This window comes from Schistocerca cancellata, chromosome 3, assembly GCF_023864275.1.
Source record: "Schistocerca cancellata isolate TAMUIC-IGC-003103 chromosome 3, iqSchCanc2.1, whole genome shotgun sequence".
NCBI classification, from domain to species: Eukaryota; Metazoa; Arthropoda; class Insecta; order Orthoptera; family Acrididae; genus Schistocerca; species Schistocerca cancellata.
Window position 1 is genome coordinate 442,327,507 of NC_064628.1, and position 288,358 is coordinate 442,615,864.

Consider the following 288,358-nt stretch of genomic DNA (forward strand, 5'->3'; position numbering starts at 1 on the left):
AGTTACATTTTTCTTTTTATTTCAAAAAACATGACTAATTTTGGCCCTCTAGGCCGTTATCCAGCGATATAATAAAGGCATGGTAAAACACGGAAACATCGGATAGTGGCCTTAGGGGCTGAAACTGGTGATATTTAAAACAAAAATAGAAATGCAACGTGTGCTGGCATTTACTAAAATCTGAACATAAGACAAATTATGCAGTTAGAAAAGCAGAATGAGACATACAGGAGGGGGAGGGTGTCAGAAGCAGTCTTAAAAGCTTGTAAGGTGCAGGGTAGGTTGCGCTAAGAAACAACTGTTAAGAAAATCTTCTATAGATTGCGCCGATTATGAGTTAATTAACAATGAAGTTAGCCAGTCAGGCTGCTGCACACGCTAATTCAGGCGGCCTGCCAGAGACGATGTCGCAAAACGTGTTCTTCGTTTGGATTCCTATAACCGAACAAGAAAGCGAGAAAAAATTGAACGTGGAACGATGATAAGATTCGAACCCGAGCCAAAGGCTGAGCAGTCTCGTATGCTATAGTCTATGAGAACAATTGATATCGAGGCAGTTTCATGCATGTATTAAGCACTGAGTGGAACACGTTTTTAATGGCTGTCCCGTAGTTTCGTCATGTTGGTGTAAATACATAGTTCTAATTAACAGCTAGCTCTATCTCGTTATAGCCCTGCACTCGATTGATGCTCGAATGGTGTAAACAAACGCCGTCGTTTGATGAATGGCGTCGTTCCACGAAGCCCAAAACAAACATCACAGTAACTCCCAGGATTCCCGAGCAGACAGCTACATAAAAGTGCCTAGATTACAATGCTCTTGGATGGCTTCAAATCGGCTACCTGCATCTTCCACGAGAGGGCACCGCAATATCGGATCGCCACATCAGTGCTCTAGGGCAGGAGGTGTGCTTGCTGGGCAACACTCTCTGGTCGTATCCGAAGCTCAGGCAAAATATGGAAGTAGAACAATGACACAGAATACGACAGTACATAACACTCAATTGAGAGGACCCTTGACCGATGTACTTAAGATTAAAAGGCAGGACGAATTCCTGATTGTGCTTCTACTCACCAATTAAGAAAGCGTGCGTTTTCAACTCCATAGACCGTGAATACCTCACAATCTATCTGTTGCCCACATAGCGATTACCTCCAGGGAAAAAGACTTGGCGATTTCTCGTAATTGTGCAGAATCTGTCTGAGTAATCGCAAATGTATTTCGACATCTTTCCTCGATAGGAACCTGAGCCAACGCCAGGACTGTTTGACTAGCTATCACAGTGGCTGTCAAATCACATTCGTTGTTCATTTAAAAATTCCTGTGTTGTTATGAAATTCGTATCTTAAACAAAAATGCATCACCTGATTTGACATAGCTGTTGAAAATGTGCGAGAAGTTCGATGCTGGTTGCAAATAAATTAGCCGGCCGGAGTGGCCGAGCGGTTCTAGGTGCTACAGTCTGGAACCACGCGACCGTTACGATAGCAGGTTCGAATCCTGCCTCTGGCATGGGTGTGTGTGATGTCCTTAGGTTAGTTAGGCTTAAATAGTTCTAAGTTCTAGGGGACTGATCAGCTCAGAAGTTAAGTCCCATAGATCTCAGAGTCATTTGAACCATTTTGTAAATAAAATAACGGTGAAGGAGAAAATCATGACCATTGTGGTGACTAATCAAACACTCCCTGCAGATCAAAACGCTTGCGGCACAGCTGCAGTACATGAATAACTTATAGCCTGAGTTTCGTATATGGCCAAATTTATGAAATGATGTAATTTAGGTTCTAGGCGCTTCAGTCCGGAACCGCGCTGCCACTAATGTCGCAGGTTCGAATCCTGCCTCGGGCATTAATGTGTGTGATGTCCTTAAGTTAGTTAGGTTTAAGTAGTTCGAAGCCTAGGGGACTTATGACTTCAAATGTTAAGTTCCATAGTATTCAGAGCGATTTGAACCATTTTTTGATGTAATTTATCTCTTGAACCTTGACCTTAATGACGTGGTAATTTATTGAAATAGGACGAAAATTACAAAATCTCACGTGGACCTCAAGACAGAGCGAAGTTCATCTTTAAGTCCATGTGTTGGAATAAACGATCCCTGCTATTTCATGATAGTAAAAATTTAAAAGGTAAGTTAACAAGCGTCATCTTAATTATACGTTTCCAGATATACAACACGTCATCACGGAAATCTGTTGCTGGATACCGTACGTTTTGAACAAAATGTGTTGATGTTGTTTATCTTGTTTTAAATTATGAGTATACAAGAAGAGATTTTCAAGTTTATTTTTTATTGTATAAATTTATATGCTTGTTTATGTATGCAGCTTGATTCTGATGTTTCTGACTGACAAAAAAGGGGTAGTCAATCTCTCCAGCAGCACAAACGACTCGGCAGTTCAAAAGTCTCGGCCAGACGAAACAGACAGATATAAAACTTAATATCACTCCTTCAGCACAGTTAACAGCATAGCAGTATAACAGTTGCCGAAAACTGTTTGAGCTGATTAAGCTTTATGGAAAGAAAAAACAGCCATGGGGAATAATTGGACGACTGGCGTTCCCCGCGGCTCCGCTTCGGGACCCACAGTCGTAAACGGAACATCCCTCCCCGCTAACCCTGCCCTGAGCAACCTGGCGGGGCTGCTGCACCTCGCGTTTACGTCCACCCGGCGCCCTCTTTTCTTCTTCTCCCTCCCGGAAGCACTGCTGCAACATTTTAATCAAGGTGTATGCTAATGCGCTACATTAACAGTCTCTAAACAAAGGCTCGAGATAGTCCCCCGGTGAGGCTCTCTCGCTATAAACGATAGCAGCAACAAGAAAGAGATTTCGCCCCCTACCCCTTCGCTGGGGTTTTTATCTGGCGACGCCTTCCTCGGAGTGCATCCCCTCTCCGGATCCCGCTGCTGCGATTCTTCCCGGATTAGCAGTCTACGAGGATCCGCCCCCTACCACCTTGGCAATTTGCATGCCTCCCCCTTAAGGGCCACGAAACGCCCTGCCTTGCTGTGCTGGGCGTACCTAAGTAACTTGCCAAGGCGCTTCGCAGTTCACTCAAACTCTTTCGCTCCTCAGATATCAGTTCAATTTTGGCAATACCTAGTTTTATTTGACAATACCTAGCTTATTCATGATTGTAATCTGGTATGTTTTCATATCTGTTCGTTCTCCACAAATGTCAGCCAGTAATAATGTTCATTAAGTGAGTCCTCAGATAGTAGCTGTTATTCATAAAGTATGCTAGTACATTTACTAATTTTCTGTGTGCCGTTAGTACACCTCTTGTACCCAGTACAAGGTAATATTACTGTTAACATTCGTCTTCTATTCGGGTCTATATTACGCAGAATGGTTAGAAATTTCGTTTGTCGTTTTTAAATACCGAGATAAATTTATGATATTTGATCACTTTGTTTCATAATCTATGTGCAATACGTGCATAAAAATGTTTAGTTCTTATACTATGAAACGCGTGCTGGCGCTGGGATTATCTTCATTTTGCTGTAACAAATCTTCTTCATAATTGAACAGTTCGCACTCTGCAAGGTAGCGCATACGCAGAGGGAGGCCAATGGAGGCAATTGCCTCTAGTGAGGATATGGAAAAGGTCCCATAACCACAAGGTCCGGATTTGTATGACCTAAAATACTGAAGAATTCGATAAAATGTCGAAAAATTAATACAAAATGTATAAAAATTGAGTTATAAAATAAACTGAAGTAATGAAAAACTTGACAGGAGACTGAAACTGAAATTACAAAAAGGATCATTAACTTAAAATCGCTGACTTTTTCTTTAAGAACTCTACTTTTTTGAAGATATACGAACATTTTATAACCATCATACAGCAACTGCAGTGTATAGCAGTCAGCATGAAGAGATACTTGAAAGTGAAGGACCATCCTGTTTTGGGCGACACCTACTTATAGTTAGAAAATCTTTCAACTTTTCTGAAAGAAGTGCAGCGGGCTTTTTGATATTTTGCTTTAGTTTCGAAAATAAATCTAGCAAATCGACATATGAGTATCGGCACTTCACAAATGCACATCGAGACAAAATACCGATCTGCGTTTCAGTACCCATACCTGGTAGGAAACGGTAGTGACAGGAATCCTGCTGGAACAAGTCCCTCTCATTTATTCCCCTCCACACCTATTACCGTAATGTCGTTAACGTTTGGTACACCGCGTACGAGCTAACGACAGCAGGTGACGCGAGAATGTTAAAAAGTTTACCCGCCCGGTTAGCCGCGCGGTCTAACGCCCTGCTTCCCGAATGAGAAGGCGTGCCGGTCCCCGGCACGAATCCGCCCGACGGATTAGCGTCGAGGTTCGGTGTACCGGCCAGCTTGTGGATGGTTTTTAAGGCGGTTTCCAGCTGTCTCGGCGAATGCGGGCTTGTTAACCTTATTCCGCCTCAGTTACACTATGTTGGTCATTTCTGCGCAAACACTGTCTCCATGTACGTATACACCATAATTACTCTACCATGCAAACATTTGGGGTTACACTCGCCTGGTGTGAGACGTTCCCTTGGGGCCCACTGGGGACCGAACCGCACAATAACCCTGGGTTCGGTGTGGGGCGGCAGTGGGGTGAGTGAACTGCTGTGGCCTTTTGTGGGGTTATGAACCACTGATGGCTACGGTGGGACGAAGCCTCTCCGTCGTTTCTAGGTCAGTGGTTTAATACACATAAAACACACAAAACCATCAGTTTCTTTTCATCATATACAAATAAATTCTTGTGGAACAGTGTTGTTCGTTCTTGCCAACAGTAAAAGAATGAATTACTATGCCACAAATGGACGCTAAAGAAATACATGTACAGAAATGAAGTAGAATTTTATAACTGATATCATCTTCGAAAAATTAAAATTACATTTCTTTGGCGGGAGGATTCGGTATTTTAGTACTTGTGAACAATATGTAGATCGTAAGGAATAGAACTTATATACAACCTGACAGTCCAAAAAGCTTTGAAACGGGGATCATAAAAATGAGAGAAAAGTTAATATGACTGTTTTATGCTTCAGATGTTCTACGTAATATTCCCCAGCTTGAGTACACACACAGAACCTGCATACAGCCATTTGAAATTGTTAGGAAAGTCCTTCTTTAAGCTGCCGTTAAACTTGCATGTCACAGTCGCACCTTTTAGGTCTTCACGAATCATCAGAGACTCTTTCTGCACTATCGTTTCTGGCAGATTCATACTGCTAAGACGAAGTCTCGTCTGACAATTTTTTCCAGTACACTTGATTTGGAGATGTTCAGGTTGTTGCTTCATTGCGATTTGTGGCCATGACAAAGTTGACACACTGCAGCTGCACGTTCACAACCTGACACTGCCTACTCACACCTGACTGATCGAATATATATTCCGTGTTGGCAGTTGTTAGTTCAGGCTGCCACAGTAGTTATTACACCGACGTCGCTTATACTCCAGAGTTAAATTTATTTATTTATTCTGTAAATTGGCTTTTGGGACGTGTGCAGGAATGCATCTCAACAATGGGAAGATGATACGATTGTGTGTTTCGACAACTCAGAGTAGTCATTAAGATCGTTATATATGCTTAGACTTGTCTTATAGTGCCATTTAGGCGATTTTAGTTTCGGTTAAGACGGTATGAAGATAAGGACAACACAACATCCAGTCTCCGAGCGGAGAAAATCTCCAACCCGGCCGGGAATTGAGCCCGCGTCTATCAGTCTGCAATCTGCCGTGCTGACCCTGCAGCGACCGAGGCAGACCTTCGGGATTTTTGGGCGGACGTTTATACAGGGAGATTCACCTGCCCCCTGCAGACGTGTTTCATGAACCCCACAACGCCTTCGAGATTTTCATATACTCTCGTTCGTATGTACAAACTACACTCCTGGAAATGGAAAAAAGAACACATTGACACCGGTGTGTCAGACCCACCATACTTGCTCCGGACACTGCGAGAGGGCTGTACAAGCAATGATCACACGCACGGCACAGCGGACACACCAGGAACCGCGGTGTTGGCCGTCGAATGGCGCTAGCTGCGCAGCATTTGTGCACCGCCGCCGTCAGTGTCAGCCAGTTTGCCGTGGCATACGGAGCTCCATCACAGTCTTTAATACTGGTAGCATGCCGCGACAGCGTGGACGTGAACCGTATGTGCAGTTGACGGACTTTGAGCGAGGGCGTATAGTGGGCAGGCGGGAGGCCGGGTGGACGTACCGCCGAATTGCTCAACACGTGGGGCGTGAGGTCTCCACAGTACATCGATGTTGTCGCCAGTGGTCGGCGGAAGGTGCACGTGCCCGTCGACCTGGGACCGGACCGCAGCGACGCACGGATGCACGCCAAGACCGTAGGATCCTACGCAGTGCCGTAGGGGACCGCACCGCCACTTCCCAGCAAATTAGGGACACTGTTGCTCCTGGGGTATCGGCGAGGACCATTCGCAACCGTCTCCATGAAGCTGGGCTACGGTCCCGCACACCGTTAGGCCGTCTTCCGCTCACGCCCCAACATCGTGCAGCCCGCCTCCAGTGGTGTCGCGACAGGCGTGAATGGAGGAACGAATGGAGACGTGTCGTCTTCAGCGATGAGAGTCGCTTCTGCCTTGGTGCCAATGATGGTCGTATGCGTGTTTGGCGCCGTGCAGGTGAGCGCCACAATCAGGACTGCATACGACCGAGGCACACAGGGCCAACACCCGGCATCATGGTGTGGGGAGCGATCTCCTACACTGGCCGTACACCACTGGTGATCGTCGAGGGGACACTGAATAGTGCACGGTACATCCAAACCGTCATCGAACCCATCGTTCTACCATTCCTAGACCGGCAAGGGAACTTGCTGTTCCAACAGGACAATGCACGTCCGCATGTATCCCGTGCCACCCAACGTGCTCTAGAAGGTGTAAGTCAACTACCCTGGCCAGCAAGATCTCCGGATCTGTCCCCCATTGAGCATGTTTGGGACTGGATGAAGCGTCGTCTCACGCGGTCTGCACGTCCAGCACGAACGCTGGTCCAACTGAGGCGCCAGGTGGAAATGGCATGGCAAGCCGTTCCACAGGACTACATCCAGCATCTCTACGATCGTCTCCATGGGAGAATAGCAGCCTGCATTGCTGCGAAAGGTGGATATACACTGTACTAGTGCCGACATTGTGCATGCTCTGTTGCCTGTGTCTATGTGCCTGTGGTTCTGTCAGTGTGATCATGTGATGTATCTGACCCCAGGAATGTGTCAATAAAGTTTCCCCTTCCTGGGACAATGAATTCACGGTGTTCTTATTTCAATTTCCAGGAGTGTATTAGTGCTACAGAAAAAATGATCATGACCTTTTTGTAGGATATTTAATGTAGTTAAATCTAGTACAGGGATACAATTTCGGTAGAGGCTGTAGCTTTGCAATTATTCAAAAGAACCTCTTAAAAGTGGCATACATATGAGTTTTTCTTGAATAACTCCAAAGCCATGGTCTCGTGGGTAAACGTATCGCAGAACAAATTTTAACCCATTAAATTTCTTACAAAAATATCCTGTTACTTTTTTTGTGCATGACATAGTTTGCGCGTATAGCGATCAAGAGAGTATGAAAATCTCGCAACGTGTGTTTTGAAAGCGTTGCGCACTGTTTAAGACCCATAGGTAGGGGCAGATGAATCCCCCTATATAGGGTGCTGTGATTCTATCATTGGATCGTGGAGTATCTCTTTTAAACAAGCAGGTGTCAAGTGACGAAGGTACCTCCTTACAGCTCCTTGTATTTTCTGATGCTTAGATAGTCTGGAAGGGTGAGCGTCGCAAAAGACGCTAACCTTCGTACTGTATTCTTCCTCACTGATTTGTGGACTTGAGCACTGCAGAACATGTCTGCTTGCCTTTAGCTAAGCTTACTATTTATTTATTTATTTACACGTCAAGTTCCATAGGACGAAATTGAGGAGCAGATCTCCAAGTTCAAGGAACCTGTCAGTACATGAAATTACAACACGAAAGTAATAAAAGATAAAAATAAAATGGTTATGAACCCGAAAAAAGTCAAGCCATAACTTTAAGTAAACGCATCAACAATACAACAAGAATCAGCTTAATTTTTCAAGGAACTCCTCGACAGAATAGGTGTGAGCCACGACGAAACCCTTCAGTTTCGATTTTAATGCCCGTGAATTGCTGCTAAGATTTCTGAATTCTTGTGCCAGCTTATCGAAAATGGATGCAGCAGTATACTGCACGCCTTTCTGCACGAGAGTTAAGAAGTCCGATCCAAATGCAGGTTTGATTTCTGCCGAGTATTAACTGAGTGAAAGCTGCTTATTCTTGTGAGTATGCTAATATTGTTAATAAGAAATGACAGTAAGGAATATATATATGTTGAGATGCCAATGTCAAAATATCCAGACTAGTGAACACAGGTCGACAAGAGGTTCGTGAACTTACACTACTTATTGCCCGAACCGCCCGTTTATGAACCAAAAATATCCTTTTAGAACGGAAACAGTTACCCCAAAATATAATACCATATGACATAAGCAAATGAAAATAAGCAAAGTAGACCAATTTTCGTGTCGAACGATCACTCGCTTCAGATAGCGTTATAATAGTAAAAATGGCAGCATTAAGTATTTTGACAAGATCCTGAACGTAGACTTTCCACGACAGTCTACTATCTATCTGAGCACCTAGAGATTTGAACTGTTCAGTTTCACTAATCAAACGCCCATTCTGTGAAATTAAAACGTAAGGTTTTGTTGAATTGTGTGTTACAAATTGTAAAAACTGAGTCTTATTTTTCCGTTATTATAGGTTATCTGTCTTGAGCTGACTGCTATGTAATTAAAAGGAATTACATCAGACGCGTTTCGCTTTTATTTACAAAGCGTCTCCTGTATTATTCTGTAAATTGGATACATACGTTTGTACGTTTATGTTTTGATTCTTTTAGATTAAAAACAGCGTTTTCGTTATGAAGTTGGTCTGTAAGCTACTTACGGTGTATTTTTATACAGTCTGCACCTTCCCCTCTTGCTGGCAGTGGTTGATGTCGACAGACTTCATTTCACATCTGCAGTTTTTGGCATTTTGCGCTATTTCCTGCGCTGCACTATTTATAATTGATATTCTTAACTGTTTTTCACTCATCACTGCTACAGTGTTTATGTCTATTTATTTGTTTTCGTTAACGCTGTGAGTGTTGCCAACATATGAAACGATTTTGTGTGTGTGTGTGTGTGTGTGTGTGAGAGAGAGAGAGAGAGAGTTCGTGAAATTGTCTTGTATGTAGGTAGAGACGCGAGAGGGGTGGTGATTTTTTTTCTCTCCAAGGAGGGGGGGGGGGGAGGAACGACAGGGATATCGTGGGCAGTGATTATGGGGCAGATCTGGGAGGAAATATTAGTGGTGAATGGAGCCTGTGGCTATATTTGTACATTTAATATTATATTAAGTGGTTAATCAGTTTCAAAAGTGTGTGGTTTGCGAAGTTGATCTGATTATTTATGAGTTTTTTCTATTCTGTTATGGTTTTTTGGATGTGGTAGTTTCCTTGTTAGGTGAGGAGGTGTTTTTTGCTGTTGTTTATCATTATGATTTCCATGTTTGTGTCCCTGGTTGGAATTTTATGTTCGTGCTGGTGTAAGATTTCTGCAAAACTTTAATGATTTGTCCTATACTTCCACGCTCTTACATGTTCTTTGTATCTGGTGTCAGATGTCCTCCTGGATTGACCTATGTACCTTCCATCACATTTATTGCGTTTCAGTTGAAAAAATTCCTGATTTCTGATACAGATCAGTTTTTCCTATTGTTTTTGGGAAATATTTCTAAATTGAGTTGTTGGTTTGGTGTGCTATTTTTATGCCTTGTGTTTTGAAAATATTGGATATTCTGTGTGTATATTTGTGGTTGTATGTCGTCGTGTACCATCTTTTACTTCCTGTGTCTTTCACACTGTGTTGTTTCTATTCTTGTATTCTGTGTATTTGTCTGTGTGTGATTTTGTCCTTGTGCTCGTGGCAGTTGGAGTTTTGTTCTTTTCTTTTTCTTGTTTTGCTTGTTCAGCATTGTTACTAGGTTCTCTTTGTATCCATTGTTTGTGGCTATTTGTATTATAGTATTGAGTTCTTCTTTGTAACTGTCTGTTTCTAATGGTACTGTGTTTAGTCTGTTGAGCATGTATGTAATTGCTGCCTGGTTTTGAGAATGGGGTGTTGTGATGTCTCATGTACAATTGTGTCTGTTTTTGTCGGTTTTCGGTATATGGCAAATGTGTTTTGTTCTTTCTCTATTGTAAAATGTATCTTATCATGAACAAAATTTATATCTGTGTGTAACTGATCAATTTTATAGTTTGTTTCATCCATCAGGCACAAGATATCATCCATATATCTAATCCAGTATAGGGTGTTGTACCTGTTTGGCACTATTTTGTTAAATATAATCTGTTCTACATGGTTCATAAATATGTTTGCTATAGTTCGAGACACTGGAGGTCCCATGATAATCTTTCACTTTGTAAATAGAATTCATTATTGAACTGAAAATAATTCTGTTCTGTTATTATATCTAGAAGCCTGACTGTTTCTTTATGGTATTCATGTGGAAGATTTTGTTCTATAATGTTTTTTGATTCAGTGATTGGTGTATTGAAATACATATTCTCTACATCAAATGCCAGGAGGGTGGTTTTGTCTGGAACTTGCATGTCTTTTATGTTCGTATGTTCGTAAACTGCACTATTTGAAACCGTGCCAGTGTTGCACACACCATCCTTTACTGCCAAGCTAGTGTCATCAGCAAACAGAAATACTTTCGAGTTAACCGTAATACTGGAGGGCATATCATTTATATCAATAAGGAACAGGAGTGGCACCAAGACTGATCTCTGGGGCAGCTCCCATTTGACCGTACCTCACTCAGACCCCACTTCACAGCCATTCTCAACACTGCGAATAATGTCCTTCTGTTGTCTGTTGCTAAAGTAAGAGGTGAACCAATTGTGAGCTACTGCCGGTATTCCCTAATGGTCCAACTTCTGGAGCCATTTTTTTTATCAACACAATCAATCACCTTAATTAAATCAAATAATATGCCTAGCTTTCGAAACCTTTTGTTTAACCCATCCATTACCTCACAGAGAATAGAGAATATTGCATTTTCAGATGTTCAGCGACTTCTAAAGCCGAACTGTACAATAAAATGATCAATTATCCTTACATACACAGCCTTTTCAAAAACTTGAATTGCATTTATAGGAAGATGATTTTCTGTGGTAACGAAATAAGAACTTAACTACTATTTAAAAAGAAGCGGAATAAATTCATAAGCGTGAAAAAGCACATTCCTGTAGAAAATAATTCCTCAAATGCACTGGTCTCATACCAACGAAAAGAGAAATAAGCAATCAAAGTAATCCATATAATGGACCTGCCGGCACACGATTTGTTCAGTATTTATGATACGGGTTATAATTCTGTTCAGTGTCGAGACAACTGGCATACCAAACATTCTACTGATGGTAAACTATACGTCTATAAAGCGGTATTTACAAAACTTCCAAAATATTATTTAGAGCCACAAACAACGACTCATAAAATAAATTAGAATTAGATAACCCAGTCCAGTCATTATTGTGTATGTCCCGTGTTGACAATGTAAATAGCTTTCAACTCTAATATAACTTGCTTGTAAGCCAACAATAATACTGACATGAACGTGTATCCAAAGCATTACGATTCTGGTTAGTTGACACAAATTAGACACTATCAAACAGACTACCTGACGGTGTCAGTGCTATTTACTAAGGTTTTTATGCGAGATGGTATCTGATTTTGGGGCATGCATGATGATGGTATGCTTGACATTTACTGTAGACCTACTTCCTAACTTCCATTACGGTCGTAATCTCATTTGTCATGACGGTGTTGTCTGTTAGTAGTTCACTAAGTTTAATTCAATTGCGGTGTTTTATAGTAATAGACTGTACTGGATCATAAATGGTAATTCAGAATTCTTGTTCAAAAAATAAAATTTGCTGCGAGATGGTGAATGCAATAAGATGCTCAAAAGTAACCGAACGAACCGCACTGCATTCCACTTGATTTCCATCCTGCCTACAAACACAATATTCTTACAAGTCATTTAACATCTTTTTGGTACAATCGTCTGACTATGCAAAACGTTTATGACAGTAGACCACTAGGGAACACTACTCTGTATAACCATCAGTTGACAAGCAAATTAATACCACAATACCGCAATATCAGAAAACAAGTATTTAGAAACATTTGCAAACCCAAATTTCTGCAATGAAAAAATTCCAATTCGTTTGCGACCCGTGGACTCAAATCCAGTAACTACTGTCACTGTTAACCAATCAAGGAAACATAAAATATAGTTTCGTTCACAAATAACAAAGTGTGCATCTGTTTAAACTCGAGCAGACACGGTGTAAAGTTATTTGCTGCATGGGAATTCGAACCGAGAACCTAATCGGATTGTTAACTAATCATAATCAAATGTTAGTACTCGATTGTTGTCACCAGTAGCAAGATGACTGAAACTGAAATGACAACAGAACAAAGCTTTTCTTTACCGGGATTCTGATCACGAACAGAGGTTAAATATTACATCATTTCAGCAGTGGCCGGATGTGCACATTTCTGAACTAGAAATGACGTGACGCAAAGTTCTGTGCTGACGGAGACGGACCACGCACATATCGTTGTTCTCGACTGCGTACAAAGAGGCGTTAACCACCGAATTATTTTCCACCAGTATCTAGGATTGGTATGTTTGAATCTGAAGTAATGTGATAAAAAATTCCGTGTCTAACTGGAAGTCCAAACCAGCATCTGCCATTACTGTTGACAATATAAGGAAAAATCATAATTACTTTTCACCTGTTGTATGGTACACACATACTATAGCGTGATATGATGCAAATGTTTGTGTTGGACAAGGATTCGGACACAGGCACACTGCCCCCCTTTCATGCAGACGCACGGAGTTCGGAGTCTCGGGAAAGCAACGAAATGATGGAATCATATCTGAGTTCCATTCTCTCCAGCGTCAGTCTTTTCGACATCCAAAACTGAGAGCCCTATGATATTACATGACGACTGGTTGGTTAAAAACATTTCTAGTGTGAGAAAGCTTACTGGTGAAAGAATTTCTACACTAACTGAAAGAAATCGCAGCACCAAAAAACAGTTACTGTAGGGTAATGAAATTTCAGAAATACATCTGTCAAGTTAACGCATTTGAATGATTAGCACTGCAATACGAGGTGCATTCAAGTTCTAAGGCCTCCGATTTTTTTTCTAATTAACTACTCACCCGAAATCGATGAAACTGGCGTTACTTCACGACGTAATCGCCCTGCAGACGTACACATTTTCCACAACGCTGACGCCATGATTCCATGGCAGCGGCGAAGGCTTCTTTAGGAGTCTGTTTTGACCACTGGAAAATCGCTGAGGTAATAGCAGCACGGCTGGTGAATGTGTGGCCACGGAGAGTGTCTTTCATTGTTGGAAAAAACCAAAAGGCACTAGGAGCCAGGTCAGGTGAGTAGGGAGCATGAGGAATCACTTCAAAGTTGTTATCACGAAGAAACTGTTGCGTAACGTTAGCTCGATGTGCGGGTGCGTTGTCTTGGTGAAACAGCACGCGCGCAGCCCATCCCGGACGTTTCTGTTGCAGTGCAGGAAGGAATTTGTTCTTCAAAACATTTTCGTAGGATGCACCTGTTACCGTAGTGCCCTTTGGAACGCAACGGGTAAGGATTACGCCCTCTCTGTCCCAGAACACGGACACCATCATTTTTTCAGCACTGGCGGTTACCCGAAATTTTTATGGTGGCGGTGAATCTGTGTGCTTCCATTGTGCTGACTGGCGCTTTGTTTCTGGATTGAAAAATGGCATCCACGTCTCATCCATTGTCACAACCGACGAAAAGAAAGTCCCATTCACACTGTCGTTGCGCGTCAACATTGCTTGGCAACATGCCACACGGGCAGCCATGTGGTCGTCCGTCAGCATTTGTGGCACCCACCTGGATGACACTTTTCGCATTTTCAGGTCGTCATGCAGAATTGTGTGCACAGAACCCACAGAAATGCCAACTCTGGAGGTGATCTGTTCAACAGTCTTTCGGCGATCTCCCAAAAGAATTCTCTCCACTTTCTCGATCATGTCGTCAGACCGGCTTGTGCGAGCCTGAGGTTGTTTCGGTTTGTTGTCACACGATGTTCTGCCTTCATTAAACTGTCGCAACCACGAACTCACTTTCGACACATCCATAACTCCATCACCACATGTCTCCTTCAACTGTCGATGAATTTCAATTGGTTTCACACCATGCAAATTCAGAAAACGAATGATTGCACGCTGTTCAAGTAAGGAAAACGTCGCCATTTTAAGTATTTAAAATAGTTCTCATTCTCGCCGCTGGCGGTAAAATTCCATCTGCCGTACAGTGCTGCCATCTCTGGGACGCATTGACAATGAACGCGGCCTCATTTTAAAACAATGCGCATGTTTCTATGTCTTTCCAGTCCGGAGAAAAAAAATCGGAGGCCTTAGAACTTGAATGCACCTCGTATCACACCTTAATGTAAGCCTGATATCAGCCACAGCAAAAGTGAGATGCTGGTACATTAATAGCCGTTGTGAATATTGAATGCAGGTATGCAAACACTCCTGCATTCTGTTTTACAAGAGCCGGATACCAGTTAGTGGGATGTAGTTCCTAGCCTGTCGCAGTTGTTTGGTCAATACAGGGACGGCTAATGCTGGTTGTGAAAGACGTTGGAGCTGTCGTCCAGTGATGTCTCATATGCACTCGACTGGAGACAGATCTGGTGATCGAGCATGCGAAGGCGACATGTCGACACTCTGTGGAGCATACTCGGTTACAACAGTGGTATGTGCGCTAGCGTTATCCTGTTGGAAAGCACACCCTGGGATTCTATTCATGAATGGCGGCAAAAAAGATCTAATCACCAGACTGACGTACAAGTTTTCAGCCAAAGTGCGTGAGATAACCATGAAAGTTCTACTGCTTCCATACGATATCTCACCCCAGACCGTCACTTTAGGTCTAGGTCCAATATGTCTAGCACGCAGACAGTATGGATGCAAGCCCTCATCTGGCCTCCTCCTAACCTACAAATGGCCATCACTGGCACCGGGGCAGAACCATCAGCCATCAGAGAACACATCAGACCTCCACTCTGCCTTCCAGTGAGATCTCCCTTGACGTCATCAAAGTCGCTAATGGCGGGGGTTTGGGCTCAATAGAATGCACACTACAAGGCGAGAGGCTCGGAGGTATTCTTGAAGCACCTGTGTAATAATAGTTCTCTGTGTCACTGTGGAAACTACCGCTGCTCAAATTGCTGCTGCGGATGGAGTGGGATGCGCCGGAACCATATACCGAACACGATGATCTTCCCTCTCGGTACTGTCACAAGGTCGCCCTGAGCCCGGTATTCTTGCGACCGTACTTTTCGTTACCAATGCCACCTGAAATCATGAACAGTGGCTTCATTACTGTAAAGTCTTTCAGCAATATACCAGAAGGAATCTGGCTTCTCATAACTCTATTATACCACCTCGTTAAAGGTCAGTGAGGTTTGATAATTGCGTCTTTGTCACCTTAAAGGCGTTCTTGACTAACATCAACTCACCACGTCCAGTCTCAAGGGTAACTAACGCTCAAGATCGTTACAGCCGTGTGTTTAAACCAAACGCTATTCTCATCGTCGTAATAATTGCGCTACTAGTGCCCCCCCCCCACCCCCACCCCCTTATGCGACAAGCACGACATTTGAATAGACATCATCTTTCAGATGTAGGGACACGCCTACCAACTTTAATTAATGTCGTACAACGCCGTCTTGATGCTCAGAATTTTTATTTCCGTCAGTGTATTTGCCATGACTCCCGCTTCTCTCAGGGCCATACCTATATCAACTCTACTACATCATGTTTTATGTGGATTTAGAATCACTGTGTAACCTATATTTTTCAGTTGGTGTTACAAGAGGTGAAGACGCTTTATTCATTCCTGGTGAAAACGGTTCCCTGAACCGTAAACCGAACACAGATCTTATGAATACTAAGATAAAATCATTCCTACAGACCACCAAAATCTACCAGTGGGCGTTCCCTATTTCGTTGCAACATAGCGTGTGCAACACACGGTGAGAATTCCGACTCCTTGGAAGGGGTTTATAGCTGTTGATATCCTTGTTCCACTGCATCGCCATTTCCCAACTGCATCCACTATCCAATGTCTATTGTCGACTTGATTTTGTAATCTCTGAAACAATGTCATCTAATTTTCATGGGTACCCGTGGTCTATTGATAGCGTCTTTGGTCCTGAGTTCGAACCCCGCCATTTCCTAAATTTTGAATAAAAATCGTCAGTAATTCGGGCCGAAAACTTCCGGCGTAAAAAACCACCCTTATTCAGTAGAAGGTCTTGTCAAAGAGGGTGGAGGAGAGAACAGAGATTCAGGGCACTCTGTTACTCTTGGGTGGGAAACTGCCCGTAAAAGGATAAAGAATCAGAATGATCAACGGCCTGAGGATGCAGAAAACAAAGGAGACCACTGCATTGAAAACACATGACGTGTAAGCTGTCCACAAACATGTGGCCTGTAACTGAAAAATAATGTAGTCTGTACTCCCAAAAGATTCAAATAGTCCGCCATTCGGTTCTCCCGTAGGGGACTGCCCAAAGAAGAGGTGTAAAAAAGATTGAATAACCAACGAAAGGATAACGTTCTGCGAGTAGAGACGTCGAATTTCAAAGGTCTGAACATATAGGGAAGATAGAAAATTTCAAAAGCGAAATGCCAAGGCTTAATAACGAAACCGGGAGAGTCAATGAAATAAAATGGGAAGACGACCAGGATTACTAGTCACACGTATATAGGGTAATATCAACAGCAGCATAAAATTATATAACTGGGGTAGGATTCGTTTTGAATAGGAAGGTAGCACATAGAGTGAGTTACGGTGAACAGTTTAAGGGCAGGATTGCGCTCATCAGAATCGACGGAAAACCAACACAGACAACAATTTTTCATGTATAGATGCCGATGTCGCATGCCGAAGATGAAAAAAATGCAGAAAGTAGATGCGGATATTTAACGTGTAATTCAGTATATAGAGTGACATGAAAATCAAATAGTCATGGGGTATTGGACTACCGTTACGGGGAGGAGTAGAAGAAAGAGTTACTTGAGACTATGGGCTTCGTAGCAGCAATGAGAGACGAGAAATGAACTGAGTCTAGCAATACATTTCACCTATGAACAGCAAGTATCCTATTCAACAATCACAAGAGAAAGATGTATGTCTGGAAAAGGCTGGGAGACAAGGGATGATAGGTTACTTTAGGGTCAGGCAGAGGCTTTGAAATTAGATGTTGAATTCTAAAACACATCCAGAAGCAGATATAGACTCAGATCACAAATTAGTAATGACGAAAAGTTACATGAAGTTTAAGGGACTAGTGAAGAAGGATCTACATCTACATCTATATTTATACTCCGCAAGCCACCCAACGGTGTGTGGCGGAGGGCACTTTACGTGCCACTGTCATTACCTCCCTTTCCTGTTCCAGACGCGTATGGTTCGCGGGAAGAACGACTGTCTGAAAGCCTCCGTGCGCGCTCTAATCTCTCTAATTTTACATTCGTGATCTCCTCGGGAGGTATAAGTAGGGGGAAGCAATATATTCGATACCTCATCCAGAAACGCACCCTCTCGAAACCTGGCGAGCAAGCTACACCGCGATGCAGAGCGCCTCTCTTGCAGAGTCTGCCACTTGAGTTTGTTAAACATCTCCGTAACGCTATCACGGTTACCAAATAACCCTGTGACGAAACGCGCCGCTCTTCTTTGGATCTTCTCTATCTCCTCCGTCAACCCGATCTGGTACGGATCCCACACTGATGAACAATACTCAAGTATAGGTCGGACGAGTGTTTTGTAAGCCACCTCCTTTTTTGACGACGGACTACATTTTCTAAGGACTCTCCCAATGAATCTCAACCTGGTACCCGCCTTACCAACAATTAATTTTATATGATCATTCCACTTCAAATCGTTCCGCGCGCATACTCCCAGATATTTTACAGAAGTAACTGCTACCAGTGTTTGTTCCGCTATCATATAATCATACAATAAAGGATCCTTCTTTCTATGTATTCGCAATACATTACATTTGTCTATGTTAAGGGTCAGTTGCCGTTCCCTGCACCAAGTGCCTATCCGCTGCAGATCTTCCTGCATTTCGCTACAATTTTCTAATGCTGCAACTTCTCAGTATACTACAGCATCATCCGCGAAAAGCCGCATGGAACTTCCGACACTATCTACTAGGTCATTTATATATATTGTGAAAAGCAATGGTCCCATAACACTCCCCTGTGGAACGCCAGAGGTTACTTTAACGTCTGTAGACGTCTCTCCATTGATAACAACATGCTGTGTTCTGTTTGCTAAAAACTCTTCAATCCAGCCACACAGCTGGTCTGATATTCCGTAGGCTCTTACTTTGTTTATCAGGCGACAGTGCGGAGCTGTATCGAACGCCTTCCGGAAGTCAAGAAAAATAGCATCTACCTGGGAGCCTGTATCTAATATTTTCTGGGTCTCATGAACAAATAAAGCGAGTTGGGTCTCACACGATCGCTGTTTCCAGAATCCATGTTGATTCCTACATAGTAGATTCTGAGTTTCTTCACTCCTGAAGGACCATCAGTAAAGTTCCTTTCCATCGAAAATACGCTCCAACTTGGATTTTCGAAATATTTACCGCCTAACAAGCATATTTCTAAAGCCGTGGAATCGAGAAAACATTCTGCCCAGAATCAGTGGACAAAGTTCAAAACCATCGTACAATATGCATTAGATGTGTATGTGCCAAGCAACATCGTAAGAGATGGAAAAGAGCCACTGTGGTACAACAACCGAGTTAGAAAACTGCTACGGAAGCAAAGGGAACTTCACAGCAAACATAAACATAGCCAAAGCCTTGCAGACAAACAAAAATTACACGAAGTGAAATGTAGTGTGAGGAGGGCTATGCGAGAGGCGTTCAGTGAATTCGAAAGTAAATTTCTATGTACGGACTTGGCAGAGAATCCTAAGAAATTTTGGTCTTATGTCAAAGCGGTAAGTGGATCAAAACAAAATGTCCAGAAACTCTGTGACCAAAATGGTACTGAAACAGAGGATGACAGACTAAAGGCCGAAATACTAAATGTCTTTTTCCAAAGCTGTTTCACAGAGGAAGACTGCACTGTAGTTCCTTCTCTGATGAGAACATGGTAGATATCGAAATAGATGACAGAGGGATAGAAAAACAATTAAAATCGTTCATAAGAGGAAAGGCCGCTGGACCTGATGGGATACCAGTTCGATTTTACACAGAGTAATCGAAGGAACTTGCCCCCCTTCTTGCAGTCGTGTACCGTAGATCTCTAGAAGGGCGTAGCGTTCCAAAATATTGGAAAATGGCACAGGTCATCCCCGTTTTCAAGAAGGTACATCAAACAGATGTGCGGAACTATAGACCTGTATCTCTAACGTCGATCAGTTGTGGAATTTTGGAACACCATTATGTTCGAGTATAATGACTTTTCCGGAGACCAGATACCTACTCTCTAGGAATCAGCATGAGTTTCGAAAAAGACGGTCATGTGAAACCCAGCTCGCTCTATTCGTCCACGAGACTCAGACGGCCATAGACACGGGTTCCCAGGTAGATGCCGTGTTTCTTGACTTCTGCAAGGCATTTGATACAGTCCCCCACAGTCGTTTAATGAACAAAGTAAGAGCATATGGACTATCAGACCAATTGTGTCATTGGATTGAAGAGTTTCTAGATAACAGAACGCAGCATGTCATTCTCAATGGAGAGAAGTCTTCCGCAGTAAGAGTGATTTCAGGCGTGCCGCAGGGGAGTGTCGTAGGACCGTTGCTATTCACTATATGTATAAATGACCTTGTGGATAACATCGGAAGTTCACTGAGGCTTTTTGAGGTTGATGCTGTAGTATATCGAGATGTTGTAACAATCGAAAATTGTACTGAAATGCAGAAGGATCTGCAACGAATTGACGCATGGTGCAGGGAATGGCAATTGAATCTCAAAGTAGACAAGTGTAAAGTGCTACGAATACATAGAAATAAAGATGCTTTATCATTTAGCTACAATACAGCAGGTCAGCAGCTGGAAGCAGTTAATTCCATAAATTATCTGGGAGTAGTCATTAGGAGTGATTTAAAATGGAATGACCATATAAACGTAGATGCCAGACTGAGATTCATTGGAAGAATCCTAAGGAAATGCAATCCGAAAACAAAGGAAGTAGGTTACAGTACACTTGTTCGCCCACTGCTTGAAAACTGCTCACCGGTGTGTGATCCGTACCAGATAGGGTTGATAGAAGAGATAGAGAAGATCCAACGGAGAGCAGCGCGCTTCGTTACATGATCGTTTAGTAATCGTGTAACCGTTACGGCGATGATAGATAAACTCCAGTGGAAGAATCTGCAAGAGAGACGCTCAGTAGCTCGGTATGGGCTTTTATGTGCGGCTGATCCCGGCGGAGGTTCGAGTCCTCCCTCGGGCACGGGTTTGTGTGTTTGTCCTTAGGATAATTTAGGTTAAGTAATGTGTAAGCTTAGGAACTAATGACCTTAGCAGTTAAGTCCCATAAGATTTCACACACATATATTTGATATGGGCTTTTGTTGAAGTTTCGAGAACATACCTTCACCGAGGAGTCAAGCAGTATATTGCTCCCTCTTACGTATATCTCGCGAAGAGACCATGAGGATAAAATCAGAGAGATTAGAGCCCACACAGAGGCATACCGACAATCTTTCTTTCCACAAGCAATACGAGACTGGAATAGAAGGGAATACCGATAGAGGTACTCAAAGTACCCACCGCCACACACCGTCAGGTGACTTGTGCAGTATGGATGTAGATGTAGATATAGAACTGGTTCCCTGAGGCTATAGATAATAGATATGATGAACAGCTCAGTAGGCGGTTGAGTTGAAGAAGAATGGATCTCTCTCTCTCTCTTAAAAAATTAAATTAAAAAAACAAAGAAAGGCAGTAACAACGTTTGCATGGAAAAACTGGTAAAAGTAGAGAACTGGGAAGAAACCATGGACCATGGGTAACAGAAGCAATACTTCAATTGATCGACGAAAGAAAAAATGGTTCAAATGGCTCTGAGCACTATGGGACTTAACATCTGAGGTCATCAGTCCCCTACAACTTAGAACTACTTAAACCTAACTAACCTAAGGACATCACACACATTCCAGCCCGAGGCAGGATTCGAACCTGCGACCGTAGCAGTCGCGCGGAACGAAAGAAGGAAGTGCAAAAATGTTAAAGGAAGTACAGGAATACAGAAATACAAATCACATAGGAAGTGGAGGGAAGTCAACGCGAAATGGCAGCACTAAAAATGTGAAGAAACTGGATTAAGAAAGATTGTTTGAAGGGATGATTCGGCATATAGGAAATTCAAAACAACCTTCGGTGAAATTAAAACCAAGATCGGTCACGTTAATAGTGCAATGGAAATTTCACTATTAAACGCAGATGAGAGAGCGGATAGGTGGGATGGGTCCTGTGAGATTGACGACTCTTCTTATGATGCTATAGAAAATGAAACAGGAGTCGATAGGGAAGTGAGAGGGTATCCAGTACTAGAATCAGAATTTAAAAATCGTTGGAAAACTCTGGATAAAATGAGGCATTAGGTATAGATAACATTCCATTGGCATTTCTAAAATCACTGAGGGAAGTGGCAACGAAACGGCTATTCACGTTGGTGCGTAAAATGTATGACACTTGCTGCCTACCATTAGACTTTCGGAAAAACATCGAGGATGTACTATATGACGATCAGTTTGGCTTTAGGAAGGGTAAAGGCACCAGAGAGGCAGTTCTGACGTTGTGACTGATAAGCAAGCCTGAAGAAAAATCGAACACGTTCATAAGATTTATCGACCTGAAAAACGCGATCGGCAAGTTAAATAATGCAAAATGTCCGAAATTCTGTGAAAAATAGGGATAATCTATAGGGAATGTCGGGTAACATACAGTATCTACAAGAACGAAGAAAGAACTACTAGAATGGAAAACCAAGAACGAAGTGCTCCAATTAATATGGGTGTATGACAGGGAAGTAGTTTCTCGCCCATACTATTCAGTCTGTCCACCGAAAAAGTAATGAATGGAAATAAAACGAAGTTTCACGAGTGGAAATAAAATTCAAGGTGAAAGGATATCAATGAGAAGATTCCCCAATGACATTGCTGTCTCCAGTGAAAGTGAAGATGAACTACAGGATCTGTTTAATGAAGTGAACAGTCTAATGAGTACAGAATATCAGTTGATAGTAAATCGAATAAAGACGAGAGTAACGAGAAGTAGCTGAGAACAGCGAGAAACTTAACATAAGATTTGGTAATCATGAAGTCAAGGAATTCTGCTGCCTAGTTAGCAAACTAACCCGTGACAGACGGAGCAAGTAGGAGATATAAAGCAGACTAACATTGGTAGAAAGGGCATTCCTGACCAAGAGAAGTCTACTATTGTGAAACATTGGCCTTAATTTGAGGAAGAAATTCCTAAGTATGTACATTGGAGCACAGCAATGTATGGTAATGAAAATGGACTGTGGGAAAACCGGAACAGAAGAAAAAATCACCTCGTAAAGACGTTTCCTCTTGCCATATAGGATTTTTTGACATAAAATATCGTAATTCATTAAGACAAAGGGCATGATCAAGAACGTCTGTATGGTTACCACTATAGTCCACGTCAGTGAACCCGATAGTTGCAAAATGTGGAGACTCCAAACATTTGAGCTTCAAGCGAAATTTTCATTTTATGAGCAAGGTATAAGCTGCCGTAATTCAAATCAGCTCTCCAGAAATTAATCACTGTTGTCTTTAGTTACCAGCATCTGAGAGAGTTTTCGGTACGGAAAAAAGTCAAGAAGAGAACATCACAAGTGTAGTGCTGGTCTGTGGCTCAGCAGCTTGATGAGGGTCTCATACATCGCCGCACCTTCTCTCCTGATCTTGTGCTGTAAAAATTATCTTTCTTCACTCCTGAAGGACCATCAGTAAAGTTCCTTTTCATCGAAAATACGCTCTAACTTGGATTTTCGAAATATTTACCGACTAACAAGCATATTTCTAAAGCCGTGGAATCGAGAAAACATTGTTTTCTAAACCATGAGAGATAATGTTGTTGATATATTTATTTCTTGTGTTTTCCTGTTATACTCAATAAACCAACCCGGAACGTTATAAAAAATATGCACAATTCAGACAGAAATACGAATAAATTACGACTTACAGTGATGATTTTGCGACGAAAGTCTCGATTAATAAAACAAAAGGAATCTGTAATACAAACTACTCTAAAAGTTTACTCATTAGTGAGGCATTACGCACTTTTGATCTTTATATCATCTGTGTATATGTGAAGCGCTGTGTCATACCTAAGGTGCCTGTCAGGCTATTACCAAGAAAGTACGTAAATGTGGCAGTGAGAGTAAATCCAAACAGAAATGCAACTTAGAAATTATTCAACAGCACACATAAAAGGATCAAATAGTGAATTCGCAGAAAACTATCATTTATGTTGGCAGAAGCGAAACAATGTAAATTTCTACAAGTGCATAGTATAGCAATTTCCTTAAGTTCTTACCTTTAAATCGAGGGGTACTAAACTGAGATTACGAGAAGGCTTAACAACGACAATTTAAGATGTCATTACTGATTTTCGATCTGGAAGCTTGTTGATCGGTAAGAGAGGAGGTAAAAGCTGATAACGTATCTAGGCTTCCACTGAGATTGGAACTGAGAGCTATTAAATCCTCCGCTTCAGAACTCGGCCACCCTACCACATACAACATGTGACCAAAGACATTCGGACAGCACTGTGTAACGCGGAATTGACGACGAGATGTCACGACAGGCGGAGCTGGCAGTATAAAAAGAGGTGGAGAGTACTGTGTTGTCAGCAGTGCGGCAACAACAGCAGAATGGAACAGTCAGGCGTTCTCATTGTCTCAGAACATGAGCTTACTGGATGTCACCTGAATAACAAATGTATTAGAGATATTAGAAACCTATAAAAAAGCCCAGGTTTACTTTTAGTTGTGTGATTATGAAGAGGAAATAGGAAGTAACAACCACAGTTAAACCAAAACCAGGCAGACCTAATGTACTGACGGACATTGCCGTCGAGTATTTCGGAGAGAGGCTGTAAAAAGTCGCATGAAATCAGTGTAAGGAATCACTCGTGAGTTCAAAAGTGATACCAGCAGTCCAACTAGCACAATTAATGTCTTTCTGGAGTTGAAAAGAATATGGTACAATGGTCGACCAGCTACTCATAAGCCACACATTTCTGTAGTCATTCATAAGTGATGTTTCAGGTGGTGTAATGAGCGAAGCCGCTGGACAGTGGATGACTCCAAACAAGTGATTTGGAGTGATTAATCACGCTGTACCCTGTGGCAGCCCAGTGGAAGTGTTTGGATTTGGCGAATGCCTGAATCAAGTTACCTGCTATCACGTGTAGTACCAACACGGCAGTCTGAGGGATATAGTTTTTATGGTATGAGGGTGTTTATTGTTTTAGTGTGTGGTTCCCTTATTGTGCTTATAAAAATGGTGAATGTGAAAGGATGCGAACACATTTTACAGAACGTGTATTGCGTGTGGAACAGGAGTAGTACGGAGATGATGATTATTATTCGTATCAGCATGGTAATGCACCCTGCCATACAGCGGCATTTGTGACGCAGTGGTCTGTGGACACTATTACTCCTGAAATGGACTGACGTGAACGTAGTCTCGACCTGAACACAATGTGAAACCCTTGGTATGAGTCAGAATGTCAGCTTGACTCCAGACCTCAGCGTCCAACATCACCAGCTTCCCTGGTTTCGACTGTTGGAGAATGGGCTGCCATTTCCCCTGAAAGTGGCCCCGCAGCGTTCAAGCCGTCGTGAAGTTGGAAGGTGGACGCACGCTATGTCAATGTCCACTTATAAGAGTTCAGATACTTTGGATCAGATAGCTGCATCACTGAGCAGAACACCTCATTGCCATAGAGATTCATAAGACAATTTACTTCGTAAAATACGAGATTGTTCGCAGATTCTACGTAGAACGAACTTTGTGGTTGAAAATTATGCAACAGTCCCTGGAAACAAAAGAAAACACTTGCAAAATGTTAGTCAAACTTCCAAGAAAAATAACTTGAATTGACTATACTCAAATAGGAAGGCGAATACCATGAGACAAAAACAACTGCCTAGTTTAACAAAGTCAACTGCACTCCTATCATCCGTAAGCAAACTTCAAAACGACGGACTAGTAGCCATATTAAAGCGCCCCTTGAAAGCCAACAGTCCTATTACTTCTCTGTCAGTACTGTTATTCAAAAGGGCATTAGGTAAATTCAAATCTTCTTTCAGATCATTTTTAATTTTGTGGTGTCATTTCATCACAATATAACATATTATAATTATTATCAAGCGTCACGTAACCGTAAGGTGAACAGCATCGTACGTGTAAAATCTTGGTTTGACAGAAGAAAAAGCGTGAAGGCTCAGGTTAAATAAGTTACTTTTTCCCGATAAATGGGGCGTAGTCAGTGTGATACAAGCTCCAAAAACGTAAGTGCCTGAGTCAAGGAGAAAGTCACAGAACCGTATTCTCACTGCACAGTCAAGATAAAGTGATTAAAAGAATGATCCAAAAATGAATACAATATCCAATGATTAGAAACAAAACTGTAAGACCGGAAATGTATCGGTTTCAGGGAAAAAAAGTCTGCTGAATTAGAATCCAACGAACACGAATATAACCAACTTTTTTAGTACAAAGTCAACAGCAGAAATTTTTTTAGTCTTTTAGATTGCTTATGGCAAAGTAAGGCGGGAGAATCCAATTGAAAAGTGAGAGAAAACAGCTTCATGGCGCCCTCCATCGGTAATGCTGGAATTCAATGTGGTGTTGGCCCACGCTTAGCCTTGATGACAGCAGGCATACGTCCAATCACGTGCTGGAAGGTTCCTTGGGGGATGGCTGTCCGTTCTTCACGGAGTGTTGCATTGAGGATAGGTATCGATGTCGGTCGGTGAGGCCTGGCACGAAGTCGACTTTCCAAAATAATCATAAGACTCTGGGTTTGTTTATAATGCATCAGATCAGATCATAATACTCTGGTAAATGTGTTACCAGATACAGTACTGAGAGGCACTGGGTCAGGACACCGCTCTGTCGGTCGTTGTCGGGCTCCTTGACCTTGGAACGGCTACAGATTGTCCGAGCAGCTGCTGAGATGGCCGTATGAGGCTGAGTGCATACCGTACCAGTGCTCCCAACAAAGAAAAATCCCAGGCAGTACTAGGAACCGAATCCGTGTCTTCCGCATATATAAGGTAAGTCTTTCCGCTCCCGGGATTGGAATGACTCCTTACCCTCTCCCTTAAAACCCAAATCCTTTCGTCTTTCCCTCTCCTTCCCTCTTTCCTGAGGAGGCAACCGTTGGTTGCGAAAGCTAGAATTTTGTGTGTATGTTTGTGTTTGTTTGTGTGTCTATCGACCTGCCAGCGCTTTTGTTCGGTAAGTCTCATCATCTTTCTTTTTAGATATATTTTTCCCACGTGGAATGTTTCCCTCCTCCCTATATATAGGGTGAGTCACCTAACATTACCGCTGGATATATTTCGTAAACCACATCAAATACTGACGAATCGATTCCACAGACCGAACGTGAGGAGAGGGGCTAGTGTAATTGGTTAATACAAACCATAAAAAAATACACGGAAGTATGTTTTTTAACACAAACCTACGTTTTTTTAAATGGAACCCCGTTAGTTTTGTTAGCACATCTGAACATATAAACAAATACGTAATCAGTGCCGTTTGTTGCATTGTAAAATGTTAATTACATCCGGAGATATTGTAACCTAAAGTTGACGCTTGAGTACCACTCCTCCGCTGTTCGATCGTGTGTATCGGAGGGCACCGAATTACGTAGGGATCCAAAGGGAACGATGATGGACCTTAGGTACAGAAGAGATTGGAACAGCACATTACGTCCACATGCTAACACCTTTTTATTTTTATTTTTCACTGACGCACATGTACATTACCATGAGGGGTGAGGTACACGTACACACGTGGTTTCCGTTTTCAATTACGGAATGGAATAGAGTGTGTCCCGACATGTCAGGCCAATAGATCTTCAATGTGGTGGCCATCATTTGCTGCACACAATTGCAATCTCTGGCGTAATGAATGTCGTACACGCCGCAGTACATCTGGTGTAATGTCGCCGCAGGCTGCCACAATACGTTGTTTCATATCCTCTGGGGTTGTAGGCACATCACGGTACACATTCTCCTTTAACGTACCCCACCGAAAGAAGTCCAGAGGTGTAAGATCAGGAGAACGGGCTGGCCAATTTATGTGTCCTCCCCGTCCTATGAAACGCCCGTCGAACATCCTGTCAAGGGTCAGCCTAGTGTTAATTGCGGAATGTGCAGGTGCACCATCATGCTGATACCAATTACGTCGACGCGTTTCCAGTGGGACATTTTCGAGCGACGTTGGCAGATCATTCTGTAGAAACGCGATGTATGTTGCAGCTGTTTGGGCCTCTGCAATGAAGTGAGGACCAATGAGGTGGTCGCCAATGATTCCGCACCACACATTTACAGTCCACGGTCGCTGCCGCTCTACCTGTCTGAGCCAGCGAGGATTGTCCACGGACCAGTAATGCATGTTCCGTAGATTCACTGCCCCGTGGTTTGTGAAACCCGCTTCATCGGTAAACAGGTAGAACTGCAACGCATTCTCTGTAAATGCCCATTGACAGAATTTCACTCGATGATTAAAGTCATCGCCATGTAATTTCTGATGTAGCGACACATGAAACGGGTGAAAGCGGTGACGATGCAGTATGCGCATGACACTACTTTGACTCAGTCCACCTGCTCTCGCAACTGAACGTCGGAGGTTTCAAGCGTCAACTTTAGAACTTTAGGTTACAATATCTCCGGATGTAATTAACATTTTACAATGCAACAAACGGCACTGATTACGTATTTGTTTATATGTTCAGATGTGCTAACAAAACTAACGTGGTTCCACTTAAAAAACGTAGGTTTGTGTTAAAAAACATACTTCCGTGCATTTTTGTATGGTTTGTATTGAACAATTACACTAGCCCCTCTCCTCACGTTCGGTGTGTGGAATCCGTTCGTCAGTATTTGATGTGGTTTACGAAATATATCCAGCGGTAACGTTACACACACACACACACACACACACACACATATATATATATATATATATATATATATATATATATATATATATATATATGTGTGTGTGTGTGTGTGTGTGTGTACAGTTATTTTGTAATCATCCTGTGTTCAGAAATTTTAGTGAATTGTAACACGATTTGCTATCGTGGTGCAGTGATCGCTCGTTTTTCGCAAGCTCGAAGTTGATTACGGGGACAGGGAATACTTACTCAAACTGGTGCACCATTTACTGATTCTTCTCGACCTCTCCTGCACTTTAGACAATTCATCGCTTCACTGGAAGATGCATTAGGGAACCTGTAAATTATAGGTTTACTAGAACTGTGGCGACGGTACTCTAGAGAGCACCACACCACAAACGATAGGCAGCGCTCGAAACACTAGTAGCGCGGCAGCTATAGGGATCTGCTGTACGAACTGTACCGAGGTCCGCCGGGAGCCGCATCTGCCAAAGTATGGGCATCTTGTTTGTAGACAGCGATTGGTCAAAGCCTCGTTAAATACCGGAGCAATGAGCCCCGGCGGTCATTTCTCTTCAGTGCGCCGAGTCGTGTACTGTCCCCAGTTACCGCCGAATCTACAAGCTGTAGTGTTCGTCCGTCGTCTCTTACGTGTTAGACTTATGCTCCGCAGACATCGTACGCCATCTCTGGACTCTACAAATGCATCACTTAGAGGCATAGTGGCAGGACTTCAAACATCTACTTGTGCTGGACATTTCACAAGAAGAAGCCTAATTGAAGCTGAGTATTTCTTCATATTTAATAAATATCATTTTATTACTGATTGTTGCGATTCTTTCTGATTGAAGAGAACCTACGCCTTCCTCCTGTATTCCCAACAAGATCTTCGATTCATCTTATGTTTACTGAAACCTCATGTATTTTTTTATTGTTCATCTGAGCAATTTGAAGCCAATACAGAACATAACCATAGTATTACAGCTTGTTATTTCTGCTGTCCCTACTATGATTTAATTACTATACATAAAATTACACACACATTATCTGTGACGCTGTCCTGTCGTCACCTGTTGCCAGAATGCCATTCTGTTTCTTCAGAGATTGATGGTTCAAATGGCTCTGAGCAGTATGGGACTTAACATCTATGGTCATCAGTCCCCTAGAACTTAGAACTACTTAAACCTAACTAACCTAAGGACATCACACAACACCCCAGAGATTAATCAGTATGTGACTGGCGAAACAGTTTAACCATACACAAGTCCCCACGTCACTCGTAGTAAATACCCCACTCTCTGCAAGTATGATGTTCAGATACAGAAAGGTAGTTTTGTATGCTATATCCGGAATGCAGATTGTGGGAGACTTTGTAGAGCGTATATTCATATAACAACCAGACATTCTGTGTAGCACATCGTAGTGATGCCTTCACACTTTTTCCGTAGTAGATATGTATTTTGTCTTTGGATTACGATGTGATTCAGTTGTTTCAATGAGGTACTCCAGGCTTGGTAATTACAGTCAACTTGTAAATTTTAGGTTTACTGAAACCACATTGCGCATCATTTGCCTGTAAGCTGAACATATTCACAAAACTCAATTTTTGTGGGATTTTGTCAGTGATTGTCTACTATTTGATGTTCAGTAACGAAAGTTATGCATATCCATTTTCCCGAGCACAGATCTATTTGTATTACTGTGTCAAATTCCTTGACTTACTTGTAGTTAGACAGCGTTCAAAAATTAAGTTTCGGGTCACAAACAGTCGTGTAACACAGTATAGCTTTATAGATTAGGACTATGTCAATTACGCATGGTAGATCGGTTTCTCAACAAAGTACACATCTGTTACACAGTCTCTTTCCGTATCTTTCCCCAGCGAAGGCCTCTACACCATCTCTGATAGTCTGCTCATGACAGGACCTAAAACCCTAATACATGGCATAGGCTTCGATAGTGAGAATGGTTCTGGGTATGAGGCTCATTATTCTGTAATCTTTAGGAGCGATTGTATAAACGTTACATATTGGAAATCAGTCTTGCTCTTAGGTCATACTATGAACCCAGTTCGTGAAATGACTGTTATATGTCACTGAAACTGGATAAACTGAACAAGGTTCAGTATAGATCTAAATTAGCGTAATACACGCTTGGCAACATCTCTAAATCACTATCGACACAATTACGGTGCTCGACAACCAAACACCATTCCACCACTCTGATTCTTCGTTAATGTTACCCCTTGTGAAATGGAGCCTTTTGTTTATATATGGCTTTTACCTTGTTACTCTTCCATTTTACTCTTCTCTGATAACCGTTTGGACAGTTGATTCCTTCATTTACTTACCACTTGGATTTAAACTTTAGGTGCACCTACTGGAAGGCTACAGACATCATTAATCACCTTTTTCTTTCATTTGGGTTCCTTGGCTGCCCTTTTCGATGGACTGTTTCTATGTGACTCCAGTTCTCCAATTGTCTTACAACATTCCAAGCATTCTTTTGGATATATTCAGAAAATTAGCAATATTTCTGCGATTGTTACCCTTTAGGTCCGAAAGATGGTATGTTGTCGCTGTTCGAACGTCTTGTTAATGGCCTTGCATCTCATTGTCACCTTATTCAAATGTTCAAATGTGTTTGAAATCTTATGGGACTTAACTGCTAAGGTCATCAGTCCCTAAGTTTACACACTACTTAACCCAAATTATCCTAAGGACAAACACACACACCCATGCCCAAGGGAGGAATCGAACCTCCGCCGGGACCAGCCGCACAGTCCATGACTGCAGCGCCTAAGACCGCGCGGCTAATCCCGTGCGGCTCACCTTATTGACCATGCAGAAAAGCAGAACAATAACAAGTGAGCAGACAGGGAGAAAAGTCTGTGTTATGTTACAGACAATGTGTATTATTACGTAAGAACACAAGACATTCTCTTATGTGAGGTGATATTAAAGACTGATTCCTGTATGACCCTTCCAAATTAATTAATTTTAAAAGATATCTATCAAAATAATGCAGTGATTCAGCCAAGCTTCCTTGTTTAACAGTTACATATGTGCATACGTATACATCTGATACATACACTCCTGGAAATTGAAATAAGAACACCGTGAATTCATTGTCCCAGGAAGGGGAAACTTTATTGACACATTCCTGGGGTCAGATACATCACATGATCACACTGACAGAACCACAGGCACAAAGACACAGGCAACAGAGCATGCACAATGTCGGCACTAGTACAGTGTATATCCACTTTTCGCAGCAATGCAGGCTGCTATTCTCCCATGGAGACGATCGTAGAGATGCTGGATGTAGACCTGTGGAACGGCTTGCCATGCCATTTCCACCTGGCGCCTCAGTTGGACCAGCGTTCGTGCTGGACGTGCAGACCGCGTGAGACGACGCTTCATCCAGTCCCAAACATGCTCAATGGGGGACAGATCCGGAGATCTTGCTGGCCAGGGTAGTTGACTTACACCTTCTAGAGCACGTTGGGTGGCACGGGATACATGCGGACGTGCATTGTCCTGTTGGAACAGCAAGTTCGCTTGCCGGTCTAGGAATGGTAGAACGATGGGTTCGATGACGGTTTGGATGTACCGTGCACTATTCAGTGTCCCCTCGACGATCACCAGTGGTGTACGGCCAGTGTAGGAGATCGCTCCCCACACCATGATGCCGGGTGTTGGCCCTGTGTGCCTCGGTCGTATGCAGTCCTGATTGTGGCACTCACCTGCACGGCGCCAAACACGCATACGACCATCATTGGCACCAAGGCAGAAGCGACTCTCATCGCTGAAGACGACACGTCTCCATTCGTCCCTCCATTCACGCCTGTCGCGACACCACTGGAGGCGGGCTGCACGATGTTGGGGCGTGAGCGGAAGACGGCCTAACGGTGTGCAGGACCGTAGCCCAGCTTCATGGAGACGGTTGCGAATGGTCCTCGCCGATACCCCAGGAGCAACAGTGTCCCTAATTTGCTGGGAAGTGGCGGTGCGGTCCCCTACGGCACTGAGTAGGATCCTACGGTCTTGGCGTGAATCCGTGCGTCGCTGCGGTCCGATCCCAGGTCGACGGGCACGTGCACCTTCCGCCGACCACTGGCGACAACATCGATGTACTGTGGAGACCTCACACCCCACGTGTTGAGCAATTCGGCGGTACGTCCACCCGGCCTCCCGCATGCCCACTATACGCCCTCGCTCAAAGTCCGTCAACTGCACATACGGTTCACGTCCACGCTGTCGCGGCATGCTACCAGTGTTAAAGACTGCGATGGAGCTCCGTATGCCACGGAAAACTGGCTGACACTGACGGCGGCGGTGCACAAATGCTGCGCACCTAGCGCCATTCGACGGCCAACACCGCGGTTCCTGGTGTGTCCGCTGTGCCGTGCGTGTGATCATTGCTTGTACAGCCCTCTCGCAGTGTCCGGGGCAAGTATGGTGGGTCTGACACACCGGTGTCAATGTGTTCTTTTTTCCATTTCCAGGACTGTAATTACTCAACTGACACTGAAAAATATTGGAAACAGTGTATGAACGGATACCCATTACAGCCTCTTTTATATAGGCCCAAAACAAAACCCTTTTTTTGTATAGCTCCTACAGTGGAAATTAATGACTGAAGTTAATTGTAACAGTTACCGTTCAAACTAGCGGTTATGTGCCACAGGAGATACTGTCGTGTACTAATGACGCTCCATATCACTACTCAAGGCGCTAGGACCAGATGAAGATAACGAATGTTAGTCTGGAAACTTATTTTCCTCGGAATCTCCATAAACAGCTACATGTGTCTTGAAGCAATACACAGAAGCAGGACTCGTTTGAAAGGACGACGAGGTGCCATTCTAATGTACGCTGTTGTCATTGGACACACCACTTCAGGCGAGGCATTCCGCTGCCGCAACTATAGCCGCCGTGCTGAAAATCCAAGGCGTTACTGAAGTCGTCCAATAGTCCAAGCGACGGAACTCTTAAACAGGCTTTGACCGATCTCTTTTATTACACCCTTCCTGTCTTCATATTTTAAAACCTTCTTAAGAGGATTTATGATAATACTATAGTATTAGTACTTTCTTCCCTATAATCGTGTTATACAGGAGAGGTAGTTCTCGTAACAAGCTACTGATCAAAGCTGGTCTACCTCCACAAAGAAAGGACACGATCAGTGGCGCGTCGCTTCAAAATTACCACTGTAGGCATACCAGACACAAAGGGTGAGAGGAAATGTGGCGCACACACTACTACTCGAGTTGCGAAAATGCCAATCACAAAGTTACTGTAATCGGAGTTCAGTAGATGTTTCCCCTCTCTATTTCAGTCGTAATACGATCATCTCACAGAAAATCGACATTCTAACGAGACTTTTGCCTTAGAATCCCGCTATGTAATTTTCCGATTCATACAGAATGCGGAGGGCGTTATTTGCAAGTACTTGCTGTAGGTCAGGTCAAATGCTACTCATTTGCATATCTATCGTCAACACACTTCATCTCATTTTGATATTTTTTGCTTTCTGTGTTTATGGTGGCAATTTTGGTAACCAGCAGTCTATAAAGTAAAGTACGTTTGCACTAGGCACTGCATTTCCATAGTTTGACAGACTGCTTACAGTCACACAGTGAGCTGATGATTTTAGGAAGGAAGAAGGAGGCTATGTTGGGTTTCAGAGCACCAGGTGGTCCGCGGTGGCGCTCCCTTCGCAAGACAGGAGCACACACGCACGCGCCAGCCGTCCACGTTAAGGGCGCCGTAGCCGAAGGGTTCCTGGGGGTCCGGCAGGCCGGCGCTGCTGATCTGGCTGCGGGGGTGGCGTTGGCGGCGGGGGCGGCAATCAAAGTGGCCGCGATGCGTCTCCCGGGCTTCGTTAGGAGGCGGGTCCGCCCGCCTCAAACAGTAATGGCTTATTGCGGCTCGTAATCGGACCCCGGGGGATAATCACGGGTCGTTCTCAGGCCGTGCTGCCGCTGCCGACGCCTCCTTGGCTGGCCACAGCGACTCGCTGCCCCCGCCTCCGCCTCCTCCACCCCCGCCGGCTGTACGCCAGCTCCTTCCTCCCGCGGACTGAACGTCGCAGGCCCGGCGGGCTCGTGTGGAGATACCGCGGCCGGCATTAGCATGCTAATCGCCGGGCCCTCCTCGGTAAGCACCGCAGCGATGCGGCGGGTTGGTGGCGGCAATCAAAGACGACACGACACGGTCGGGGGAGGGAGGGGGAGGGAGAGGGGAGGGCCTCCGACGAGGGCATTGGGAGGGGAGTGTCTCGTTCTAAGGAAGCAGCACTGCTACCTCCGCTGAGATGTCTTCAGTGTTAGGTAGCTGCGGTAAGCTACATTGTTGAAATGGTTTAATGGCACTTGCACTTGTCAGTTTTTTCCATTATTTTTTGTATCAGTGCACACTTATGGTGTGTATTTAAATATACGCAGGTGGAACGAATTTTATTGATCAATTAGCAATCGATAAATTTCTTGAAAAGATACTTTATTATCGTCTAAGTCCGGAATTCTGCAATTGTACAACGAATAAAAAAGTGACAGCTCCAAAGGTATAACATGGATAGGATTCTGGCCGTTAAATTATATAGCGCAAGAGGAATCGTACCAAGATAAGGCTTTGGTTGCAAGACTGCAAAGGCAGGCGTGACGTAATGTTGTGTGGCGCAGTATGCAACTCTTGTTATTGTCAGAACGGCTGCTGTGTTGTGGTTGGATACGAAAGGCAGTATTTTAGCTGCTGTATAAAAGTAATCAGCCGGTACACTATGTGCACACCGGATGAAAGATGTGTAGGCAAACATGGTAATAATTGGTGGTAGCGTTCATGTTTTTATAAAGAAATGTTTTATTTATGATGTAGGATGATGGCAGCATACGATTAACGTAACGCTTGTAGCTTAATGTGTAACAATGCGTTGACATACTCTACCTCTGTTACGTCTTGCAGTAATAGTGCTGCTAACAATGATTTTGAGATTTCGTTAACTTTGCAGGACGCTTTCGTGAAGAATGTGCAGTGACATACTTTTTTGTCGGTGAAATTCGCCAGAGTGAAATACGCCAAAATTTCGGTCAGGTACGTCCATGAATCAAAATTATGTAATTAAATAAAAATCGTAGTTCGTTTCAGTGCTAGCTATTCCCAGAACCTTAGATTTTTGCGATTTCATCTTTCCTTAGCCTTACATTACATTACATTCGTAGGCGATACGTACGATGTGGAGGGGCATGGGGTCAGCACAGGACTCGCCGGCCACCGTCTGCGGGACATGGCAGCCGTTGCTTGTCTCTCAGCTATCTCCTCAGCTGTTATTGCGAGGCTGAGTGCACCCCGCTCCAGTCCTCACACCAATTAAAAATCCCTGGCAGTTGGAGGGAGGAAAGTGGAAGGATGGAGGATGGTGTGCGGTAAATACATAGCTATTGAGGTCGATCCTATACAATTAACCTTTAGTCTAGGAAACAAATATTGCACATAAGTAAATAAATTATACATTACTGTTCCATTGCGCTACTGGCAAAAAGTCACGGAAAACAGAAACAGCCTCCCTATACCTCGTAGTAATCGTACGTAGCGATCTTAAATATATTGGCAACATTAAATTAACTGTAGGAAAAGCGTATGCCAGTATAGCTCATTGGAAGAATATCAAGGAAATGTATCCTATCCTAGAGTATTTCTTATCAGTCTGGGACAATTACCAGGTTGCATTAGTAGAAGAGACAGAAAAGATCTAAAGAAGAGCATAACGGGATTGAGTAGCAAGTGCTAGAACATTATGGAGGTCCTTGAAAAACCTACGGATGATACTGTAAGAGAGGCAAGGAAGTTTGCTGGCGAAGTTCTGAAATCGTATGTTCGGAGAGGAGTCGTGGAAGACACTAATTCCTCTTCCATACCTCTTTGCTAAGTGATCACTGCGAGAACGTCAGTCATGTTAGAGCTGATTGGAGGCTGATCGACAACTGATCTTACCACGCACCGTTTGGGACTGGAACTGGAACTGGAAAGGGGCAAACAGTAGTAGAAGTACAGGCCCTCCGCCAAAGATCGTAAGAAGACGCGCAGAGAGTATCGGTAGAGTAAATGTAACGTCCGTCATTAGGGTCATTCGGGACTGAGGAAAAGTTTATTTAGGGAAACAATAAATAAAGAAACCGGACGTGTTTTTGGAGACATTATCCAGGCGTTTGCCTTGAGCGATTTAGGGAAATCTCCGGAGTATTAAATAAAGACCGTCAGAATACAAGTTCAGTGTGTTATCTTGTTCTGTCCGTAACATAAGTTAGACATAAACTATCTATGTCTTATACCGCCAGTTGCTGCCATTGCTGTATTTTGTATGGGTTCTGATTGGCGTTAAATTTCTTTGGAAGGAGTAGATTTATTGCTTTCATACTACACCAGACGACATGAAAAACTTCTTCCAAACAGTAACACTAGAAACTGGCTGCTAGCTAGAAACCCATAATGTGTACGTAATACAAGGACAGGCAAAAAACAAATTTCTCGTGCAAGAAGTATCCGGGATGTAAAAGGTAACTGTTAACACGTACCATAGCGGTACAGGGGAAGCTGAAACTAACAACAGGATTCAGTGACTTGCGGTCTGTCAACAGGGAAAACAGCTTCAAATTGCACTACAACAGGTGCGTTAACTATAGAGCACGCGCCCCCCGCGACAGTATCCTTTAGCTTTGTTTCGACACCGGCTTAGTTGGCTATTTCCTTACCTTCTTCCGTGAGTAATGAAGGAAATAAGGCTTTTGTAAACGTTGTGGAGAACTAATTACGTTTATATTTTTTCTAAACTTGACCATCACAAGCATTGTAGTTTCTCTGTAACACGGCCAGACAAACAAACTAATTTAATTGTTAATTTTATACTGTTAACATTCATAATATTTTGAGGCTCAGCTTACACAAACGCCAATTTAATATTTTGTAAGAGCAATTATAAGGCTTCATAATAGTCAAGGACGATCTTAGCCAAAATCTCGCACTGCGGACTGTAGTTTAGGTGGCTTCTGTAAGCCAGTATGATGCTGTTTTCCACCTTGATAGACCACAAGTATCTTGCATCAGTTTCTTCATCTCGACTTCTCCCACACCACTGTCTCCTACGCCAGTTATCGTTTACATCTTATTTAATGTGCTTGCTTCAAACAGGGATAACATTCCGTGATCTCCCCCACCTCGCCGGGGTCCTGCGGCCAATATCCTCAGCATCTGAAGGAACTGAAGTCTCCTGGAGCGGTGGGGGGGGGGGGCTTCATCCTCTCTGTTCCGTCTGTCACGGTAGCATTACATATTACATACTTTAGTGTAATGCAAAAACGCGTCCGCATCAAACGGATCCTACATGATTCAGTAGAACATTCTCGTCCCAGAAAAGGTTGCTATTTGATTTTATCGTTAAATTCTAACCTGAAATGTATCAACCTTAGTATAATTTTACCAAATTTTGCGTTGCGTCACAGAGAACTTTGCCGCCCGCACGGTCTGTAGTACGGTATATACAGCACTTACGTTTCAAATGGCTCTGAGCACTATCGGCCATAACTTCGGAGGTCATCAATCTCCTAAAACTTAGAACTACTTAAACATAACTAACCTAAGGACTTCGCACACATCCATGCCCGAGACAGGATTCGAACCTGTGACCTTAGCGGTCGCGCGGTTCCAGGCTGAAGCGCCTAGAACCACTCGGCCACAGCGGGCGGTATACAACACTTAATCTAACAAGTTTATTAAAACAGTATTTACCAATATTTTGCCGGCCGGGGTGGCCGAGTGGTTCGGGGCACTACAGTCTGTAACCGCTCGACTGCTACGGAGGCAGGTTCGAATCCTGCCTCGGGCATGGCTGTGTGTGACGTCCTTAGGTTAGTTAGGTTTAAGTAGTTCTAACATCTAGGGGACTGATGACCTCAGAAGTTAAGTCCCATAGTGCTCAGAGCGATTTGAACCATTTTTGAACAATATTTTGGTTGTTACCACATAGGAAGTGTTTTATTTGTTACATTGACGTTGCGCAGATTTGGCGAGCACTGACACGCATTCTTAGAGACACGAGTTTATCTCATCACCAGGTACAGTACCTAGGTGGTCGACGACCGTCCACTGCAGCAAGAAACCGCACCTATTCCACATCTCCTGGGGCCATTATGAACTTGTAATAAAAGTAGTGAATTAATATTTGATGGAATGTATGTCGTTTGAAAAACTGATTTCTTCAGTCTCTTCTTGACCACTCTACAATTAAGTTCATTTTTGCAGAATGAGCTAAGAATTTTTTAAGTTGTCTACCATTCTATATCGTTGTTGAAAATAAAACCAGCGAAACTGATTATGAAAATTAACTAATAATCGTCTTGTGGTATAGGCCAGGGGTCTCCAAACTACGGCCCGCGGGCCGAAACCGGCCCGCGAGAGCCGGCAAACCGGTCCGCGTTAGCTGGCCGGACATCCTCCGTATTCGGCCCGCCAAATATTTGAAGTGGAACCTCTACTGCGAAAAATTGAGTTTCGAGGCCTATCGCGACCAATACACCGCGACATTGGCTCTGCTACTCGCTACAAGACTGCATAACTAAACTTATTGTTGCGCCGCTTGAAATAACAATGCGTTGACATACTCTACCTCTGTTACGTCTTGCAGTAATAGTGTTGCTAACAATGATTTTGAGATTTCGTTTAATTTGCAGGACGCTTTCGTGAAGAATGTGCAGTGACTTACTTTTTTGTCGGTGAAATTCGCCGGAGTAAAATACGCCCGAAATTTCGGTCAGGTACGTCCATGAATCAAAATTATGTAATTAAATAAAAATCGTAGTTCGTTTCAGTGCTAGCTATTCCCAGAACCTTAGATTTTTGCGATTTCATCTTTAGTTCAGCCTTACATTATGGTGATCGTGGAGTGCTAGGGTGCTTTAATCACACTAGGTAGATCTTGGCCCTTACGACTTCGTGGAGGAGTCAATGTGGCCCGCGGACTGAAAAGTTTGGCGACCCCTGGTATAGACCAAAGATCGCGGCGCTCTACCAAAGTCGGCAACGCACATCAACACCACAGACCTTAGCGATATGTCTCTGCATCGGCGATGACGAACGAGAGAGGCTGAAGGAGACGAGCTCTCTATTTCTCTCAGCACAGCAGCGCCCTCTCACATAAGTCAAATAAGAGCTGAGCATGGAAGCAGTCTTCACACTGCCCTAGTTCGTGACTTCAGCTGAAGCAGTCAACGTAATCGAGTAAGGCTAAAGTGTTATTCAAATCTCAGATGGAAAAATACTTTTGTAAAAGTTAACCCTTGTACTTCAAGACAGGAGTTTGTTAATTATTGCCTCGAATGGCTCGTTAATAGAAACACTCCTGCGGCAAAGGTTTCTGTTAAGTTAAGTCAATGTTTTTATTCATTTGTGTAATAAAGTAAGCTAATGTTTCGTATATCGTAGTTCCAACGAGCCACCTCGCACAGCAATCACAGAATCTACTGTTATGGCCAGAAGATTGTACTTCCGGAGGAGGACGAGAACGAGGAGATTAGTGTTTAACTTTCCGTTGACATAGAGATCATGAATGACGAAGCATAGCCTCTGATTATGGAAGGATGGGGAAGGAAATCGGCCGTATCCTTTTAATCCTGGAGTGGGTGCGTGGGGTACCCCTGTCACACAGCGGTTTTACATTGTGATTATTTTCGTTATGTTTAAAGTTGCAGCGTTCCCACGCACAGTACCTTTCAAATGGGAGCATTGTTGAAGAGCCGTTTACAGCTAACGTCAGTTGGAGAGCTAAACAGAGAGCAGCAAGACGTTGAAATGAGTTGGGGTAGAACTGTCCACCATGCACCTATCTAAGTAACAAGTTCTTAAGGTAAGAGTTTTCTTTTTTTAACATTTTTCATACTAAATTCGTTGTAAGTACAATATTTAAAATTTCTATTAATCTGAATAAAATAAGCATGTTAACTAAAGTGATTACTTATGCAGTCTTCAACATACACTATAATTTACAGAGATTGATACTCATAAATATGTTATTAGAGTGGTGTCAGATCCGAAGAAAAGAAGAGTGGATATGTCTTCCAACCTTGAAGTGTGGAGGAAGTGGCTCGAAGAAGATGCAGTGAGTCATGAAAATGACATATTTGATTTTGAAGAATCTGATTCAAATGAAGATGATCAACTAATGGAAAGCAATCATGATACTGAAACTGAACAATCTGCAGATGAATACGATAGTAAGAATGGCGAGTCTAGTACCTCCTATTATCTTGCGAAGGACAGTAAAACTAAATGGTCTAAGGCTTTTCCTAAAAGAAACGTGAGAGCTAGGTTAGAGAATATAACAACTCATCTCTTAAGATGTAGGAATGAGATTAGTGGAACCTGTCAGCGGGACTCACCGTAACATTACTGATGACAACTGGGTCAGCAGTATGCCATTGGCTAAGAAGCTGCTAGAAGGCGAGGGGCTGACATACATTGGAATGCTCCGCAAAAACAAGAAAGAAATTCCCAAGGGCCGGCCGCGGTGGTCTAGCGGTTCTGGCGCTGCAGTCCGGAACCACGGGACTGCTACGGTCGCAGGTTCGAATCCTGCCTCGGGCATGGGTGTGTGTAATGTCCTTAGGTTAGTTAGCTTTAAGTAGTTCTAAGTTCTAGGGGACTTATGACCTAAGATGTTGAGTCCCGTAGTGCTCAGAGCCATTTGAGCCAAATTCCCAAGGAGTTTTTACCTAATAAGTAAAAACCTCAAAATTCTTCTTTGTTTGGCTTCCAAAAGAATTGTACGCTAGTTTCATATTGTCCTAAAGTTAATCAAGAATTGTACGCTAGTTTCATATTGCCCTAAAGTTAATCAAGCTGTACTCTTGATTTCTACATTACATCATGATGATACCATTGATACAGATACAGGAGATTTACTGAAACCAGAAATAGTAACTTTTTACTATATGACAAAGATTGGAGTTGATTTACTTGATCAACTAATTAAAAAAAAGATGTGTCGCGAAACACTCGTAGGTGGCTTATGGTTGTTCTCTATAAGTTACTTAATGTTTCTGCCAACCATATACCGAGCAAATTCTAGAACCCCTAAATCACTGAAAAGAACGGAGTTTCTGCAAAGGTTGGCCTAGAAAATGATGAAACCCCAAACTCAGTACAGATCTGCTGTCCCAAATTCCAATTGAATTATGGAGGTGTGCACATGTTCTACTGGGCATAAATTCAACAGTTACAATGCAAGACCATCTCAGAGTAGGTTCAAAAGGACGTTGCTACATGTGTGGAATGCAGAAAGGCAAGTCAACTAGAAAATGGTATCATAAATGTAAAAGGTGGATTCGTTTGCCTCATTTGCATACCGTATGCTTTAACTGTCTCTGAAATAAATTATTGAAATATTTCTTTGGAAATTTTTGTTTTATTTCCATCCCTATACATATACAGACATAGAAAAAGCAACTAAAGAACATCTGATAATCATTTCAATGAGTAATTAAGAAACACAAATGGGGGACAGGAGTCCCCCACGCGCCTAGCCCCGTACCTATATAGCACGCGTCTACTGCAGGGTTAAAGGATCCATCCCGACATTTGCCTGAAGCGATTTCGAGAAATCATGAAAAACCTAAATCAGGGTGGCCAGACCCGAGTTAGAACCGTAGTCATGCCGAATGAGAGTTCAGTGTGATAACCATTGCGCCTCCTCGCCCGGTGATTGTAGTTTTATCCGGCCGTAACACGTCTAATGAGCATATATATTTTATATCTACGAAGAAGTTTATTTTAGTTCGCCTTTCGCGGAATATTGGTTGAGAGGTGGCTAACCTGCACAGCTAGCCATATTTCACTCTCGAGTGAAGATATGACAAACAGCGAGTGGCAGTTGCACATAGAGTAGTAACGTCGTATAGCAGTGTTTGCAGAGAACAACCATCTTTGCTTGCACTTCCTTTATTGTCATTCTATAGCTGGAGGTGTAAAAGATGGAGACTAAGCCGCTCGGGGTAGACGATGACTTCACTACTTACAAGGGAAACTCCTCATCGCACCACCCTGAGGCTTAGTGGTAAAATAGCCCAGAGGAAAGTCCGTCAAGAACTGAACACAGATCAAGCAAGAAAACAGGGGAAGTTTTACTGAACTGAAAGAAGCAAATTGGAAACAGTGTACAGTTGAAGCTCTAGATGTGTAGTATTGAACTAATTATAAGAATCAGTGGGTCGTGGTTGTGTGGTCACGGTTCTGGACTACAAAATGTGCGACAGTGTTCAAATCTCCTTCACGCCCCATTTGTTCCCATAGAATTGTGACTTTTCGTCCGGTCATTGACGTGTCTGTTCTCCTTTTGTAATATTGCCAGTTGTCATACTATACATTGGTTATGGAACATAAGGCATGTGGTAAGAATATATTACCGTCGCAAGCAATGTGATGAATAGTGAGAGCAGGCGAGATGGCACTTAGACCTGTCTAGAAATGAAAACAACAAATAAACAGGTGTGAACTGTATTACAACGAAGGAATTCAGGAATTAAAACTTCCAAAACGGAAAGCGAGAATCATAATGTGTGATCCGTGTGTAGAAGAAAAAATAGGGGGGGAGGGGGAAGAGAGACATGAGGGAGTTTTGAACACGGATCTCCCTCGTTGCAGTCCAAGACAGAAGACAGTGACCCCTTAACCACGACGCCGTGGGTATTGCAATTCGCTCGATGTTGCCCATATTGACCTTGGACCGTTCACTATTTCGATTTTGTTTCTTTTGTCACAGTTCAGTACACCTTCTTTTTTCTTTTCATGCCTGATGTGTGTTCAGTTTTTGACAGGCTATCTACTGGGCCATCTTACCGATAAATCTGACGGGGGTGCCATGGAGAGTTTCCATTGTTAGCACTGTACCCTGAAGAGGGATCTACTCCTGCAATCAGACCAGTCAGGCCCGACAGTAGACGCATAACTACGCTCGACGTTTACTATACAAGGCGGCCGTCTCTCATAGTCAACTGTAAACATTAAAATAAATTTTTTTTTTAATTTTTAAAAGTGCATGTGGTCAGAAGAATATCTCTGATGTAACAATACTTAAGCGAAAAGTGTTCACAAAAGAATATTTTGGTGTCTCAGTGATCAGAAAGATATTTCAGCTAAGTGTTAATGGGCAGTACACAGCCCGATTACATGGAAAATAATCCTAAGATATGCAAACATTCGAAATTATTAATTTAAAGTGTAACTGGTGGCGTAGAAACTTACGATTCGCCGATGTTAATACCGGCTTAAACAGTGTCGTTGGTTGTCAGGGCGGCAGAGAACATCAGTAACTTAATTTTATAGCAATTTATGATAGTGATTTTAAAAAAATCCTTTTTTAGCTTATTCTTCCTCAAAGGAGGTGAACATGCTGATATTCACGACATTAAAGATGTGGAGTCAAACTGTGTCAAGGATCAGACGACATATATAATTTTGTTAATACTCCTTAGTTTCGTTGACTTTGATTTTGGCTCTTAGTATTTTATGTTTCATGTTTTTACAATTTTGATTTTTTTACGTTATATACCAACATTTGTGGCTCATCTTTGACTCCATAAGGCTCCTGTAGAAGCTCCTATTTCGGGTAGGATAATTCTTGCTGGTGTTTTATTGAAGCTGGGGGTTATGGTATTTTCCGTGCAATTACGAGTACTTATTTGGCTTGAAGTTTAATTAGTTTTGGTTATCTTTTGGGATGTCTGATTGTGTTGTTATTAGATTCGTTTGTTTTTGTCAGGCTAATTTTTCTTTTGCTCATACAAGTATGGTTATTGGTGGTTTAATGACAATAAATTGATGAGGGTGTATGAGTGCTGTGTGGGTTCACTTTCTTTAATGGATGGTCACACTTTATGTTCTTCCGGTTTATTTCTTTCATCAAATATTATCAATGAACATTTAGGTAAAGGAAATTTATTAATTAACAAGGGTATAATTAATTTCATACCTAAAATGGCTTTTTGGTAACTTTTTAAAGATTTTCAAATATGGCTGCTCCTCCTTATTTAAATTTATTAGGTAAATTAAAGTTATTAAACAGGGTTATGTCTTGAGCTTCTTCTCGATTTTTAATATATTTTTTCTTTTTCTAGAGCTGTTTATAGTTTATATACATATTCTTATTCTCAGCATGGTTCTTATTATTCTGTTGTTTATTCTTGTTCTCTTGGTTATTTTCGTGAGCATCATCTTTTACGTTTACACTGATTGCCTTTAAAGGTTCTTTGTTCAAAGGGTGAATATTTCTTTATTTAAATTTGCGTATATATTTTAGCTTAAAAATATTGTTTTGTGGGGTCAGCGATATCGATTTTTTTCAGCTTAGGCTATGTATTTCTTTTCTATTTCTTTACTTAGTTCTTTTTTCTTTATTTTTGTCTACAGCTATAATTATTATTTCGGGTAGATATTATTTTATTATTGACAATAGATTTTTTGTTAAATGAGAACTTTCTAATTTAAATGTTTCTATTGTTGTGATAACTTCAATTTTAGACTACGTATCTCTTATTTTTATGTCTTTTGTAGCGTTTCACATTCACTGTGGACTTGGTCACCCCATAAACTAATCGATTAACTCATTTCGAGTTTCAGCTAGTTCATACTTGACACACAGTGGTTTATTATGGTCATTGTAATGAGGGCCGGTGCTTAGAATACTCTAATAAGAAAATAGCTCATCCAAAACACCTCTCATTAAATCATTTGCCGTAGAACTGACCTGTGTTATTTAGTCATGCATTTATTCCTACACTGATGCAATTGTAGTGTTCTGTTTCTCTTCGTTTTTCTCAACTAAGAAGCGTGTTCTCAAACATTTCCTTTCCTCCTAACATCTGTTCATATGTTTAGTATACACTTCACTCAGTTGTCCTGCCTATCTTGTAGCCTCTCAAGATGGTTCTCAAGACATTTTTAAATTAGAATTCTGGATTTTTTCTAATACTGAATGAACTCATCGTGTCCACCAATGCCTAGTTTCTCAGTTATTCTTCGATGGAAATCATTTCAGAATTTGTGTTTTGATCCTCTTATTCCATTGTAACTAGATGGCTTAAAATTTTAATAATCATTTCCTGCTTTTAAGTGTTACTTTTCTTCTTTTCTTCAGTTTTGCATTTATAACCAATCAATCTGTCCTTATAGCTTTTGTGTATTTTGCTCTGAGATATTTTATCAATTTTCACAGTTCCTGATCAGTAAAATACTTCTTCGTTAAGAACTGCGTTTTAAAAGTAGGCATTTTTTCCGTTATAGACCGTGTTCTGAAATAATAAACTGTACAGCTATACTGTTTATTAACAATGAAAGTTGTGGAAAACTGATTTAAGAACGGAAGACTGTTATTCATTAACAATTACTTTCTGTTCCGTGATAAATATATGTGTGCTGTTATGTGGCACTCTTTCATTATATAATCTTCATTTATCTGTCTCTTAAGATGCTAGTATTCGAAAATATCGTGGAAGCGACATTGCTGATACTTTAGACGACACTTGTGTCACAAAGCTGCATTACCCGAGGCAGAAAATTTCGGAACTGTGCTACTCAATACGACTGGGACCTTTCCCCTCCGAGCAATGTCAAACTGGTGCAGTGTACCGGCAAATTGTCGTCTCCGGAGGACGCAGAGTTCTTCCAGGGCTACGAAAAAAAATTTCAGAAAACAAAAAGTGAAATATTTGACCGTCCCCCACACTGTCATCGCGCTGCCTCCACGGCGCCGTGTACACGGGATTAACTGACGGCCGTGCGTTGTTTTTCCGGCCATTTCGCCCCCGGTTGGAGGCGGCAGACGGCAGGTCGGCGACACCGAAGCTTCTCCCCGAGGAGCGGCACTGCCGTCGCGTCAATTAAAATTCCGACCGCGTCCCGTCCGAACGCCATTCTTGGGAAATGAATTACAAAAAAAGCGGCTGGGCGTTTTTTCCGCGTGGTGGGAGCCCGGAATTGAAAACTCTGATTATGTAAGCCGAGCTGCGTGCAGCCCTGCCTCTGGAGGACGCACCGTCCCTCCTGCCCTCTCCCCACCCACACACACATGCAGTCACGTCCACGCACCCATGCGAGCACCTCCGGTCGTCTCTGGCGTCCCCACACATGACGCAAGGCGATGACTTGGCGGACTCCGAAGTTGGCGGTGAGCCTCGTTTCTGGATCACTCGTACCGTGCGCGCATACTTATCGAATGTGTATCAAATCGTTCACAGCTCTATTATGTTGAGAAACTGTGAATGATGCCCGCAAACCTCTGCCACCTTCCATATTCGTTAAATATTGTCTGACACAAAATGCAACGTCTTTAGAATTTCAACCATAACTGAAGACATTTGAATCAAAATGATACTGACTAATACTCTTTTTCTATTCTCCATTTGAAAAGGTTACGATTGAGACGATACCTAACGCTTTCTGCCGAGTAGTTGCTCTTCTGAACAGCTGTCCATACAATAAACCATTAGTGATTTTGCCTAATATATCTCGTACCTATTGTATCTGTGCTATGCAGGGCTCTATTTAAAAAGAATAGCACGATGTAGTCATAGCATCGAGCCACACTCGACTGCTTTCATGCCTCCGCATCCTCCCCCCCCCCCCCCCCCAATCCCCCAGCCACGCTGTCTCGCAGCAAATACGAGGGTTGAGTGAAAAGTAATGCCTCCACCTACGTTAATTGGGTTTGGCTGGGAATATTTTAATAAATCAAACGCAGAAACAATCCTTAGACTGTGATCTTTAATTACCAATATTCACTTTTCCATTTAAAAACCTGCCAAGTGGGTACATTTGTGCCAGCGATGATCAAGTTTTCTGAAGCCGTCACGGAAGAAGTCGACGTTCTGTTTCGGCAACCACAGTCTCACAGGTCTCTCAATGTCTTCATCAGAAGCCTAATGATATCCCCGCAGATCGTCTTTCATTATCGGGAACAGATGGAAGTCAGACGGTGCTAAATGTAGACTGTATGGAGGATGCCGTATGGTGGTGAGGTCCGTCCCTGAAGTTCTGCTGTGGTGGTACGTGAAGTGTGTGGTTTGGAATTGTCACGCTGCAGGAAAACATTTCCCTTTTCCTTTCGGACCATTTTTAGCCGTCGTTTCACAGTTCACAGCTTTGTGATGTAACTCTCTGAATTTATTGTTGTTCCACGATCAAGGAAAGCAACATGGATAACACCATCTGCGTCCCAGAACACTGTGGCCGTGATTTTTCTAGCTGAGGGCTGCGTCTTGAATTTCTTTTTATGGGGCGGGTCTTTGCGTCGATATTCCATAGACCGACGTTTCATCTCCGGTTCGTAATGATGTGTTAAAAAGGCGTCACCTTCGTTCTGGTAATGCGAGAGGAGTTCCTCGCAAATATCAAGTCTGTGCGCTTTCGTTTCAGGAGTCAGCAGTCGCATAGTGCTCAGAGCCAGGAGTCAGCATCCGGGATTCCCATCGTGCACAGATCTCCCGATAGCCAAGCAAAGCAAGTATGTGACCCACATGTTCTTGTGAAATGCAGATTATGCTTTCAGTTTCTCTCTGAGTGATACAACGATCGTTCTGAATCAATCTGTCAATATTTTGCTTGTGAAACTCGGTGGTTGCTGTCACAGGCCGTTCAACTCTTTGTCACGCAGGTCAGATGTTCTGGCCTCAACATATTTAAACTTACTCGCCCAACGACGCACAGTACACACATCAACACAATCACCATAAACTGCTTTCATTCCCTGATGAGTCTCCTTTGGAGTGACACCTTCTGCTGTCAGGAAGTCAATGACTGCACGTTGTTTAAATCGCATTGAACGACCGTCTGCGCAGGGTTCCATACTTTACACTGTAACAACACAACCGTTCAACTTCCCACCAACTGGAGCTGTAGAGAAGAGGAGGCTACGGAACAAGCCAGTACCTGCCGCATACCAATGTTGCCAACTGTTCAAGAGTTACGAAGGTAGAGGCATTACTTTTCAGTCAACCCTCGTAATAATCTTTAGCTGTGATTCTTCAGTTAAATACTCTATAACTGGCTAACGTCTGTAATTGATGTGGACGATAGACAATTATACTGAACAACGTTTGCTCAAGAAAGGAAATCTCAAATAAACGAGAAGTGATCCTATTTATATTCAGTTAAAATACGTACAGAAAATACCTTATTGAATATAGTAGAGTTACGATGAGAGCGTTACGAGAATGGTAGCAAAATCCCCAGCCTAAACAGTCATCAAAGATACGTGAAAACTAAGTCCATTTCGCAATCACAGTACACGAAATATTCAACAGCTAAAATTAGTTCAGAGTTTAACATGATGATTCACAAATTAACACACGTGATGCCAATAACCGTAACTTATACTCTTCCCATCTTCAGTTCTGTAAATCAAGCGGCAAAAGTTAGGGATCTGCACAGGAGCATATTCAAAACTTTCAAAATATATAGTCCCTTGAGAAATTAAAGTATTGTAGCGGCCGTCCGCCGCCCAGAATCAAGTCACCTGCAAGACTGAATCACGCACATTACCATAGGCAGCTTTGCTTTCGTCTAGCAGTCGATATTAGTGTCCAGAATCACTTCCTAGAGCTCTCCACTCGAGAAACACCCACTCTCCACTTGACTCCTGTAGTGTTCCACTACTGTCTCCTTTTCATTGGCTGAAGACCATTCCCATGAAAAATACATCATATTACGTGTTGCAGACATGATTTGTCTCATCCTGATAACTTTCACACACTAAATAGTTAAATAAAATAAATGTTACAAACATTCTGTCACACTTAGACCATGCACAATGAATATAAATTAAGGTCTATTCATTAATAAATAAATCAGCAGTCTTGCGCAAGTGCGCTCACGATCAATGACAACAGACTGTCGTAAAATATTTTTTAAACAATTATTTATGTGTTCTTGACAGAAGCGTCTTTTCGTTTGCTTTCCAGTTGTGTCGGAAGCGCTGTCGAGCTGGGCTAGCACTTGGATGCCGAGCGCTGTTGGCAAACGAAGTGAATGTTTGAGTGCGTTCAGTTTTTGCTCAGCTGTTTGAAAAGAAAATAATGTAAGAGGTTTATCAACACAGTAGTTAATTAATTTTTCTAAGGGGACGTTTCATATGTCGACCCTTAGCCGAGGATACCTCACTGAAATCTTCTGATTTTTTCTTGTAGTTTGTGTAATTAGTGTAGATTTTGTTTATTGCTAGCGCGTAATTGTAGAGAGAATCTCCTTTGTAGTTGCAGCCTTTCATTGTTGTACAGTAAAACAGTTGTGGCATGCATGTAGATTTGCACTAAGTATTTCGAAGCTACGCTTGCAATTAACTAGATATTATTTTCAGTGCTATGTTAATGTGTTCCCCTATTTTTGCTCTTCAAATTGTGTTTTTCTGTGTTGTCGTGTGAAATATTGTGACAATAATGGCGTGTGAAAAACGTAATACTAGGTTCTAAAGTAAACTGAGAAATGACAGTGAAGACGAAAGCAGTGTGTTAGCGCCACCATGTAATGAATTAACTAATATTCAAAGTAGTAATTTGGTAACTGTGCATAGGGAAATGGAGCGGGCGTCAAATAATGGTGTAGACAGTGAAACAGGTCGTAAACAGGGAAGCATTATCGATCGATCGGTCGGCAACAGCTCGCCTCAGGAATTGGGAATGACAGAACACAATATTGCAAATACTGTAGACTCAGGTTTTGGGTTCTCACCGTTTTCTCAAATGAGTCAAGACACATTTTCTGCTTGTCAAAATGTGAATGTTGCTGGTGCAAATGCATTGCCGAAAAGCGTAGAGGAACAGATTCCAGATACTAATGCATTGTTATTACAATTAATGCAACAAATGGGACAAAATCTTCAAAAGTTAGACACAATGGAACAAAATCAGAGACAAACACAGCAAAAGCTTCAGAAGTTAGACACAATGGAACAACACCAGAGACAAACGCAGCAACAGTTAGACACAATGGAACAACACCAGAGGCAAACACAGCAACAGTTAGACAAAATGGAACAAAAGCTTCAAAAGTTAGACTCAGTGGAACATACGCTTGAACAAACACGTGAAGATTTAACTAATGAGTTACATAACATCGAATCGAAATGTCAAAAAGTTTGTAATGACGTAAAAACACAAATTTGTGAGCATTTTCAACCTATTTTTTCGCGGCATGAATATGCATTACAGAATCACGAAGCAGCCATAACAGAACTCCACACTACTGTTCATGAAATTATGAGACCTTGCAAGCTAAAATTGACTCAGTTGCATCTACCGATTTGGTTACGCAACTTTCAAAAACTCAAGAAAACTTAAAGGACACAGTAGATACTCTGAAAATTGGTTCAGAAAGACACATGGAGGAAATTAGTTCATCAGAGAAAGTAGTTGAACTTTCGGATCAGCTAAATAATTTATCTACGAAGGTAGATGATAATCTGAATGACACAAAACCAGTAGTCTTTAATGACACAGAAGAGTGCGAACAAATTAGGAAATTCAAACAAAATCAGAATCAAATTAATACGCAACACCAAAGAAAAATCCGGGAAGTACAAGATCAGCTGACACAGGTAATACTAAAATTACGTATTTCAGAGGACATTCGCGCTCCAATACGGGAAGAGGGACATAGAAATACGGAACAGCCACAAAATAATAACACAGGGCATTTCGGAAGTTATGAAAGAAATTCGCAATGTGCACCGAATTTTGAGACGGAACCGCCGACACGACGTAACAATGACCGACATGCGACTTGCCGACATGATGATTTTGACTATAAGCTGTTCATTACTAAACGTAAATTCAAAACGTTTAAGAATTCTGCCAACGACATTCATCCACAAGCGTGGCTCCATCAATTCTTTCATTGTTTTCCTCCCAACTGGTCATTAGAACACCTATTAGAATTTATATGTGGCTACTTGGAGAATGAACCAGCTCTAAGAATGCGATCGGTCATTCACGATTGTCACAGTGAAGGAGAATTTTATCATGCCTTCCTCTCAGCATATTGGTCTCAAGCTACACAAGACCGAGTAAAACATGGCATCATAATATGAAACGTTTCGAACAATATGAATTTTCCAGTCTTATGAAATATTTTGAAGACATGTTGCATAAGAATCAGTATCTTTCAAACCCATACAGCCCCTCAGAACTCATCTGCATTTGCTTAATCAAACTGCCTGAATATTTACGACATATTATTTTAGCAGGACGTTGCAAAGACGACATTGAAGCTTTTCAGGGACTGTTACAAGAACTGGAAATTGACACTGACAATCGCGGAACGCGAAAACAGGAGTACAACAATTACAGGTCACATCTGTCACAATTCCGCGATGACAGAAATAATAAATGGACACGACAAGGCTATTCTTACAATGTAAATCGTGACCAAAACAGACACCACCCGTATGACAACCGTTGGCAGAGTAGTAATAATTACAGGGAAAGATCACCTCTCCGCGGTAATGACTATCACAGAGACAATCAGAGCAACAGACAATATGGGAACCAAAATAATTATTATGAAGGGAGACAGAATAACTTTAGACGCAACGGTCCAGCGCGCAGTTATGACTCAGGGAGAAATTCTCCACCACGTGACCGACAAGAAAGAAACTATGGAATCTACCGACATGAGGACAGACGATATGATCGTAACGACAAACCTGAACTGCATCAGAACTGGCAGGATTTAAACAGAGCTGGGCGCTTTCGACAACGTGAATTTGAAGAAGCTAGGTCTCCTAATACCAATAACGACGCGCGCCAACAAAGGAACAGACAATGACTCGCACCGCAGTCTGCCGCGTGCGCCGGCTGGCTCAGAGAAAAATTACATAGATGCTAACCGTGAGAAAAATTCCTGTATTCTTTACCAGCGTATACCACATGATAATTGCATTAAAGTTGAAACTTTGCATATTAGGAAGAGCAAAGGGCTACGCCACATTTCACATGTAAAACCATTTACTGAAAGATAATCTGCTTTTTAACTTTGTCTTTCCCATAAAACGTTTCACATCACATTGCTAGTATGCTTTGTCAGACTTAGAATCTGTTAACATGCAACAATATTGGAAGTTAAATATCAAATCAAGAACCAAGAGAACTTACTTAAACAGAAATTACGAATGCATTGTTATTGCGAACAGACGACACAGTGTTATTGTGTGTGTACATTCTTGCTTGTTAGTTGCACGATTACGTAACGACTATAAGGCTCGCATACTTAGAACATTTACCAGTACTGCTAATGAGATTTTAATGCAACATTTTGGTCTGCTTGAAAATACATTCTGAATTAAAGTACTTTCTGAGAGATACCAGATGACACAGTGGTTAGTTTATGTGACAGCTACAAGATTATATCACGATGTTACTAATGAGTGACAATTTACAATGTTGCTTTTGCGGTGTATCTGTTTTATATCTGCACAGTTTTTCTGAATTCTTCTGGAAAGCAAAACATGTTTCAGTAGTAACTTTTGTGGTATAGCTACAAGGAGACAGCCTTTTCCGTAGGACAACAATACGTTACAGCACAGTACTTTCTTTATCACGGCAATAAGCGTAATAACTAAGATATCTATACCCAAAGCATTTCACTTTTGTTTATCATGAAGTAAGTACATTGACTTCTGCAGAACTTACCTTTCGGAGGACGATAACTACGACACTTCCACATAGATTATCTTACAACAAGACGCACAGTTTAGCGCTACAGTACACATATTTGAGTGATTAATTTTGTACTTAAAACATTTATTTTTAAAGATTTTTGAATTACAAAGAAAGTTTTCCGTGATACATTTCATTCCATTGCTGTAATCTGTAGCACCTGAGGGTATAATTACATTAATCCTCAGGGGGGTACACGCCTACTTTGTGTACCATGTGTTTGGCAAGCACAAGGAGCCCTAGCTAAAATGGTATTTGCTTATACAACATTACACATCAGTACCATATTTCTCTAACACATAATTACATAGCTATCTGATCATTTAACTGAGAGAGACAAACTTTTTATTACGTCAGTGACACATGTTTACGCAATTACAGAGTTGGATTACTTCACACTTACGAAGTTGTATTTCGTCTGTACTGTGTGAACTGTTCATATTTTTTCGGACCCATTGTGATACTATGAGAGCTTTGAATGATGTATTCGGTATGAGATCATGATTTTTAAAGTACGTTTGAGGTAGATGACACTACTGAAATGAGCAGAGAATCTTCTTTAGGTTTTGAAATTATTGCAGGAAGCTACGACGTTTTTGACATTTGACTGAGGTGTTATGATGTTATTATTACGACGACGATGTGTATTATGCTGTTGAGGAATGTTTATTATGATATGAATTTATTATGATGAATTGTTGAAGAAGTGTTGATGAATATGTATATGTGTAATAAGGTAAGGAATAAGGAGTAGTGGTTAGGGACTCTGATTTGTGGAAAAGGATGTTGGAAACCAAGAATCGTACTTTAAGAGTTATTAAATGTATGTAAATGCGTGAATGTATCACAATGCCGACAAAAATTTTTTGGACACTGTTATATCAATAGCATTTGGTTTCTACAGATTTGTAACGCCAATTCTTGACCTGTGAAATATTTTTATATGAGACTGTCACTGTCGCGGAAACTGCTGTCGTAAATATTTCCGTAAGAAAGTTAAGTGACCACCTGCACGTAATGCGTCATGGGCACCCAGCTGTGCGACAGACGCCCAGAAAAAAAGCCTTTCAGAGGCACAGGTAGAAAAAAAAAAGGGAGGCCATTATCCTCGTTTTTGACATACCTTTGTAGAAAGCACCGCAAATACGACACGCTTACATCTGCACACCTGATTATGACAAGCGTCTTTCTCTAGAATTGAGGGAATTTTCACTGTGTTATGAAATGCCATATGGCTAATGAATGATGTTTCAGGCCGTCCTTTGTACATATTTGCTCATTTTCTTTAATATCTAGTTCCTAGCTGCACTGCAGTATTGGTTAAAATAAAATTTAATATATGTACTAATATAGTTATTTTATGCCTACAGATCCAGTCAATAAGAAATTTATGATCTACTTCCAAGAAAACGAGGGCACATAAATAGACATTTCCCTTCACAGGAATTGCATAAATAATTTCTTTACGATTTGGTAACTTATCTGCTAGCGTAAGTTCTCGTGATGCATCACTCTAGTGTTAAGATGTGACATAGGTATTAAACATGGCCATTTTTACTGTAATATTTTTTCTGCTTGAGCTTTGTCATGTGGTGTTTGCCAGGCATAATGTTACTGAATTTGACTTTACATTACTTTGCTAAGCCAGTTTACTACTGATTATTTCTCTTGTTTGTTGCTCATTGCCTTATATTAGTTGTAATATTGTTGCTTACTTTGCCAATTTGAATTTTTTTTTGTCATTGATGTTTGCGTTAATTGTTTTGTGCTGCTGCATTGCCTCATCCCTTAGTTTAGCATCTGAGCTCAGTAGATTTAAGTTGGCTTAAGAGGGGTAGACTATAAGAGAATGACTTGCGATGAATTGGGAGAAATGCATTGAGAAGTTATACAAAAAAAGTACAGAAAGCAGGTATAGGTAGGATTTTCTTGGAAATAAATGATGAGGTAACTTTTGTGTAATAGAATAGGTACGAAAGATGTAATAAATCAAGAAATAAAACAGATGCAGATATGTAGCTTCCAGAGATGGTAGCTACAATGTAATGCTATTATCTGAGATATCACACGCTGAAATTGTATGATGCGTTTAAAAGTTCAGAGGTTCATTGTAAAAGTGTTTATTCGCTGTAAATATCACCCTACGTAGTTTTAAAGATATGGAAATACTGTTGTGTTACTGGATGCTTCTCGTTTTTATGACATCACAAATGTATTCAGATCTGTATTAATATTTGATGTGAGATATTGTCGTGTATCTCAGAGAGCTGCGACTTAGCTATCTTTCAGATTGTCTGACATTCCGCCATTTTTGGAGTGATGTCTCCTGCACAAAGGCCGTGAGAACAACAGCCGTCCAAATTTCCAGATTTGGGATTTACCACATTTCTGGCCACGAACTCCTTGTTTCTGTGCCTGGACTCACCTGGGGCGTCCGTGTGACGTCCGCGTTCGGCCGACTAGCACCCAGCCCAGCCCAGCAAGCAAATGCAAATTACTGTATACCATTTTTAGGTGGCCGACTAGCGCGCATACATACGAGTAACGTTAAACGATGCAGATGAAATATGGGAGACCAGGGCAAGTGATCGAGGGGAGTAAGATTACCTGTTAGTCTAAAAATTAGTACGTTCAGGATAGCATTCACCTCGACATAGTACAAACACAAAGCGGAAAACACTCAGATGTCAGACAGATGGCGTTGATAATTTCGAAAATTTGTTTTTGTTGTGTTTGAACACGCCGCAGAATAACGTAACTGATATGTAACGTTCATCTGCTGAGTAGTTTCCTTTATACAGCCTTTTAAAATAGTTGTGTTGTGAGTGTTTCATTTGAAAGGACATATAGTGCCGTCATAAAGTTATTTGTCTTGGGTAGTTTATAGCCAATAGAAACGGCTCCTAACTTTGTTAATGTTAATGAGGAGGCCGCTCCTTAATTTTCATCACTTACACTTCCATGAAAATAATTTTGTGATCGATGTTTCAGCGAATAGAGACGTAGGGGTCGGGCGTCGGACGTCGGGCGTAGCACGATGATGCACTAAGACCTCGCACAATGAAACCGATGCCACCGATTCAGTATCTTAAGATAACAGTCATGTACATTCCTTGCCTTGTTGAAGACCTTCAACATGACCTCTTGCGGAACAACTGGAAAGATATTTGCTAATTCTTTACAATACACCGCTGTTTGTGAAAACTACTCCTCCAAGAAGTAGATGTGTGATTACAATGACATTTAAAGCGCAGATTCGTGACATGACAATACACAAACGATTGGAATTACAAAACTGTACATTCACTACAACTGTAATAATTCAGTACGGTGTGAACCCACAGAGTGTTGCAATTACAGCCCCTAGACGTCGTGGCGTGGTGTCAAAGAGGGTCCTGATAAGCTGCTGGGGAAGACATTGCCACACGATTTGTGGGTGAGTCCGCAAAGGATTATCAGTGGTTGCGGGAGGTCCAGTACGACCGATCAAATCGCAGACATGTCTGATGGGTGACATGTCAGACAAATATGCAGGCTAGGGACAGAGAGGTACCCTTCGTTCTTCAAAGAAGGCTTGCACATTCCTCGCCACATGCGGCTTGGGATTTTCCAGTTGAAATACCTCATGTGAAGCTGCCTCCAGAGGGGACATTCCCTTGGGTTCTAAAAAATCCCTGATGCACCGGTCGTTGCTTACATTGTCCTCAAAAAGTAGAACGCGAATCTCATAATGGCAGTGGCGCTAGACATTTGATCGCTATGCCACACAACAATGTAGTCTCCACAACTGCGTTCACCAAGGCGGTATCTAAAACACACAGGGTTTACATTATAGGACAAATTGAAACGGGAATCGACCGGAAACACTGGACTTTGCCATTCAGCACGCCCTTGACGCTGTTCGCATGACCACTGCAGTCTGAGGCGTTGGTGAATTCTGTTCAGTGGTAGTCGATACAGTGCCATACGTGCCACCAGTACAGCCCTCAGCAGATGGTGCCGAACCGTCGAGGGAGACATTTTCACACCCTTTGCAGCCCTCGAGCGTCACGCCAACACTGTGGACAAAACGGTTCTGTGGGTCACGGCTATTCGGACCAGATGGCGCTCATCCTATACAGAGGCTACCATATCTTCTCGACTACCCCCATCGTCGCTGTATGCGATTCTCTTCTATCCACTGGTTCCAACACACATCACTGTCGTAGCAGCGTGCCCTGTACGAGCCGTAGTGCCACGGTACGAGAAACTCGTGTTCCTGATACCAGTCCATTTGCCCTGTTCGAGCTATCTGATCTGCCGATATTGCGTTCCTTGACATCAGTGAGACATACAGGCACCTGCTTGCCCCTTTCCTTTTAATTCAGCGCCTCTTCAGGTACTGAGCGTGGCGTGCACGCCATCGCTCTGCAGTCTTGATTACATATAATGGTCTAACTGTTCTACACATCATCTGACTGGAGTTCTTCAGACTTTCCTCCCGGGTGTTGCAATTTCACAAACAGTAGTGTAGATGACCAAACAGACAATGTGTATGTCCCAGTAATTATTCGCGTCTTATTTCCGTTAAGTCTATTCCAAAAATCAAACATTTTTATCATAGCCGACTGGGGTTAATTGACGAATTCGTCATCTATTGGCCACCGTTTATTTCAGAGTAGATACTATCGGTATTGCAGTTCATAAGTTCAAAGAATGTGAGATCAAACTTATGATCCCTTGTATTTAATATCATTTTTCTTCGGCGAAAACTACACATCGTGTTCTTCTTATGGACCACGCTGAAACTGGTAAGGTTGTAAGTAGGCTGTTTAGATTTTTATATGGGTAATGCCACGTAGCGCTCTATATGAAAATCACTGGCTGTGCTGTGTGCAGTATGTGGCTAGTTTGCATTGTTGTCTGCCATTGTTGTCATGAACTGCTACAGCTGGATGTGAACAGCGCGTAGCGTTGGGCAGTTGGAGGTGAGCCGCCAGCAGTGGTGGACGTGGGGAGAGAGATGGCGGAGTTTTGATAATCTGTAAGACTGAATGTCAATTATGAATATTAAGGTAAATACAGTGTTTGTTCTCTATTAATATCTTTCATTTGCTAACTATCCCTATCAGTAGTTAGTGCCTTCTGTAGTTTGAATCTTTTATTTAGCTGGCAGTAGTGGCGCTCGCTGTTTTGCAGTAGCTTGAGTAGCGAAGATTTTTGTGAGGTAAGTGATTTGTAAAAGGTATAGGTTAAAGTTAGTCAGGGCCATTGTTTTGTAGGGGTTATTGAAAGTCAGATTGCGTTGCGCTAAATAATATTGTGTGTCAGGTTAAGCACAGGCTTGTATAATTGTTCTAAGTGGACATTTCATATGTAAAATTATTCTAAGGGGACGTTTCATATGTCGACCCTTAGCCTAGGATACCTCACTGGAATCTTCTGATTTTTTCTTGTAGTTTGTGTAATTAGTGTAGATTTTGTTTATTGCTAACGCATAATTGTAGAGAGAATCTCCTTTGTAGTTGCAGCCTTTCATTGTTGTACAGTAAAACAGTTGTGGCATGCATGTAGATTTGCACCAAGTATTTCGCAGCTGCAATTAACTAGATATTATTTTCAGTACTATGTTAATGGGTTCTCTTATTTTTGCTCTTCAAATTGTGTTTTCGTGTGTTATCGTGTGAAATATTGTCTCAATAATGGCGTGTGAAAAACGTAACACTCGGCTCCAAAGTAAACTAAGAAACGACAGTGAAGACGAAAGCAATGTGTTAGCGCCACTGTGTAATGAGTTAACTAATGTTCAAAGTAGTAATTTGGTAACTGTGCATAGGGAAATGGAGCGGGCGTCAAACAATGGCGTAGACAGTCAAACAGGTAGTGAACAGGGAAGCATTATCGATCGATCGGTCGGCAACAGCTCGCCTCAGGAATCCGAAATGATAAGACACAATTTTGCAAATACTGTAGATTCAGGTTTTGGGTCCTCACCTTTTTCTCAAATGAGTCAAGACACATTTTCTGCTTGTCAAAATGTGAATGTTGCCGGTCAAAATGCACTGCTAAAACGCATAGAGAAACAGATTCCAGACACTAATACATTATTATTGCAATTAATGCAACAAATGGAACAAAATCAGAGACAGATGGGACAAAATCTTCAAAAGTTAGACACAATGGAACAAAATCTTAAAAAATTAGACACAGTGGAACAAAATCTTCAAAAGTTAGACACAATGGAACAAAATCTTAAAAAATTAGACACAGTGGAACAAAATCTTCAAAAGTTAGACACAATGGAACAACACCAGAGACAAACACAGCAAAAGTTAGACACAATGGAACAAAATCTTCGGAAGTTAGACACCACACTTGAACAAACACGTGAAGATTTAACTACTGAATTACATAACATTGAATCGAAATGTCAAAAAGTCTGTAATGACGTAAAAACACAAATTTGTGAGCATTTTCAGCCTATTTTTTCGCGGCATGAAAATGCATTACAGAATCACGAAGCAGCCATAAAAGAGCTGCAAAACATTGTTCATGAAAATCATGAGACCTTGTGGGCTAAAATTGACTCAGTTGCATCTACCGATTCGGTTACGCAACTGGCAAAAACTCAGGACAACTTAAAGAACACAGTAGATTCGATTGCAACACAAATGGACACTCTGAAACTTGGTTCAGAAAAACACACTGAGGAAATGTGTTCACTATCGGAGAAAGTAGCTGAACTTTCGGATCAGGTCACTAACTTATCTACAAAGGTAGATGATGATCTGAATGACACAAGACCCGTAGCCTTCACGGACACAGAAGAGTATGAACAAATAAGAAAATTCAAACAAAATCAGAATCAAATTAATACGCAATACAAAAGAGAAATGCGGGAAGTACAAGATCAGCTGACACAGGTAATACAAGAATTACGTATTTCAGAGGACACTCGCGCCCCAATAAGGGAAGAGGGACATATAAATACGGAAAAGCCACAAAATAATAACACAGAGCATTTCGGTAATTATGAAAGGAACTGGCAAGGTGCACCGAATTTTGAGATGGAACCGCCGACACGACGTAACAATGACCAATATGCTACTCGCCGACACGATGATTTTGATTATAAGCTGTTCATTACTACACGTAAATTCAAAACATTTAAGAATTCTGGCAATGACATTCATCCACAAGCATGGCTCCATCAATTCTCTCATTGTTTTCCTCCCAACTGGTCATTGGAGCACAGATTAGAATTTATGTGTGGCTACTTGGAGAATGAACCAGCTGTAAGAATGCGATCGGTCATTCACGATTGCCACAGTGAAGGAGAATTTTACCATGCCTTCCTCTCAGCATATTGGTCTCAAGCCACACAAGACCGCGTAAAACATAGCATCATGATGATGAAACACTTTGAACAATCTGAATTTTCCAGTCTTGTCAAATATTTTGAAGACATGTTGCACAAGAATCAATACCTGTCAAACCCATACAGCCCCTCAGAACTCATCCGCATTTGCTTAATCAAACTGCCTGAACATTTGAGACATATTATTTTGGCAGGACGTTGCAAAGACGACATTGAAGCTTTTCAGGGACTGTTACAAGAACTGGAAATTGACACAGACAGTCGCGGGATGCGAAAACAGGAAAACAATCATTACAGGTCACATCCGTCACAATTCCGTGACGACAGAAACAATAAATGGCCACGACAAACCTATTCTTACAACGTAAATCGTGACCAAAACAGACACCACCCATATGATAACCACTGGCAGAGTAATAGTTACAGGGAAAGATCACCTTTCCGCGGTAATGACTATCACAGAGACAATCAGAGAAACAGACAATATGGGAACCAATATAACTATTATCAAGGGAGACAGAATAACTTTAGACGCAACGGTCCAGCGCGCAGTTACGACTCAGGCAGAAATTCTCCACCACGTGACAGACAAGAAAGAAACTATGTAAACTACCGACAAAACGACAGACGTGAATTTCATCAGAACTGGAGGGTTTCTAACAGAGCTGGGCCCTCTGGGCAAGGCGAATTTGTGGAAGTTAGGCCTCCTAATCCCAGTAACGGCGCGCGCCAACAAAGAAACAGACAATGACTTGCACCGCAGGCTGCCGCGTGCGCCGGCTGGCTCCGAGAAAAATAACATTGACGCTAACCTTGAGCAAAATTCCCGTATTCTGTGCGGACGAATACCACATGATAATTGCGTTGAAGTTGAAACTCTGCGTACTAGGAAGAGTAAAGGTTTACACCACATTTCTCATGTAAAACCATTTATTGACAGATAATCTGTTTTTAACTTAGTCTTTGCAATTTTCACTTCACGCTACTTGTACAATTTGTCACACTGAGAAACTGTTAACATGCAACTATGTTTTAAAGCTAACTAACCATCCAGTCAAGAACCAAGAGAACTTATTTAAACAGAAATTACGAATGCATTGTTATTGCGAACAGACGACACAGTGTTATTGTGTGTGTACATTCTTGCTTGTTAGTTGCATGATTACGTAACGACTTAGTTTATGTGACAGCTACACGATTATATCACGACGTTACTAATGAGTGACAATTTACAATGTTGCTTTTGCGGTGTATCTGTTTTATATCTGCACAGTTTTTTTCTGAATTCTTCTATAAAGTGAGACATGTTTTAGTGGTGACTTTTGTGCTATTGCTACAAGGAGACAGCCTTTTCCGTAGGACAACAATACGTTACAGCACAGTACTTTCCTCATCACGGCAATAAGCGTAATAACTAAGAAATCTATACGCAAAGCATTTCACTTTTGTGTATCATGAGGTAAGTACATTGACTTCTGCAGAACTTAGCTTTCGGAGGACAATAACTACGACACTTCCCAGAGATTATCTTACAGCAAGACGCATATTTAGCGCTACAGGACACGTATTTGAGTGATTAATTTTGTACTTAAAACATTTATTTTTAAAGAGTTTTGAATTACAAAGAAAGTTTTTCGTGATACATTTCATTCCATTGCTGTAATCTGTAACACCTGAGGGTATAATTACAATAAACCTCAGGGGGGTACACGCCTACTTTGTGTACCATGTGTTTGGCAAGCACAAGGAGCCCTAGCTAATATGGTATTTGCTTATACAATCTAACACATCGGTACCATATTTCTCTAACACATAAATTACACAGCTATCTGATCATTTAACAGAGAAACAAACATCCTTTTACTACGTCAGTGACACATGTTTACGCAATTACAGAGTTGGATTACTTCACACTTAAGAAATTGTACTTTGTCTGTACTTTGTGAACTGTTCATATTTTTTTGGTACCATTGTGATACTATGAGAGCTTTGAATGATGTATTTGGTATGAGATCATGATTTTTAAAGTACGTTTGAGGTAGATGACACTACTGAAATGAGCATAGAATTTTCTTTAGGTTTTGAAATCATTGGAGGAAGCTACGACGTTTTTGACATTTGACTGAGGTGTTATGGTGTTATTTTTACGACGACGATGTGTATTATGCTGTTGAGGTATGTTTATGTCAATAAAATTCTTGACCTGTGAAATGTTTTTATATGAGACTGTCACTGTAGCGGAAACTACTGTCGTAAATATTTCCGTAAGAAAGTTAAGTGACCACCTGCACATAATGTGACGTGGGCACCCAGGTGTGTCAAACACCTGGAGAATAAGCCATTAGGATGTGCCTTTCATCGCTAATGCGACACGCTCGCTACTTGAAAACATATGATTTTTGTAATGTGTTGTGGGCACACAGCTGTGTCAAACACCTGGAGAATAAGCCATTAGGATGTGCCTTTCATCGCTAATGCGACACCCTCGTTACTTAAAAACATATGATTACTCGCACTTTGTGCTAATTATTGAAATGCTTATGAATTGATGGGAAATATTCGTACATCTGCTCACCTGATTATGACAAGTGTCTTTCTACGAGAGTTGAGAGCCATTAACTTATGAAACGAAATGCCACATGACTATTGAATGATATTTTTATGCTTTGGTTTGCGTAATTGCTTATTTCATTTGATATCTGGTTTCCAGCTGTGTTGCAGCATTGCTTTTATAAAATGAAATGCATTTGCTAATGTGAACTCTTTCTGTCAACAGATCTATTAAATAATTATTTTATGATCCACATTCTTTAAAAAAGGAGCACTTGGAAAGGAAAGAACAATAAGAAGGAACTAATAACAGTAACACATAATTTTCTTTTCAAGTACATGGTAATATTTTTTTTACAATAAGTTGTTATGGTGCACCACTTTAATTATATAGACATTAAGATGTGAATATGCTTTTCCCTTGTCTGCATTGTTGTTTTTACTGTAATATTTTTTCTGCTTGAGCTATGTCATGTTTAGGTATAAGTTGCTGCTGTTTGCCAGGCATAGTGTTACTGAATTTGACTTTGTGTTACTCTTCTAAGCTAGTTTTTCTTGTTTCCTGCATTGCCTTATATTAGTTGTAATATTGCACTTGCTTTGCTAATTTATGCTGCTTGCTTTGTCATTTCTATTTTTTGTCATTGATGTTTGTGTTAATTATTTTTTTTTTGCTGCATTGCCTCGTCCCTTGGTATATATATCTGAGCTCAGTAGATTTAAGTTAGCTTAAGAGGGGGTAGACTATATAAGAAACTGACTATGGAGAATAGGTAAAGAATGCATTGCGAAGAAAGATTTGGGCCCCAATGAGTATTGTACAATCAGAAATAATTATTTTGAAAGAAATATGAATAGAATACAGGAACGAGGTATAGGTAGGATTTTCTTGTAAATAAATAATGGGGTAAGCAATATGTGAACATATAAATACAGAAAGCATGCTTAGATAGGATTTTTTTTGGTGGAAGCAAAGGTTGAAATAAGACGAACGATCTATGGAATGAAGGGAGATCTCCAAGCAAAATACAGTAGTAAAACAAACCCTGTCCTTTCCTCTTTGCTGTTTTTTCCCAATATGTAATTGTGTGTTGTCCTTTCCTTTTGGTGTTATCCCACTATGCGTTTGGGTACCCGTGTGTATTTGTGTTTTTCCTGTCTTTATGTGTTTAGCTGATGAGAGCTATGTTGTAGAATTTTTCTAATACTCTGTTATTTTCTTTGTAAAGATGCTTAGACTTTATTTATTCTGCTTTGTTTTAATGCTCATGTGTGAAGTTGACGTTTCAAAAGTTATTCTGATCTTTTATGTATGTACTCATGTCATCATTCCTGTAACACTGATGTATATGTTTATTTCTATTCTTTTGTAAAGCCCCTATTACTACAAATATTATCTGTATTGTTATGTTTTTAATGATGTATTTTGTATCTTTGTAATTGTATTCTTATGTTATATAATTGTAATTGACACCAGTTCATCATATTATTAACTTGTAAGCATTCATTTCACTGCACACATTCTGTTGGTCATACTATATGTGAGAAGTTGGGACTGTTAGTGTTTGCACGTGTGTTACTAATTCAGCAAGGGACTGGATAACAGCATTGCTGGTTCTAAGGACAATTCCAAAAACTTTGTGAGTGCACAAGTGGTGGTTATGGACTTGCTCTATTATCCGCAAGACTCTTCAATGGTGATTGTGCACCTGCACAGTCGCAACAGATGGCTGCTGGCCATCTCTACAAGGACTACAGTGGGTCTGCACCTCTGGTGGCCCACCAATACCACAATCTCTACCAGGACTACAGTGGGTCTACTCTGTGATGACCTACATACCAATATTCTTCGAAACGTCGACTGACTCTGCTGTGGGTTTGCTCTGTTGTGGACCATTACCTGTCAGCATGTCAAGAGTCAGCACTGTCTTACCGTTGGAAGGACAATACTACTTCTTCAAGACTGCATGGAAATCCACTACTTCCGTGTGCATTGTATTTTACTGCTCAGACTTTGAGCAAACAAACTGCAGGTTTACTCTTATGATGAATGATCAGGACTGTCTTTATTGACTGTGAAAAAAATTTTAGCTGTTGACCAACATTGTATCAATAAGTGTGTGCATTTGATATCTTTGTTATTGTAATTATGAAAAATTTTATCAAATCTTTATTGGCCACTGCCCAAAAATATTTTGTAAAATTTTTTGTGGGGAGCATGGGGGCTATGTAAGTAGGCTGTTTAGATTTTTATATGGGTAATGCCACGTAGCGCTCTATATGAAAATCACTGGCTGTGCTGTGTGCAGTATGTGGCTAGTTTGCATTGTTGTCTGCCATTGTTGTCATGAACTGCTACAGCTGGATGTGAACAGCGCGTAGCGTTGGGCAGTTGGAGGTGAGCCGCCAGCAGTGGTGGACGTGGGGAGAGAGATGGCGGAGTTTTGATAATCTGTAAGACTGAATGTCAATTATGAATATTAAGGTAAATACAGTGTTTGTTCTCTATTAATATCTTTCATTTGCTAACTATCCCTATCAGTAGTTAGTGCCTTCTGTAGTTTGAATCTTTTATTTAGCTGGCAGTAGTGGCGCTCGCTGTTTTGCAGTAGCTTGAGTAGCGAAGATTTTTGTGAGGTAAGTGATTTGTAAAAGGTATAGGTTAAAGTTAGTCAGGGCCATTGTTTTGTAGGGGTTATTGAAAGTCAGATTGCGTTGCGCTAAATAATATTGTGTGTCAGGTTAAGCACAGGCTTGTATAATTGTTCTAAGTGGACATTTCATATGTAAAATTATTCTAAGGGGATGGATACTCTGAAAATCACATTCAAGTGCCTGGCGGACGGTTCATCGAACCACTTTCACAATTCTCTATTATTTCAAACTCGTATAGCACGCGGAAAGAATGAACACTTATATCTTTCCGTACGAGCTCTTATTTCCATTATTTTATCGTCGTAATCGTTCCTCCCTACGTAGGTCGGTGTCAACAAAATATTTTCGCATTCGGAGGAGAAAGTTGGTGTTTGGACTTTAGTGAGAAGATTCCGTTGCAACGAAAAACGCCTTTCTTTTAATGATTTCCAGCCCAAATCCTGTATCATTTCTGTGACATTCTCTCCCATGTTTCGTGATAATACAAAACGTGCTGCCTTTCTTTGAACTTTTTCGATGTACTCCGTCAGTCCTATCTGATAAGGATCCCACACCGCGCAGCAGTATTCTAAAAGAGGACGGACAAGCATAGTGTAGGCAGTCTCCTTAGTAGGTGTATTACATTTTCTAAGTGTCCTGCCAATAAAACGCAGTCTTCGGTTGGCCTACCCCACAACATTTTCTATGTGTTCCCTCCAATTCAAGTTGTTCGTAACTGTAATACCTAGGTATTTAGTTGAATTTACGGCCTTTAGATTAGACTGATTTATCGTCTAACGGAAGTTTAATGAGTTTATTTTCACACTCATGTGGATGACCTCACACTTCTCGTTATTTAGGGTCAACTGCCACTTTTCGCACCATACAGATATCTTTTCTAAATCGTTTTGCAGTTTGTTGTGATCTTCTGATAACTTTATTAGTCGATAAACAACGGCGTCATCTGCAAACAACTGAAGATGGCTGCTCAGATTGTCTCCTAAATCGCGTTATATAGATAAGGAAAAGCAAAGGCCCTATAACACTACCTTGGGGAACGTCAGAAGTCTCTTCTGTTTTACTCGATGACTTTCCGTCAATTGCTACGAACTGTGACCTCTCTGACACGAAATCACAAATCCAGTCACATAACTGAGACGATATTCCATAAGCACGCAATTTCACTACGACCCGCTTGTGTGGTACAGTGTCAAAAGCCTTCCGGAAATTCAGAAATACGGAATCGATCTGAAATCCCGTGTCAATAGCACTCAACACTTCATGTGAATAAAGAGTTAGTTGTGTTTCCCAGGAACAATGTTTTCTAAACCCATGTTGACTGTGTGTCAATAGACCGTTTTCTTCGAGGTAGTTCATAATGTTCGTCGAACACAATATATGTTCAAAAATCCTGCTGCATATCGACATCAACGATATGGGCCTGTAATTTAGTGGATTACTCCTACAAACTTTCTTGAACGTTTCAGATGCTACACACCGAATGAGAATGACGATAGCTCAAATTTTGAACAACAGCAATTTTTATCTGATTTCTGTTGACGAAACACCAGATGATCGGATAGAACTTTTCAAGTGATACACAGGGAATAAGGACGGCTCAAATTTTGAAAAACAGTAATTTGTCTCTTATATTTCTTGATGAAAAACATTGCTCAGCAGTATATATGTTTTCAACACAACAATCCTTTCATTAAATAGTATACAATATACAATAAGATACACGCAGCAATGTTTAATTAATTAATATACTGTCTTATGCTTTACAAGCACTGTCATCTTGTCCCGTGGTCTAAGCCATCTTGGTCTAGTACTCGGGAAAGATGACACTTTTGCATTTGGTTTTGAGACATAAAATACACTCCAACATGAAATGAAAAAAAAAAAAAAAAACGGAAAAGACACACACACCACGAAGACATTATCCGAATGGGATGGAAATCGGTAGATGTGATTTAAATGTACAGTGTGTCCCACTCAAACCTCCCTGATTTCAAGGACCCAGGAGAGAAATTATATTCCCGCGTCAGAAGTGCCAAGTATCGTCGCCAAAGTGCAGCATGGTCGCATGAAGTGAAAATGGCGACTCCACAGCAGCGTGCGCAAGCATTCGTGTGATTTGCAGAAACAAAATCGCCGATTACAGTGCAAAGAAATTATCGTCGTATGTATGAATGTGATCCATCTGATGTGAAAACAATTAAGGAATGGTACAGGAAGTTTCTGGCAACAGGAAGTGTTCTGAAACATTCTGACGGTGCACGTTACAGAGTTTCAGCAGAGACAGTGGAGGAAATCAGACAAGCGTTTCTCAGAAGCCCACGTAAGTCAATTCGTAAACATGTAGGCAACTTGATGTACCTCGATCAACATTGCATCCTGTAGTTCACCAGCGTCTTCGTATGTGTGCTTACAAAGTGCAAATGCTGCAACATCTGATGCCGAACGACAAACCACGCTGACAACAATTTGCTGCAGATATGCTGCAGCGTATTGATATGGATGCCAGCTTCCTAGAAAGATGTTTATTCTCAGATGAGGCAACCTTTCATCTATCAGGACGGACTAATAGGCATAATGTTCGGATTTGGGGTGCGCAAAATTCGCCCATTGTCATGAACTTGGCACAAATTTGAATACAGACTCGATATTCGTCGTGCTACAAATGGTTCACATGAAGAGGTGTACTGATGATAAATAAATTCTTTGAGACGCTCTGCAATGTGGTGCATTTTTTCACTATCGTATCTGCCGGCCGGAGTGGCCGTGCGGTTCTGGGCGCTACAGTCTGGAGCCAAGCGACCGCTACGGTCGCAGGTTCGAATCCTGCCTCGGGCGTGGATGTGTGTGATGCCCTTAGGTTAGTGAGGTTTAATTAGTTCTAAGTTCTAGGCGACTGATGACCTCAGAAGTTAAGTCGCATAGTGCTCAGAGCCAGCCACTCACTATCGTATCTACTGTGGTTTTCTTCCTGGGTCTTTGATATCACGGAGTTATGTTTGGGACACCCTGTACAGACAGACAGATGATTAAAATGTCAGAAAAATTGGATGATTTATTCAAAAAAGGTCTTAGCAAACTGAGCAGGTGAATGACGCTTTGGTTGACCTCTGAGCCTTGTATGAGCAGGTTGGCGTTGATTGACAGAGTTGCCGGATGTCCTACTGATGGACATCAAATTCTGTCCAAATGGTGGGTTAGACCGTCAAAATCCCGACGTGTCTGGATGGCCCTGCCAGTAATGCTCCAAACAAAACGGGACGTAGAATATCGTTGAGGTACAAGTGTGATGTAAAATGCCGTAGATGATAACCAAAGGGGTTCTGATATGAAAAGAAATGGCACCACAGACCATCACTCATGGTTGTCCGACCGTGCGCTGAGCGACAGACAGGTTGGTATCCCACCGTTGTCCTAGCGGCACTGGTTACCGAAATATGGCTCATCACTGAAGACTATTTTACTGAAGTCAATTAGATTCCAAGCTGAACACATGTCTGGAAACACCCCATACAGTAGTGCGACACAAACCTCACTGTCGCTCGCCACGCCATATACTTCGACAACGATGGCTCTGGGGTGCCATTCCTTTTCATAGCAGGATCCCTTTGGTTGTCATTCGCGGTACCCCTACAGCACAGCAGTACGTAGACGATATTCTACGTCCCGTTCTATTTCCCTTCACAGGAAGCCGTTTTTGGGTTACATTTCAACAAGATAAAGGCCTCTCGCGCACGACGACAGTTTCTACTGCTTGTCTTCGTGCTTGCCAAATCCTCTTTTGGCCAGCAAGGTCGGCGGATCTCTCCCCAATTGAGAACGGTTGAAGCATTATGGCGGGCACCTGCGATCAACTCGTGATTTCGACAATCTAATGCGTCATTTGGAGAAAATGGCACGTTATCCCTCAGTAGGACACACAAGAACCCTATCAATCGATGCCAAGCCGAATAACTGCTTGCATTATAGCCAGAGGTGGACCAACACATTATTGACTTGTTGAGTTTGTGAAGATCTTCTGTCTTGAGTAAACAACGTAATTTTCATGAAATTCTAATCTTTTTCTCTGTACATGTACATCACATCTACCGATTTCCCGTCTCATTTGAATGATTCCTTCGTGGTGCGTCGTTGTGAATTGTTTTGTTTGGGATTGTAATTATGATTATATAGAAATAGGTTTTATACAACAAGGTACAGTATAATATCAGATCATTTTACTTTTAATTTGTGAAAAGAAACTGTCTCCAAAAGTTAATTTATATAAAAAATAATATCTAACATCAGCAGCTGCCACCGCCTCCCCCATTACCGACGGAATTATGTGAAATACATATAGATTAACGGCTGTGATTCAAATTCAGTAAACGCCACGAACTGACAAGTTGCGATGTAAATATCAATTGCAGTGTAACTGTATCAAATGTTATAGTGTTTTGCAGATAAGCACGAAATATGTTCACATTACGAACGACGATGGTACGGATATAAGCGCCAAACAACACGCTTACATAAATATAAGAATCTTTGGAAATATTGTTAATAATATGGTGGGCAGTGATTTAGTGCATATATGATACTACTTTGTACTGCAAGAGGCACAACAAATATTTTGTTGTCCGTACCTTCGTGATTATTAACGCAGAGTCACTGTCAAATTAATATGCTCTGTAAGTCATATGCCCCTACAAAAGGAAATACTTTCAAAGTCCCCATCACTTAACATGACGTTTAGATATTACTTTAGTATTCTGTAAATATAGACGTTTTCCAAAATACGAGTGATTAATTACTAATAAATGACAACATCGTAGATGCAATAAACCAAACCACTCAACAGTTTCTGATTATTAAATTATTGCAAGCTGCAGTTTATGGCAGAGTCAGTAGTTGTCTATTTTGTTACGCAGAAACTGTGTTTTAGATACAAATGTAGTAACGTATCCTCCAAAGAGTATCTTAGACTGCTTGGAGACACAGACCGAGAAACTAGCATGCACTGCCACAGAATGATAATACTGCTGGTGCCCTCCAGAGGACCATTTTAGGCGCTGGTCTGAGAGACTTGAACCAAGGTGTATTGTGGCACAGCATGATTGATACTTAGATAACGTGTAAAAATTTAAATTTGTGAGAAGGAGGATATGAAGTAGCCAGTGGGATGCACGGACAGACCACGGAATATAGTACAGTGTGCTAACGGTGACATAATAGGGGTGGGGGGAGGAGGGAGGGGAGGGAGAGTAGGCACTTCGCTATATGAGAAACAGTTGGCTACTGCGCCTGAAACAGGGTGCTTCGACATCTGCTCTAGTTTGACACTTCATGATGCCCAACCAATGACAGCGAGGGAGACATTGAAATTATATTCTGGTTATTTTCCTGCAGATGGCGCACCCAGTTCCTTAATTTTTAGTTAATTTCAAGTGGCACAGTCAGCTGATATTACCTTTAGTTATTAAATATAATAAACAAATTTGGAAGAAGTTCTTCCAAATTTCGCCGCTAACTACGTATAAGAGTCGATAACTACACTACTGGCCATTGAATTTGCTACACCAAGAAGAAATGCAGATGATAAACGGGTATTAATTGGGCAAATATATTGTACTAGAACTGACATGTGATTACATTTTCACGCAATTTGGGTGCATAGGTCCTGAGAAATCAGTACCCAGAACAACCACCCCTGGCCGTAATAACGGCCTTGATACGCCTGGCAAGCTCACACAGAGCTTGGATGACGTTTACAGGTACAGCTGTCCATGCAGCTTCAACACGATACCACAGTTCATCAAGAGCAGTGACTGGCGTATTGTGACGAGCCAGTTGCATGGCAACCACTGACCAGACGTTTTCAATTGGTGAGAGATATGGAGAATGTGCTGGCCAGGACAGCAGTCGAACATTTTCTGTATCCAGAAAGGCCCGTACAGAACCTGCAACATGCGGTCGTGCATTATCCTGCTAAAATGTAGGTTTTCGCAGGGATCGAATGAAGGGTAGAGCCATGGGGCGTAACACATCTGAAATGTAACGTCCACTGTTCAATGTGCCGTCAATGCGAACAAGAGGTGACCGAGACGTTTAACCAATGGCACCCCATAGCATCACGCCGGGTGATACGCCAGTATGGCGATGACGAATAAACGCTTCCAATGTGCGTTCACCGCGATGTCGCCAAACAGGGATGCGACCATCATGATGCTGTAAACAGAACCTGGATTCATCCGAAAAAATGACGTTTTGGCATTCGTGTTCCCAGGTTCGTCGTTGAGTACACCATTGCAGGCTCTCCTGTCTGTGATGCAGCGTCAAGGGTAGCCGCAGCCATGGTCTCCGAGCTGATAGTCAATGCTGCTGCAAACGTCGTCGAACTGTTCGTGCAGATGGTTGTTGTCTTGCAAATGTCCCATCTGTTGACTCAGGGATCGAGACGTGGCTGCACGATCCGTTACAGCCATGCAGATAAGATGCCTTTCATCTCGACTGCTAGTGATACGAGGCCGTTGGGATCCAGCACGGCGTTCCGTATTATCCCGCTGAACCCACCGATTCCATATTCTGCTAACAGTCATTGGATCTCGACCAACGCGAGCAGCAATGTCGCGATACGATAAACCACAATCCCGATAGGCTACAATACGACCTTTAACAAAGTCGGAAACGTGATGGTACGCATTTATCCTCCTTACACGAGGCATCACAACAACGTTTCACCAGGCAACTCCGGTCAACTGCTGTTTGTGTGTGAGAAATCGGTTGGAAACTTTCCTCATGTCAGCATGTTGTGGGTGCCGCCACAGGCGCCAACCTTGTGTGAATGTCCTGAAAAGCTAATCATTTGCATATCACAGCATATTCGTCCTGTCGGTTAAATTTCGCGTCTGCAGCACGTCATTTTCGTGGTGTAGCAATTTTAATGGCCAGTAGTGTACTTATCAGTTCCAAATTATAAATTAGATGTCTTGTAGATAACGTGAATGTTAGTGAGTGCAAGTAGATGTGCTCTAGTGCGAAGAGTGCTTGAATCTATGCGTGCATGTGTATAGTGACACAAGGGGCCTTCAGCCGGTATCACCGGGCACGTTAAGGGGAAGAGTACCTTCGCCTTTTATTACTGATGGGAGGTGTGACATATCTGTGATTCGGACTGACTGATTTACTGGCATCCTTCTTTGGTCCTTTGTAGTTACTTTACAATACACACCTCTCTTGGATCAACCTGTCTGCTGTTGGCAGGAGTGACAGGTAAATACTTCGAACCACTATTCTGGCTGTCTCAAAGTTCCACACTTTTGCTAAACTGTTTTAATGACTGTTTTAATTGCTCACGCATAATTTTTTGACTACTGAGTATAAGCTTGTTAATTTTGTTCCTGTGTGGGTGGACGGCGATTTGAATCCCTTTCCGCCGTATGAGTTCAAATTTTCCATCGTTAACCTAAATCGCGTAGGACAAATGACGGACGGTTTCTCTGGAAATGAAAAGGTCCATTTGCTGCCTCATTTTTCCCGATCGAAACATATGCTATTTCTCTGACGAGTTCACTGTCGACGGAATTTTAAACACATATGTTTCTTTTTTAAGTTTATTCAGAGTGTTTCTTATTTCACTCACAAAATTGTATTTTTTATTGTTTGACATTTTTCAGTACTTGACAGTAAAACCTGTAGTGAAAATCAGTACTCGAACGCACGTCCTTCCTATTACAACACAGGTAGCTCTCATTCCTACGTAATGCGGTAATGCCACTGGTTGTCATAACAGGATGCCTTTAGTACTGGGTTTCTTTTTCTAATATTTGATGAAAAAGAGCAGCCGCTGAAAAATTATGAAGATTTGTAGAAACGTAGTATATTTGTCATACAAGATGTCTGTATTTTAATCAAGTTGCCCAGCTGAAAAGCGGCAAGCCATTTGGCTCGTCTCTTTTCATTCCTATGTGATAGGTAATGCAACGGCATGCGAGTTTACACAGGGTCCGATATAATGCGTCTTTTGATGTGGATTAATTCGATTATAGGTATCCTGTGGTGCCTGTAGGCTGAGGATGACACGGCGGTCGGTAAGTACCGTTGGGCCCCTTCGGACGGAGGTTTCAGAGATGACTGGTCCAATTGCTTTTCTGGTAGATCTTCAGCATTGGGATGCACTAAAGATACGAGACAGGAGAGTCGCAAGAGTGGCACACCGAAACCGGCCCTCTGCAGGTCGAGTGACCACGTGCTTAATGGAAGTCCTAGTCAGGGGACTGACAGATTGAAGGCAATTCTGTGTTGTCTTAGGAAAAGTCACCTCGAGTCCTACTGTCTCCCACATTATTGTGCAGTTTATTGCGCGTGGCCACTTCGAAAATCCAAGCTGAAAGCATTCATTCCGGACAATGAAAATCCGTCTAGCAGGAGATGGGTGCCCAGTCCATTCTCAGAAAATTCCTTTCACCTAAAAATACGTCACCCAGCTGACCAAAAGACAGGACAGAACAACCCTGACATGTTACATGTTCAATAGATATCGTAGAGTTGAGGGAAAGCATCGAGCACAGAGTTTTAGTTTTTAACACGTCCTGTGTTGTGAAGCTAGCTGCTGCTTGAGAAGGCACCAATTGCTGAAACTGGTGTGAAGTCAGGAGGACACCTAGTTATGAGCAGTTTTTGCAGAATTGGAAATGAAATCGAGACAACTGGCTCCTAACTTCAAGCTTCTTCTGGTGGGGGATTTTGTTACAAGAAAAGAAAATGCCATTGGTGAACTGGTATAACTTTCAGATGATTGGCTGCTGAGATTCTTGGTGGGAATAAGTGAGCAGTCAGTTGTAGACTAGAAACTGAGGCCTTCGCCTCTGAACTTGGTGCTGAATGCTTTGGTACTGTAACGCCCCAGGATAGTATCTCAAGTGGACAACACTAAAACCCATCCGAGTTCTACCTAGGTAGCTCCCGCAAGTGATAATACCTTAGTCAATGACCAATAGACTGCCAGATAGAGTAAAATGCTGAGAAAGTTGCAGCAGACACGCAAGCATAATGAAATCATGGAAGACGCGAGATAACGTCATACTAGTGAGAAAACAGAATGTCGTAAGAAGGCCTATGTACAACACGACAATAACTACTGAGGCGCTGAACCAGCACCAAAGAGCCCCAGAAAGTTGAAGTAGCGAAAGACTGAAGTCACTAGGAAAGCTGATAGAGAGGAAATACACACGATGGCATTGCCATCTCTCCACGTCTGAACACACGGGAAGGCCCAGCATAAACACCCAGCGCTTCATAACGAATATCTGATTGTTGAGTGATAATTGTCGACTGCCCAGTGCCTAGTCACACCCTTTGTTTCAGTTGCTGCTATCCAGTGAGAGGCTGTGGAGGCCGACCCTCGGCACACCTATCTGTCTCAGGTCGTCTGCGGATCCGCGAGTCTTGCTGAAAGGACGCTGCTGCTGCCAGCTGCACTGCCAACTTCCGAAGCAATGCTGATGGGGCGCGGAGGCCACCATCACCCCTGTAGACCTGCTGGACGATTCACCTGCGTGACGTGAATGCTTTCTGTCATCTGCCTTCAAAAGGGAGGGCCACTGCTAATGCTCATCCCATTCCGGCGCCGACACTGATAGTGCCAGCTCCTGTCTCATAAACGGGGGCTGAGAGCCGATTCCTGTGAGTCAGCGAGTACTTCAGCTGAACCTGGGTATGTGACTCCTGAGTGCGAATCTTCAATGTGGACGAGAGCACTACGGAGATCGATAGATGGAGTTGGAGGCGACCAGCGCCCACGGCTCGATGATCGCTCTGTGACGTAACCGCTAACACCTGACGCTTCGCTGCGCTAACGGAATTGCAAGTCGAGCGCTTGCCAGCCTTCCTCTGTTGATGAAGCCTCTGCTATGCCGAGTCCACTGTGGCGCCGCACTTTGGAAGACAAACCTGTATTACTGCCTGATAAATGTGTTGTTGTCAATGATGTTTCCTTTGCGCCCTTGGGCGTAGCTAGGTCCTCAGCACTGCTTTCCATCCGGCTCTCTCCTGACAACTGTAGAAGTCTGGAACTAGACTCTTGTACCTGGTGTCTTATACCTGCCAGTGGTAGAAACGTCTACATCCTGTGCCACACGCACACAATTCTATGACAATATCAGCTGACTGTCTATACAACCCATATGTGAAGACAACAACTACGAGAAGAAATTTGTAGCTGCATTTTCGTATGATCATGTTGACTGACTGTCTATACAACCCAAATGTGAAGACAACAGGTACGAGAGTAAGTTCGCAACTGCACTTTCGTATGGCCATGCTGAGTCGTAGGGACCGTAATAATACGCCTTTACAGTACGTAGCGTCGTTTGTTAGAAAGCAGGAATCTGCAAACTTGTCTCAGTTCCTTGGAAACACTGGAGAAGTTTACTTGCAGCTATTGAGGTGTCCGTACAGCATTTTATTTGGGCATGACTTGCTATGTGTTCAAACCGTGTCAGCCAATTGTAGTAGGTGTAGAAGGATTGGTCACGAAGCACCCCAGTGCACAAAATCACGCAGGGCTACGATGTGGCCTGAAGATTAAGTGTAGTTTAATTCCTTCTTTTTTTGCCTATTGTGTGTACAGTTTCCATCTTTTCTGGTATAACTGCAGACGGTGCTTACACAAATGCCAGACACGCCAGCAGGGACCTTGAATGAAACTGTGGAAGCTTTGAAGGGTCACATGGCTGCACTGCTACAAATCACGATGTAACAGGGCAAGACAATGAAGCATGGCGTGAGAGAATAGCTTAATGGGAAGCCGTTGGTGGCAAGAGCTCCTTGATTCAGGAGAGAATAACACCGTGTTTTACGTACTCACCCATTCCATGAATCCCGCAGCAGCAAACCTCATAGTGCCATTTTCGGGATAAGCAAACTAAGATGTATCTGTTTTTATCTTTTTTATTAGTGATGTAAAGGCTGCTGCCAACTTGGGAAAACGATTGGAAGAAATATCCTCGAATGCGCCTATATTAAATTTAGTTGGTGGCGCTAATTCTAATTTATGTACCACCAGACTCCAGCATGTTCATAACATTTGATTAACTGGCTAATGGTCTCATACAGTGCTAATGGAAGTAGAAAAGCGTGAGATTCCTGAGGGAGAAACTCAATACATTATTGCAAACGCACTGCGAATGAGTGGACACCTTCTCTGTTAGGATTGGGAAACCGAAATCTCAAAGGTCTAACCTAACGCTGAATGCGGAGGTCAATAGAGTGATTCTGTACGAGGCAGAGGGTAGGACTCTGGATATGTTTCGAAGAGGTATTTCTGCCGATATGTCAGAATGGATCAGAATGGAGAACCCAGATGACTTGTCTGCTGCCATTAGGATTGCTATACAGTTGGAGGAGATCAAAGTTCCTACAGGAAGACAGAGTGATCGCGGTGGTTTTTCATCTGAAGTGAAGTACTTTAAGCGCGTGCACACGGGCCATATCAGGAACAAATGTTGTCTGCCTGAATGTTATGAAAGTGGGGGGGGGGGGGGGGGGGGAGGGGCTCGTAAAGCACAAAGCACGCGATTATTGAAAGGAAGTATGGCACAAGAAAGGTCCTAATAATCGATCGTTAAACGGGAGCAGGGGTACCTCATCCATCGAACATCATTCCCAGTAAAACACGAGACAGCAGAAACGTTTTCACTTGCTAGGTAAAGTAAATGGCAGGGAACATAAGTTTCTGGTGGACACAGGGGCTCGCATGTCAGTAGTTAGTATGGATATTTTGGGCAGAAAGAGACTGCTGTCGCCACGGTATAGGATTCACGGAGTAGGTGACAATGGCATTAAGTCTTTGGGACCAACGCTGTTCAGTTTTAACGTAAGAATTGGGTGTTTTCGAGAGCATGTAGAAGTATTGCCGTGTTTTGGTGTGTTGTGCGATCCTGAGACTCAACTTTCTTGTTAAACATCACCCAAAAACTGACCCTTCGAAGCGTACGGTTTAACTTGGTTGGACATTGTTTTCGCTAGGGGCAACAGGTACAAGTGTTGCATTGTCACAAGATTCGCTACCCAGTAAACTGTTACCTCGGGCTCTAAAGATCAGTTCACGTGATGCGATACCATGAGATGCAGCGAAGTTTATCTGGATGAGCATAGATATGGACCTACCTGAAGATTTACTATATGGTTCAAATGGCTCTGAGCACTATGGGACTCATCTTCTAAGGTCATCAGTCCCTTAGAACTTAGAACTACTTAAACCTAACTAACCTAAGGACATCAGACACATCCATGCCCGAGGCAGGATTCGAACCGGCGACCATAGCGGTCACGCGGTTCCAGACTGTAGCGCCTAGAACCGCTCGAGATTTATTATATGTTGTGAAGCCATTGAAAACTAACGAAGAACTGGATAAGTCACAGCGTTTTGTAAGCTGAAGTATAATACACGTCAGTGAACTGGATGGAGAGTTTATGGTTCCAGTCAGTCTTGATAATTTTGGGAGAAATGAAGTAAATCTACGTATACTAATTGCTAGTTTGGATATTTTGGAGGAAAATGCCATGGATATGTCAAGTCAGGAGCTCAGCCGTTAGTCAACCATCAATGCCTCTGCATTACGTGAGAAAGTGAAACAATTACAGGCACATGATAGAAACTCAATGCAAGTTTTAAAACTGCAGTTCATAGAGCGGTTTAATCTTCGCGGTACATTACCAGCAACGCAACTCAAGCAACACAGATAACCAGCAGGAAGTAATGTTCCTGTGTACAAAACCCCATATCGTCTTCCAAAAGTGTATGCAATCGATAATGGAAGAGATCATCGACCAGCAGCTTGGAAATGGTATTACTGAGTATAGTGATAGTCCCTGAGGAGCACACGTAATTGTGGTCTTGAAGAGGTCACCAGATGGCACCAGAGTGTAAAGATTTTGTTTTCACTACCGATATCTCAATGCACGAACGCTCACTGACTCATATCAGATAACAAACATAACAGAGACTCACAACAGTTTGGGTAAAAGTAACTCTTTCCTTACAATGTATTTAAAGAGCGAGTAGCATGCTCTGCAAGTTTGGCCAGAAGATCGACCAAAGACAGTTTTTTCCGTTCCAGGAGAGTCATTTCCAATAACGCCGAACGCCGTTCTAGCACCCACCTCCTTTTAGAAATTGTCGGATGGTGTACTTAGGGGATCTATTTGGATGACATAACAGAGTTATCAAAGGACATGGAAGAGCATGTACGATGGAGGAGGAGGTAGTCGAAAGACTGAGAACAGCAAATCTAATACTAAGCATCGATAAATGGTATTCAGCAGCAGAGAAGTTGTGAGAACAGATTCACACTTGGTCTCAACACTTCAAAATTTTTTCGACACCGAAGGCAGTTAAAGAGTTGCAGAGTTCCATCGGTTTCAGTAATTATTATCGTCGATTCATAAGTCTTCGTTGAAATTTTCAGACCTTTGAACCGTTTGTTACGAAAACGTGCAATATTTGAGTGGTCTGCTTGATGTGTCTAACATTCGATACTTTAAAACGAGCACTCACGTCCGGCTTGGTTTCAGTGCTCCTCAATTTTGAGAAAGAATTGATTCTGCTTATGATGATGGGGTGTCCCAGGGTAGAATATATATGGTAAAGAGCATAATGTAGTATACTCATCCCGACAGTTGAACAAAGCAGAGCAAAATTATTCCACAACTGAGAAGGAGATGTTAGCAGTAATCTATAATATTACAAACCTCTGTCGTTATTATTATGGTCCAACCATATGTTGATAGGCCTTTTTGGGCAAAGAGAAACTGTTAGACAAATTGCCAAAAAATTTTGGTAGAGGACTAGAAATCGAAATGTCGAGCAATACGTCATGAACTGAGTACCTTCTGCACAATAAGCTGATCTTAACCACCGACCGATTCTATTACAATGTATATGGGAATCGTGTAAAATGTTTGAAAAGCTTGGAACGGACATTTTAGGTCCATTTAATAAGACACCAACAAGACATAAATACAAATAGATTATTATTGACCCTTTCTCTTGTTGTTTGATAATGGTTGCTATTCCTGACTAAAAATAGAGTACAATTGCTCAAGCATTAGTAAGTAATTGGTTGCTCACGTTTGGCATCCTGGACATGTTAATTACAGAACAGGATACCAGTTTCATGACCAATCTTATGAAGCAGCTGTGTCGATTGTTCCAAATTCACAAGCTAAAAACAAGCCCCTTACATCCATAAACCTATGGGAGAATAGAGAGAATTCATTGCATAGTTTCGAATATGTTGAACTATTATACCTTTGAAGTACAGGGTTATCACAAATGATTGAAGCGATTTCGCAGCTCCTCAATGACTTTATTATTTGAGATATTTTCACAATGCTTTGCACACACATACAAAAACTCAAAAAGTTTTTTTAGGCATTCACAAATTTTCGATATGTGCCCGTTTAGTGATTCGGCACACATCAAGCCGATAATCAAGTTCCTCCCACACTCGGCGCAGCATGTCCCCATCAATGAGTTCTAAAGCATCGTTGATGCGAGCTCGCAGTTCTGGCACGTTTCTTGGTAGAGGAGGTTTAAACACTGAATCTTTCACATAACCCCACAGAAAGAAATCGCATGGGGTTAAGTCGGGAGAGCGTGGAGGCCATGACATGAATTGCTGATCATGATCTCCTGTTTAAGACATACCGAACATCATGATGGAAGTGCGGTGGAGCACCATCCTGTTGGAAGAAGAAGCCGGCGCTGTCGGTCTCCAGTTGTGGCATGAGCCAATTTTCCAGCATGTCCAGATACACGTGTCCTGTAATGTTTTTTTCGCAGAAGAAAAAGGGGCCGTAAACTTTAAACCGTGAGATTGCACAAAACACGTTAACTTTTGGTGAATTGCGAATTTGCTGCACGAATGCGTGAGGATTCTCTACCGCCCAGATTCGCACATTGTGTCTGTTCACTTCACCATTAAGAAAAAATGTTGCTTCATCACTGAAAACAAGTTTCGCGCTGAACGCATCCTCTTCCATGAGCTGTTGCAACCGCGCCGAAAATTCAAAGCGTTTGACTTTGTCATCGGGTGTCAGGGCTTGTAGCAATTGTAAACGGTAAGGCTTCTGCTTTAGCCTTTTCCGTAAGATTTTCCAAACCGTCGGCTGTGGTATGTTTAGCTCCCTGCTTGCTTTATTCATCGACTTCCGCGGGCTACGCGTGAAACTTACCCGCACGCGTTCAACCGTTTCTTCACTCACTGCAGGCCGACCCGTTGAATTTCCCTTACAGAGGCATTTAGAAGCTTTAAACTGCGCATACCATCGCCGAATGGAGTTAGCAGTTGGTGGATCTTTGTTGAACTTCGTCCTGAAGTGTCGTTGCACTGTTATGACTGCTTGAAAAAACACGACATACGCTTTCTCGGCTCCTGTCGCCATTTTGTCTCACTGCGCTCTCGAGCGCTCTGACGGCAGAAATCTGAAGTGCGGCTTCAGCCGAACAAAACTTTATGAGTTTTTCTACGTATCTGTAGTGTGTTGTGACCATATGTCAATGAATGGAGCTACAGTGAATTTATGAAATCGCTTCAATCATTTGTAATAGCCCTGTAATCATAAGAAGTGTGGTCTATATTTATATTTTGTAACCACTACGTACAGTTGACAGCAAAAAAAGTGGGTCACTGCCGAATACAACCACATAACGTAGCTGTGTTGCAGGTCCTCTAAACACCAAAACCCCGTGGGGTACAGTCGTTTGACTACACACAATGGGTACCGCAAGAGACTACTAAGAGACCAAAGGTCTTTATGGCAGTCAGTCTAAGCGTCAACTAATATCGTCATACAAAACATATTAGAAAACACGTTCTTAGCGATGAGACACCCCATAACACTCATAAACTAACCTTAATTACAACAAGTGATGTTCCAAAAGTACTGAGAAAACGGATTATTTTACATATACCGTACAGTAACTCTTAGTCAAAATTAAATACTTGAGACAATATAAGGAGTTACAAAGCTGTACAGCAATTGGGAAAAAGTTTTTCGCTCTCTAAAAGGTTTTCCATCCACGTGCTGAAGGTCGCTCAATGGCGAGTGGCTCTGGATACTGGATATTGGACGAAACAGTAGAAAAACGCGATTAACGGCGACAAGCACTCTAAGAAAATCTCAACATTAACAGCGAATCACCAGTAATATCATTGTTCTCGTAACACATCAACAGCTACGTGTACACAAATTTGAACTTTAAATGACATGACCAACGTTGTCGTTCAGGACCTGGAATCAAACCCAGCACCTATAGTCATTGCTAACTAAGCTAAGCTTTGTTTGTGCCTTATTGAGACTGGATCACTAGGCATAAAGAGACGTGAAGTATAGACGTTTGCAGCAATATCAGTTATCAATTCAGATCCTGAAAATAAATGACGAAAATGTTTGTACTGAACTGGGAATTCTGTCATAACAGTTAGCGTCCTGGGAACTACCCCCAACGACGTTAAATATGGTGTCATTCACAATGAACAAGGTATGCTCATGTTTAAAATTGAAATGCCATCACATAAAGCTTGTGACAGGGATGCGAACCCAGCACCTAATTGGATAGTTAACAAAGTACAGTCATGCTCAAAAGTATCCGAACGATCTGGATTGCATTTCGCCTGATTCCCATACAACCCACAAAACGCAGCTGTCTAGCAGGTCCTCTAATCGCTCCTTGATACAGTCGTTTGACTATTGAAAAAGGTTCCAACAAGTCACCACTGGAAAACACTGCTCTGTATCGCAATAACTCAGGATGTAAAGTAATACCACGATACTAAAAATATCAGAGAACACCTCATCACAGATAAGACAGTCCTTAAGGCTTGTAAGCTCGCATTTATTGCAATAAATGACATACCTGAAATGTTAGCACTCTCATTATTACGTCAGATAGGTAATGCACGTAGTAAGTTCGTCGTATTCATGATTTCCTCTTCAAAGTAACATACCATACATGTTATTTAACACAAAATGTCATTAAAAATTTACGTTATTCACGAGCAGCTAGTTGAGAATATGTATGAACTTCAAATGACACGACAAACCGAAGCCGGCCGATGTGGCTGTGCGGTTAAAGGCGCTTCAGTCTGGAACCGCGTGACCGCTCCGGTCGCAGGTTCGAATCCTGCCTCGGGCATGGATGTGTGTGATGTCCTTAGGTTAGTTAGGTTTAATTAGTTCTAAGTTCTAGGCGACTGATGATCTCAGAAGTTAAGTCGCATAGTGCTCAGAGCCATTCACCACGACGAACCGACTCGTTCTGCATATGGATTCAAACCCAGGTCATGCAGGCTAGGCCGCGGTGGCCGTGCAGTTCTAGGCACTTCAGTCCGGAACCGCGTGACTGCTACGGTCGAATCCTGCCTCGGGCATGGATGTGTGTGATGTCCTTAGGTTAGTTAGGTTTAAGTAGTTCTAGGTTCTAGGGGACTGATGACCTCAGATATTGAGTCCCATAGTGCTCAGAGCCATTTGAACCAATCATGCAGGCAAAGATTTTGTGGCTGAAGGAAATTAACAGTCATTCCTGACTAGGCATAAAGAGAGTGATATACCTCATTTTTGGTCAGTATCAGTTAGCAAATATCAACTTTAAATTACATAACGTAACATTTTTAAGGGACGCGAATTCCTACCCAGCATCTATTGTCCCTGTTAACGAACTACGAGAGGTGTTGAATATTGCTACTTCACAAGTAACTTACATGAAATGCAGTGAGGTAAAGCTTTGTGTTGGACAGGGATTCGAACCCAGAACCTAATCGGATTGTTATCGAAGTACAAACAACTTTGACATATCGGATTTTCTCGGCAGTAGCTAGATGTATTAAATGAAATGACGAGATGAAACATTAATTTTTCCTTCCCAGGACTCCAACCCGGCACGTATCGCTGTTATATTCTACAGAAAAGGAACGTCAACTATGGGTTTGTTACACCAACAGCGACATGTGAGCATGTTTGAACTAGAAATAGTATGACGAAGTTTTCAGTGCTGACTGAGAATCGAACCCCAAACACATCGTTGTTGACTACATACAAAGAGACGACACTTACCGAATTTTTCTCCACCAGCAGCTCGGAATAACATCCTTGAACTTACAGTGATCTCGAAAATAGTTCTGTGTCTCACTGGGAATCAAAAACGTCAGATATCGTTAGTGTTGACAACGAATGAAAATGCATTAAAAATAAAAATTGTTATCCACCAGCAGATAGGTGTTCTCATGCTAGAGCTTGGTAACAAATAGTGAAAAGTTTAGTGCTGGGCCAGGATTCCAACCCATTCATGCGCAATATGTGGAGATGTTGAGGAATCTGCAGTTTTGAACAAACAACAAGTTGTAGTCGAGCTGTATTGTCACGAAGGGATCAATTTCCGCGTTAAGGGCGGTCTGAGTTGCATTCCCAGTTCAGAAACAATTTTATCGACATACAGTAGCTCAAATAAAAGACGGAATAAGTGTCCTGTGACCATACACGGGGTTTGCTTCGTCACTAGAAATAAATAACTAGTATACGAAAGGTTACTGGTGATAGAGTTTCTACATGTCGCCACTCCTTACTTTATTGTGGTTCCACCTAACGTCTACTTTGTAGAGAAGGAATATCATGTTTAATGTGATTTTCAGACCACAATGCCATTATACCTTCTTTACTTGGCGTAGCCAGAAGAGAATAGAATCTGCCTCACCCTATCAAAAAACATCGGCAGAAGCTAGAATCGAACCGAGTCCAACATCATATGAAACTATCATCAGTCCTACAGACCACCAAACCCTCTTCTCTACAACTTATTTCTCTATCATAACACCGCTGCGGCACACAAGATGAGAATTCTGACACACAGGCTCCCTGTAGTGGTTTGCAGGATGTTCAGTACATTCATTTACTTGGTTGACCAAATCGCCATGAACTAGCTGCCTTGGCTACCCAGTGCATACATTCGACTCTATTTTGTAATCACCGAAATAAAATAACGTAACTGCCACCTACACAGAACTGCCGGCAGTGTAGGATGCAGAAATTTAAATAGGAAGTGTTCCTTTCCATTTAAGCTACTCTGTTGCGCTATCTGTTGAAACCATCATGCAGTGCAAAATAAATGCTGTAACTGTCTGTCTCTCAGAAGTCTATGTCCTGTCATATGCATTATCTCACAGCACTGTGGAATGCTGAAGTTCTGGAGGTGCTGTTGTTCACTCTCAGAGGGGCTGCAGCTCCGTCACAGCTAGTAGCGTGACGGTAAGCGTCTCGCACTGTTGATAAGGCGTCGCGTGTTCTATTACATTCGCTACTACATTTCTTTTTTTTCAAATGCAATTCTGATGTCTGCTGAAGTTGACAATTTAATGGAACTTTGAACATAATTCTCTTCACTTCTCAACCCAAAATAGTCACATGTAGAAAAAGGCTAACTTCCGCGTCATTTTGTTCTTTTCAGGTTTAATAGATGGCCAGGCAGCAGATGCGCTCGGTGCTTTTATATTATGTATGGGGAGAGCGCATCGTGCCAAAATAGACAGAAAAGTATTTTCTAAATTAGCTGTCACCTGGTAGTAGCGTTTTATTCTTCTTCAAACCTTGTTTGACAGCTTTAACTCAGAACAAGTTTTCTACATGCATGTAATCAATAAACTCCATGTGCATTGTCAGACTGTTATAGATAACATCAGAGAATTCGCATATATCGTCGATGATCAATTTCTCTCCCATGTTTAGTATTGTTTTAACAACACTAAAAGAAACCTTACGAAAACTGTGCACTGTATTGTAAGAAATGAAATAAAACTACCCATGATTACCTTACGACCAAAGTAAGTCTGTGTTAACAAAACTGAGTATCTGTACACAAGCGTGCCTCTATCTGCGCGAATTAGTAAAATACTACTCACTTAGATTTCGATTGGGTCTGTGTTTAAATGGTATGCTATGTCATACTCAACAGGTATGCGAACGTGACATTTCATAAATAAAGTTACGTATTCCTAGAAACCCAAAATTTGCTTGTCAGCAGCGGAAAGAGGCGTTACCTGTTGTGCAGCATTGTAAGTTTTTCACCATTGTACTATGAGCTGAAAGTATTTTCTTACGATTTGCTTATCGATGTTTGATCTGACTGCTTGCAGCTATTACACAGAAAGAATGAAAACGTTACACCCAGCAGGGCTCGAACCGCGAACCATAACAGTCGCGTTTCCACATTTCAGCACAACAATACGGAGCTAGCGGATAGATATGGTCTGCGCCTTCCTCTTACGAGGCCAATAGGGGCTAGAACTCGTAACCCGCTACTTACAGGACGAGATTAGTTGCGATTGCCACGTTCAATGACTTTCCTGGGTTGAAAACCGTATATTTACAATCTTCTGTTACACCTCATGCGATAACAACTCAGGTTATTCAATGGAAATGACACGAGAAACCAAGTGAACTTTGAGGCTTAATTCCGTGCACACCAGGAGGTAACTCGTGGATCACAGAGTTGCCAAACATACCTTGCGTTGTTGCCAAATCTCAGTTACATTACCAGCAGAAAGAAGACGAACCGATGTGATCCTACAGCGGGCTGGGAACTGACCATAGCTGGCGCCTCAAAGACGCGGTTGCTACGGCCTGGAATACGTAATGCGTGTGATTCGCATTTCTATAACTAGGCTTAGGGACTGGAGCTTAGTTACTAATAATACTCAGAACTGACTGCTACTAAGCATCATAAATCAGTAACTCTCATAGTAGTTTTTATATATATTTCGTAACTGTACTCAAAACTAAGAAACTCATTCACGGACGTTTTCGTGCCTCGCCGATAGTAGAGCACAACAAACAAATAAAAATAAAAAGAGAATGTGTGTGTGTGTGTGTGTGTGTGTGTGAGAGAGAGAGAGAGAGAGAGAGAGAGAGAGAGAGAGAGAGAGAGGGTAAAAAATTGTTGTAAAGAAATTGAATACTGGTTGTTGTTGTTGTTGTGGTCTTCAGTCCTGAGACTAGTTTGATGCAGCTCTCCATGCTATTCTATCCTGTGCAAGCTTCTTCATCTCCCAGTACCTACTGCAACCTACATCCTTCTGAATCTGCTTAGTGTATTCATCTCTTGGTCTCCCCCTACGATTTTTACCCTCCACGCTGCCCTCCAATACTAAATTGGTGATCCCTTGATGCCTCAGAACATGTCCTACCAACCGATCCCTTCTTCTGGTCAAGTTGTGCCACAAACTTCTCTTCTCCCCAATCCTATTCAATACTTCCTCATTAGTTATGTGATCTACCCATCTAATCTTCAGCATTCTTCTGTAGCACCACATTTGAAAAGCTTCTATTCTCTTCTTGTCCAAACTATTTACCGTCCATGTTTCACTTCCATACATGGCTACACTCCATACAAATACTTTCAGAAATGACTTCCTGACACTTAAATCTATACTCGATGTTAACAAATTTCTCTTCTTCAGAAACGATTTCCTTGCCATTGCCAGTCTACATTTTATATCCTCTCTACTTCGACCATCATCAGTTATTTTGCTCCCCAAATAGCAAAACTCCTTTACTACTGTAAGTGTTTCATTTCCTAATCTAATACCCTCAACATCACCCGACTTAATTCGACTACATTCCATTATCCCCGTTTTGCTTTTGTTGATGTTCATCTTATATACTCCCTTCAAGACACCATCCATTCCGTTCAACTGCTCTTCCAAGTCCTTTGCTGTCTCTGACAGAATTACAATATCATCGGCGAACCTCAAAGTTTTTATTTCTTCTCCATAGATTTTAATACCTACTCCAAATTTTTCTTTTGTTTCCTTTACTGCTTGCTCAATATACAGATTGAATAACATCGGGGATAGGCTACAACCCTGTCTCACTCCCTTCCCAACCACTGCTTCCTTTTCATGCCCCTCGACTCTTATAACTGCCATCTGGTTTCTGTACAAATTGTAAATAGCCTTTCGCTCCCTGTATTTTACCCCTGCCACCTTTAGGATTTGAAAGAGAGTATTCCAGTCAACATTGTCAAAAGCTTTCTCTAAGTCTACAAATGCTAGAAACGTAGGTTTGCCTTTCCTTAATCTTTCTTCTAAGATAAGTCGTAAGGTCAGTATTGCCTCACGTGGTCCAGTATTTCTACGGAATCCAAACTGATCTTCCCCGAGGTCGGCTTCTACTAATTTTTCCATTCGTCTGCAAAGAATTCGTGTCAGTACTTTCCAGCTGTGGCTTATTAAACTGATTGTTCGGTAATTTTCACATCTGTCAACACCTGCTTTCTTTGGGATTGGAATTATTATATTCTTCTTGAAGTCTGAGGGTATTTCGCCTGTTTCATACATCTTGCTCACCAGATGGTAGAGTTTTGTCAGGACTGGCTCTCCCAAGGCCGTCAGTAGTTCCAATGGAATGTTGTCTACTCCGGGGGCCTTGTTTCGACTCAGGTCTTGCAGTGCTCTGTCAAACTCTTCACGCAGTATCGTATCTCCCATTTCATCTTCATCTACATCCTCTTCCATTTCCATAATATTGTCCTCAAGTGCATCGCCCTTGTATAGACCCTGTATATACTCCTTCCACCTTTCTGCTTTCCCTTCTTTGCTTAGAACTGGGTTTCCATCTGAGCTCTTGATGTTCATACAAGTGGTTCTCTTATCTCCAAATGTCTCTTTAATTTTCCTGTAGGCGGTATCTATCTTACCCCTAGTGAGATAAGCCTCTACATCCTTACATTTGTCCTCTAGCCATCCCTGCTTAGCCATTTTTCACTTCCTGTCGATCTCATTTTTGAGACGTTTGTATTCCTTTTTGCCTGCTTCATTTACTGCATTTTTATATTTTATCCTTTCATCAATTAAATGCAATATTTCTTCTGTTACCCAAGGATTTCTACTAGCCCTCGTCTTTTTACCTACTTGATCCTCTGCTGCCTTCACTACTTCATCCCTCAAAGCTACCCATTCTTCTTCTACTGTATTTCTTTCCCCCATTCCTGTCAATTGTTCCCTTATGCTCTCCCTGAAACTCTGTACAACCTCTGGTTCTTTCAGTTTATCCAGGTCCCATCTCCTTAAATTCCCACCTTTTTGCAGTTTCTTCAGTTTTAATCTACAGGTCATAACCAATAGATTGTGGTCAGAGTCCATATCTGCCCCTGGAAATGTCTTACAATTTAAAACCTGGTTCCTAAATCTCTGTCTTACCATTATATAATCTATCTGATACCTTTTAGTATCTCCAGGGTTCTTCCATGTATACAACCTTCTATCATGATTCTTAAACCAAGTGTTAGCTATGATTAAGTTGTGCTCTGTGCAAAATTCTACCAGGCGGCTTCCTCTTTCATTTCTTAGCCCCAATCCATATTCACCTACTACGTTTCCTTCTCTCCCTTTTCCTACACTCGAATTCCAGTCACCTATGACTATTAAATTTTCGTCTCCCTTCACTATCTGAATAATTTCTTTTATTTCATCATACATTTCTTCAATTTCTTCGTCATCTGCAGAGCTAGTTGGCATATAAACTTGTACTACTATAGTACGTGTGGGCTTCGTATCTATCTTGGCCACAATAATGCGTTCACTATGCTGTTTGTAGTAGCTTACCCGCATTCCTATTTTCCTATTCATTATTAAACCTACTCCTGCATTACCCCTATTTGACTTTGTATTTATAACCCTGTATTCGCCTGACCAAAAGTCTTGTTCCTCCTGCCACCGAACTTCACTAATTCCCACTATATCTATCTTTAACCTATCCATTTCCCTTTTTAAATTCTCTAACCTACCTGCCCGATTAAGGGATCTGACATTCCACGCTCCGATCCGTAGAACGCCAGTTTTCTTACTCCTGATAACGACATCCTCTTGAGTAGTCCCCGCCCGGAGATCCGAATGGGGGACTATTTTACCTCCGGAATATTTTACCCAAGAGGACGCCATCATCATTTAATCATACAGTAAAGCTGCATGCCCTCGGGAAAAATTACGGCCGTAGTTTCCCCTTGCTTTCAGCCGTTCGCAGTACCAGCACAGCAAGGCCGTTTTGGTTATTGTTACAAGGCCAGATCAGTCAATCATCCAGACTGTTGCCCTTGCAACTACTGAAAAGGCTGCTGAATACTGGTATGTAAAGAAATCATTCATTAAAGTGACTCGTTCCACATCATTACGAAATGTCGTATTCATGATTTATCGAACAAGTATTAATCTAATCTAATCTAATCATATCATATTGCTGACTATCCATGAAGAGCCATGAAGTACAGAAATTTTCGCATATACCAGTAACCAAATCTAAACCTGAAAATAAAAGACGACAGTTTTTGTAATAAACCGGGACTCCTATCTAGTCCCTTTCATCCCTGTTAACTAACCATGAAAGATGTCTGATATACCTCAATTCAGAAGTAACGAAGTGTGTATGAATTTAAAGATGAAGCGCATGATGTGAAGTTCTGCGAAGGAGATACGAACCCAAGACGTAATCGGATTGTTAACTAATTAAAATCAAATGTTACGTATCGGTTTTTGTTGCCAGCTGATAGGTGTTTAATCTAAAATAAGGACACAAACTTTTGTGCCTGAGCGACAATCGAACCACACTCCTATCGTTCTTCTTTATTGTCCACGAATATTGCTTAAGTATCAATAGCTTACTCACCAACAGTAAGATGTGTGCGTGTTTGTCCAGAAATTGTTGGCAACATGAACAGACATTAAAAATGTACGTTAATTTCCACTAGCAGGCCGGTGTGCACATGATAGAGCTTGAAATAAAATTATGAATATTTTTGTACTGGATCAGGATTCGGACCCACATATTTACCTTTGGAGGAGACCTAGAGAAGTCTTGGGAATAGGAATGAAATGATTGAACTATACTGTTCCGAGAGATTCAGATCCTCGAAAGAGGAGATACGAATTCGAATCACAGACCAGCACCAAATTTTTCAACGTCTCTAGTTCCATCAAGTACAAGTAAAATAAGAGCCCTGTTCCTTTAGACAGCTATCAGTTCATCAAATAAAATAAAATTTTCTAATGTAAGTAAGTTTACTGGTGACAGTATTTCTGTTTACCCTGACCACCACTTATGTCATTTTCCAACGTAAACCGGCTCTGCCCAGTTTGGAATGAAGGAACGTGATGTTTAATGCGGATTCTCGATTATAACAGCTTTCTCTTGAGGTTACCAAAGGTAAAGTAAATCTGTTTGTGCCTCTTAAAAGTAAATGCCTGAGCCCACGCATTGCACTTGTGATAGTTCGTTCCACTAGACCATTGTGGACACATTTCCCAGCCCCAGGAGTGTGCTGTAATGGATGATGTGCTTAGCTTACTAAACTAGTCACGGTGGAAGAAAACGCGAGTCTATTAAATGGTTAAGTAGAAGCAAGCTTCTAGCGCGGAGATTATGCTATTCTCACGTCAGCAGGATGTAAAGACTCTTCTAGGCATCATTGCCTCGATGTGAAGCCATTTTGAAATTTTAACTAATTAGAGGAATTTCTTAGTCCGAGAATATCTACTATGAAGTGTGAAGTTACCGGATAATTCAGTTATTACCATCAATATTACTATCATTTTCTTCATACCGGTGCTGGAACACATGTGCTTAAAGATCATTTAAGGCCTTTTGGTCATTATAGAAGAAGCTCCCTGTCTACGGAATCCTTTTCATGTTAATATCAAACATCAGCAATTACTCGTAGATCACATTAAAACTAAAGTAATTGATGAAGACGTTACTTGATAACGAAAACTCGCTGCCTTTCGTCATTTACTTGCGCCTAGAAATGGCTGTCGAATACTGCCAAACGAAAAGGCCAAGGGATCTTACAGCCTTCCAATATACGTCGCTGTCGGTTCTTCCATATGATTTGGTCGACGTGACCTGTTTCAAGTTGTGTATGACACAGAATGTTTTAGAAAATCAATAGTTTTCCTTTGCAAAAAAACAGAAAGATTTTCATTCTAAGCTATCCAAGTCAAAAATTTTCGCAATATTAGTTCAAATGCAATATTCGCTTCCATAATGTAAGGAAAGTATTTCACAGTTGCAAAACCCGCATCCGACTCACTGTCCTTACAATTAGTCGCTGGCCATAAATTCTAGCTCAGAGTGACGCCAGTTTAAGTAACCTAATGTAGCGAAGACTGTTTGCCAGTGCTCTTTCTCACCGGAAAATATGCAATTCACTCATTGGGCTCCATAAGTACACTGTGACAGTAATTTCTGTGTGTATGCAATGCATACGGATTGTAGAATTTAGTGGTGCTCTCTCTTCCACTTCTGTGTACAATATGCCTGACCTAAACGGGCCCTTTCTCATTACAGGCCCTGTGCGGTGCAACATAATGTTGACAACAGTAATGTGCTTATACCGACAACCTCATTGTTCGTTTTACCCGATTTTGTAATCATTTAAGTAAAACAACATGACCTTCGAGTGGGAGACATTTCGTCCCCCTTTTCCTTCTGTGAAATTTGTCAGTACGCTTTTTGCCTTCAAACCAGCGAAATGCAGCAGAGTACGGCTGGTAAACTATTTACAAACCACGATTTAGTGCCGTTAACACGATTTCTTTAAACATTGGCGTAGTTGAAGGAATTTAGTTTCTTCTTAAATCGTCTTATGCAGCAACGTTCACAGATATCTCAAATAGGAAAAGCTCTTTATTCAGGTACGAAGGTTGTAAAACGAACTTCCCACAGTTTGTGTCAGGTTGATACCTCTATTGGCCTTTCTGCGTATTTCAAGATATACTTTTATACACTTGGTACGCTTCCAAATTGATATCTGTTAGAGCTGTATTTAGTAACATGAATGAGATATGTTTTCCGTGCAATATATCGGACAACACGTCAGTGCAGCGAGATTTCGTTAATGTGTTGCGCATGGTGCAAGAAATATTTGTGTTTTGCTTGCTTCTGTGATAGGTTTCACCCCACTGAATGCGAGCAAGCTCACGAATAGACTGTCAGTAGCTGGAATTACGCAATGACAAACTTAAAAGTTGTATTTTTGCGTTATGTATCCCGATGAAAATAACTGTAAACAGGTTATATCCCTACTTGCTAATTATCGCGCTTCTCGATGCTTTCCTCAAAAAATTAAAATAAAAATAAAAAGAGAGAGAGAGACAAAGAGAGAAAACAGAAATGTATTTCAAACATCAGCTCAGTGACGCCATGCTCGTCTCGTGAAGTAAATCAAGGATAGTTGATAGGTAATATCTCGTTGTACTAGCGATATGTAAGGCTGCGGGGTTCTTTGTTTTCTCTCTGCAAACAACTAGAACAGAATTCAGTAACAAAGTGGTAGGAACACCTACTCAGTGCGCCAATTAAACACTCAGCCATTCTTAGTTATTTTGTTAATCGTCTGTAATGCAGTAAACATCCTTGATTATTGATTTGTAATTACTAATTTTGTGTTAAAAAGCAAGTATGGTATGTCACTTTGAAGAGGAAATCACGAATACGACGAACTTACTACGTGCATTACCTATCTGACGTAATAATGAGAGTGCTAACATTTCAGATATGTCATTTATTGCAATAAATGTGAGCTTATAAGCCTTAAGGACAGTCTTATCTGTGATGAGGTGTTCCCCGATATTTGTAGTATCGTGGTACTACTTTACATCTTGAGTTAGTGCAGTGTTTTCTAGTGGTGATTTGTTGGAACCATTTTCAATAGTCAAACGACGGTACCAAGGGGCGATTAGAGGACCAGCTGGACAGCTGCGTTATGTAGGGCGCGTGGGAATCAGATGAAATGCAATCCAGTTCGTTCGGATACTTTTGAGCACGACTGTACATAAAGTCAGAAGTTAAATATCAAATGTTTTCACCAACATCGAAATGCTGGAAACTTAATTGACGATAGAATTGTTTTTGCCTGACTGGGATTCGAACACAGCATCTAGCACCGTCGTTTTCTAGCCAGGAACAGACGATAAATAGCTATTGTTGGTTCACCAGTAGCGAGATGGGCGCATGTTTAGCTAGACATCGGGCAACGAAAAGTTCTGTGCTGAATGGAATTCAAACCCCGCACACGTGGTCATGAAGAAACTTCAACTATCAAATTCTTTTCCAATAATAGCTACGAATGGCATGTTTGTAGAATGAGATTTTCACTCTGCAGCGGAGTGTGCGCTGATATGAAACTTCCTGGCAGATTAAAGCTGTGTGCCCGACCGAGACTCGAAATCGGGACCTTTGCCTTTCGCGGGCAAGTGCTCTACCATCTGAGCTACGGAAGCACGATTCACACCCGATACCCACAGCTTTACTTCTGCCAGTATCTCGTCTCCTACCTTCCAAACTTTACAGAAGCTCTCCTGCGAACCTTGCAGAACTAGCACTCCTGAAAGAAAGGATATAGCGGAGACATGGCTTAGCCACAGCCTGGGGGATGTTTCCAGAATGCGATTTTCACTCTGCAGCGGAGTGTGCGCTGATATGAAACTTCCTGGCAGATTAAAACTGTGTGCCCGACCGAGACTCGAACTCGGGACCTTTGCCTTTCTCGGGCAAGTGCTCTACCATCTGAGCTACCGAAGCACGATTCACGCCCGGTACTCACAGCTTTACTTCTGCCAGTATCTCGTCTCCTACCTTCCAAACTTTACAGAAGCTCTCCTGCGAACCTTGCAGAACTAGCACTCCTGAAAGAAAGGATATAGTGGAGACATGGCTTAGCCACAGCCTGGTCGATGTTTCCAGACTGAGATTTTCACTCTGCAGCCGAGTGTGCGCTGATATGAAACTTCCTGGCAGATGGTAGAGCAGTTGCCCGCGAAAGGCAAAGGTCCCGAGTTCGAGTCTCGGTCGGGCACACTGTTTTAATCTGCCAGGGAGTTTCATATCAGCGCACACTCCGCTGCAGAGTGAAAATCGCATTCTGGAAACATCCACCAGGCTGTGGCTAAGCCATGTCTCCGGTATATGTTTCAGGGGTGCTAGTTCTGCAAGGTTCGCAGGAGAGCTTCTGTAAAGTTTCGAAGGTAGGAGACGAGATACTGGCAGAAGTAAAGCTGTGAGTACCGGGCGTGAGTCGTGCTTCGGTAGCTCAGATGGACAGTTCGCCGGCGGACGGCGTGGAGGTAGGACGTAGTGTGGTGTGCGCTGCGCCGTCTGTGCTTCCGCGTGGTAAGTCTTGCGCTTGCTGCGGCTTAAAACTCAGTTTATAGAACACTTCGAGAAGTAATGAGTAGAATGCAGTGATGACTCAACCAAGTCGAAAAGATACGTTGAAACTTACCTTTGATCCTCGATATGCCAGACCCAAGTCGTTTGAAGTAGAAAATTGGTTAGAAGAAGATGTGGAGCTTTCCTTTAATGATGTAATTGGGATCCACCTGTCGACTGTAGCTTGTGTAGTGTTTGTTAAAATGCGTAGTTCCGAGTTGTGCGAGAAAATAGTTGAGTCTTCCGGAGGTGTCATGAAATTTAAGCACTCAGATGGAAACGTTGGTGAAGTCACCGTCGCACATGCTGGTTTTGGTATTCGCACAATTCGAATCTTCGAGTTTCCTTTTGAGATTACAACAGACCAAATTAATGCTGTAATTTCACCCTTCGGGAAAGTGCACAGCAACTTTGCTGAGAAATGGTCAAGCGCGCATAAATTCCCAGTACTAAATGGCGTACGGCAGCTTCGAGTAGAGTTACAAAAGCACATCCCGGCGTACATCAATGTCTGCGGATATAGAGGGATTGTAATTTATGACGACCAACCGCGAACCTGTGCCGCCTGTAACAAGCCTGGGCACGTTCGCGCAGAATGTATACAGCGGCGCGCTGCACAGCTGCCGGCCGGCGAGGCCGCCAGGCCACCGGCGATGACAACACTGCCGGGAACTTACGCCGCCGTGGCACGCGAACGGCCGACTGCTTCCTCAGCCCCTGAATCGTGTGCAAATACAAATTCTCCAGACACTGAAATTCCGATGGACGTCAGTGCTGTCATAGCTGACGACGTACAAGAGTCCCGCCAATCTACGGAAACGGTTGAAGTTCTACCGAAACAGGCACCTGCAACTGTAAAGGCAGCAGATACGCCGGAAGCTGAAGACCGACACACCTTGCAGGAAAGCGACACTAACTTGGATACTGAAAAAAGTCCGTCGAGAGGCAATTCTCCAAAGAAAAATAAGAAACGCCGGCTGTCGCGCAAAGGTGCGAGGAGACAGCTCCCACACTCCGACAAAAAGCGAAGGAAATAGGTAGTACCTTAAGCCAACAGATCTATAGCAACACGAAAGCGACACCAGTTTCTGAGGAGCGTTCCTCTTCTGCGCTGGAAAAACGAGACGTCCAAGGAAAGCCAACAAAGAAAGCATCCAACCACCCCCAAGAAACGAGTCACTCTCATGAAGCTTCACTCGTCCCACCGACGACGACAACCTCAACCAGCTGGGCAGACGAAAGCGACCATAACAGTGCCGACGAAGAAATGACAGAAGTCTCAGAAACTAATACAGACTGTAAGCTAACCCCACAGGTGGCTGATTTCTTCAACGAAGACGTCTCCGCGAACGAACATTCTAAAGAACAAGGACACACCACTGAAACATTTGCTACCTGTGGATATTATTAAAATGCGTTTTAAAGCTGACGCTTGCGAGACAAAACAGAAGAATGTTTTTTTTAAGTTAGATTAAGTAGAACGAAGAATGTCTGACATACAAGCATACAAAATCGCGACAGTAAACCTTAATAAGATTCATAGTTCCTTTAAACTACAGAACTTAAAAGATTTTATATATGCTTCTGACAGTGACATTATACTTTTACAAGAGATTACAGATATTGAGCTTGGTAACGTACCTGGCTTCAACGCCATTACAAACCCAGGGCATGGAGCGGAAATGGGCACGGCTCTGCTCACAAAGGAGGGCATAGTAGTCCAAGATGTAGTAAAACTACCAAACAGTAAAGGCACAGCGGCCACAATAAACAAAATACGACTCATTAACATGTATGCCCCTTCAGGATCCAGTAACAGGCACCGCAGAACGGAGTTCTTTAAAGAAGAAATTGTCCCACTATTTGGAACTCGATATGAACACCTTATCCTGGGAGGAGATTTTAACTGTGTTTTGCATGCCAAAGATCAAACTCCCAATTTCAACAAGTGTACTGAACTGGAACGTATAGTTAATGACTTAAGACTAATAGACTCATGGGAACATATGCACGGTGCAGCCCCTGGCTTCACCCACGCCACAAGTCACTCGGCGAGCCGTCTCGACAGGATATATGTACCGCACAATTTGAAACATCTCATTTTGCAGCCCGAAGTATGGCCTACCGTTTTTTCAGATCATGCTGCATACATACGCACAATCAATCTGATAAAACAAGGGACCCTCCGAGGTAAAGGCACATGGAAGCTCAATGTGTCACGTCTGGAAGACCATGCTTGTCAGGAGGCATTTTACAAGGTATGGAGAGGGTGTGGAAGCAAATTTAGCTCGTACAACCCTGGCACTGACTGGTGGCTGAAACATGTCAAACCTAAAGTACGGAGGTTTTTCATAAACTACTCCAAAGACAAAAACTTTTGGTACAAATCAACTATAGAATTTTACTTCCAGTGTCTAAGGGATTTGTACAAGTCCGATGCAATAGTTGTGGACAACTACGAAAGAATTAACAAAATTAAAGCAAAAATTTTAGCACTACAGCGTAAACAACTGGAAGGCTACCAAATAAGGTCGCGTGCCCAGAACATAGCCCAGCACGAGGTCACTTCCATTTATCATGTCATTCGTGAAAGCAAAAGGGCGTCTCGCAAGATATTATCTGAAAGAGATTAAAGAGGCAATCGTACAGCATTTTGAATCCTTAATGTCTAGTCAACCGGTTGACGAACAGCTTCAAGATGAGTTAATGATCAATCTCCAGGGCAAAGTATGCCACGCGGAAGCACAAACTCTCATCTCGGAAGTGACTGAAGAAGACGTCGAAGAAGCTATATATGGAAGTACGAAAAATAAGGCTCCAGGGGCAGATGGAATTCCGGCAGAATTTTATCGCAGATTCAGTGGCCTCGTAAAAGGCAAGTTTACTCTCAACTGCAACGAACTGCCAAACCCTGAAAATGACATCCCGAAAGAATTTCGTGAGGGACTCATAGTGTTAGTGCCAAAAACTACCAATACGAAATCTGTAAGCGCTCTGAGGCCAATTACGCTTTTAAACAGCGATTACAAAATCTTTGGCCGCATCCTCGCTCGCAGGCTGAAAACCACAATGATCAGCGTCACTGGCCCTTATCAAACAAGTGTGGGCAAAAACATAAGAATTCTCCAGACCCTCTGTGATTACAGGGACCTAATATCAACGGCCGACGTCTGCAAAATAAAATGTGCACTCATCTCACTCGACTTTCACAAAGCCTTCGACAGAGTTAATCACAGTTTTCTCCTTCGCACCATGGGCGCAATGGGCCTCCCACCTCGATTCATTGCGGTAGTAAGAAATACATTAACAAACAACTCAGCCAGATATGTCATCAATGGACACATTAGCCGCCCGATTCACGTCACCAGCTCCATTAGGCAAGGGTGTCCAATGTCAATGGCACTCTTCGCCATCGCCATCGAGCCCCTGCTTGCCTCCCTTATGAAACATCTACAAGGACTACAAATACATGGAGAAAAGATCGTGTGCAAGGCATACGCTGATGATGTTGGCTTCCTAGTCGTGAATGGCGCTGAAGTACAGAGCGCACTACGAATAGTAACAAAATATGAACAGGCATCTGGTGGAAAACTTAATAGAACAAAGTCGGGGATTTTCAACATCGGCCGTGGAATTGGGACGCAAACGCAGGATCTGTTACGCGAGCTTGTAACCATGAAATGTCTCGGCATAGATTTTAAAAGAAATATTAAGCACACTATTGCTGCTAATTATCGAAAATTACTTAACAGCATACGCGCCTCTGTACAAGCACATAGTATTAGGAAACTCGATGAACTTCAAAAAGTAACAGCGGCAAATGTATACATCACATCCAAAGTTAATTATGTAGCTCAAGTTCTGCCACCACCTGAGACTTTGTTGAAAAGCATCGCATCTGCACTAGGACACTTTGTGAGCCGCGGACGTATTTTCAAAGTCAAATATGACACTCTGATGCTCCCTACGAAATGTGGTGGGTTAAATCTTGCCGATGTCAGCAAAAAAGCCCAAGCCTTATACCTTGCTACCACATACAAACAATGGAAAGAGCCAAGTGGTACCCTTGCTGCACATTTGTTAAACGAAATAGCTCCTGCTGACGTCAGTGCACCTATAAATGTCCAACACATACCCAACGGACTATATCACTTGAAATACGTTTTCGTAGAATACAGCTACATACAGTCAAGGATTCCTGAGAAAGACATCATGAAAGTAAAAGAACTTTATATTAACTTGATGAAAGACAAACCCAGAAACGACGTAGAACAAAAGTATCCTTGTTATAACTGGGAAACAATATGGGAAAATATTCACTGCCGGAACCTGCCAACGTATGTCAAATCGACCTGGTACTTTGCTGTAAACAGAAAAATTACGACGAACTCTAAACTTCACTCTATTCGATTGGCCGAGTCACCGCTGTGTACATTATGTAAAATACCAGATACCGAAGAGCATAGATTGCTGAGTGACAGGGTAAAAGAAATATGGCTCTACATAAGACAAAAGATAGCGAGCGTCAGCAGAACTACGCCCAATGCCGTTACGACTGATGAATTTTTAAACCCTGACGGTATACCTTACCCTAAAACAAAACGAAATGCAATTAACTGGTTGAAAGGCCAAACGATGCATTACGTCCTAACAAAAGAATGAAGCTATAGGGAGGACTTCTGGGTGTACCTTACAACTGAGCACCACAAGTTGATGTGTACTAAAAAATACAAAGAAAATTACGCAAATTTTTTAACTAAAACAATCCTGTAACCAATAGAAATGCGTAATTTACGTTACACATCCAAGCATTTCGTATATTAGACGAATGATTTTTGGTTAAAGTTTGTACTTCACGTAGCAGGAGGAGGATTTCCAACAGAAAGTAATCAGGGAAGATCATCAGTGTAGACCAGTTAAGCCTATGTGTATCTATTACTTTGTTTTCGGGGAAGTACACTGATGAAACTGGTATGCACCCTTTATTTAGTTTCTTTCTTTCCTTTTCTTTTCACAAGAAGAAACATTTATGTTAATTAAGTGTAAAATCAAGCAGAAGAAGCCTATTTTACTTCATTACCTTCTGAAAAAGGAAATTTTACTTATCAGCAATAATGAGTTTGCTTCTTTCCGTTTTTCCACGCACGGAGAACGAAATTTACAGATGCGGTTACATTTCCATAACAATTATGTGACTGCCTTCTCAATGGAATTTACATTTATTTTTATTCAAGCCATGTTGCAAACAAAGGCAACAGAAGGGGCATACTTCGTTCGTCGTTCAGAAGAAGCGCGTTTCCACATTATCAAGTTACATTCATTCTTAAAGGCGGAGAAGCCGGGCCGAGAAGGTACCATTTGGCGTGCGTAAAGGACGGGTTGAAGGGGGAGGAAGGAGACCCGAAAGAAAAAAAAATGGATGGTAGAGCACTTGCCCGCGATAGGCAAAGGTCCCGAGTTCGAGTCTCGGTCGGGCACACAGTTTTAATCTGCCAGGAAGTTTCATATCAGCGCACACTCCGCTGCAGAGTGAAAATCTCATTCTGGAAACATCCCCCAGGCTGTGGCTAAGCCATGTCTCCGCTATAGTTCTGCAAGGTTCGCAGGAGAGCTTCTGTAAAGTTTGGAAGGTAGGAGACGAGATACTGGCAGAAGTAAAGCTGTGAGTAGCGGGCGTGAGTCGTGCTTCGGTAGCTCAGATGGTAGAGCACTTGCCCGCGAAAGGCAAAGGTCCCGACTTCGAGTATCGGGCGGGCACACAGTTTTAATCTGCCAGGAAGTTTCGGCATGTTAGTACTTTCAATGATGTGATGGAAAATACTCTGCTGGCTAGAAGTTGAATCCACAACATGTCGTCGTTGGTGATCACAACGAACACAACGTCAAACCCAAATCCGTTTTCACCAGTAGGATGGAGAGGAGTGATTGAACTTGAAAAGATGTGAGGAAACGTTTGATCTTGTAATGTTGTGATAAAAAGCTCATCATGTGGCTGTGAGTTGAAACGAACACTTTACAGCTGACAACGCACGAAGAGACGTTGAAAATGCAACTATTTTTCACCAGTAGTTCGGTGTGCGCATGCTAGGGCTTGAAACGAAATAATGAATATTTTCTGCTGATCAGGATTCGAAACCAGATAGGTGCGTTTCGAGAACGCCTAGAAGAGTTTGCAATCTTCGGGAACACAGTGAAATCGAATTCTAATCCCAGTCCAGCACCACAGTTTTCAAGGTCTCAGTTTCAAATAAAGTAAGAGCCTTGTGAACTTACATGGCCATTGGTTCATTAAATGAAATCCGTTTTCCAGTTTACGACGGCTTGCTGGTGACAGAGTCTCTGCCTTACGGGGTTTCTCCATCTGTCACAGCTCAAACGAATGCCCAGTCGGCAGCGAAGGGATGTTACCTTCACTGCGGATATTGAACTACGTAGCTTACTGGCGTTCTGCACTTGGCGTTACTAGGGGTGAAGGAGAGCTACTTGTGTGTGTCAAAAATCTACGCCTGACGTGAGACGTGAACCTACACGTTTTACACATCAATACAAGATTAATCCACCAGACCACAGAACCCCCTGCCAAGCACATAATTATGAACTGCAGAGTTTTCATTTAGATGTAGATGCAGATGTCAAGGGACGCGTAACAGGAAGGAGGGCGGGATCTGGGAATAGATAGAAGTGCAGAAGTGCAAAATATAAGCGTGAAATGGTTGCAGAGTATTGCTTACTTAGATGTGTGCCACAGTTCGTTTTGTCTTAGGACCGAGAGATAAGGAAGGACTGTTCTCAGAACGAAGAGTAGGTTATAGGGAAGGGGAGATCAAAGAATACGGTTTCATAGATGATGAGAGGAATGATAGAGAATAAAGACAGCAGCAATTAAAAGAGAAAATGTAGCGTCATTGGAAACCTCTAGATTTGTTAACAAAGTTTTGGGGGAGTGTAACAGAAGGGCACTTGCGGCGATAGTGTCAGAGAGAGTGTGAGAGAGAATAGAAGAGATATTAACAACGAGTAATCATAAATGTTCAAATGTGTGTGAAATCTTATGGGACTTAACTGCTAAGGTCATCAGTCCCTAATCTTACACACTACTTAACCTAAATTATCCTAAGGACAAACATACACACCCATGCTCGAGGGAGGTCTCGAACCTCCGCCGGGACCAGCCTCACACTCCATGACTGCAGCGCCCAAGACCGCTCGGCTAATCCCGCGCGGCGAGTAAACATAATATGAAATCGTTGGCGTATTGTGTGGAGGACGGAGGGTGTATTCATCGATGGAGGGGAAGAGAGAGACGTATTTGAAATAACAAAAACTACTGTGACAGAGTCCATCTACGCTGATTAGTTTGTAAGTATGTAGACAGGGTATAAATGAAATCAAAATAGAATACTTAACAAACTGTGTATTCAAAAGAAACCCACTTGAATTAAAAGGACAACTCAAAGGAAAACTAACCGATATTGTATCTTTTCTGTTGCCACGCGATCTTCCACTAGCTCCCAATGAGGAAAAATGACGAAAAAGAAGACATAATAAAGCATTTTAAGAACTCTAATATTTTATCCAGATCCTTCATTACTTTGTACTTCTATCACGCGTCTTGGCATAGAATGTATAAGCCGTCGGACGTAACAACCTGAAGAAGCAACTTCCTCCCAGGCTTCCAGGACGCAGCCCCAAAGAGCGTCCGCAGAAGTTGGTTGGTTTCGTGGCCAGTTCCCTGTTAATGTTCTGGCGACCTCAGCCCACATGTTTTCCATGGAGTTCATATCAGCTGCCCGTGGCGGCCAGTCCATGACGTTGACGCCAATCGTGGAGAGCCGCTGCTGCACAAATGCATACTTGTGAATGGGAGAATGGTCCTCTTCCAATGTGACGTCCCCTTCTGCGTACAGCATTCGCACTGACGGAAGCATCACAATTTCCAATATGTGGGCGTACTGCGCGCTGTCTAGAGTTCCTTCTATCCTGTGAAGAATTCACGCCCCTCTCGCAGCATTCCTACCCGAGCAGTTAACAGATAGCCGGCCACTTCTTCTCGTCGTGGTTAAATATTCGCGTCGATGGCGAGTCCCTTGCGGCCTGTAAACGCTTCGTGGACCGTCGTTATTGGTGGAAAACACCTTCTCATCAGCGAAAATGACGTTTTCCCACAACGCCCTCAGATGGAGCTCCGCAAATGCTAGCCGGTATAAAACGTTGTCTTCCCTGAGCTCTTGTTTCACGGCGGATCGTCGTGCATGCAGTCCAGCGTCCCTCAGCCTTCGGGGAATCGTGTCACTGGAGCCGGAGAAGTTGGTCTCCCGCCGCAACTGCTTCGCGTTCAGAAAGGGATTTTCTCTTCTCCTAGACACTAGGTCCCTGTCTTCCTGCTGTGAGATCACTCTCTTCCTGCCTGAGCCAGGAGCCCTGTTGGTGGTGCCTCTTTCAAGGCAGATCCTCCACCATCTCGTTGCAGTGGTATGTGGTACGCCATACCGTCTGCCAGCTTCTCTGATGGAACATCCTGCTTCCTCAATGAGAGCGACGACTCTACCTCGGCCGGCCGGAGTGGCCGAGCGGTTCCAGGCGCTTCAGTCTGGAACCGCGCGACCGCTACGGTCGCAGGTTCGAATCCTGCCTCGGGCATGGATGTGTGTGATGTCCTTAGGTTAGTTAGGTGTAAGTAGTTCTAAGTTCTAGGGGATTGATGACCTCGGATGTTAAGTCCCATAGTGCTCAGAGCCATTTGAACCATTTTTGACTCTACCTCGAATAGACCTCTCCCAGTGAGCAATTACGACGGACAGCCTGATGTGTATTTCTGCTTGCCGATCTTATACCGATTCCAGGAGAGGAGGTAAACATATTTACGTCAAACGGAGCGGCAGAGGCAGAGGCATGCGGCGCAGTCGTGCTGGCTCGTCCCGGGCTATTGGCCCACCAACGCCACCGCCAGCTCGCTCACTTGCGTCTCGCCTCGGCCAGCCTGGCTGGCCCGTAGCTCGCGAGCAGCGGCTAGTACAGACCCGGGCCGCATGGCCACGATCACCCCTTGAAGGATCAAAAGTTACACTTAACTTACCCAAGTCTGTAGTACAAACTAACGCAACTACAGCTATTATGCTATAACATGTGCAGGCACACCTACAGTTGACAATTTATTCAAATATTTGACGAACAGTATTTACAAAAATACATTCATTTTAAACATAGCTACCACAAAATATTTGACCTAGCTAGCAATAGCATGACGCAGGAAACTATACTTTCTTGTAAGCGCTGTGCATTAGATGTAGCCTTAAGAAAACCTGTATTTTACCACGACAACTAAGCGGAATGTAAAAGTAAACAGGTTTGGCGGCAGCTTCTCCAACTAATAGTATATACTTAGTATATAATACACGTTTTGTGCACTTATAACATGTACTCAGTGTCTCTGAAACAATACGTGCTGCACGACGGAAATTACTTTCTGCTGAGGCACTTTATTTACTTCTCAATGATACACGACTACTAGAGAACATTGCTCTTTACAGTAGTCAATCCACTTGTAAATTAACATCATGATATCGCAGATATTAGGCAACACGTTACTAGGGATGAGTAAGGCCTTAAGGTTTGCAACTAAACATGCTACTCCTAGCTACTACTGAATATGCAGTTGATTATTAACGTGTCTTCACAACCATGTGTGCGGCGTTCGACTCTCAGTCAGCAAAGACGTTTTCGTCACCTTGTTTCTAGTTAAACATGAGCACATCTCGCTGATGGTGGACCAACATTGGACATTTCTCGTCTGTTCCTGGTTAGACAACGACGGCGGTAGGCGCCGGGTTCAAATCCGGGTCAGGCAATACAACTTCATTTGTCATTTAAGGTTCCAACCCCACTACTGGTGACAAACTGTGATATCTACATTCTGATTTTACGTACTTATTCAACACTCCGATTAGGTGCTGGGTTCGCATCGTTGTCCCTAGCATTATATGATGGCATTTCAATTTTAAACATGTGCATCCTTTATTCCTTGACAATGCAACACTATACAACGTCTTTCGAGGTTAATTACCAAGAAGGTAATTGTCATGTTAGGGTTCCTGCTTTCGTACAAACATTATCGTCATTCAAGTTCAAGTTGAGAATTGATAACTGATACTGGTGCAAATGTCAATATTTGACGTCTCTTTCTGCCTAGTGATCTAGTCTCGATAAGGCACAAAGCTTTGTTTGGTTAACAATGGCTTTACGTTCTGGGTTTGCATCCGGATCCAGAACGAAGACGTTGGTCATTTCATTTAAAGTACAACTTCGTGTACAAGTAACTGTTGATGAGTAATGTGAACAATGTTATTACTTATGATTCGCTGTTAATGTTGGGATTTCCGTAGAGTGGTTGCCGCCGTTAATCACGTTTTCTTTTAACTGCTTAGTATTACATAAAGTTGATGCGAAACCACTCCCCGTGGAACGTTGAACGACGTTCAGCATGTGTTGGGTAAACCTTTTAGACAGCAAAGAACTTGTTTACAATTGCCATACAACTTTATAAATCCATATACTGTCTCAAATATTTAATTGTGCCTAAGGATTACTGAACGATTTATGTGACAAAACTAGTTGTCCCATAACATTTGAAATGTCACTTATTGTAATTAAGTTTAGTTTACAAACGTTAAGGACTGTCTGGTCTCATCTGTCCTATCGTGGTGTTACTTTACATCTGGACGGACTGTCATAAAGACTGGTGTTCTCTAGTAGTCTCTAGTGGTACCCATTGTGTATCTTACAACGACTGTACTGTGGAGGGTTGCGACTATGTGCAACACAGATGTGCTGTGTTGGTTGCATACATTCAGGTGCAGCCTACACGTTGGAATTCAGGGGTGACCATCTTTTTTTGCTGTCGAGTGTACAATTTTGAAGTCAATACGGCTACCTTTTTCTTTGCCATACTAGGTAATACACGCATCAAAAAAAGTTTTGCATAACCATGGTTCCGAGAGTTCCGGAAGCTTATTTCCACCTTTTTTATTACTCATGAAAACAACACATTACATGTTGTACCACCATACAGCGAGACCTTCAGAAGTGGTAGTCTAGATTGCTGTACACATCAATACCTCTAATACCCAGTAGCACGTCCTCTTGCGTTGATGCATGCCTGTATTCGTTGTGGCATATTATCCAAAACTTCATCAAGGCAATGTTGCTCCAGATTGTCCCACTCCTCCCATTCAGCGTATTTCCCTCAGAGTGGTTGGTTGGTCACGTCGTCCATCAACAGCTCTTTTCAATCTATTCCAGGCATGTTCGATAGGGTTCATGTCTGGAGAACATGCTGGCCACTCTAGTCGAGCGATGTCGTTATCCTGAAGGAAGTCATTCACAAGATGTGCACTATGGGGGCCCGAATTGTCGTCCATGAAGACGAATGCCTGGTCACTATGCTGCCGATATGATTGCACTATCGGTCGGAGGATGGCATTCACGTATCGTACAGCTGTTACGGTGCATTCCATGACTACCAGCGACGTACGTCGGCCCCACATAACGCCACCCCAAAACAGCAAGTAACCTCCACATTGTTGCACTCGCTGGACAGTGTGTCTAAGGCCTTCAGCCTGACCGGATTGCCTCCAAACACGTCTCTGACGATTGTCTGTTTGAAAGAATATGCAACACTCATCCGTGAAGAGAACGTAATGCCAATCCTGAACAGTCAATTCGGCATGTTGTTGGGTTCATCTGTACAGCGCTGCATGGAGTCGTGGTTGCAAAGATGGACCTCACCATGGACGTCGGGAGTGAAGTTGCGCATCATGTAACCTATTGCGCACAATTTGAGTCGTAACATGACGTCTTGTGGCTGCACGAAAAGCATTATTCAACATGGTGGCGTTGCTGTCAGTGTTCCTCCGAGCCATAATCCGTAGGTAGCCGGCATCCAATGCAGTAGTAGCCCTTGGGTAGCCTGAGCGAGGCATGTCATCGACAATTCCTGTCTCTCTGCATCTCCTCCATGTCCGAACAACATCGCCTGGGCTCACTCCGAGAGGCCTGGACAGTTCCCTTGTTGAGAGCCCTTCCTGGCACAAAATAACAACACAGGCGCAATCAAATCGCGGTATTGACCGTTTAGGCATTGTTGAACTACAGACAACACCAGCCGTGTACCTCCTTCCTGGTGAAATGACTGGAACTGATCGGCTGTCGGACCCCCTCCGTCTAATAGGCGCTGCTCATGCATGGTCGTTTACATCTTTGGGCAGGTTTAGTGACATCTCTGAACAGTCAAAGGGACTGTGTCTGTGATACAATATCCACAGCCAACGTCTATATTCAGGAGTTTTGGGAACCAGGGTGAGGCCAAACTTTTTTTGATGTGTGTATATTTGAGGAAAACGCCTTCAGCTTTCGACGTCATAAGCCGAAAGTTGAATCCGACGTCAAATCAATAAAAAAGTTTGATAAGAAATTACGAGACATTTGGCAACATGTAAAACGCGTAAATTCGAAAAACTTAGAGTGGCAAGAGCAGACAGGGCCACACATATGGAAGTTATTGCAAATACAGGGTTGACCAATGGGTATTCTTAATAAATCGATAGGCACAAAAGGGCAAAACAAAGGTTCCTGAATTGATGCCACGGACCATACCAAGTAGTGGAAATGATGACGCCTATGAGTGTTAAAATACAGTTGCTAACGAAGACTTCTGTCACTCAAGTGGGGCGTATTGAGGCCTTTAAGGGAGCTGTCGGTACTTTACCGCAAACAATAGCAGCATTTGCAGTACAGAATGCGACGCCTCATGAAAGAGAGATGAAATAGATGACAGGTGACAAGAGCACGTCTAAAATGCCTCTCGCCCTTAGACCACATCGATAGATAAGCTTTGAGATTTTTGTTTGCCAAAATTACACTGCGTTTGTATATGTATTGATTTTTAGAATGTCATCGAGTTTTATTTTGTTCTGTTCATAGTACGTTTTAATGTGTTTGTTGGGTTTCCATCATCGAGGGAGACATTTTAAGGAAAGGGGAAATGGGTACCGACAGACACCAAAGATGTCTTAATGATTTGAGAGCAAAGAGATGTTATGCTCTTATGTCGTGGGGAGACCTGCAGAGATGCCAGAGGGAAAGTGGTACAGTCTGCCCAGGTATGATGAGTGCCCAGGTATGATGATACAGACTGGTGTACAGGCATGCGAGGTTCAGTTATTCCTGGGAAAAGCTGAAACAAGGGTATATCGAAGAAGGTGTTAATGCTGTATCCACATTTCCAGAGAATAGGGGTCAGCTGCTTCTACTAGGTTTTTTCACCAGAAGATATCATGATAAACAGCTATGCACATGGTAAACCAACACGTATGAACAGGGCAGAATTATGAGATAATGCAATAACAATAAGCAGTACGTCGTGTGATTTAGCAGGTGCAACATTTCGTGTAACAACTAAAATCACCGATACAACCACATTTCAGTGGGAACAACCTATGTTGTGCCGGCCCGAGAGGCTGCTACAGGTGTTACCTACCCAAAACTTAACCTTCCTAATAAATACCCTGCATCCAGACATTCTATGCTCACTAGCAATGTAAAAATGGAGATAACAGCTGAAAAAATGTTCCGGCACATTCAGGAATACTGCTATACACAACGTCATAGTATCACAACTAGAAGCGAGACGTGTACGAGCACATTGTGGTGCTGATTGTGATTTGTGTAATCTGCTTCTTTGTTAAACGGAAGTCGTGCACCGCTCAGATTAACCTGTGCAGATTAACCCGGAAGTCAGTCGTAGTAAGGGAAGTACGTGTACACCAACAGATGAACCTAACAGTAAATCAATAATTGTGTTAGTGTGTAAGAAACGACTTCTGCAAAGACCTAAGTTATCGATCGATTCGATGTACCAACCACTAAAGATAATTTAAATTAGCAGCATAGTAATGGAAAAATAACTGAAAGTGTTGCATGTGTAACTACCGATTCCAAGTATGTAGTATGAGACTATTAAAGGTACTCCAAAATGAAAAATTGAAGACAAATTTTCTGAAGGAAGAGGGAGACGTTGCATCCTAGAACAGTATCCCAGGAGAACACTAAAAATTTCTCTAAGTTCTACCTTGGCAGCTCCAGTAAGCCGAAACATCTATATCAATGACCAGCACACTGGCAGCTAGGGGAAAGCGCTGAGTGAGTTGCAGCAGACAAGGAAGGTATTTCAGCACGGGAGGAAGACTGAACGCCCAGTTTGAAATCGAAGACTAATGACATCATGAAAGCGGAGGGATACCATCATTCAAGAGACAAAGCGGAGTGTGGTAAGGAGACCTAGGTACAACACAACAATAATTATTCAGGTGCTGAACCAGCAGAAAAGAACCTCTTAACGGTGAAGTTGCGAAAGACTCAAGTCACTAGGAAAGCTGACAGAGAGGGAAAACACATGATGTCATCGCCATCCTCACTGCCTCTGAGCACATGAGAAGCCCCAACATAAATAGCCCATGGTTCTTAACAATATCTGATTTCTAAATGCTGATTATCGACAATAAGTATGTGGTCCCAGCCCTTCTGTCAGTTTCAACCATTCCTTGAGAGGGGAAGCTATTGAGGTAAACCCTCAGCATGCCTAGCTGTCTTTGATCATCTACACAGCCTTGAGTCCAGCTGGAAGGATGCTGCTGCTGCTGCCAGCTGCACCATCAACTCCTGGTGCAATGCTGATGGGGTGCAGAGGCCGCCACCACTCGGCAGGCCTACTAGAGGCTTCACCTGCATGTCATGGACGCTGCCCAGCATCCGGCTCTGCTCATGCTGTTTCTCAGGCCGACACCAACGTCGCCAGCTCTTGCCTCCTAAACTGGAGTTGAGAGCCAAGCCCTGCTAGTCAGCGAGTACTTCCGGTGGATCTCAGGTCATGACTCTTGAGTGCAAATCTTCGACGTCAATGAGAGCACTTTGGAGATCAATACGTAGAGTAGGAGTCCACTGGTCGACTCTTTTCCTGTTACGTAAGCACTGCAAGCAATTCTTTGCTGCGCTGACGGAACTACTAGTCGAGTGCATGCCAGCATTCCTGTATTGACAAGGAAACTCCTTTAGCGACCCAGCTGTTGCATGGTGCTCTGGAAAACAAACCTGTATTACCGTCTAATAAACGTGTTATTTCAATGACGTTTTCTTGGCACTTTCGAGCGTAGGTAGGTCCTCACCACCACATCATGTCCAGCTCTCTGCTGACAGCTACAGGAGCCTAGTGCCGAATTCCAGTAGTACTCGGCAGGCTTCACGTTCAAGTGGAACAGCAGACTCCATTAGCAGAATGGGTTCCAATGTTCGATTCCTTGCCAGAATCGTTCTACTGATGTACTTGATGCCAGCCAGATATGCTCATATTCCATCGACGATAATGGTGAGTGGTGAGCATAAACTGCAGCTTCCGCATGTTAGGGCCATTGCAAGCTATAAATTGCGAATGGTGTTCTTATTCACTTTCCCATATTCGTCAGCATATTCTGAACTGCATGGGATTCTTGGTTTCTTCAATCAGACAAACAGACACCGTAATTGATGTGTTGGCAGGTCATGTTAAATTTCGTAAAACCATGTATATGATCTTGAGCTAATTTTGGCCCCCATCACGTAACATTGACAACCAATAGTTCACTTATCTAATTCTCATCGTTGATATTCTATGTCTGTAGTTTTCATGATTTCATGACTTATTAGATACTTGATCATTCGCTACCTTTTTGTAATAAACTAAAAAGGTCAATCATGTCTTTGTTTCGATTAGATAGTCTCTCCCTTGTCAAATTTTATACAGATTTCATATGAACAAAAGCCTATCTTAAGATACACTAGGGCCGCTAACTTTCATAGCATTAATCGTTATGTTGCGTACATTTAGCCCAGCATTGGGTCTTAAGCACATGTCCGCATCACGATTAGTTTTGATATAGTTAACTTCACTCATACGCAGGTGGTGTATCGTAAAGTTTGTTCTTAAGAGATTTACTCTGAATCTTCCCATTGCAAGTGTTTGGTCTATGGCTTTGCTACGTCTTCCCTGCACCCTTGTTTAGAATTATTCTCTCTCAATAAAGATATGGGATGGAAAGAGATCCAAAACATTCTACTCTGAGGTTCAGTGAAAATGTTAGTATCGAAATCTGCCCAAAATTTAATTTAATTTCTATCTCAACGGTCTGATTTTGCCAAATGTAAGATTTTGAGAGCAAAATTCTTTGATAGGAAACGGTAGATCTGTAGATGACAATTAAATGTTTTTGTAATGAAAAATCATTCTTGCACTATCTCAGTTATTTATCCTGTAAAGGCTTTGATAAGTACGTTCTTTGTTGAACTGCAGTGAATGTAGGGCAGACCAAACGGAAAAGTGTTCTACAGCGTAAACTCAAGTTACTATTTAAAACCATAGGAATTTATGACGACAACTGGATGAGCAAGGAGATTTGAATGAAAGAAGCCTACCATGCTTATTTAGAGCTAGGAAAAGAAATCTTTTGGCACAGATATGGAATAAGTACGATAGCTATCATTAATTCCATAGCCTCAGAAGTTTTCCAGAGTCAAGACGACACTAGGTCATAAATCATAACGTTTCTTTTCAGATTGATTCGTGAACACAAACAACACTATTCACTATTGCGTCGATTACCATCGTTAGTTCGTCAAAATAAAACTATCACTTGATACTAAGGTAATGTCACCTATATATGTGTGCTTGAAACAACGACCAGGTAGGTAGGTAAATGCTGTAAGCAATAGCTGATGTGGAGAAAAATGGTACACATTTAAGATACATTTGGAATACATGTCCACCCAGCGATATTTCTCTGTTGTGATAATGGAGGCATAGGGTCAGCGAGATCAGATGCAGTATACTTCTTCTGCACGAATGACCTCAAAAATTAGCGTCATAAGCATGGGCTGAAAATTTCTCCGATTAAGGGGGCACCTATGAAGCGTCAATTGTCGTCGCTCTAGACAAAACGTCTGAGCTGAGGAGCGAATTCGATGTTCAAAGAAAGAAGGGTCATTTTTTAAAGTAGAAATAAAGTAAAGTGTTCCAGTTTATCTAATGACTTCGCAATGACACAAGAATATTTTTTTAAAGTAATGTTGCTAATACATTTCACAGTTCTAATCTTGTGAAATTACAGATTTTCCACCTATCTGAATCTCAACGTCTTGTTTCGCTTTATCTTCCATCAACAATAAAATTTGTGTGATGCTGTGCTGAAAGCTTAATTGTTAATATATTTCCAGAAATCTGCCCTGAGAAGACACATTTGTCATAAGTCCAGCAAACTGTTTTGTAAAATTCCCTCTAACTGTGCAAGAAGAGGATGAATAAGATTGACAAACTGGATGCGATGTTAAGTCCGTAAACTGATCGCTTATAACAAAATTTTCGGTTATGTTCCGCGCTGTAACAACCTTAATATACAAGAAAATTCTCTTTGTAGCACTGTGAAAACAAAGGGAGGAAGTCAGTGACGTTTCCCCTTGCAGACACGACAGGCACGCCAGAAATAATGAACGCTTAAGTTGATTTCCAGAGCTATGTTACTCGAAACCACGTTACAGAAGTGCGCCGAACTCGAGGTAACATTGTTTCTCGCTTCGCATTTCGTAAGCGACACAGATGTAATGTATGTCATTCAACATCGGCCAAATACGTATTTTAGACACAACTGTTTAAACAGTTCCTGGAAACTCTTGGGCGTTTCTGTCAATTTCATTATAGTTACACAGAGTAGATATTCCACAAAGGAGTCTGTCAACTCATGACACGATCTAATTCATATTAACATATTTCAGTTTGAAAGTCACTTATCGCAAAAAGTAATTTTCTGTGAAATAATAATTTAAAGAGCAAATTAATGTCGAGTTGGCACTACGGAAACCGTTATTAACTTGTGCTGCTTTGAAGGATAAGACGGTATTTATTTCAGGGAACTCAGAAGTCCATGACGTTAGCACGGTATATTTCTTTTCTTTTTTTTATGCAGAGACTTATCTGACTTGCCAGTCCAAGTATATCTCAGTTTTTGTGCTCTTATTTTTCTTTAACTTCTTTTCATTTCCCTGCCTATTATACTGAGTCAACTCTTCACTGAGACACAAGCATATGCTTACAATCTCTATATTTGTGTTAGTTATACCTTCAGTCCTTACGTAATTTTTTCTGCATTCATTGTATATATTTTCTCAAACGAAGCTTCAACTGACGTTCAGTGCACGACATCTGAATATAGATAACGATTTATAGTTTTGCGATATAGTTTCCTTCTTCTGATTACGTATACTTTGCTATGTTAACATTCTCAGGCCCGCTGATAAAGTAAGGAAAGAAAAATGTTTTCATAATTTATTTTATTGTTCTTACACGTAGTAAAATTCTGAATTACATTGTTTTCATTTTTATTTTTTTATACTTTATGTAATATTTAAGTACACATAAATGTATTAGGTGTCTTAACCAGTAAAAAATATTATAACACATATTAAGATTTTTTGTTCATAGAATTTAAAAAGCAGTACAGACAGATGTTTATTACACTCTTCGCACACAGTCCAGCTGTCTTCACAGCGACATTTAGAGACATTCTTTGCCTCTAAAAATTGGAGAAAGTGATCAACCTCGTCATATCGACTTAGGAGTCAGGTCGGGAATGACATTTCTTGTCTTGGGTGTATTATAATCACATCCAAGACTGCTATAACTTTCACGTTCATCCAGAGAGATTTCACTTGAGAGCCTTGAGGAGCTTCTCATAAGAGAAGACTTTATCAGCTCATTAGCCAAAGTCAGCCTAAATTCTATTCGGGACAATCTGTTACATTTTGTACTCATTTCTTTGTACAATATCTTTTATACATAATCCAATGATAAACAACAGTTAAATCAATAAAATGTTTAAAAAATACAACTAGCCTGTTCATCGTTGATAACTGAAAATTGTTGATGTTATAATTATCTGTTCTCTGACAGTAAAGTTACTTATAGCCAAAGCAATTAATACACTCCTGGAAATGGAAAAAAGAACACATTGACACCGGTGTGTCAGACCCACCATACTTCCTCCGGACACTGCGAGAGGGCTGTACAAGCAATGATCACACGCACGGCACAGCGGACACACCAGGAACCGCGGTGTTGGCCGTCGAATGGCGCTAGCTGCGCAGCATTTGTGCACCGCCGCCGTCAGTGTCAGCCAGTTTGCCGTGGCATACGGAGCTCCATCGCAGTCTTTAACACTGGTAGCATGCCGCGACAGCGTGGACGTGAACCGTATGTGCAGTTGACGGACTTTGAGCGAGGGCGTATAGTGGGCATGCGGGAGGCCGGGTGGACGTACCGCCGAATTGCTCAACACGTGGGGCGTGAGGTCTCCACAGTACATCGATGTTGTCGCCAGTGGTCGGCGGAAGGTGCACGTGTCCGTCGCCCTGGGACCGGACCGCAGCGACGCACGGATGCACGCCAAGACCGTAGGATCCTACGCAGTGCCGTAGGGGACCGCACCGCCACTTCCCAGCAAATTAGGGACACTGTTGCTCCTGGGGTATCGGCGAGGACCATTCGCAACCGTCTCCATGAAGCTGGGCTACGGTCCCGCACACGGTTAGGCCGTCTTCCGCTCACGCCCCAACATCGTGCAGCCCGCCTCCAGTGGTGTCGCGACAGGCGTGAATGGAGGGACGAATGGAGACGTGTCGTCTTCAGCGATGAGAGTCGCTTCTGCCTTGGTGCCAACGATGGTCGTATGCGTGTTGGGCGCCGTGCAGGTGAGCGCCACAATCAGGACTGCATACGACCGAGGCACACAGGGCCAACACCCGGCATCATGGTGTGGGGAGCGATCTCCTACACTGGCCGTACACCACTGGTGATCGTCGAGGGGACACTGATAGTGCACGGTACATCCAAACCGTCATCGAACCCATCGTTCTACCATTCCTAGACCGGCAAGGGAACTTGCTGTTCCAACAGGACAATGCACGTCCGCATGTATCCCGTGCCACCCAACGTATCTAGAAGATGTAAGTCAACTACCCTGGCCAGCAAGATATCCGGATCTGTCCCCCATTGAGCATGTTTGGGACTGGATGAAGCGTTGTCTCACGCGGTCTGCACGTCCAGCACGAACGCTGGTCCAACTGAGGCGCCAGGTGGAAATGGCATGGCAAGCCGTTCCACAGGACTACATCCAGCATCTCTACGATCGTCTCCATGGGAGAATAGCAGCCTGCATTGCTGCGAAAGGTGGATATACACTGTACTAGTGCCGACATTGTGCATGCTCTGTTGCCTGTGTCTATGTGCCTGTGGTTCTGTCAGTGTGATCATGTGATGTATCTGACCCCAGGAATGTGTCAATAAAGTTTCCCCTTCCTGGGACAATGAATTCACGGTGTTCTTATTTCAATTTCCAGGAGTGTAGTTGTGAGGTTTCCCTCACAAAAGACAAAAAATCTGCTGTTAAGCTGTGTGGGAAATACAGAAAAATGTTCCAAGAGGTAATCTGAGGTATAGTTATGTGTTGTCACATACGTCTCAACATAAGAAATAATTCTAGTAAAAACATGTCAATCAAATATATGACTGTTTTCACTTATTAAAAGCAACAAGTATGTAAATCTAAGGGACATAGTAACATATTAATTCTAAAAGCCTTCAGAGCTCACGTTGCGGGTAGCTACTCTCTTGAGTCCAATCTTCAAAATATCATAAGTGTCACTGAAAACGGAGTATGGTAAGGTCAAGTAGCACAAAAAAAGCAACCTACGCAGCCCTTGAATTCGTAAAACTCAACACACACTTACTCATAGCCACGGTCTGAAGAGGCTAGAATAATATGAGTGCACCATTTTTGTCGATTCATATCTTTCAAACATTTTATTTGTCTAAATTCATAGTCTCCCTCTGTCTTGCACGAACTCTTACTTTCAGTGTTTAGTCATGGGTTCGTTTAATCAATGCAAGAATGTAGAACATATAGCCAAGAAACAAAAGAACCAAACAGACGCACCTCGAAGGAATTATCTGAATGGGACGGAAATCGGTAGGTGTGATGTTCATGTACAAAGAAACGAATAAATACAGTGTTTGAAAAACTGGACGTTTAAATCAAGGGAACGAGAATCAGAAATAGATAAGTCAAAAACGCATATTTCCACCTTTGGCCCTTAAGCAAGCAGTAGTTCTGCTTGACGTTAATGGACAGAGTTCTTGGATATCCTCCAGAGGAGTGTAGTGCCAGTCTCTGATCAACTGGTGCGTTAGACCGTCTAACCTGGAGGACCCTGGCTGTAATGCACCAAACGTTCTCAACTGGGAAGCGATCTGGCTAACTTGGTGGTCACGGTAGAGTTTGACGAGCATGATGACAAGTGGTAGAAACTCTCGTCGTGTATTGGCGGACATTATCTTGCTGAAAAGTAAGCCTAGGATGACTTGCTATGCAGGGTAACTACACGGAGCGTCGAATATCGTCGACGTGCCACTGTGCCGTAGGCGTGAAGCGAATGACAACCAGATGAGTCCTGCTACGGAAAGAAGTGGCACCCCAGACCATCACTCCTGGTTGTCGGACTGCGGACTGTGTAGTGGACGATTTTCACGTTAGTATCCGAACGCTGCATGGGGCGTCTATAGACGCAGTTCGCTGGTCAAAAAATGGCTCGAAGCACTATGGGACTTAACATCTGAGGTCATCAGTCCCACAGACTAAGAACTACTTAAACCTAACTAACCTAGGGACATCACATACGTTCATGCCCGAGACAGTATTTGAACCTACGACCGTAGCAGCCGCATGGTTCCGGACTGAAGCGCCTAGAACCTCTCGACCACAGTGGTAGGCTTTGCTGGTCATCGGGGCTCACTTCCAAGGAGGACAGCTAGGGAGTACCAATGTAGCTGTCGTCCACCATCCGGCTCCACAGCTAGGACTTATCGTTTGGGGTGCCATTTCATTTCGTACCAGGACGTCTTTGGTTGACATTCACTATACTCTTACAGCACAGAGGTACGTCGACGATATGCTACGCCCCGTTTTGACGCCCTGGGATTATATTTCAGCAAAATAATGTCTGCCCGCTCACGGCGATAGTTTCTACAGCTTGTCTTCGCGTTTGGCACACCCTACGTTGGCTTGCAAGGTTGCCGGATGTCCTTAAAATTGACAATGTTTGGACTGTTATGGGTAGTGTGTATTTTGACGATCTAGCGCACCAGTCAGACAGAATTCGGCTCGATATGCTCAAGGGGACATCCAACAACTCTATTAATCAATGCCAAGGTGAATAACTGCCTGCATAAGGGCCAGAGGTGGACCAAGGCATTATTGACATGTTCATTTTGTGAAACCATTTCTCTCGAATATCTCATCCAATTTTTCTGGAATTGTAATCATTTTTTTTTCTGTATAAGGACATCACATCTACCGATTTCCATCTCATTCGAATAATTCCATTCGAGTTGCGTCGTATTTTTTGTCTTACAGTCTGTTTAACAAACTGTGGTGAGTAACAGTACATGAAAGGCATTGAGCTCCGCAGAGTAGCTTCCTCGAAAATTTCAGGGAGCCCACGTTCCAAAATATGTTAGTTCGTTCAACATAAGAGTCACGTAATGACCACGGTGGAAAAGTCGCGAAATAAAAGTTTAGGCAGTTGAGTGTCAACAATCCTTTTTCCTGCGATCCTCCTAAGAGTAAAATGGGGAAAGGGTAAAAGGAATCAGTAAAACGTGCCATTCCGTTACAAATTGTTTATACTTTACTTGTGTGTTAAAATCCTGGCTGGTGAAGCCAAGTATATCGTGTGAGTTTTACTTGATATGGCACGGAAGACCGGTATAAGGTGATGTTACTTTATTAAACTGTTCATTAATTTTTAAAAATTAATTTCGGGGGGATTTATTTTCCTATATCATATTTCTAGTTCTTCATCAGTTAATAAAAGTATGACACGGTATCGATGTATCAGAGAAATAGTCGCCTTACAGCAAGTACCCTCTGCTCCCTCAATAAACTGGGTTCCGTTATTTAAGTACTACGAGTGCAGATGCCGATAGTTAAGGTGGTTTGCTACCTCTATGCAACCTCGTGAAACAGTTTCTGATACATCATATCCTTAGTGCCAAATTTCAGTCCATACCAGGACCCTCATTTGCAGATTTTAGGAAACCTTGCCAACATAGTATGGGGGATAACAACTGAGAAGGAACACAGTCTCTGGTGTTGGTGTTAGATACTGACTAATTAACTGAGTATGTATAACTTACAGCTCCACGATGGTGACATTAATCTTGTGTATTAGAATAGTTTCAGAATATTTTGGAAGATCTTATGCCGTACTCTTACGTATTAGTAAGAATACGAGCATTATCTAGCATCAGACCGACAAAGGTCGTACCAGAAAATTAACTCACATATCACTGAATCCAAATTTATGTACACCCATATAACTCGAAAGACAATATTACGTAGTGGAAAACGTGTTCCGTATGCAACGACTATAATTCGCGGAGCGTGTACAAACGTACTGCAAGGTATTATCACTATCTCTCTAAGACTGTGCATTGACAGAGTTACTTTTGAGTTTTGAGAACCGTAAGAAATCAGTGACTGATTTGATTCCGCGAAACTGAGTAAAGTATAAAAAAATATGATCGTTCTTGGTGACATCGAATCAACTGAACATTTTGTCAGTTCTGTTTCTTTGGCAGAGCAAAAGTAGTGGATCTCAGATCCAGTTCTAGCCATGGCACACTGAAGTGCAAAAGAAATTGATATAGACATGCGTATTCAAATACAGAGATATGTAAACAGGCAGAAAACGGCGTTGCGGTCGGCAATGCCTATATAAGACATCAAGTATCTGGCGCAGTTTTTAGTTCGGTTACTGCTGCTACAGTGGCAGATTGTCAAGGTTTAAGTAAGTTTGAACGTGGTGTTATAGTCGGCTCACGAGCGACAGGACACAGCACCTCCGAGGTAGCGCTGAAGTGGGGATTTTCCGGTACGAACATTTCACGAGTGTACCATAAATGTCATGAATCCGGTAAAACATCAAATCACCGACATCGCTGGGGCCGGAAGAAGATCCTGCAAGAGAGGGACCAACGATAACTGAAGAAGACCGTTCAACGTGATGAAGTACAACCCTTCCGCAAATTGTTGCAGATTTCAATGCTGAGCCATCAAAAAATGTCAGCATTCGAACCATTCAACGAAACATCATCGACATGGGCTCTCGAAGCTGAAGGCCCACTCGTGTACTGTTGATGACTGCACGACACAAAGCCTCACGCCTCGTCTGGGCCCGTGAACACCGACATAGGGCTGTTGATGACTGGAAACATGTTGCCTGGTCGGACGAGTCTCGTTTCAAATTGTATCCAGCGGGTAGACATGTACGGATATGGAGACAACCTTATAAATCAATGGACCCGGCATGTCAGCAGGGGACTGTTTGTTCTGTAATGGTGTGGGGCGTATGCAGTTGAAGTGATATGGGACCTCTGATACGTCTACATACGACTCTGATGGGTGAAACGTAAGCAGCCTGTCTGATCATCTACATTCATTCATGTCCAGTGTGCATTCCGACGGACTTGGACAATTCCAGCAGGGCATTGGGACCCCCCACACGTCCAGAATTGCTACAGAGTGGCTCCAGGAACACTGTTTTGGGTTTAAACATTTCCGCTGGTCACCAAACTCCCAAGACATGAACATTATTGAGCATATCTGGGTTGCCTTGCAACGTGCTGTTCAGAACAGATCCGTACCCTCTCGTATTCTTACGGATTTACGGACAGCCCTGCAGAATTCATGGTGTCAGTTCCCTCCATCACTACTTCAGGTGTTAGTCGAGTCCATGCCACGTCGTTTTGCGGCACTTCTGCGTGCTCGCGGAGGCCCTACACGATATCAGGCAGGTGCACCCATTTCTGTGGCTCCTCAGTGTAGAATGTAGTGATCAACATCGTTGGTAACAAGGTGCCCCAAGATTATCGTTAACTCAGGTCCCTGGAGTAACTGAAGTGTTGATATTAAGGTAATGAATTCCATCCGGACACAGACAGTCTGGGCTTGCCGCCATCAATTTAGACAAATGCCGGAATGTTTCCTTTGAGAATACCATGGTAGATATCACATCTTCCCGCGTTTAAACCGAGCTTGTGTCCAGTCTTTAATCCCCTAGTCGCCGACGGCACGTTACACTATAGATTCCTAGCTTTCATTCATCTTGGGTGCCTATTGTGTAACTGGCTCCCTACAGTTAAAAGCTTACTTTTAAATTGTTCTGATTACCTCCAAATTTCTGTAAACGAAAGCATATTTATTAGGAGTAATGCTTTGAGTAATGTAAGTAACTAATTACATATAAGACATTAAGGACGTATGATGTTCTCGCTCAAGAAAAACTATATATTATCACTAGAACCGCTGATATTTGGACAATCTAGAACCGTGGCTGAATTGCTAATGACCCGCGTATCTTTCCGTTTTATCATCCTGTGTCAGTGGAGTACTGTTATTACTAGTGAATGTCTTCCTTGAAGTTCTGGAAATGTTATTGTGAAATCAACAAAAATAGAGTAGCTTTTCTCAAGGTATCATTTATTATTTTAAAAAACTTATGCACATTTCTTGGGTGCCTTTCTTGGCTACCATCACATAATGAGCACAAGTAATAGTCTTTTGATGTACGTTTGTCTCAGACAGTTCTGTTCCACGTATGATACTTCACAATCGATTAGTTTCCTCACAGTTACACTTTACAAGGCAACGTGTTTGCTTTCCTTGTCTCTCATCGGGTGTGACGAGGGTCTTCCTGGTTGCTATGTATTTCACAACAAGCTCCTCTCACAGCTGCAGTGTGAAGTGTCTGCGTTTCAACTTTTTCTCGTTAAGAGAATTGCACAATACGCAGGCATTTATCCCTGCCAAACCTAGGAAGTTGTAAAATGTGTGAACAGACCACCGCCTCGGTAGCACTTTGACATGGTATTTGCGAGACTTTTGGTCGACCACGTTCACATCATCCTTAGAGCCGTTATAAAATGTAACTGCTTTTTCAAACCATCTTCAATTTTAACTTAAGGATGTGTAGTTCTGAAAATCAGGACATTCTTGTTGCTCTTTCCCTGGAAAACTGTCAGTGAAGTATCATTACCCTTCAATAATAATGTGCTGTATAACACTTCTCTTGCCTTCTTGATTCATGCTACAATTTCCCTGCGAGATCGATTTATGGTTCCCACTATACTTGTAGGATTTGCTTTCATGGTTGCAGAGAGAGTGAAGGAAGTGAAAAAATTGTCACAAGTGAAATTTCTGCCTTTACTGAGGTAAGGTTGCATTTAATTTTTTCACAACAAAATCGCCAAGATGCTCATCACTCGGCCTAGTGTCACCTTTCCTAGATTAGCGAAAGCATTCACAATATATTTGGTGTCTTTATCTACTGCCATCAAATACTTTTGTCCGTATTTGTCCAACTTTGAGTTCACAAACAGAATTAATCTGCGACGGCACTTTGAAGGAAAAAGCTGTTCCTCGATTGCCATATATGGAACCGGCATGTAGCTACATTGAGAATCCTCAATCAACTCATACCGGATTTCTGATACCAAAGCAAACTTGTCTCTTTTCAGTCGTTTTGACCTAGTGAATGTAATGTCAAATCTGAGATAAGGCATTATCTCTCTGAATCTGTCACGAGCCATTGTTGATTTCAAAAAACTGTTTCCACACTTCATTGACCGTAGTGTGTCTAGTTCTAAGCTCGTCGCCCCTATGGCACCACGGACGTACAATAAAGCTACAAAATATTACAGTTCTTCAGCGTTTATAGACCAATTATCCGAACCCAATATCCGACGTACATCGGCCTCAGTGCATTTTACAATGTGTTTCAAAATTTGGTCCGTTATCGTAAGATGCCAAGCACTGTAGCAGGTCTCAATCACATTTCGTTTTGCACACGGAGGTGGTCCTGCATAGACCTTGTGAAAACATTCTCCTATCCATATCTGACAGCTGAAGATTCACCTAAAACTCCCACTTTCTAGGTCATTCCATCCTGTGCTATAATGTCTCTACCTGAAGGAAACTGTGATATTTCACACCTTGGGTCATTTCCTTGTCCAATACGCCCTCGGCCGCGAATTGACCATCCGTTTTAGCAGCTGTTCATGTAATAGAAGTAATTAGTATAACAGCACGTATTGGTGTTCAATATATTGTGGAATATTAGAACAAAAAACACCTCTTGATCAGTGTAATGTACGACTTGTAAAAACTCAGGAAAGCAACAACGTATAAACATAAGGGTTGAAATTGAAATCTCTGTCTATGCATCATGTACATGAACAATATTTATTATTAAATAAACACATAAACGTGCTTACCTTCCTCATCAGTATTCATTAGAACATCCTGGGAAGTAACGCAATCTTCTGATGAAAAATCTGGAACTGCAGATGGTGGTAATTCTTCCTTAGATGAAGACTCCAGATTCTCGCCTCAGCTTCATGAGCCAAAATCTCATTTAGGGTATTTATAATGTCAACTCATGTTCGTAGACGTTTATTCATAATAAATTTGTATGTTGAAAGCACTATTGACACAGTTAGAATGCGCTACTAAATTCGTATTTCATGAAAAAAAGCACTGGCTGCGCAATACTTGCATACACGGTCAAACATTTTTCATCCGGCTCTCCCTCTCTTCTCGTGCTGGAAAACAGCAACATCATCAGGCAGTGAGATAAAAGGCATTGTTTATCAGACGCAATCTAACAATAAACATCAAGCTACACGAAAAATGCGATTGATAAAGAGGCTGCAGCAGAGGGGTCAAAACTGACATGTCCGTGGTTCTAGGTGAATCTTCATATTTCTCTTTAAAGGTCCCTGTGAAATGCAAAAATCAAGTATAATCGTTCTATTATCGTATTTCATAAAAAGTCACAGACATTCAGCTCTCTAGGCAGTAATGCAAAAGAGTGACAAACGAAAGAGTTAAGAAGTGGGTCAAGAGTGACCCAGCCGCAGTTCTAGTGTTAACATCAAACGGGATTAGATTAGATTAGATTAATACTAGTTCCACGGATCATGAATAGGATTTTTCGTAATGATGTGGAACGAGTCAAATTTTCCAATACATGACACAATTAAGTTAATTTAACAACATAATTAAGTTAATATAACAACTTTTTAATTTTTTGTTGTTTTTTAACTTTTTTAAATTTTTTTAATAATTTGTTGTTTTTTTCTTTTTTCTTATTTTATATCCAAAAATTCCTCTATGGAGTAGAAAGAGTCGTCATTCAGAAATTCTTTTAATTTCTTCTTAAATACTTGTTTGTTATCTGTCAGACTTTTGATACTATTTGGTAAGTGACCAAAGACTTTAGTGGCAGTATAATTCACCCCTTCCGGTCCCAAATTTAGATTTAATGTTGAATAGTGAAGATCATCCTTTCTCCTAGTATTGTAGTCATGCACACTGCTATTACTTTTGAATTGGGTTTGGTTGTTAATAACAAATTTCATAAGGGAGTATATATACTGAGAAGCTACTGTGAATATCCCTAGATCCTTAAATAAATGTCTGCAGGATGATCTTGGGTGGATTCCAGCTATTATTCTGATTACACGCTTTTGTGCAATAAATACTTTATTCCTCAGTGATGAATTACCACAAAATATGATGCCATATGCAAGCAATGAGTGAAAATAAGGGTAGTAAGCTAATTTACTAAGATGTTTATCACCAAAATTTGCAATGACCCTTATTGCATTACTAGCTGAACTCAAACGTTTCAGCAGATCATCAATGTGTTTCTTCCAATTTAATCTCTCTTCAATGGACACACCTAAAAATTTTGAATATTCTACCTTAGCTATATGCTTCTCATTAAGGTCTATACTTATTAATGGCGTCATACCATTTACTGTACGGAAGTGTATGTACTGTGTCTTATCAAAATTCAGTGAGAGTCTGTTTACAAGGAATCACTTAGTAATTTTCTGAAAGACATTATTGACAATTTCATCAGTTAATTCTTATTGTCAGGTGTGATTACTATACTTGTATCATCAGCAAAGAGAACTAACTTTGCCTCTTCATGAATATAAAATGGCAAGTCATTAATATATATTAAGAACAACAAAGGACCCAAGTCCGACCCTTGTGGAACCCCATTCTTGATAGTTCCCCAGTTTGAGGAATGTGCTGATCTTTGCATATACTGAGATAGAGATACTTTGGCACCAGGTTCACTCCCCCCCAACCTCACGCCCGCCGCCATCCGCCTGCCAACCAACCCAACAAAAATAACAGTTTAAGTGAGAAAATCAGTGTTAACTATTTTGAAAGAAATTTTTATGAATGAAACGAGTAAAAAGCATTTTTATAAGTAATGCAGTTCCAATGAGTGTTAATGAAGTGGTACAAACAACCAAAGTTATTCTTACTCACAAGTGGCTTCAAATTGTAGCTTAAAATCTCTTCCTTCTAAATTTTTCTGATGCAAGTTTTGAAACTGCATCACCATGTTCGACACCTATAACTACATAAATGCCAGATAGTCGTGCTTGACTCACAGTTGAACTCAGGTAATTCTTAATTAGTTTGACTTTTTGAAAACTCCTTTCACATTGCGCTACAAAATGCACAAAGTTAAGAAAAATATTTTTGTCTGGGGTTTCCGAAGATATTTGCAATTTAGTATTTACATTGTGTAGCTGAAGTCAGCCAGAATATACTCTACACGTCTTTGAAGTGACGCCCAGCGTCGATGGAAAACGTCGCTTTGCTTCCTGTTAAAAATAATGATTTTTAAAGTGCAATTATACGTGGCTATTCCACAGAGCGGTCCGATATTAGTCTTGTGCGATATACATTTTAACGATGTATATTAACAGTGAATGACGAGTGCTTCGGGACCGGCAGCACCTCCCTGATCTGTACTGACTTCTACCGCCATGCAGAAGCGCGCTGCTCATTCGCTACTGGAGTACAGATTATACTTCGTGTTTTACGGTTCCTCTTAATCCATATCGGTAAAACAAATATCGCACCAGACTAATGTGGTAGCTCTCTGTCAAATGGGCACGTAAAATTCTGATTTAAAAACGGTTATGTTTGAAACTATAAACGAACTGACGCATTCCGTCTACGCTCGGCGTCGAGCAGAATTTGATTCGGCTGACGCCATCTACATGTGACGAAATACCAGAGAATATGGGCTTGACGACCCATAGGAGAGACACCTGGAAAAATTTTCATTCATATCATTGTCATTGTCTCAAGTACTGTGTCAGAATACACGCCATTTTAAGCAGTGAAATAGCTCTACCGGGTGTGGCTGCTAAATAACGGGACTAATGCTGTAAAAAATTTTATTTCTAAAACATACGTATTTAGATATTGTCATCCTCAATCCATCCCCCTTTTCTATCTCTACAACGCCCCATGCGAAGTTTCCATTGATGGAAACACTGCTGGAAGACTTCCTCCGTGAGCTCCCTGATGACGAGTGCCTCTGTCTCTTCCACTGCTTCAACATAGGGAAGTAAATCTCGCTCCTTTTGATTCAGTTTTGACTTTGGAGAAAAGACAAGTCACTCGCTACTAGGTCATGCGCATAAGGTCGCTGGTCGAACAACGGGATGCTGTACTTCGCTATGACACCTATGACTCGGGGACGGAAGACAGTTTCTTCATAAATGCCTTGGCCTATTTCCTCCTCCGTTTTGTTCGACAAAGCTAGTGTTACATTTATAGGGACCGTGGTGTCGACGAGACAATAGCTCGGATGTGCCTAATACATTCATGTAAGTAAATTCATGTAGTCGTTAGATACATCTTTTCTACTGCACGGCGTGTCGGCTAGTAACCAACGCTCTTTATTGCCTTAAGCCGTGACTGTTGGCGTAATTCATTCTCAGTTTCGTCGATATTACAGTTCCAGAATGTTCTGAGATGCTGCAACTGTTAATTTATTTGACAACCCTTTTTTGTATTGCCCATTTTGATTTCCTCCAGTCAGTCGCTGGAATTTTTTTTACGGAATACTGTGTTCAGAGAGACACCGACGCTTTCAGAGACCGAGTTATTTTTTCACTGTTTGTCTATTTTGAATATATCCGTAGGAACTTCAGAAAGTAAGGTACAAATGTACTCTCACGCTAATACCAGTTCTGTTTCGGTATGGATATAAGGTCCATCACAGTGTGCGAATGAAATGGCGCGACAACAGCATACGTACATCAAAGTTAAGCACGAGTGTCAGCACTGTTCTTGTGGACAAAACATCTCAACTGGACACATATTCACCGTCTAACTCTGGCAGTTTATGGACCTAATGCAATGTCGCATCCAGCCGCAATGAAACGGTGCTCACAATATGACCCAGGCTGCACAGTTGCGGGAGGTGCTGATGCGCTATACAGTCCAGATCCTGCACCATGCGAGTTCCATCTTCCCGGAAAGCTGAAAGGACATCTGAAGGTAGAGAGATTTTCCACCGGTGCTGACGTTCACACAGTCGTTCTCGAATGGCTCCACGTCCATGGAGAGAATTTCTATCGTCGAGGGATTGGTAGAACGTCCCGACCGTGGTTTACAGAGATTTGGTGGCTGTGTCGAATAATATTGTCACGTATATTGTCACTTTGAATTTTAGTGCAGCATTCAGTACAGGTTACTTTAACCTTCCATGTAAATGGGTGACTTACTCCTCGTAGCTTCCTCGGACATACTAAATTTTGTTTCTAAAGGGCTCATCCCAAGTCACAAGAGTCTAGCTTCTACACGAATGAAGATAGAAGCTTGCTGGGGATTTTAATTTACGCATACGACTAAAAGTTCTTGTTTTCTAAAGTACCCTCCACCTTTACAAGGATACATCCTCTACATTCATGATAACAGAAAACAGTGATAATCTTTAGAAATAGATTTTGGATAAGATATTCATTTACATTTCACAGGAGTTCCATGAGTCTTAAACGAGTGCACGATAAACTTGCAGACTATAACCGCACTACCCGATATTTTGCGGGTATGTCACTGCAGTCACCGCTGCTGATATGTGCCGTAGCACTTTGCCCAACTTTTACGGAAGAAGATAAGGATACACGGAATCCTTTGCACATCCTTATTTAAAAAGTCACATATCGCGAGATCCGACGACGTCCAAGGCCTATGGCCCAGTACGAGATCCATACTCATCTTACGGCCAACTGCAGTCGATTCTTCGTTAAGATACAGGGGCTGAACAATAATATGTAAACATCATGAGAAATTCATGCTTGAACATAAATGCAAATGCTAGAAAAGCATGGAGTTTGCGCCGTTGTGTTTGACTAGGAACAACATCTGACAAATGTCCTTATTACTTTTCAGCTGTGGTCAGAATAGTGTTCTGTGTAGTTGTGAGTACATTGTGTCGAAGTTAGGTCAGTTCGAACGTGGGAATATCGATGATGCTCGTGTGGTGGGTAGTTCCGTAAGCATCGTAGCCGAAATGTTTGCTTATACGGCTATAGGGAAAGCCGGGCGAAAGTGTGTGTTGAGTGATCGTGACAGACTGTCACTGAAGAGGATTGTAACAGAAAATAAGAGGACAACAGCCTCAAAATTCATTGCGGAAATTAATCTTCCATCAACACTGCCAATACCAAAATAACACGAAGGGAGCTCCAGCTGCTGGGAATTGTAGGGCGAGCTAGAATACGAAACCACTCGTCAGTGATGCAGGAAAACGTGGTACCGAAGTCATAAAATCTGGACTATGGAGCAATGGAAGAATGACATTTGGTCGAGTGTATCTTGTTTTACACAGCTTCCTTCTTCTGGCAAAGTTTACGTCCCAAGAGTTAAATATGGCGAGGGTTCGATGATGATTTGGGCAACCAAATAGCGGTATTCCATGGTCGCCATGGGTACACTGCAAGGTCGCATTACTGCTAAGGGTTATGTGACAATGAACACATCCATACCATGGTATAAAGTTTGTTCCTCGGTGGTGATGCTGTGTTCCCAGACGACATTGCTCCTGTTTACATAGCTCACACCGTCCATGACTGGTTTTTTGAGCACGAGGACTAATTGTAGCATCGCTCCTTGCCACCACAGGCACCAGATCACCAGGTCTGAATACCATTGACGTTTTGTGATCTATTTTGGAGAGAATGGTGTGGCATCGGTACCCACCTCCATTATCCTTACTTGGACTTGCCAGTATCGTGCAGGAGGCATGGTATAAGACTCACTTGAAAGCCATTCAGGATTGGTATTTATCCATTACGAGAAGACTGGAAGCCGTTTTGAATGCGAACGGTTTTCCTACAGCATATTAGACATGGTAGTGTCTTATGTTTCTGGTGTTTCCATATTTTGCTCCACCCCCCTGTATCTCCGTGCTAAAAATACTCTTCCTCGCAGGTGCTGATATTGTGATGCTTCGTCCTGTGGAAAATGAAATTTTGAGCGTGTTGTCACTATTGTGGAAAAAGCCATAAAAGCAGTGAGCCAGTAAGCGAGACAGTAGCACCAGGGAGATCGCTGCTGACAACCACATGAACTTACAACATAAAATTCGGACCAACGTAAACATTTAATTCTGCTGCTTATACTAAGATTCACCCCAAGTTTTTCTTCATTCACTTGGAAGACGTAATGTTGTGGAATATGATAAATCGTTTTGAAACACAGTCTATATGGGTTATTAATAGATGTTCATTCATTGGGCAGCATCGTCTTTGAAACAGTTTTCATTAGCGGGAACATAAGGTGAAATAGAAATAACATACTGAGTCCAATTTTGATACTATTAATTTTTCCCAGTGAGTATCTGCATAGCGTATGACTTGAGGTTTACCTACAGACAAATTGCTCTTTCGATAAAAGAAGCTTGCACGGTGTGTCAAGTATCTAAGCGTCTCTTCGCCCTTTGGCAGGGCTCCACGATTTAAGGAGACTCTCGGCCGAAACATGTTGCTCGCTAACTTTGCTCATTATTTTAATCGATATTATTTCGTCTACAAAGTTAATCCCCTCGGTGGGCTCTTTACCGAAAATTAAGCCGTAATCGGGCCGGAATGAAGTCCAAATTGCACAATAGCGGGCGGGAGATCAAAGGGTCCGTGACCTCATTACGTGGGATGGGGGAGGACGAGGCGGCTGTTTGCGCTCCCACTCGGAGAAAAACCGCCCCCAGGCCGCCCCCGTCCGCCCCCGACGCGCCTCGAGTGCCAATTATCGGGCCACCCTCTGCCGCCGCCCCCGCGCGCTATGAAATAAATCACTGGGGAAGCCAGCAGCACCCTGGCAATGGAGCGGCTTCTTTAAGTGCTGCCAGACACCTGCCCGTATCGGTACCGACGTCTTAGTGGCTGACAGTCGCCCGGCTACTAGCTATATTGTACGAACACCACTGTTGTTGTGTCCTCACTTTTATCCCCCCCCCCCTAAGAGTTCTACGTCCCCCTCCAGCAAAACAATAGATCTGAATCCGAAAGTGCAGTGCACGCGGAGAGTTGGGGGATGAAGTTATCATTGATTATTGCAGTTTGAGTGACTAGTCCACAATATAAAATACACGACACACCTAAGCTGCTCAGAAAAATGGTACAGTTAATATATTTAGATGATACTCCAAAGTGGTTTGAAAGCTACTTGGAAAACAGACAGCAACCTTTTGTTTGTGGGAATGAAAACTCAAGTTGTCCTGGTATCACGTTTTCTCAGAAAGTCCCACAAGGTCCAGATTCAGGCCCACTATTGATACCCTTGCATGTAAATAACATCTCGTCCGCTCTGCCCTACTGCAAATATCATTCCTGCCTGGACGATCTCCAGTTTTATCCAAGCGCCTGCCTGAAGACAAAAACACTGCAATCGTCCATACGCATGGCGATATCTCTTCAGTGGTAAGATGGGCGCAAAAATTGTGACTTAAGTGAAATGTTGTCCATCGGAAATTAACAAGTTCTGATTTTCGCGAAAAACTGCAACCTTGTCGACGATATTCCAATAATTTAAGAAATAGTTGTGAAGAATTTGGCCGTAACTTTTGATCAGCATCTCAGCTGGGCGGAAAACACTGTCGTCACATACAGCAAGGATTTCGCTTGCCTCTGTGCCCTTAAAAAGTTTTGGAACATATTTTGCCATAGGACGTGAAATGTAAACGTATGTTGTCACACGTTTCAGCGGACCGATGTAGTCTGACACGGCACGCGTACTGACAACAGAGTTAGGACTAACCGTAAATACTTGCGTGCGTTACGTCCATAACGTCTATCTCTCTGACCATGTCTGTGCTTCATACACGTAGTTACGTTCGTTGCGGCCAGACAAGTTACCTGACTAACGTTCGCTGTGTTTACTTCTTTGATTCCGCAGGACACGTGCACACTTGTATGTTGCATCAGACATTAAATACCTGTCGTCTCATTATAATCAAGGGCTTAATTGTCCAGTGCGACAGCAGGGCCTGTCCATAAAACAGGAACATTGGTAAACTCATCTGTTGCTGCCGTCTGCCACTGGAACAATTTACCCTGTACTCTGTGGCGAACAGTTAACTGCCCTGTTCTTCTTAAGAGGAAGCTGAATTACTTCTATCTGCCGTTCTAATTACGTTTCCCAAAACACTAACGTCTATGCCCAGTTTTCCTTCTGTAAGACAGTTAAGCAAATGCTCCCACCTTCTTACATTTACAGTAGTTGCTCTTTTAATTTCTCATTTTCGTCACTTTCTTTGAAAGACGCCTTCACTTTTTATGTTTCTGAAGTGGGTCGACCTTTCACTCTACAACAGGGATTTTTCGTAGCAACGAGCTCCATATTATAGTGAATGACATCGTCTGTTTCCACCAGTGTACCAAGTCATCTGAAGTTCAGTAAACATTAAGTGAAATTTTAGACCTAGTTTCTATCATAAAGAAAAAGGCACAACGGAAATCTAACCGTGTAAGATTAGTTTAGAAGGACATCCGCAACTGAGCGTCATAGTAGAGCCAGATAGTTAATGGCTTCAGTTGTAAATAGTTTTATCGGTTGAAAATCACGACCGGTTTAGGGTAGCTGTAGTAAGCCCATCTTCAGGTGTACAATATTGAAACTTCTTAGGCAATGCGCCACTAGATGGCTGTACTTGCCCTTTTAGTGTGACGGTCGCTGTAGTCTAGACGGCTTAAGGGTGACAGTTCGTAGCACTGTTGTCAGCTTTCAACTGCGAGGCGCTAACGGCTACAGGCTAACAGTAGCCGCCTATAGAGCTGTGACAACAACGAGACGTTGCCACAGAAACCTTCACAAAATCAAGATACGTTATTGCTTGAGGCAGTCCCGCGAAGTTGACATGTCCAGTCCACTGCGGGTGTCACGGATAAACTTACGCCGACTCAACTGTAGTTTTTCATTTCGTATCTGACTTCTCGTGCAGCTGTCACCCGCCTGCAGCCTAGTGTTTAGTGTGCGGCGACCACGCACCTGACGGTGTAAGTTAACCTCTTGTTGTTCGGTGTCGTTCTCTTAGTATTTCTCGCCCTTTTTTTCTTCCTTTGACAGCTAATTTTTCTTAGGTTATTTTGTGTCTATCTCACGCGACACCCGTCCTTTCATTCTGAGTAACCCAACCATATAAACTACATATGCCTAGCTGGACGTTAAATCCTCAGTACTATTATAACAAACAAGTGTTAAGTCTTATACAATCTCTTATTATAGCTTTAAATGCCAACATTTTAAGTTAGGCTTTACCGTGACTGTTATCGACATTGAATGAAACAATGTGTTTGCTGTTACCAGTCATGATTTATTTACATCCACCACGCGTTTCGAAGACTTAAACCTCAATCATCAGGTGGATTTACGTGTGTTAGTATGCATATGCGCGTGTTTTACGATTTTGGGGTAACTTGTGCCACTGTGTTCAGTGGTCATAAGTCCCTTTCACTGTCATAACACATCACCTGTAACCTGTTTTCCAGATACCATCTTTGTTTACAGAATATGACAGTTTACCTGTGATGCGTTACGACAGTGAAAAAGGAACCTGTAACCACTGGAGACAGTGCCACAAGTCACCCCAAAATCGTAAAACAACACACACACGTGTGTTACAGTTTAGAACACGGCTGTCTTTCTGCAACCGTGTATAAGTTACAATGAAGAAATAACACAGCCAACCGGTAGCAAATAATTGTTTAATACAAATACCTAGGTTTGGACACCTGTAAGGATGTCTTCATCAGAATGAGAATTTTAAAAGCCCTATAAAACAGTACACAGAAAATTAAGTTCGACAGAAACATTAGCAAGATGAAAAATGTCATAAAATAGAACGAATACTTACGTAAAGTTACACCGCGAGAAGGTAGTAGTCAAAGTTTAGAGCAGACATTCTCAAGTGAAAAATGAAAAATTAAAAACGTACCTGCCTTTGGTACGCACACCTTGCAAGGAACAACAACAGCTTCAGCGGCCCATTGGGTTACTTAGCTGCCACGAAAACAAGACACAAGGTGCGCCACATGTCGATCGCGGAGAGTTACTTATGCCCGTTTGAGACACTATAACAGACGTTATCGAATTAAATAAGAGTTAATTATAATAAAAAATTCAGAGGATGAGAGCTTATTCATGGACCTACGTTCCGTCTACGCAACTAAATGAAAGGCATTTTATTTATTGCAATATGCGTTTCGCTTCTTTTATTTGTGAAGCGAAAACGTGTTGGCAATGAGCATACTGCCTTTCATTTAGTTGCACTGACAGAACATACCTCCATGAATTTTGAAGCGTAAGAGCTTAATGTATTTTTAAAGATACAAACTAGTCAAGCAAATGAAGTACAGCTATGAATCATCTATTAGGCTTTACTGAAATGCCCATGACCTAACGTAGAGATTATTGTACAGTATCTACACAAACACAGTACAATCAAAATAACCTGCATGAAGGATTCTTCAGTAGCACACATCTAATAAGAGATGTGAAGAAAAAGATGTTTCGTAACTAGAGGTAGGAAAACAGAATAAAAAACAAAGCGATCAAACTCCGCAAGTAGTGGAGCCATTGAAAAAACTTTTGTTACGTAATTGTAGCTATTCGTTGAGGATGAGACCATTGTTATTAGAAATATACTTGAAAATCTCCTGCTTTTCGAGCATGTCGAGCCTCTTATTTTCTTTTTCCAACGTAAAATAGAAATTTCTTCAACTCTTTTCGGTTTGTGATCGGAAGTTAACAGATGATCAACAAAAGTGAAAAATGTACATTACGGCCTCTTTTCCCCAATAAACATTTCTTATACCTGACATTCAAAGATCTTACAGGTTGTTCTACGTAATAAACAGGACAGGTGTCACAAGTAATTTTTTAGACTGCCGAGCTGTGTTTAGTAGCAAATGAGGACTTGAGACTGTGAATGGGATGTTTTTGGAAGCTATTATTAGTAGAAAAGGCAGCTTTCCAACAACATTTATAACTAGGAGACTACGAATTATGTAAGAGATAGGGCGTAAAATGGAATCGAAGCAACTTTTTTATATTCGTTACTGTCAAAAACAACACTGATGCCTATAATGCGTTTAAAATAAGTTGCGACTTTTGACAGTTCAATACGGAGCGAGTGGAGGCAAGCGTAGTTGCCAACATGAACTGGCGCTTCAGCAGGTGGTCACGGCATAATGCCAGACCTCCTAGGCGCGAAACCTGTCAGGCTCGCTTGTCTGCGTGAACAGAAATCCGCCCAAACCGATCGATCTGCAATCTTTCTCAAACGATTTTAAAGACACTATTAGGTAAAAACTCTAGTTCTCGCACATCTTACAGTTTAATTCGTCAGTTTCATGATGAACCGGGTGTCATTTCATTAATGGTCTTTGTTATTGTGATATTGCGACAGTAGGTAAACTACTGAAAGAAATTCTTAGTTTCCAGTTGTAATATTAGTAATTTCCGCCTTACAAACATTAATATACGCTCAATAGTAAACGCCTGATGGCCTAAAGTTATCGAACAATTGTAAAGTAAAAGAAATGAACCATCACATAGCAGCGACAGAATCTATTATTCTTTATCCTTGCCGTACCTGCGCGGTGTCTGTAAATCTCTATGTACATGTATCGATTAATGGTATAAAAAAGAATTCTGTTGTTTCAAGACAAATGAGGCTTTTGGCGCCTCACCTTTTACTGTTTGTATTCTATGAAAGGCGGACGCGGACTTGCTGCGTTCCGCAACTGTATTTAATATTTTATGTGAAAATATTGAGTGAATATGCTAAATGTTATTTTTTTTTTCAATCAGAAAATCTTAAAAGAAGATTATACTGCAATCTCTGATGAGGTCAAGGGAGTTAAAACCGCAGTAGACACGATCGAGAATGTTGTTGATGATCTTTCCAAACAGATTAAGACTCTTAATGTAGAGGATCAAATAAAGAATACTGTTAAGGCACATGCTGAAGCATTGTCCGACCACTACCAAGAGTGGATTAAAAACAAAGACGGATTCATAGAAAACAAGGTCAAGAACGAACTCGGGGAACTGTCGAAAACGTGACCTTTGAAATATTGGCAGCCCCTGGAAAAACAGGAGACACGGTGATGTCAGAATTAGGCCAGATAAGACGAACTTTAGCTAAAGATTTACCTGAATGGCGTCAACAGATAGTTGATGACGTTCGTACATTAAAATGTCAAGCTGAAAATTCCCCACCTCCCGTGTCAGGAGAGTGGAATAATTCACCACGATGTAATGAACAACAGCAGGTACATTACCGTTCACCATTTGATAACGCTCAAACTCATAGTTCTATAGAAGCACAATTTAACCAGAGTACCAGCCCACCCACTTTTGTCAGTTCGATGCAGGAGGAAAGCGTGATCAAACATCGTGTTTTTCCGACCTTTCACCCACAGAAAAGAGAAATTCATCCTATAGTGTTTCTCCGAAATTTTTCAGGAATTTTCCCGAATAGCTGGAGTGACCGCCAGCGAATCAGTTCGTTAGTGGATTTATCGTAGGCGATGCTGCCTTATGGGGAACCGAAATGGTCGCCTCTTGTAAAAGTTACAAAGAGTTTGAACAGATGTTTTTAGCTAAATTCTGGAGTTCTGGTATGCAGCAGCGCCTGAGAAAAGAGGTTTACAACGCCGAAGTGTTTAACAGTAATCGCGGTAGTTTGAGAAGATATTTTGAAAAGTATTTAGCGAAAATCAAGTCTGGGATTCGCCGATCACCGCCAAAGACGTTATTATGATTCTAAAAACTAAGCTGCCGATTGCGATCAGAGAAAAGTTAGTAAACGTGTCTGAGGACGATACGGACACTTTCCTATCTGTGTTAGACTCGTTAGATCTGATTTACGAGGACGATAGAGTTGATGTTGGCAACGCCCACTTCAGTGCAGGCAGCCAGCACAATACAGAATACGCAGGCAACAATGGTGGCCGAGCAAAAGCGCGTCACAGCGACGGCCAGTACCAACCCCACAACGGTTTCAAAAATAAACACACTACGTACTCCAACAGTAAATACAAAAATAAGTACAATGACGGCCAGAAATACAATCCAATATATAATTCGTCACCACCTCAGTACGGAAATGCACTTTATAATACACAGCCCCAGCAATATGGAAACACGCAACCGATCAACGGTAATTATCAAAACGATCAGTCTTACGATTCAAATCGTCAGTGGAAAGGGAATAAATGGCATAATCAAGGTGGAGACCAACGTACACCTTTCAGTAAAGGTTACAATCTACACAAGCCACAGCAAAATACCTTTCAGCCACAAAATATACACTTCACGCAACAAGCGAACGGACCTTCGGGAAGTCTGAAGCCTAAACGCCCGCATAATACGCAAATTTATTATGCGCAAGCGAATACGCCAGGACAACAAGATCCATTTCCAACCGAGTTCGTACCACAAAACCAACACCAGTTCCAGACGGAAGAAACTTTAAGAAATACACTCCTGGAAATTGAAATAAGAACACCGTGAATTCATTGTCCCAGGAAGGGGAAACTTTATTGACACATTCCTGGGGTCAGATACATCACATGATCACACTGACAGAACCACAGGCACATAGACACAGGCAACAGAGCATGCACAATGTCGGCACTAGTAAAGTGTATATCCACCTTTCGCAGCAATGCAGGCTGCTATTCTCCCATGGAGACGATCGTAGAGATGCTGGATGTAGTCCTGTGGAACGGCTTGCCATGCCATTTCCACCTGGCGCCTCAGTTGGACCAGCGTTCGTGCTGGACGTGCAGACCGCGTGAGACGACGCTTCATCCAGTCCCAAACATGCTCAATGGGGGACAGATCCGGAGATCTTGCTGGCCAGGGTAGTTGACTTACACCTTCTAGAGCACGTTGGGTGGCACGGGATACATGCGGACGTGCATTGTCCTGTTGGAACAGCAAGTTCCCTTGCCGGTCTAGGAATGGTAGAACGATGGGTTCGATGACGGTTTGGATGTACCGTGCACTATTCAGTGTCCCCTCGACGATCACCAGTGGTGTACGGCCAGTGTAGGAGATCGCTCCCCACACCATGATGCCGGGTGTTGGCCCTGTGTGCCTCGGTCGTATGCAGTCCTGATTGTGGCGCTCACCTGCACGGCGCCAAACACGCATACGACCATCATTGGCACCAAGGCAGAAGCGACTCTCATCGCTGAAGACGACAAGTCTCCATTCGTCCCTCCATTCACGCCTGTCGCGACACCACTGGAGGCGGGCTGCACGATGTTGGGGCGTGAGCGGAAGACGGCCTAACGGTGTGCGGGACCGTAGCCCAGCTTCATGGAGACGGTTGCGAATGGTCCTCGCCGATACCCCAGGAGCAACAGTGTCCCTAATTTGCTGGGAAGTGGCGGTGCGGTCCCCTACGGCACTGCGTAGGATCCTACGGTCTTGGCGTGCATCCGTGCGTCGCTGCGGTCCGGTCCCAGGTCGACGGGCACGTGCACCTTCCGCCGACCACTGGCGACAACATCGATGTACTGTGGAGACCTCACGCCCCACGTGTTGAGCAATTCGGCGGTACGTCCACCCGGCCTCCCGCATGCCCACTATACGCCCTCGCTCAAAGTCCGTCAACTGCACATACGGTTCACGTCCACGCTGTCGCGGCATGCTACCAGTGTTAAAGACTGCGATGGAGCTCCGTATGCGACGGCAAACTGGCTGACACTGACGGCGTCGGTGCACAAATGCTGCGCAGCTAGCGCCATTCGACGGCCAACACCGCGGTTCCTGGTGTGTCCGCTGTGCCGTGCGTGTGATCATTGCTTGTACAGCCCTCTCGCAGTGTCCGGAGCAAGTATGGTGGGTCTGACACCGGTGTCAATGTGTTCTTTTTTCCATTTCCAGGAGTGTATAAATCAGCATGAAAGTAAGCGTCAAGCGGAAAATTAAAAGCAGCACCTTTGAGCCTCCTAGAGGATGCTGCAGGTTTGAATGGGGGCACCCTGTCCCTTAGTCCACACGAAATTAAAGCAATTAGGTATGACAAAGAGACAAACTTACGGTCCAACCCCTCGTCCAAGTCGTGGGAGATGGGCAACGGCACAAAGTAGGGGACTGCCTATAGGGGTGATGTACAGCGGGGACTTCGTGTGCCCCAGGACCGCTACGGTAGCTGAGAAGGCTCTATGGGAACCCTGAAACGTGACGGCTAACGGGGCTCTGGTGAAGCTGCGATAGGCCTAGCAAGCCAGTAGTGGATAAATCAACTGCTTTTAAAAAGGGAACATGCCTCGGATCACGGAACGGATTTAAAGGAAACCGACCAAGCAATGGAAAAGGATTACGAGATGGTTTACGACTGGGCACCTTAAACGTAAGGACTCTAACTGGGAAGTTAGAAGAAATTGTAGAAATGACGGAAAGGAGGAAATTGGACATCTTGGGACTTGCTGAGACTAGGTGGAGAGGAGTTGGTGAAAAACCACTAAGTAAAGGATGTAAACTGTACTGGATAGGGAATGAGAGGGGAAGAAATGGAGTGGCAATAGTGGTCAGAGAGGGTCTGCAGGAGGAGGTGGAAGGTATCAATGATCGAATGATAAAAGCCAGAGTACGAGTGAAAGGAAAAAGCATTGAAATCATCCAAGCATATGCCCCACAGGTGGGGTGTACAAAAAAGGAGAAGGAGGAATTAGAAGATGACATGCAAAAGCAGCTAAATGGAGGTAATCAGATTATAATAGGGGACCTCAATGCACATGCTGGCACAGACAGGAAAGGATTCGAGGAGGTAATGGGACCAGAGGGCTGGGGGAACCGAAATAGAGAAGGAAAATTGTTGCTGGAATTCTGCAAGAGGAATGGGCTGACGATCGCTAATTCCTGGTACAAGAAGAGAAGTAGTCACAAAATAACTTGGTACAGTGGGGACTGGTCCCAAACTTCAGTAGTAGACTATGTACTAGTGGATAGGCAGATGATGAGCAGCCTCACAGATGTTAAGGTCGTTCCATCTGAGGCCTTAGACAGTGACCATCGGCTGTTGGTAGCCACCCTGAGAGAGAAAAAAGATAGGAGGGCAACAGATATACAGGAGAAAAGGTTGAAGACATGGATGCTGAAAGAGGATGAACGGAGGACCCAGTACCAGACACTGATCAGGAAGAAGCTGCCAAAGGAAGATCAGAGAACAGTGGAAGAAGAATGGGGAGATTTTAAGAGGGCCCTAGTTGAGGCAGCTGAGATTGTGTGCGAAAGAACTAGCACAAAGAGGAGAAGTAAGGAAACCCCATGGTGGAACAACATATGTAAAGAGGCAGTACTTCGAAAGAACAAAGCCTTCAGAGAATGGTTCCAGACCCGAACAGAGGAAGCTAGGGTAAAATATAAGGAAAGCAAGAAAGCGGCACAGACCATAGTAAGGGCGGAGAAGAAGAAGTGGATGGAAAAATGGACAAGAATGTTAGAAGAGGACAGTGAAGGGAACAAAAAAGTACTTTACACCATGGTAAGAAATAAGAGGAAGGACAGAAGCGAGTGCCTGAGGATCATGGATAATAATGGAAGAGTTGTGGAGGAAATTCATGAGCTCAAAAAGATTTGGAAGGAGTACTTTGAAGATCTGTTGAATTCCGCCAAGCGGGTAACTAACAGCGATGGAGAGCCTAAGGCAGCAGACGATGATAATAGTGGGGAAATTGATGATCTAACTTGGAATGAAGTGGAAGAAGCCATAAAGAGGATGAAAGGGGGCAAGGCACCAGGTTGGGACGAAGTAACAGTGGATATGATACGAGCAGCAGGAGAAGTAGGAACCCAGTGGCTATACAGAGTGCTGAGGGTGGTGTGGAAGGAGAACAGAATTCCTAAGGATTGGAAGAAAGGAATTATATAGTCCCGATCTTCAAGAAAGGGGATAAAAGGAGATGTGAGAACTACAGAGGAATCACCCTGCTATGCCACTGTGGAAAAATCTATGAAAAGATCCTGGAGAAGAGAATAAGAAGCAGTATTGAAAGTAGACTGCAAGAGGAGCAGTATGGTTTCAGACCGGGAAGATCAACAACGGACCTCATATTTGCGGTAAGGCAACTGCAGGAAAGGCACTATGAGTAGGGGAAGGACTTAATCATGGCCTTTTTAGATATTGAGAAGGCGTATGTCAGTATCTGTAGGGTCAAGCTCTGGGATGTGCTGAACGCAAAAGGGATAGATGAAGAGATAACACGAAAAGTCAGAAAAATGTATGAGGGAAGTGAGAGTTGTGTGAAAGTGGGGAGGGAATGTACTGCATGGTTCAAGCTGGAAAATGGGCTGCGACAGGGAAGTGCACTTTCGCCTTTATTGTTTATAATTGTTATGGATGAAATCCTACAGCAAGTGTCAGATGCAATTGGAGATCATAAAATGAAAGCAGTGCTTTTTGCCGATGACCTGATGTTATGGGGAAATTGCGAGAAGGAGGTGCAAGAGCAGTTAGATGCATGGGAGGCAACGGCAGCACAATATGGAATGCATTTCTCTGCAAAGAAAAGTGAAATAATTGTCACAACAAGGAAGACGAATAGGCCAAATGTGGATATAACTTGTGGAGGGGAAAAACTACAAGTGGTAGAGAACTTCAAGTACCTGGGAAGCGTGATTGAAAGTAAGGGGGGAAACGCAATGGAAATAAATGAAAGGTGCAGAAAAGCAGGGCAGTTCTACAAATGCATTAGGGGGCTTATTTGGAGCAAGGAGGTGCCACAGAAATCCAAGGGAATTATATACCGAACCTACTTTGTCCCCATATTGGCATACGGAAGTGAGACATGGGTAATGCACAAAAGCGACAAAAGTAGAATACAGGCTAGCGAAATGAAGTTCCAGAGGAGCAGGTTGGGTGTAACAAGACGAGACAGATTGCGAAATGTGTATGTGAGGGAAAGACTAAAGGAGGAACCAGTACAGGACAGGATAGAAAAATCAAGACTGCAGTGGTATGGACACATGAAGAGAATGGATGAGGGAAGAATTCCAAAGAGGATGTTTGATCTGCAACTGGAGGGGAAGAGGCCCAGAGGAAGACCAAGAGATAGATGGGTGAAGGGAGTGAAGGAATGTGTGACGAGAAGAGGAGAGAACTGGACGAAGGTGGAAGAGGGGGAATGGTGGAAAGACAGAACACGATGGAGAGGCTTGTGTTCCCGACAGACCCAGCCAGTGGCTGGAAACTGTCCAAGATGATGAAAGAGACAAACTTACGGGATGATCTAGTAGCAGACACTGAGACGAAAGACAATGATGACGTATGGGACGAACAAGTTCAAGCTTCCATAAGAGTATCAATTGCCAACATACCAGTAACAGCCATTGTAGATACAGGAGCTAATATAAATGTCTTATCTTTATGTTTATTTAAGCAAATATCCTCTGTATACAAAGTTTTATCACTTCCAATTCAAGGTTGCACCGTATTGGGAGCAATTGGTCCACTAACACAACGTGTAAATCTTCAGACTCAGCTTCAAATCCAGATAGAGTCTATTTCAGTAACGTGCATTTTTCTTATTGTTAAAAACCTTTCAGTGCCATGTATCCTGAGTATGGAATTCTTGAGGCAGACGAAAGCTAAAATTGACATCGAGTGTGGAATCTGTACTCTAGTAGCGAGCCAGCAATAAGTAACTGTAAATTTGCAAAGACGTAAGGTGAAGACAAACTTTGGGGTGCTTCAAATAGCAGTACGGCCATGGACTAAAAGACAACAGTACAGTCAGACAGAAGACGTGACAGATCCTGAAAGTGTTAATGACGATGAGTATAAAGACGTAATTCCCCGTCAGAATGAATTATACGGTAAAGCTAATGAGTCCACTGAATTATCCAAACAACAGAAGGATGAGCTTTACAATTTGTTAACAGATTACGTGAAGTATTTGCTAAGAAAGGCTTTGAATATCAAATGGATGTCCTGCCCCATCCAACCTACTGTAGAACAAGCTATTCCATTCCATATGCGAGACGCGAAGCTGTCAAGTGCGAGATCGGGAAAATGTTACGCTGGAATGTGATAGAAGTATCTCATTCACCTTATTCGAGTCCTTTATTGTCTGCACTAAAATCAGATGGTAGCGTAAGGCTAGTCTTAGATGCAAGATTATCTCACATCTTTGACAACGTATGCTAACCTCCGAAAAAAGGCATTTGATAAGAAGGTAAACAGAGTTATAGATTTCAAAGAAGGAGAAAAGGTATTAGTCAGGACTCACTTTCAAAAATCCCTGTTGTTAAAGAAGAATCGTAAGTGCCAACACATTTATGAAGGTCCCTTTGTGATAATGAGGAAACCACACATTGGTAGCTATTTGTTATCTGACCCTGGCACGAATAAAATCAAAGGATTGTTCCACCATCATTATTTAAGAAAATTTTATAACGCCAGGAATCAAGTTAATTTAAGCTGTAAGAAAATTCTAAGGTATTGGAGATCAGGATTAACAAATGAGTAACATGAACTGAACTGAACTGACTACGGACATTAACCGGTGCTAAAAGGTAACCCTATGTATTAAAACAACGCGTCTGGAAAATAAAATACAGAATAAGTTGTAGACAAGTATTTACATGAATAATCTTTATGTAAACAGGAGGACATGTCCTAGAGGCGATTTTCAATTTTAGTTATAAGTTAGTATGTAAGAAAAATGATGTACTCTAGAGGTATTAATTAGCCCCGAGGTACTAAAATGAGGAAAGAGGAAGGAGCGAATAATGCACTTCTCTAGCTAAATAGTAATATGAAAATGATGATTATATGTGCTTAGTATTAGTAAGTGAAATTTAATCGAGGACAAATTAATGACCTGTTTTAAAAGGAAACACTTAAACGTCCAGACAAAAGAGGAAAGTTGTGTGAAAAGATTCTATTCCATGAGGTTATTCCCTATTTTCAAATGTGACGTAAATAAGGCACCACCAGTTAGCTCAAAACAGTCGGTAGATTTAACTTGTAGCTTCCAGCACAGTGCTGTGCCAGCGATGAAATAACATCTCTTTGAAGTAAACAGATACCTAGGATTAAGCATGGACAGATTGATAACGCAGTGCAATTGTTCCAAAAAGGCCTGACGTTAACCTTAAGTAAAAGCGTGATGGAATAAAAAGGAAGTTTATTATATAACGCAAAGTAAGATGAGTCCAGACTATAAACAAGCTGAGTAAAAGAACATATGAGTAACATGGTTTATTATGCCAACTTCACAGTACTATTGAGCATTAGCGATACTGCAAATTCACAAGCTAGCAGCAAATAGAATAAGAATCTCGCCCAAGCTTCACAGGTCGCGACAGCAGCAAACAACAACACTCTAGTGAGAGACTTATATATAAAAATTATAATTAATACCCAAATGCGTAATGCATAAACTTGACTTGGTCTAAGAAATGAGCAAAGAGTAGTAAGCAAGCTGCAGCAAGATACATATTAGATATACATGCTTGAAGTGATAGATTTTATTTTAAGTGCGCACTGCAATATTTATTGTTTTCTCTGTGATTATGTGATTATTGAATCCCATTCCTAAGTGCAAATCCTTTAAGATCCTTGATCCTATCCATTCCTCAGGATCAACTTGTAAAGATGCACGTTTGCTTAGGAAGTGAGGCACTACATATAAAAATGAGTAGGTTTGCGACGCGCAAATTGATTTTGTAATGCGTAATGTACATCAAATTTTCGACCTGGTTGAGGAGTAATTTAAATTCTGGCGACGATCTGCGAGTAGGCCCGCTTTGCCCACTTTTCTTTCTCGACTGTTTGTATTTCTACACGAAATCCCGAGGCGGAATTGCTATTTTCAAATCTGTCCTCGAACTGTATTTCTGTCCTGTATTTCTACACGAAATCCCGAGGCGGAATTGCTATTTTCAAATCTGTCCTCGAACTTTCTTTAAAGACAAGCACATACGAGAAAAACTTTGACATAAATGAAGCTCCCCTCACAAGTCACTAAATAAGATGAGCACTAAAAAAAATGTATTGGGCCTACAAAATGAATAAGCAAGCGTGATAAAGATTACTATGAATGAAATTAATTTGTAGAGGAGATTGGAATGAATTTGGTCAAAGAAAAAGCACTTATAATAGCTTACCTGTGACCGTAGGCATAAATAAAAAAAAAGACTAATTAAGAAACAATTGTTCTGATTCAAAGTGGTCAATTAGATTATTTCTCGATTTAAATGAACTCTTGTAAATATTAGTATGTAAATCAACTTGTAAACACCGTGTGATGTTATGAAGCGAGAATTTCTTTTAATACACTGTTCACGCAGACGCTCACCACAGTGCAAGTGAAGTTTTAAAGTTCGACGATTTTCAGTGTCAGTATTCTACTGCACCATATGTGTGAAAAATTCATTGATGTGTGCAGTGTGTAATAATCAGTGTCATTCCACACATGCAGTTGCAGCGGTAGCTACCACTTACCTGTGAAGCCGTAATTGGACAGGGGACAGGAAGTGATGTGAGGCAGTTTCGGTGGCAGAAGCTCCCTCCAGCAATCTAAAAAGCACAAAGCCACGATCCGCCGAACAAAAGCGACGCACGGCACCTCAAGTGCGAAATCAACGCTCTGCAAGAAGGCTCCGGTCACGTGCGCGCGTACAGACTGAATTTCAAGATTTCTCGCAACAGTGGAGGCGGACAGCCACCACGTGACGAAATAATGTAAACGTTCAACCGCCAACACAGTTGCTGTGCGCTACATTCTGTAGCAAAAACATTCACACCCAGTACTGAAAACATTTTTGTATGTATCATAAACCTTCCGAGAGACTCTAAGATAGAGAAGTTAGCGTAATTATTATAATGACTGATTGTACACAGAGACAAGTCACAAGGTCACCTCTGAACACTGTTGAAATGTGAACTTTAACGAGAGGTCACGATACGAATGAAAAATAAGCACACGAAAATACGTCAAAGGATCCCATCCTCCCATATCCCATCCCACATGTATATAAAATTAGTTTTGTAAGCTATTCTAATATAAGATATTTTATCTGTTTCATATGTGAAATAATTCGGAGAGCCACACTCGAGCCCTGAAAGTGAAAGATATGGACTTCCTTGTCGAAGCCATCACCAGTGGCCGCTCTACAATCCAAGTCTATCATAAATAGTATATGTGCGACGAAAATATATGTATAATTAAGTGCGACAACGGACAAGGCAATCAATCGACAAGACGATGACCATATAATGAATACAGTCAAAACAGAAATTTGTGTACCAGTTGTGATACTCAAATTACTTTTGCAACGATGAAAAATGAAGTGTAACTCTATTTCCTTATAAACTTTGTAAATATGTGTGCTTATAGCCTTAATTTTAAGAATCATCAAGAAAGACTGTATCCATGCAAACACTGATACAAAAACTGAACAAATTCACAATGATCCACCGTCAGTAATTGCAAATTGAAACGTTAATTCTTTTATTATGGAATGAATGTTAAAAGAAACTTTTAATAACCTGTATGTTACACCCGAAAATTACAAATATTCCAAATGGGCATGAGAATGAAAGTAATACCTTCGGTATTCCTTCCCTCCTCATGGGAGGCAGTGTAATATTAGTAATTTTCGCCTCACAAACATTAATATACGCTCAATAGTAAACGCTTGATGGCCTGAAGTTATCGAACAATTGTAAAGTAAAAGAAATGAACCATCACATAGCAGCGACAGAATCTATTATTCTTTATCTTTGCCGTTCTTGCGCGGTGCCTGTAAATCTCTATGTACATGTATCGATTAATCGTATAAAAAAGAATTCTGTTATTTCAAGACAAATGAGGCTTTTGGCGCCTCACATTTTACTGTTTGTATTCTATGAAAGGCGGACGCGGACTTCCTGCGTTCCGCAACTGTATTTTATATTTTATGTGAAAATATTGAGTGAATATGCTAAATGTTATTTTTTTTTCAATCAGAAAACAGGTAGTTTCTTGTAACTGATTACGAACAGACAGCATCAAGAGGACATTTTAACTGTAATGTATAAAGTATTTAACCACAATGGTCATCTATTGTGATTTAATATGAAAAGGTACGTAGCATTAAAAAAAAGTGTGCTTATTTTAGTAAATTAACCTTGATGATTCCATCTCCTTATTTACCTGAATGATAATTATTTTGTGTTACTTCATCACCAGAAATTACGATCATGCTGATGGGCCGAACGCAGCATAAGGCAGAAGGAACATTATCGTTTTCCTATTACTTCTGAACCAACTTTTTTGTGTAGTGTTGCATTTCTTTTAAAGTCTATAAATCTTCTGGTCCCTTAGTGTTGATCCGGATATGACTACATCGCGACTATAAAAATGCACAGAAATGATAATGTTTCTTCCGAACGATCTCAAATATATATATCAATATGCTGCTCTTATTCAGGTATTTAATGTTCAACGTATGTTATTATAATAGTGTAATCAATCCCTGATTCTGTTGCCAAGTGGCCCACCAAAATATTCACTTTTTCGACATTAAAAAAAATAACAATTCTTTTTCTTTTCGTCCCCCAAGAGCAACGCTACACAGTGATGAATAGGTATCGCTATGAATTTGTGTTTGGTGCGTGATAGGCTACATGTTGCTGCGTATTAAATGTAGATGACATATCGAATTATTATTTAAACTTGTAAAGATATCACCGCCTGTTTCCAATTTCGAGAAACTTTAACGTATGTAAAGCGCTCCGTGACGAACTTGTGCGTCAGTGAAAAACCTAGAACAAAATATTCATAAATTCCTCGCATCTCGTAAATGGTTTGAGATATCCAAATAAGATACTGACTAACGATAGCGCGCAAAGACGAGAGTGTTTTGCCATACGATTAATATGCGAAACTTCCATATCTACCGCGATATTCGATGACAGATTTTTTCAATGAAATAATGTAATTATTGAGAGCCATTGATAGCTGGTGAAACGGGAACTGCTGTGGGTTTTTTGACAGTATAAGTGAAGAAGTTACGAGTTTACTTTTATCTAAGGACGGACTGTCTCATAAACTGTTGACGTGACTAAAACTCGGCTGTTAGTTCCATAATACACTATTTCAGGATTCTGTTGCAATTTCAACTGCATTAGAATGTTAGTGAAATGAATATTTCTTAAGTCTGCTGTGTTTTAACAAAAGAAACAGATTTTAACATGACACCAAGAGAAGTTACATATTGGTCAAAACTCGTCACAGTTCTTCATGAATCAATGTCTCCTCAACTGCCCTCTTGGTATGGCTGACAAATCAAGACCAATCCTGTCGTGCAACATTTCCAGTGGCTTCTTTCATCAGCATTTCAACCTCACTGAGAATAAACTTCTCGTTTTTTGCCACGTTATTTTTCACATAGGCCCATAGACTCTGTAGGATTTAATTGAGCATGATATGGAGGAAGCCAAAATACTAACACGAAAAACTGGTAGAAGCCGACCTCGGGGAAGATCAGTTTCGATTCCATAGAAATGTTGGAACACGTGAGGCAATACTGACCCTACGACTTATCTTAGAAAATAGATTAAGGAAAGGCAAACCTACACTTCTAGTATTTGTAGACTTAGAGAAAGCTTTTGGCAATGTTGACTGGAATACTCTCTTTCAAATTCTGAAGGTGGCAGGGGTAAAATACAGGGAGCGAACGGCTATTTACAATTTGTACAGAAGCCAGAAGGCAGTTATAAGACTCGAGGGGCATGAAAGGGAAGCAGTGGTTGGGAAGGGAGTGAGACAGGGTTGTAGCCTATCCCCGACGTTATTCAATCTGTGTATTGAGCAAGCAGTAAAGGAAACAAAAGGAAAATTAGGAGTAGGAATTAAAATCCATGGAGAAGAAATAAAAACTTTGAGGTTCGCCGATGACATTATAATACTGTCAGAGACAACAAAGGACCTGAAAGACCAGCTGAACGGAATCGATAGTGTCCTGAAAGGAGGCTATAAGATGAACATCAACAAAAGAAAAACGAGGATAATAGAATGTAGACTAATTAAATCTGGTGATGCTGCGGGAATTAGATTAGGAAATGAGACGCTTAAAGTAGTAAATGAGTTTTGCTGTTTCGGGAGCAAAGTAACTGATGATGGTAGAGGTAAAGAGGATATAAAATGTAGTCTGGCAATGGGAAGGAAAGCGTTTCTGAGCAAGATAAATTTGTTAACATCCAGTATAGATTTAATTGTCAGGAAGTCGTTTCAAAAAAGTATTTGTATGGATTGTAGTCATGCATGGAAGTGAAACGTGGACGATAAATAGTTTAGACAAGAAGAGAATAGAAGCTTTCGAAATGTGGTGCTACAGAAGAATGCTGCAGATTAGATGGGTAGATCAGATAACTAATGAGGGGGTATTGAATAGAATTGGAGAGAAGAGAAATTTGTGGCAAAACTTGACTAGAAGAAGGGATCGGTTGCTAGGGCAAATTCTGAGGCAACAAGGGATCACCAATTTGGTATTGGAGGGCAGCGTGGAAGGTAAAAGTCGTAGAGGGAGACCAAGAGATGAATACACTAAACAGATTCAAAAGGATGTAGGTTGCAGTAGGTACTGGGAGATGAAGAATCTTACACAGGATAAAATAGCATGAGAGCTGCATCAAACCAGTCTCTGCACTGAAAACCACAACAACAACATGGAGGAAGCCTGATTAAACTATTCCCTTTACCGTTAGCCAGTTCGTCGACCCGGTAACGTTATGTTTTCGCTTGTACAGCACTACAAGTTCGATTACATTCGACTTGTACATGCTAGGTCCACCTTTGTCTCGTGGAACATTTATTTGTACCCGTAAAATATCCGCTTTCCTTCACAGCATTGTTGGAGCCTTATGCATCACAACAGAATGGTAATCCATTTTGTTCATTACTATTGTAGGACTCTGAGAAATGTTTTGCAGCAGAAAGTTATCTTTGCAGACCATGAACGTGTTCTCGGACGACACTTTTATTGAAAATTTAGTATTCAGATGTACTGCACTATTGTTATTACTGCAACACCAAGACAAAACGCTTCTTCACAATACTTGATGGCCACAGAACATTTCAACGCCAGAAAATACGACGTTACAGCAAGATCTGACGAACGTTGATGCATTTAATGCGTGCCGCTTATTCATGGTGTAGCAACAGGGGCTCGTTACCAGCCGATCCGGCAGCGGCGTGGTAGGGAAAGCCGGCTCGCCTTCGGTGTTACCTGGGAAACGGCGTCACGTCCCTCTCCGGGCAGTCAAACGTCAAAAGTGGCAATAAATTTTAAACGCAATATAAAGTAGTCACTTTAGCGTCAGTTTTAGCTTTGAAAATGTTTTCAACTAACGAGGGATCATAACCATTATTAACTGCAATAGTTCAGTGCATCCTCATCCCCATTAAAAAGCATTTTTACATTCATCCATTCATCGTGCCGTTTCTGTACTGATAAGCTTCATGATGGGATGAATTTAATCTTATTCTTAATCTTAAGTTCCATGTTGGTGTTGTTGAGGTCTCCAGTCCAGAGACTGGTTTGATGCAGCTCTCCATGCTTTTCTGCACTGTGCAAGCTTCTTCATCTCCAAGTAACTACTGCAGCCTACATCCTTCTAAATCTGCTTAGCATATTCAACTCTTGGTCTCCCTCCACTATTTTTATCCTCCGCCCTGCCCTCCCATACTAAATTGGTGATCCCTTGATGCCTCAGAATATGTCCTACCAACCGATCTCTTCTTCTACTCAAGTTGTACCAAAAATTCCTCTTCTCCCCAATTCTGTTCAGTACCTCCTCAGTGATCTACCCATCTAATCTTCACCATTCTTCTGTAGCACCACAATTCGAAAGTTCCTATTCTCTTTTTGTCTAAACTATTTATCGTCCATGTTTCACATCGATACAAATACTTTAGAAAAGACTTCCTAACACTTGAATCTATACTCGATGTTAACAAATTTCTCTTTCTCAGAAACGCTTTTCTTGCCGTTGCCAGTCTACATTTTATATCCTATCTACTTCGTCTATCATCAGCTATTTTTCTCCCCAATTAGCAAAACTCATCTTCTACTTTAAGTGTCTCATTTCCGATTCTAATATCCACAGCATCACCCGATTTAATTCGACTGCATTCCATTATCCTCGTTTTCCTTTTGTTGATGTTCATCTTACATCCTTCTTCCAAAACACTGTCCATTCCGTTCAACCGCTCTTCCAGGTCCTTTTCTGTCTCAGACAATTACAATGTCTTCGGCAAAACTCAAAGTTCTTGTCTCTTCACCATGGATTTTAATTGCTACTCCAAATTTTTCTTCTGTTTCCTTTACTGCCTGCTCAGTATATAGATTGAGTAACATCCGATATAGGCTACAACCCTGTTTCACTCCCTTCCCAATCACTGCTTTCCTTTCATGCCCCTCGACTCTTATAGCTGCCATCTGGTTTCTGTACAAATTGTAAATAGCCTTTCGCTCCCTTTATTTGACCCCTACCACCTTCAGAATTTGAAAGATAGTATTCCAGTGAACATTGCCAAAGGCTTTCTCTGAGTCTACAAATGCTAGAAACGTAGATTTGCATTTCCTTTACCTATCTTCCAAGATAGGTCGTAGTGTCAGTATTGCCTCACGCTTTCCAACGTTTCTACGGAATCCGAACCGATCTTCCCCAACACCGGCTTCTACCAGTTTTTCCATTCGTCTGTAAAGAATTCGTGTTAGTACTAAGCCGATAGTTCGGTACTTTCCACACCTGTATACATCTTCTTTCTTTGGGATTGGAATAATTATATTCTTTTTGAACTCTGAGGGTATTTCGCCTGTCTCATACATCTTGCTCACCAGATGGTAGAGTTCGGTCAGAGCTAGCTCTCCCAAGCTATCGATAGTTCTAATGGAAAGTTGTTTACTCACGGGGCCTTGTTTCGACTTACATCTTTCCGTGCTCTGTCTAATTCATCACACAGTATCATATCTCCCATTTCATCTTCACTTACGTCCTCTTTCAGTTCAATAATGCTGCCTTCAAGTACCTCGACCTTGTATAGAACCTCTATATACTCCTTCCATCTTTCTGCTTTCCCTTCTTTGCTTAGAAGTGGCTTTCCATCTGAGCTATTGATACTCATACCATTGGTTCTCCTTTCTCGAAAGATCTCTTTAATTTTCCTGTAGGCAGTATCTATCTTACCCCTAGTGATATATGCATCTACATCCTTACATATGTCCTCTAGCCATCCTTGCTTAGCCATTTTGCACTTCCTGTTGATTTCATTTTTGAAACGTTTGTATTCCTTTTAGTCTGCTTCATTTACTGCGTTTTTATATTTTTTCCTTCCATCAATTAAATTCAGTATCTCTTCTCTTACCCATTCATTTCTACTAGCCCTCGTCTTTTTATCTACTTGATCCTCTGCTGCCTTCACTATTTTGTCTCTCAGAGCTACCCGTTCTTCTTCTACTGTACCTCTTGTAAGTAGGCTGTTTAGGTTTTTATGTTGGTAACGCCACGTAACGCTCTGTATGAAAATCACTGGCTGTGCTGTGTGCAGTCTGTGGCTGGTTGGCATTGTTGGAATATTCGCTATTGTAGTGTTGGGCAGTTGGATGTGAACACCGCGTAGCGTTGCGCAGTTGAAGGTGAGCCGCCAGCAGTTGTGGATGTGGGATAGAGATGGCAGAATTTTGAGAGCGGACGACCTGGACGTGTGTCCATCAGAAAGCGTAAATTTTTTATGATGACTTTTAAATATTATTAAGGTAAATAAATTTTTTGTTCTCTATCAAAATCTTTCATTTGCTAACTATGCCTATCAGTAGTTAAAACCTTCAGTTGTTAGAATCCTATATTTAGCTGGCAGTATTGGTGGTCACTGTATTGCAGTAGTTCGAGTAACGAAGATGTTTGTGAGGTAAGCGATTCGTGAAAGGTATAGGTAATTGTTAGTCATGGCCATTCTTTTGTAGGATTTATTGAAAGTCAGACTGCGTTGCGCTAAAAATATTGTGTGTCAGTTTAGTGTTGATCAGAATAAGCAAAGAGAGAAATTTCTGAGTACGTTCAGTTCTGTTCGGCTGTTAGAAAATCAAATAACGTAAGAGGTTTATCAGCACAGTAATTCATTAATTTTTCTAAGGGGATGTTTCACTCTTTTCCTGTTCTTGTCGATTGTTCCCCAATGCTCTCTCTGAAACTCTCTATAGCCTCTGGTTCTTTCAGTTTATCTAGATCCCATCTCCTTAAATTCTCACCTTTTTGCAGTTTCTTTAGTTTTAGTCTACCGTTCACAACCAATAAATTGTTGTCAGACTCTACATCTACCCTTTGAAATGTCTTACAACTTGAAACCTGGTTCCTAAATCTCTGTCTTACCAATATATAATCTATCTGAAACCTTCCAGTGTCTCCAGGCCTCTTCCACGTATACAACCAGCTTTTATGAAACGAAGTTTTAGCTATGATTAAATTATGGTTTGTGCAAAATTCTACCAGGTGGCTTCCTCTTTCATTCATTACCCCCATTCCATATTCACCTAATAAGTTTCCTTCTCTTCCTTTTCCTACTATCGAGTTCCAGTCCCCTATGACTATCAAATTTTCGTCTCCCTTCACTATCTGAATAATTTCTTTTATCTCATCATACATTGCTTCAACCTCTTCGTCATCTGCGGAGCTAGTTGGCATATAAACATGTACTACTGTAGTAGATGTGTGCTTCGTGTCTGTATTTGGCTACAATAATACGTTCAGTATGCTGTTCGTAGAAGCTGACCCGTGCTCCTATTTTTATTCATTATTAAACATACTCCTGAATTACCCCTATTTAATTTAGTATTTATAACCCTGTATTCACCTGAACAGACGTCTTGTTCCTCCTGCCACCGAACTTCACAAATTCCCAATATATCTAACTTTAACCTATCCATTTTCCTTTTCAAATTTTCTAACGTACCTGCCCGATTAAGGGATCTGACATTCCACGCTCCGATCCGTAGAACGCCAGTTTTGTTTCTCCTGATAACCACGTCCACCTGAGTAGTCCCCGCCCTGAGATCTGATTGAGGGACTATTTTACCTCCGAAATTTTTTATCCAAGTGGACACCTTCATTATTTAACCATACAGTAAAGCTGCATGCCCTTGGGAAAAGTTACAGCTGTAGTTTCCCCTTGCTTTCAGCCGTTCGCAGTACGAGCACAGCAAGGCCGTTTTTGTTAATGTTACAATACCAGATTAGTAAATCATCCAGACTGTTGCCCCTGTAACTACTGAATACGCTGCTGCCCCTCTTCAGGAACCACACGTTTCTCTGCCCTTTCAACAGATACCCCTCCGTTATGATTGCACCTACGGCAAGACTATTTGTATAACTGAGGCTCACAAGTCTCCGCACCATCGTTCTTGGGGGGCTCAATTTACATGTAAGGCACAAACCCTTAATTCAAAAATAGCATCCCCCCAACCTCATAAGACATATAATTTTTACGTTTTTTCCATGAAATCAGGACGTTGGTCTTATAACTCACTTTTTATTTCAGAGAAATAGAAAAACGTAATGCAGTAAGAGGTTAACACGGAACATATAAAAACATGGTTTCTTACAAGCAAACTATATTAAAGTTAAGATAATTATTTTTCATAAAGGGCTAGATTGCCAGGAGACAAAGATTCGAACTTGCAGGGAAGTCGAAAGCAAAGTTCACCATTTTCCAGCAATGATCAAATCATCAAAGCCCTCTTGTGACTCGCAGCGAAAAGACTCACGAAACTTTTGCACACAAAACATGAAGTGAATTGAGGCCAATTAATCCTTTGAGCCCAACAACATAGAAAAATTAATTCCCAAATCTTACATGACCTCTGTCATCATAGTAAGCAACGAATGCAACAAGAAATCGACTAAAAGCAAACAAACAGTTGTGTTAAGTAGGTGGTTTCACTTTGTAATATAGTGTCAAAGCTTCTCACAAAATTAACCTTTATTAATATAGCAAGCAACTAGTACAAGAAGAAATTGGCGTAAAGAAAACACTCAATAGTTTTAAGGTGGTTTCACTTTGGAAGCACTGGGACACACAGTTGTCAACCACCGACCATTTCATGAGATATATTTGAAAGCAATTTCGCGTTTACCCTAGACAAAATGTCACATCTCTAAATCTCCATCAACTCATAATGCCTAAAACAAGTTGTAGTGCTAAATGACAAACAAAAATAGACCTAAAATTTATATCAAAACTACGTACTACCCAATTGCTTTCATTTCGAAACCACTCATAAAAGCAGTAGCACAAGCTCAAATTTATGTTAGAATACCTTTAGACATACTTTACTTATTTCCACTATCAATGATCTCTTCCACGCCGACTATTTCTGCCAACGCTTAGAAACTGCTACAATGCACTACATTCGTAGAAGTACCTCAGTGTACCACTACATGTCTATGCCTTGCAGTATTATCGGTGGTTACATGCAAAAGGCAGAAGCCGCTTTTACTCATAGAATTGAAGAACAAGTTCAGCTCCATTTGAATCTAAGTAAAACGGAAGCGGAAATATCTCTCGTGAGAATTTCACATTGCTCCTGACGATGGTAGGTAATAGTTGTAGGGATTACCAACTCAGAACTGAACTAGCTCCCATCCAAAACCGCCGATGAGGCGCGCACAGAAGCAGCACGTCATGCTCATGCAACAGCGACTTCCCACTGCGACTCGCGTCGTCTGCATCCCTGTAACTTTCGTCTAAAATCCCAACTGCCTGCCTCCACATACAGACAGCGGAAAAATTTTCTGGAGGCGCACCGTCCAACCACTAATATGAGTTTGCCGGTAATAGCAGGCGTATCCTTCCGTCAGAAGACAGCAGAGACAATGCCTGATTCTTTCGACTCAAAATTTTCCACTCGGTTTAGTGTCTAAAATTCGAAAGGGAGCGGCCTTGTCGAGCTGTCTGGGAGAGCGGATCGCCGGAGGCTCCTGTACGAAAACAGGCGCGGGTAACACTCCCACGCCTGCCAAACTGGTGACTCGAGCCAGTTTTGAAATTTCACTTGCCGTTCCCAGATTTCTTCTGCAATGTTTAACCAGAATTTTCACCTGAATTCGCCCAGTCACATACGTTTGTAATCAAACCACACTCATTCATTCCAGCTATCATCCATCTTTAGTAAAGGTGGTTACAGGTACACAGAGCGCTGAATATTAAATGTAGTGAAGATGAGAATAAGGCACACTCGTTTTCGAGTGTGATATTCCTCCCTAGCAAGCAAAATATGAGGAAACTCATTTTAATGGTAGCTTTTAATTATTTATTGGGTTTTGGTTTTTGAAAATATTGTTTAATTTTATATATTATTCTGGCTTTGGACAACTGAATCTTCAATTAAATCAAGAAAAATAACGTACTTGAAAAATCATGTAAAAATATTTTTAAATAATGAAATTGGAGTTTAATTACCACCACTATGGTATATATTTTTTTAGCTAGGCTCCTCTACCGGAAATGTCTGTTGGCGAATATAATTTTGCGACGTGATTTGCGCCTAAAAGCTATCGGACTTCGTTTTATGAAAATTGAAACGTTAGATGTAGGTTCTACACTGAAAGCAAACCAGACATATTGCACTGATTGGTGCCGTTACTACGAGATCATTCACTAATAGACATCCCCACACGAAGTAAGCCATATTTAACTATCATATTCATGAAAAAATCTGAGGAAAAAGATATTATTAGTCGTAATAACAAACACAATGAAATTAAATATTTATTATGCAATATGAGCACAAATAAGAAAATCTCTACATAACATTGAGCAAGTAATAACTTTTGTGACAAAGAGAACAAAAAGGTTGCGAGTCCTTCTTCGTTTGAAATTACATAGATAATACAATTACAGAGATATTAATTTCATTGTAATCGCAGTGTCTATTAAGTAGCGATAAAATCGTCTCAGCGCTACTGCGCGAAAACACACAGTTACGAAATCCGCTAACACTTGGTGAACATTACCCGGCCCCAAAATTTTTAAAAGTTTGCCAAGTCCTTGCGAAAAGTTTAAAAAATTTACATCGATTCATTAAGTTTTAGTCTTTAGATTGTCTTTTTTTCATCATTTTATTCGTTTGAGCTGTAGCTTGTTTTTGCCTTGCCAGGAATGTAATCTGCCTTCCCATTCGGGTGCGACCTTGTCGGAACCTGGCGAAACGATAGGAAAGGCATAGGCATCCAGTTCCCTTTTTCGCATGCTATCTTTTCTCAGTACACATTTACAAAATCAGATCATTTAGTACGATTAATCAGGATGAACAAATTGCATCGTTAGAAAAAAAAAAACAGTCAAATAGGAAATTATCACTTTTGGCAGTTATTTCTCCTCGTGATTTTAGTCTGTGTTTTGAAGTGTTCATATTAAACACTTCGGAATCATCGTATGGGTTTTGTTACAGAAATATGTGTGGTTTTTTGAAACAGTTTACAACAATCACTCAACTGAACATTATTCATTCTTGCTTGACGGTTGTAAAGGCGACGCATTGCCGGGGAAGTCAGTCGTGCTGCAGCATTCGTCATTGCTGTGGTGTAGAGCGGTCACGGTGGCGTGCTCGCGATGTTGACAAATCTGCATACGTGTGAGCCACGACTATATGCGATGGAGCAAGAAGACTGCTGAATTATGGACCGGTTGTGCCCGACGGGATACAGTCAGCTCAGGATACAGGGATTACATGAAACATTTGTAGATTATGGCCAGTAAGATAATTTTTAATACACATTCCCTAAAAAGAATTTTCTTTAGAAGGTAGTTGTAATCACTTGCCACACTAATTTACAACAGTTTGTTCGGTAATAGCTGTGAGTTACATAGTACATATGTATGCATTGTGATACAAAAGGTCTAATGTACGGTTTTGGTTCATGCCCTTTATTGTCAGTTGCCATCAACACCGTTAGTGCACAAACACTTTCATGTTAGTTTCGGTTTCAGCACATTCATTAGTGTCCTCAAGATACCGTACATTACACATGTTTGCGAAGTGTTTATCGATGTTTTTGTTTCTTAAGCGGTTAGCATGGCGTCGGCGTGTAATAAGTCACACTTGACGTCACATTCATAAAGTTCCAGCGCCACAGTCAGTTCCACAGTTTATGCGCGATACACACTATCTGAGTTCCATGCAACAACACTTCACTGTATTCCACTTCAGCGAATCATCACATCACTTCAAGGCTGTCATCTGGGTGAGTACAGAATTTACGTTCACTTGCCTCTAAGAGTGCCATGTATTCCACATTAGTGCAAAGTGTTTGTATTTATTTCACCAGGAAAATTGTATAACCATGCGAATAACTTCTCTTGATAACACATATTTCTCTTTGCTCTTGTGTGAAGAGCCCTCCCGTGAAATGCAAATTTGCGTGCACTACTTCACCACTGATAGTTCTGTTTGCCATTGACAACTTATGACAGCCTCTATCGGTACGTGTCATGTTAGTCACAAATGTGCTCAAAGAAAAATTCCGCAGCTTATGTACTCTGTTGTAGGCACTAACTGCATCATTTACATAGTGTTTATGTTCTATACCTTTCGAACTTTTTTCTCTTGCAATTCTTCGCGAAATTAATTTCGTTGTGTGGCTGTTTGCGGTAGTGAAGCCTAGATTTACAGTGTTTTTTAAGTATGTAATGCGACTTTAGTCATTACTATTGGAGCTAAGGACGTCACTGACTGTTTTTACCTCACATAAACTGATTTGTATCTTTGAAATTAGTTGCGACAACTAGCGCAAAATACGAATCTGCTTATTCCACAATGTTGCCATTTCATTTCTATCGAACTAAAATCTCAATAGTTTTATCACTTCACTTTAATAACACGACCCACAGTAGCTTGCTGTTTATGTTTGCAAACTACATGCTAGGCATAAACAGAAAATTATTTTATACTACAAATCATTGCATTTGTACAAAACTTAAAATCTGCTGATAGAAAAACTTTATCATCTGTATGGCTTCTGCCTTACTTTCTTTACTTAGAACTGCATAGCGTAAGAAAAAGAATAATTGCATCCTTGAAAATGTTACTAAGATTACATCAAAATAACTTTCTTGTTTCTTTTTTCTTCCTAATATTAATGAAATGACTTTACTTAAAAGATTATTCCTGAACTACTACTACTAATGTGAAGGTTTGTTGTACAGCAAAGGGTTCACTTATTTACTTATGCACATGAAGAAAATAAATTTGTCTTAAAACTACTATATAAATGTGAAATGTCTTACATACTAACATATTTACAAATTATCATAATATTTACATAGGTCCATCCAATCTAGGAAATGTTCACTCAGTAAAATGTTTCTTTATGTCTTGTTGTAACATGCGACGGATTTTATTCTATACAGCTCCTCTGTTGGCTCGCGGGACAAAACAGGTGGAGTGGCAAAACGTTTCGTGAAACTTTAATTGCATTTTATCCACATATCCTTTAATTATACCGAGCTTTTCATTCAAAACAGGTATGTATTTGTTTAAAACGTCAATCAGTTCGTTTTGTTGTACAGCGTTAAAATAAACTGATTTACTTTGTATTTCTTGTCTGCAAGACTGAACATCAAATTGCTGTTGACTGGGCTGTGTTTGACCTGGCAACATAGGAAATTGATTGTCATATAAAATTACCTCTGGTTTTGTGTATTTGATTGGGACTCCTTGACATAACTACTGTGAACCGCCTGCTTTTAATGAATGGTAGGGCTACCTCTTCCCACTCAATTTTATTACACATTTGCCACATGAAAGGTGAATTAATGCCACTCTTTCTTGTAAGGAATCTACTCCCCATATGCAGCTCACTGATAAACCTTCACAAACCAGGAACGTGTACTCCATAGCTCCATTATCTGACTCAACTAATACATGGCTCTGCATACGTACTCCCTTTGACTTATTTCCAAACGCACCAATGATTCTACAGTTGTGTACTGGCAGCGTATGTGTTGTCTGAAGTTCACAAATCTTATTATAGAATTCTAAAGCCATACAATTTGTTGCCGCGCTCGAGTCAACAGTAACTGTGGTTGGTATTCCACCTAATATTGCGTGAAATGAAGCTTGGATTGTTTCCTTTTTTGTTAATTTACACAAATGGCTTTCTTCGCAAAGTTCATCACTCAGATTCTTGCCATGATTATACCTTATTAAATACGCGCTCTCGCGACATTTGCCCCTGTTTCTTTCGCGACCGCCATATGAGGGCTGCATGAGGTCGCATAAAGTTTAACACCTCAGAAGTGCTGGGCGTAGTGTTGCCCACCATTTCTATATTTCTTACTGGTGGCTGTGACCTCTAGTTTTGTCCAGTCTGCGTCTCTGGAAACTTATTGAAATTAAATCAGACTCGCCTACTGCATTTTTTATCGCTACAAGCTCCTTCTTTAACGTGCCTAATTCTTGTGTAATTGTTTCCATTCAGAAACCTATTCTGTGTTTTCAGGTAACATGTTTGCTGCGGACAAATCTTCGTTTGTCGCTTTCTTTACGGTTACAAGCAGTTCATTCCGTAAACATTCTTGAAACTGGTTGTCTTTCATGTTCAGCCAGTTTACAAAGTCAAGAATTAACTGATTGCTTCTCTCTACAAATTTCGCTTCTACAGATTTCTCCTGTTCGATAGCGAGTGCCTGTACCTGAGTAGCTATCTGCTGTACCTAATTTTCTAACTTGCTTTGTGCTGCATTACCATCTGCGACCTGCTTCGTTACGTCATTGACAGCTTCGGCAAGCGCTTGTATGTTTTTCGCATTTCGTCAAATACATCACTAATATTCTTGAAGTTACTTTCAATGTTACTGAATTTGTTCTCGAGGTCGTCACGAATTTGTGTGGCAACATTTTCTTGTATCTGATGGGCTATGACGTTCAATTTTTCATTTACTATTGTGGTCAGATTATTTTGAATTTCAGTGGTTGCAGTTTAAAGTTTTCTTTTCAAACTGTCAGTCACATTTTGAATTTTTGCGTCTAGACTAACAGTCATACTAGTTTTAATTTCAGTGGCTGCAGTTCGCAGTTTTGCATCTAAATTGTCAGTCACATTTTGTAGTTTTGCCTCTAAAACGTCAGTCACATTTCGTAGTCTTGCACCTAAATTGTCAGTCACATTTTGTAGTTTTACATCTAAATTGTCGTTACACTTTTTAGTTTTGCATCTAAACTGTCTGTTACATTTTTCTGAATTTCTATAACGTGTGCATTTTGTTCATGAACAGCGCGATGTAAATCTTGCATCTGTTCTTTGAAAAATGTGAACAGTTCCGCGAAATTAGTAGGTACTGATTCACTGTGGGTGGGTTCTTCAGTATATTCGGTCGTAGGTGTACTTTCACCCGCCGATAATTCATTACTTTGAGTTTCGCGACGCGCCATATTTTGGTCGTTACTGTCTGCGTCTGACTACTTCGGGCGGTGTAGCCACTTGAATGTTTCTACCAACTTTCCCCATGAATTAAAAAAAATACACCTCACTGAATTTAATAAAACTGACCGTTAATTATCCTCAAGTTACACATGGCAAATGCTATTTAATAAGAAATATTGTTAAGGTATAGCGATTTATGATAGAACAACCTAGCGCCGATTCTCAGTCGTTCTAGAAAGCGGCCATCTTGCCGGCATTACGTTTTGAAAAACTCCAAAAAATAAAATATGCAAGCTATTGTGAGCAACGATTTTTTTTAAAATATAACACTCCCTAAGTGACTTTTACACACCAGGGTAAAAGAAAACTGTAATGTCCGTACCTCCTTTCTTACTGCGCTTTAGCAACGTCTCGAGTCGTGGTTTTTTCTTTTGAGGATCGCGCACCACGTCTCGCAGTATCCAGCTTGTTGAAATTGTCTTGTATCTTGTTACAGTGGTTTTTCATGTAACAGAAATATACAAATTTTCTTTCAGATAGCAAAATTACAATAATACGTATACATACATATGTATGTACATAAATATGTCCTGCACTAAGGGAGCCATTTTTAGTGGTGGCTTTTAAGTATGTATTGGGTTTTTGTTTTTTGAAATTATTGTTTAATTTTATACTATTCTGGCTTTGGCTAAGTGAATCTTCAATTAAATGAAGAAAAATCACGTACTTACAAAATGATGTAAAAATATTTTTTAAATATTGAAATTGGAATTTAATTACCACCATCATGGTCCATATTTTTTAGCTAGGCTCCTCTACCGGAAATGTCTGTTCGCGAATATAATTTTGCGACGTGATTTACGCTTAAAAGCTACCGGACTTCGTTTTGTGAAAATTGAAACTTTAGATGCAGGTTCTATTCTGAAAGTAAACCAGACATATTGTACTGATTGGTGCCGCTAATACGCGATCAGTCACTAACAAGACATCCCCACACAAAGTAAGCCACATTTAATCATAAAATTCATGAAAAAATCTGAGGAAAAAAGGTATGAAATTAAATAGTTATTTTTACGCAAAATGGGCATAAATAAGAAAATCTCTACATAACACTGAGCAAGCAATTACTTTTTTTTACCCTGCCGGACAATGATTGACCAGGAACAGAGAGAACAGAAAGGCTGCAAGTCCTTCTTCGCTTAAAATTACATGGATAAAACAATTACAGAGATATTAATTTCATTGTAATCACAGTGCCTGTTAACAAAAGATAAAATCGTCTCAGCACTACTGTGAGAAAACACAGTCATGAAATCTGCTAACACTTGGGGAACATTACAGCATGCAGAGAAAAGATGTTCTACCTACCTGATCAAACCACGAAATAATTACACTGCTAAATTACATAAAAGGCGAAATGACTGACGTCTCTCTTTTTTCCCATATGTTCATTATCTCTAATTTACTACTTGCCTCTTTCTGTCTCCCTCCCACCATCGCTGCTAGCGCTCGTAAGCTCGCCGGACAAAAGATTAGTCACGCCAGTGCGCACGCTTAGATGAATGAAGCCTTTACAAATGACGTAGTGGTCGAGTCACTTGCTCAACCGCGCGTGCACTGCTTCTACGTAAGCATAAGGAAGTAGTGAAAAGTGAGACATTTATGTTTCAAGCGGACATTGTACGTAAGTATCGATAAATGAAAGACGTGATGGAGAGACAAAAACGGGCAATCGTGTTTGCTGTCCTCATGGTCATATGGCGTGTCAAGTTGCTGTGTGTGCAAGCAGTGGCATAACACACGCGGCCACGAAAAACGACGCTAAAATTGTGGTTGGGAAAAGATCCTGACAGAGCGTGACGGGGGGGGGGGGGGGGGGGGGGCGTTATTACACGGCTTGTGAACCAAACTCGCTTCCAAACGCGACAGGAATTCCTGCAGGCACTGAATGATAAAGGTTCATACCCACCTGTTAACGAAAGCACGTTGTGACGAGAACTTCGTGCAAAAAAATTTGGTGTCTGTCACCTCGTAAGAGGTCATTGCTCACACTGGCCCTTACGCTGTGCCTCTTCAGTGAGCTGGAAATCATCGAACGAGGACAGTAGCTAACTGGCGGAACGTAATAGGGTCTGACGAATCACGCTTTCGCCTACACGCAAATGTCGCATATCGGCGAGAGCGTCGAAGGCCAAATGAAGCATATCACTCTGAATTTGTGCAAGGTGAAGTTTAGCCAGAGATGGGTCTATAATGTTTTGGGGGTGTTTTTGCTGTTATGAACAGCTCTCGCTCACCACTAACTTCAGCTAGAATGTTTATTTAAACATTTGGAATGATCAGGTGGCCTTTCGTCAACAACTGCATCATGAATGTGCTACTGGTGTCACTGTTTTTCAATACGACAACAGCAGAGTTCATAGGACTGGAAGAATATGTAACTGTTGTTTCCTGAACAATCCCTCATCTTATTACATTTCGATTGGCCTGCTAAATTATCTCACTTGAACCCAATAGGAAATCCTAGGAACATGTTGGAACAGCCGGGAAAACGACATCATCATCATCCCCGCAATATGGTGAAAGCGCGCTATCAAATCCTCAGTGAATGACTTAATTTGGATGCATCGTATCTGAACAATCACGTGGTCTCACTTCCTAAACGAATTCAGGTGGTTGTCAAGTCAAGGGACTGAATTACATAGTATTAAATGATACTTGTAATGATTTTTGTAGCGGTACTAATTTTTAGTCCGAAGAACTTTGTTTAAAACTCCCGTTGTGTAATTTGTGTGTCTTGTTTCATTCATGACTGACTGTAAAACGTATTTAATTTTTTTTATTTTATCCCATAGAAGTAAATTTTTTTTAATGTTGCACATTATATGTAATTTTTAACTAGCTTATCGTAATGAATGTATTCCAAAATATATGTAATGCCTGGTTAGATGCAAGGGGGGGGGGGGGGCTTGTGGAACTAATCTTAGCAAGTTAAGCAAGTCAAAGAATAAAAATAATAAGCTATCCCTATTAATCATGTCACTAATAACACTGTGACGATTTGGAACGTAATGTAAATGTTGCAATAATTATAGTAAGGGGTAGTAATAGCTCGTAGCTACACAGAACTGATTGTCACTTATCACCAACAGAACTCTGTCTACAGATTCTGACATGGAGTACTCGTTATAGTAAAATGATAACATTCAGACAGTAAGTGAAGTTGAACATTTTAAATTTGTATGCCGGAAGATAGATGAAAGGAATTCTTGGAATATAACATTACAAGGTAAAAAACATATTTGCTGCTGCTTTCACTATTAATTTCTTGAGCAGTACCACAAAAATGGATTTATACAATTTTTGGTGAATAATACACATCGCTTCAAATAATTCTTCTGTGTTCACCCGACAAACAAAGAATAAGGAAAGGAGTTGTTCTTAGATAACACTTTCTTGCACTTTGTGCAGAAAGTCGTATGTGGTTTGGAAGTCTGTTTCCAACAGGATTTCGAAGAGGTGCAGATATTGTCATGTTACCTTAAATGCTCATAAACTGTGTGTTTCATAAAACGAAACGTATTATCCTGTGATCAGTTAGTCGCAATCGGAAACGGTCAGTTCCTACAAGTGCTTTGAGTGACAGTTTTTGACGTCATGAAATCGACTGACTAGTAGGGTCAGTCGTAGGTAAAGTGGTTGGGAGCTTTCGATGAATTGCTAGGATATTATAAAAGTGCAATTTGTCTACAAAGGAGAAGACTACAATTCACTCTTGCGGCGCATCCTAACAGCAGATAGTGAATGTATACAAAGAAGTTGTCCAACCCGTAGGAGAGCTGCAGACGAATTCAGACGGACGGGAAGTATTCCGTGGAAGGCTGCTTACAAAGTTCCAAGAACGAGCATTAAGTGAGGAAGCTAGAAATGTACTAAAATGCTACACGTATCGCTTCTCTCGCTTCTCAAGGGAAAGTGAAGACAAGATTAGTTACAGTGAGTACAGCAGCTTTTAAACTGTCAATCTTCCCGTGCTTCTTTTTTCGTACAGATGTAAATGTACTGCATATGCAGATGTCAGATAAAAGCGGTATACTTGACGCGGGAGGACTGACACCGCACTTCGAAGAAATTTCTTAGTAGACGTTGTAGTGCGAGCGACTGTCATTTATGTTGTAACCGCTGGTGAGATCAGTTTACTCACAACTTATTGTACTTCTGAAGTGAAAAACAGAGGAGAAACTTAATAAATTAGAATTGCAAGATCAAGGTAAGTCAATATAATTTGTCGAATTCCATTTTAATAGGAGGTACTAGCAGGTGCGGATCTGGTAGCTTATAACTCGTTTTTAGATTGCGCAGTAGAGATATTGTGGGTTACATGGGCCGAGTAATGGCTCCTTTCGCCAACATCTTTGGTGAAAATGGTGTTGCGCCATCTGTCTCCATGAAACCGGACAGATGAAGCACCCTTACTGTGGGACAGCTGCCTCAACGCTTGCAAAGCTAACACGAGCCCATACGATTTTGTTTTACAGAAGAATGACCAGAAAACACACTAGGACAAAAGATAGTGGGAAACGGAATGCAGAAGATCTAATAGAGGCCATGAGAATAGTCGAAGAGGAAGGTAATGCTAAAAGAAAAGCAGCTCGAATGAGATATATGACAGCACAAACATTTAGGAGAAGACTTGTTACGAGCATTTCCAAGAAAGCAGGGTGTGGACCATCATCATACTTGAGTGAGGATGTAGAAGGGAAATTAGTTGCCCATATAAGGAAACTGCAAGTATGTGGGTTTGCTCCTAAATCGTCAGACCTCAGGCAAACAGTTTTCAATTTAGCTGATGAAATGGGATTGAAAAATAAATCCAGTTAAAAAAATAAACGTGCAGGGAAAGATTGGCTTCTCTCATTTTTAGAGATGAGTGAAGACTGAAGCACCAGAAAAGCGCAAAGGCTTTCTGTTGTCAGAGTGATTGTAATGAACACAGACAAAGTCAGACCTTACTTTGATTTACTGACAGAAACGTTGACCGAATACAGGCTTCTGGATAAACCAGGTAAAATGTACAACGTAGACGTAACTGGTCTGCAGTTAAACAATAAGCATAGGAAGGCTGTGGCGGCAAAAGTAAGCAAAGATGACAATGTTATTACTTCTCTGAAAAAATAAGACAATAACAGTTACTGCCTTCTTTAATGGTGAGGGAAATTCCTTATCATCTTAATGCATTTACAAAGGAGTAAATAAAAAAACAAGAAGCTGAACACTACATGTCTTCAGGATCAGTTGTTATTATGAGAAGAGAATCCGCTTAAATCAACAATGATATTTTCATGTATTGGTTGAGAAACCATTTCCTTCCTAGAAAGGCACCAGGACCTGTTTTGATTCTGCTAGATAGTCATGCCACTCATATGAATTCTGTCAACTTTTAGGAACTAACTGTTGAAAATGAATTGTCGATAGTTTGTTTGCCTGCTCAAACAACCAACTTTTACAACGACTAGACCGATCATTTTTCAAGCCGATAAAATCTTTCTTTAAAGAAGCTTGTTGTTCATGGATTGTAGCTAATTCAAGCAAAGATAGAAAAAGTACAAGGCAGCAGCTTGGAGAGTGTCTCTGCAGAACATGGTCTTGTGCCGAAACTGACCAGATTGCTGTATCCGGATTTAGAGCTATTGGAGTTATCCAGCTTGACAGACCATTAATTCTTAACCATGCCTTTGTTTCAGACATTAATACTACTGAGACTGAACTCCCAGCTTCTGAAGATGTCTCTAATGATTTGAGTACAGGTCAACCATCAACATCAACGTCTGAAACAAATTTGTTGACAGGACACACTTCTACTTGCAAACATTGTACATGGCTACTGTTCGACCAACTATACACGGCAATTGCAGTATAAATGACAACTCAGTTTCATAGAGAATCTCCATTAAAATTTCTGGAACAGGTTTCACTGAAGGAAAGAAGAAAGGAAAAGTCTAAACAAAAAATGTGGCAGCTAGAAAGAAATCAAATCCCCAAAACTAGAGGGAAAAAACAGCCAAATAAGAGTTTTTCTGAAGACACAAAGCCAAATAAGAGTTTTTCTGAAGACACAATTTCAGAAAAAGATAATGATGATATTTCCCTACACAGTAGTTCCTCCAATCAACTAAATTTTGAACAAAACGAATGTATAAAGCACCTTGAATTTTACGAACAAACGTCGTCTCCCTCTGATTGGATTCAATGTGCAGGACGTTTCAAATAGCTTCATGAATCATGCACTCTATATGAGAATATTTTTTGCTTGTATGGACGATTATGGACGATTTAAAAATAGATTTGAGAAATAAAAATCAACATGAATGTCATTTTCAGTGTATTTTACAGTTGGCCATCTGTTGTTCCTTCTTCGGTATCTTGCCTGCCATTTAATATTTTCTAGAAATTCACAAGCTATTTTATATCATAAGAGTGTTCCTTTGTTACATTGTTGTTTGTAATACAATAATTTCTGTAAGAATATACAATGTTCAAACCACACATCTTGCCTAAATTTGTTACGATTGAAGTGTTTATACATTGATAAAAATTAATTTGAAGAAATGTGCGGCGTCTGTCCTGCCTTTACCTTAGAGTTCAAGTGTTCATGATTTCGGTCACTAAAGAATAGATGGCAGTGAAAGTCATTGTAGGTATATCGCCTACAGTGCTTGCAAAGCATAAATTAAGTTCATTGGAACCAACTCAGCTTTGTCATTATCTTCCGTGTTTTCAGTTGAGCGTGAAAATATCGCATTTGATTTTGTGCCTGAAGGTAAAAATCTTCTAGATTGTTGGGCTGTGTCATGTCTCTTTTCAGTTTCTTCTTAGACAATCGACGATTCGACCTCTCTGCTGGGTTCAACTCGTTCGATTCCCGTTCAGGAAGACGACGGTAGAAGTAAAAGCCCGAGCATCCAGATTTGTTTTCCGTGGTTTCCCTAAAGCGCTAAAGGCAGATGCTAGGATGATTCCTTTGAAAGGGCATGGCCGCTTTCCTTCCCCATCCCACCCAATCCGCGCTTGTGTTCCATCTCTAATGACCTCGTTGTCGACGGACGTTAAACACTAATCTTCCTCCCATGCCCTCCGCTGAAAGATCTTCTTCAGGATCTTCTGATGTCCCCGGTTTCTCCTGAATATATCGTGCAGCTAACTGGAGACACCAGAGACCTTCATGAAGATTCCGGCAGAGGGATCGAAACGTCGGTCAAGCGAGAAGAAATTGAAGAGGAAAGTAACGTCCCCTAACAGTCTACAAACTTTTGCCTTCAGGGACAACAGACGCGAGTGCTTGCTGACTTAATTGATTTTGTGACCTGTGTTTAGTTAAAAGTATATCCTGTATCATTAACATCTTAGCGTCTGAATTATTTTTATAACTTTTTACACTTATTATTTTTACATTGTTTGATACACAGAAAAAAAGGCATTTAAAGTGAAAAAAAAACAGTTTTCACCTTCCTAGTTATAATACCAAGGGCACAACCGTTCCATAAGTCAGTGGAGATACCTCAACAACGTCTGTTCCAAATGTTAGTGGTGGCTGATTAATGCACTCTGTTGTTAGATCATAGTTGTATAACGGAGCTTGCTCCACTCATGGTTGATAGCCTCTGACAGTCAAACATGTACAGTTCTTTTAGAGAAAAATTTCCACCGTCCAACACAGTAGGGAAGGAGGAGACTACATCGGATTTGGTGGTTTCGCTTCGTATGCTCTTTTCTATTATTTGCTTTGTTTTGTTTTACTATTATTATTATTATTTCCGTAACAACGCATATATGAAAAGAGCCGCGAAATACCTTTTAGTAATGCTGTGCTATGAATTTCTTTATAATCATTAATTTTCAACGAAACAGAATATATTGGGTTCTTATTGTTCTGTATCTGGCTTTCTATTAAAGGAACATTTTTCGTTACTGTAACTCACTCTAAAAGTCAACATATCTTCCCTACTTTACAGTTATTGAAAATGAAAATTACTTGGTTATGAATACTGCTGTTACAGTTCGCATGATTGTTCAACAACAAAATTTTGCAGTGGATTTTGGTTATCAGTAAAACACCATTCAGTACCACGACTAGCACAAGAACATGAGACTATTATCGGAGAAAAATACGTTTTCACTATAAGGTTTGCCAGACCAGAACCAAGCACAGCAAGATTCCTATTATATTACGAAGGTAAATTATCTTTTTGTACTGTTAGTTATATATATTATCAGCGGCCCGCGTCAACCTGCAACACATCATAAAATCTGCTGCTCTGCTCTGCAAGTCCGGAAGCTGAAAGAAATAATTTTATTTCACTATTACCTTCCCGCTTCTTTGCGGTATGATAGATTTCATTTAATGTAGTTTGAATACGCCGCGGCAGCGGCTCGTTCGTTCGTAGCGCAGCTCGGCACCACGGATAATATTTAAATAACTGAAAATGTCTCAAAAGGATGGGATAATATGCCAAGCAAGCTATTACAAAGAATAATACAAGGTTTCATTTAAATAACTCTATTCAAAACATTTAAATATGTTAACTATTACACACCTTTAAAATGAGTACGTAATGGCGTACATCTCTCAGTCTTGACAAAAGAAGGCTACGCTAGCGTACAATACAACGTCACAGGCTATCCTACTCGCTTAACTCCAAGAAGAAGACAGAGAAATTAATGTTCGCTCTGTATTATTTATACTAGTTGCACATTCTCATCTTTGTTTGATATTTATCGTCTGTGGCGGTTTCAGTACTTGCCGACACAGCTATTATCTAAAATAAATAATAAAAAAATACATAATTTTATACAATAACAAAATATGATACACAAGATTTTCTCGTTACTCCATAATATGTCTTTTGCTGATAGACGTTACAATGCCCCCTGGCAGCAATTGACTAACGTTAAGAATGTTCGGCAATATGCTGCCACTAACGTCTGTTTTGTCATTGTCTGTCACCTTAATTGGAATATTCAATGTTCACTTCTTAGCTCTTTTGCACTATAGTTTTAATTACACTCTTTATAGTTTTCTCACACTTTGCGAGGTGACCGTAAACCTAGACCCAGGGTCCTTACAGTTATCTGGCTCCTCCATTCGGGCTACGTGCGGTCAGAAAACCTGGGAAAACTGCGCCGGAGCCATGGTCATCTCGCCGGGTTTGTCTTAACACACAGTTTGATTGTTCATCAAAAAAGGTTGGACTTTATCCAATGTTCACAGAAAACAAAGGCTATTTATGACAAAATGTTAAACTTTTAGTCTCTTTGTTAAAAATGTACCTTCTACACTCTTTCATATTTGTGTTCTGTGTTACAATGAAAGTCAATCATTAAACAGTTTTACAGTAGTGTAATGGATTGTCTCTGCATTTACTCACGACAAATGTTCTACCATGGTATGGCATTCGTGTCAGTTTACTTCACTAATATGATGAAAACATATCATATATATCACTGAACCAATTAATATTTTGAGTCTACACACAGTAACTAAAGGAAAAAAAAAATGTTCGTCACGTAATTTCGTGTCCAATAAACCATTTTCATATTAGTACATTAACCACGTAGTTGGTAGTTCGGTTGAATGACAACAATGTTGTACGAAGCGGGCGACGCGAAGCAATTGTTGCGTAGCGTCGTCTGGAACGCGGCGTGCCGACGACCGCTGGGGTCGACGACCGGCTCGCAGTAACAGCGACGTCGTGCTGAGGTGGCGCCCGAACAGTCGCGAACCGCGCCGAACCATTCACCAATGTCGGCGTGTTGCAGTGGTTTACCGCGACCGGCTGGCTGGCGGCACGGCACTCGTCTCTGCTTCTCCGCATGGCTCCCCGTCGTAACGCATGAAACAAATATTCCACAACGGTGTACTGTCTTTAAGGATACAGATTACTAGCTGTGGAAGAAAATGCAACTTGGTTAAAAGCGTTTATTTTTCAGTAAGCCGTCGCTTCGCTGGTATGCACAGGATGTTTCGGCTGATAACAGTTTCCTTGTGGCATTGTGACACTGGTATTCAGGGTTCGTCACACGCACATTGTACTACACACTTTCACTTGTTCTCGCGGTCGATACGCTGCCAGAGCGTCTCTCAACACGCGAAAATGTTTCGGTTCACACACACTGAATGTCTCCGTCGAGCAATTTTTGTTTGAATCGACTCCGAACGGATCACTAACTACTGGTTTTATACACAGTATATTGTTCGTTGAGCACTGCACTATGACAGTTAGTCACTCAACACTTGACTTATACCGACGTATATATTGGTGCAGATACAACAGTCATTTTCTGTCCCTACTACACACAATATTCCGTCCTTTCCTCGATTGTTTATGCACACAGTTTATTTTTAGTGCATCTCAACTGTTCTTAGCATAATCACTCTCATCTACATTGAGTCCATTGTGTTTACCTTGTCATTACACACTTTTAATGCTATTACTAGGCGTATATGGCCTTTTTGTAATTATTTAAAGGTGTGTGATTTTTGGTACATAGCTTTCTTTTCCTTTTTCAGTGTAGCTTGCCAGATTATCACCCATCTAGCAAACAGATTTTACCATGTGCATGACAGCTTGACTGGGGCATATTGCTCAATAAATACTTCATTTAGTACTAGTATTATTTTTAATGAACTGTCCTACAGGACTACAGTGTAGTTTCCGCGTTGATTGACTTGATTCGCGTATTGCGTAATTAATATTCAAGGGCGTGTACCAAGTACACAGGCTTCAATTGAAGCATCGATACATACAAAGCGGAGTTCACACGGAACGGGTTTGTTTTTGATTGTATTCTGCTCCAGTGTCGTTCTCAGATCACTACTGGCAGTAAACGTTACATCACATAATTGTTTCGTACTACAAAGTCAATTTTTTGCTAGTAGAGACTCTCTCTCAGGGTTCCTTAATTCTAACACAATTACATCTGTTACTTTACTATATGGGATTGCATAATTAATTGTACTTACTTACTACAAATGGAAAATGATTCAAAAAATTAATCCTTATTTTATCAACAAAAAGATTGTTCGTTGCTTGATGAGCATATAATATTTTAATGACACTAATTGTCTGTAAACAAAGTCTTCCCTTTGCATGCTATTGCTCAGTTTATTGATTCTACTTCCTCAAAGTTTAATTACACACAAATTCTTTCTTAAAACTAACATACTTATACTCTAAAACACAATTGAAATCTTCTTATAACTACTACTATTTACATGTGACATGTCACTTAATAAATAATTTTACATCTTTACGTGGGTACAATCCTTTTATCTTCCCCGTTTGGGGATGTGCTAACAAATAGCTACATCCGTGTGGCACCTTTATTACTTCAAAGGGCCCTGAATATAGCAATTGCCACTTACTATTTTGCTTTAAGGTGGCTGAGTATTTGGGGTGGTTACGAATAAGCACCATGTCCCCTACATTGTATTTCTGTTTGTTAGTTACACCTCGGTCGTACTTCTTTTTTCTCTTTGCAGCACAGCTGGTTAGTTTGTTCCATATCTTTTTTATCTTTTCCTCCCTTGTTTCTGCCCTGGCTGGTAGTCTCGGTAAAGGCGTGAGCCATTCATTCTGTGTCTCATTAACTCCTTTCAATATCTCTACCGGTGGGTATCCTGCACTTGAATGGGGTGTTAAATTGTGTATTTCTACAAATTTAGGTACCAACCCAGGCCATTTTGTATGTCGGTTCCCTATGTAAATTCTAAGGAACTTATTCAATTCTCTGAATGTTCTTTCGACTAAACTTGCTTCTGGATGGAACCGGGATACCAGAATATGCTGTATACCTTGTTCCCGTAGGTAATTTTTCCAGGTGCGACCCGTGAAATAAGTGGCATTGTCAGTCGTTATGGCTTCGGGTTTCCCCACTTGAGGCAAGTATTCTTCATTGATCCGTCTGACTATGGTTTTGGCAGTAGCTGATTTTATACAATAAGTTGCCAAGTATTTGGAAAAAATATCGTACATGGCCAGTATATATTTCATACCTCCTCTGGCCATGGGATAGGGACCTGCTACATCCAAAGATATTAATTGAAGCGGCCGGAGTGGAACTATGGGATGAAGTTCAAATTTGGTGGACCTATTATAGTGTTTTGCTTTCTGGCATATAGCGCAAGTCCTAACTATTGCCTGAATTTGGTGTTTCATTCGGGGAAAGTAGCAGTATCTCGCCATGATTTCTGCACACTTCCCGATCCCTGCATGGCCCCACGCCAAGTGCGTGTGCCATATTATAACTTTTACGGACTGGTTAGGTATGCATACTGCCCAGCAGTCTTCTTTCGTGCTAAGTTTATGATACAAAATATTGTCCACAATTTTAAAACCTTGCTCATCTCTATTGTTAGCACCCTTTTCAATATTATTAATGATTTTTGCCCACATCGGACCTGATCTCTGTAGTTCAAACATATTTTTATATATATGTAAAAAATCCTTCCTGTAAGTATTGTCACGTACTAAAAGCACTTTATACTCGGCGGATTGTTCTAGCATTTCTGCTAACTCCGGTAATCCTACCGGCAGTCGCGACAAAGCATCCGCTACTATGTTATCTTGGCCCTTTATTTACATAATCTTTATTCGGTATTCTTGTAAGGTAAGCATCCATCTCCTCAGTCGGGTATGGAATAGCTTGCATGACATCAAAAAACTTAACGCCTGGTGGTCACTATACACTTTAATCTCCTTACCATATAGATAGTAATTAAACTTTTTTACAGCCCAGACTACGGCGAGCGCTTCCAGTTCGGTTGCCGAGTAGGCTCTCTCGCAGCTAGTTAAAGTCCTACTGGCAAAGCCGATAATCTTTATTGTTGCCGGGTCGTTGCCTTCCTCCCACTGGAACAGGCACGCTCCCAAGCCATAGGAACACGAGTCCGTCGCAAGACAAAAATTTTTTGATAGATCCGGGTGCTGCAAAATATTTGCATTCAGCAGGGCGGTTTTAATTGCTTCGAAATCTTGCTGACATTTGTCAGTCCAAACCCACTGCACATTTTTTCGGAGTAGGTTTAACAATGACGCGTCGTTTAACAATTGATTAGGTACGAACCTTCTGAAAAAAGACGTAAGTCCAATGAACTCTTTCAATTGTCTCTTAGTTCGGGGGCTCGGAAATTCTCGGATCGCCTCTAGTTTTTTGTTGTCTGGGCTGATACCAAGCGGCGTGATAAGGTGGCCTAGAAATTTAATTTTATTTCGTCCGAATTTTGACTTTTCTAAATTTGCTGTCACACCTGCTTGCTTAAATCTCTCTAATACTCTATGCAGCAATTCCATATGTTCGATCCAAGTAGCAGTAGCGATTACAAGATCATCAACATATACTGTGATTTTTTCTAACAAGTCTGGACCCAGTACCGTGTCTAGAGCAGTAATAAATACTCCAGCACTCACATTCAATCCGAAGGGAAGTACCTTGAATTGGTAACTTCGCCCTCCGAATATGAAGGCTGTGTAAGTGGTATTTGCCAGTACGAGTACTGCACTCCGTGAAATTTTTGTATCTGCTCATCTAAATTTTCTGGACGAGTCCTGACAGGTATAATAATTTTATTGATGTGCCGCGCATCTAACACTAGCTGGATTTTTCCGTTGGCTTTCGCCACTGCTACAAGAGAACTACTGTATGGGGAGAAAGAGGGCTCAATGATATCCCACTCTAACACCTTCCGAATCTCTTTAGCCACTACTTCCCTCCTCGACCAAGGGATGGAGTAAGTTGCGCGACAGTATGTTTTGTGGGGCATCACCTCTATGTGATAGTGGTACCCTTTGACTATTCCTGGTCGGTCGGTAAATATCATGGTATATTCCGATAGCAGCTGCGTCAACTGTTGCTTTTGTATGTTCCTTAAACTTTCAGATTCCTGTACTTTGGTTTGAAATGCCTCAACATTTGTTTCAAAATTTCGATCCTCTAAATTCAGGTAATAGAGGTCTGCTACATGTGAAAAATCATCGAGGTGTAGTACCCATGGGTTCCTACATTTGATATTAATTCGGTTGCAACATGGCACTAGTACCTCCTTTGATTTCATCATAGGCAACTCAATCCTCCTACCTTTATTAACTATGCTTAGTTTTCCTGAGGAGAGGTCGATCACAGCGTCCCTCTCACGGAGAAAATCTACTCCCAGAATGCAGGCCACCTTTAATCCTTTAACAATGAGGAGCGAGCTCACTATGGCTTCGCCCTCCTTACAAATCTCCACCTGCACCTGGTACTTAACTAATTGGCTCTGTGCACTTATGGCTCCAGACACCTTGCAATTATTAACCGGGAAAGTCGGTATGCTACGTCCTTTCCCCAGCGCTTTTAACAACTCTATACTCATTACACTCACTGAGGCACCTGTGTCGATGATTATATTCACTGCAACATCATTGATTTTCGCTTCTATTATGGCTTGCACATTCTCGTTGCTATCTTTCTTACATTCGTGCGGTTCGGTCAGTAGATCTTTTTCCATACTGATACCGTCGTTGTATCGCAGCATACGTATTCCAGGGATATTATTGTCATTCGTGTTGCTCTCACTCCACCCCTCGGCCAGCGATGGAGAGCATATCGAGGCCGATTCTAGTTTGTTGGATTGCTTGCTTGTGAGGTACTTGGACGGCTATTGTCCGCGACCTCTACTATGTGTACGTTTTGATTTGTAGGCCGCCACGACTGCGCAATAGACGCGTTTTGCAGTGGTGGTCTGTTGTTGTCGTACCGGTCATTACCCTGTCGCTCTGGGCTTGGTCGCTGATTCTGATTCCAATTGCGATTACTGTCACTGTAATTGCTATGCCACTGACCTCTCGCATTTTTTCAGCGGTTGGTCCCTGGCAGTCCGGAATCGTACCGGTCGTCAAATCGACGCTTTTTATTATGGGACGGTTGCCCATACCCGTTCTGACTTCTACCATTATTACCATTTTGCGAATGCTCTTGCCGCTTGTTACTACCCGCACCATTTCCATGGTTGTGGTTTTGTGCACTATTATTTCTGTCATGTTTACACCCTGATCCATTATTCCGCGAGTGATCATACGCTGCTTTTGCGTCTTCCTGGATTAAGTGTATTGAATCTAGAACAGACAGGAAATGTTCCATGTCGCTCTCTGGTACGTGTATTAATTTCTCTTTGATATGAATGGGTAAATGTGATTTTAGGAGTCTTATTATGTCTCTTGGTGAGATAGGCTCGTCCCAGTAGCGCGTTTTGTTTATATATTTTTCAAAATACCGTCTCAAATTCCCAAGACGGGGTGAGTACGGTTCGGGATTGTATACTTCTTTTCTTAGCCGCTCTTGTATACAAGGCGACCAGTATTTCGACAAAAACGCACTTTCTCGAACTGTTCATACGTCATGCAGCTGTCTGCTACTTCCGTAGCCCACAACGCTGCATCACCCTGAATGTATGACATTACGTATTGAATTTTCTGTGCTTCGTTCCACACACTAGGCAAGATATTTTTAAAGCTTTTTATGAATACTACGGGGTGTACTGCCTTCCGTTCAGTAGTAAACATTTGAAACTGCCTATTTTTGATTAAACTTTCTTCAACTAATATTTTTGGACTATATGGGTTTGCTCCTGGGACATAGGCTGTGTGCTCCGAACCGAAGCTACAGCTCTTCGCATTATCGCCTAAGGATTCACCATTGTTGCGTCGCCAAAAACATTGGCTGTGGGCGACATAGTTTCATGTTCAAGATGTTTGCTGCTTTGTGCTAAACCCTTTTCCAAGTCGGATATCCGTTTGTTAGTATTCACTTGCCACTGCGGAATATCCTCACTGAGTATTTGTTTGATGGTTTGCACGTCGTTCTGTACCTGACTATTTACTGCGGTACTGAACGATTCGGAATCTCTATCTGCCATGGCTGCTTGTACCTTAGAATTAATATTTTTGTCGATCTCACTCTCCTTCGCTTCAAGCCACGAGTTAAATTCGGTTTCAATTTTAGTCGCTTGTTCGTTCCACTTCTGCTCTACAAGCTGTGTGGAATCTATTTCTGGCTTTTCTAATCGGTTGGCTAAGACACCTATCTCGTCTACCCTGTTAGTGTTTGCTACTTGCAGGTTGTTGACCTGTACAGTCAACTCCTGCATGGCCTTAGGTATCGACTCATAATTCTGTTTCATACAGGCAGTCTCTTTTTTCATAATTTCTAACGATTGCACAAGTTGCTGGTCCCGCTCAGCTAACTGGCGATCCCGCTCAGCTTGCTGGCGATCTCGCTCAGCCTTCTGCGCGAGAAAGATCTCAATTTTTTCATCCCTTTCAGCTTGTTGTTGCGCGAATTTTGACTGGTAATCCAGCACGCGCTCTACTATCGCCTGAAGTGAATACCCACCAGGCAGATTACCACTCTTTGGTTCCTGCTTTTCTGGGGTTGTTACACTTTCTTTGTCTACCTCTCCTTGAGCACTGGGGGGAGGTGGCATCACTTCCTGTGCTCCTGCCCCCACATTTTCGCATGGTATATCCTCAAAAAGAGTACTTGTACTGCTTAATGCACCCGTTTCTACATTTCCTGCACTAACTAATAGCTGTTCCTCAGTATCCATATTGCTCGGACGTTGACTACGCAATTTAACCATATTCATAAATTGCCTACTCGAACACAAGATCTGACAGTTTTTCCACTTGCACACAAAATATGTTAATTTATATACAATACACTGCACACTAAAAATTACTATCTACAATCAACTTTGCCCTGTCATAAACGCTAACGTCAAACTACGCACACCACTAGCGATATGAGATCACTTCACTGGAGTTAAGCTTCTACAAACAGGACAACTACACTGTAGTCTTACCTTTATTTTATCTGATTTCGGGGTTCGGCTGCCCCCGGATTATGTAGTCGTTACAGTTTCTCAGTACTATCAGGACCGTTTCCTCTGACTCGCTTGCAGTAGTGCGTTTTTTCATGAAAGAATGTTTGTACATTCATTAATACATGGCATTAATCATGATACACATACATACATTTATCACTAAATACATACATATATATAACAATAGACACTGAAAAGAAAATACATAAAACAATTATTTTCGTGGCCACTGCAAATTCGGGCCCCGCGTTTTTGGGCGCCAGTTTCGTTTCGTATACTCTTTTCTATTATTTGCTTTGTTTTGTTTTACTATTATTATTATTATTTGCGTAACAACGCATATATGAAAAGAGCCGCGAAATACCTTTTAGTAATGCTGTGCTATGAATTTCTTTATAATCATTAATTTTCAACGAAACAGAATATATTGGGTTCTTATTGTTCTGTATCTGGCTTTCTATTAAAGGAACATTTTTCGTTACTGTAACTCACTCTAAAAGTCAACATATCTTCCCTACTTTACAGTTATTGAAAATGAAAATTACTTTGTTATGAATACTGCTGTTACAGTTTGCATGATTGTTCAACAACAAAATTTTGCAGTGGATTTTGGTTATCAGTAAAACACCATTCAGTACCACGACTAGCACAAGAACATGAGACTATTATCGGAGAAAAATACGTTTTCACTATAAGGTTTGCCAGACCAGAACCAAGCACAGCAAGATTCCTATTATATTACGAAGGTAAATTATCTTTTTGTACTGTTAGTTATATATATTATCAGCGGCCCGCGTCAACCTGCAACACATCATAAAATCTGCTGCTCTGCTCTGCAAGTCCGGAAGCTGAAAGAAATAATTTTATTTCACTATTACCTTCCCGCTTCTTTGCGGTATGATAGATTTCATTTAATGTAGTTTGAATACGCCGCGGCAGCGGCTCGTTCGTTCGTAGCGCAGCTCGGCACCACGGATAATATTTAAATAACTGAAAATGTCTCAAAAGGATGGGATAATATGCCAAGCAAGCTATTACAAATAATAATGCAAGGTTTCATTTAAATAACTCTATTCAAAACATTTAAATATGTTAACTATTACACACCTTTAAAATGAGTACGTAATGGCGTACATCTCTCAGTCTTGACAAAAGAAGGCTACGCTAGCGTACAATACAACGTCACAGGCTATCCTACTCGCTTAACTCCAAGAAGAAGACAGAGAAATTAATGTTCGCTCTGTATTATTTATACTAGTTGCACATTCTCATCTTTGTTTGATATTTATCGTCTGTGGCGGTTTCAGTACTCGCCGACACAGCTATTATCTAAAATAAATAATAAAAAAAATACATAATTTTATACAATAACAAAATATGATACACAAGATTTTCTCGTTACTACATAATATGTCTTTTGCTGATAGACGTTACAGTGGGTAGCCAACTAGAAGACTCAAATGAATCGGAGCATTCGAAATAACGCAGCTCTTATCAAACGCATAATGGCAAACTAAAACATAAACATGTTAACTACATTCCAATACATAACATAAATTCTTTACTGAAAACTGGAAAGCTCAAAAACTTCACAGACGAATACAGACAAAACATCATAATAGTATGACTCCAAGATGAGAAATACAACAGAAGATCCATTTGAATCTTATAGAATTTACAATGGAAAACCGGGACAAAGAGTTATGAAATAGTGCCCACAATTCAGAACAAAATTTATAGTAAATTTGAAAGTGATAGATTCAGTAACAGATTTTAAAGCTATATCTCCTCGAATACAACTTCGACTCTGATAACCACAAATATGGTCCATACTATCATAAACTCCCATGCCCATACTAATGAGAAAAATGTTCTAAGAATAACTATGGTATAAGTAGAAAGTTTTTGTCATCATTTGGATCAGACGATAAATTAAGTCAATGAAAACAACCTATGTGTCTTACTATGAGACTTTAATGCCAAACTGGGAACGGAAAAGAGGTACAGAGATATAATTGGAAAATGGGCTACACATAAATAAATTAATAGAAATGGACGATAACTCGTTGAAATTTGCAGAACACATGGGCTCATCTCTAAATCTACATATTTTAAATGAAAACCAAGCAAAGTTATGACGTGGAAACGTCATGATTGGACGAGAGGAGATTGGCAGCTGGACCATGTCTACATGGACAAATTCTTCATAAAGAAATACGAAAAGTTAAAGTACTAAGCAGAACCTGACACAGGTTCAGATCATTATTTGGTCAATATCAAGATAAAATTCACCTCATTAACGATAAAAGACATAAAACAATTGGAGTTAAATGAAAGTATTACCCACATAAATTAATCAAAAATGACAAATATCAAAAGATACAAAAAATACAATAGTAACCAATGATTTTAAGGATCAAATACCAATTTAAAAACAGCACACTGAACAATCGACCCCATAAAAAAGCTTTAAAAAACATGCCTGGTGGACTACAGAATTTGACGAAATTCATGATGAAAGACATCAGGCATGGACAAAATTTCAGACTCACAAAACAGGAGGAAATACAGCTAACCTAAAAAAAAATCTGAAAGTATTTTCTCCAATAATCAGAAAAACAAAGCGGCAATATCAAAAGAGGCTACTGAGTTCCACTGAGGAAAACTTCTACAAACCCAATTACAAAGAGTATTTCAAAGCCACTGATAAGCAATTACTTAATTACAACCCTCCTACACCATTACTGAGAAATAAAGATTGAAGAATAGCCAATAATAACAAGAAGAACGCAGAAAGTGTGGAAGAAGCATTCAACAAGCTCTTGAACTGTGATGAACCTGAAAACTTTTAACAATATTCACAAGCATCCCTGTAAAAACCAAACCAGAAAATATAAACCCTTCCTGCAGTACAAGAAATAGAAATTTCCGAAAATTCGGAACAGAGAGTAGAAAATTCTTTTGAGAATATTGAGATCCGGGTATTTTCGAATAATACTGCGGAGAATCGGAATGTAGGCGATCATTTGCCAACAATTCGTGATGAACAACTGTGTGCGACAAGCAGCTTAGGACATGACAAAACAGTGACGCAAATCGAACTCATTATGAGAAATTCCAGCGTTGCTTCTGCCTCCAAAGTGTAGAGTAATTTTGTTTTCCCCACTTTCGATGGAAATTCAGTCCGGTTGCCACTCCGATAGAGCAGAGTAATTTTGCCTTTAGTTCTGTTAGTGGAATTGTAGGTATTGCTTCTGCTTTAACAGAGAAGAGTAACGTTGTACTCCCTGCCCCCAGTAATGATGTTTTGCAGTTATTACTGAGTAAACTCACTGAATTTAATGACAGACAGGAGAGTAAACTCACTGAATTTAACAACAGTAATGCAAACAATTTCAAATCGCTTCAGAACGAAATAAACGAGAATCTCATATTGTTTTGGGGTGAGGTTGATGACAATTTAAATAGTAAATTTGAAGAAATGACCAGTCAGTTGAAAAGTTAGGTACGTGAAAAATTCAAATCAGATATTAATAATCTTGTATCCCGGCTTGATCAAGTACAAAATGTTGATATTGTTGAAGTGAAACGACAGACGTTACAACAAGAACTGCAAGTAGAGGAATTAGCGAAATATGTTGAGCCATTGCAATTACAGACTACCAATGAAGTTTCAAAGATAGAAACTCAATTCACGACAGTAGCTAAACAGGTAGATGTATTATCCATGAAAGTGTCGGAACTGAGTAGCGGGTTAGATACGGGGTCAGATGACACTCAGCCGGTACCGATGGCGGATACCGAAGAATTTCAGTCTCTGCAACGTTTTAAACAAGGGCAGATGACAATTAATCAGCAAAACAAACGTGACGTAAAAAATATTCAGGATCAGCTTGCCAGCATCGAAGAAAAGATCAATCACAGCAATGACACTGGTAGATCTGATAATTACCAAATTGGTAACGACAATGAGCGCGATAATTATGGAAATGCTGATCACTTTTCTCGTGAATATGACACGTTTGCGGGACGTAATCAAGGAAACATGAGTCGTGCTGCTAAAGAAAACTTATCCGCTAAGAAAAATGACGAGTCGGACTATAAGCATTTTCTCACAGTTAGGAAATTTAAAATTTTTCGGAATGCTAGTCACGAAATCCACCCTCGAGAGTGGTTACAACAATTTGACTATTCTTTAGCACCAACATGGCAAATTGACCACAAACTGGAAGGAGAGCCTGCAACAAGAATGCGCTCAATAGTACGTGAATGTTACACATATGGTGATTTTTATCAGACATTCTTATCTGCTTACTGGTCAGAGACTACACAAGATCGTGTAAAACATTACATCATTATGATGCAAAGTTATGAACAGTCGAAATTTTCAACTCTGGTACAATATTTTGAAAACATGATGGGCATGAACAGATATTTAACGAATCCGTACAGTCAGTCGGAATTCATTCGTATCTGTTTGACAAAACTGCCGATCAGATTACGCCACATAATTTTGGCACGTAGGTGCAAAGATGACTTGGAGGCATTCCAAGCTCTTTTGCAAGAATTAGAACTTGACAACTATGAAAACACACAAAGAGATAATAGTAATCAGTATTGGAAAAATAACAATCCGCGACGTGACCGTAAACACGTATGGAACTCGGACGAACCTCACGAGTACAGGGCGGAAGAAGATAAGCGCGATATGGGGCATCAACCGTATAACACAGATCATAGACGCCAGAGAAATGATTTTTATGATCATAGGAACTCTCAGTACAGTAATAGAGACCGCGGACCGTGAGAGCAAAGGCGTTATGGAAATGAAAATTATTTTAGAAGGAATGGTCGCGGTAGAGACAACCGAAATTGGCGCGGACACGCAAATTACAAATCGAAAGGCAGTGCTCATGCAGAATACAGAGCATCGAGCCCACGTGATAATTATGGTCATAACAATTATGAGAACCAAAACAGTTATGATGAGGGGACAAATCAAAATTGGCAGGATCACAGAAATTCCAATTTACAGCGTGGCGACTATGTAGAAATCAGACAACCCAACCCAAGCAATAATTCGCGGCAATACGAGCTGGCACAACAATTACTAGCAACAAGGACTACAAACGAAACGTTTGTAGCGGCGGAAAGCCGACACACAAATTATGTTAACTTTGTTGGACTGGAGGACACAATATTACAACAAAATGACAACAGCGAAATTATGTATAGTCATCCAGTTGTAAAAATCTCGGTAGGAAATATTCTACTTTCAGCTATACTTGATTCTGCCAGCCCTGTGAATGTAATTAGGAGACAATGTTTAAGAAGTGTGAACAGGCATCTGTTTGCCCAACCTTGCCATTATTAAAGACCAAATTAAAGGGAGTCATTCAAGGAAAGAGTGTAGACATACGCAATCAGACTTCTTTAGTTTTCAGGTGTCAAGGACACGAGTTTTTTGCAAATTTCTTAATAGTCCCGCTTTTGTTGTTGTTGTTGTGGTCTTCAGCCCTGAGACTGGTTTGATGCAGCTCTCCATGCTACTCTATCCTGTGCAAGCTTCTTCATCTCCCAGTATCTACTGCAACCTACATCCTTCTGAATCTGCTTAGTGTATTCACCTCTTGGTCTCCCTCTACGATTTTTACCCTCCACACTGCCCTCCAATGCTAAATTTGTGATCCCTTGATGCCTCAAAACATGTCCTACCAACCGATCCCTTCTTCTAGTTAAGTTGTGCCACAAACTTCTCTTCTCCCCAATCCTATTCAATACCTCCTCATTAGTTACGTGATCTACCCACCTTAACTTCAGCATTCTTCTGTAGCACCACATTTCGAAAGCTTCTATTCTCTTCTTGTCCAAACTAGTTATCGCCCATGTTTCACTTCCATACATGGCTACACTCCATACAAATACTTTAAGAAACGACTTCCTGACACTTAAATCTATACTCGATGTTAACAAATTCCTCTTCTTGAGAAACGCTTTCCTTGCCATTGCCAGTCTACATTTTATATCCTCTCTACTTCGACCATCATCGGTTATTTTACTCCCTAAATAGCAAAACTCCTTTACTACTTTAAGTGTCTCATTTCCTAATCTAATTCCCTCACCATCACCCGACTTAATTTGACTACATTCCATTATCCTCGTTTTGCTTTTGTTGATGTTCATCTTATATCCTCCTTTCAAGACACTGTCCATTCCGTTCAACTGCTCTTCCAAGTCCTTTGCTGTCTCTGACAGAATTACAATGTCATCGGCGAACCTCAAAGTTTTTACTTCTTCTCCATGAATTTTAATACCTACTCCGAATTTTTCTTTTGTTTCCTTTACTGCTTGCTCAATATACAGATTGAATAACATCGGGGAGAGGCTACAACCCTGTCTTACTCCTTTCCCAACCACTGCTTCCCTTTCATGCCCCTCGACTCTTATAACTGCCATCTGGTTTCTGTACAAACTGTAAATAGCCTTTCGCTCCCTGTATTTTACCCCTGCTACCTTAAGAATTTGAAAGAGAGTATTCCAGTTAACATTGTCAAAAGCTTTCTCTAAGTCTACAAATGCTAGAAACGTAGGTTTGCCTTTTCTTAATCTTTCTTCTAAGATAAGTCGTAAGGTCAGTATTGCCTCACGTGTTCCAACATTTCTACGGAATCCAAACTGATCTTCTCCGAGATCGGCTTCTACCAGTTTTTCCATTCGTCTGTAAAGAATTCGCGTTAGTATTTTGCAGCTGTGACTTATTAAACTGATAGTTCGGTAATTTTCACATCTGTCAACACCTGCTTTCTTTGGGATTGGAATTATTATATTCTTCTTGAAGTCTGAGGGTATTTCGCCTGTCTCATACATCGTGCTCATCAGATGGTAGAGTTTTGTCATGACTGGCTCTCCCGAGGCCATCAGTAGTTCAAATGGAATGTTGTCTACTCCCGGGGCCTTGTTTCGACTCAGGTCTTTCAGTGCTCTGTCAAACTCTTCACGCAGTATCTTATCTCCCATTTCGTTTTCATCTACATCCTCTTCTATTTCCATAATATTGTCCTCAAGTACATCGCCCTTGTATAAACCCTCTATATACTCCTTCCACCTTTCTGCCTTCCCTTCTTTGCTTAGAACTGGGTTGCCATCTGAGCTCTTGATATTCATACAAGTGGTTCTCTTCTCTCCAAAGGTCTCTTTAATTTTCCTGTAGGCAGTATCTATCTTACCCCTAGTTAGACAAGCCTTTACATCCTTACATTTGTCCTCTAGCCATCCCTGCTTAGCCATTTTGCACTTCCTGTCGATATCATTTTTGAGACGTTTCCCGCTTTTATCAACAGAAATGATTTTGGGTGTGGAATTCCTACGTGCATACAAAGCAATTTTAAACTTTTGTAATGCTGAAGTCATGTTACGAGTAAATCAAATGCTAGTCACCCTTAAATTTCAATTATGGCTAACAAAGGAGGACGAGGAAGTGAATTATCTGCGTATTCTCTTTCCGCTTGAGGCACAACAATTACTGAATTTGTCTAATAGTTGCACAGGTAACATCACTACGTTTTACTGTGAAACAGAACAACCCATTAGTACACAACGATTAAATAAAAGGAAAGTTTATCGAGACGAAGTAGATCCTAATGCGTACGCTGATGAATTATTTGAAATATTACAAACAAATTGTGAAGTTTTTTTTTCTCACAAGACAGGAACAATACGTAACTTTCTTTATGAATTCAAGGTAAAGAAACATAATAAATTTTTGTACCACAGTGCGTCATCCCATTGACATACAGAGACAAAGTCAAACAGGAAATACAATCCATGTTAGAGCAGGGAATCATCAAACTTGCTGAGAGTTCATATAACAGCCCATTACACGTGGTTAAGAAAAGGGATAATTCTATTAGACTGGTTCTTGATTCCTGACAAATTAACACAGTAATCCAACCTGAAACCGATAGACCACAGACTCTAGATGAACTATTGCAAAAACACCATGAAGTGGTGAGTATAGCAGTACAGAACATCAAGAAAGCTGCAGACAGAAGAAAGAAGCTGCATAATCCACGAGTCAACGTCAAGAATTTACAGGCAGGTCAAAAAGTATAGCTTAGATCAAATCGACTATCTCATAAGGGAAAATATTTGAGTGGGAAGCTTTTCTTGGTGTATGAAAGACCCTTCCGTATACGACGCATTGCACACACAAACGCTGTGGAACTTGAGACAATACGAACACATAAATCGCGAGATCTTCATCACTTATCACACATTAAAATTTTCAAGGAATAAGACCCTAGGGGGTTTACTGATCTTTAGTAAATATATGTTTGGCGAGCATAGGTGCCCCAGCCGTTACAGTATATTCTTCCAATTTTAATTTTCTGTACTGTTTCATAATCTTAGACTAATCTGTTTATCTATTAATCTTTTACTATCAATCTATCCTGTATGAAAGACCAAGAATGAATGATTATGAATGATTTGTATTATTTGAGAGATTGAGAACTTCGCAAAGGGACATTTCTGACGAGAGGATTATACAGGTTGACATCTTGCGATTTTTCACTGAAACAATGAAATTTTCGTGACTTATTTCAAGGAAAATTCAAGAAATATCTATGTACGTTTTTTAGGGAGAAATAACATGAAATAACAGAAACGGTTGACATTATCTTCAGGTAAAATATAGTGTATAAGTTGCTCTGAATTAAGACGATATATTTGATGGGCAATAGTATAATTAGGAAACCTTCGAACTGACACTTGTTCTGATTTATGAGGTAGTTTAAAGAGTCATGATTTGTATGCATTTGTCGTGTTTATTAGTTTGCCAGGTAAGGCATATTAGGATTTATGGACCACTCATGAACAGCGTGACGCAATGAGGAAGCACTTTGAAGACATTTATAGAAAAAGAGAAGGTAAGAAAGATACACTTCTAAACGAAGAAACCAACAACGGTATTTTATGAAGGAAGATGTAGCTTATACATACCAGCATAAGCTGAGGACACACTTACTTAAAATCTAAGTCACCGTAAAATTAAGACAAGCTATGAGTCACGAAAGGAGTTCTGATTCAAATACACAGCAAAGTGTTAAATTATGCGATGAATGAGTGCCGAGAGTATTTTTTGCTCTGTGAAATTGTGGAATTGTAAGAATGATAGTGTTGTTTCTCTTCTTGTTGTTGTTAATGTCGACTTTATTGCATTTCTTACAGGAAACATGATCGCAACGGAAGTTTTCTCCATTGCAGAAACGAAAGCACTTAACGTGACGTAATTTTGTGTTCAAATGGTTCAAATGGCTCTGAGCACTATGAGACTCAACTTCTCAGGTCATTAGTCCCCTAGAACTGAGAACTAGTTAAACCGAACTAACCTAAGGACATCACACACATCCATGCCCGAGGCAGGATTTGAACCTGTGACCGTAGCGGTTTCGCGGTTCCAGACTGCAGCGCCTAGAACCGCACGGCCACTTCGGCCGGCGTAATTTTGTGTAGTAGACGATATTGTCAGATCGGAGCGTAGCACACTTCCGTTAAGGGTCGCGAGAGGAAAGACGTTCGAGAAACAGTCAGCCGTGAAAAAAAAAAAAAAAAAAAGCACTGAACTATGACCTAGTTAATTATGTCGTGCATTAAACGATTTCTTTTCTCTTTCCAGAGTGAAATGACTCTTACGCCTGAGAGGCACCCACATGTCTTGCTCATACTGTGGCATCAAGCAGTCAGGCCTGCAAGATGAGTGGTCTGCCAAGCGAGTGGCTTTATTCATGTTTCTCAATGACTGATTATGAGCTCTAGTACTACAAATTATTCTCATGAACGCAACGGAAACGGATACGCACATCTGACTATTAGTAATTTACACAACTCTGACTGTTCACTACGCACTGGCAATACCACATTTTCTTTCTTATTTAACGGCTTTAATCAACACGTGGCAATCGCACTGAATATGAATGGCGCACACATTATAAATTCTGGATATCATCACAACATACTATTCGAAGGAAAAGGCCACCAATGTTTTTCTTTTCACTGTCTTTTTTTATTCCGATAAATTCTGTAACCTAAACACACCATTCCATTTTCTATAACAATTTCACATGAGAAACTCCGCCCAGTGGGTATGGCTTTCCATTGGTGATTATCTTATGGTCTCGTAATTTTCTAACACTACAGTGCACTTTCTGGATAGGATGGTGGATCTTTTGCTATATCTCACACTTCGACTCTCACAACCATCGTCACGAAACTTTCCTCCAGACCGAGCGGTACAAAAAGGAACATGCATAACCCACTGCCTCTGAACCAATCTTGCTACTCTCCCATGCAAACCACACATACTTCACACTGGCAACATGGAATACAACACAAGGAATAGTCACAACGTTATAATCACATCACTTTCAGTTTTCCCACTTCAATTAGTATTCATCCCAGTTTCCCACGACACTGCCCCACTTCGTAACTTTTCTTTCCTTCTATGAACTCTGGGGGATATATGCACATCTTCCTGTGCAATGCAAGCCGAGTGGCGTTGCTGGATAGACGGCTGACTCACCTTGCTTCACTCTCAGAGTATTATAGTTTGAATCAAGCGTTACACGGAAACATAACACGCAAAGTAATATTAAGAACATATTCGTCACACACGCGAGTCCACAACTGATACCATGGACGAGTACTTCTCTTTATCCTTTGTCTCACACACAGGTTGAGACTCACACAGTACTCACCATGTGGAAGTACTCGTCTCTAATTTCAAGTCCTGCACACGCCATTTCTTAAATATTTCCAACTTATAGTACAAACGCCAGTAATTCAGCTTAACTTGTGCACTCGCAAGTATTTAAACTTATTGCTACACGTGGTATCATGGTGACCGTTGGTCACTTCCGAAGATTACTACGATCCCTTTAATATTACCTGCCTGACATTTAATTCTCCCCACAAAAGTTACTGAAATAGAGAAATTATTATTCCAAATTACACTTAAGTATTCCACATGCATACCATTCTATCCCCTCTTTTGTCTTTATGGAGCACACCTATGATAGGTCTTACCATCACAAGATCCAGCGCCAGATTGCTGAAACATGGCCGATCTCGCACCTCCGCCAAGGTGGGGGAGCACCATGCTACAGTATTGGTCAGCCACATTTCAGGCGCTCACTGCTCAGGTAAATTTCATCTCTTTGGTTCCACCAAAGGAGACCAAAGGACCGTCTCAAAGATGATCATATATTCACATTCACTATCTGCGGTTAGCAGACGACCATACATTCATTCATCAGATCTCACCAAATTGGATGTAGAGATTTATTTTGTGGGAGTGCACATGTGATCAATTAAATAAATAAATTATCCTTCTTTCCTACACTGGTATCCGTCTTCGATGTATTAAGTTAAACTGAGTTATTATTATGTTGTTATGACAAGAATAACGAAGAATGTTGTACCTATTTTCAATGTCGGGCGGTACTGTACCCTTTCACGCCTAGAGGCGAGAGTATCTGCTATATTTTATGAATGTGTAAATAGGAGTGTAAAATAAGTCAATTTAATATTTATCTTGTGTTTTTCTATTTCATGATTGTCATTTAGTGATGCAGTGCCGATTCCAGCACGAGGTTAATTGGAAGGTGATGATTTTTCTCTTGTCATTTCATAAATTTATTTCTTGTCACCTTGATGAATAAGCCATTTCTTTCAGATTCTGCTGGACAGATGGAGGGGTTTTGTGTGTTGTATTTTGTAAATAGTTTATTTTTTTATTATGTACTTTGTAGGTTGTTTCTTTTTCTTGTTCTTTGTGACCGTCCAAGGTATGGCCGCACAGATTCATACAAAGACTAGGGAAGCCTCCAAACAGAGACGATGAGGACTCCATATAAAAAACGTTTGAGACGCTATACCACAGACATTGACGTTTGACATCAGAAATATTGACAGTCATTACAGACTGATAATTATAAATTTGGTATAACTTAGTAATTAGAGTGTAAAAAAAATTCTGACGCAAAGTCACGTAATTATTCACTAAATTTTGTACTTGTTCATGAATTGATTTGGCAAGCTGTTGGCTAGACTTTTTCTAAATGATTCTGTAACTTTTATTATATATAATAGCATCACTATGGAATTCGTTTTCTATTTGTAGGATTATTTAACTATTTTACAACCAAAATGAACATAACAATTATTGTATACAAATATTGTAACATTCTTTTTCATCATCACTAGTAATGTAAAAATAGTAGGTAATTGGAGTTCGATGGCACAGGATTTATGCCCTGAAATTAAAATGATATTTTTTTGTGTGGTGCCACATTTGTAATGATTCGTGGTAACAATCAAAACTTTGCAACTGTTATTGGCCAAACTAATCGTAAGAAAATTAACTTGCCACCGTGTGATGAGCCTCATATTATGACTGAATTGAAAAATACATGCCACAAATCTGTGACTGCTGTGGCGAGAAATTTAAAGAAAATTGACTTTTCCACCGTGCGGTGAGCCTCACATTATTCATGACTTGAGATATATGCCACAAATCTGTAATTGCTGTGGCAATAGAGTTAAAGAAAACATTTAAATGAGCTCAGAGCTCACATGCCTGTTTATATGATATAATATTATTCCTTGCTTAATTTCTGTAATTAGGTTAGAGATATCGTATTTTAAAGTGAGAATCTATTTTCTATAAAATATGACGTTTCCAGTATACAGAAATACTCGACCGAGACTTGTACTACATACGTTTGAGGAGGTACTTATGCAATAACGCAGTGACGTGTGGTTGTCAGTGGACACGAGGTCCCTGAGTCTGTTAACACTATCAAACTGTGTCATCCTGGGAGAATGGGCGTTACGTATCGTTGTCAGTGGACACAAGGTCCCTGAGTCTGCCTACGTTGTCAAACTGTCTCACCAGGGGAAAATTTGACTTCAGATGTGGTTGTCAGTGGATATGAACTCCCTGAGTCTGCCTACACCGTAAATTAACTGATGTTGGAATATTAGTGTGGTTGTCAGTGGATATAAAGTCCCTGAGTCTGCTGCACTTAAAACATGTAGACCTGGTTTCTTATGACCAGAGGTAACTGCGAGCATAAAAACATAAAATATCATGTGGTCAGTCCACTACTGATTAATGTCATGGAAACGTAAGTGCCCAAATGCAGAAAATAAAATATTATTTTTTACTGGTTATTAGGTTATGTTAGCTTATTGAAGACTATTCAATGCTTACGTAGTTACTGTTACACACCTGTTAAAACTTATATGATCTTTTTTATCTACTTATGTAAGAAACTTGTTATATTTCCTTTGCTGTTTTATTATTATATACATACTAGGCTAGCAACATTTTCATATTATTTTTGTAAAAGGAGCCATGTTTTCTCCTTTCCAACCAATTAGGCAAGCAACATTTCTGCCATTTAGTATAAAATTTTAACATTTTTCTCTTGCCTGTATGCACTGCAAGAAAATTTTCTTAAAAAAAATTACTTAGATGCTAAGCAAGAAAAAATTTTAGTCATTGGATATAAATTGTAACATTATTCCTACGCCTAATTTTTTCGTCGTTTTGTAAAAAATTTTACTGTTTGTTCCTTGCCAATACGTTAGGCAAGAATCACCCCGCTAAGTTTTCAAATATGAGGCTGGTTGTTTTTTCTTAAAAAAATTCTTTATTAACAAAACCATTATAATTATACAAGTTAACCTACTTCCTTAATTCATTAGTGGGTCATAAGAGTTATACATTTATATTAAGTTTGCAGTTAGTTTTAGTTTTAATAAGTGAGCTACAGTTATTAACAACAATGGGCATTTAATATCTAACATCTACTGTTTATACCTAATTCCTATAACTACTTTAATTTCTATTCTGCAGCGTCACATGTGTGCCAGTGAAAAGATATAAACCTACTTAATCTGCCTTGCTCTTCGAGCTAATCCCGAAGAGCATGCCCCTGGCACTGGGCAGGCCTCGATGTTAAATTCGCTGCAGTTCCTATCGTAACTTCCTATAACTAAGTCCTACAAACTAACTTATCCTACGTCTTATCGGGTGTGTGTCACAATCGGTGGTGTTGACCCCTAATCCTGCACGTGGCGGATTCCAACTGAGATGAAGTCGGCCAGTCAAGGCACAGGCGGCATGGGAATAGGGCTCTTGGACGCAATCGGTGGTTGTTGTCATTATTATTTAATGTATCTCTCTTAAGTATTCAGTTGGGACTTTTCGAGATACCTCGTTAGCCAATGTGTTTAAGGTCTGAAAAGTTTCCTCTCGTCTGAGTAGTTGGTATGTGTCATAGTTGGGTAGTCTGTCTCGTAGTGTGTTTGCGATATCATTGAAGAGGGGACATTCGTAAACTACATGCTCGGGTGTACCCTCCGGATTGCCACAGTCACACGCTGGTGTAGCTCTCTTCCCAAATCGACATAAATATGTCGGATAGGGTCCATGGCCAGTGAGAAAGTGGATCAAACCTCGTGTAGGCTCAAAGTATTTCAATTCCAGGCGTTCCCTTACATGAGGTATAAACTGGAAAGTTCTACGTCCAGCCTCTTCTGCTTCCCAGGATTCCTGCCAGAGCTCCTCCCCTCTTTTCCTTATTTCTCTCTTATCCCCCACCCTAATACCCATGATATCTACGATCTTCTCATAATTTCCCTTTTTTGCCCAATACCAAGCCGCCTGTTCTCTTATCTTGATGTCCAGAGGGCAGAGCCCCATTATGACTAATAGGGCCCTCCCTGGAGATGTTCTATAGGCACCCACAGCTCTTAATACCATGCTTCTCTGAACCCTTCTCACTGCCATGGAGGGCACAACCCTCGTGAGCCTGTGCGCCCAGACTCCCGAGCCATAGCCCACAACTGAGGTTAGGATACTATTATGACAGAGTCTAATTAGGTGTGGAGGAAGATGGAATCTCTTATGGCCTATTGAAATGAGGTTATTTAATATCTGAAGGGCTCTCTGGGTGACGGTATCAATGTGTTTTCCGAAACTCCACCTCTCATCAATGATAACTCCTAGGTAGCGTGTCTCACGTCGTCGGAGAACTGGTGAACCGTCTATTCTGACAGTCGGATTTCTAATAAGATGTCCTTTTAGCAACAGGTAAGTGGATTTGCTGGGCGATATCGTCATTTTAGTCGTGTGGCACCACTGTTGGAGTTTGTCTAAAGCTGTCTCTATTTTCGGTTCAATGTCTTCGCGGCTACGGCCACCAACCAACAGGAGGTGGTCATCCGCGTAGGCTATCACTTCTAGCATTCATCACTTTGTTGTAGTTTATCTAATAAAGGCTCCATATGGATGTCCCAGAAGAGGGGTCCTAAGACGGAACCTTAGGGACATCCTTTGGTAATTATCTTTCCAACTCTTTCGCTAGAGGATGATAGCCAGACCTCCCGATCCTTGCAATAGCTCCTCAGGCAACCGTATAGCGGCCCTGGGCACTCCTTCTCCCGCAAGCAGGAGAAGAGCGAAGGTCGCCACAGGTTGTCGAAGGCGCCACTGATGTCAACCATGATGTCAACCACGTATTTGTGCCAGGTCGAGCCACAGTCCTCGGTCGCGAGGGCGATTGCATCAGATGCCGACCGCCCCGGCATGAACCCGAACTGCCTGTCACTCATCCCGCACAACACTCGGTGTGCTGTCAATCTGTCGGCCATTGTCCACCGCTCGTGGTCTCGCGGTAGCGTTCTCGCTTCCCGAGCACGGGGTCCCGGGTTCGATTCCCGGCGGGGTCAGGGATTTTCACCTGCCTCGAGATGACTGGGTGTTTGTGTTGTCCTCATCATTTCATCATCATCCAGGACAGTGGCGAAATTGGACTGAGCAAACATTGGGTAATTGTACGGGCGCTGATGACCACGCAGTTGAGCGCCCCACAAACCAAACATCATCAATCTGTCAGCCAGCAATTTCTCCAGTATTTTGCCAAATACATCCAGCAAGCAAATCAGCCTGTAAGATTTCACTTCTGCGGGGTCCTTGTCTGGTCCTTTCTTTATAATAACTACATTTGCCATTTTTCATCTCTTTGGGAATTTTCTCTGTCTAAGGCATTCATTATATGTATAGACGTGTTAGTGGCGCAGTCAGCTGAGGCGCCAGAAACTGCACCACCTCCGCCACAATGCCGTCTGGCCCAGGTGCTTTTCCTCTTTGCAGTGATCTTATGTGGGTTGCTACCTCCTCCTCTGAGAAGAGGTAGACAGCCGTCTCACTAATGTATACTTCTTGGTCTTCATCTCTGAGTTGCTTCTGCCCCTCTGTCTCCCCATCCGCATTGTCGTCAGGCAACAGGGACCGGAGGAGGCCCCCCGCAGTCTCCTGCCAGGACTCCATCATCCTGTGCCCGTACCTGACTGTTGATAGCTCCAGACGAGAGAGGATTTTTTCTCTCACCGACTTATATGGAAGCCCCCATGGGTCCATGACTAGCTGGTTGAGCACAAAGTTTTCCCAGCTTCTCATCCTAACTTCATGCAGTTCCTATTGGAACTTCCGCTTTTCCTCCCTATATAGCAACTGCCCTTTGTCGTTCCTGCCAGACGACACTGCGCTGGTAGTGCCTCCTCAGCCTTCTGACAGATTGACGCAGTTCTCCTAGTTCAGCAGACCATGGTGACGGAGAGGCCGCCATGGCCCTCCTCCTAGTAGGTACAGCTGCCCTTACCGCTCTTGTCACTGCATTCACCAGTTCCTCCGCTCTCTGGTCTACGTCCATGTCCAGATGCATGTCACCTTCCGGTGATGGAGGAATGTCACACTCCCTCGCTAGGCGTTCCCAGTGGGCTCTTCTGTAATTTAGTTGTACTTCTCACCCCGTGGCCCAGCGGCACTCTCTTTCTCCTAGGGTGAAAGTTATCAGATTGTGGTCGCTCGTGGTGGCATTCTCTGTGACTCTCCGGTTTTGAATGTTGTTAGCTGTGTTTGGAGTTACAAAGATGACATCAATATTTGTGCCCTGTCCTCCTCCTGCAGCGTAGGTAGGAGGATTGCCAGGCCTGTTGGCCACCACAAGTTGTGATGCCATAATAAGTTCCTCGACTTTTTCACCATTAGCATCTCTTGTGCCACTGTACTACAGGGGGGATTTAGCATTAATGTCGGCTGTTATTACAACTTTTCTTCCCCGCAACGCCGTGGTAACTCTCGCTAGGTGGTCTATGTAATGTTCTATGTTGTCCCCATACTGAAAATACATGTTTATGAGAGTTATGATTCCCATAGGGGATTGAAGCTCCACGACGTTACAGTGGCTAGTTGTGAAATGTGAAAGTGTGGTGACACTCAAGAGTTTATTTGTGATTATAATCGCTGCCTTCGGGTCATCCCCTCTATTGGCTATTTGCCAGCTCGCGGCAGCAAAAGCTATTTTCCCAGCCAGGGAGTATGGCTCCTGTAGACAGAGTACATCTAGTCTCCTCTCCTCCACCTCCCTTCGGAGCTCCTGCATTACGAGTCTGCTGTTGTGAGTGTTAAGCTGTCCATTAGTTATTTTTGTCATTAGGGGAAGTACGTATGTATTCGGTCATGTGCCAGGTCTTACTCCAGTCGAAAGCAATTCGTCCATGTGCTATTACTGATTGTTGGCAAATGTTGTCAAGATCAAATTTCTCACCTCGTCTTTCGAACACTTTCTTGAGCAGGTCTCGCAAGGATCCGAAGTCGGTGGGGAGATTCACTGATTTTAGCTGGATTCTGTCAACAGCCTCCATAACCGAGAAGGTTATCTTCATGCCGTCTTCATGTCCTACACGGACCACATGTCGTAATTCAGTGGTCAGGGTAGCCGGCTGCTCCAGTCTAGATAGTTGCATGGTGTACTCCAAGTTGGGGTACACCCTAACCGGATCGACCGGTGGTAGTCTAACTATTGGTGTGCTTTGTATAGTGGGGCTCATGCTTGAGCTTGTCACTATGTTTTCTTGAATAGGTTATTTGTTTGTATGATTGTCTTTAGAAGTTGCCACAGCCACAGGATGCCCTTGCCGTTGTTGGTGTAGTTTCGGCTGTGTTCCCCGGCTTCCAGAGGAGAGAGTTTCAGCCATGAGGGGGAGATTGGTTTGTATTCCAATGTCCATTGTTGGAAATTCAGTTTGTATGGCTTTGTCTTTTGTTTCAATTTTAGTGGCGCCCGAAAGCGACCTCAAAAAATCCTTGAATCTATTTGCCCTCATGGCATCCCTCCTCCTTTAGCTCAGGGACTTTCGCTTTGGCATCCTGTTCGGTATGCCGGGCTCAACCATAATCAGTTCTGGAGATTAATCTCTGCTTCAACATTCTGTTTGTCGGGCAATTCCTGCCTGTGGCTCCGCAAGACTTTTTCCCTCGATTCTTGCATGGTATGCAAACTGCCGCCGCCTTGCAGTCTTTGCGGCTGTGACCGTTTTCCCCACACGTAGTGCACGCCGGCTCCCTGGTGCACAGCCTTAAGATGTGATCCAAGTCACCACAGTTGTGGCAACGAGGTACCACGACATAATCTCTTGTATTGATGGCGTGAAAACCAACATACAGGGCTATTACAAATATTTGAAGCGATTTCATAAATTCACTGTAGCTCCATTCATTGACATATGGTCACGACACACTACAGATACGTAGAAAAACTCATAAAGTTTTGTTCGGCTGAAGCCGCGCTACAGGTTTCTGCCGCCAGAGCGCTCGAGAGTGCAGTGAGACAAAATGGCGACAGGAGCCGAGAAAGCGTATGTCGTGCTTGAAATGCACTCACATCAGTCAGTCATAACAGTGCAACGACACTTCAGGACGAAGTTCAACAAAGATCCACCAACTGCTAACTCAATTCGGCGATGGTATGCGCAGTTTAAAGCTTCTGGATGCGTCTGTAAGGGGAAATCAACGGGTCGGCTTGCAGTGAGCGAAGAAACGGTTGAACGCGTGCGGGCAAGTTTCACGCGTAGCCCGCGGAAGTCGACGAATAAAGCAAGCAGGGAGCTAAACGTACCACAGCCGACGGTTTGGAAAATCTTACGGAAAAGGCTAAAGCAGAGGCCTTACCGTTTACAATTGCTGCAAGCCCTGACACCCGATGACAAAGTCAAACGCTTTGAATTTTCGGCGCGGTTCCAACAGCTCATGGAGGAGGGTGCGTTCAGTGCGAAACTTGTTTTCAGTGATGAAGCAACATTTTTTCTTAATGGTGAAGTGAACAGACACAATGTGCGAATCTGGGCGGTAGAGAATCCTCACGCATTCGTGCAGCAAATTCGCAATTCACCAAAAGTTAACGTGTTTTGTGCAATCTCACGGTTTAAAGTTTACGGCCCCTTTTTCTTCTGCGAAAAAAACGTTACAGGACACGTGTATCTGGACATGCTGGAAAATTGGCTCATGCCACAACTGGAGACCGACAGCGCCGACTTCATCTTTCAACAGGATGGTGCTCCACCGCACTTCCATCATGATGTTCGGCATTTCTTAAACAGGAGATTGGAAAACCGATGGATCGGTCGTGGTGGAGATCATGATCAGCAATTCATGTCATGGCCTCCACGCTCTCCCGACTTAACCCCATGCGATTTCTTCCTGTGGGGTTATGTGAATGATTCAGTGTTTAATCCTCCTCTACCAAGAAACGTGCCAGAACTGCGAGCTCGCATCAACGATGCTTTCGAACTCATTGATGGGGACATGCTGCGCCGTGTGTGGGAGGAACTTGATTATCGGCTTGATGTCTGCCGAATCACTAAAGGGGCACATATCGAACATTTGTGAATGCCTAAAAAAATTTTTGAGTTTTTGTATGTGTGTGCAAAGCATTGTGAAAATATCTCAAATAATAAAGTTATTGTAGAGCTGTGAAATCACTTCAATCATTTGTAATAACCCTGTATAATCTGCCCATTGTTGTTATGTTCTTTCACATTGGCGCTGATACTTCGGCGACGTGATGAACAACATCACGACCCCGTGGCCCAGTCTTAAATTTTAACTTAAAGCAGCACATAAATTCTTCATTTATTTCATCAAAGTTTTGTTGTCTAATTGTTTCTAGGAGTTCTTCATTTGTCATGATCGTGGGAACGTCATATAGTACGACGAGAGGATGTCTTTTTCTAGGTGGTTCACATTTAACCACCGAGTTCAGTTTCTGATTATTCAACAGTTTGTCTTTGTCTTCCTCAGAGGCAACTTCGACTATAACGGAATTTCTGCTCGGTTTTACCTTTTTAATTCTGATTTTGTCTTTTACATGGTCTATATTTTTTGTGAATAGTTCTTGTATTTTCTTTACGCTTGTATCCTGCCCAGGCAGTGTCCTGAGGAAGACTGCTGTGTCTGTTCTTTTTGTTAATTTGTCAATAGTGTCTCTGGTCGTGTTTTTTGGGCGCTTAGTGAGCGCTTGCGCGGCCACGGCCGCCCACGTCTTTGCCGGTTGCCTCCTTAATCTGTCATTCTCCTTTTCAAGTTCTTCCACCCTACCTTCAAGTTTAGCGTGGGCAATAGCCCATGCTGCCAGCTCATTTTTGATGATGGCAAGTCCTGCTTGGCTTATCTTGCCTGAGGTTGGGGGTTATGAGAGTTGGCAATACTCTCTTAGGATTTAAAGGTTGGCTACAGCGCGCATACACAAGCTCTGGAATCTAATATTGTTGTCGCGTTTCGCAGCGCACGGATTAACTAGTGGCAGTTTTGAAGCCAGTGTAGGAGCCCGCCTGCTGTGGTGCGCACGTGTGTTGGGCGAGGGGTCGTCGCCGAGCTACCGTGCTGCTGTGTCCGCGAGCAGCGACACAGGATTTGGTATTGAGTTAGTATTTTTTAAAATTTGCAGAACGCTTATTAATTTAAAGATAAGGGTTTGTGTATGTGCGTAGCACACCGGCTGGCCCTGGGTATGTGTTGGAGTGTTTCTGTTGTGATTCCTGTTGTGTTTCGTCGCGTGTGGGATCACTGCTCACACTACAGCACGATGTCTTCAGGTGATCAATGATTGTCACATTTGCAATAGTCTAACTATTGGTGTGCTTTGTATAGTGGGGCTCATGCTTGAGCTTGTCACTATGTTTTCTTGAATAGGTTATTTGTTTGTATGATTGTCTTTAGAAGTTGCCACAGCCACAGGATGCCCTTGCCGTTGTTGGTGTAGTTTCGGCTGTGTTCCCCGGCTTCCAGAGGAGAGAGTTTCAGCCATGAGGGGGAGATTGGTTTGTATTCCAATGTCCATTGTTGGAAATTCAGTTTGTATGGCTTTGTCTTTTGTTTCAATTTTAGTGGCGCCCGAAAGCGACCTCAAAAAATCCTTGAATCTATTTGCCCTCATGGCATCCCTCCTCCTTTAGCTCAGGGACTTTCGCTTTGGCATCCTGTTCGGTATGCCGGGCTCAACCATAATCAGTTCTGGAGATTAATCTCTGCTTCAACATTCTGTTTGTCGGGCAATTCCTGCCTGTGGCTCCGCAAGACTTTTTCCCTCGATTCTTGCATGGTATGCAAACTGCCGCCGCCTTGCAGTCTTTGCGGCTGTGACCGTTTTCCCCACACGTAGTGCACGCCGGCTCCCTGGTGCACAGCCTTAAGATGTGATCCAAGTCACCACAGTTGTGGCAACGAGGTACCACGACATAATCTCTTGTATTGATGGCGTGAAAACCAACATACAGGGCTATTACAAATATTTGAAGCGATTTCATAAATTCACTGTAGCTCCATTCATTGACATATGGTCACGACACACTACAGATACGTAGAAAAACTCATAAAGTTTTGTTCGGCTGAAGCCGCGCTACAGGTTTCTGCCGCCAGAGCGCTCGAGAGTGCAGTGAGACAAAATGGCGACAGGAGCCGAGAAAGCGTATGTCGTGCTTGAAATGCACTCACATCAGTCAGTCATAACAGTGCAACGACACTTCAGGACGAAGTTCAACAAAGATCCACCAACTGCTAACTCAATTCGGCGATGGTATGCGCAGTTTAAAGCTTCTGGATGCGTCTGTAAGGGGAAATCAACGGGTCGGCTTGCAGTGAGCGAAGAAACGGTTGAACGCGTGCGGGCAAGTTTCACGCGTAGCCCGCGGAAGTCGACGAATAAAGCAAGCAGGGAGCTAAACGTACCACAGCCGACGGTTTGGAAAATCTTACGGAAAAGGCTAAAGCAGAGGCCTTACCGTTTACAATTGCTGCAAGCCCTGACACCCGATGACAAAGTCAAACGCTTTGAATTTTCGGCGCGGTTCCAACAGCTCATGGAGGAGGGTGCGTTCAGTGCGAAACTTGTTTTCAGTGATGAAGCAACATTTTTTCTTAATGGTGAAGTGAACAGACACAATGTGCGAATCTGGGCGGTAGAGAATCCTCACGCATTCGTGCAGCAAATTCGCAATTCACCAAAAGTTAACGTGTTTTGTGCAATCTCACGGTTTAAAGTTTACGGCCCCTTTTTCTTCTGCGAAAAAAACGTTACAGGACACGTGTATCTGGACATGCTGGAAAATTGGCTCATGCCACAACTGGAGACCGACAGCGCCGACTTCATCTTTCAACAGGATGGTGCTCCACCGCACTTCCATCATGATGTTCGGCATTTCTTAAACAGGAGATTGGAAAACCGATGGATCGGTCGTGGTGGAGATCATGATCAGCAATTCATGTCATGGCCTCCACGCTCTCCCGACTTAACCCCATGCGATTTCTTCCTGTGGGGTTATGTGAATGATTCAGTGTTTAATCCTCCTCTACCAAGAAACGTGCCAGAACTGCGAGCTCGCATCAACGATGCTTTCGAACTCATTGATGGGGACATGCTGCGCCGTGTGTGGGAGGAACTTGATTATCGGCTTGATGTCTGCCGAATCACTAAAGGGGCACATATCGAACATTTGTGAATGCCTAAAAAAATTTTTGAGTTTTTGTATGTGTGTGCAAAGCATTGTGAAAATATCTCAAATAATAAAGTTATTGTAGAGCTGTGAAATCACTTCAATCATTTGTAATAACCCTGTATAATCTGCCCATTGTTGTTATGTTCTTTCACATTGGCGCTGATACTTCGGCGACGTGATGAACAACATCACGACCCCGTGGCCCAGTCTTAAATTTTAACTTAAAGCAGCACATAAATTCTTCATTTATTTCATCAAAGTTTTGTTGTCTAATTGTTTCTAGGAGTTCTTCATTTGTCATGATCGTGGGAACGTCATATAGTACGACGAGAGGATGTCTTTTTCTAGGTGGTTCACATTTAACCACCGAGTTCAGTTTCTGATTATTCAACAGTTTGTCTTTGTCTTCCTCAGAGGCAACTTCGACTATAACGGAATTTCTGCTCGGTTTTACCTTTTTAATTCTGATTTTGTCTTTTACATGGTCTATATTTTTTGTGAATAGTTCTTGTATTTTCTTTACGCTTGTATCCTGCCCAGGCAGTGTCCTGAGGAAGACTGCTGTGTCTGTTCTTTTTGTTAATTTGTCAATAGTGTCTCTGGTCGTGTTTTTTGGGCGCTTAGTGAGCGCTTGCGCGGCCACGGCCGCCCACGTCTTTGCCGGTTGCCTCCTTAATCTGTCATTCTCCTTTTCAAGTTCTTCCACCCTACCTTCAAGTTTAGCGTGGGCAATAGCCCATGCTGCCAGCTCATTTTTGATGATGGCAAGTCCTGCTTGGCTTATCTTGCCTGAGGTTGGGGGTTATGAGAGTTGGCAATACTCTCTTAGGATTTAAAGGTTGGCTACAGCGCGCATACACAAGCTCTGGAATCTAATATTGTTGTCGCGTTTCGCAGCGCACGGATTAACTAGTGGCAGTTTTGAAGCCAGTGTAGGAGCCCGCCTGCTGTGGTGCGCACGTGTGTTGGGCGAGGGGTCGTCGCCGAGCTACCGTGCTGCTGTGTCCGCGAGCAGCGACACAGGATTTGGTATTGAGTTAGTATTTTTTAAAATTTGCAGAACGCTTATTAATTTAAAGATAAGGGTTTGTGTATGTGCGTAGCACACCGGCTGGCCCTGGGTATGTGTTGGAGTGTTTCTGTTGTGATTCCTGTTGTGTTTCGTCGCGTGTGGGATCACTGCTCACACTACAGCACGATGTCTTCAGGTGATCAATGATTGTCACATTTGCAGTTGCCGACCACAGACAGTGAGAAACGCTGTGCGTGCACTGGGTTTGAACCGTGACCAGTCAGAAAATGAACCATACCGCGACCAAGATTGGCGTGATTTAGCCGTAAGTGGACAGCCTGACAGAGAACCTTGAGAAACCACCGTCATTAGAGGCTCATCCCGCAGACGCAATATCATTAGCCGGTGAGCGTGTTCGTTAAATTCGTAAATTCGGATTCTTGGCGAAGTGGTATGTGACAAACACGAGCTCCCTTTGGCTTTGTAGTAATAGCGTATCACCGTCGAAGACATCGTCACGTGTCTGAAGGCGCAGCAGCGTCGCACTCAGTGCTAAGTGGCTTTCGAGCGGCGCAACGCCCGCTGCCCCCCCCCCCCCCTCTCCCTCCACCCCCCTCTCATCGTCCAGCCAACGACAACCTGACGCCGGCGCTCGGCTCGGGCCGGATTTCAAACGGACGCCGGCCGCGGCGGCATTCCGCAGCAAATATTTGCCACCTGTTAACAGCCGACGGCGGCAGCTCGCGCTCAACCCGAGCCCCGACACCGGAGCCGCTCGCGGCGAGCGGGGAAAAAACGCGGCGCAACGCGACGAGTGGCAGCGGAAATATGGCTATGATATTCCGGCCGCGCGCCACAAACGAAACGCCGGCGAAACAGTAAACCGTGCCGCTTTGATGAAGACGTAACGGTAATACCGCTGTGCGAGCCGGCCTACAGTTACCGGTCAGTATTTGCGGGTCCGGCCTTTCATGTTTCGCCGCCGCCATATGCGTTTCAGATTGAACCCGCCCGGGCAACAGTATCGCGTTTCTAGAGGCGGTGTGCGCTTGAGTGGAATCGTCGCTGACTCATTTCCCGCTTCCGTTTTCAAAAACGGACGGCGAGAGCTCTCGACAATTTATCATCGTTAAAATATGGAATTCACCCGTGTGTTTAAAAGGCAGAACTCCCAAATTCTCAGTTTCACCGCACCATCTCTCTGGGTCCAAAACTCGTAGGCAATTGCGGCGCAGCCCATACTCTAGCACCCATTGTAGTTGGGGGCGTGGGCTGCAGTCACGGACTGTGCGGCTGGTCACGGCGGAGGATCGAGTCCTCCCTCGGGCATGGGTGTGTGTGTTTGATCCTAGGATAATTTAGGTTCAGTAGTGTGTAAGCTTAGGGACTGATGACCTAAGCAGCTAAGTCCGATAAGATTTGAACTTTTGGGTGCGTGGGGAGCGATGATTTGGGAGTGGAAAAACGACTCGAGTTCAGTGCTGCTCTTAACAGAAAACCATAACATTTAAACAAGTTTATTGCCATCAGTGTTAACATATCTGCATAAGAATTAGAATCAGTACATAAGAAGCCGGCCGGCGCGGCAGAGCGGTTCTAGGCACTTCAGTTTGCAACCGCGCGACCGCTACGGTCGCAGGTTCGAATCCTGCCTCGGGCATGGGTGTGTGTGATGTTCTTAGGTTAGTTAGGTTTAAGTAGTTCTAAGTTCTAGGGGACTGATGACCTCAGATGTTAAGTCCCATAGTGCTCAGAGCCATTTGAACCATTTTTGAACCAGTACATAAGAATTGAAATCACGTGCTCGACAGATGCTGAAACCATAGGCCCATTAAATATGAACATTAATAAAACCGACATATTGCTGGGATGTATTCCTGACTGTAAATGGAGGAAAAAAGGTCCTAGGAACATTTCTCCAGAAATGGACGGTGTTTGTGCAACGACAGTTAATCGTACTGGAACACAGTACAGAGCTGTATCGCATACAAGTCACAGCAGCTGTTCGAAGTCGCCTCCATGGGATTTCAGGTGGTATGGATAGTAGCAGTTGTCATGCGGGATATGTATAGTCCTGCTTTGGCGACCAAATTGCCTGGAGCATTTACTAGGGTTCGTCTCAATATCCTGTAGAATCCGGTCCTCCAAATCTGGTGTGCACACTGTCCTACGGTTCCCTGCACGTCCGTCTGCCTGAAAGGACTCATAATCACACAAACGCCCAAAAAGAACTTTGAGATGTGGCATGATGTGGTCGGTGTCTGTGTGGGTACTTGTTTTGGTATAGCAGTGCTGTCTCTCGACCGTTTCCGTCAGCTTGGTCGTACACAAACACCATCTCGGCTTCTTCCGACATGAATACCGGACCATTCTGCTGCGTCAGTGACACAGCCTGCACTACACAAGGAACCCACGACACGTGGTCAGAGGAGCTGTAATTCATGTGGACCATCTACTGTGGCAATTTTCGGACGCATGTTCTTAGAACCCTTTTCCTCCATTACTAGTCAGGAATCCCCCCCTGCAGTTTGTCGGTTTTAGTAATGTTAATCCTGTATAATACTTGCTTAAACAGCCAATTTACAATAAGCAGCTAGCATCTGTCACTGACAGTCGTCATGTGCCCACCTCCTGATAATATGATGCAATTTTACAGTTTTCCAAATGCAGTAAACTGTTCATGCATGGCAACTCAAGTCCTTGAAAAACTCTTGTAACACATGAAATCGGATAAGATATATAAGATTAAAAATGCGTAAACAGACAGTTCCAGACCAACACTTAGTGCACGCTTCTGAATAAAAATTCACAAATCTGTAACACTAATAATACTAAATGAAAGGACCATTAGCATTATAGATATAAAACTTAAAAAGAAAAAAAATGTAGTCACAAAAATAACTAACTTTAGATTAAAACCATGCAAATGGCACTTTTTACAGTAAGTAATACCAACACCAAAAATACAATCAGAACAGCATATGACCTACAGTGTACGTATATATGTATGTATGCAAACATACATACAGAAACCCTACTTAAACAAAATGGCAGTAAACAATAATAGAACACTGGCTTCTAATAAATTGTGGATTATTGCTCGGAAAACCATATGTTGAGATACTGCGATACACACGCATAGCCGGGCAGCACGGCAATGGCATTGAAAGAACAAATGTCAGCTGAGGTTAGTCGTGCAACGACCATCCACGTAAACACACATCACTCTGCTGTGGCTAACAGGAAATCTGAAAGCATTTTGTTTTAAAATTTCTCCCTCCCGATCAAATTTTCTTCAGTGCCTCACTCGCAGTGCAGTGAACGAAGTGGATAACACTGCCAGCCTATCACGTGCAACCACTAATGGTATGCCACTAGCATGACCCATCAGACTAGAAAATGCTCAGGCCGAGGTCTCCTCAGATACAGAATACCGAGTGCGTCTCCTCGACCGGTGCAGGCATCGAACCCGTGTGACTCAAATTGAAAGAAGGCGGTCAAGAATATCAGGATTCACATGCGACACAAAGAAAAACATTTCTGTGTCTCCATCGAAGCACATGAATCACGGTTACTAACAGTTTTGCGGCTAGATAGACTTAAAGCCACTAAACCAGGAACACAAACTGACGAGACTGCACTGCACTACTCTTAAATCGGGGAAGTGGGGCATGACGTGCACTTTAGTGTAACACGATAGCACTCGTTGCTAGGTTACAACATGCAAAGGTGCAACAGAGCGAAGAATTCTGTCGACAGTAAGTTCATGAGCCAATAAATGGCTGGGTAGTGCATACAGTACTGACTAACTAACAGAAGAGTAATCAAAGTTTGCGGCTCTTTTGGTGAAGCTATCAGGTGCTTCCCGATGCCCTAGGGCAGGGTTGGCGACGGCGAGCCAAACTTCACCCCTGCAACCTGTTACTCGGCTTTGTTCGGTCCTTCTCGAAAGTACGCGGAACAGTGTGATATTTCATTTAGCATTGCGGTGCGGCATTTTTCGATTGGTACAACTCTCTGTGTCCGTCAGAACCATGGTGTTAGCTCTGGTTACCGTTCACTGTTTGTTCGTGGCATGGAGAACGTTCACAGGACCAGCGGCTGTGTGCACAAAAAGAGGCAATGTAGCTATCTATTGTCACAAGCCTTTAAAATGACTGGTAATAACAGAAGAGAAGGATGAGAATTCTCAGTTCGCATAAGCGACAGATATTGCATATTTACTATGAAACGACATTACAATACCATGCAGGAGGGATTTAGAGATGAAGTTGATCATGAAGAGCAAAAATTATTACAACGATCAACAGACGGGATTCATTGTTCTGTACGTCAAGAGGTGTTTTGTGCACATGAAGAAATTGGTGGTACGGATAGTAAATTTTCCGAAGTCGTACACATTACTCCAATAGTTTTCAATGGAACTGAACGAAGAGTGTGGAGGCTTCATATATTATTAGCAAGTACGTTGCTTAAATCAAGCTGCATGCTTGGAATGCTTTTCCGTTTTAAAACTCTCTATTGTTGAATTTATGAAGGAAAAAAAGTGCACGAAACAAAATTAGAGCATCTGGAAAGATTGCAGACTTAGCATTTTAAGTGGACTTGATTGCACACTGTCCATATTAAGAATTGCTAGATAACTTGTATCTGATTTTGGAGATGCATTTAAAAATAAAATCACATTGTAGAAAAGACACACTGTGAAAAAGACAGTCCAGTGCCATAAGCTGACTCAAGTTAAATAAAACATTACGTTTGAAGAATTCATTGCATCCTTCATTACAAGGATAGTTTCCTAAACATTTTGAGGACACTGCCAATTTTACATCTGTTTTCAAGCCATTTTCGGGACCGTTCGACGTTGCAGTTGAAAGCACATCTGTGCAACTGCAGATGCAACTATTTAATCTGCAATGTAATTCTTGTTTTAAAGACTAATAACTTTCAAGTTAAAGTTATCTAGGCCTCTACATGGCTTCCCTCAGGTAAGTTTCCCCGTCTCCATTATGAGGCTGCAGCTTGATCCAGTATTTCGATGAACAAATGTTTGTTAAAAGTGTTTCTTTTATTACGAAACTAAATAAGTCACGATTACTTGGCAAGCTGACTGCGAAAATTCGTTGAAATTATCTGCGTCTTCTCATATGCCGACAGTTTGCATCAGAAAACATTATATTATGTTGTAAGTGCGCCAAAAATAATTAAACAATAGTATAAATTTCTTTTCTTTTCATTTATGTTGCTGTGAAATATAAAACAAAATCGTATGCAGTTCGACTGCACTGCGATTCAAATGCAGCGCCTTCGCAGTTTCCCCCTCTTCCCCCTCCTCGCGGTCAGATAGCGTAGCGTGCCGGTGGAGGAAATGTGCCAAATGGGTTGAGCGCTATGGCACTCGAGACAGGACACGCCTCTTTAGCTGAATTCTTGGCCACCCCTATCCTAGGGTATGTGGATCTATACTTTCATTGTATTCGCAGTATCGGATTGTGCAAAAGAACGGTCTGCGGCGATAAGCACACAATTGTTTAACTAGGTTGTTAATTACCAGGCATTAGCGTCCAAGATAGCTCTCTGCTGGCCACGCTTATGAAACATATAGTCGACCTATTGCAAGAAGGAAGGATTATATGAATGGAAACCAAGGCGAAACATAAAAACGCATTGTGGATCTGCCACCATCTGAACCAGAGCCATTACCATGCATTCTGTCCTCTGGGAATACAGTAGGAACGACAACAGTATTGAACGTAAAATATGCAACAGCCACCAGCAACAAAATCAGAATAACAGGATTGTCACCTATGTTCGTCGGGGAAAAAAGTCTGGTGAACTAGGTTGCTGGCTCAAAATGACATGGAATTTCAAATAGCTTTGATGCTGGAGACTTGAAACACCACCATTTATGAAAAACGCGCTATTAAATGTTTTTCAATTAGTTTTCAAGTATTAGTTCCATCACAGCTTGACTAACTGCTTTTGACGTGAAAGGATCAATGCACACATGCAATCATGCACATCGAAGCACCCTTCCTGGTACTGAACTCTTCCGTTTTGGGCTTGTACTAAGGATGTAGCAATATACTTCACTAGAAGGAACAAAAGATTTTTCTTTCACACAAATTATATTTGTCAAACAAGTAGAAGAAAAAAAACGGTATCAGCAGTAAACAAACCTTGAGGAAATCTCAGTGACGAAACATCGCATGTTAACTTTTAAAACATAAAAAATAAAAAATTAAATTAAGAAAAGTCAGAAAAATCATCCAGTCACAACGAGTCATTAACTGCTCAAATTCATCACATTTTGATAAGGAAACATTACAAATGTCAGTTATAAATGCCTTGTAGTCTGTACTTATGCTGTACTAGGAGCCTCTTCCTTGTACGACGACTTCGGGTCAAACTGCAGTTGCTCCAAACGGAATCCGTGCCTATGCTTACCCTATTCACCAGACAACAAAACAATATGTTAAATCAAAATCATCAGTCACTCATAGCCTTACCAGATACCACGACTGACTTACAATACTAATTGTGGCGTAGGAATACCAGAGCCATCAAGCTGGAAGAAACTCTCCAAAGCCTGCCCAGCAGAAGTGCTACCTCCATTTTCTAAATCGTAGGTGGAATGTTAGAAAGTGAACAGGAGATAAGAAGTCTGCAGAACGAAGAAAGAATGACTAACCCTTAACACCAACGAAAAGGACTTTGCAGACCGGGCACAAGCTTAGAGTAGAGGAGGATGGGAAAGGACATTCGTTCTTTTGAAGGAAACCATCCCAGCATGATATGTGGAAACCAAGTGAAACCTACTTCTAGATGGCCGGGCGGGGAGCTAGACCACGGTATCCGCGAAGGGGAGTGAGGTGCGTTAATCACATTGCTCGCTATGTGCAGACGCAGAAGGAAATTAACATTTTCATTCCGTAGTGCAGAACGCACTGGGTGAGCATAGGAATCCAGTTCAAGTGGTTCAAATGGCACTGAGCACTATGCGACTTAACTTCTGAGGTCATCAGTCGCCTAGAACTTAGAACTAATTAAACCTAACTAACCTAAGGACATCACACACATCCATGCCCGAGGCAGGATTCGAACCTGCGACCGTAGCGGTCGCTCGGCTCCAGACTGTGGCGCCTAGAACCGCACGGCCACTCCGGCCGGCTAGGAATCCGGATACCTACATCATCCATCCAGAAAATTACGAGACTGATTTTATTTCTGCCGTATAAGAGACGTCAGCGAAGTTAGTACCGTGGCGGCTTGAACTAACAATAATGGTAAACAGCAGATTTGCGTTAAACCAGTCATTTGGGAGCAGTCAGTGTTAAGTAGTGGATTTAAGTCCGCAGTGCGTCAGCGTTGTTGTGTCCCAAATTGCAATGGAACAATCTATAATGAAGCGTTCAAAATATTCTCCTAAATGGTTTGAAGAAGAGAAAACTGTCTGCAAAATTTGTCCTGCGCATCTTGACTCTCGGACGAAAACAACGATGTGTGTACACTTGCAGTGACGGATGTCGAGACTCAGTGTTAGGAATACGACCACAGCACAAAACGACAATGTGTAGATTGGGTCTCTGATGTTTCGAAAAGACCGGAGAATATGTGAATCTGAAACGTGACTTGAACAACATCCCGAAGAGGGGCTTTTCTGGTAGATTCACCTGGCTGTATGAACGTTCTCTGCGTTATACTCAAGTGTAGGGTGGGAAGAGGGGGGGTGGGGGGTGTGGGACCAGGCAGTACCACTGAAGCATTAATATCACCATCTTAATGTTTCTCTACTTTTAACCCAGTCGCGAAACTTTTTTGCCTGCGGCGTATTTTTCGCAGGCAATGCGTCTATTATTTCGCTGTCCTGTCAAGGACTGTCTCAGACTGAACTTATCACTAGTTTCCCTGCATACTTTACAAATTACAGAGAGGTTTTACCATTACGCTGGCATATTTGTGCATTTTTGAGAGGCATAGTTGACTGTTTCTGTTAATGACGACCTGGAGAATAACTCCAAGATATCACATGCAGTCATTTCTTTCTGACTCCATACTGGAGTGTTCCGCGAGGGCTATTCGGAAACTAAGGTCCATCGGTAGGGGAAATGGAAACCACAGGCAAAATCAAAAATATTTTATTTGCAACAGTTTTCTACAGCTTCCAGGTACTTTTCTACTTGGTCGCTTCTCCGACTTAGAGATTTGTCGTAGCGTTGTACAAACTTTCCAATACCCTCCTCCCAGAAGGCAGCCGCCTGCACATTCCGCCACTTCTGTACGCTGTTCTGCAGTTCGTTGCCTGTGTCAGAATGTTGTCTTCAATTCCAGCGGTTCATGTGAGTAGAAATGAACGTCAGATGGAGTCCAGTCTGGTCTGTACTCTGGGTGATCACACAGTTCCCATCGAAATTGCTGCAGGCGCATCCTAATCACCACTGGGGTGTGCGATCGACAATTGGCGTGTAGAAGGAAATGCATGACAGGTAAGTTATGTGAGGTCCTATTAAATCAGGCGAATCCTCGGAGCGGGTACCCGTACTTGGCTGGAACACTACTGTTCTAGGGGTCTTTACTCGCTGACTGTGTACACAGAACTGAAAAGAGCGATGTGACGCGATCAGCAGGCATACTAGAGACACTGCTCAAGACGTCCGTCCAAAGCTTCATCGGATTTTCACTGTAGTTTCCGTTTCGAAGTCTGTGAGACCTTACGTCCTGAATAGCCCTCTTAGGACAGAGTTCCTAATATCTGTTCTACGTACTTTCTTCCCCCTAAGCAATGCACATTTGTTTAGCGATTATATACGCAGATATATTTTGCACGTGAAGTTTAACGTCCGAATATCAACAAAGGAATGAATATAATCTACGTGTCTAAAATTGATAGCCATTGTTATCCTGGAATATTTATTCGTGCTCCCGTAACACGAGGGAGCTGGCTTCGTATAATGAGATAGGAAAAATTAGGGGAAGCCGTGTGATAACCGGAATGTGTACCTAGCGCTCGTCTAACAAGAGCGAGGACGCCGGTACGTGTGAAAATTCGCCCGTTTCGGACAATACGGCAATCAGATCCCGCTCACTTAACAAAGACTAATAGCCGGGTAATTCTGGCGCGTATTAATCACGGCTCGGCGGTGGCGGTGGCGGGATCCGTCAGGTAATTACGCCCACCGCTGCGTAGTGCCGCACTAACGACAATAATTGTGCGCTGCCACGACCCGGCCGGGAATGCGGCGCGGCGTATTTTTGGTCACCGCCGCAGTGCCGGAGTGCGGCAGCAGCAGCGGCGGCGTACACAGCATTAATGAAATTGATAAATTATATCAGTTTGTGATTAAAATATATTGCGAGCCTATCAGTCAGCCGGCGCGCGGCCTGCGTAATTAGGAGGGGCCAGAGGGGGAGGGGCGTACCCGCCGTGGCCACGGCACGGCCGGATCACGTCCATTAAAAATTACAGCCCGAGATAATGGAGGAGCGGTGTCGCGCATTACGGTACAAATTCGCGGCAAAAAAGGCGCGCGACGTGCGCTTGGCGCGACGCATCCATCCCGCATCCGTAGCCGCGGCCGTAGCACTGCTCGCCCTCGCCGGTCACTGGCTTTTGTTTCCGATGCGGTCGTCGACCGGCCCACTTGTCACGTCGCGCCGCAGACGCCTCTGCCGCCGCCGCCGCAGGCAAATAAAAAATACTGCTCCGAGCGCTACGGAGGGCAGCAAGTTGCGGCTGTCCATTTGCCGCGTTTTCGGCCAAACTGAGATTGCCGTGCTAGGTAGGCGGAAACGGCAGCCGAGCGACAATGACGAAGAGCGACACAGCGGACGGCGCTTCAGCAGTATAGACCCACAGTGTTACAGCGTTTATTGGGATGGGAAAGACAGATTTTAGTAAATACCAAAAGACCTTTAGCGAAAAAAAATTGCCTTTGGCTACAAGAAAACGCTCTTCATTTAGCTGTTCCACGATCGGTTTCAGGAACCTTTTGTCGAAAACTGACGTTCTGAGCCCGTGGCTGTGTACAAAATATTGGCTGACTCTTAGACAGAAGGTAGCAGCAACCAGGCACTTTTTAAAATGCTATTTATTAATTTAAAATAGCGCCGTTACCGGTTTCTAGCCGACAGGTTCATCATCAAGCTGCTTATTCCCCTCACGATATGTTTTACGTTAGCTTTCTCTTTTTGTTCCGCCAAATGATAAAATTTCCTTGGGATATTGATGCCACTGAAAATACTGCACCGTTACGGTCTGGTGCCAGTTGCTTGTGTTCATGCAGCAGCGAAGACTGTATGAAGCATTAAATTTCTTGGTGTGCAAGTGGTGCTTTAGATTATACATATATACATACAAACAGCACTTCATACAGAATGAGATTTTTACTCTGCAGCGGAGGTTGCTCTGATATGAAACTTCCTGACAGATTAAAACTGTGTGCCGGACCGAGACTCAAACTCGGGACCTTTACCTTTCGCGGGCAAGTGCTCTACCAACTGAGCTACCCAAGCAGGAGAGCTTCTGTAAAGTTTGGAAGGTAGGAGACTAGGTACTACCAGAAGTAAAGCTGTGAGGACGGGGCGTGAGTAGTGCTTGGGTAGCTCAGTTGGTAGAGCACTTGCCCGCGAAAGGCAAACGTCCCGAGTTCGAGTCTCGGTCTGCCACACAGTTTTAATCTATCAGGAAGTTTCAGTACTTCATACGGTCTTCTCTGTTGCATGAACACATATAGTCAGCACCGGAACGTAATGGAGTGTATCTTTACGGTGTGCTTGGTGTATAATACGGCGATCATCCCGAGGATCCTGCCCGAACTATCCCATGCCGTCCAACAACAGGCTGTTGCCACATTCGATTGTCTCATAAATCTGGATATTGCCCGATTCGACCAGCATGCCAAAAGGAGACCCATAATGAGGCCCTTGTCGGCTGGTGTGGCCGAGCGGTTCTAGGCGCTTCAGTCTGGAACCGCGCGACCACTAGGGTCGCAGGTTCGAGTCCTGCCTCGGGCATAGATGTGTGTGATGTCCATAGGTTAGTTAGGTTTAAGCAGTTCTAAGTTCTAGGGAGCTGATGATCTCAGATGTTAAGTCCCATAGTGCTCAGAGCCATTTGAACCATTTTTGAATTAGGCCCTTTTCAAAATCTAACAGGTGCTGATGACGCTGTCTCACACGTGGTGAGCTGGTTGAAGCCAAACGTCAATGACAGTGAAATTCTAAGTCCAGATTGGAATGTACATTTTAAGCATAGGTTAGTCGCCAACGGTGGCGGCGTGTTTATTGCAGTAAAAAATTCGATAAAATCTAGCGAGGTTATCACGCATTCCGAACGCTAAATTATATGGGTGAAACTGACTATCAAAGACGGTCAAAAATGTTGATCGTATGCTTTTATGGACCACCTACGTCAGAATCTGTAGTCGTAGCACGCTTCATATAGAACTTGCAGAATATCATTAGTAATTTTCCTGATCATGTCGTTGTAATGGGGAGTGACTTCATCTTGCCAGGTATAGATTGGAGTGTCATGGCATCAAAACTGGTGCCATAGACAGGGAATCGTGTGGCAATATTGAGGATGTCTTATCCGAAAATTGCTTTGAACACATAGTTAGAGAACCAACTCGTGATGGTAACGTCTTAGACCTCCTGGCAACAAACAGACCTGAACTTATCGAATCAGTTAGCGTAGAGGAAGGTGTCAGTGATCATTAGGCTGTGACAGCATCTATGGCGACGTGCCCTGCAAGGAATGTTAAGATAGGTAGGAAGATATATTTGCTCAGCAAGCGAGACAGGATACGAATTTCAGAATACCTCAGCAGTCAGCATCAAATATTCGGTAATGAGGACGAAGATGCGGAGAACAAATGGAAAAAATTCGAAGGCATCGTTCAATAATCCCTAGAAAAGTATGTTCCGAGTAAGGTTCTAAGAGATGAGAAAGATCCAGCATGGTTTAATAGGCATGTTAGAAAAGCGCTACGTAAATAAAGAGCACTTCATCTGAGATTCAAGAGAAGTAAAATCCTAGCTGACAAACAAAAGCTGAACGAAGCTAAAATGAGCGTAAGGAGAGCAATGAGAGAAGCGTTCAATGATTTTGAAAGTAAGACGTTGTCAACTGACCTGAGTAAAAAACTTAACGCATTTTGGCCGTATGTAAAATCAGTAAGTGGGTCAAAATCATGTATTCATTCTCTCAGCGATCACATCGGCAGGGAAACCGAAGACAACAGAGAAACTTCATACAGTCATATCTGTTGTTCATTACTTCCCACACTGTCTGTTCCTACATATTCTAATTTTCCTGTATTCATTAAGTTCTTTAGTTTTATCGAAGTTGTCTATATATTCCATATAGACTGAAGTTTCAATTGTTAAGGCTTTCTTTTAACTGGTACTTGTATTACTGTCAATGTTTAACATTTCTTGCAGTTGTCTCATCAAATAATGTTTGTATTTTACTTGGTTCATTTATTTAATGCAAACTGTTACATAGCCACAGTTTTGGATATAATGTTAATGTTAAAATGCAGTACCACCACACTCTCAAAGACTGCATTGACTGTGTGTTCCCTGCATTTATTTATTTCTCTTTATCTTATTGATATTGCTTAAGTTCTTTATGTATTCTGTAGTTACATTGATAATTGTTCCTTCTTTTAATTGGTTTGTGTATCACTCTCCATGTTTTATACCTCCTGATGTAGCCTTGTCAAGTACTAATTTTATTTTATTTTATTAGTTTTATTTATTAATGGAAACTGTTATGTAGACATACTGTTCTTATTTTGTGTTAAAGTTTCACTCTACTCCATTTTTATTTATTTACTGTTCAATTTTGTACTTCTTCGTTGAATTACTTCCACACCGTTAAAGATGTGACTTACTGTATGTTTCTGCTTCAGTCTAGACGTGTATCTTCTCTTCCAATGTTGTTTGCCAACATTCTAATTTCTCTGGTGGCAATACTCAGTAAATATCTGAAGATGGCCTTATAAGAAAACCGGTTAACACAATAAAAGTAACATTGTAGAACGAAAGCAAACTATTTTCTCATTCGTTATAAAGTTGTTCTACCAAGAACCGACGGAAGATTCTGTTAATATGATCACTAGCTTTATTGTATGTTGAACCTGATGTTTCCTTGCGCCGTGAATTGGGAGTTTGGATTCTGTATTTCTAGGAATAAGATTTAGCACACGTAATGTACACTTGAATAAATATTGAATTACATGAACTTCCAAATTTCCATGAAATTTCAGATAGTGTTCCCACCTCCCTTGATTTTATGAGTAAATTGAGTAAGTGTAGAGGTGGACTCGACATTGTGGTACGACACGACCTATGAAGTTCAACAGTTTCTTAGTAGTTGCGTGCACACTGGTTATTGTACAATCCAACTAGCGCAATGCACGAAATGGCGATATAGCTATGGCTCAACCGACCTTTGACACGTTATCCTGCTGGAAGATGCCATTGCTATCAGGGAGAACATCAACGTCAAAAGATGCAAGTGATGCACAATGATGTCATGGATTCTCAGGTCTCATGGAAGCTCAGGTGAATGTCTTCCATATAAAAATAATATGCTCATCGGACTTTCTCCGTGGCAAATAGCACACTTCATGAAGCCGTTCGTGTGGATAACGGCGTATCAGGAACTGGCGTAACAAGAAACGTGGTTAATCCAACCATGAAATACGTATCCACCGATCCACGTTACACTGTCGATATCCCTAGCGCGCTGCGCCTATGTTGTTGGATCATCAAGGGAACACGCAGGGGTAGTCAACTGCGGAGTATCTCATTCAACAAAGTACGTTGAAAGATGTGCATCAAAACACTTGTGTCAGTACCAGCACAGTGCTCAGTCGTAGGTTCTGCATACATCGCCGTCTATCGAGTTTTACAGAGCACTCATTGCTCCGAGCTCCACTTTCTGTGATACGGCGTGGACGTCCATCAACTTATCGCCTATCGTGTTTTTACAGCCCTTCAACCACTTTCCACAGATGCTCACAAAAGTAGCACGCCAACAGCTGACCGATATCGCCGTGATGCTCATTCCCAGACGCCATCATAATTGTCCTTTGTCAACGCCGCTTGTCTTAGTGGAATTCCCCGTTTGGGGTCAACATCATCGCTAAAACGATCTCCATTCGTCTCTGCCCCATTTATATACGAGGTGCGTTCAGTAAGTAACGTAACAATTATTTCGGCCAATTGAAAAAATAAGGAATTTGTTGTAGGACGTCATTGTATATTTCGGTTTCTGCCCCTATAGTCTCACGTAGTCCTGATATTTGTTTGACATATACTTAACATTTGAAATGGCGTCTGTATTGAAGATGTGGTCCAAGCAGAGATATGTCATTGGGTTTCTTTAGGGGGGAAAAGCAGTGTCTCAGATATTCATAGGCTCTTAAAGAATGTTTACGGAGGCCTGGCACCGAATAAAAGCACGGTGACTCGTTGGGCGAGGTGTCTGTCACTATCGCCACTACACCGCGCAAGCCCGTCCGATCTCGGCAAGCTGCACGGAGCTTTACTCTGCAGTATTGTAACGTGCGGGCAGTCGCATTCGAGATAATCAATCTGGAACCGCACGACCGCTACGGTCGCAGGTTCGAATCCTGCCTCGGGCATGGGTGTGTGTGATGTCCTTAGGTTAGTTAGGTTTAAGTAGTTCTAAGTTCTAGGGGACTCATGACCTCAGCAGTTAAGTCCCATAGTGCTCAGAGCCATTTGAACCATTTTTTTGGAACGACCGAATGAAATTAGTCTCCGCGGCCATGGCAGCTGTTTGAATGTTTTCACTCACTCACCTGGTTTGAGAGGATTCATTCAATGCGAGACATACGACTAAAACAAGTCCCCGTCGGTTGCGGCCGTTATTGAATGTTTTTACTGGAGTGGTTTTTTACCCTCTATTTCAGCCTTTTCAGCTATACATGAACCATGACTAGAATTGAAAATAAAGTACTGGTATCTTATTTAAGAAAGATGTTCGCAGTCTTTTCGCAAGATGTAAATAGGAGGAATAAATATACTGTTTGATTCAGTTTAAGAGATTCTGAAATAAACCTGAAATTTATCACACGTCTCTGCTGTAGCTTCATCAAAATGTTTGAAATTAATAGAATTTCACACACAAGACCAGAAAGGAGAAAATAAATGAATAAAAGCTTTAAATAATCTCTCCTGGCCCCATACAGATTCGTAATGCCATACACACAGGACTGAAAATTCTGCTTGTGAATTTATAACAGGTATGATAATACTTGTAAATCTAAAAACATGCGATAGGTAGTAGCAAGGAGTGTAGGGAATAACTATCGTTGGGATAAGTCAAAGAACGGTTAATATAATGTCAGGTGCATAAAATTGTTAGCGATTTAGGTGATTTATTCATACGTCAATTACCTATTGCGCAGCTATTAAAAATTCAGTCAGAATTATTGTATGGCGTTAAGAACCTGTAGTAGTAGAACAAATTATTTCGTAGATTTTAGCCCATTCTAAAAACGTGTTACATTAAACAGTTTTATACTTAAATAATTATTTTTAATTTAAACTTATTGAAGCTTTATCTCTCTCTTCCCGCTTATTAGCAATCAACATCGATAATTTTTTTTCGGTAAGTGCCGAGGTGACGTGTGTGCAGTCCTAAAGCATCGACTACACATCGACCAGCGCAGCGCCGCGGAATGCCATCATGAAGGAGCTGACCCACGCGTCAATGGGAAGAGTGGACAGCGCCACACCTCCAAACAGAGAGAGTCCAGCACCCCCTGTCGACGCTGTCTGACTGACTGGTAGGCTCCATTTCAGTCGCAGACTTGAAGAGTATCAGTGATGAGTAATAGGAAGACGATACTTAGCCTGTATTCTGCGTTAGTAATAGTGTGTATAAGTAACTGCATGTAGGAGGCACAGGAAGCACATCAAGCCACCTCACAACGAGAAGTTATGTTTCTTTCCGTTTTAGCAATAAGATGTTCCACTAATTTGGAAGTATCATGTACAGATCAGTTTGAATTCCTACCACCGGCCACCGCAACTTCTCGTCTTCCTTTTATGTGCCGGTGCTGACTCTCACATCAATCGACGCAACGACTTGAATATAAACCACATATGGTACATTTTTTTAAATTGGTGACTTGAGTAGCTGTATTTTAAGCATCTACTGCCACTTGTAGGAAGCATTTTTGGCGAAAAATATATGTCATTATTCGTGAATTTCTTTTGGATTTCTTTGATTAGCGTGGCTTTATTAAATGAATCTTTCTTGCAGATATTGTTTATCACACTGAATTTACCTTGAGGATCACTTCTTACTCAGTCATGTGATTTCTTCCATACATACATATTACTCTGATTCATCTATTTATGTATTTATGTAGTAGTTAATACTTCTCTGTTTTGGTACATCAGAATCACTTGCAGTATTACTTGTTTCCATTTAGGCGGTACAAACGGGGAAAATACAGTTAAAAATTTCAAACTTTGCATCTTCTTACAAGAATCGAAACACAATATTCTTGACGATGCATCCTAAAGTTACCTCTAACGGTAGTCCTACACGTTTTGAAATGAGTCTGCTTAATAGTTTTAGTATGTAGATAAGTTTTTTTGTTTTGTAAGTGTTTGTATATAGTGTAAATGAAGCTGAAACGGTTAACCAACTCAGAATTCGCCTAGACGCATGTGGAGAAACGGCTTAAAAAATCACGCTCCGAAGCGAAGGGGAATCAAACCGCAACGGCTCTCTCCTTCCCGTGTCTGGCACACAGCGAGCAACACACTTCAAAATGAAAAGTTAAAACTGCTCAACTGAGTTACAGTATAACATCTTGTGGCCGTGTTCAAGTCAGCTATGAGTGTATTCGCTCAGTGTTATTAAAGTACCAATATATTTCAGATAATTAACTTAGGGGAAAGTTAACACACTGGGTTTTTCTGGATTGGTCCTAGTTTTGAGAGGGTCCAGAGGCGTACTGGAGTGATTTGTATAGAACTGCCTCTAGTAAACCCAAACATTTTTTCGCGTCTGGGGAAATTCGATTGATAAGGGATAAATAGATAGGGCAATGAACCTTAGTTAAAATTCGTTAAATGAGGACCGGTCCATAGCTGGTTTCTTCGTTTTAGTCTACTAAAAACCCAAAGACAAGCGCGTTCCTATATGCATACAGGATGTTCTAAAATGATCACTAAAACTTCGATCAAGTATATTTTAGAAACTGAAATAGCTATAAACGTGCGGTTTTCAGCATAATGTTCACCCACACCAAAAGCTGTTTTCTTAGTTTCCCATATAAGTTATTGACTAGCCAACCCCTAGCAGTCGGCATAGTAAGTGGAATGGCTGATACAGGCCAGATGTGACACTCAGGTTCAGCGGAACACATTACATTTTTTCTTTGTGTGGGACTTGTAGGAACTGAAAGCTCGCATCAGATCAGCAAAAGCACACGTTAATGAGGGCACGCTAGACTGGACGTGTTAGTGGAATATCGCTTAGATATCCTATGTTCTACAGATGGCGCACACATTTAAAGTGACTATTCATCCTCCTACCTTTTCTTTTCATGAGAGTCATGATTTTTCTAGCTCTGTGCTGAATTTATTCTAAAGAAATTCGGGATAGCTGTTTGCTCCGAATTTAACAATTATGAAACGGTTTATCCCAAATTAGGTGTTCATTTCACGTGTATTGAAAGGTATGAATGGAGCAGTGACAAAACACAGTTTGTCGTAGAAACTGCGAAGGCAATGTTAGTGGTCAGAGTGAATTATGATGAAACTTGAGTTGAATGTTTTCATAAGCTGTTGAAGAATATAGACGTGCCGAAGAAAATTTACAGCACTGATAAAAATTGCATGTTTGCTCGCACTTCTTCATCTTAAAAGGCACTATTAAAATATAAATTATACTCTTTTTGTAACAAACTAAACTGATGCTTTACATTTATTGCATTTAATTAAGACCTTTTTCGCAGTTCCAAAAATTTTTACTGTGTCTCGGATTTTGGTCTAGAAAATGTGATCACCTTAACACACTGAACTCCGTTTAGCGGCTGTTAGAACCTTACGTGTGTATGAACACCATGCCACAAAAACGGCAATTTATCGCCCTCCCCATTTCTGAGGTATATGTAATCAAAATTGTAAAGATAATTTTGGAATCTCATGTATTTTCCTCGCTTCTTTATTAACAAAGTAAGAAGCCGCCGACAATCGGCGTTCACAGGCGCGGCGACGCCACCCCGCCCGCCGGATAACTGAGTATTTTCAATGGCATTTGCATTCTAATCATTGGGCTGTATTAAAAAGTCTTAATTTAGCCTTAATATTCCTTGCTGCAAATGAGTACTACGTTTGAACGTAGAAGTCTCTATAACGCGCTTTCACACATCCTTATTACTCCCGTGTGTAGTTATCTGCTGATCGGTAGGAGGAGCGCTCCGGAGCGCTTAGCGTTGTTAGCAATAAAACGCAAGCGAGGTAATATTAATTCACCCTCTCACGACCCCGCACCTGGCGGTACATCGTGACCATCTGGTAGTTATCGTCCACAGATTGAGTGTGTCTGGGAAAACAATCCGATTTGACCCAGATGTCCGGGGTTTTCGTAGTTCTTGTCTGGGGCCGGCATTTTAAGTAATGGGAGGCCCACCCCAGCGATACGTGAACGCGTTAATGGCACCAGGAACAGCTAAAGCCGCAACAATATATGAATCAGGTCTAAGTGATGAAAAGAAAAATTATCCCATTCGGTACATAGGTAAATGGAAACATAGAACGCTTATTTTAACTCTGGCATAACCCCTTAGATATGTTTTATAAATTATAGACCATAGCAATCAGTCGCCCTTTTTTGCAGGTTTTGTATGCCAAATCCAGATTTCGGCTAAGGCCTAGCCATTATCAATGGACTATTTCATAGTCTGAATGCATATCAGCTCCCTGTTGTCCGGGCGTGCGTCACAGTTCTTTGACAGTAGTCAACAGCAGGGAGCTGACGTGCATTGAGCCTTTGAAATAGTGCATTGATAATTGCTAGGCACTGGACGAAATCTGGATTTGTCAAACAAAACCGACAAAAAAAAGACGAGTGATTGCTGTGCTCTATAATTTATAAATAAGATCACAGTCGCTGAGTGCACCCACGTTCCTAATGGAAGGTAACCTGAGATATGTCTTTGGTTGTCCCTTGGGGCAGGGCTATCCTCTGGTGGTATAATGTAGCACTACTTTTGTTCAGCTGATGAAAATACTGCAGGCTGAATTCATCCAGAAGAATGAATGTATAGCTGAGTCAACTAAAATACTAAAGAGTGGTTTCAGCTAAAAGAATGAACACACTGTTCAACTGACAGAAAAGCTACTGACCGTTCCCCCTCGAAAAAAAAAAGGATGAATAATTCAGTCAATATACAAAGCTACAACGGTGTCGAATGTTTTGACTCGATTGCTCCCATAGACTGATTTCAATAAAAAAATATAGATAAATAATAACCGAACACACTCGTAAAATTACAACCGACTGACTCGATGTTTTCATTCGATTGCTCAGACAGACGAGTTTCACTCAAAAGAATGAATGAATAATTCAAGCTGTATTTAAAACTTCAACCGAGTGAGGTGGCGCATTGGTTAGCACACGGGACTCGCATTCGGGAGGACGACGGTTCAATCCCGCGCCCGGCCATCCTGATTTAGGTTTTCCGTGATTTCCCTAGATCACTTCAGGCAAATGCCGGGATGATTCCTTCGAAAGGGCACGGCCGATTTCCTTCCCCATCCTTCCCTAATCCGAGCTTGTGCTCCGTCTCTAATGACCTCGTTGCCGACGGGACGTTAAACACTAATCTCCTCTTAAAACTTCAACTGAATGACTCGACTGATTCACAACGCACAAATAAAGTCTGTTATTCGCCATCGCTATCGCCGGCCGCTGTGGGCGAGCGGTTCTAGGCGGTTCAGTCCGGAACCACGCTGCTGCTACGGTGGTAGGTTCGAATCCTGCCTCGGGCTTGGGTGTCTGTGTTGTCCATAGTTTAGTTAGGTATACTTAGTTCTAAGTCTAGGGGACTGATGACCTCAGATGGTAAGTCTCATAGTGCTTAGAGCCGTTTGAACCATTTTTGAGCCATCACTATTTGAAAGAGTTATTTTGTTAGATGTCCTCCTTCGTGGTGCAACTATCAATTCTGAAGGAACTGTGCAACCCTGAGAAAATCGAGGAAGCGACTTCATCAGCGTGTTCGTCGCTACAAAAGTGCAAACGAAATTCTCCTTCTCCACGACAAAGCAAGACCTAACACAAGTCTGCGCACCTGATAGAAGCTAACAAAACTTCACTGGACTCTCCTTCTTCATAATCACCTCTACATTGCGAATTTAGCACTCCGCAGGAATCAGTACGTGGATGATGGGAATGTTGTTCATGTGGCAAGACTTTGGCTCCAACGTCGACCAGCATCCGGGCGTACAGGCGCAGCCTGTAAGGTGGCATAAGGCCGTCGCATTAAACGAAGGCTATGTTAAAAACTACCGTTTTGTAGCCAAAAGAGTGGGGAATAATATGGCATATTGGAATGCTGAATAAAACCAATCTGATTTCAGGAAAAAGTGTTACATTACTTGTTGAACGCCACTCGCACTGTCCTTACCGCTTCACAGGGCTGTAAAGCTGCCATACAGCACTCGACTTAACAATCATATACAACCGTTCGCTCGACGAAAGATCCGTACGCAAAGACTGGGAAGTTGCACAGGTCACACCAATATTCAATAAAGATAGTATGAGTAATTGACTAAATTACAGGCCCATATCGTTAACGTCGATATGTAGCAGGATTTTATAACATATATTGTGTTCGAACATTATGAATTACCTCGAAGGAAACTGTCTATTGACACACAGTCAAAATGGGTTTAGAAAACGTCGTTCCTGTGCAACACAACTAGCTCTTTATTCATATGAAGTGTTGAGTGCTATTGCCAAGGAATTTCATATCGATTCCGTATTTCTGGATCTCCGGAAGGCTTTTGACACTGTACCACACAAGCGGCTCGTATTGAAATTGCGTGCTTATGGAATATCGTCTCAGTTATGCGACTGGATTTGTGATTTCCCGTCAGAGAGGTCACAGTTCGTAGTAATTGACGGAAAGTCATCGAGTAAAACAGAAGTGATTTCTGACGTTCCCTAAGTAGTGTTGTAAGCCCTTTGCTCTTCCTTATCTATATAAACGATATGGGAGAGAATCTGAGCTGCCGTCTTCGGTTGTTTGCAGATGACGCTGCCGTTTATCGACTAATAAAGTCATCAGAAGACAAAAAAAAACTGCAAAACGATTTAGAAAAAATACCTGAATGGTGGGAAAAGTGGCAGTTGACCCTGAATAACGAAAAGTGTGAGGTCATTCACATGAGTGCTAAAAGGAACTCGTTAAACTTCGGTTACAAGATAAATCAGTCTAATCTAAAAGCGTAAATTCAAGTAAATACCTTGGTATTACAATTACGAACAACTTAAATTGGAAGGAACCCACAGAAAATGTTGTGGGGAAGGCTATCGAAAGAGTACGTTTTATTGGCAGGACACTTAGAAAATGTAACAGACCTACTAAGGAGATTGCCTACACCAGGGCTTCCCAATCGTTTCAGCTGGCGGACCCCTTCTTCAGTCGAAAATCCATGGCGGACCCCTAGTCAGTGAAGAGCACAGTAACTTTGAATTTCAGAGCGAAATCCATGGGAACTGAAAGCTTCTTGATGCAAGTGCCATGTTCCCAATGACCCCCCCCCCCCCCCCCCGAAGTATCAATAGTCTTTGGTTTAGAGAGGAATGAAAACAACTTGAAATTAACGATACAAATTGAATTCCCACTGTATCCAGACACTTACTAGTGGATTTAGTTACTTTGATCAAAACACTATAGCCTGATTAAAATTACTTGGTAATTGAAATTTCACACGATGGAAGTGTCTTCCTCCAAGAGCAATGAACGTCACGTCCAAACTGTTCGCTATTGACAAGCTGCCGCTTATGGTCTGTTCACATCCGCTATTTGGCTACTGTTGTGTAAGGAGCATGCATATTTCGTAACAGTCGTGTGTGTGTGTGGGGGGGGGGGGGGAGGGGGGTTCGTGAAATCCGAAGAAAAATGTTCAAATGTATGTAAAGTCTTCCTTGGTCGTCCTCTCTCCTCATTCATTTCAACTGGAAACTTCCCTTGTTGTGAAGGCGATGGAGATACTGCACCCTTCTTCAATGATCCTGACTTCAGCCACCGATCCATGTTAGATGCTTGTCCGTCCTCTTTTAGAATACTGCTTCGTGGTGTGGGATCCTTATCAGATAGGACTGACGAAGTACATAGAAAAAGTTCAAAGAATGGCAGCACATTTTGTATTATCGCGAAATATGAGAGAGAGTGTCACAGAAATGATACAGGATTTGGGCTGGAAATCGTTAAAAGAGAGGCGTTTTTCGTTGCGACGGAATCTTGTCACGAAATTCCAATCACCAACTTTATCCTCCGAATGCGAAATTATTTTGTTGACGCCGACCTACATAGTGAGGAACGATCACCACGATAAAATAGGGAAATCAGAGCTCTTACGGAAAGATATAGGTGTTCATTCTTTCCGCGTGCTATACGAGATTGGAATAATAGAGAATTGTGAAGGTGGTTCGATGAACCCTCTGCCAGGCAGTTAAATGTGATTTGCAGAGTATCCATGTAGATGTAGATGTAGATCCTGCAGTGTGAAATGTTCATAATGATACTGTTAATCACTGTAGGAACAGAGGCGGCCGCTAATGGAGCGGCAGGAGCAGCAGCGGCGGGTGCGGCGGCGCCCAGCAAGACGCGTCGCTGCTCTGCTCTGCTCGCGGCGGAGTCATGACGGACGGCGCACACGCGCCGACGCTGTCCCCGCGCTCATTAAAAGTCCCGGCTCGCCTCGCCTGCACGGCGCCGCAGGCAGGTATAAATGGTTTAATGATCAATTAAAACTTCGGCCAAGTTTTAATACATATATATACGTCTCCCGCTAAAGGACGGCGCGCTAAAAATTTCAGCGGACATTTAACTTTAAACTAGCGTGGGACGGCGGCCCGCGTCTGCCCTGCAGCCGTTCTTCTGCGCGACGTGCCAAATAAAAACGGCACTCCCAGGGACTCGGCCGCCACGTGTCGCGTGTCCACCGCTAACGGAGACGGATGGCGCGCGACGCCCTGTGGCAAACGCGTGCTGCTTAAGCGCGCCGCACGGCCGGCAGATTTGTCTGCCTGCTGGGGACGGCATCTGCCAACGGATGGACGTGGACTTCTCTACACAACTGCTCACTGTGCACTTTGTGACTAATATGGGTGACACATGTGTGTGTGTGTTTGTTTCACTTCAGGCCTCTCAGGTATAAATCTTTCTTCAAGAAACAAAGGAATTGCAGACATTGACAACGAGTAGGAGGTGACTCAAATCAATTAGAAAAGTTGAGCGCGGGATTCGAACCTAAACTCCTGCTTACTAGGGAGATGCTCTGACCACTAAGCGAACCACACACGCTGGTCTTCGTAACTTCATGGACTACCCTAGCGTACCTGCTGTCAGACCCAAAGTCTCAACTTATCCACGCTCTACTAAAGTTGTGCTCCTTGTCTATTATCCTCGTTACTCGCGGCATTTCGCCAATTCCCCTAAGAGTTCGAGCCTGGTGTGCTCCAGCACTGGAGAGATCATTAGCCGTTGTCTCCTTAATTATGTGTGTGTTGTCCGTTCTCTCGCACATGACATGAATCGTGCTGTGGTAGTCTCGCAGTAGCGACGACCGCTGTGTACAGATAGCTAAGTGGTCGCCATTTCCGCTTCGCACACTGAGCGAGAAGGTTCTGCCTGTGTCTGTCTCTAACGTGGCTCTCCGAGAAAGCTTCTTTTTTGCCCTCTGTGTAGTGTCAGTCGTTGTCTGAGTCAAAGCGTTGTTCGTCGCCCGGCGTCTCGTGTTTGTGATTCAATTCTGAAGCGGCGTTGCCTTGCGCCGTGATGTAGCCCGTGCCTCCCAGGAACGTCCGACGCACAGGTATATTCGCAGCAAAGTTCGTTCAAAATTCGTGATTGACTTGTAGATACTATCAAAGTTACTTCAGAACAGGTTCACACGGCTTACTTAGATTTTGAATCGTAAGTGTTTATGTCAAGTTTCTAGACCCGTTTCAGGCTGACAGGCACCTTTCGCGGCACAGACAACACTCATCGCGATGGCTCTAATACAATGGTTATCCTGTCAAATGCGGAGGTAGAATCTACGAATATTAACCTTCCGCCCGAAGTCGATGACAGTTTCCTCAAGATCGTCGTGATTCCGTTTGGGTATATGTGGAATACGGCGGGAACGCTGGTCTGCTCGACATCGTTTACAAGTTTTTTATGGAATTCGATCCGTAGACATGGTGGTCAAACGGAACATCCCATCTCATTTGCAAGTGTGTGGATATCGGGTATATATAATTTACACAGGACAAGAAGGGATCTGTGTTATGTGCAATTGGAGCGGACATGTGAGTACAAATTGCCCGCGTCGTATCACGGTTTAATATCCACTTATGAACAACGTAAAAGGCTAGCTTCGGTGGACCTCGTTCCACAAGTGACAGAGATTGTGCCTAACAAAGTTCCTGAGGGCCACCACGGACCACTGCATGATGGTCATAGCGTTTTTCCGCCGTTAACCCCGCTTAGGGACGTCGCCACTGTAACTTCCTCGCTATCGCCACCACCTCCATTTCAGAACAACGGTAGACGGGCGCAAGATGGTGAGGAATCAGACGATTCCTCTTTCCTTCCCCGCATTTCTGAAAAGATTTCTTTGGAAGAGATCTCTCCCCTCCCCGAGTTCAGATCGGATGATAACATGTCGGTTGCTCTTCAAGATTCTAAAGTGTGAAGCACTACTCCGATGTGACTCCTAAAACAGAGACAGCCTCTTCGGAACCACATGAGCATAGACCTATTCCGGAATTTCGTACTATATCTACGGAGTTGTCAGACATCCCTGCGTCTTAACGTACTTCCACGATTCTTCTGCGTCCCAGTATGGGAGAAGTATGCCACAGGTCGCTGCTAATCAGATCGGCACACGTGCGCAAGTGGAACATATGGTGACGGTAAAAGACGTACCGTCGGTTATCGTTTCCGTTGATTCCCAGGATCCGCACTGTCCACCTGTGGAAGATTGGGGTGTATCCTCTGTGTCTGATACTGAATTTACGCCTACCCCCTCCCTCCCCCCTTACGTTGTCACATGCGGTGGTTGCCTTCCCGCACAGCCGCAAAAACAGCATTTTCAACCTGAGCGCGCAGCATCGCAAAAAAAGAAAAAAAAAGGAACATTACAAGCATAGCATTTAGCTGATAACTAACCGCAACAACTATAACAGTAATTCTGCCAGACTATGAGCGTAATTCGTCGCAATAATATGCAGAGTTCACTGCACATTCGAAAAATAGTAACACCAGAAGAGCCAGAATGACTTTTCGATGCGGGTGATGTGCTGGTCTACAAACGGCGCGGACAGAAATATGTGCTCCCAAAACAATATGCAAAATCACGATATCTATGTTCTCGTCTGGTCGATCGAGACGTAGGTTGAAGACCTTTGAACGACACGCATAACGATGCTGAATAATTATCACTTTCCAACCTACGTAGTGCAGCCAGTAGCGTGTGGCCTTCAGAGGACCAGCCTACGTCGTCTCTTCTCCAATTGCAACAGCCAAGTGTCTGTCTCACACAAAAGTGTCTGTTAGCCGTCCACAATATTTTTGCAACTGGGAATTAGGCTGTTCGGTCGGCTCGTATGGTTACCTGTGCGCTTGCAGACGATCAGAATGTGCTGCTCTGTTTTAACGACAAGAAAACTTTCTCTCGAAGCTGTTCGGTCTTCCACAGCGTATACGACAGTCGGAAAAACTGATGCGATTTCTGTTTACTGCAATGTCACCACGCGTTTCCGATAGCGGCCACGTGAGGCAGGCCGAGTGCGGCGGTATCGTGGTAGGGTGGAACCTACTTTACCTGAGCGGAAGATTATCTCACAACACAGATCATGTTTATTGACAAACGAAAAGTAGACGCGCTCGTGGCACATCCTCTAATATATCACAGCCTCAATGAGATCTATAATGGGAGAATCAAAGTCCTGTTTGGATACACACATCGACGTACTAAACTTCTAGCAGCTGCGCTTTAGGCACATCGATGTCAATCTTTCCTTTCTGGAAAACGTTAAGAGTGAAGAAAGGATCGTGAACTACAGTCATCCGTCATCCTCATTGTGTAAGTCGCCCTCAGGCACTGCTTCGCTTGGCAGTCCTTAGTACTGTGTATTCTATTGTCTATCACTTCCAGCCTAAAGGAGCGTAAGTGCAAAGTGAACGTATTACAGATCGCACACCTCATTATTATTTCACGAACCTGCGCACAAAGCTAGGCGGCTCCCTGGTTGCCAGATAGTAAATTTCACTTGCCCGTTCGGCTATCCTAACTTAGCTTTTCCATGGCTCTCCTAGTTCGTTTAAAGCGCATGTCTAGAGAATGCTCCCGAAAAAGACACAGCCAGTTCTCTGTCCCCTATCTGCGGACATGAGCTTGTGCCTCGTCTCCATTCACCTCGTCATTGTTTGGCTTCAATGGGACACCAAATGCTAATTACGTACGTACTTATGCTAATGCAAGAGTTTCTAGTTCCAGTGTTGAGAAATTCACTGTTGCTTCTATACTAATAGGGTGCACTGGATCCCATTAATTTCCTAAGGAATGGCACAAAGATAGTAAATAGCTGTGGATAAGTTTTATTGACTGACATTGAACGATGTTTTAGAAGTTCCAAGGTTTGATCTGAGGACGACAGTAGTCGAAATGACGTTATAAATAAAGTAATGTATTAAGCAATATCTACAGCTTTATTCACAAAATACAATAATCGCAATCTCATTCAGGTAATTTATTCTCGTTATCAATACACAGTCTTTTGTCTTCTTATCTATATTTTGACATGATATCTACACGTTTGTCAATCCAATTTAAAAAGAATAATGATTTTCAGCCTATAATACAGAGTGGAAATCCACTCCTGTTGTCTTGTGCTACTATCTGATCAGGCATATGTATTCAATATAAGTAAAAGGCCTACTTCTGTGAACTACCATCAACTGGCAGCCGAATCGTCCCCGTTCCTAGATCGCCTTTACGCAAGGTGCTAACTTGTGGTCACGAGACTCCAAATTGTTCTTCGTCCCAGTGAAATATTCATTTGCTGTTTATTTACTCGTTGCAAGGATTATTTCAAATGACATTGATTTCATCATCATCATTTTCAGTAACCTATGCCTTGTCGCTGTACCCTCTCTTCTTTGCTTTGGGTTAACGTCTTCATTTCTTGGTAACTGGAAAAAATTGTTAAATGCATTATGACTTCCACTGTTTTCTTTAAGGGCTCCCTGTGTTTCTTTTCCATACTTTTTCTCGCCTGTACGTCTATCCAAAACTTACTATTTCTAAATAAATGTCAGAAAGTTTGTTTTTCCATTTTCGGGTAGCTGCCATGAGTTTCCCTGGCCACCGATTTCTTTATAAACGTCTTCATTCGAATTTCTTTCTGTCTGCTTGGTTCTAGTTATCTTTTTCCAAAGGAACGTTAACACCAGTTCCAATTGCTTTCTGCCTGTCTTTAGCATCGCCCATCTTTCATATCATTAAAGGAGCACACTCCCGGTGAACTTCTTCACAAGGTTTTTCTTTCTTCTGTAATTAACTACCTGTTCAGCTGTAGCTGTTATCTTTCATTGAAAGCGAGTTTAGCTGCTGCAATTTCTATGCTGCAATTATTGCCTTTTGTCATCAGGGTGCCTATATAACAAAAAATATCAACTATTTGTATTTTATCTCTTTTAATTTCGACGTCAAGTATCCTTCTCAGTTTTGGGTCCCTTACTAGCGTAATTTTCAGTAGCAGTTTTAAGTTCAAATCTTCTCACAATTGCTGAAAAGTTCGGAACTACAGGGTGTTTCAAAAATGACCGGTATATTTGAAACGGCAATAAAAACTAAACGAGCAGCGATAGAAATACACCGTTTGTTGCAATATGCTTGGGACAACAGTACATTTTCAGGCAGACAAACTTTCGAAATTACAGTAGTTACAATTTTCAACAACAGATGGCGCTGCGGTCTGGGAAACTCTATAGTACGATATTTTCCACATATCCACCATGCGTAGCAATAATATGGCGTAGTCTCTGAATGAAATTACCCGAAACCTTTGACAACGTGTCTGGCGGAATGGCTTCACATGCAGATGAGATGTACTGCTTCAGCTGTTCAATTGTTTCTGGATTCTGGCGGTACACCTGGTCTTTCAAGTGTCCCCACAGAAAGAAGTCACCGGGGTTCATGTCTGGCGAATAGGGAGGCCAATCCACGCCGCCTCCTGTATGTTTCGGATAGCCCAAAGCAATCACACGATCATCGAAATATTCATTCAGGAAATTAAAGACGTCGGCCGTGCGATGTGGCCGGGCTCCATCTTACATAAACCACGAGGTGTTCGCAGTGTCGTCTAAGGCAGTTTGTACCGCCACAAATTCACGAAGAATGTCGAGATAGCGTGATGCAGTAATCGTTTGGGATCTGAAAAATGGGCCAATGATTCCTTTGGAAGAAATGGCGGCCCAGACCAGTACTTTTTGAGGATGCAGGGACGATGGGACTGCAACATGGGGCTTTTTGGTTCCCCATATGCGCCAGTTCTGTTTATTGACGAAGCTGTCCAGGTAAAAATAAGCTTCGTCAGTAAACCAAATGCTGCCCACATGCATATCGCCGTCATCAATCCTGTGCACTACATCGTTAGCGAATGTCTCTCGTGCAGCAATGGTAGTGGTGCTGAGGGGTTGCCGCATTTGAATTTTGTATGGATAGAGGTGTAAACTCTGGCGCATGAGACGATACGTGGACGTTGGCGTCATTTGGACCGCAGCTGCAACACGGCGAACGGAAACCCGAGGCCGCTGTTGGATCACCTGCTGCACTAGCTGCGCGTTGCCCTCTGTGGTTGCCGTATGCGGTCGCCCTACCTTTCCAGCATGTTCATCCGTCACGTTCCCAGTCCGTTGAAATTTTTCAAACAGATCCTTTATTGTATCGCTTTTCGGTCCTTTGGTTACATTAAACCTCCGTTGAAAACTTCGTCTTGTTGCAACAACACTGTGTTCTAGGCGGTGGAATTCCAACACCAGAAAAATCCTCTGTTCTAAGGAATAAACCATGTTGTCTACAGCACACTTGCACGTTTGAACAGCACACGCTTACAGCAGAAAGACGACGTACAGAATGGCGCACCCACAGACTGCGTTGTCTTCTATATCTTTCACATCACTTGCAGCGCCATATGTTGTTGAAAATTGTAACTACTGTAATTTCGAAAGTTTGTCCGCCTGAAAATGTACTGTTGTCCCAAGCATATTGCAACAAACGGTGTATTTCTATCGCTGCTCGTTTAGTTTTTATTGCCGTTTCAAATATACCGGTCATTTTTGAAACACCCTGTATATTCTACATATATTGTACGATATCAACAGTTAACGCAGCATCATCTGTACACCCTATGTGGTGAATAGGAACGCCATTAATTCGACTACAGACGTCATTTCCCTGAAGATCCCTATAGTTTTCTCGGTAGAAAGGTTTAAGAAATAATCAGATAATGTGTATCCTTGTCGTACCATTTTCTGTTTTTGGCTTTACACTGTTCTCCACTGATCTCTACAGTGCTGCTTCTATTATTCTTTGTATTCAACACTGTTCCTGTAGGTTGTCAGTCTGAGCGTGTAACCTTGAAAGTCTTGAAGACTTTCCTCCAGCTTATATCATAAAATGCCTTCAGTAGGTCAATAAATATGGAAGTGTACTTAATTGATACTGACTATCTCTTTACCAGGGCTATGGTAGCCTTTCTAGTCCGCATTTTTTGACTAAAAAGTGATCTTCTATTTTTAATTTTATTCTGTTTTACGCTAAGGATGCAAGTAGTTCCCTACACGCAAAATTAGGTTTATCGTGCTGTTATTGGAGATCTGTGTTGTATCTCCTATTTCATGAATGTGCTTTGGATTATATTTCACAAAATTATTTGGAAGTGTAGCATAATTGCAGTAATAGTAAATGTAAAAGTTGTCTTGTTTTCTTTACAAGTGGCAGAGCTCACCTGGACGTGAAGCTTGCTTTGGTCTCACTCAGGTCCTTCGCTGCTTCTTCAAATGTGAGTCTCCTAATTAGAGGAGCTCTTTCATATGCTAGAATTTGTTCTGCCTTTCAGACGTTTTCTTCTACGACATCACTTTCTTCAAAATACTGCATCCCTCTGTTTCCGTTATCAGATTTCTTTGTTTATTCTTTGACTCAGATGATCTTCACATGTTATGCTTTGTAATTACTTAATATCGGCACGCAGGCGACAGCGTGCGCTACCTAATATGCTCCAAAACGCCGCGCACAGAATTGGGGTTATTTTGAGGCTCGTACCTCGGGCTCTATTGATGACAGACAGCTAGGGTATAGCTCTTGGGTTAGTGACAAATTGTGTACCTAACACAAGGACCGTCTTAGTGTCGCTATCCCACGCCACAGGGTCAAAGTGTTAATATTACACACTTTCTCCCGCTTAGGCAAATGTGAAAGTAATCTGAAAGAACTTAAACTCGTGTTTGCATTTGTTGAAACTCGTGTTTCTTAGTGTCTGGTTGATATCTGAAAAATGTGTAAAACTTATTTTGACATGAAAACATGTAACTCTCAGTGAGGAGCAACAGAACTACGTGAAAAATTATTTCGAATGTACAGGGTGACAATTATTGAACTATCTGAAAAGAAACGTAAATTAGTTACAAACTACAGCGTACACACACTTTATTCAACTTGAAAACGTCGCCACAGATATTCGGATTCAGGTTATGACGTGTTTGATATGCGTGCCATCATTGGTGACGATGTGGCGCAGACGAATAGCGAAATTCTTTATGACCTGCAGAAGTGTCGCAACATCGATGCAGTCGATGTCCTCCTAAATGGCTGCTTTCAGCTCAGCAATGGTTTTGGAGCTATTGCTGTACACCTTGTCTTTAAAATAGTCCCACAAAAAGCAGTCGCATGTGTTCACATTCGGACAATATGGCGGTCAATCGAGGCCCATGCTAGTAGCCTCTGGATACCCGAGAGACAGGATGCGGTCCCCAAAGTGCTCCTCCCAGACATCAAACACTCTCCTGGTTCGATGCGGTCGACCTACGTCTTGCATGAACCATATCTTGTCGAAATCTGGGTCACTTTGGATAAATGGGATGGAATCATCTTCCAAAACCTTCGTGTACCGTTGTCTAGTCATCGCGCGCTCTCTCTTGACACGGTTCGCGCGGCGTGGCACCCCCTCCCCACCCACCCCATCCCCCCTTCCCGTCGGAGGTTCGAGTCCTCCCTTGGGCATTGATGTGTGTGTTGTCCTTAGTGTTAGTTAGTTTAAGTCAGTATGTGAGCTTAGGGATCGATGACCTCAGCAGTTTGGTCCCATACGATCTTACCAAAAATTTCAAAATTTTCATCGCGTCATCAAGGAATATCGCACCGATTATTTCATCACTGGACATTGCACATCACACAGTGACCCGTTGAAAGTGAAGATAGTTATTGATCGCAAAATGTGAATTCAGTCCCCCAAATACGCCAATTTTGCTTATTGATGAACCCATTCAAATGAAAGTACGTTTCGTCGCTAGACCAAACTATTTTCACATCAACGTCCGGTTCGTCAATTCTGTGGACAATAGTGCTGGAAAAACTCAACCGCTGTTCCATGGCCCCGATGCTTAACGGCTGACGAGTTTGAATTTTGCATGGGAAGAGACGCAGGTCTTCATCAACAATTTGTCGCAGTGTCTCCCAGTTGATTCCCACCTGTTGTGCAGCTCGTCTTATCGATTTCCTGGGGCTGTTTTGAAACACAGCGCTTGTCTTACTGATGTTTTCAGGCGTTTTGACTCTTTTTGGATGGCCGACAATGCCAACATTTTCATCACGAACGCAGCCCGTTCTCTCAAACTTGCAAATCAAATTCTTGATTGTTAGTACACGTGGACGGGTGTCTTCAGCTGGAACTGAGTCACAAATTTCCTGTTATAGCTCGCATAGTAGGACTTCACAAGCGCTATATGCTCAGGCACGCTGTACCGTGAAATTTTCACTTGCAAATGGCCGACAACAACAAAGCGCGTGCGCATCCGCATATTAATTTCCATCATTCCCCGTGGCCAACCATGCTGTTTGAACGTCCTAACACAAGCCGTTCTGAAGTTGTGAAGATTTTATTAAATATAGATCAATAACTGTCACTTTGTACTGGTGCCCATTCTACACGATGTGAAATCCAGGCTAGCAGCTACAGTAAGCAATTAGTCTGCGAGAAGGTAAACAGTTTCCAATGAGATTTACATATTCCATCTGACTGCAAAACAAAAATGACTCGAATTAAAATGTTGGCGCTGAAAATAGCCAAGCCTTTTTCATATAAACAATGATTGTACAGAATTGACATTGAAATTACAGAGAAATTGACGATAAAATTTACTCATCTGACTCTCTGATAAAACTGCTTGAAAATTCAGAAGATAGCACCTTATTGAAATCTTCTACTGGTATTAAACCTCTGAGGTGATATGGCATTATTTTCGTAAGTACACTCTGATAATCACTGAACCTTACAATGGACATGAACTTTGATGATAATTAAATTCAGTGGCCTACTTGTGCGCACGGAACGCTCTTCTGTTCTGCAACCTCTTACTATTAACATAATGATGAAACTGTCAATAACCAAATTTAATTTTCACTGTACCTGGCGATGTTCAGTGCAAGACGGTATCCAACAAATTTTCATAAAATGCTTGTCAGTAGAAAACTCGCAATGTGCAGTGCGAGTATACACACACAGTCGTGAAAATAAAGAATGAAAAATGATGAACTAATCTTAACGACTGTTAAATGAGACAAACGCTCCAAGTATAACTCCGTTTCGGTAATTCATAACAACAATACACAATTTCATAAAGTTCTCAATTAGACAAGATAGCATACTATTCCTCAATAATTTTCCTGTTTACAATTACTTTCCTTGACACTTGTTTCAATTATAAGACAAAATATTCAAATGTGTGTGAATTCCTAAGGGACCAAACCGCTGAGGTCAACGGTCACGAGACTTACATTCTACGTAAACTAACATAATCTAACATATGCTAAGAGCAATGCACACACCCATGCCCGAGGGAGGACTCGAACCTCCGGAGGGACGGTCCACGCAATCCGTGACATGACGCCTCTAACTGCGTGAGCACTCCGCGCAGCATTTATAAGACAAAATCATGTGTTGCATCATAATATTTTTACAATAAACTTCAACCATACGCAATGTTGCAACAATAAGAAATGACACCGTTACAAATACATATTTAAAATTCCTAAATTACATTAATATTTCCCTTTCAACGTTCCTCTGTAGGTATAACCTTGTTTTCTTTCCTCAAGCCGTATTAGTACAAAATCTTGTTTAAATAATGCTGCCAACACTAAATGGCAGGCTAGCTTCCATTCTTTTCAAATCAGGTACATTGCCAGACTGACTAACACCTGCTTCTTCTCTTTAAAAGAAGTGACTTCTCTAATCAATATCTGTGGTCTCAAGAACAGACCTAAAAAGAGTATGGTTATTGTTTACTTGTGACCGTACCTGACACAACAAAATCAGCTGTGTTTCCCATTACGTCCAGTACTGGCTGGCTATGAAGCAATATGCAACATTTATTTTGATCGCTATATTTGCACTCCCTACCTCTTGTAAAGGTAGATCTGAAAATTCTATGCATAGTGAATCGAGGTCATCAAATGGAACTACTGTTGATAGAATGATGATGTCATCTAGCCGGCCGGGGTGGCCGAGCGGTTCTAGGCGCTACAGTCTGGAACCGCGGGACCGCTACGGCCGCCGGTTCGAATCCTGCCTCGGGCATAGATGTGTGTGATGCCCTTAGATTAGTTAGGTTTAAGTAGTTCTAAGTTCTAGGGGACTGATGACCTCAGAAGTTAGGTCCCATAGTGCTCAGAGCCATTTTTGATGTCGTCTACTGTTTCAAAACCAGAAGATGAGAAAGCGTCCATTCCAAACCTGTTTTGCACCTAAGGTAATCGAGTTACTGATTTTCTTATACATCGCTATTACAGTCCATTTACTATGCGATACTGCGCGCTGCTTGCGGTAGAATTCTAACCTTCCTGATCTTGGCTGAATAGGCGGAGAACCAGTCTGAGCATGGGTTTCTTCATTTGTGGCAGAAACCGGCAAATCCGTATCAATACGGAATTTTATTGAGAGGTTGCTGATAGTTAGCGGGAGGGAAAACTTTTGTGGTCGCACTGTGACGGCGTTCAGCTTCGGTTGTAGCAAGTTTACGCTGATCTGGTTTTGTTGATGTAATGTGATGCCGCCTTTGCAATCTTACGCCACGTGATCTTGCTTACAGCCATGTGCCATTCCTCGTGTGGGCACTGTGCTCACAGGAGCAAGGAGCAAGGAGCAGTCAAATGGAAACGAATCACAGGGAAATAAACTAAGTAAACTGTTCACTATTTCAAAACTAATCATGATAACTGTTAACGCATTTATCCCCTGGATAAGTCTACTGGTGTCAAACAATTGCTTAATTTAAAGAAGAAACTTTTGAGAAAGTACGTTTGGAGAACAGCATGGTATGGTAGGGGATCATGGACAGTGCGAAAACCGGAGCAGAAGAGAGCAAAACTGCTTGAAATGTGGTGCTACAGCAGAATATTAGAAATCAGGTGGACCAATAAGGTAAGGAATTAGAAGGTTCTCCACAGAATCGGCGAAGAAAGGAATACGTGGAAAACACTGACAAGAAGAAGGGTGACAGGAACTCTGTTAAAGACACTAGGGGATAATTTCCATGGTACTAGGTGGTAAAAATTATGGGGGAAGATAGATATTGAAATACATTCATCAAATAATTGAATACGCTGGTTGCAGGTGCTACTGTGAGATGAAACGGTTGGCACATAACAGGAAGTCGTGGTGGACCGTATCAAACCAGTCAAGATACAAATGATTGAAAGAAAATAACAGAACCCAAAAAAGGGAACCTTCGTTGTACCCAGTCGTGCATCGTCCGAAGCATATCTACGGCCACTAATGCCCATCTTGAGTGCTGTAGAAATATGGAAATCGCATGGGGAGGGATCAGAACTGTATGAAGGATGTGTAGGAGCTTCCCAGCGAAACTTCTGCATCGTTGTCGAAACAACCTGCGAAGATATTTCCAAGACTGTTTCGACTGAATTGCAGAAGTTTCACTGGGAAACGCTTACACATCCTCCATGCAGTCCCAATCTCTACCTATGCTATTTCTGTATTTTTGTGACCCTGTAGAAAGATTTTCGTGGGCATCTATTCGCTTTGGAGGAAGAGGTGGACACCTGGATACAAACAGTTCAGTTGGCAACTGCAAACATTTCTCCACGAAGGTATTCACCGTGTTGTCTCGCAGTGGGATATAGGTATAAAGTTATGGAAACTACTTCTGATATAATGAGCAGATTCTTGTTTTTTCATGTGTCTCGTTTTTATTTGAATGTCCCTAACATGTTAAAAGAATCTGGGTACCCTTGATGCCACGTTCTACTTTTGTTATAACGAGAATGCACGCGGTAGAGGAACTGTGTGAATAAATGCCGCTGCTGATTCATTGCTTGGACGTTATCTTTAAATGGACTTCAGGGGTTGAATCCCTAGTCTGATGACACAGATTAACTATGCGTTCTGATCACTTTTGTAATGGTGAGATTAGAAGCGCTGTTTTGTGGGAGATACATTTTTTGCTGTATTCAATATTTGAAATGGTTTTACACAACATACGCTACATTCATCACAATATTTCTGTACGGTGTACAACATCTTAGAGGACCTCGCCATTGTTAACTCTTCGTCGAGAGCAGATATTTTTTTTTTAATGTCAATGCCCGTTCACAAATTTCTTTATCAAGTGCATTTATAATTACATTACCCACTAACGGTGTGGCGTACGACTCGATTTGCCCACAACTATGGACACTTTCGGGTCTGCCTTCTGACGTCAACTGCCCAAGCAGAATATGACTGAACTGACTACTCGCGACAGCAAAACTAAGCTGCCCTTGTCGCAAGTTTGCTGCTTGTAACGCTCAGAGAGTAAGCCATGGATTTCTCAGCGCCTACAAGATGATGCAACGTTTTTTCAACAGGTGCTTTTTACTGATGAAGCGATTTTCATCAACCACGGTAATGTGAATTTGCATAATATGTATTACTTGTCAATAGAGAACCCTCATTGGCTTCGACAGGTACAGCATCAGCCACCGTGGAGTGTTAACGTGTGGTGCGGCATCGTCGGAAATGTCATTGTGGGGCCGTACGGCATTCCAGGTATACTAAATGGCAATAACCATGCACAGTTCCTGCGAAACTTTCTGCCCATTTTTCTGGAAGAGGTACCATTAACTATGCGTCAGTGCATGTGGTTCTAACATGACGGCTGTCCTGCTCACTCTTCCCGTGTGGCTACAGAGCTGTTAAATGAAAAGTTCACGGATTGTTGGATAGGACAACGTGCTGAAGTGAAGTGGCCAGCCGGGTCTCCTGATATGACCCCTCTTGAATTTTTTTTCTGTGGGGAGCAATGAAACATAAAGTGTTTGCTTAAATACCAGCTACGCCAGACGATATGAAGCAACGTATCATCGAAGCGTGCGCTAATATCTCACTTGACACCCTCGCAGTCGTTCACAAATCATTCGAACGGCGACTACAAATGTGCATTGCAGCAGAGGGGAAGCATTTTGAGCACATGCTTCAGTAAAGTTTTGTACCATGTACAGTATGTATTTTGCATCTTTGTGTGTATTTGCTTCGTATTGTGATCAATAGCAAATATTTTCAAATAAAAAAGAAATACGTACGAAATAATTGTGACCAATAAGGGCCTCCTCATTTAAATTAGTATTTCTGTTACTTAAAATTTTATTACTGTATGTTGTCTACTATTTTGACATCACAGTTGTTAAATAACTGAATAATATTTGCGCGACATCATCAGTTAATTTTTGCGCAAGATATCGCAGTATGTATTACTATTGTCGGGTAAATGGGAGTGTTTGTGTAAGGACGGACTCGCGACGTTTACCATGTACTCAACACAACAGGAAAGGTCGCATTGGACAACGCCGCTTCGAAGGACGAACACGATACGAGAACATATCTGTGTCTCAAAAACTATTCGCCTAAATATTATGATGTACACATATTTGAAATCATCTTTTTAAGTTCATCGTGCTACGCTAAAATTTAAAATAGGATTCAATTAAAAAACAATGATGGCCTCATATCTCTGTAATAAATAATAGCAAAAACATGAAATGTGATGTATTCAAGTAGCCCATGTCCCTGCAATTCACTGTCCAAACGGCATCTTTGTATCTATTACGGTTGGGGAGATACAAGGGGTGCTATGACTTATATGCCTGACCCTGTATATTGGTAGCATTGGAGCTGACATCCAAATTTGTGACGTGGACACCAATAAAAAGGGCGACTGGTGCAACTGTGAGTAGAGCCTTGTGCAGAGACTTCATAAACAAAGTGGGAACTGTAGATTGTATTATCTCAGATAATGGACCTCAATATAAATCTGAGGTATGGAACAGAACACTAAGACGGTATAAAATAAAGCCTATATTTATTAATAGATTTTTTCCGAGTTCGAACCCCGTGGCCAGAACGATTAAAGATTTGGGTAATTTATGTAGACTATACCGTAGAAAGAATCGTGCTAGCTTGGATGTATTTCTTAAAGATTTTCAGGATATGATAAACGAGCTCCACCACAGTACCACACTGATGCTACCAATGATGGTTCTGAAGAATAGGGATCCTCCAGATAAAATTCGAGGGCTGATCGATTTTCCACAAACGACGCGCCGACAACATAGTAATAGTGGAGGAGGCTTTGCGCAATATTCGCGTCGCTGGAGAGAAGCGCAAGATGTGCGCGGATCAAAAGGCGCACGTAAGGGAATATGCAGTTGGACAAAAAGTCTTACTTCAGTCTTATAAGTTTTCCAATAAACAACTGAATTTATGTCAAAAGTTCTTCAAGAGATACAGCGGGTCTGTACGTATATTAAGACTATCGCACGCAAATACGGTTGAAACGAGTTTGTGACATCAGAAAAATCATTGGGTCTCCAGCATGTGAGCCATCTCAAGCAATTAATAGAATAAGTAGGAAGAACTGAAGTGAGCTTGTATGACGAAAATAAAGTATATTGTATATAGTTAGCAATTAAGTTAGGTTATTGCACTGAAGGTATATGTAGATTTATCAATATTTTATGTGCTGTTATCATGTTAAAAGACGTACTACAGTGCATAAAAAAGGGCAGGATGTCAAGTGTCATAAAATTAGAGTATGATGGTTCAAATGGCTATAAGCACTATGGGACTTAACATCTGGGGTCATCAGTCCCCTAGACTCAGAACTACTTAAACCCAAATAACCTAAGGAGATCACACATCCATGCCCAAGGCAGGAATCGAACCTGCGACCACAGCAGCCGCGTGGTTCCTAACTGAAGCGCCTAGAACCGCTCGGCCTTCCGCGGTCGCCATTAGGATATGTTTCTTTGTGTAGGCTATAAATATGTTCGCAGTAAGTTGAGCATGCAATTTAAAAGGGGTTTGGAGTTTAAAATGTACTATCTGTCCATGAAGGAATAAAGTAAAAAGGAGAAACGTGAGGTACTTCAAAAATGTTGTGAAGGTGTGTGGATAGATAAATTTATCACCCAGTTGGTGTGGAACGTATTAGCAGTGAATGTCTGCATTTTGAAAATAATTTTAGAACTACTCAATGAAATGAGTGTCCATACACATGTTTAGCAATGGGATCAGAAATGAGTGACTTGCTGGAAGTGGTTTGCGGTGACACGCAGGTGTGTCGTCCAAGTGTTATTTGTCTCCATTCAAAAAAATGGTTCAAATGGCTCTGAGCACTATGGGACTTAACATCTGTGGTCATCAGTCCCCTAGAACTTAGAACTACTTAAACCCATCTAACCTAAGGACATCACACACATCCATGCCCGAGGCAGGATTCGAACCTGACACCGTAGCGGTCACGCGGTTCCAGATTGAAGCGCCTAGAGCCGCACGGCCACACCGGCCGGTCCGCCATTATTTACCCACCTTAGTTGCGCAACTTGAATTCCCCACCATCTGATGTCCTCTTTACGTTTATGAGTTGCGCGGTTCCGGACTGAGCGCCTTAACCGCGAGACCACCGCGGCCGGCTGTCTCCATTCAGAAAAACGAGAGTTCACTAGGTGGCCTGCTCCACGTGGCTATGCGAGAGCGTACCGTTATTTGTATAAGGAGGCGTTGTATTGATGCTGTCCAGAGAGAAGGAAGAATTGTGTCGCCCGGGTTCCCGGGTTCGATTCCCAGCGGGGCAGGGATTTTCTCTGCCTCGTGATGACTGGGTGTTGTGTGATGTCCTTAGGTTGGTTAGGTTTAAGTAGTTCTATGTTCTAGGGGACTGATGACCGTAGATTTTAAGTCCCATAGTGCTCAGAGCCATTTGAACCATTTGAAGAATTGTGTACATGGAGGCCATTTCTGCAGAATACCATATGAGCGCACCGAAATGTTGTTTGAGTCTTATAGCGTCATGAAATGGATGTGTAATAAGGGGATATCGACATGTAAAAATTAATCAAAGGAAGTACCAAATGCTATACCCTCTCAGCACATGACATCGTGGGTAATACGTAAGGACATGGCAGTCGTGTTGATGAGCAGTGATTTTATATAATGTACTAAAATCTTTATATTTACAGGTGCCACTAGTAAAATAAAATGTAGCTTTACTAACATAAAGGGAAGAGTTAACGACAGATAAACGTAATAGCAGCAGCTCTGGAGAAAGGGCTGAGACAGATAAGCTATTACTGAGTAAAGACGTGAAAGGAGGTATGTGACAGTGTGATTAAAGAAGCTATCAGTAAATTTGTACTAAACTTGCTATGTAGTTTATGATTGTCCACAGGAAGCAAGCCGAAGCATGAAATGCAGAAGAGGCCCATTTAATCACTCATTTGTGTATGTCTGTGCTGACGTGCACTTTCTTGTTCACAGATATTCACGACGACATCCACGACGAAACCAAGAGCCATTAGATCAGACGATCTCGTGATATCCAGTGACAGTGTAGTACTTTGAATAGGGTTTAGTTAGACTAGTATAAACACCCTACTTGCAAGTAGTTTAATAAGCAGAATTTGCAATTATTAACATTGGGATCTGGTGATGATCATAATTCTACTGTTATGTGTGTTTTTTCATATGTATACAGGTGCTGACAGATATTTAATAATTGAATTACGTAGGTTGAGGAATATGTTCTTTTATAATTAACATTAACTTCGTACATGAAATTTTGATCAGAATAATAAGAGTAAATTAGTGAGAATCTTGGCTGATTGTGCAACTCAAACAACAATAAATGTAAAGATAAATGACTTCGTTGGCGAGTGCATTTAAAAAAGAATTATATTTCATAACAGAAACATGTCAATGATTTTGTGTTATATATTGTATGGTATTTGTGTAAATCGGAAACTAATTGTATGTATTAGTGGGTGCTGCATTCAGAATAAAAACTTTTGTGAGACACACTGGAAGCAACCATGTGATGTGCGGATGGAATGGGAGTGTAACAGCACAGTTGCAAAGAAAAGCAGAAGCACGGGACGCCATCAGTAAGCCAAAGTTATGTCGAGAACGTGGGAAAACGCAGGCCTATTCAAATGCGACTGCCTGGAGACTTTGAGCAGCCAACAGCGACAGAGCAGGTAGCGAACAGTTATCTGCAGCAGCCTTCTTGGGTCGGGTCAAGATGGGTGTTTAAACGGCTACTAAATACTTGTCTCCACTGTTGTATTACATGATGGAGACGAGATAAGCAAATTGCACACATGATACAGTCAGTTAATCGTACAGCAATTGGTAATAGCTGTATGGAACTGTGAACTCTATTTGCTTTTCCTTCTGGTGTTCTCTGCCAGACACTGACTGATAAACATCATATGTAGCAGTCAGTCACCCGGCACTGACTTCTGAGGAATCTGAGTCACAGACAGTGACTCAAGTACCATGTATAATGTCACCAAACAGATAACCAACCTACCGATATCCTTATCCAATATACAATATTTATATCAATAGAAAGAAGTCACACGAAGAACAGAAGAGTAGGAACACAAACATAGTGAAAAGAAGAAACACAAAGAACTGAAGACTAGATACCATTACACTTCTCTTAGCCAATGCAGAAGAATTTTAGGTGATCTATAAAGATCCTACCTGACTGTACCTCCTTCATAATGTGTGCAAATTTTAGGAAAACTTGGCTGTTGCAAAACATACATCCTCTTACCTTGCTGTATATTCCGAGGACCCTTCCACATCATCAACTCTGTGAGAGACTAGTAACCTGATGGAACCAACAATGGGCTTAGGGTCCAAAGACTGACATGCAAAGCCACCATGACCGATCTCAAAACAAGTGTTGAGCTTATATTCGCTTACTAAACTTCATAAGAACTGTAGCTTTCATACCTGTACACAAATGAAGATGTGAGCTTGTTGTGAAATCCGAATTAGTGTGTGACTCTTGATAAAATATGGTATAATTTGGAGAATACTAAACAGTTACACCCACAAACTAACAGTTTCCGATATATTTATCATTTTTGTAAACCTCTTGTACTTATTTTCAGGGTAGTAGTAATAAAATATATGTGTATATATTCATGTAAAATTATTGTTTGTCATTCCCTTTGACAATGATGATCTGTGCTTCAATGTTCTTAAATACTTGTGTATTTATTTATGTAAAATTATTGTTTGTCACTTTCTTTGATAATGATGATATGGGTTTTAATGTGTTTAATATGTTACATTTTATACACTGTGAACAAGTACATTAGTTAAAATTGGTGGTTGATCAAAACTCTTATTACAAATATTAGTTGTCACAGTAAATATAAATGCAGTTTGTCAGATAATGCTTTAGAACATAAGATTTTTGAAATGTTCGAATGGTATAAACGTTAGGGAAACACTCAACATGGACCATCAGTTTGTGAAAATGTTTTTTTTTTTTTTTTAATGAAAGCCAAGAGCATAAACACGACCAGGTGAAATTATAAGAATGTTTCACAGAATTTTATTTAATTGTCTAATGACCAATAGATCACCTCTAGAATAATTGACAAAACTGCTTGTTTTGCATGTTAATGACTAAATGAAGCACATATACTTTATTGGATGACCACTCTGAAAAGATTTTCACTACTTTAATATTTCTTGTCTCAACCTATGTCTTAGGTATGGATGAGTGACAGAGAGCATCGGCCTTGAATCTAAGAGAAAGATGTAACTGCCATTTTTGAAACAGCATAAAAATTTTGTAATGTTAATTAATTTTTTTTAATAATGGGTTATTTTGTGTATTGTTGTATATTCTAATTGTCATGTCTTGGAAAAATGTTCCAAACAGAAGGAGTGGACAGATTAAATAACAAAACATGTAATAAATAAATTTATGGCAGTAAGCCTATGAATGAACGCAGAATGACTGTAGAAAAACATGTCATCATCCAGTTGTTCCTCTGCCCACATATTCTTATTAGTTTGCTTGTGCAGGCAATTGATGGTTATATTATTTTATACTGGGTGAGATAATACTATAAGAATTACTCCATCCTAGTACAAAATAGTTCATTAGGTGGGGGTATAGTAAGGTGGCTATAATTTCGCAACTTACAAGCACTCATCTACACACTTTGTGGGTGATTTACAACTGGAATTAGGTATCAATTGATAGGCTGTACATAGCATATATGAACATTTAAAGAAGACTGACACTGTCATATACACCTTATAAATAGTTGTTAACACTTATTGCATGAAAGTAGACGGAGTGTCTTTATTATCAAAATGGCATAGTGAACGATTGCCTGTAGTAGTAGAGGCTGGAACGACAGTGGAAATGAGATGGAAAAGCTCGCACGGGTGTGTTGGTCCCGCTTAACACAGGAGGTTCCTCTAGCTGGATGGTCGGGGCACTTGAGCACTGAAGCACAATAGAGTGGTGGCTGGCCGGTCTGGCAGCTCGGCTAGGAGGATAACCAGAAACTCTGAATTCCTTGGATGCAGCAGAGAGGAACAAGGAAGCTTTACTTTGGAAATCTCGCATGCTGGGTTATCTCAGATCTATATCTACGTATATGTGATTATTCTGCTGTTCACAATTTAGTGCCTGGCAGAGGGTTCAATGAACCACCAATTTTCTGAGGATTTTTACTCTGAGAAGCATGCCATTGTATGAATTCCTAATTAATGGGGATAGGTATTTCCTCACAAGCTTTCCATGCTGGACGACAAAAGACTAAAATATGGTTAGTCAGCGTTCAGAAGAATCTATAGAGAGGGATAATATTCCGTGGTTTCGAGAATATGATTCGCCTTCTGCAGTTATGAGGGAGAAGAGCCGAGATTTGCTGGGAAGCCAGTGGTAGAGAGAAAGAGGTCTTCCGTTTTGAGCGCCCGTGTTTGACAGTCGCTCAGTATCAGCTTTTGTTGGTATACACGGACTTCCTGTCTTTGTTCTCAGGAGATTTTATAGTTAGAACGGTTAGGTACTCTCCTGTTGCGTACTTATACGATTCTGGACTTTGCCTCCGGGTAGGGAGTCTTCGTTGGGTATGCAGCGTTTAGAGATTGAGAGCACTTCTTCTGTCCTTACTGATGTAGAGACGTTATCAGAATTCCATTCTTGTGGCTCGGAGTTCGCTTTTCTTATCTGTAGAACAAAGAGAGGAGAAGACAGTATTAGAATATACCAATCAGAGGAGCGCCTCTTACAGTCCTTGTGTTTGAAAGAGTTTATTTTGCGGTTGGAGTTCTTCCATCGTCACAGACATGTATGAGAACCATCCCTACGACGCACCAGACGCAGTACTTAAGGTGATATTGCTAACTGCTCGGCTTAATAGGGCTATAAGGCTAAACAGCTGTGATTACGTAAGTTTTATTTCCATTGAGACTGCATACCACTGTAAATCATCATTGAAAGTAGTGTTTTCTAATGTTTGGTATGTAGATGATGTTAGTCATCTCGTGTTATTTATATTAGATCGCATAGCCATAAACAGGGGCAGATTTGGGCAATTGATTTGTAATATTAGTTATGAAATATAAACATTTGTAATGTAAAGAGATTTTTAATCTACAATAAATGTAGAATCCGAAACAACATTTATCATGTAGTAGTTACTACTTCCCTTACTCATTCATTTATGTTTAGTTGTAATTTATGTGTTAAAGAGCGAAGAGGAGGAAATAATATCCCAGTCAGATTCTAAGATCTGTTTCAAGGAGGTAGCCAGACAGGGACAAATCTTGATTTTCGTGTCACTATGTTCTGTAACACACATTCGTTTTACACCTGCCTGGAGTAGCATCTTGGAATATAGCAAATATTACATCTAATATTCAAATGTTAGTCATTCCAAGAGGTAGCAAAAGTAACAAAATAATAAATTTAACTGATGACTAAAGGACTACAAGTTGTATTATGAAAATTAATGTTCTGTAACAATAATAGTTGCACTAAGATAGAAACGAATTTTATCTTATGAAGAGAACTAATTGCCAGTGATATTAAGAACATTAGAGAAGGAGATAAATATAAAAGACAAAAATAGCTAACACAGATATTAAGTAACTAATTAGGCGAACACAAAGAAGAAGGATTTACTTTAAATGATATTTAAAATGTTGAGCAATTATTAGATATTCAAATACATATTGCATGTGTTTAATTTTTCAATTCAGGTATCTACTGTCGTCCTGAGAAAACAGTGAAAATATATGTATATAAAAATCAAAACTATTTTGATGTAATTAGCAGTATGTCTGCATTTGCATCTTATTTCTGTGTAAAAATGTAACAAAACATATATCACAAGTACAAACATGAAAACATAAATGCTAAATAGAAATGCAAAAATTGATATTATATAAAAGCCCTAAACACAATACTGTGGAATGTAAGATAGATTATGAAATCTGTAATAGACATTGTTTTAATAAAGAATATTTAAACAGTCACGAAGAAGGTTGTTATACAGCTTGTAAATGTGATGAATGTGAAAAGATTTGCTTCAGATCAAAAGATCAACAACAAGACCTTGAAACCACTGGAAATTGTAAACAAGAAGTAGAAATTAAGAATAATAAATGTTACATACAACACGAGTTGCAAAAAGATGATAATTGTAAAAGAAAAATTGAAAAGTTTAATAAAAATTATAAATGTTACATACAACATGGGTTGCAAAATGATGATAAGTGTAAAAGAAAAAATGAAAAATATATAGTGATGGTTGCCCAAAATGTAGTAAAAATAGTTGCTATATTATGGGAGAAGTAAAAACTTATTGTGTTTTTGAATGTTCTGAATGCAGTGAAATAGTTGACAGAAAAGATTTTATGAGCTGTAAAAATGGAAAGCCAAAAAGATTTCATTGCAACATATACCGAAAAACACGTTTTTAGATTGTGATACACAACAAGAAATGGGAATTCATATTCAAAACCTCATAGTAGTTCACAATTTTAATTGAAATGTGTTTTATAAATTTAAAACAAATGACGAATTCTGTAATTGGTTGATATCAAAAGAGAACAAAATTATATGTTCATATCTCACAATGCTAAAAGATATTATTCACAATTTACTTTGAAATACTGTATTGGAAATACAAATAAACGATATACTACTTATACAGGTACAAAATTATTGTTAATTCAGATAGAATAAATCAGAATTAAAAATTGTATGTAGTAGTAATTGTGTACAAGCACCACTTAGTAGTTTCCCAAAAACATTCGATTTGAAAGAATTAAAGAAAGTTTATTTCCCATATGTATTCAGTATATCAGAAAATGAAAATTTCATAGGACCATTCCTGATATCGAATATTATTGTGTTGACACTAGAAAACTGAAAGACAGTGAAGTATTTCTCAAATGGTATTGTCAAAAAGTTAAAAGAAATTATTATTCAATATGACGAGAGGACTTAATGAATATTGCAATTCTGATGTATATGTTCTGAAAAGAGTTTGTTTTGAATTAAGAAAACAATTCCTACAAATAGCTAATATTAATCCATTGTGTTATTTAACATTTGGTGGAGTTTGTATGGGTGTATAGAGATCTAAATATATGCCTGAAGGAAAAATTGCTGTATTGGATAAACAATGAAAACAAAATTACAGTAAAAAATCCATAGTCTGGTTAAACAGTACAAACAATGATAATATTCAGCATGCTCTGAATGGTGGTAAGTAAATATAACTGAAGCAAAAGTAAATGATTTTGATAAAGCAACGAACACTGTTTATCATTGTCCTGGTTGTTTTCAGCATAGTATTAATTAATGTTTAAAAATGAAAGAATTAACAACAAAAATAAAGAATCGGTGGTTGATTTATATCAAAAGACTTTAATAACAAGTACAAAAATACGAAATTCTGGATATAATTTAATAGAGATATGGGAATATGATTGGATCACCTCAGCAGTATGTAAAAACTTAACAAATTGAAGCAGTTACCTGGAGTAGTCAAACCATTTAAACCATGTGATGCTCTTTATGGTAGTTGTACAGATACAATAAAATTAAGCACTAAAGCAGATGGTGTTAAGACAAAGATAAAATATATAGATATGTGTAATCTATATCCAACTTAGAATATTATGACCATTATCCTCCAGATCATTCAACAAAGATACATAAACCTGAATCTGTGATGTGTGAAATTTTGAAAATAAAAGCTAAAAGTAGTTTAAAAATTAGGTGAAAGACTTCATGAAAGTAAAATTAGAAACTCGCCCTTGAAAATGAAGTTATGTGTATAAAATATGTGAAAGAAAAAATAGGTATTGAGTTAGATCTTGATAAAATGAAAATAAACCCTGGAAAACGAACTGTTACAAAAATATGTCTGATTTCTTTATTGGGACAATTTGGACAATGTCAAAATATGAGTAACACAGAGTATGTTACACATTTAGAAAGATTTTATGAAATGCTGCTGGATGACCGATTTCATAATATAGATATAAATTTTATTACTGACAATATGGTTCAGATGTAATAGAATTTCAAGGATTATTATGTGTACAATACGTTTATAGCAGATTCACTATATCAAATCTGAGGGAAAACTGTTATATATTTTGATACAGGCAGTATAGTATATATTGATAATGGTGAAAATATTGTGGAAACAGGTTGCATGTTAGGTGAATGGACTGATGAATCAGGAGGTACTAAATGGATGACAAATTGTACTTCAAATGGACTTAAAAGTTATTATTACATGAAAAGTGATAAAAATACCAAAATGAAAATAAAAGGCTTCACTTTAAACTAGAAGAATATTCAAAAACTGAAGGGTGATTCTATGATAAGATTAATTGAGGATGAAGTAAAAGAAAATATATGATCACTGTTAAATCAGATAACTAGATATGTTAATACCAAAAATTTAATCAAGAAGGCTGCTAAAAAAGATCTTCATTTGAGTGTGATAAAAGAATTGTTCTAGAAAATTATAAAACAATAGCATACAGTTTCTAAAATTTTAAATAAATTTTTGTCTTATATAAATGGAAACCATGTTGAAGAAACTCAACAATGTTAGCAATACTAATGTGTTGAAAGAGATTTGTGACATACATATGTGTTTGGTATAGTACTACTGTTTTTTAATATTTGTGTACTAGACATGGAGGTAAAATATACTTGGAACTGTGTAATTCAAGTTTCTGCAAAAGAAAATATGGAACTGAGATATAAAGAAATGAAGAAAATTAAGAATAATGATAATGAATTTAATGATCTGAAATTTTTGGTTTAATCTCATGTTGGATGGTGTTCCAATACTGAATAAAATGTAAAATATTAAATTCATTTTATTTAATAATTTGAAAGACTAAAATGGATTTTTAAATTAATCCTAGTGCACTCAAGAAAACTTGCCCTCCCCTAATTATACAGATTTTCATCGTCATAAGATTTTATTCGATTTTAAATTAATTCTATTTCACTCAACGTACCAAGTAAAAATTGATACGGAGTGGTATGTGGGTACATTGAGTACACTAGGGGGCATTTCATGAATGAGCTTTCTTTGACGAACATTTTAATTAATTTGCTATATTCCATGCAGTTTAATAATTAAAAAATTCGTCAAGGAAAGCTTGTTTACGGAACGACCACCCTAGAATGCTCAATGTAAGCACTCACTACTAGTCACATTACCTCTGTTGCACAGTAAATTAGTTTACCTCACTGGACATGAGTCTGGTCGAACCTGAGACGTTCAACCATTGACAGTGTCAGTAATCATTTTCTTTTGTTCCATTGCAGATGACTGAAATGTGGCCACCATAAGCATTATGTATAGTCGATATTACGAGTACCAACTGGTGTCAAAATTTTTCGCGCCGTGTTGATAGAGTGCAGGAGTCTGAGAGCGCACTTAACTTTCTGGCCTGCTGTATGTAGAAACAAGGTATCTGATGTGGGAAACAACACCAGGTGTCTTCAAAGAATCACTTTGGAAAGCGGTGAGTTAGTCGTATTATAGAGAAACATATTTATGGAACCGATACTTTCACAGAGAATCAGTAGCTGATAGCATCAGATCTTTGGAGACGTTTTTTCCTGAACGTTCTATGTCTACTACACTGTATCTCAAATGCCAGTATCTGTGCAAACGGCACGTCATCAGACGGAATTCGCGGCGCAACAATCGAAGAGCAGGACGCAGGCCATCAGCATTAACTCGGCCATCAACGTGATTGGTCAAAAGGCGAGCACGCGCTCCGCCTCTCCCCACATAAAAGTGCCCACAATTAGCGCGAGTAGCGGCCTCCATTACGGATCCCGTTTGCCGCGCATTGGGCGTGCCACTTGCCAAGACGAAAGCCAGGTGTGTCGGCTAAGTGATGAAACCCACGCCCGGCTTTGGCGTTCGACGTCCGCGGGGGTTTTTAGGCTTAGCTTTGCGGAAGCCAAGCGACCGGATCGCGGCTGAATACCCAGTCCTATCTCTTCTGAAGCACTGAAGCGCCACGTGCGGCCACCAACACACAATAGTCGCTTTCATACAGCCCACGAACGAACGAGCACCGCATGTGTGGCTTTGAGAAGTTGGAGTGACTACATATTGTCGATAACCTCGATTCATGTCTCTGTTCCCGTATTTACTCGTTGACTTAACATCAAAAAGCTGTGTAATAGTGATCGGAATTCTGGAGGCGAGAGCAGAGATTTTACACTCTGAATCAACATAATCACCCAATACAGAAATACGCTACGACCAATGACGTGATCCATCCTTTCACCATGTAGGAAAGGCTTTATATAACACTGAATGCTAGTACTTCTATGTATGTCCACAAGCAGACCCATTAGGGGTCCAAAGAAGCCTACAGCTAAACTCGCTGATGACAGCATGTCACCCACTAGGAAGAGGACACTGGTGTATTGTAGCGCTACAAGTGGTGTAGAACACCTGTACCAAGGGGTTATATGACCATCCACCACAGATGAAAATAGTGGCAGTGAAAGAGTGTGTACGTGTCCTTGAATGGAATAAGTGCAGTATCATGAGTCGATGTGAAGGCGTTGAAACGGGGCTCTCAATAATGTTTCATAAGATTTGTCACTTGCTATTCCCAGATAAGTCATTAGTAGTTGACTCTCATTCAGTCTCACTCTTTCACTTTTCTGAGAAAGAAGAATTATCAACAAAATGAGTTTTTTTAATGTGCAATGATACCTTTTTGTCCAAATTCCTTTCTGTTGACCCTTCTGTTTAGTTGAGGAATCAAAACGTACGTTTCCAAAGTTCCATGAGAAAACAGAGAGATGACACCCGACCACATGAGCTATACCAACATTCCAGTATTACGGTAGACGTTAGCGATAACTGCAGGGCGAGACAGAAACTTACCATTGTCTTTCAGCCTCGCTGACCAGCAGTTGGTACCAAGTGTCAGGTCTGGTCCTCCCCACCCTTTGGCGAGGACGGACCCCCATAAATTTGTGGACACACACTCTTAGTCGGGTCCTCGTGAGCAAAATGCTGTATCTTTATTTGAGCCTACTGATAGGGATTGGAAATGGGGAGTGTATGGATTTATCATCTTGTACCAGCTTTCAATATGTCTTAGTCAGAACTGAAATTCGATAACTTTGTTTTTGATGGTATTTTTGGTTGTGTACACCCGACTTCACATGTAACGTGAAGTTTTGTGAGATAGCCTTTGCCTGTGGGAAAATATGCCCACATGTGACTCTTATCCAATGGTTCCGAAAAATGGACCATTAAGGCCAGAGACATATTGTATACTGATGGGGAGCATTCAACCCCAGTAAGATGGATCGTAATTAATTTGACCAACTGAGTACCATAAAACACTGAAATTGATAGGATACGGTGTAAAATTGGCAAACTGCCAGGACAGGTCCTAATATTGTAAGAAATTGTAGAACAGGCTGTAAATTGGCAGATATTTGGAGGACAGGCAGTAATAATTAGAAAAATGGGAAGTTGGGTTGAAAAACTGACAGGAAATTGGTAGAACACACGTGAAACTAGGAAAAATGATAGGATAGGTCGCAAAAACAGCACAGAGGTAGGTTAGGCCAGTCTTACAAAAATATCAATCCATTACCACCTAACAACGAGGAGATGCATTGGTGGATCCTCATATGTCAGTAACATACAATACACCTGCCTCGGGTATGGATGTGTGTGTTGTCCTTAGGTGAGTTAGGTTTAAGTAGTTCTAAGCTCTAGGGGACTGATGACCAGAGCAGTTAAGTCCTATAGTGCTCAGAGCCATTCGAGCCACACAATACAGTCCAACGGCGTGAGTTAAGGCTTCTTATACGAGGGTGAGTCAAATGAAAACCTTAAATATTTTTTAAATATTATTTATTGTGCAGAAGTGGTACAAAGCTGTATCACTTTTCAACATAATCTCCCTCACGCTCAATGCAAGTCCTCCAGCGCTTACAAAGTGCATAAATTTCTTTAGAAAAAAATTCTGTTGGTAGTCTGCGCAACCACTCATGCACCGCGTGGCGTACCACGTCATCAGAACGGAACTTCTTTCCTCCCATTGCGTCTTTTAGTGGTACAAACATATGGAAATCTCTTAGGACAAGGTCTGGTGAGTATGGTGGATGAGGAAGACACTCAAAATACAGGTCTGTGATTGTTGCAACTGTTGTACGGGCAGCGTGGGGCCTTGCATATTCATGTTGCAATCGGACACCTGCTGACAGCAATTCACGTCGCTTTGATTTGATTGCAGGCCGCAGATGATTTTTTAGGAGGTCTCTGTATGATGCACTGGTGACAGTGGTCCCTCTAGGTAGGTAATGCTCCAAAATGACGCCTTTTTCGTCCCAAAAGAGAGTCAGCATATCCTTCCCTGCTGATGGTTCTGTTCGAAACTTCTTTGGTTTTGGCGATGAGGAATCGTGCCATTCCTTGAAACTTCCTGGCAGATTAAAACTGTGTGCCCGACCGAGACTCGAACTCGGGACTTTTGCCTTCGCGGGCAAGTGCTCTACAACTGAGCTACCGAAGCACGACTCACGCCCGGTACTCACAGCTTTACTTCTGCCAGTACCTCGTCTCCTACCTTCCAAACTTTACAGAAGCTCTCCTGCGAACCTTGCAGAACTAGCACTCCTGAAAGAAAGGATATAGCGGAGACATGGCTTAGCCACAGCCTGGGGGATGTTTCCAGAATGAGATTTTCACTCTGCAGCGGAGTGTGCGATGATATGAAACTTCCTGGCAGATTAAAACTGTGTGCCCGACCGAGACTCGAACTCGGGACCTTTGCCTTCGCGGGCAAGTGCTCTACCAACTGAGCTACCGAAGCACGACTCACGCCCGGTACTCACAGCTTTACTTCTGCCAGTACCTCGTCTCCTACCTTCCAAACTTTACAGAAGCTCTCCTGCGAACCTTGCAGAACTAGCACTCCTGAAAGAAAGGATATTGCGGAGACATGGCTTAGCCACAGCCTGGGGGATGTTTCCAGAATGAGATTTTCACTCTGCAGCGGAGTGTGCGCTGATATGAGTTCGAGTTCGAGTCTCGGTCGGGCACACAGTTTTAATCTGCCAGGAAGTTTCATATCAGCGCACACTCCGCTGCAGAGTGAAAATCACATTCTGGAAACATCCCCCCCCCCGCTGTGGCTAAGCCATGTCTCCGCAATATCCTTTCTTTCAGGAGTGCTAGTTCTGCAAGGTTCGCAGGAGAGCTTCTGTAAAGTTTGGAAGGTAGGAGACGAGGTACTGGCAGAAGTAAAGCTGTGAGTACCGGGCGTGAGTCGTGCTTCGGTAGCTCAGTTTGTAGAGCACTTGCCCGCGAAGGCAAAGGTCCCGAGTTCGAGTCTCGGTCGGGCACACAGTTTTAATCTGCTAGGAAGTTTCATATCAGCGCACACTCCGCTGCAGAGTGAAAATCTCATTCTCGTGCCATTCCTTGTTCGCTCTCTTCGTTTCCGGTTGGTGGAAGTGAACTTCGGTTTCGTCCCCAGTAATGATTCTTGCGAGAAAGCCATCACCTTCTCGTTCAAAGCGCCGAAGAAGTTCTTCACAAGTATCAACACGTCGTTCTCTCGTTTCAGGAGCCAGCTGCCTTGGCACCCCTCTTGCAGACACTTTGTGGAACTGGAGCACATCATGCACAATGTGGTGTGCTGACCCATGACTAATCTGTAAACATTCTGCAATGTCAATCAGTGTCACTCGGCGGTTTTCCTTCATTATGGGTTCAGCTGCTTCAGTGTTCTGTGGAATCACAACTCGTTTTACCTGACGTGGACGAGGAGCATCTTCCACTAAAGTCACACCATTTCCGAAATTCCTACCCCATTCGTAGACTTGGTGCTGTGACAAACATGCATCACCGTACTGTACCTTCATTCGTCGATGAATTTCAATAGGTTTCAAACCTTCACTACGTTTAAACCGAATAACAGAACGCTGTTCTTCCCTGGTGCAAGTCGCAAGTGGGGCGGCCCTCTTTATACTGATACTGCGATGGTATGTGTGCATCAGCCCTATGCTGCCACCTACAGGCCATTCTGCACGCTGTTTGTAGCACGCGTACCAACTTACAGGAAAACGGAGCGAAATTTCGATTTTTTATTACAAATTTAAGGTTTTCATTTGAGTCACGCTCGTATAAAGGGTGAATCAGCTAAAACTGGCGCCGCAAGTATTTCGTAAACGGAAAGTGCTATTGATGTGTGGGTTTCACAGACTGGGTTGGTAGTGGTGCTTGTATTGTTAGCTAACAAACAGATTGTATTAATACTTAGAAAGTGAATTTTTGTGCGAACATACACTTCTTTGAATGGAACAATGCATATTGACACTAACAAACTAAAAGTAGAATAAACTAGAGTTTCAGAGTTACTTTTCGCTGGATTCTAGCACCTACGAGTCACGTATGAGATATCGTATTTTGAAACGTTTCCATGGCGATGCTTGTTTGCGTCATTCAACCTGTGTAGATGCTAGGGAAGATGTTGTAATGTTTGCTTAGGGTATGCTTGTGTGTTCCTTGAGTGCATTGCGACTTGCTAGACATTTAGTGTGTCGCAGTCCAAGAAGTAGGTCGTCAGTCTACGATGTGATTTACCAATGCAGAAAAAGCCGATATGCTAATCGTGCATGGAGAGTAGGAAGAATGTAGCTCGTTTTTGTACGGTGTGTGCGGCAAGATATTCTAACAGACTTCAACCATCTCGGCAACTATTTATCAATCTTTTTAACCAGTTACGTGGAAGTGGTATCGTAACACCTGGAAAATGTAACAGAAAGAAACAAGTGACAACGGAAGAGGGGGAAAATGAAATTTTTACTGCTGTTGCGGTTGATCCGTACGTTAGCTCCCGCGTATTCGCACAAGGAAGTGGCATGAGTCAGACAAGTGGCCTACGCGTTCTCCGTCGACATAGGTTCCATCCCTATCACATCTCTCTCCAGGCTAACGAGTATTAGAATCGTGTTAACTTCGGTACATGGCCATTAACACGACAAAAGAGAAACAAAAGAAGCGTTCTACGGATAGCAGCGTGGAATATGAGACACATTAATGGGGCAAGGTAAGTTAGAAAATTTAAAAAGGTCAATGGATAAGTTGGGTACAGTGGGATTAGTGAAGTTCGGTGGCAGGAGGACAGGACTTCTAGTAAGGTAAACGCAGGGTTATAAATACAAAAACAAATAGGCGTAATGCAGGAGTACATTTAATAATGTGTAAGAAAAAAGATATGTGGGTAAGATACTGTGAACAGCATAGCGAACGCATTATCATAGTCAAGACAGACACGAAGCCCACGCCTACCACAGTCGTACAAGTTTACATGCCATCTGGTTCTGCAGATGAAGACACTGTAGAAATGTATGGTGAGATGAAACAAATTATTCATACAGTGGGGCGAGACAAAAAGTTAACAGTCGTGGCGGACTGAATTCGACAGTTGCGAAAGAAACAGAAGGAAAAGTAGTATGTGAATATGGACTGGGGGAAAGGAATGAAAGAGGAAGCTGTCTGGTAGAATGTTGCACAGAGCATAATTTAATAGTGAATCACTGAAGAAAGTTGCACATGTGTAATAGATCTGAAGGCACTAGAAGATTTCAGACTGATTATATAATGGCCAGACAGATATTTCGGCACCAAATTTTAAATTGTATAACATTTACAGGGGCATATGTGAACTCTAACCACAATTTATTGGTTATGACATGTAGATTAAAAGTGAAGAATCTGCAAAAAGATAGGAATTGAAGGCGATGGGACCTGATAAACCGAATGAACCAGAGGTTGTTGAGAGTTTCAGAACAGCTGACAAGAGCAGGGGAAAGAAATACAGTACAAGTAGAATGGGTAGATTTGAGAAAGGAAATAGTAAAGACAACAGAGGATCAAGTCGGTAAAAAGACGAAGGCTAAGAGAAATAGGTGGGTAACACAAAAGATATTGAATTTAATTGATGAAAGGAGAAAAAGTAAAAATGTGGCAAATGAATCAGAAGAAAGGGAAAACAAACGTCTGAAAAATGGGACTGACAGGAAGTGCAAAATTCCTAAGCAGGAATAGCTAAAGAACAAATGTAAGGATTTAGATGCACATATCACTAAGGGAAATATAGATACCACCTACAGGAAAGTTAAAGAGGCCTTTGGAGAAAAAGAGTAACCCGCATGAATATCAAGAGCTCAGATGGAAAACGAGCTAAGCAGAGAAAAGAAAGGGTCTACACAAGGTAGCTGTACTTGAGAGAAATATTATGGAAATGGAAAAGGCGTAGATGAAGGTGAGTTAGGAGATAAGATACTGCGTGAAGAATTTGACAGAGCACTGAAAGACCTAAGTCGACAGAAGGCCTTGGGAGCAGACAACATTCCGTTAGAACTACTGATAGCCTTGGGAGAGCCAGCCATGACCAAACTCTTCCATCTGGTCAGTAAGATGTAGGAGAAAGGCGAAATACCTAAGACGTCAAGAAGAATATAATAATTAAAAATCGGTGTGAAAATTACTGAACTATCAGTTTAAAAATTGGAAATTTGTGGTAAGTTTCTAAGGGACCAAACTGCTGAAGTCATCGATCCATAGACTTACACACCACTTAATCTAACGTAAACTAACTTACGCTAAGGACAACATACACACCCATGCCCGAGGGAGGACTCATACCTCCGAAGGGTGGGAGGAGCGCGACCGTAGCAAGGCGCCCAAGAGTGCGGGGCTACCCCGCGCGGCTATCAGTTCAATAAGTCACGCTTACAAAATAGTAACACGAATTCTCTACAGATGATTGGAGAAACTGGTAGAAGCCGACCTCGGGGAAGATCTGCTGAGACATATAGGAACATGCAAGGCGATACTGCATCTACGACTTCTCATGGAAGATAAGTTAAGCAAAGCCAAACCTCCGTTTATAGCACTTGCAGACTTTTTCTTCGAAATTCTGTAGGTAACAACGGTAAAATACAGGGAGCGAAATGCTATTTACTACTTGTACAGAAACTAGATGGCAGTTGTAAGAGTGGAGCGGCACGAAAGGGAAGCAGTGATTGAGAAGGGAGTGAGACCGGGTTGTAGTCTATCCGCGATGTTATTCTGTCAGTATACTGGGCAAGCACTGAAGCTAACAAAAGAAATATTTGGAGTAGGAATTACAGTCCAGGGAGTAGAAACAAAAATTTTGAGGTTAGCTGATGACACCGTAATTCTGCCAGAGACAGCAAAGGATTGTAAGAGCATTTGAACAGACTGTACAGTGTGTTCAAACGAGGATATCAGATAAACATCAACAAAAGCAAAACGAGGAAAATGGAATGTAGTCGAATTAAATCAGGTGATGCTGAGGGAATTAGATTAGGAAATCACACACTTACAGTAGTAGATGTGTTTTGCTGTTTGGGTTCAAATGGCTCTGAGCACTACGGGACTTAACATCTATGGTCATCAGTCCCCTAGAACTTAGAACTACTTAAATCTTACCAACCTAAGGACATCACACAACACCCTGCTGTTTGGGCAGCAAAATACTGATGATGGCCGAAGCAGAGAGGATCTAAGATGTAGACTATCGTTGGGAAGAAAAGCGTGTCTAATAAGCGAAATTTAGGCAATTTTTCCTGAAAGTATTTGTATGGAGTGTAGCAATGTATTGAAAAACATGGATGATAAACAGTTTAGATAAGAAGAGAATGGAATCTTTTGAAATGTGATGCTACATAAGAATGCAACAGGTTAGGTGGGTAGATCACGTAACTAATGAGGAGGTACTGAGTAGAACTGGTGAGAAAAGAAATTTGTGGCACAATTTGGTCAAAAGATTAATCGGACGCTTTCCGAGACGTCAAGGGATCACCAGTTTAATATTGGAGCGAAGGATGGTGGTGTAGAAATCTTGGAGGGTGACCCAGAGATGAATGAAATAAACCGATTCTAAGGATGTAGGTTGCTGAAGTTACTTGGAGATTAAGAGGCTTGCACAGGATAGAGTAGCATGGACAGTTGAATCAGTCCAGTCTTCGGACTAAAGACAAGAAAAACAACAAGACTCCAGAGATATCATGTACCTTGTTTAGTGATCAAGTTACATTTACCAATCACGGACAAGTTTCCTCAGAAACATGCGCTATTATTCTGTTGGCAATCCTCGTTGGCTTCGTCAGTTGGAATGTCAGTGTCCATGGAGTGTAAAAGTGTGGTGTGAAACAGTGAATCATCAGCTCCTAGACCAGTGTTTCGTAGATGGAACACTGAGTATGCACAGGTCTCACAGCCACCTAACAGACCATCTTCCACAGATGCTAGGCGAAATCCTCCTGCAGACTAGGAAAAACCTATGGTTACAACATGATTGCTGTCCAGTCTATTATGCACGAAGTACTACAGTATGCTGTCACGAATGGCTTCCAGATCGTTGGATTTGATGCAGCGGACCTATACCTTGGCTGGCCTGTTCTCCAGCCTGTAGACTTTTTTCTGTGGGAAAAGCTGAAAGACGCTGCCTACAGGGGCATACCAGCTAAACGCGATGATATGTAACGACGCATTACTACAGCTGGTTTGCACGTCTCCGTTGAAATGCTAGCACATGTGCCACAGTTGCTCCATTCCAGAGAGGAAGCATGTATTGACACTGCATGTGGTCATTTTGAATACAACCTGTGATTGTCAATTGTCTCGTTACTGCTCATAATCCACACAACTAGTGTATGCACAGTTTTATTCTTCGCGTATGCTACCATGGCTATTGTACAGGAGTAAGCGTGGGGACTTTTCAAGATGCGATATCCCACAAACGACTCGCATTAGAATCCTGAAACAAACACAACTGACATTATAATTTAGTCTACTATGAGTTTGTTACTCTCTACAGGCATTATTATTTCAAAAAAGTGTATGTTTGAACAAAACTACACTTTCTAATTATTTTTACAATCTGCTGGTTGGTTAACAAAACAGCCATTTCTGTGAAATCGGCACATTAGTAGCACTTCCCATTACCACAGTATATGCGGTGCAAGTTTTAAGTGATTCACCCCGCATTTATATATGCTAAAGGTACAAGATTTACACAACAGTTGGAAATGATGACACTGTTCGACGAAGTAACTTTATCCTGTTAAAGCCAGACACTATTTGGTGTGGAACAATATCCCATCCGTAACGCTGGTGGATCCACCCCGAACAGGTGGATGCTCTTCCAAACACTATTCCAAACCTACCCTTCAATGTTTGGGGTGCGGGGGGGTGGGGGCAGGAGGGGAGAGAGGAAGTATGGGGCAGTATCCTCTGACATACCAACACAACGAACAGCGTAATTGAATTTCTCTTGTTTACAACAGGAGAGAGTCAGTTCACTAAACATTGTAGTGTCTACATCTGTTACGAGAATCTTGTACTTCACAGTGTATGTAATTTCAACTCCAATTGTTGGACTCTATTCTTCGTTATTAACGTACAAGCAAGTGCAATTGGATGCCATCATTGTTAGGTGGTCATCGAGCTATATTTCTGACAAGAAACTGGTCGGGAAGTATCTTACTAATAACTATCTACTTGGAATAAGTTTTATCACAAGACACTCGCACACTGCGTTTGATAATCTAGTACGTTTGTATTATGCTCTAATATAGCAGGTTCTATGTCGCAGATATTCTGTAATTGCTCCACCATTTAAAATCGAAACTCGCTTACACATAGACAATTTTCCATCATGAGGAAGCTAAATCTGACAGAACAGTAGTTACATGCTGATATTTATCTATGTGCGCTACAAATAATATCGCATGTGGTTAATAACTTCTCGCTTCAGAATTATCAGCTCATCAAAGCAGTGGCAACGATTCTCTGTCGTCTCCACAGAGTTTGAATTGCTTAATCGATCGAGAATTCCAAGTGCTATGTCTTTGATATTCAGACGATTGATTGTTTGATCAAAAAAATTCTGAACTGCGTTGCAGAACAGATCCAGTCAGAAGCACATTTTACGAGGCATCGCTGCTGCGAGAGCTCTGTTTGTGCAGTGTGTGTGTGTTGCCACATTTCATGTTACTTGAGATGTCTGCTGATAGCTGTCATTTGAAAATTTTAGCATCAGTGTGTAGCGTATGGTGATGGTGACAATTTGAAAATACGGCCATCTGAGGCTCGGCTTCCTGTACATTAAGGAAACAACCATATGTTTTGCACTAATGGTTAACCGGTAAGGTGATACAAAGGCTATAGATCTTACTGGATTTCGTTGTTGAAAAAAAATATCACTTTGACTTTCACACACTATAAAGTCATTTTGCAGTGTCGTTACTGCAAAATTTATTGACATGGACATTCTAGAATGCAATGAAGTCTAATACATAATCCAGAAAAGCTCTTCTCTTATCCTATATGATACGAATACTGAAATATCCTTGCATTTAATGTAATTCACCCACCATTAGATATCCTGACGATTTCTCTCATTACTTGGCATAAATTAAATGTGACAAGAACAAAAATTTTTGATTCCGTTCTATGTTTCATTTTCACTGAGTTATTTCATAATGTCCAAACACAGAATACGTTCTTAAATCTTATCGGAAATTTGTATCAGTGATATGGGCTCTTTTCGTATGTGAAGCTGTGACCTGGGCCTCTCTCCGGTCTTTATGTATAGAAATTTCGATGAACTAGCTGTGGAGTGTCAGTTGAGCAGTTTAACATATACCGAAGATGATATAAATCTGATCCCTGGTGACCGATAGGGAAGGAAAGCTCTTCAGAAGATCATGTATGTTTAAGAGAAACAAATGTTGCAAATAGATAATGCCTTATTAAAAGAAAGTTACCGGGGGTGCCCAGTTGAGAATGAATGAATTGGTACCACACCTCACATGGGTACATCAGTGGAGGGACTCATGCACCCAGTGTGCGATTTGTGCTTTTAGCAGTGGGGGGGGGAATGTCTTAAGGGGTTAGTATAATTACATATGTTACTTGCTTGGACTGTGGCGTTACCCATGGTTTATAAATAGATGTTAATGCCGAAACTCACTATTCACGCGTATGCACTATCAGAAAAGCCATCCCCTGTTATATCTTTAAAAGTACATTATAGGTAAAACTTATTTACAAAATCATCTACATACATGTATATGAGGGAAATTCAAAAAGTAAAGACACATTTGTGAAAAGCTGTACTTATTCTGATGATAGAAAACTGAAACATGCGTTATTTTTCTACGTAACCTCCCTGGACTTCAATGCAGTTTTCCCGACGTTTTACGAGTTTTTTAATTTCATCAGAAAATACGTTTTTCGGTTGCATCTGTAACCAATTTTGCACCACAGAAATGACGTCTTCGTCACTTTCAAATCTTGTTCCCTGTAGTGCTTCCACTAAGGGTCCAAACATGAGAAAATCGCTTGGAGACAGGTCTGGACTGTATAGTGGATGTTACAGCACCTCGAATCTTAACTCCTTTATTGCGTCGGCTGTCCGTTTGGCAGAATGTGGGCGAGCGTTATCTTGCTGCAGGATGACACCTCTTCACAGTTTTCCACGACGTTTGGATCTGATTGCAGGTTTTAGTTTCGTGCGCAACACATCACATCCACCATACAATACAGACCTGGCTCTAAGGCCTCGTTTACGCTGGGGCGACGTCTTGCAACACTGTGGCATGCTACGGAAATGTGGCGTGCGTCGCCTTGTCATTTCGTTCTAAATGTTTTGAAATGCTTAACTACTGCATAACACTTTTTCAAAATTAATAAGCAAACATATTAATGGTATTAATAGAAAGACTGTATTAAAAACTTTCGGTGTTCGGTTCCACAAATTTAAATTATATGTAAAGTTTTACTCCAGTGCGTGGGAAATAAACATCCCAGGTTGGGATACATAAACTAAAACCAGAGGAGGGGATAGTCTCATGCAGAGGGGGTGAAATCCCCCCCATCCCCCCCCCCCCCTGCAAATCGCTCACTGCATGCACCTACAAAAGGTAACTAGTAGTCACAACAACATCTTGGTTTGTGGTCATCGAATAAGATTTTCCCGTTGTATCAAGCACATAAACCTTTAATAAGTGGACAACAGATTGAAGATACAAACTATATCATTGTCAAAGGTGGGTGGATGCATGAAAGCAAAATATGAATAAATGTAGCACATATGGCCAATTACTGTGAAAAAGGTTAGCGATCTGAAGAGAAGGAAGAAATACCAACCGTTTCATCAAAGCACATGATGAGTATAACGAGCTAGATGTGAATATTAAATCTGTGTGATGAAACCTGACTGCTAATTAAGTAGCTTCATGCTACCCTCCCGTCAATATCTGCAGTGACACCTCATGCTTTAATGGCGTAAGTGTGGAAAAGGGCTGCAGTAGTGCCCGGAAATTCTGTCTCAACTTCTGTAGTCTGCTGTATGCTGGAGACATCTCTCTTTCTCCCCTGCAAGTTGGTTCCTTGGCAACTCTGAATCAAGCATACTCTCAATTTTCCTGCAACAAAGGTTTTCTGAACTTACGGAACTTAGCTAGTTCCGCCAGCACTGGAATATGCCAGCCAGTAGCACCGAGCCTTACGAGTTCCAACCAACAATAATGTTATAAACCACTCTAACAATTTCTTACTCTTGCAGATTTTGTCATAGTTAATCGAGAAGTGTGTGGCATGGGGTAAAAGTAGGAAAATCACTCGCACTACGTGGCAGATTTCCAGCAACAGGTAATAAAAGAGCCTTGCATATAGGCCTGAACAAGAAATGCCACATTCTACCGAAATAATTGCTGTGACTCAGACAGAGAAAACCGTTTTCAGATTAAAAGGAACATTCCTGTTGATATGGCAGCGTGCAATGGCTGGTCCTACAGTCTGAAGTTCTGTGTTTTTCAGCTAACCTTTAGAACTTATCTTTACAGCATCCCACACCACTGTGTTTTTACAGAACACCGTCTGCCTCCTCCTATGCTCCTGCTGTACAGACATGAAAAACTAATATTTTCCTATTCTATCCCTCTGGAGACAGCTTTCAGCGCCAGTCAAGCTTATGACACTGTGAGCCATCTACGTTAAACTCCCTGTCATGGGACAGCTTAAGTTAGCCCCCAAGGCTACAGAAATAACAGATCTCACTCACTGTAATATTGTTGCTGTTGTGGTCTTCAGTCCTGAGACTGGTTTGATGCAGCTCTCCATGCTACTCTATCCTGTGCAAGCTTTTTCATCTCCCAGTAACTACTGCAACCTACATCCTTCTGTATCTGTTCAGTGTATTCATCTCTTGGTATCCCTCTACGATTTTTACCCTCTACTCTACCCTCCAATACTAAATTGGTGATCACTTGATGCCTCAGAACATGTCCTGCCAACCGCTCCCTTCTTCTAGTCAAGTTGTGCCACAAACTTCTCCCCAATCCTATTCAGTACCTCCTCATTAGTTATATGATCTACCCATCTAATCTTCAGCATTCTTCTGTAGCACCACATTTCTAAAGCTTCTATTCTCTTCTTGTCCAAACCAGTTATCGTCGATGTTTCACTTCCATACATGGCTACAGTCCATACAAATACTTTCAGAAACGATTTCCTGACACTTAAATCTATACTCGATATTAACAAATTTATCTTCTTCAGAAACACTTTCCTTGCCATTGCCAGTCTACATCTTATATCCTCTCTACTTCGACCATCATCTGTTATTTTGCTCCCCAAACAGCAAAACTCCTTTACTACTTTAAGCATCTCATTTCCTAATCTAATTCCCTCAGCATCACCCGACTTAAATCGACTGTATTCCATTATCCTCGTTTTGCTTTTGTTGATGTTCATCTTAGATCCTCCTTTCACGACACTGTCCATTCCGTTCAGCTGCTCTTCCAGGTCCTTTGCTGTCTCTGACAGAATTTCAATGTCCTCGGCGAACCTCAAAGTTTTTACTTCTTCTCCATGAATTTTAATACCTACTCCAAATTTTTCTTTTGTCTTTCACTGTGAAAACAGCATATTCTCAAATTAATATACAACCCTTGTCACTAACGTAAATGTTTATTTCTTTGCAGTACTCTGAAGGGAATGGACGTAGTTTTTAAATGCAAAAGAGCAACCTATTTTCTGTGGTATAGAATCTGCTGTAGAAAATTCAGAAAAATTGTGAAATCGCTCAGTACCAGCCGGTTGAGCGTCCACACTCGCGCGCAGTCCTCAAAGTGTTAACCATACAGTGAAGCTGCATTCCCTCGGGAAAAATTACGGCTGTAGTTTCCCTTGCTTTCAGCCGTTCGCAGTACCAGCACAGCTAGGCTGTTTTGGTGATGTCCTTAGGTTAGTTAGGTTTAAGTAGTTCTAAGTTCTAGGGGACTGATGACCTCAGAAGTTAAGTCCCATAGTGCTCAGAGCCATTTGAACCATTTGAACCTTACAATTCCGGCTTGAGCCCACCCGGTTTTCATCTGTTTCCTAAACTTAAAGAACCCCTTCGAGGACTTCACATTGACAGTGATAAAGCGAAGCAAGCATAGGTGAGGTTTGTCGCTACATCAACAAAGACAAACATTCTACAGTGAAGTATCGATAAACTGATAACTCGTTGGGACAAATGTGTTCCTCGCCGGGGTGAGTATGTTGAGAAATAAATCTGTAGAAATGAAGAATCAAGATGGAGGATGCTAATAATTTTTTTCCTTTTAAAGAAAAGGAAAGTCAGTTTCGCCAAGATCGCTTGTAAATATATTTATAGATTATCGGTTCCGACACACCTGTGCTGTCGTCATTGGATCTTGTAACATATTTGGTGAAGTTCATAATCTTTACAAACGGACAGAGCAGATCTGTCGAAACCAGTAGTCAATAAACCTCTGCCGTGCCACAGGGGAGTGTTATGGGACCATTGCTTTTCACATTATATATAAATGATCTAGTAAATAGTGTCGGAAGTCCCATGCGGCTTTTCGCGGATGATGCTGTAGTATACAGAGAAGTTGCAGCATTAGAAAATTGCAGCGAAATGCAGGAAGATCTGCAGCGGATAGGCACTTGGTGCAGGGAGTGGCAACTGACCCTTAATATAGACAAATGTAATGTATTGCGAATACATAGAAAGAAGGATCCTTTATTGTATGGTTATATGATAGCGGAACAAACACTGGTAGTAGTTACTTCTGTAAAATATCTGGGAGTATGCGTACGCAACGATTTGAAGTGGAATAATCATATAAAATTAATTGTTGGTTAAGGCGGGTACCAGGTTGAGATTTATTGGGAGAATCCTTAGAAAATGTAGTCTATCAACAAAGGAGGTAGCTTACAAAACACTCGTTCGACCTATACTTGAGTATTGCTCTTCAGTGTGAGATCCGTACCAGATCGGGTTGACAGAGGAGATAGAGAAGATCCAAAGAAGAGCGGCGCGTTTCGTCACAGGATTATTTGATAAGTGTGATAGCGTTACGGAGATGTTTAGCAAACTCAAGTGGCAGACTCTGCAAGAGAGGCGCTGTGCATCGCTGTGTAGCTTGCTGACCAGGTGTGGAGAGGGCGCGTTTCTGGATGAGTATCGAATATATTGCTTCCCCCTACTTATACCTCCCGAGGAGAAACACGAATGTAAAATGAGAGAGATTCGAGCGCGCACGGAGGCTTTCCGGCGAGCCATACGCGACTGGAACAGGAAAGGGAGGTAATGACAGTGGCACGTAAAGTGCCCTTCACTACACACCGTTGAGTGACTTTCGGAGTATAAATGTAGATGCAGATTTAAAAAGATTTACAAGCGCTCTTGACGAACCGGATTTTTTAAAAGTAGGATAGTGGTTCAGATCGCCCGCAACAGCTGACACAATGTCAAACAGTAATAACATTTGTTTTATTTAAAAAGCTTTTAAAAATTATCGCATAAAAAATTCAGAGGCATTACTTTACAAAATACTCTTGTATGTTGCTGTTCCAGCGTACTTGACGGAATGCACAAAGATAATTAAATAATTAGTACGCATCTGTAACCGCTTAGGCTCGTTTAACTGGAATGTTATAACTGGTAATTAACAGATCGGGCGTTGGCGTAAAGAAACCGAAACACTTTCCCCGCTATCTGTCTGGCGTCTCAGACAGCGACAGCCCTTACGCCTGCAGACGGCTCGGACCTTTACAGCGCTCAGTGGTCTCGGCGTTGCCCCAGAGGCTCGTCGCCGGCACGCTGGCTGCAGTTCGATCAGAACCCCCGACTGCCGCCGCTGGCAGGCACGCGCCACGCCCCCACCCACGCTTCCCCGCCCCCCTCTGCAAACTCTGCTGTCCGACGAGGCGAGAGGGACGAGTACGCGAACCTAATCTTGGCGTTAACGACGTCGTTAAGCGCAACGACGTGATTCCTGCCGGATGCGCAGCTCGCAAACAAAGGCGGATCGCCGACAAAGTGTGAGCGGCCAACTGGCCGCCGCCGCTGCTGTGGCCTGCCCGCCCGCCGAGCTCGCCGTGTGAGGACGGCGGCGTCGCAGACCTGCCGGCATCCTAGCGGGGAGGGGGGCCGTACATTCCAGGAACCTGGTCGCTGCTTCAGTAACATAACCCGTCAATGAAACTTTCTTCCATTCCTTTCACCATTGTTTGCCTTTGTTTTGTTTCCTTCTAAAACCCACAGTTACATAGTTTTTTAATAAAAGTAATAATAATTTAGTGTGATTCAATTTCTGGGCACGTCTTTCAATTGGGCACCACTTCGACGATTTGTGTGTCCCAGATCTACCTTTGTATCCAAATGAGGAAAGCGGACGTACTGTTTAACGTGGAATGCGAACCACGTGTCGTTTCGGGTGACTCCTCACATAATGTACAGGTTGCAGAAGGCCGTGTATTGTGAGGTCGACTACGTGGTACAAGAATTCACATTAAAGCCTCCCACATCCTATCAGTCAAAGTCTTGTAATCAATGTACGCAATACAAATCAGCAATGCTATCTGCAGCTCCACCCCTCTAATTACTACTCTCACAAACAATATGTTATAAAATCGATTCTAATGTCAGTGACAAGTGCTAAATATAAACATCGAGTAATTATGGCTCTGAGCACTATGCGACTTAACTTCTGAGGTCATCAGTCGCCTAGAACTTAAAACTAATTAAACCTAACTAATCTAAAGACATCACACACATCCATGCCCGAGGCAGGATTCGAACCTGCGACCGTAGCGGTCGCTTGGCTCCAGACTGTAGCGCCTAGAACCGCACGGCCACTCCGGCCGGCCATCGAGTAATTAAACATAAATTTATTCACATGAAACGTCATATCCCTATGATACACAACTTAAACCTATTATGGGGAATCAGTATTCAAATACACTGTTCAAATAGACAGGACCGTGTGTTCACTGGATCATGGAGTTATCCCACTACTGAAGAATTAAGACCCTGCAAAGCAGTCGTGACTCATTCCGAAACCGAGTTAACTTTAGATCAATGTACCAAAATTATTAATAAATTACAGTGGCAGGACATCTACCGAATTATCGACGAGTCGCATGCATTCAATAGAGCTATTTTCAATTTCAGGCAGAAATTCCTATGTGACACAAAACCCAAGGGATGACTCAGTATATCCGTATCAGCGAGTGCGGTGAATTACGCTCACCGCGTGCTGAAATGACGCCGCTGACTGTCGCAGAAGACGATGGCGCCGTCGCGTCTCGAATACTTGACGTCTCAGCAGGAGCTGATTCCGGATCTCTTCCCAAACTGATCTTCCAAAATGCAGGATCCTCCAACAAGACACAGAGATAACCCCAATCCAACCTCTCTCCACAAAGCTCAGAGGCAGAATCAACGCTTCTCCGCGCACATTCGTGGGACCTTACAGATTTCCACCAATGCACATTAGTGAACCAGTCGTAAAATGTGCAGAGACCGTATTTACAATAGCTTGGAATCTTCTGTCACGGAAAATTGGACCAAGTTAAGGCACCTCTAAACACATCCAATGGACATTCGGAATCCATCGCAACTTCTGAAAAACGAGAGTTTCATTGCCCTCACTTTGACGTCACTGACTCCATTACTCTCTAGCCGCCAACAGGTTAGAGAACAAAAAGGGATCATGCTTTCTAAAGTAGTACGTCCAGTCTCTATAATTACTAATCTTATTTTGCTATAGATCTCCTTTAATATTCTAATTAAAAGTATAATGAGAAAAAGAAAGGCCAGCAACCAGCCTTGACCATAGATTGAAAAGAGGCGTTAAATTCCCGTTGACCAACCTGAACTCAGCGCTGTGACGTCTCAATTTTCAGGCACGTGCTGTAACATTAGACCACCAGGCCTGACGCTTATTTCGTTACTCTCATCTACTGTTATCAGTATAGGGCTTTGTACTCCAATGTTAATCTTTTGGGCTGGATTAATACACTCATTACATTCACCATACTTCACCCAACTGCCTTCCGGATAAAAGTTAATTTTGATTTGTGATTCTTCAGCTCCTCCAGGCGTACTTCATTATGAAATACACTACTGGCCATTAAAATTGCTACACCACGACGTTGACGTGCTACAGACGCGAAATTTAACCCACAGGAAGAAGATGCTGTGAAATGCAAATGAATAGCTTTTCAAAGCATTCACACAAGGTTTGCGCCGGTGGCGACACCTACAACGTGCTGACATGAGGAAAGTTTCCAACCGATTTCTGATACACAAACAGCAGTTGACCGGCGTTGCCTGGTGAAACATTGTTGGCATGCCTCGTATAAGGAGGAGAAATGCGTACCATCACGTTTCCGACTTTGATAAAGGTCGGATTGTAGCCTATCGCGATTGCGGTTTATCATATCGCTACATTGCTGCTCGCGTTGGTCGAGATCCAATGACTGTTAGTAGAATATGGAATCGGTGGGTTCAGGAGAGTAATACGGAACGCCGTGCTGGATCCCAACGGCCTCGTATCATTATGTAAGTAGGCTGTTTATGTTTTCTTTATGTAAGTTTGATGTTTATGTTTTCTTATTGGCAACGTTACGTAGCGCTCTCTGTATGAAAATCACTGGCTGTGCTGTGTGCAGTATGTGGCTAGTTTGCATTGTTGCCTGCCATTGTTGTCATGAACTGCTATAGCTGGATGTGAACAGCAGATAGCGTTGGGCAGTTGGAGGTGAGCCGCCAGCAGTGGTGGACGTGGGGAGAGAGATGGCGGAGTTTTGATAATCTGTAAGACTGAATGTCAATTATGAATATTAAGGTAAATACATTGTTTGTTCTCTATTAATATCTTTCATTTGCTAACTATCCCTATCAGTAGTTAGTACCTTCAGTAGTTTGAATCTTTTATTTAGCTGGCAGTAGTGGCGCTCGCTGTTTTGCAGTAGCTTGAGTAGCGAAGATTTTTGTGAGGTAAGTGATTTGTAAAAGGTATAGGTTAAAGTTAGTCAGGGCCATTGTTTTGTAGGGGTTATTGAAAGTCAGATTGCGTTGCGCTAAATAATATTGTGTGTCAGGTTAAGCACAGGCTTGTATAATTGTTCTAAGTAGACGTTTCACATGTAAAATTGTTCAAAGGGGACGTTTCATATGTCGACCCTTAGCCTAGGATACCTCACTGGAATCTTCTGATTTTTTCTTGTAGTTTGTGTATTTAATGTAGCTTTTGTTTATTGCTAGTGCGTAATTGTAGAGAGAATCTCCTGGGTAGTTGCAGACTTTCATTGTTGCACAGTAAAACAGTTGTGGCATGCATGTAGATTTGCACCAAGTATTTCGCAGCTGCAATTAACTAGATATTATTTTCAGTGCTATGTTAATGTGTTCTCTTATTTTTGCTATTCAAATTGTGCTTTTCTGTGTTATCGTGTGAAATATTGTGAAAATAATGGCGTGTGAAAAACGTAACACTCGACTCCAAAGTAAACTGAGAAATGACAGTGAAGACGAAAGCAGTGTGTTGGCCCCACCATGTAATGAGTTAACTAATATTCAAAGTAGTAATTTGGTAACTGTGCATAGGGAAATGGAGCGGGCGTCAGACAATGGCGTAGGCAGTGAAACAGGTAGTGAACAGGGAAGCATTATCGATCGATCGGTCGGCAACAGCTCGCCTCAGGAATCCGAAATGACAGGACACAATTTTGCAAATACTGTAGATTCAGGTTTTGCGTCCTCACCGTTTTCTCAAATGAGTCAAGACACATTTTCTGCTTGTCAAAATGTGAATGCTGCCGGTGAAAACGCACTGCCAAAAAGCATAGAGAAACAGATTCCAGACACTAATACATTATTATTGCAATTAATGCAACAAATGGAACAAAATCAGAGACAGATGGGACAAAATCTTCAAAAGTTAGACACAATGGAACAAAATCTTCTAAAGTTAGACACAATGGAACAAAAGCTTCAAAAGTTAGACTCAGTGGAACATATGCTTGAACAAACACGTGAAGATTTAACTACTGAGTTACATAAAATAGAATCGAAATGTCAGAAAGTCTGTAATGACGTAAAAACACAAATTTGTGAGCATTTCCAACCTATTTTTTCGCGTCATGAGAATGTATTACAGAATCACGAAGCAGCCATAAAAGAGCTGCAAACCATTGTTCATGAAAATCATGAGACCTTGTGGGCTAAAATTGACTCAGTTGCATCTACCGATTCGGTTACGCAACTGGCAAAAACTCAGGAAAACTTAAAGAACACAGTAGATTCGATTTCAACACAAATGGACACTCTGAAACTTGGTTCAGAAAAACACACTGAGGAAATGTGTTCACTATCGGAGAAAGTAGCCGAACTTTCGGATCAGGTCACTAACTTATCTACAAAGGTAGATGATGATCTGAATGACACAAGACCCGTAGCCTTCACTGACACAGAAGACTATGAACAAATTAGAAAATTCAAACAAAATCAAAATCAAATCAATACACAGTACAAAAGAGAAATCCGGGAAGTACAAGATCAGTTGACACAGGTAATACAAGAATTACATATTTCAGAGGATACTCGCGCTCCAACACGGGAAGAGGAACTTAGAAATACGGAAAAGCCACAAAATAATAGCACAGGGCATTTCGGTAATTATGAAAGAAATTGGCAAGGTACACCGAATTTTGAGATGGAACCGCCGAAACGACGTAACAATGACCGATATGTGACTCGCCGACATGATGATTTTGACTATAAGCTGTTCATTACTACACGTAAATTCAAAACATTCAAGAATTCTGCCAACGACATTCATCCACAAGCGTGGCTCCATCAATTCTCTCATTGTTTTCCTCCCAACTGGTCATTAGAACACAGATTAGAATTTATGTGTGGCTACTTAGAAAATGAACCAGCTGTAAGAATGCGATCGGTCATTCACGATTGTCACAGTGAAGGAGAATTTTACCATGGGTTCCTCTCAGCATATTGGTCACAAGCTACACAAGATCGCGTAAAACATAGCATCATGATGATGAAACACTTTGAACAATCTGAATTTTCCAGTCTTGTCAAATATTTTGAAGACATGTTGCACAAGAATCAGTACCTATCAAACCCATACAGCCCCTCAGAACTCATCCGCATTTGCTTAATCAAACTGCCTGAACATTTACGACATATTATTTTGGCAGGACGTTGCAAAGACGACATTGAAGCTTTTCAGGGATTGTTACAAGAACTGGAAATTGACACAGACAGTCGCGGGATGCGAAAACAGGAAAACAATCACTACAGGTCACATCCGTCTCAATTCCGTGACGACAGAAACAATAAATGGCCACGACAAACCTATTCTTACAACGTAAATCGTGACCAAAACAGACACCACCCATATGATAACCACTGGCAGAGTAATAGTTACAGGGAAAGATCACCTTTCAGCGGTAATGACTATCACAGAGACAATCAGAGAAACAGACAATATGGGAACCAAAATAACTATTATCAAGGGAGACAGAATAACTTTAGACGCAACGGTCCAGCACGCAGTTACGACTCAGGCAGAAATTCTCCACCACATGACCGACAAGAAAGAAACTATCGAACCTACCGACATGACGACAGACGATATGATCGTAACGACAGACCTGAATTGCATCAGAACTGGCGAGTTTTAAACAGAGCTGGGCCCTCTGGGCAAGGCGAATTTGTGGAAGTTAGGTCTCCAAATCCCAATAACGACGCGCGCCAACAAAGAGACAATAGGCGATGACTCACACCGCTGGCAGCCACAATATGTACTTATGAAACTGATGACGCTGCTGCCGTAGCTAGTAATTACGTAAAAATGGAAGACATTAGAGACATCTTACTCCAGGAACACGACGTAAAACATAACAACATTGCATATCCTGTGATCCACATTACTGTAAATGACGTAATATTTACGGCAGTACTTGACTCTGGCAGTCCTATTTCAGTAATTAGTGAAACAGCTTTTAGCAAATGCAACAAATCGAACGATTGCCCCACACTTCCGTTACGTAAGATTAAATTACAAGGTGCAATCTTTGGAAAAAGTGTAGATGTACGCCAACAAACCAATTTAGAATTCTTTTGCCAAAGCCACAGCTTCTCTATGAACTTCCTTGTTGTTCCATTATTGTCGACGGAAATTATACTGGGAGTAGACTTTTTGAATGAATATAAAGCAATCTTAAGCTTTCACGATGCTGAAATAAGTTTAGAGAAAGAAGGTAAGTCAATAGCTTTGAAATTTGAAGACTGGCTCTCAAACCATGATGAGGAAAGTAATCGGCTTTACGTTCTGTTAGACAACAGTTCGGAATTTTCTACGGAACTAGACACTAACAATCACTCTGCAAGTACTGACAGGGATGACATCGACGGCATATTTGAAATTAATGAGTTAATTCAGAATAAAATTCAGACAATTGAGAATTGTAATGACACTGATAGGCAGGACCTTTTTGAGATTTTACAAGCACATTCCACAGTTTTTACTCACAAAACAGGAACAATCAAGGGGTTTCAATACCAATTTCGTGTTCGTGAGCATACTAAATTTTGTGTTAGACCATACGTAATTCCAGCACATTATAGGGACCGTGTTAGAACAGAAATACAATCTATGCTTGACGAGGGCATTATTGAACCTGCAGTAAGCTCATACAACAATCCGTTACATGTTGTTGAGAAGAAAAATGGATCGATCAGACTTGTCTTAGATTCGAGACAAATCAATACTATCATTATTCCTGAAACAGACAGGCCACAGACGATGGAAGAACTTCTTCAAAATTTTAATGGTGTAAAAGTGTTGTCTTCCATTGATCTCAGATCCAGCTTTTATCAGATCGAACTTCATCCAGAATGTAGAAAATACACAGCTTTCCTTTGTTTCGGCGTTTGTTATCAGTTTCGGAAACTTCCTTTTGGTTTGAACATTTCTTCAGCAGCATTCATTCGCGGGTTAAATTCCATATTACCTGAGTTCTTAAAACGTCACATCACCTTATATGTGGACGATATTCTAATAGCAGAAGCTTCATGGGAACAACATAACCGCATACTCAACAGTTTGTTACGTATTTTTGCAGAATCTGGAATTACAGTTAACTTGGAAAAGTCTGAATTCGGTAGGACAAAGGTGAAGTTTTTGGGACATATTATTTCTTCTGAAGGCATTCAGCCGGATCCTGAAAAGTTAGAAGCAATTAGAGCCATTCCAGTTCCATCCACAAAAAAACAAGTCCGCAGTTTTCTAGGTCTCGTAAATTTTTACCGTCGTTTTCTGAATATGCAAATTCTAGTTACACCAAAACTTTGTTCTCTCACTGGAAAAAATACTATTTGGAACTGGGACGAACAAGCACAGTTGGCATTCAATTCTTTGAAAGAAGCGTTACTTCACGCGCCAATACTAGCCCATCCAGATCTGTCACAAGATTTCTGCCTTAGCACGGATTCTTCCAAAGTTGGTCTTGGTGCCCATTTATTTCAAGAAGCCATAGAAAATGACACTACCATACAGAAAACCATTGCTTTTGCTAGCCGAGTGCTAACAAAATCTGAAAAAAATTATTCCGTTACTGAATTAGAAGCTTTAGCTATCGTTTGGGCATTTAACAAATTCCGTTTCTTTCTTTCTGGTAAGCACGTAAAAGTATACAGTGATCATCGTGCATTACAATTTCTTATGTCTTCAAAATTAAATAATGATAGGTTAAAACGTTGGGCATTGTTTCTGCAAGAATTCCGCTTCACAATAGTCTACATTCCCGGCAAGGAGAACATTGTTGCGGACGCGCTGTCACGCGCACCGGCTGGGCTTGAGAAAAGTAACACAGAAGGCAACCTCGAGAAAAATTTCAGTATTCTTTACATTCAGAAAGTCGCCTTTGAAAACTTCATCACCACATCTTTAAAGGACATTGCTCATGAACAAGATAAAGATCCGATTTGGAAAGATATCAAAAGTAAATGGCATGAAAAGACACACACTCAGATTCGGCATTATTACCTGGTTAGAAACAACATACTCTTCAAACGCTGCACTGTTGATGACAAGCTATGGGTACTTTGCATTCCAGACGATTTTGTTAATAAGCTCATTTGGTACATTCATTTCAGCTACGCACATTTTGGTCCACGAAAATGTTATCATATTCTTCGAACGACTTGTTATTTTAACAATATGGAAAAGAGAATTCGAAGAGTCTTGTCTATTTGTAAACTTTGTCAAAAGGCGAAACCATCTACTATCTCACATCGTGCCCCGTTGTTTCCAATCATTCCTTCTAAATTAAAAGAATTTGCTGCTGTTGATCTCTTGGGACCGCTTGTCAGAACATCTAATGGATTTGCATACGTTCTAGTCGCTGTTGAACTTACTTCAAAATTTGTTTCTTTCACTCCGTTACGTAAAGCCACTGGACGGTCTGTATCCAACGCCTTTGTTAAAAATTTCTTACGTGAAGTGGGACACGTTAGTAAAGTCATTTCAGATAACGGACCGCAATTCAGATCTGCTGTTTGGTCACGCATGCTTCGGAATCATAAAATCAAACCTGTTTTTATTTCATTGTATTCACCACACTGTAACCCGTCTGAACGGATTATGAAAGAAATCAATAAGCTTTGCAGACTTTATTGTCACAGAAAGCATCAGCATTGGGACAGATATTTACACTTATTTCAAAATGTGCTGAATGAAATGCCTCATGATTCCACTGCTTTACCACCTACTCTTGTACTGAAGAATGTAGAACCTCCGAACAGAATCAGAGAGCTTGTACCTTTCCCGAATACACGTAAACTTCGACACAAAGACATAATTGATTTGGCTCTTACAAATATAAAATCTGCAGCAGACAAAAGGAGAAAACTACACGGTAAAGCAAATGCAAAGAAATTATGTATTGGTCAGAAAGTTCTCATTAAAGCTCATTCATTGTCACACAAGAAGAAACACTTGAGTCACTAATTCTTTCTAGTTTACAATGGACCTTACAGAATCCGACGTATACCACATGATAATTGCGTTGAAGTTAAACTCTGCGTACTAGGAAGAGTAAAGGTTTACACCACATTTCTCATGTAAAACCATTTATTGACAGATAATCTGCTTTTTAACTTAGTCTTTGCAATTTTCACTTCACGCTACTTGTACAATTTGTCAGACTTAAGAAACTGTTAACATGCAACATTTTGGTTTGCTTACGAGTGGATTCTGGATTTGAGGTGCTTTCTGTGAAATGCCAGATGACACAGTGGTTGGTTTGTGTGACAGCTACACGATTATATCACGACGTTACTAATGAGTGACAATTTACAATGTTGCTTTTGTGGTGTATCTGTTTTTATCTGCACAGTTTTTCTGAATTATTCTGGAAAGTAAACCATGTTTTAGTAGTAACTTTTGTGGTATAGCTACAATGAGACAGCCTTTTCCGTAGCACAACAATACTTTACAGCACACTAATTTCTTCATCGCAACAATAAGCATAATAACTAAGTTATCTATACGCAAAGCATTTCACTTTTGTGTATCATGAGGTAAGTACATTGACTTCTGCAGAACTTAGCTTTCGGAGGACAATAACTACGACACTTCCCAGAGATTATCTTACAGCAAGACGCATATTTAGCGCTACTGGACACGTATTTGAGTGATTAATTTTGTACTTAAAACATTTATTTTTAAAGATTTTTGAATTACAAAGAAAGTTTTTCGTGATACATTTCATTCCATTGCTGTAATCTGTAACACCTGAGGGTATAATTACAACAAACCTCAGGGGGGTACACGCCTACTTTGTGTACCATGTGTTTGGCAAGCACAAGGAGCCCTAGCTAATATGGTATTTGCTTATACAATTTAACACATCGGTACCATATTTCTCTAACACATAAATTACACACCTATCTGATCATTTAACAGAGAAACAAACATCCTTTTACTACGTCAGTGACACATGTTTACGCAATTACAGAGTTGGATTACTTCACACTTAAGAAATTGTACTTTGTCTGTACCTTTTGCACTGTTCATATTTTTTTGGTACCATTGTGATACTATGAGAGCTTTGAATGATGTATTTTGGTATGAGATCATAATTTTTAAAGTACGTTTGAGGTAGATGACACTACTGAAATGAGCAGAGAATTTTCTTTAGGTTTTGAAATTATTGCAGGAAGCTACGACGTTTTTGACATTTGACTGAGGTGTTATGATGTTATTTTTACGACGACGATGTGTATTATGCTGTTGAGGTATGTTTATGTCAATAAAATTCTTGACCTGTGAAATGTTTTTATATGAGACTGTCACTGTAGCGGAAACTACTGTCGTAAATATTTCCGTAAGAAAGTTAAGTGACCACCTGCACATAATGTGACGTGGGCACCCAGGTGTGTCAGACACCTGGAGAACAAGCCTTTTCAGACGCTCAGGTAGAAAAGAAAGCCATTAGGGTGTGCCAGAGGCACAGGTGGAAGAGAAGGACAAAGAGAGGCCTATACCTCTGTTAATGACATTTCCTTGTAGAGGGCATCGCTAATGCGACACGCTCGCTACTTGAAAACATATGATTTTTGTAATGCGTTGTGGGCACACAGCTGTGTCAAACACCTGGAGAATAAGCCATTAGGATGTGCCTTTCATCGCTAATGCGACACCCTCGTTACTTAAAAATTTATGATATTTACTGAAATGCCTAACAAAATGACAAGAAATATTTTTACATCTGCACACCTGATTATGACAAGAGTCTTTGTACGAGAGTTGAGAGCAATTAACTTATGAAATGAAATGTCACATGACTACTGAATGACATTTTTATGCTTTGGTTTGCGTAATTGCTTATTTCATTTGATGTCTGGTTTCCAGCTGTGTTGCAGCATTGCTCTTATAAAATGAAATGCATTTGCTAATGTGAACTCTTTCTGTCAACAGATTTATTAATTAATTATTTTATGATCCACATTCTTTAAAAAGGAGCACTTGGAAAGGAAAGAACAATAAGAAGGAACTAGCAACAGTAAAACAAAATTTTCTTTTCAAGTACATGGTAATATTTTTTTACAATCAGTTGTTATGGTGCACCACTTCAATTACATAGACATTAAGATGTGAATATGCATTTCCCTTGTCTGCATTGTTGTTTTTACTGTAATATTTTTTCTGGTTGCGCTATGTCATGTTTAGGTATAAGTTGCTGCTGTTTGCCAGGCATAGTGTTATTGAATTTGACTTTTGCTAATTTATGCTGCTAGCTTTGCCAATTTGCATTTTTTGTCATTTCTGTTTGTGTTGATTTGTTGTGATGCTGCATTGCCTCGTCCCTTGGTATATATATCTGAGCTCAGTAGATTTAAGTTAGCTTAAGAGGGGGTAGACTATATAAGAAACTGACTATGGAGAATAGGTAAAGAATGCATTGCGAAGAAAGATTTGGGCCCCAATGAGTATTGTACAATCAGAAATAATTATTTTAAAAGAAATATGAATAGAATACAGGAACGAGGTATAGGTAGGATTTTCTTGGAAATAAATGATGAGGTAAGCAATATGTGAACATATAAATACAGAAAGCATGCTTGGATAGGATTTTTTTGGTGGAAACAAATGTTGAAATAAGACGAAAGATCTATCGAATGAAGTTGTGGGGTGGACTGCAGTACCAAATGTTACACTGAAAACAAACCCTGTCCTTTCCTTTTGTGTTATCCCACTATGTGTTTGGGTACCCGTGTGTATTTGTGTTTTTCCTGTCTTTATGTGTTTAGCTGATGAGAGCTATGTTGTAGAATTTTTCTAATACTCTGTTATTTTCTTTGTAAAGATGCTTAGACTTTATTTATTCTGTTTTGTTTTAATGCTCATGTGTGAAGTTGATGTTTCAAAAGTGATTCTGATCTTTTATTTTTGTACTCATGTCATCATTCCTGTAACACTGATGTATATGTTTATTTCTATTGTTTTGTAAAGCCTGTACTACAAATGTTATCTGTATTGTTATGTTTTTAATGATGTATTTTGTACCTTTGTAATTGTATTCTTACGTCATAAAATTGTAATTGACACCAGTTCATCATATTATTAACTTGTAAGCATTCATTTCACTGCACACTTTTCTGTTGGTCATACTATATGGACAATATGTGAGAAGTAGGGACTGTTAGTGTTTGAACATGTGTTAATAATTCAGCAAGGGACTGGATAACAGCATTGCTGGTTCTAAGGACAATTCCCAAAAACTTTGTGAATGCACAAGTGGTGGTTATGGACTTGCTCTATTATCCGCAAGACTCTTCAATGGTGATTGTGCACCTGCACAGTCACAACAGATGGCTGCTGGCCATCTCTACAAGGACTACAGTGGGTCTGCATCTCTGGTGGCCCATCAATACCATACTCTCTACCAGGACTGCAGTGGGTCTGCTCAGTGATGACCTACCTACCAATATTCGTCAGAACTTAGAATGACTCTGCTGTGGGTTTGCTCCATTGTGGCCCATTACCTGTCAGCATTTCAAGAGTCAGCACTGTCTTTCCGTTGGAAGGACAACACTACTTCTTCAAGACTGCATGGAAATCCACTACTTCTATGTGCAATTTCTTTTACTAATGAGACTTTGTGAAAAACAAAAACTGTAATTACTATTATGATGAACAATCTGGACTGTCTTTATGGACTGTGAGAAAATTTTAGCTGTTGACCAACATTGTATAAATAAGTGTGTGCATTTTATATCTTTGTTACTGTAATTGTGAAAAATTTTTGTCAAATCTGTATTGGCCAGTGCCCAACACCATTTGTAAAAATTTTTGTGGGGAGCATGGGGGCTATGTAAGTAGGCTGTTTATGTTTTCTTTATGTAAGTTTGATGTTTATGTTTTCTTATTGGCAACGTTACGTAGCGCTCTCTGTATGAAAATCACTGGCTGTGCTGTGTGCAGTATGTGGCTAGTTTGCATTGTTGCCTGCCATTGTTGTCATGAACTGCTATAGCTGGATGTGAACAGCAGATAGCGTTGGGCAGTTGGAGGTGAGCCGCCAGCAGTGGTGGACGTGGGGAGAGAGATGGCGGAGTTTTGATAATCTGTAAGACTGAATGTCAATTATGAATATTAAGGTAAATACATTGTTTGTTCTCTATTAATATCTTTCATTTGCTAACTATCCCTATCAGTAGTTAGTACCTTCAGTAGTTTGAATCTTTTATTTAGCTGTCAGTAGTGGCGCTCGCTGTTTTGCAGTAGCTTGAGTAGCGAAGATTTTTGTGAGGTAAGTGATTTGTAAAAGGTATAGGTTAAAGTTAGTCAGGGCCATTGTTTTGTAGGGGTTATTGAAAGTCAGATTGCGTTGCGCTAAATAATATTGTGTGTCAGGTTAAGCACAGGCTTGTATAATTGTTCTAAGTAGACGTTTCACATGTAAAATTGTTCAAAGGGGACGTTTCAATTAGCAGTCGAGATGAACGGCATCTTATCCGCCATGGCTGTAACGGATCGTGCAGCCACGTCTCGATCCCTGAGTCAACAGATGGGGACGTTTGCAAGACAACAACCATCTGCACGAACAGTTCGACGACGTTTGCAGCAGCATTGACTATCAGCTCCGAGACCACGGCTGCGGTTACCCTTGACGCTGCATCACAGACAGGAGCGCCTACGATGGTGTACTCAGCGACGAACCTGGGTGCACGAATGGCAAAACGTCATTTTTTCGGATGAATCCAGGTTCTGTTTACTGTATCATGATGGTCGCATCCATGTTTGGAGACATCGTGGTTAACGCACATTGGAAGCGTGTATTCGTCTTCGCCATACAGGCGTATCACCAGGCGTGATGGTATGGGGTGCCATTAGTTACACGTCTCGGTCGCCTCTTGTTCGCATTAACGGCACTTTGAACAGTGGACGTTACATTTCAGATGTGTTACGACCCGTGGCTCTCTCTTCAAAAATGGTTCAAATGGCTCTGAGCACTATGGGACTAAACTTCTGAGGTCATCAGTCCCGTAGAACGTAGAACTACTTAAACCTAACCAACCTAAGGACGTCACACACATCCATGCCCGAGGCAGGATTCGAACCTGCGAACGTAGCGGTCGCGCGGTTCCAGACTGTAGCACCTAGAACCGCTCGGCCACTCCTGCCGGCCTCTACCCTTCATTCGATCCCTGCGAAACCCTACATTTCAGCAGAGTAATGCACGACCGCTTGTTGCAGGTCCTGCACGGGCCTTTCTGGATACAGAAAATGTTCGACTGCTGCCCTGGCCAGCACATTCTCCAGATCTCTCACCAATTGAAAACGTCAGGTCAATGGTGGCCGAGCAACTGGCTCATCACTATACGCCAGGCACTACTCTTGATGAACTGCGGTATAGTGTTGAAGCTGCATGGGCAGCTGTACCTGTACACGCCATCCAAGCTCTGTTTGACTCAGTGCCCAGGCGTATCAAGGCCGTTATTACGGCCGGAAGAGGTTGTTGTGGGTACTGATTTCTCAGGATCTATGCACCCAAGTTGCGTGAAAATGTAATCACATGTCAGTTCTAGTATCATATATTTGTCCAATGAATACCCATTTATCATATGCATTCCTTCTTCTTGGTATAGCAATTTTAATGGCCAGTAGTGTAGTTTACGGATGAATGGACGGATGTCGGTGTCCAATCCGCACAACAGTTTGGTAAGCGACCTCGTTACCGTCATCAGGCAGGTACTGCTGTGGCGCTTTTATATCTCTCTTCCCCTTTCCAACTCATGTGGAGTTCTATCGCTGTTCGCGCCCAGCATCTGCTCCCCCTCTCCCTCCGCAAGAAATTAAACTTTAATCAGCTCATAAATATAGCTACAGAAAGGGCATGCAAGTTATTGCAAAAAGCTTGCCGTGATCAACACAGTATACTACAGATTACCCATGCCTATAATGTTAACATAAAAGTTCGCTCTCTTCGAGTCAACAATATGTTTTGCTGTCAGTGTGTGGGCACATCGACTCTGCACCGCGGCTAGTACCCTGTCGGAAAGGGGCGGACAAAGGAGTGTGTTCCCGCGGCAGTATGATTGGTGCTCATGACATACCTGATAGGTATAACTGTTAACTGTGGTGCGGCAATATATTGGCTGCAGACGGGCAGATCAGACACCGTCAGAGACCTCTTAGGAGAGCAGATACAGACCTTGAGAGAACTTAAACCTGGACATTGAACTCATGGCAAGAGTGGGATAACCTTGCAAAGGCCGATAAGGTATATGTATTTTTCTCCAACATCACGTAGCGACTGATGATGAAACCTGTCAGTCCTAGCCGGTTCATTTCTTAACCGGCCATGGACGACATCCCACACATATGCTGCATGTAAGTAAGCTGATTCAACAAGTGGACAGAGAGGGACCTGGAACATATACTTTTGTACTGTGACCATTGCTCGCAGGAAAGACGACTATCACACTCACACGACGACATAATACAATCTCTTAGCGATCGGTCCTTATGGATCGACCTCAGAGACCTTTCACAAAAAACATCTAGACCGCTCTACAAGGTGTTAGTAAATCCCCCTTACAAACTTCTAGGACTTGTAGAGGCGAAAGAGTACATAATATTTTGAATAGTAACCCACGTACAGAAACGAACCGTTTCCGTTCTACGACAATTCGAGTTCAGATGTGTAATGCATCCACGTCTGCTAAGGGAAAGAGAAAAATCTCAGAGCTGCTTGTCCTGATATGCAGTAGGGCAGACGGGACGACTTGCAGTACGTCAGACATGCACCGGCTCTCACTTAACCTCTGCAATGCTGCGAGACTTCTGTCGAAACAGAGGAAGATTTTCTGGCACAAGTTCTCACCACTACACTAGACATCAGGTGGAACGGAGAGTGTGTACCGTAGCGTGCTTCGTAGGTACAATGTATGTAACATTGAGCCGCTGTTGTGTTGCATCAGTACCGTTTTGTACGTACAGTGTGCTGGATTCTTTTTTGTTTTGAAACAATGGCTGTCAGCACTATGGGACTTAACATCTGAGGTCATCAGTCCCCTGGAACTTAGAACTGCTTAAACCTAACAAACCTAAGGACATCGTACACATCCATGCCCGAGGCAGGATTCGAACCTGCGACCGTAGCGGTGGCGCGGTTCCAGACTGAAACGCCTAGAACCGCTCGGCAACACCGGCCGGCTTTTGAAACAATACATACACGTAATGTTTAAGTGTTATTACAAACAAATGTGCTTAAGTGAAGGATGAATGTTTCGTTAAGTTTCCCTTAGAAATGTTACCTAATAACTGTACTGCGTTACGATAAGTCAATTTTTCAAGTAGGAGTCGATGAGTTAAAGACCTGAATTGAAACGTCGTAGAACGGAAATGGTACGTTTCCGGACATGAGTTCCTATTCAGAACGTTACGTACTCATTCCCCTCCACAAGTCCTAGACGTTCGTAACACGAATTTCCGAACACCCTGTATAGAGAGTACTTGCAGCGACGAGAGTACAGACAGCAAGAGAGCTGGAAAAATATGATATCACAGACAGAACTAGCGAGACAGATGTCAGTAGTAGTGGTAGCAGATCAGACGACAGCGGCGCAGTCGAAGACAAACACAGTATAATGGCTAAATGTATAGTCACCGAAGGGTCACGAAAGCAAGTGTAAATAAGACATTTATATTAGGTTGGGAGAGAAGTGTAGAAATAGAGGCCAGCACACTATGCAACGTAAAGTAACGTAACGTACATGCAGAATCAGTTACTTTGAGGGCGAGAGGCTCGAAGTAATTCTGCGTCACTCAGATGCCGAATAGTACTCGTATTAGATGGGGCGGAGACCTCATGTGAGGCAGAGACTCGGTGTCTTCCTAAGGCTCCCCCTCCTGGATGGTATCGGTGGCGGCGTGCCACAAACCTGATGTCTTTACTATCTTCTTAATTCATCAACTGTTAATTTCATTTCCGTTTCTTAATTGAGGTTAAGCGTCCGCCTCTGGCAGCGCCGGCACGGTAGCTCAGCCTGTTCGGTCGGAAGGATAGCTGCCCTCTGCAATAAAAAGAAAACTGACTGTATGGATCATTAATTAACATGAATGGGTGTCGTGGGACATCCGCACCGAACAAATCCAACAAACAATAGCGAGCAAAATGAGATTTAAAAAAAAGAAGTAGTCAACGCCACGGAATGTCATACCTAACGGCCCGAGTCCGATTCCTGGCTGGATCGATAGATTTTTTCCGCTAAGGGACTGGGTGTTGGGTTGTCCTTATCATCATCATCTACACTCAAGTCGCCGAAGTGGTGTCAACTCGAAAAACATGCACCAGGTGAAGGAACTACCCGACGGGAGGCCGTAGCCCCCCGGCATTTCCATTAATGTTAAGTTGTTAAACCTCGTTAAAATAAGTAGAAATGAAATAAGTTTCATATTATGTGTGTGTTTAATTTCATATTGTGGAAACACGGTATACCTTAGTAACTACGGGGTAGGACATTTGTAAATGGCAGCCAGTAAAACAACCTAGGTTTGCGCCCAGATCCGCGTGCTGGCGGCACCTTTGCTGTTCCCCGCCTGCTCCCAAAATAAGTTCGTTGTTGAGTTCTTCCTTCCTCTTCTTAAGCGGTGTAATTGAGGGTTGACTCAACACGGGGTAGCCACGTGGTCCGGGCATCTTTTCACGGTGCGTGCGGCTAGCCTCCCCCTCCCCCTCCCCCCGTCGGAGGCTAGAGTCCTCCCTCGGGCATGGGCGTCTGTATGTGTGTTGTCCATGGTGTAAGTTAGTTTAAGTTACATTAAGTATTGTGTAGGATTAGGGACTGATGACCTCAGCAGTTTGGTCCTATAAGACCTTAGCACAAATTTCCAGATTTTGCCAGTGTAACATTACGAGTCAAGATAGAGGTAATGGAACTTGAATAGCGTGTTTGCCTCTATTGGTTACGGTAGAGAGATCGATATTTCGGTCCTGTCTGTATATTTATATATAATATTGCCTGAATAAAGGCTGGGCGAGTGTAAAGCTATCGTTAAAAAGGCACGCCGCGCGATTTGTTACGATTTGGCCGGTCATAATAACAATAACATGCTTTTTGAATACAATTAAAATATAACGGCGATACACCTGTTCAGTGTTATTGGAAAAAAATATGTAGTAAATTAATGAGTAAGGTAGCCGATCCTATAAGAAGAGGTAAAATTGGGCTTATTAAGGTGTTTTGCATTACATCGACGAAGCCGATGATACGACGTCTTTTTTCCCGTTTACTCTTAGAAAAAAACAAGTAAAGAAGTGCTAACTGTGCGTTGTGAAAAATATAGGGGCGAGTTTTAAATAGCTACGGTATACAATCAGACTAACAAATTGACATTTAGTTACACGAAATCGCTGATAGCGAAGTGTGGTCATTAAATTGAGTACACCTACAGGGCGGTCAATTCCGGAATAAGTCTATTCGCATCTCACGAGGCACGCGGTATTGAGACCGGTTTTCTTTTGTTTTTAATTATATCGCGGAGAGCGGGCTTCAATTTATGAACAGGAGAAAAGCTGTATCATTATCATTGACTGTTGGTGTCAAGCAACCAAAACTGTTCATCAAAGGGTTTCGGTGAATGAGTGTTGAATGCGAAATAAAACTGTGAACGAAGTTTATGTTACATAAAACAGAAGAGACAAAACAGTTTGGTCGTATCCGTTATTATTCCATACACTGTAAAATTTCTTCTCGTTGTACGAAGCCTTTATAGACGATCATTATGACAATTTGCTTTGATGGGATCTCGTTATGAGTTAAGTTTTGGGGAACTGGTCAAGAGGGGATTGTTCGTAAATTCTAACTACTGCAGCTATTCTGGAATCAGGTGCTACCGTGACCGTTGTGTGTTGTCAGTGGCTTAAGGTTACCATATCTCTTGCTCTAAGATCGACGCGCCTTTCTTCTTGGTATAACTGTGCCTCACGGTAACACCGACAACGCCGACGACAAAGGATGATACGTTAGAAGTGGCGCCACAACGTGCGGCTCGATCGAGGAGGATTGCTGCATCGAGTCGAGTGTCATCCGGATTCACGAACCCTAGAGTTGGAAAATATTGTAGCAGCCAGTGAAAATGTCCAGTGAGAGAGGTATTCTTCAATAATCGCTAAAAGTGAGCGATACTACCAAGTATGATTAAAATAACAGTATAATTATAAAAATAGGAAGTTCAGGCTTGTGATTTTGGTAGATAAATATATATAAATACATAGTGAAAATAAGTGTATGTTTTGGTAGTGAATAATCATGTCAAAACGAACGAAAAGTTTACATGATAATGTGCAGTTGAGTAGAGTAATGAGTAGAGAGAGAGACGAAAGTGAAGAGGATATGGATGATGCATCCCATGAGCTCAATGTGGGACAGGAGACATGTACAGATAATAATACAGTTATTGATTTAGAGCCGTTAGGAGATTCACATACAATGATAAGTAAGCTAAGCAGCATGGGAGAACATAAAGATCTTGAGGTTTCGGAAGTAGATCAGCAAGTTGATCCTCAAAATGGAAATATTAATCAAAAAATGTTTGGTATGCTGGTATCAATAAATACTCAAATGGGTGTAATGAATGGAAGACTTGGTTCACTAGAAAAAGATAATAAGCAATTAAAAGAGGACAATCAAAAGTTGAATGAAAAATTTTAGGGCAAAATTGGTTCATTAGAAGGTAAAATGGATCCTTTGGAAAGTAAACTGAACATCTTTGATTATAAACTGGAAAATACTAAGAAAGAATTAAAGGCGGACTGGGAGACTCAATTAAATGAGAAATTTGGAGAACTAGATGTAGAGTTTTCTAACACCTTAGAAAGGCAATATAATAATTTAACGGGAAAACTTCATGACGTAGAAAAGAAATATGAGGTAGTTTCGAAGAGTTATGATGGTCTGTCCAATAGAATGGTTAAGTGTGAAATTAGCTGTTTCAATGCTAGCGCACAGATAGAAGAGCTTTCGAAACAAATAGTGAGTTTGAGTCCGATGCTGGTAAAGGGATTGACAAGTATTTGGTAGATCTGACTAAAAGACTTGATGAAGATCTATCTGTATGGATAGAAATAAAAGGAAATGAAATTGTAGACAACGTTAAGACTACTATTGGATCCCAGCCAAATGAAAATATCAGTGAGGACCTAAGTAGAAATGATGAATTAATTAAGCTCTTCACTAGCGAAATTCAGAAAATAAAAGACAAAATAGTTGATGAGTTAATCAAATGGCAAAAGGAAACCAATCATAAATTGGCGGAATTAGAACGAAAGTCATCACAAAATTTGTTGACAGAGGACGAACGTTCGGAGAATAGGTCGAAAAATAACCGAACATGTGATAATACGAAGTACAATTGTGGCGAAAATTTGCATTGGGAAGTTGATGATTCGGTTGGTAAAGATGATGTTTCTTTTGGTCAGCGAGGATATTTGTCTTCTTTAAAGGTGGAGGACAGCATTTTTAAAAGTAGACAATTCCCAACGTTCTCCACTGAAAAGAACAACCTGCATCCGAAAATCTTTATCAATAGTTTCAAAAGAATATTTACACGTAGCTGGTCTGAACACGACCGACTTCAATTTATAGTATCCAAAATTACCGGAGAAGCCGCATTATGGGCCGCCGAAGTAAGTGAAAGTTGCCATACTTGATTTCTCACAAGGAAGTGATCAGAATTTTGAAGGGAAGGTTGCCCATAAATATACGTGAAAAGTTAATAAATGTTCCTGATCACGATGCAGAACAATTCTTGTCGGTGATTGACTCTATAGATATGATTATGGAAGACGCAAGACAAATGAGTAGTAATCAAATGTCGACTCACACTCATAGTAATACAAATAATTATAATAATAATTTAACGTATGATAATAATAATACCGAAAACCAGGTCAAACCCGCATCACAGGAGCGTGGACAATCTTCGTCCTATGGTTGCAATAAAAACGATGATTATAATAAATATAGAAGAGATACTTACTGTGCTAAAGGTAAACATCGATGTGGTGACGCGAATGTGCATAGTAGTGATATTAATAAGAGTAACAGGTACCCAAGTGATGAACCCAATTGTATTCGACCTTGAGAAGATAATTCGAAGTATAATGTTCATCGGCAGGATGGAACATATGTCTCGAGTCCTCATCCAGCACAAGGAGTTATACCAATGGGCGAAGGAGCCTCCAATGTGCGACGGGGTGAATACCATAACTCGGATCATACTGTACGGATTGTGGAAGTTCATGAACCCCCACCGATGACTCAACGAGATAGATTAAACTAATACCAGTCACCAAATGCATTCCTAGGATGACTGGAAAGGAGAAGGAAGGCAGGCATCAATTGGAACTGAGATATTAAGGTACAATTATGATCAGGATATAAGGAATGAATTAATTGAAGAAAAACCTAAAGTATCTAATAAATGCGGACAAATTTTACAGGCAATAATTCCAACAGGTATAAATAATGTTGATGTTGAAATGTTAATTGATACAGGAGCGACTATTAGTGTCATGACGCTGGACTGTTTAAAACAGATAAGCCGAGGGGTAAAAATGCCCACTTTTCCTATCACAGGATGTACCGTTTCTGGCGCGTTCAGCGCAAAAATACAAAAAGTTGTGAAACAGGTACGTGTCGATGTTACAATACGGGGGGCTCAAATAGAAAGTACATTCCTGGTTGTTCCTAAAATGACAGTACCATGTA